The 286,877-nt window shown below is 43.5% G+C and overlaps 1 protein-coding gene across 2 annotated transcripts; it reads left to right on the top strand.

Moving 5' to 3' along the window:
• Nucleotides 1-116,558: 116,558 nt before the first annotated feature.
• On the top strand, nucleotides 116,559-248,334 carry SPTLC3 (serine palmitoyltransferase long chain base subunit 3). Of its 2 annotated transcripts, none has more exons than XM_084623555.1 (12): nucleotides 116,559-116,917; nucleotides 166,574-166,765; nucleotides 169,328-169,482; nucleotides 175,780-175,928; nucleotides 192,127-192,251; nucleotides 195,110-195,203; nucleotides 209,027-209,132; nucleotides 221,551-221,770; nucleotides 223,075-223,201; nucleotides 242,181-242,316; nucleotides 244,092-244,221; nucleotides 246,457-248,334. In XM_084623555.1, the coding sequence occupies exons 1-12, from the start codon at nucleotides 116,807-116,809 to the stop codon at nucleotides 246,568-246,570; spliced, it is 1,659 nt and encodes a 552-aa protein (XP_084479681.1). In that variant the 5' UTR covers nucleotides 116,559-116,806; the 3' UTR covers nucleotides 246,571-248,334. The 2 variants fall into 2 exon arrangements, with proteins under 2 accessions (XP_084479681.1, XP_084479682.1); XM_084623556.1 differs by lacking the exon at nucleotides 116,559-116,917 and adding an exon at nucleotides 156,430-156,467.
• Nucleotides 248,335-286,877: the final 38,543 nt, after the last annotated feature.

Below are 286,877 nucleotides of genomic sequence, written 5' to 3'. Positions count from 1 at the left end.
CAAGCTGCCTTACGTATCCATATAGCCAGCCAATCCAGTTACCATTAGTTCCCTTGTTCTCTGTACCATCTATTAAACTATAGATATAAAGCTGCTTTGTTCAGCATTGTTCTGCCATATCTGCCCTGTTTGGTCTTGTTTAGTTTCAGGCAGTCTGACTTTGCAACATATTGTTGCGAAATCCCCAGCATGACTGCTGCGAGTGCCTCCAGGCGGGGAGGCCAAGGACACTTGGGCCTAGTGCAAGGGGGCTTCATCGACACTCATAGTCTTCCATCCCTTCGAGTTACCTAGTGGCCATGCCCAGTGTCCCCAACAGTCACATTTTATATTAAGGTTATATTTATAAATAGCTTATAAATGGTTGTTAAATGACTAATAGATGTTATAAGCCTGTTGCAAAGAGGACTTGTGTGTGTTATAGGTGGCTATAGATAAGTACATCAGTGGAAGGGATAGATGGTTATGAGCCTATTGACCAGTTGGACTAATTAATTGAAGAGAATGAGACAACTCATATCATAGAATCATAGAATATCAGGGTTCGAGGGGACCTCAGGAGGTCATCTAGTCCAACCCCCTGCTCAAAGCAGGACCAACCCCCAACTATGTTCAAAATAATGTATGTGCCTAAGCACTGTGCTGAATCAGGGCGTGAATCTGAACCTCTAGAATCCAAGCGTGTACATTTCAGCCTGTGTGGCTTGGCAAAGGCCAAAGAGGGTTTCGGTGTCAGAGATGGGACTAGATCATTGCTCTCAGCCCCCCGCTTGGTCTAGTAGACCATGGGAACGTCTACACTGGAAAACCCAAAAGCCACAGCACTGAATCTCAGAGCCCAGGTCAATTGACTTGGGCACGCCCTATAGGGCTAAAAATAGCAGTGTAGACATTCCCAGTAGGGCTGGTGCCTGGGCTCTGAGACCCTCCCGCCTTCCTGGGTTTCAGAGCCTAGGTGCCAGCCCTACTGGGAATGTCTACACTGCTATTTTTAGCCCGGTGGCATGAGCTTCACAAGCTCAAGTCAGTTGACCTGGGCTGTGAGACTTGCTACCACTGGGGTGTAAGGGGGGGGGGGTTGGTACTGCAGACATACCCCATGCAACCTTTGTTGATAGCTAGTGGATTCTTTTAGCAGACAGATTGCTTGGCAAAGAGGTTGACTCAGCCACAGGCAACCAGCGGTGAGGGAGTTTGGGCAGAACTGTCATCTACAGCTGTGAATTTGATCTTGGGTCTTCTCACCAAGTCAAGAGACTGATGGACATGATTTTTCTGGATCCCAAAGGCCAGACCTAGGTTTCTGAGAGGGTACTGTGAATAAACTGGAGTCACTGGGTGCTTTGCACTTCTAAACATCAGGCATTTATTTAGGTGTTAAACATAGATTGGGGGCCTAATTTTAGGCACCCACTTCTGAAAAAAATCTTAGTGGTGGACTTTCAACTTTCATGATTGGCTTGCATTGGCTTACATCAATGTACATTTTCAAGGCTACCTTTGAAAGGGAAAGGGCTGGAAAATTACTTTTTTGTAAATAAAAGCGGAGATTCTCATTCGCGTTTCTTGATCCTAGAATAGCCACCATCTTTGTACCACCCTAAAGGCCAGCTGTGGACACAATAAACTCCCATGGACTTGAACGAGAGTCATTTTACCCTGCTGAGGGAAAAGGCAGCCCCAGTGTGATAGTTTGGCACTTGTCATACATCCATGTGTAACCCACTGGTGAATGTGTGTTACAGTCCCCCTGCCCCCCCACCACCACCACCGTGTCGATCTGCAAAGGATAGGAGTTGTTACAGCCTGTAACAGGGTGTGGTGAGTCAGGAGCTAACTCAGCACCCTGTCACTCTAATAGCCACCCGCCTATGTTAACTGGGACCTAAATGGAATACAGTAGTGAAGAAGGAAACCTGGAATGGTTATGGTCTGTCATTAATGCCTGAAGGGGCTCCCAGGAGACCACCCCGTGACATTATGGAGGCATGTCTGGGATCAGTATCCCTCTTCTGAGCAGGAAGCCAAAGAGGGAGCCGGTGTGAGGGTTGGTGGTGTGGGAGAAATGGAAGAATTCCTGAAATCACTGATAGAACAGCAAAAGGAGCAGCAACAGTCCACGAAGCTCCCAGCAAGCAGAGCAATAGTTCAAGATGGTGTGGCTGGCAGAGCAACAGAAGGCTCTCCAGGAATTTATTAAGGAGTAGATGGTGGCACAATGCCAGATGCTGCAGTCTGGTGAGTCTTGCGACCAGGGAGAAGGGGGGCATTAAAAGCCTAGGGAATTGGGCTGGGTAAAATGGCTCCAATAGATGACCTTGAGGCCTTTCCACAAACTTTTGAGAGGGCAGCTGTAAGGTCTAGCCCACATGTCCCTAAACGAAGAATACACTAGGGATTATGTTAGTCAAGGCAGCGTCATGGGTAGAATGGATCTGTCATTCAAGAAATACTGGCAGAAATTCTGGGCTGCAAAATGGACAAGGGAATACAGCCCAGAGATTTCACACAGAGTGGCTGGAAAACCAGGGGCTGGAGGAAGGGGTGATGCAGTTATATTAGAGCAATTCTTGCAAAGTCTCCCTGAAGTGGAAAGTGTATAGGTGTGCTGTTATCAACCCTCAACTTTGGACAATGTGGTGAGACTCATGGAAGAGTTCTTAGAGGCTTACTTACTCAGGGGAATAGTCCATCCCTTGAGGAGACAAGAGATGGGGAGGAAGACTGTAGATGCCTAGGTAGGAAAAGGGACTTAAAAACAAAAAGAGGCTAAGGGGTCCTTCTCCTCTGCAAGCAGAGGGGTGGTTTGTTACTAGTCTAGGTAGTCAGGACATGTAAGGAGAGACAATCCATATATGGATTGCGGGTTGGCAGAATTTTGTGAGCGGACTGGGATACCCTGGGGAAAACATGTGCCTAATCTTACAGTCAGGGTTAGCAAGAAACAAGAGAAAGGGGTTAATAGACTTGACTGCGAGGTGTTCGCTCATCCAGGGAGACCTTGTGGAACCCCACTGGATGTTACCTGGGAGGAGATTGAAGTTGGAATGTATGCAAAAGGAGACACTGTCGAGTAGTGAAAATCCTACTAGAGGTCAGGAGAGAATGTTTAAAGGGAAGCAAGTGGGGATGGTGAAGACTTTTCCCCATCCAGTCATGTTGGGAATTAACTGTTAACCCTTCCCCTTGGTGGGAAAGAGGAAACTCCAGAAAACCATAGAGTGTGGAAAAAGAGACTGAAGATGGGGGCAATCAGAAAGAAATAAAAAGAACCTAGACAGGAAGATACAAGCTAAGAACATCAGCAAGAGGAGAAAAAGTCTGGAGTAGAGAAAGAGATGGTAGAGAAGGAAGAGAAAATGGAGGTGAAATGGGCTGGTGAACAAGACTTGTTATGGAGTTAGCTGCTTAGAAATATGTCCCCCACATAGTTTCAGGAGCAGATTGGCAGGAGAAAGAATTTAGCCAAACAAAGGACAGAACCAGTACAGCAGTGACAGATTAAAGAGGACAGTCTGGTAATAGAAGGTCTTGCCAAGTGACCTTGGTGTGAGGATACATGGGCAGAGACCAAATTGTGGGGGTGGCCTCCACACACAGATTGTTCTTTCTGTGGCTGGAAAGTAGAGAACATCCATTGAGGGGGCAGAAAGAGACCAAAAGGTGAGATCCCACAAAAAGCAGGGAATGTTAAAGACAGAGCTCAGCTCAAGAGAAATAGAGCATTGGGAAAAGGAGACCTCAGCTGGGAAGAAGCAGGGAGGAGTTGTGTGTCACACTGTCTGGAGTACTCACAACCATGAGTGCCAGCCTCAGGGCAACCTGTCAGAAAGCAGGACAGACACCCCAACTGGCGGTATGTTCTATCATTAGATTTCTCCAATCCAGTACCAAATGTGAACTCCCAAAGTACTTCAATAGTCTAGTAACGGAATCAGAGACCGTTCCCTTATACACTCCAGTCTATCTCGCCACCCAGGCAAGATGGACTATGTGATAAATGGCCATTTACATCAAAGATCACAACACATTCACGTTACACCCAGTCCCAAAAGAACAGTCACCCGGGTCAATTTGCATCCTAATCTCACACCAAAGACAATGCTGGTAGCCAATTCTCTAGTAAACTCACTAAAGGTTTATTGGCTCAGAAAAAGGAATGAGAGTTACTGAGAGGTTAAAGCAGGTAAAATGTACGTACAGGTGAGTCAGTATCTATAATTTCAAAAGGTAACAAAGATGTAGTAATTTGCCCATTTCCCAAAAGTATTTTGGGCTACCCAAAGTAACTCCAGGGATCTGTCTTCTCGTTTGGTTATTCTGCCCTGTTAGAATCCAAGCAGTCCAGAAATGAACATTTTTTCCTTGTGTCCATATTTATAGCTTCTTCTCACAAAACGCCAAGCTGACAGCAACAGTTTGCACAAGTTCATTTGCATTTAAGGAACACGATTTAACACCTTCTTGTAAGAGACCATCATTTGATGAGTTACTTAGTTACAGGGATATTTACAATGCAAATGTTTTCTGTTGCATTATGACATTTGCCTGAGAACAAACCATTCTACATTATACAAGCTTTTTATAAACCACATTTTATCAACTTAACATCTAATATTTATTTTGATAATGCTAGCCCGCAGTAAACCAATGCTAGTTTCCAGCTATGCAATTGTAAGTGTTCAGTGAGGCCTGGTGCCTTGGCATGAGCTGGCACCCGGTCTGCCAGCATCGCGGTGTGTAACAGGGTGTGCTGAGTCAGGAGCTAACTCGGCACCCTGTCACGGCAAAGCCCATTCATATATTTTAATTGGGACCTAATTGGAAGACAGGTAGTTGACAGAGTATCAATTAACTGATCAGAGCTACAGCCAAGGGGCTAACTTGGGGGCGGAGATAGCTCAGTGGTTTGAGCATTGGCCTGCTAAACCCAGGGTTGTGAGTTCAATCCTTGAGGGGGCCATTTAGGGATCTGGGGCAAAAATTGGGGATTGGTCCTGCTTTGAGCAGGGGGTTGGACTAGATGATCTCCTAAGGTCCCTTCCAACCCTGATATTCTATGATTCTATGAAGGAGAAGCAGCCCCAGCAGCTAGGACTACATAGACAGGAAGGCAGTGCTTGGAGAAGAGTTGGGAGCCTGAAGCAGACGGAACTTGGCAGGACTGGCTGCTGTACCTTTCCCCAGAAGCAAATGGGTAAGCTGGCAACTAACTCTGACTATAAAATACAATACTATATGGTTGAAGGGAAGCGGACATGGAGTGAGTGTGGTCTGTGGTTAAGACCTGAAAGGACTCACAAGGGAACACTCTGACAGCTTCTCCTCCCCCACCCCACAACTGCAGAGCCTTAGGTCAAGTTGTAGTAGCTTATGCTTTTTAGCTCTGGAGGCTCCATCCCTGGTGCGCTGGCCAAAATGGCAACTGTCACATATGCATCCATGTGTGTGTGTAAGGACAGAACATCCTTGGTCTCATTAGAATCTTTCAGAACCCCAAACCCTTCTGCTGTTCTTCTCTTACCCTTAATCACACAAATTGCACCCATGTTAGAAAAGACTAGAGGGATATATCTGTCTTCCTTGGCTCTTCTTAGTTGATAGAAGAACCCTTGATTATTGCAGCCATACTTCCCTGCTTTCTCTTGCATAGTCAGGTGTAGTCTCAAAACCTGGGCTGAACACTGCATGTAAAAACACAAGCACAGGGTTCTGAAGGCACAAGACATTGACTTCAGTGGGGCTTTGTCCAGGTGCATGGTCCGTTATCATGGCCATTTCCAAGGACTGAATTGAGAACCTCCAGAACTACAAGTCTCTGCACTTTGAGCAAAAGAGAAAGGGTCTCTAGCTGAAACAGACATGCCTCCTCTGTGGATTGGTTACAGGAGGGGACATATAACTCACACTATGAGTGTAGGGCCTGCCTAATTCACTTTTAGGATCCAAGGTGCTGGTTTGGATTTCAAACACTCGTAAAGTTCACAACTGTTTGAATTCTGGGAATTGGTACAATTATGTGTGAACATGGTATGTCCTATTGGTCTTGAATTTAAAAAAAAAGCCAGAAAATCCCTGTCCCATCATTGTCAATGTCACGCATTAGTTTAATTTTTTTCCCTTAGGGGAATGTAATTTTCCCCTTCTCTGGGTCTGAACTGCTAGACTTCTCTTGGATACTTCACACTGTAATTGAATTTGAACTTCCTTGCCCCAATTCTCCAAAGTATGTGAAGCAGAGAATTGTTGTAGGTGCTCCATGCTTTTCTTTCCTGACACACAATGTTATTACATAATGTAGCACAAGAAAAAAAGAAACTGTCTTGAAACCAGAAACATTAGCTGCATCTCTCTTCACCTACTTCCACTGCTAGAGACCAAACAGAAAGTTAGGTTTTGTTAGGCTATTTAAGGCTCATGAGAGCTTCTTTCCTGATCTCTCTCCTTCCCTTGGGCTATTCCTTTCCATTCAATTTGGGTTCCCGCCCCTCTCAAGTGTTACCTATTGCAGTATGAACTTTTTCCAGTGTTTCCTTCATATGAAACTGAGGCCAGCAGATTTTTCTGTGTTTTTTTTTAAGAGCCTAACTAGCATTTGCATACACTTGCTGTGGTACTGTTTCACTGCAGCTTTTGACAACCTCATTAATTTGTTCCCAGCAGCAGTTCATTAAAAACATCATAAGAAAAAATAAATGAAATATCCCTTTGCTGTTATACCACTGAGAATAAAGCAAACTAAGCATGAGGAGATTTAAGCAATTCCACCATGGTTAGTTATTCACAGTAAGAATTAGTGGGGAGTTGGGAAAGGACCATGTGGGAATGTAAGACACATGGAAAACAAGAGATATAATTGTTTTCTATCTGAATATTAACTGAATCAGTGTGGTGGTTTCTTGAAGACACCATGACTTTGCAGTCTATGAACTGGCTAATATGCAAAGCCTCTTTTGCTCGAGACGTTAACTTATTTTGCAATGCATCACTCCCTTTAGTAAAGCAAAAAGAATGGAGACTTAGGCATGGTCTCTTTCTTTAACATGGTTGCTGTTTTATAAGCCCACCCATAAGAGCAAATTATCATCATGCTGCACAGAGGTCTACACAGACAGTCATGGCTAAGCAAAGCAAGGGTTGTGTTCTGAAATCCCTCTCTGAGCAACGAGGTGAAAAGGTGTTCATTTTCCACAGGACTGCTAAGCAGACCTCCAGCCTGACCACCAGGGCAGACACAGCTTAATGGCATTTGTAACTTGATGAGAGACAAAGCCCTAGCTCACACATCCCATGCAACTGTGCGATGTCACAAGATATAAGCAGAGGCAGAATATGGTCCCAATTTTTTTCAGTACATTTCGTGCCCAACTGACAGAACTGGGGAGAAGTGAAATCTACCTACAGATCAGAGAAATAGGTCACTCAAGGGCAGAGACAGTAAAGCTTTCCCCACGCTGACCAGCCAGTGTGGTTCACTATGGACATAAAAACATTACTTCTTGAGCAGATAGCGAACTTTATTCCCTGGCCTTTCTTCTGGGACTGCCAAACTAGAGCACTAATTGGTTTTAGTGATAGCCTGTCAAACAGCAACTGGACTGAAATCAATTCATTTCACACAGGCCATCAACCAGTCTTTACATGGTAACTTTCAGTCACCAGTGACTCTTTGAGCCATTGACCTGGAAAGTCAAAGAAAGTTATTGCCCATTCCCCTGAGTCATCCAGCCTCCTTATGAAAGACAGTTACATGGGAGGCCAATTAGAACAACATGTGAGTTGAATAAACCCGTAAAAGAATATATTTTCCCTGCGCCAAACCACTATGTAAATGGTAATGCAGTTGAGTGCTTTAAAATGAATACCTGACAAAGGAATACATCTCTTGGAAGAATAACGTTTACCCTGGAGAAACTTGAAATAAGGAAATATATCTATGAACAATAAATGATTCATAAAGCAAACCAAACTGTTTCACAAAGCAGCAACACCACCTTAAAAATCTCTCTTACACAGGAATAGACATATTAAAAAAGTTTATTTCTTCTGCAACCAAGTGATAGTTAAGCCAGATAGGGGTGAGACATTTGTATGGCATTTCAATATTGGCAAAAGCCCTGGTGCAGATGCAGCTTATACAGGCATAGAAGTGTTTTTTCTAGCATGGCTTACTTTATTTGCAGAGCCAGTATGGACTATATTTGTAAATGCACTCTCTTGCTGTTCTAAGCTGTACCTTTTGGGCCTGCTTTTTGCTTGAGCACGCTGTATATATTATCTACATTTTTGAGCTTTTGCTCCATTTTGGATCTTATCGTGCAATACCAAAATAAAATTAACATTCCATTTTGTTATGAACAGTCCTCACGCTTCCAGTTTTGTCGCGTCTACCTAGTATATTATGAATTAGTCAAGTGGGTAAAAGTTGTTCCTAAGTTACTGGAACAAAATGAGTACAGGGGTAACTGGGTGAAGTTCTGTGGCCACTGTTATGCCGGAGGAAAAATCTATGCATCTATTAACCTAATTGCATGGGACATGGCTTTCACCATCATTTCATAACTACACAAAGACAGTATTTCCTTAATTTGAAGCAAAGGGGTAAGTATTTTGTCATGTTTTAAAATAACATTTAGCAAAATCACCAGATACTGGATGTGTATAACAGTATAACACAGCAAGCTGTCTCAGCAGTCAGTCATGTGCAACGAGGTACTGGCCTCGATTCTGAGCCATACTCCAGCCCTTTTTCACTGCTCCTGTGATAGAAAGATATGAAACTCAAGTACCCACACACAGAAAGGTACCGAGGCAGTGTAGGGGATGGTATTGGCCCCAGCAGGAGGGCGCGCCAAGGAGGTTGTGGAGGTGGTAGGATGTGGCCATAGTACTATTTTAGGTCCTGCAGCAGCTCACAGGCAACAGTGGAAAGCTGATGTGAATTAAAGTAGTTTCCAGGGGAGCAGACCCGAAACAGAGAGGGTGTAAAGCTGACTTTAAGCTACCTTTCCCCTTGCCTTCATCCGAATTGCGGCTCCTGGGCGCTGAGGGTTTCTTGATTTTTTGATCCGCTCTATTCACAGATCTTGTGGAATGAGGCTCAGTTTTCTAGCAACTGCACCTTATTTGGAGCCTAAATATACTTCTCTCCCTGTTCGTGCATCTATTAGCTAAACATGCAACATGACTGAGGGTGGTTGTTTGGGAGGGGCAATCCAGCACAGACAAAGGGAAATTGCTCATGGCACAATGAACTTTTCTTTCCTTATCGCTTTTCACTCTCCTGCCTCTGAATATGGGGCCAGGTGGAGACGGCTTTACTGTAAATACTGGAATAGTGCCACCACTGAGAAAAAACTAGGTGAAAGACAGGGTAGGCCTTTGATGGTTCATTTTTTTTTTTCAGGTATCTGTGTACCAGTATAGAAAAATCATAGGAAGTCAGACTTTCTTCTAACACTGAACCTGGCACTTTATTAGAACAAGAAGAAACTCGCTCAAACTGTATAATTTCTTGGTTCACATTTAAAGAAACTATACCATTATCTTCCTAATATCAAACAACAAACCTGCATGTTTTAAAGCAGAATTTGGGGGTGGAACGGTTTATCTCGTGTACTCCAAAAACCCCTGGTTTATTTTTTGTCTTGCCGCAATCTCCCCATTTGCAAACAAATACATACTTCGGGACCCTTACTTGTGCTCCTTCAGTACGTTTCTGGCTCTAGATGTCAGCCCTGTACCCAACCCTAGTGCCATTAGAAGCAGAATGCTGTGCTGTCAGAAAAAGAAAATTAGAAACTTCCAGCCTCTGTACTGCGCTAGGAGGATAACGTGGCTGTTGGCCTGCTAACTTCCACCCGCTCCGTATAATGACACACTAGCTCAAAATGTAATTGCTGCCATGGCATGAGCTGTATGCTTCCATTCAGCTTTTTATGGTACAAGATAGTAAATTCATAACTTAAACAGCCTCTTCTTCACTTTTTTCCCCCTCCATAAAAATACAAAATCTTGGCATCTGTCTTCTTACTGAATTGCTGCCTTGTAAAGCGTTGTTCAAGGTCAACATAAGCCTGTATCCTAGCTTGTACAGTAGACTTTTAACACATTCTAAAGATTGATGTGGGATTCCAAAGGCCTCCGGCTGAGATGATCATCACAGGTATGGTAGAAGGCTGCAGCTTTACCATTGACTTTACAGGTCTCAGCAGCCCATTAATCGTTCCTCACATAAGTTACTTGGCTGTGGAAAAATACCAGCATAAATGTGAAGGCCTTTATTCATTTCAGTACTAGCTGATGGTGAAGCAACTGCTGGCCCCTGTAGGGTTAAAAATAAAGGCGCAAATTCTGAGAGGTGCCCAGGCATTTTCAAACCCCGTTTCTAATAATTTGCCCAAGAAATTAAGGATACTGCATAACCACAGATATGCGAAGCAATTCGAAGTTCCTGGTAGCTGGGACACAGGGCCAGAGTCTCAGCAGGTGGAAATCAATGGAGCTGCATGGATTTGTACCAGCTGAGAATCTGGCCCTGTGTCTTTAATAATAATGCAAAACAAATTATTTTTAAAAATATATACTAAAAATGGAATTGGAAGCCAAGTTCTCCTGAGGCACCTTTCAGACGGGTGAATCATTTCTGGGTTCAATAGTATCATAGATTCAGACATTATAAGGCTGGGTGGGACTTATTCTGATCATCTGGTCTGACCTCCTGTATAAAACCGGTCACAGGGTTTGCCTGAATTAATTCCTATTAGGATCTAGTTCAGTCTTCTCAGAAAACATCTAATACTGACTTAAAAATCTGGAGGTGTGGAGAACCTCCTGTAACTATTGGTAATTTGTTCTAGTGGTTAACTACCCTCACTGTTAAATATTTGCACCTTATTTCAAATCTGAATGTGTCTAGCTTCTACTTCTCTCCATTCTATCATCAGGTATGTTCCAAAAATGTTAAGACCTAAATGTCCAGCAGGCCTGCAGATGCAGCAGATACTTACCTGTACAAAGCACCACCTTTGCACAGAGACTTTTGCGCCTTTCTGTGCAATGCAGATTGTTGTGAGTGGACTGGTGGGCCTGAACATTTTTGGAACATACCGGATGATAGAATGGTGGGAAGTATGACCGACTCTTTACAAGAGAAGTTAAAGCTGTAGCTATGGAGTTCAGCATCTGGATATGCCATACACAGGAGCAATAGGTGACAGAGGGAAGAAGACACATGAAATCACTCGTTCACTGTGTTGGTTCTGGACAATAGCAATTCTGAGCAAAGAATTAAACAAAGCACCAAAGGAGAGAGGCATACAGTAAAGGCTCTATTTTAAATAAGAGGGGAGAGGGAAGAGATTATTGGTTGTAGATACACTAAACCAATGAAAGCAAGTAAGCAATGAATAGTTCAAGTGATATTCACTGAAGGCAGCATTATAACTCCACCCTCTGGCCTGAGGAAGAGGTTGTATACAGCTGCATCACCTCAAGAGCAAACCAGAGCATGAATTGTGATTCATCAATTCCACCCGTTTCCATCTTGCTTCTGGCAGGGAGTAAGTCCCATTGGTACTCAGACACCTAATCTGCTTGGACATTTTTGAAACCCACACTAGGCACCTATCTACATCTTTAGGTGCCTAAATATCTTTGACAATCTGGCACTTCATTCCTTTGCATGGAGCAACTTATTCCCTGTGCACCTGGCTGGAAAAGAGGGAATCCAGAGCCATGGATCATCCCAATCTTTCCCTTATGTGCCCCTCACAGTGGGGAACATCGGGTAAGCAACGTCTGCACCGTCCCCATGGCTGGAGTCACAATCCAAGCCAGGGGGTAAGAGAGTTACTTCTTCCTCTGTGCAGCCAAGTAAGGGCTGTGACAATCCAGCCCTATATTTCCAGTATAGAAAAACCACCATGCACAGAGGACAACGAATAGAACTGTGCACGATTAACATGCTGCTTTTCTCTAAGGTCAAGGGTCCTGTATAAAAACGTGGCCATTATCACTGAACATAATGTTTCTCGAGAGTATTTCCTCCCAAAAGTTCCCAGGGAGCGTCACAAATACCATTTTGCCCCCGCCCCCTGAAACTCAGCCACTTCTTGGATGAAATGGCAAGCACCTGTTGAGCAGTAAGTAGAAACTTAAGGGCAGGAAGTAAATGACTTTCCCAAATGGCAATGAAAGGAATCAGTCTAGAAGTACCCAAAGTAATATTCAGCATTTTGGGGCCAAGAAACTGGCTTTCCATAAATGACATCTCTTCCCATTATCTTTGAGGCACCCGTCTCATTGTGCAGAATGAGGATAATGGTCCTGATCCAAAGCCTATTGGAAGTGAATGGAAAGATTTCCATTGACTTCAATGGCCTCTGGATCAGATCCAATATGTTTCCTTGTAGCATACATGTAAGTCTGGATCACACCAATGTCAGCTTTATTATTTGAATTCTTTGTGGCAGTCAGACAATACTGTGCTGGACATGCTCCAGTGCCTTCCACTAAACGTTAGCACATTTTAACCTGCCTCCCACTCCATCAGATTGCATCTCTATTTGTTTTTTGCAGACAAAGGCTCAAGACACTCTGGGTCTTATTAGCTTTCATTTGAGAAGGGGGGGGGAAACCAAAACACAGTCTGATTATGTGTATTGATTTTATACCTTAATCTCTCCTGCTTAGCTATGGACATGGCTTGCATGAGCCTTGATGCTCACTGGAGATTCATAGATGTGAATGGATTAAGTTAGAAACTATGCTTATGGGGCTTTTTTAAAACTTAAGGTTTACTTCATTACCCAATGAATTGACTAAAAGGACTCCTTAAGACAGGCTCTTGGGGGCACGTGTGTCCCCTATATGCCAGGGGGTGGGGAATGATATTAATGTTAATACTTATTAAGAAAAAACTATACTGTGAATGGAGAATGTCAATGCCTTAAATGAAAGGTAAATCTCTTTCTGGGCGACCCAGAAAAAATTAAAGCCTGTCTATACTGACTGTTTCTCACTGATAGGAAGCTTATGATCTGTCCCCAAAATAAGGGGATTTTACAGTATTATCAAGAGGTCTGGTGGGAGTGCTTCATAAAGGATTATTTTATTCTGGAGGGGTTTACTACTTATCCTGCAGTAGTGCTTGTTATTTCTGACTCTTCTTCCACCAAATCATCTGCTTCTTTAGAGAGAAGGAGAAAACAGCTGGTTTGCTTAAGAGCAGTGAGCAAGCCAAGGGGGGGAGAGTTCTGATTCAGTTAGCTCCTCTTCCCCATCTTTGGCTTCTAAAGTCATTGGGTCACTAAATCTGTAAGCGTTTTGGCTACTTTTCTTGGAGATCAAAATAGATTATTTCTATGCCATTTTATTGCTCTAGCAAAACAGATGGAACAAGAATAAAAATGGTTTCCAAGCATGAAATGAATAAAATCATATCAATGAAGGGCTAGAAGGGACCTTGAAAGGATATTTAGTCCATCCCCCTCTGTTATGATTTAGTTGGGGATTGGTCCTGCTTTGAGCAGGGGGTTGGACGAGATGACGTCCTGCGGGCCCTTCCAACCCTGATATTCTATGATTCTAAGGCAAGACCGTGTACAACACAACCATTCCTGACAGATGTTGGTCAAGCCTGTTCTTAAAAACCTCCAATGACAGGGATTCCAAGACCTGCCTTGGAAACTTATTCCAGGATTTAACTACCTTTATAGTTAGAAAAAAACTTTCTAATATCTAACCTAAATCTCCCTTTCTGCAAATTAAGCTGATTACGTCTTGCCTTACACTTGATGAGCATGGAGAACAATTGATCACCATAACAGCCCTTAACATATTTATACATCTTTAGAACAGCCCTTAACATATCTGAAGACTTATCAGGTTCCCCCTCAGTTGTCTTTTTTCAAGACTAACATGCCCAGTTTTTTACTTTTTCTCATAGGTCCAGTTTTCTAAACTTCTCATTTTTGTTGCTCTCCTGTGGACTGTCTCTAATTTGCCGACATCTTTCCCAGAATTGGACACCATATTCCAGCTGTGGCCTCACTAGTGCCACGTAAAGCAGAATAGTTATGTCCCGTGTTTTGCATGACATTTCTATTAATATACCCCAGAATGATATTTGCCTTTTTTTACAACTGCATCACATTATTGTCTCATTCAATTTGTGATCCACTGTAACCCCCAGATCCTTTTCTGCAGTACTGCTGCCTAACTAGTTATTCCCCCTTTGGTGGTTATGCGTTTGATTTTTTTCCTTCTTTCCTAAATGTAGTACTTTGACTTGTGCTTATTGATTTTCATCTGATTCTAAACCAATTCTCCAGTTTATTAAGGTCATTTTGAATTCTAGTCCCATCCTCCAAAATGACTGTAAACCCTCTCAACGTGGTGCCAGTCACAAATTTTATAAGCATACTCTCCACTCCATTATCCAAGTCATTAATGAAACTATTGAGTAGTACTGGACTCAGGGCAAACATCTGCAGAACCCCACTAGATACACCCTCCCAGTCTGAGTGAACCTTTGATAACTATTTTAACTACAGTCTTTAAACCAGTTGTGCACTCACCTTAGGAAATTTGGTCTAGATTAAATTCCTATTTGTTTGCTTGTGAGTGTCATATAGACTGTATCAAAATCCTTGCTAAAAATCAAGATATCACATCTACTGCCTCCCTCTTATCCACTAGGCCAGTAATCCTGTCAGAAAAGGAAATTAGGTCAGTTTGGCATGATTTATCTTTGATAAATCCATGTTGGCTACTGCTTATCCCCCGATTACTCTGTAAGAGTCTACAAATTGATTGTTTAATAATTTTTCCAGAAATTGAAGCTGGTTGGTCTGTAATTCCCGAGATCCTCTTTGTCCTCCTTTTCAAAGATAGATACTATGTTTGCCCTTCTCCAGTTCTCTGGGACATGATCTGTCTTCCAGGAGTTCTCAAAGATAATTGCTAATGGTTCCAAGATTGCTTGGAGCCTTACCCATTACTAGTAGGTCTTGTGTTTTGGATATTTCTGTTTGTTCTAGAAATGACTCATCTACCTTCTCTTCCTGATTTGGTTTTTGTGCACAAATTGAAATAGCCTCAGAAACCTCTCAGACCAAACTCCTCTTCTACAGCAATGAAACCATTGCCCATTGATGATAAAGAACCCATGAACCTAAATACACACTAATTTCCACAATGAGCACCCCAGAACCCTGATCCTTTGCAGCGTGCCTTGAAGGACAACAAGCCTGAGCTCTGATGGACCAAAGTGGGAAACGAGTTCCAGAGCTGAGGACACGTCATTGTCATGGCTCATTGGTAGCACTTTCTCTTTAACCCCAGCACTTTTACAGAGCTTAAGCCGCTCTGCTCATATTGACTGGCACAGCATGACCCTGATAACTGCAACTACCAAGGAAGGGCTACAAAGATTCTCAGGTAAGAGCCAAGCCACTTAGGTCAGAAGATGTCCATTTTTAATGGACTACACCATGAAACTGCAGCTGGAACTGAACTTCTGTGGAAACAGAGCAATGACATGAGGGCTCAAAGGCTGATTCTTCTCTGCTTATGTTCAGGCTGGTTTCTCTCACTCCATTTCTGGAGTTTCCAGTGATTCTCTGCACCAAAACCTGCAAGGATCTTGTCCTCCCTGGCTGGTGAGGATGTTCTGAGTCCACTGTTGGTGGAGGCCAATCAATGCCTCCTTACAGAAGAATAGTACCTGCTGTCCTTAAAGAAAGTATTGTGCAGCCCAATCTTAGCAAGTCCCCATTGATGGATTTTGCCAAATACCAGCCCCAGCTACTCATTTAAACCCCAAGAGCCTGAATCTCCGTGGCACTGCACTTTGTCCTCATTTGTTGCTGTGCAAAGTAGATGCAAAACGCTAATAAATCAGGCAGCACTTTACACCCACCTCACGTGGGTGTAAATGATCATACAAGGTGCAGTGCACACGGCACTGTTGAAATCAGTGAGGCTGCTCGTGTGAGTACGGAGTGTGCCATACTTCTCAATAGTTTGGACACTTCAAAAACAAGAAGCAAAACTTTTATTTTGTATCGGGTAGGTGGCATGGGAAATTAGCTCTAATTGGTCTGACATAAATACATGAACATGGGTGCTCACATTACTCAGGGAAGATACTGTAAAAAAAAAAGGTGACTAAGGGCTTGTCTACACTAAAATTATATTAACATTCTACACAAATCTTACTGTTTGCTCTGCCTTGAATAGTTCTTTAGATATGCACCTGCTCATTTAATCTACAATTATCCTTTTGTAGTTTCATTGCTGTAAAGCCTCCAATTATGTATATTTAAGTATATCTGCAGAGTATAATAAATGTAATTTGTGGAAGTCAAATTTCCAGTTTAGAAAAGTTTAGCAGATCCCTTACTAGCTCACCCAGGCACTCAATTCTCTTTAATTCACCTGGGACTATTCAAGTCCTGTAATCAAGCCTTAACTACCAGGCTGTGCTCGTCTCAGATGAAGGAATCCAACTATGGGAGGGACAGCCCTGCTAATTGGCTAAATCTGCTTAGAATATCCAGTCACTGATTGGCAGGCACGGTACCTGCTTAGTTAATTCCACTTCTATTCTTCCTTCTAAAATTAAGTTTGACTACATAAAATAAATAACCTGGGAGGCGAGGGAAAAAAGTAACAGACCAAAAACTAGACCAATTACTAACCCCTTTGCTCTCAGAAGCTGTATTGTGTCAGGCACAGTGCTCTGAGAGGTGTACGTGCCAATTAAGAAATACTGGCATATTTCTTTGAGTGAGGGAAATCTTTTTAATTAGCTTTTTCCCCTAGAATTAGGATGGAAAGGGCAGACTAATATTCCAAAAGGCTCATATACCAAAGTGCCTGGTCCCTTGACATATTTAGAAGTGATAATATAGTTGCACACTATTAAATCAGTCTCATTTCAAGTTATTGCTAAGGGACATGACACATGCAAAGCCAGCTCTAGATATGGCTGCTGTGGACTGTGAAAAAGGAAAAAAAAAATCTCTAAATCCTGCCTGTTTTGATATCTCTGGGCCAGTTTTAATTTGCCTCGTTGAACCAGTGTCCGTCTGACAACAGCCCACATGTGGTGTAATTAAAATCTGTTGTTGCCCCTTTTCTATCCTAGCAGCTAATCAAGGTTCATGGCCCTGGGAATGTTCCAGTTTGGGAGAGAAATTGATGAAGGAGTCTGGTATTTTCTCCTTGGTGTAATCTTGTTTATTTACAAGCAAAATGTACAAGGTCCTGCTTCTCCAAATGCAGGAGAAACCTGAACAAAAGGATAAATTTTTAGCTTAACAGCCCTAAGGCTCTTTAGTCACTACCATCTTTCTCTCTTGCTTTTTCCAGGGTCATACACTGTGCTAAAAAGGCTGCTGCTTAGCGGTCTTGCTTTTTGCCTCTTACAATCTGCCTCTGTTTTGTTTGTCTCCATTTGTGTCTCACTCACACTTGCACACGTGCTCCAGGTCACAGTCCAATGGCCTCACACCACAGAAACACTAACCCAGGAACCAATCCCTGTAACAAACCCCATTTCCTCCTCTATCCCCGTATCTACTCCAGCGACACCATCAGAGGTCCCAACCATATGAGCCGCACCATCAAGGGCTCATTCACCTGCACATCCACCAATGTGATATGTGCCCGCAATGCCCCTCTGCCATGTACATTGGCCAAACTGGACAGTCTCTACGCAAAAGGATAAATGGACACAAATCAGACATCAGGAATGGTAACATACAAAAGCCAGTAGGACAGGGATCAGCAACTTTTGGCACGCAGCCCATCAGGGAATTCCACTGGCGGGCCAGGACAGTTTGTTTACCTGCAGCGTCTGCAGGTTCAGCCGATCACAGGTCCCACTGGCCAAGGTTCATTGTTCCAGGCCAATGGGGGCTGCAGGAAGCAGCGTGGACTGAGGGATGTGCTGGCCGCCGTTACCCGCAGCCCCCATTGGCCTGGAACGGCGAACTGCGGCCAGTGGGAGCTGCAATCGGCCAAACCTGCAGACGCTGCAGGTAAACAAACCGTCCCCGCCCACCAGCGGATTTCCCTGATGGGCCGCGTGCCAAAGGTTGCCAATCCCTGCAGTAGGAGAACACTTCAATCTCCCTGGACATTCTATAACAGATTTAAAGTAGCTATCCTTCAACAAAAAAAACTTCAGAAATAGACTTCAAAGAGAAACTGCAGAGCTACAATTCATTTGCAAATTTAACACCATTAATTTGGACTTGAATACGGACTGGGAGTGGCTGGCTCACTACAAAAGCCATTTCCCCCTCTCTTGGCATTTTTGGGGGTGGACCAAATCCACCCTGATTGAATTGGCCCTGTCAACACTGGTTCTCCACTCATTAGGTAACTCCCTTCTCTTCATGTATATTCTCTTCACAGTGTATTTATGCCTGCATCTGCAATTTTCACTCCATGCATCTGAGGAAGTGGGTTTTTTACCCACAAAAGCTTATGCCCAAATAAATCTGTTAGTCTTTAAGGTGCCACCGGACTCCTCATTATCTCTGTAGAGTCCATGATTTTTGGTGTCTAGCAGCATTATGACTTTAAGCTCCCAGGGACACCTTTTGAAGATGTTGTGCAGGTTTCCTTTGAGGACAAGGACAGAGGTCAGCTATAAAGCGAGCATTTTGCAGAAAGTGTTCGCCCACAGGTGAAAGGTTGTTTTTTGCCTTTTATCATTTTTCTGCGTGAGTTCATTTCGGAGCATGGTGATTGTCTCATTTCATACTTGTGGTTGGAGCATTCGATGCACAGGATGAGCTATACCACATGCTGTGGAGGTTTGCATAGGACCCATGGATCTTGAAAGGTGTGTGCGGGGGAGGTATTGATCATTGTAAGAGTGGAGATATGGCTGCAGGTTTTGCATCTGTTCTGGCATGATCTGGTGCCGCTTTGGAGTTGGCATGTCCTGTCTGTGGAGGGCTTGCTTCTGATGATGAGCTTGGGTGGGTGGGATTGTTTGAAGGCTAGAAGAGGGGGTTCAGGAAAGATTTCTCTCAGGACGTGGTTCCCATCAAGTATGGGTTGTCATTGTTTAATGATAACCTGTGTGGGTTCCAGTGTGTGGTGGTAGGTGACAACAAGGGATGTGCGGTCGCAGGGGGGTGGGGTGCTAGTTCCAAATTGAGGGAAGTTCTCACAGGGAATAGGGAGGCCTGTTCTATGATCTGATCTTCTGTGATGGAGCATCCTGGTCTGGTGAAGGCGTTTTTAGTGAGTTAAGGTATGTATCCCAGACTTTCTCTTTGGAGCATATTCTGTGGTATCAGAGTATCTGGCTGTAGATAATAGATTTCTTGGTGCGTCTGTGGTGGTTGCTGGATCTGAGGAGGTGAGTGTGGTGATCCATGGGTTTCTTGTCTATAATTTTCTGTAGGGTTCCATCGTCAAAGCTGATTGTGGTGTCCAGGAAGTTGATGCTGGTGTGGGTGTGTTCTACAGAGAGCTTGACGGTGTTTGGTGGTGGCTGAATTTGTGGTGGAAATCTACAAGGGAGTTTAGGTCATCTCTCCCGAGGATGAAGAGATCATTGATGTATCTCAGGATTTCATGTTGCATTTTTCCAGAAATTCTTTCTTGAGGTAGCTCATGAAGAGGCTGGCATATTGGTGAGCTATCCTAGTACCCACGGCTGTTCCCTTGGTTTGGGCAAAGTGTGTGTTGTTGAATGTAAAAAGTTGTTATGGGTAAGGATGAAATGGATGAGTTTGGCAATCATGGTTGGTGTTGATATCTGAGTGTTGTCCATTGTCTTGTAGATATTGAGGAAGCCAGTGACTCTATCGTGATGGGGGAAGTTGGTGTCGAGGGAGGTGACATACATGGTGACAAGGATGCTGCTCTGAGGGAGGTTGCTGATGTTAGAGTTTCTGGAAGAAATCAGGTGTGTCCTGAAGGAAATTTGCCCTTTGTGTAGTGAGTGGTTTGAGGATGGTTTCTACGAGTTCTGCTAGTCCTTCAGGAACACTGCAAAAAACACAAAACAAAAAAACCCACTTGTTTCCCAGAGACTGAGATGCAGTAAAGAGTTAAGGAAAGATCATAGTGGCTGTTAGGCAGTCCCAGATTTAATGTTGCACTTTCCTTTAGAAATCATTCCTGCTTGCCTCTCTGAAATAAAAACGTAAGCCAGAATAAATGCAGACTTAATGAAATTGCTGGAAGACATGAGCACGTACAAAGATAACTTTTCTAATCCACATGCCTCCTTGCTCGTTTGCAATGAGCCATTGACTAGCGATCATCTTTTCGGCATGATTTGTCTGTGATTATTTATTATTCATTTAGTTAGTTGCAGCTTGTTCATTGACAGACTGTCCCCAATAGTGACATAAAAACAATATAGTTTGTTATGCTGTCTAAATAACTAGGAGGATAAAGCTCCTTGAAATTACCAGCTGGGACTGGGTAAACAAAAAAAATCCACAGAATTTATGAACTGCATCATGTGCCTTTCATCTGTGTACATCAATCCCCCAAATTTCTCCTTTCAGATATTTTATTATGTGGGGTTAATGCCCATCGACAACCAGCAGCTTTAGACAGACAAATCAGAGAGCATAAATTTTAAGATCACCACAAAACTGGTGATTTGAGGCTTTACTGATATGTTGTATAGCCAACCTCACCACTCTCTAATCCAATGGTTCTCAAACTTTTGTACTGGTGACCCCTTTCACATAGCAAGCCTCTGTGTGTGACCCCCCTAAAAATTAAAAACACTTTTTTACATATTTAACACCATTATAAATGCTGGAGGCAAAGCTCATGGGGTGGAGCTGACAGCTCATAGCCCCCCACGTAATAACCTCGTGACCCCCTGAGGCGGCTCAACCCCAAATTTGAGAACCCCTGCTCTAAGCCAAGCTTCACTCACTCCTTGTCTCCTTCTGTCCCCATCTTCAGGACTTTTCAGTATCAAAGGTTTTCATTGGTCTGACTATAATAATGGAACAAATGGTGCATTGGTTTTACAGATGTCACTGTTTTCATAACAGAAAAAAAAAGTATGACTAATTGGAGTTAATTATGTACTGCCAGGACAGTTTCCCAGGGATAAAGAAGCTACATCAATTTACTCCCTTGGTAGAAATGCTGTTTCATGGCCAGGTAAAGAAAAACAAATTAACTTCTGGCTGTTGCCATTTATTGTCAATGCCCATTATGTCTATGTTCCTATTTTATAATTTTTATTTGTGTTTGATTCATTAGGTCAGGCACAACAGCAATACTGAATAACAGTAAAGAGACTTTTACAATGAGGGGAAAGTATGGGAGAAGACATACTATTTTACTCTTGAGCATCTTTTTATTATGCCACAGTTTTCTTCCAGAGTATAGGCAACAGCTAGCCGTATCATCTATCTCCGTGTACTTTTGCCAGGTCAGCATTTCTTATTTCAAACTAGATATGGGTGCAAATCAAGACCCTGGTCAAACACTCCTGAATTTTTGAGGTGTTCAGAAATCTGACCCCAGATTTTAATCTGATTTTGCAAATAGAGCTATCTTTAAAATGGGCTGAATCAGAAACCTCACAACTGGATCTCCTTGAACTCCAGGAGTGGTGGGTGCTTCTCAGTTCTGAACATCGTTTAGAAGCCTAAATATGCACTTGGGTGACTAACCTTAGGTGTCAATGTTTAAAAATCTTGGCCTAAATTACTAACCCAGTCACAAAATGTGCCAATGCAGGCTGAGATCCCAAGTCATTTGACTCCCACTCATGTTCTAGACCCCAGTTCTGCTAAGCATTGAAGCATGTACTTAACTGCTTTGCTGAATAAGGATGGACAACTGAATCGGGACCCTGATCACTATGGACCAGACTGTAAACCCCTGATGCACACTAAGAGGAGTTACTCACTCAAGTTATCCTGCTTAAAATCAGTGAGACTACTCATGTGAGTTAATTCCCATCAGAAGATGTAGAATGGCATGCACACAATCTGGCCCTGTACTGTGCTGTCTTTCAAAGCACCTCCTTTAGAAAGGTATTTAATGAAAAATCCTGGCCCTTTTTCCACTGTTATAGGAGAAAGATTAGTTGATAAGCCTATATATAATATTTTGAATTTTAATGCAAAATTTTGAGCCCAGTGCTGTACTCCACCCCAAGCTAAACTTCCATTAAAAACAATGGCAGTTTTACTTTAGTAAAGATTGTAAGAATCTGGCCTTTTAAAATTAAAGTCTTTTGTTTCGCACACAACATTTGGATGTTAATTTTCTTTTTTCAGTGGTAGGTGCAGAGAAAAAATAAAGGTTTTACTATAGTAGTTAATTACATGTCCGTTATGATGCTCTCACAACATGCAAAATATGATTTGTGGAATTACATGATATGGGTTTGAAATTAACCTTTGTGACCAACCTGACAGCAAAATTGGGATACTGCTAATTCCTGAACATCACCTCCCCATAAAGTAACTTTCAGCTATGAACGATCCAAGGACTTTATGGACAAAATTGGTGTCTGTATATTTTTGATTTTCCCCCACACCGCACGTTTGTCTAGGATTTCGAGGTATTTTGGGGTTGGGACCCTGCATCAAACAGTACTACATTAAAGTACACTAGGGAACCTATAGCGTGCATCAGTAGGGTTTAGGTGGGCCAATTCCTGTGAAACACGTTAGTGCTCTGACCTTGGATACAAGCCAGGGAGCAGGGACATCACCTAGATTAACAAACTGCACTGGGAAAGGGGTGAAGTCAACATGAATTGAGTCACCATTTCTGGAGTTTATTGGAGAAACATTGATTTCATTTTCTTTTGCATCAGGTGCACACATTGGTGTTTAAAACCTAACATCAGAATTCCTACTTATGTCCTACACCTTGCTTTTATCATAACATGTTAGACGAATTCTTCTGTTTTCACTTTAATACAATTGTTGTCATAAGTATCGAGCAAAAATGATCTATGGAAATCTTAGTTGTTGATGTCTGTATGCATGATGCATAATGCTTATAGCATTAACAGACTCCAATGAAATCTAAATGCAGAAGTGTGCCTTTTTACATGACTTCTAGATTAAATATTAAATTGATTGCTGTCAGGGTTGGTGTCAGAACCCGGTAGTACTGTCTAGTGGTGATACTCTGGGCGGTGGCACCCTGAAGTGGAAGTAGATAGCTCAGGGTAGGGGAACTCAGGCCCTCCCTGCTCCACCAGGTTCCAACCCAGGGCCCAATTAAACAATTCTAAATGTGCAGCCTAGGAGGCAGGCGACCCTCCCTGAGCCCCTTCCTACTCTGGCTTCTGTTGGCATCCTTGGTTCACCTCTGAGTCCCTCCTGGAGTCCTCCCTAGCTGCATTCCAAAGTAATTTTAGGATGCCTCATTTTTACAAGGAAGCAGAACCCCACTGCAACATGAAAACCATATTGAGTCAATTTTGTACTTTACTGATTTGATTTCAGTTTGCCCTGGTAATGGCTTGATGCATTAATATGGTGTATTTGTTGTAAATATTAGGGTACCTCTATGAATGCTAAAGGGCAATAAGGTTATACAATATGCATTTTTCTAATATGACTGCCAAGAAATTACATTTAGTCTTCTTGAGCAATCTATTGTATGAGCTGCGACAGATGTCCTACAGTAGTAATCTGTAATCCTGCATTGTGATAATTGTACAGAGTAGTTAAAAAGCAATATATTACGTATGGACTAGAGCAGGCTGGGGGGAAATTTCAAACAATCAGCTCTAAAACTGGTTGGAAAATTCTGTTGAAAAATAATTCAGATGAGTAATGGAAAAGTTTGAGATAGAAATATTTGTGGAACAAATAGTCTATTTTTCAGCCACCTCAAGTACAGATGATATACTGCCCTCAGTGGATATATTTAACTTCAGGAGTTCTGCTGCAGTGTGAGTGTGGCATATATAGTGACAAGGGCCTCCCAGCTCCTGTTATAGTCATTTATACTAGTGCAAAATGGGTATTAAGTGCTACCAAATCTGAATGGTGGTATTTTATATGCACTTTGCATTGGTGCAAACAGGGCTCAGATGCATGGTACAATTCCAAGCCACACCCACCTAACAAGCTCCATCTACATATCTGGTCAAAAATAAAACACCGCTCACAGTATATTGTGCAGATGTTTAAAATAAGGTTGTGAGTGTTCTCAGAGTGCCATGAAACTCCCGGAGCTTGGCTACCCCTCATAAGAACATAAGAATGGCCATACTGGGTCAGATCAAAGGTCCATCCAGCCCAGTATCCTGTCTACTGACAGTGGTCACTGCCAGGTGCCCCAGAGGGAGTGAACCTAACAGGTAATGATCTAGTGATCTCTCTCCTGCCATCCATCTCCACCCTCTGACAAACAGAGGCTAGGGACACCATTCCTTACCCATGCTGGCTAATAGCCATTAGTGGACTTAATCTCCATGAATTTATCCAGTTCTCTTTTAAACCCAGTTATAGTCCTAGCCTTCAACCACTTCCTTAGGCAAGGAGTTCCACAAGTTGACTGTGTGCTGAGTGAAGAAGAACTTCCTTTTATTTGTTTGAAATCTGCTACTCATTAATATCATTTGGTGGCCCCTAGTTCTTATATTATGGGAACAAGTAAATATCTTTTCCTTATTCACTTTCTCCACACCACTCATGATTTTATATACCTCCATCAGATCCCCCCTTCGCCTCCTTTTCCAAGCTGAAAAATCCTAGCCTCTTTACTCTCTCCTCATATGGGACCCGTTCCAAACCCCTAATAATTTTAGTTGCCCTTTTCTGAACCTTTTCTAAAGCAAATATATTTTTTTGAGATGAGGGAACCATATCTGTACGCAGTATTCAAGATGTGGGCATACTAAGGGAAATAAGATATTCTCCGTCTTATTCTTTATCCCTTTAATGATTCCTAACATCCCATTTGCTTTTTTGACTGCCGTTGCACACTGCGTGGATGTCTTCAGAGACCTATCCACAATGACTCCAAGATCTTTCTCCTGATTAGTTGTAGCTAAATTAGCCCCCATCATATTGTATGTATAGTTGGGGTTATTTTTTCCAATGCACATTACTTTATATTTATCCACATTAAATTTCATTTGCCATTTTGTTGCCCAATCACTTAGTTTTGTGAGATCTTTTTGAAGTTCTTCACAGTCTGCTTTGGTCTTAACTATCTTGAGCAGTTTAGTATCATCTGCAAACTTTGCCACCTCACTGTTTACCCCTTTCTCCAGACCCCACTCCCCACGACCTGTTCTGTCCTTCCGATACATTTTGTACCCCGGAATGATTGTGTCCCATTGATTGTCCTCACTCCACCAGGTTTCTGTGTTGCTTATTATGTCAATATCCCCCTTTAACACGAGGCACTCTAGTTCACCCATCTTATTATTTAGACTTCTACCATTTTTTTTTATCAGGGTTGGAAGGGACCTCAGGAGGTCATCTAGTCCGACCCCCTGCTCAAAGCAGGACAAATCCCCAATTTTTGCCCCCAATCCTTAAATGGCCCCCTCAAGGATTGAACTCACAATCCTGGGTTTAGCAAGCCAATGCTCAAACCATTGAGCTATCCCTCCCCACAAAGTGTACACAAAGCTTTGTGTACAAGCACTTTAAAAACTTGTCACAGTTTATTTGTCTGCCCTTTTCTGATGTGTCAGATTCTTTATGTGAATGTTTCTCGTCTGATCTGGCCCATACTTTATCCTCTTCCATCCTCTCCTCCTGACTAAAACCTAGAGAATCTCTATCAATAGACTCTCCTCTAAGAGAAGTCTCTGTCCAATCCACATGCGCCTCTGCAGCAATCTGCTTCCCCCATCTCTTAGTTTAAAACTGCTTTGCAACCTTTTTAATGTGAAGTGCCAGCAGTCTGGATCCACTGTGGTTTAGGTGGAGCCCATCCTTCCTGTATAGGCTCCCCCTATCCCAAAAGTTTTCCCAGTTCCTAATAAATCTAATCCCCTCCTCTCTACATCATCGTCTCATCCACCCATTGAGACTCTGCAGCTCTGCCTGCTACCTGGCCCTGCACGTAGAACTGGAAGCATTTCAGAGAATGCCACCATAGAGGTTCTGGATTTCAGTCTCTTTCCTAGCAGCCTAAATTTGGCCTCCAGGACCTCTCTCCTACCCTTCCCTACATCATTGGTACCTACATGTACCACGACCACTGGCTCCTCCCCAGCACAACACATAAAAGTCTATCGAGATGTCTCTAGAGATCTGCAACCTTCGCACCAGGCAGGCAAGTCACCATACGGTTCTCCTGGTCATCACAAACCCAGCTATCTATGTTTCGAATGATCGAATCTCCTGTTACTAACACCTGCCTTTTCCTAATGACTGGAGTTCCCTCCCCCGGAGGAGAGGTAACCTCCGTGTGAGAGGATACCCCAAGATCATCTGGAAGGAGGGTCCCAACTATGGGAAGGTTTTCCCCTGTTGCCATTGACTGCTCTCCTTCTCTGGGCCTTTCATCCTCCTTAACAGTGCAGGGGCAGTCTGACCAGAGGTGGGAGAAATCAACATACCTCTCTGCCTCCCTTAGCTCCTCCAGTTCCGCCACTCTGGCCTCTAAAGCCCGTACACGGTCTCTGAGGGCCAGGAGCTCCTTGCACTGAATGCGCACACACCGGCAGGTAAGCATACATGCTACACTGAGTCCAACAAACAGGATAGCCCCCACTTTGCTGCTGGGCTTCTGCCTGCATTTTCTCCTACCAGTTATCTATGTTAAAGATAGGGTTTTTGTGTAAATCAAGAAGTTTTGATTATAGTTTAGTGTAAAAGGTTTTAAAGAATGGCAAGTGTACCTTGCCCCCTTCCCACTCCTCTTCCCAACTCGCTCTCGAAATTCCCTGTTAACAGCCCCTGGTCGCTTGCTCACTGCTTTATAAAGCCCTGGCCTCCTTGATAGCCCCACCCCAGCCTAAGGCTCAGCCAATGAACAGAGGCTTCTAGATTTCAAACCTTGTTTAGAAGCTCACAGCTTCCAACTGCTGGCCACAGCACAAACGAAAAAAAAACATCACCCCTCGGTGAAACTAGTTTATACCCATGGGCTCTGCTGGTTTCCTTGAGATTAGCTCCTTCTTGGGGGATGTATTCTTGCAGATAGAAATAGCTTTCTCAAGTTTCCACATACAAAACCATTCAGTCAGTATAGTATCTTCATGTTTACCCCAACTACATAATAGTTCATGATGCTCTTCACTTAATTGGCTTTTATTCTGCTGGAAAACTGCACTTTGATTTTCATCATTACTCAACCCTTGGAAAGTTTCTGCTCTCTCATTATCAGAACTTCTAAGTATTTGGTCAGTCCCAAAAAGACCTGGGATGTGGCTACTCATGGTGTGAACTCCATTCATTCTACTAATTTCCCTCTCTACTTCTGATGTCTTGGTATATTTATTTATATGCCTGCAGTACTTCTTCCAACTCTGTCTTTGATTATTTTTTTTTAAATTCTTTGTGCTATTGCCTTACTACTTCATTAGCTCTTCACTATTCATTGTATTTTTTTTTACAGGCTGTTCCTTTCTTTAACTGCCATTTTGCACTCCTCATTGCACCACAAAAGTGAGTTTTTAGTTCCTTCAGGTTTCAGAATAACAGCCGTGTTAGTCTGTATTCGCAAAAAGAAAAGGAGTACTTGTGGCACCTTAGAGACTAACCAATTTATTTGAGCATAAGCTTTCGTGAGCTACAGCTCACTTCATCGGATGCATACTGTGGAAAGTGTAGAAGATCTTTTTATATACACAAAGCATGAAAAAATACCTCCCCCCACCCCACTCTCCTGCTGGTAATAGCTTATCTAAATTACCAGCAGGAGAGTGGGGTGGGGGGAGGTATTTTTTCATGCTTTGTGTATATAAAAAGATCTTCTACACTTTCCACAGTATGCATCCGATGAAGTGAGCTGTAGCTCACGAAAGCTTATGCTCAAATAAATTGGTTAGTCTCTAAGGTGCCACAAGTACTCCTTTTCTTTTTAGTTCCTTCAATATCCTAGGTCTGGCTACAGTAGCTGCTGCTATTAATTCCTTTATTACACTGTCATTGAAATTCTGCCAATCACTCACACAATGATCACTCGCAAATTTGGTATGTTTGTTTGTAACTAACTCCTGGTTAGCTTTCTGAAAATTCCAGGTGAGTAACTTTTCATTACTTTTCACCTTACCTTGTTCTTGAAAAGGCATAAGTACTACCCATTTATTTGTCCTTTTATATTTCCTAGCTGCATCTGCTTGCAATATTTGCTATTATAATTCCCAGGATTAAGTAATAAAAACTACCCTCTACAGCACTAAATCTAGTTGCAGTGCCATCATTTAAAACCACTAATTTTCGTCAGTGAACTTTTCTAAGTATGCGCCATTTTTGTCAGTTGTCTGATTTACCCACAATTTATGCTGACTATTTAGGTTACTGGATATAATTATGATCTTTTAGCATTCTTCACTATTTCTTGAAACTCTGAGCCTTCTAATTTACCACAGGGTTTATAGATATTATAAAGAAATCTCTTCTGCATTGGGATCTCAAAAGCATTATATTCTAGACTTACTTCTTCATTCTTTACTGCTATGCAGTTTAATCTTTCCCTTATGAAAGTACAAAGGCTTCCTGCTCTTCCTAGTTTTTGGTCTTGCCAAATGGCAATATGCTCTGGAATTTTGAAGGCAAGCTTTTCAACCAGCCATGTTTGCTGGATATATATGACATCTAATTTAGTTTTCATTTCCAGGATATTTTCATTTTAATTCTTGACCATGTGCTATCAGACTGTGTGCATTCCTACAAAAGATTGAGCTCCCCATACTAGTCATATTTCACCACTAACCTCAATCAAAAAAAAAATCACATGAATTAATAGATTGCTAACATACAAGTATTTTCCTGCTGCCCTCGCTAGAATTTTACTTCTTTCTGATTTTTTTCCGTTTATGAAGTGCAATTTATCACTTCTATCACACATGTAATATACTTCTTTACACACACGCCCCAACACCAGGAGATCCTATTCCTATTCTACATCCATCATCAATTCCTTATAGAGTGAGGCTATGCCTGCAGTTCCCCTTGTCCTGTGCCGATTTTCTCTTCCTTCTCCACCAGATATAAGGAAATTCTCAGACTAAGATGCATTAACAATTTTTATCTTTTGCTTCTCTAGTCACAGAACTCCTTCAATATGCCGGCCTCTGATTACCATCACAGTTACTACACTTGACGTCTGCCTCTTCCATACAATTAGCATAGGAATGGTCTCACCCACACAGATATTTGTAAAGGGAAAACATGATGTAATCAGTGACATGTCCATACCATTAGCACTTATATCCCTCCTCCTCTAAAAAGGAGTTATATGGCTTGGTTCTGAAATCTCAAACCCTAGTGCTACTTTCTTCCTTAAATGTAATCAGCATTGCTGCTGATGGTGTGCTTTCTCTTCCTCTTTTACTGTTTAGTCAGTTACTAACACCTGATCATCTCCTGTGCTGTGTTATCTCATCATTGGTCAGTTCTAATGGCAGTGGCTACATTACCCCCCTCCTTTCAGTCAAATACTTCAGCAGCTGTTACATTACTAAAAACAAAAATAAGTAAGTTATTAGCCTGCTCTTTGTTTTTACATTGAGCTAAAAGATCCCCATCTCGCAACCTCATGTCATGGCTCTTATTACATCCCATAGGCTTTTTAAAAATCCAGTGTTAATGTCACCTACTCTCATTTCTTTGACTAGTGATCTTACAGTTGTAAGATTTTGGTTTATTTCCTTCCTCAGCTTTGTTTTTTTGTGTAAACATCCTCATTGTCTGCTTCTACACTTTTCTTCCCCCCCGTATCTGTTCTCCCTTTCTACTAGGCTCTTCTTCAGTTTGGAGAATGACTTCACTTGGGGGGTCAGAAAAACCTTCCAGCTCCACTTGCTTCTCACTACCCTGCTCCCAGTAGGATTTTCACCTCCCTCCCTCCCTCTTCCTATCAAGCTTCCTCAGCCAGCCCAACCCAACTTCTTTCTGCTACAAACTTCCTCTCTTTATGCTAACCACCCTGCTTTTGCCCAGCTGGGCTTCATAATTAGTTAAGCCTAGCTCTTCCCCCCCCCCCTCGCCCCCAGGTGCAGTCTGGTATGTTAACTGGCCTCTCAGGCCCACAGTAATCCATTGAAAGTTTGTGTGGCATACACACCCTATCATACCCACATTAGCCCACTCAGAGCCTGTGTCGGGAACACACCCTATCACAAGGAGCTAAGGACCGGGAGGAAGGAATTCTCCACACAGCCCAGCAACTTGGCATGGAGCAGCTGCACGGCTATTTCACTACCTCTGCAGTCCATGGGCTGTAGTAGCAAATCTCAGGTGCATGCCTCCAAGCAGGAGATTCAGGCCTGTGGTTCTTTCTAATGGCTTTACAATGGTCCCAGCTCCCTACACACACTTGCTGTACCACAAGGAGAGCCACCAGAGAGCAGTGCTGTGCAGTGGAGAGTTCTCTATAGCCCAACTCCTCTTGTAGTGGAATCAGCTCTGTTATGCGCTATGGAAAGCCCTTCCTACCTTCTGGACAATCCTAGGTCATTTACTGTTGAACTGGCTGTCAGAAAATCCACAATTCCACAGTAATTGGGCCTGATTCTGATCTTACTTAGGCTGGTGTAAATCAGGACTAGCTTTACTGAAATCCATGCAGTGACACCACGGTAAAACCAGTGCAAGGAGTAGCAGGATCGGGCCCATGTTCTTCCAAATCAGGACCTGAGTCCTTCCTGCCTTGCACCTTGTGTAGCTGGTGTGAGTGAGCGGAGAATTTCGATTCGGAAGCATTTTATATGCACTTTGCAGGGGTGTAAGTGACTTTGCAGGGCCAGATCCTTGCCCTATCCTAAAGCTACTTTGTACCACTCCAATGGCACAAAGGCGACTTAAAGGTGCAGTTGAGGATTCCCCTCTGTAGAGGAATTCCTGCATGCCAGCACAGGTGACTGTACGCTATCCACTCCTGCTGTCCCCAAGTAAGTAGTGTTCCAAGGACATGACTAGAACGTACTAATCAGAGCCAGTCTGGCCCCCTACCGTCACCACGATAGGGGAAGGGCAGAAAGGTGGTGATTAGAGTGAGATCAGAATTTGTCCCATTTACTGTTCAGTGCATCAAGTGGAGCCAAGCAGAACTCCAGGCACCTGAGCCTTTAATTTAAGGTAATTGATTTCAACTTTGGTCTCATCCACCACCATAATTCCAGGACAGCCTATAAAACAAGGGAAGTAAATAACGAGACCAAAAATATTTCATAAAAAGCAAGTTATGCATCTTTCTTAAATGTTGGTATTTTGTATAGCCCGAAGCCAGCAGGGTTACACCAATACCCTGGCTTTCCTCTATGGGCAGTTGCCCCAGGTACAGCACAAATACTAATTCTTATCAACAAGTGGCATTTACTTCTGTGGTGAACCTTAATCACCAGGCTTTCAATAAATTGTTCTGGATGGCGCAGGGGACATAATTTTCTTTGCTTTGATCAACACCAGCCTCTAAGGTAAAATCTTGTTCTCATCTTATGACAGTAATGGTGTATGTACTGGTGCGTACATAATCTTCACATTTGGTAACATAGGTCTGTCTAACGCTTTTGGTGCCTTTTCACATCTGACATTTTTCAGAAATGTCTCTTTCTAACTCCAGCCCAGAACTTTTACATTATAGACAGACAAAATATAGTGCTCATCTTCCCACACATTGAACAAGGTACAAATGAAAAAAAACTTGCCTGATCTTGAAACTCGGTACAAGTGTAACTGTTCCCAACATAATAAGCAACAATTTTAGTTTGCTTTGGAATTCTCTCACTGTGCCCATTCTAGAGTCACAGGGTTTCCCATCTACACAGCAGGAGAAAGAAAGCCCTCATATGCCCACCTCCCAAGTCATGTATTTGCAGGGAGAAGATGAGTCCAATTGTGCATCTTTTCAAGTATTATTAAATTATCTACATGCAATTATTTTCACCTTTAAATGTGCCACCTTATTTCCGTGGAACATCATTTCTAATGAATCTACCATCTAATTCCAACATACACTGGATATGGCACCTTCACAGGATGCTTCGACTAAAATGATTAACAGTACATGATTGTATTTAAATTGTTGCTGAGCATCCTCTTTGAGAGGAACAGGTTTAGTTCACAGCCATGCCCCAGAAATAAGTATATTTGTCTCAGCTGTGAAGTATGGCCAACATACAAGCTAACCTGGTGACCGATGTGCCAGAAATACATAAACAGACAGATGGAAGGGATGTGCCCTGATCTTGAGAAAGGATGGATACATGGCAGGCTTCTTACTAGCACTCTGGGTTCTCCCATTCCCTACACTACAGCAACTGTAAAATGGTCAGCCAGAGCAGCTGTATGGCTGTCCATTGTATCCAGTGATGATGTCAGAGCACCTCATGCTCTCTTGTAGTTCGATCTGTGAGGAGCAAGCCGCTGTCCTACAGGAATATGTAGGCTCCCACTGAAGACCTGGCATGGCTCTACCGTTTAGGTAATGGGTGCCCTAATAGCAGGGGAATCAGAAGCTTCCTCTAAATGTTTGGGGTTTGGCTTTTTATGAGTTCAACCTCTGTTTATCATGTACCCCGTTTTCAGAAGGACCATGAAGAAATAAAACTTAAGCCACCGGTGGAGTTTCAGTCTTCTTTGCACAAGACTACCACTAGCCACTCTGCTGCTGCTCAGCCTGATTCAGCCAGTTAATCAAAAGCTAGATATCAAACTCCTACTCACACAATACTGTGTCCCCAACAGCTGGAGCAGAGTGCAGAGCCAGCCGACAGCTTCCCCGAATCAGAGTGTAGCTCGTTCAACAGCCTCCCAGAACCACCTAGTGAAACAGCAGAACAGCGCACCAGCTAGCTTCCTCAACACGCACCAACAGAAAAGAGGATCGGTTCCTGCCTTGTCACTGTGCTGTGGACCCCCTCTGGGTGGGAAGAGTACAGCCCCCACCCCTTACACACATTGCTGGTCGGCCAGCCCAGAAGAAGCCACCTGGCTCTCTTGGACTGTGCTGCGGGCTTAGTTTGCAGAACCCAGTGCACAGACTCCACCCACTTCCAGCTGGCTCCTTTGCTGTACACTGGCTTGGAGGTCACAGAGTGCAGCTTTTTGGTAACCAGGTAGGAGACACCGGTGTGACAGACTGGCTCCCTGTCCCAGTGACAGTGGTTGGGTGGGTAAGGCATTTAGGGACTGCCTTCCAGATCTGGAACAAAAGCTGGTAAAATAACAGGGTGGGAGGGGAAATAGCAAAACTGTCCACAGATATTTTTCCTTTTGGGTGTGAGGGTGAGGTCAAAATTGAGACTAGCCACAGTAGCGAGGGATGTTGCTGACAGTCCTACTTCAGGGGAACAACCCTCATTTATGCTAGCTGGGGGATCTGGTCCATCAGGTTGTGCTCCCAGAGTGAACTTTGATTCCTTCATTCATCTCTAGCGTAACAAGATTTTTATGGTAATTATGTAAATTATTTGTCACGCCACTGCATATTCTCTACATCGTTTGATTTGACCTTAAACATTGATAGGAAAATTATCATTTCTACAGGCAATTTGTGTTTTATAGTGTGAGATGGCAGGCTAGGGGCTGACGGAGGAGCATCAGAACATTGTATTGTACGGTAACACCAGTGGGCCATTTCTACATCAGTGCCTGCTTCAAACGGTAGCCAAAGCCAAATGCTTCAGGAGAAGGTACAAGAAACCCTGACGTGGATAATTATGGAATATGCCACACCTTGGAGAAGTGTCTTCCCAATACCCTTTACTAGAGGCTTCTTTATGGCCTTTGTTATTTATTTAATGTAAGCAGAGGTTATTATTATCTATATAAATGTCTAATCCTTTGCAATCCCTCCCCAAAATGTAGGCCACACTAATATTTTCTCCTGATGAGTTCCATAAGCTAATTATGCAGAAATGTTCCCTTTTATTTTACATGCGGTGTTTTAATTTTTTTTTAACGTCCCTTTGCTCTTGAACTAATATGAAAATACCAAAGTAAAATCCATACAGCCAAATAATTTTTCTTGGTTCCAAAGACTAGGTGCTATTTCTAACATAGGCCCATAGATAGGGGCCTATGTTCGATGTTCATCTCTTTCAACTGCCCTCTCTCTCTGTGTGTATGTCTACAATGCAAATGCAAACTTCTGTCTGGCCCATGTCAGCGGACTCGGGCTCCCAAGGCTCGGACTGCAGGGCTGTTTCATTGCAGTGTAGACTTTGGGGCTCGGGCTGCAGCCCCAGCTCTGGGACCCGCCCACCCTGCAGGGTCCTAGAGGCCAGGCTCCGGAAATCTACACTGCAATTAAGCCGCCCCACAGCCCGAGACCTGCGAGCCCAATCAGCTGTCATGGGTGTCTAACTGCAGTGTAGATGTAAGCTAGGAGACCTATGGAAAGTCCAAGATGTCAAGAAAATGGTTTTGGCAATGTGATGAGGTGACATTCTGAGCAGTCAGTGTTTCCATAACACTTGCCAAATGCCTCTTAATCTTACCTATACCAGAGGAGATTTTCCCTGTGTTTAGAACAATCCCTGGCATGAGCCCAGGACATGATTTGTGGTGGCTTTTTTTCAATGTGGAGATCTAGTGTCATATTCAGATTTAGTAGATGCCCCTCTGTAGAGGAGTTCATGGGGGGAGTGAGGGGAGACAGTAAAAGTAAAAGACCCTAGACCCTTCACCCATGAGCCTGTTAAATCACTGACACTTAGTCTTAGTAGTTGCAGCCTGGCCTATAAATATGCTTCTGTCCCTGGGCTCATTCAAGGGAGGGGGCAGATGAGCTACTTGATCTGCACTTAACATCTATTTGGCTCCACTAACAGTGTGCGGTTTTTTTCCCTACAACGGAACAGACATTTACAACATAGCAAAATCACAGAGACTCACCAAAAAACAAAACAAAAAAATCTGACTTGGAGCTGTAGGCCCCAAAAACTTTGGGTGCCAATTTCCAGCTTTCTAAAGATAAATTATGAACATGCTAAAAGCTTAGTAACTATAGAAGCAAAAACAACATCACTGCAATATGCCACAACAGATTGTTCATATGTCACTATTTTTCCAAAGTTCCTTGGCAAACATTTCCATCAGTAAACAAGTCAAGTGAGAGAATTGTAAAATGGCCAGCAAAGAACCTGAAACCCATTTGGCTGATGAAATCCTGTTCTGATACTTAATCATACACATTCCCTACTTAAGACCCGCTGCTTTTACCTAGTCTGCCAGTGATGACAGATTACAGGTCGCTTCTGCCTGCTTTGACCTTCACAGCAAATCTTCTGTTTATATTGCAACCCTCCACTTTGGATTGCAAGTTCATAAGAGAAAGGTCCTGTCTAAACTATGGGCCAGATCCTCATCTGGTCAAAACTTCACAGAGCTCCACTGGCTATATCAGAACTATGTCAATTTACACCAGCTGAGAATGTTACCCTGTGTTTTGCAAAGTATGGTGCACACCAATACGGCAAAATAAGCAAATAATACTGGTCCACTAACATTTATTTCACAGTTCATTTTTTCCATTGTAGATTCTACTTTACCTTATAAGACATCAGCATCATCAGAAGTTATTAATGACGTTTCTGGAGAGTAGGCCAACTCATGCCATAGAGTAGTGATATGCAAACATCAAAAGTTGAGGAATTGTCATTTGGTTTGGATAATCGCTCAAAATTCTGGAGGCTTATTCAGACCTTCTCTGAACCTCTTGCAGCTGCAAAATTGGGACAGAAATCTCTCCAGAACAAGATTTTCCCATGAAGTAGGCAGTATTCCTGTGGTGCATGAAACTACAGAGATGTTCTGATTCTGTTTTGTCTACTGCACCTTTCTGTAGGACAAACTCTGCTGTCCTAGTTGAGTAAAACTCACATACTGGCCCAATATTTGGAGCCTTCCTGTTTGCCTGCCTTGAGTCAATTCAAGGTGGTAGATCTTGTAGGGTGAGACACTCTTGCTATTCTCTCTCTCAGGCCTCAGGATACGGTGTTGTGTAGTCTAGTATCACCAAGATGTGCTACTACCTGCTTTTTTCCCCAGCAACCCCACCTAATCCATACCCATCCTCTCAAAGTGTTCTCTAACCACTAGGAGAGGCACTAGTGGACACCTGCTGCACAGGTCACCTTTTAGGTTTTAGCCAGAGCCAACAACCTACTAAAGTCTCTGGACCACTGCTCGAGATCAGGCCCTCAGTGGGTCTGTCATCCAGCAAAAGCACTCTTTGGTTTTGGCTGTGATGTCAGAGATGACCACCTTGACCCATGCATAGTTGGGTGTTGCCATGGCATCAAGGCCAAGATATGCGGCTTGTCTGTCTGATGGGGCTGGCACAAAATAGTCCGGTCCTGGGGTGGCCACTGTACCGCCATGGTGACCTGGTCAAAGGTGACAAGGATGGCTTCTGGGTCATCTCCAGGCCACTTCTTTGTGAGTTTTATCAGAATGCTTGAGCTGGAGTGGGTTTGAAGGTCTTATTGCCTGTTGTTCCTAGGTGCCCATTTGTTGGAGCAGCTGGTACTGTTATTGCTTCTGTTGGGCCATCTGTTGCTGGCTATCCAACAGCCACTTCAATAACTTTTCCATATCTATCCCTTTTTCTCTTTTTTATGCCTTACAGTAGATCTAGAACATTGCCTGCTTTCTCTGCCAAATTGTGATGGGGGCTGGGCTTCCCAGTGGTTCCACCTAGTGGTTAGATAACTTTCCTCCATCTCTAGCCTCCCTTGTCAGCAATCACTCCAAGGCTATGGTGGTGCACCTTTTGGTAGGTAGCAACTTAACCCTTGGGCCAGTTCACCAATTGTGTTGGCCCCTTTCTGAGTTAATAGAGTCCAACAAAATGCATAGTCCAATGTCCTCACAAAAGAAAGGGTCTTCAGCCCACCTCCTGTCACTTGTGAGTGGCACACCCTTGCATCAGGGCTTATAATGACTCTATCTTCTCCTTCTCCTCCATTTGGTAAAATGTCTAGTGTAGAGAAACAAGAACTGGTTGGGACCAAATTTTAACCATTGTCTCAGTTAAGTCCATTCAGGACTGCACCCCTGTCCTGCCTGGCTGATGTCAGGGTCTCTCTGTGAGGTCACCACCTCCCCATCCACCTTTGCCCAGTAGGCTAAGGTCCTGCCAAAGGCCCTTGTGATGTCACTGCCATACCCACCTCTCCCCTGCAGTGCTGATATCCTGCCCCTGGCCAGTCTCTTTGGATGTTTGAGCTGGATGTGGATCACCACATTCACTCACTGTTGAACCTGGGGAGCAAGCCAGCTACAGAAGAAAGCATCAGAGGTTGCTCCCCATGCCACACTCTGTTTTTCATAGATTTGTAGACTTTAAGGCCAGAAGAGACAGCATCTTATCTGGCCCTCTGAATATCACAGGCCTTCTATATACCACAATAACTAGTTTTGGATCAAAGCACATGGCAGAAAGGCATCTAGTCTTCATTAGAAGACATCAAGAGATCGAAAATCCACTGCTTTCCTTCTTAATTTGTTCCAGTGGTGAATCATCCTCACTGTTAAATATTTGTTCCTTATTTCTAATTTGAATGTGTCTGTTTTCACCTTCCAGCCATTAGGTCTTGTTATGCCATTCTCGGTGAGATTAAACAGCCATTTAATACCCGATATTTTCTCTCCATGAAGGCACTTAAACACTACAATCACTTCTCAATCTCCTTTTTTCTAAGCTAAACAGATTGAGCTCTTTCAATAGCTCACCAGAAGGAATTTTTTTCCAGCCCTCAATACATTTTATGGCTTTTTGCTGCATCATCTCCAATTTTTCAACATATTTTTAAAATGTGGACACCAAAACTGGAGGCAGTATTCCAGTCTCAGTCTCACTGATGCTGTGTCACCTCCCTACCCTACTCACGGCTCTGCTCATATGTCTAATGATGGCTTTAGGCCTGTTCACCACAGCATCACACCGGCAGCTCATGTTGAGTGGCTTGCCCAGCATGACCACTAAATCCTTTTCAGAGTCACTGCTTTCCTGGATACAGTTCCCCATTTCGTAGGGTTGGCCTGCATGCTTTGTCACTTGGCATATGACCTTGTAGTTGGCTCTGTTAAAACCTGTTATGTTTGAATGGTTCTGTCAAGTTTCCTTCCCCACTCTGAACTCTAGGGTACAGATGTGGGGACCTGCATGAAAGACCCCCTAAGCTTATTCTTACCAGCTTATGTTAAAAACTTCACCAAGGTACAAACTTTGCCTTGTCCTTGAACTGTATGCTGCCACCACCAAGCGTGTTAAACAAAGAACAGGGAAGGAGCCCACTTGGAGACATCTTCCCCCAAAATACCCCCCAAACCCTACACCCCCTTTCTGGGGGAAGACTTGATAAAAATCCTCACCAAATTGTACAGGTGAACACAGACTCAAACCCTTGGATCTTAAGAACAATGGAAAATCAATCAGGTTTTTAAAAAAAGAATTTTAATTAAAGAAAAGGTAAAAAAATCACCTCTGTAAAATCAGGATGGTAAATACCTTACAGGGTAATCAGATTCAAAACATAGAGAATCCCTCTAAGCAAAACCTTAAGTTACAAAAAGACACAAAAACAGGAATATACATTCCATCCAGCACAGCTTATTTTACCAGCCATTAAACAAAAAGAAATCTAACACATTTCTAACTAGATTACTTACTAACTTTACAGGAGTTGTAAGGCTGCATTCCTGATCTGTTCCCAGCAAAAGCATCACACAGACAGACCAAAACCTTTGTCGTCCCCGTCCCCCCCCGCTCCAGATTTGAAATAATCTTGTCCCCTCATTGGCCATTTTGGGTCAGGTGCCAGCGGGGTTACCTTAGCTTCTTAACCCTTTACAGGTGAAAGAGTTTTGCCTCTGGCCAGGAGGGATTTATAGCACTGTATACAGAAAGGTGGTTACCCTTCCCTTTATATTTATGACAGGGTCCAGATAGCTCTATATGACTAAGTGATCCAGATAGCTCCATATGACTGCCCTGTCGTCATCAGTATTTACCACTCTGCCAGACTGGGTTCCATCCACCAATGTTATCAGCAGTGACTATATTTACTTCCAGTTCATTGAATAAACTGTTCATTTTCGAGAGTTTGTTCAGAACTGAGGCACCAGGTACCTGCTCCCTCCTGCACAACTAGTAACAGGCTTCCAGCCCTGCTCTCACATAGGAGTGAAGCAAATGACACATACATGCTGACAGGTGGGGCTACGAAACAAGTGTGTGGCTGTCAACTGCTTACAAATACACTGCAGAGCTGTACTGTAGACAGGCCCCACATCTGCCACTTTTTCCCATCCTGTAAAACAGGAATCGCAAACCCCTCCTTGATTATCTGCATTTTGTCATGGGGGAAACTGAGGCAGAGAGGTGCAGTGACTTATTTGTGGTCCCAGTGATGCAATACAATCAATAGGAATAGAATCAATCAATAGAATCAATAGGAATAGAAAATGGCAGGTCATGTGAGAGCCAGTCCTGGGCCCTAGCTCTTGTTATCCTGGCTTCTCTTTTCAAATGTCAGTCGTAGCCCCGCTAGAGTTTTTTTTTCTTTTTCTCCATTTCCCTTAATTCTCCCTAACTGCAGAGGAAAGATTTTCTGTTACCCAGATTGGCTCTGATGTATGTGGCTCTCTGTCCAAAAGACGTGCTCTGGCTCAATCAGAAGTTATGGGCTTAACGGACTCTTCATGACATTCTGCAGCCTGTGTTATTCAGGAGGTCAGACTAGATGGTCTTGATCGTCCTTTCTGACTCTCTGAATGTTTCTGCTGCTATTGAAAGAACTCTGGACATATTTTCTATCGTTCACTTTCAGTTGAAATTATTTAAATACAGTCAAAAGGATTTCCTCTTCCATTGTGTGCTGAGCACTTTTGACAGCAAACAATGTATGTTAAACCAAAAGGTTCAAATTTCAGATTGTCACAGGGTGAGATGGCCCTTTAAGGGGGTAGAGCTCACCTGCACCCGCGCCATGGTTAGCTACCTCTCCAAGAGAAAGGAATAGGTGTAGGGGTCTTGTGACAAGGGGCAGCCTGTGACTAGGAACCAGGCCTGCTGGGAGATATAAAGACAGCCTGTCCTGAGGCAGGGCTGAGAACCCAAGGAGCGCAGACTTGGTCTGGTCTGTTAAGGGCCAGGAAAGAGCCTCGCTGAGCTCACAATTGGCTTAAGCTCTCAGGGCCAGACCCCATGGTGGGTTGTGAGGTGTTATGTTTTCCTTCCAGGCAAGCAAATCACATGTCAAGGATTGAGGTGTAAAGTGCATATTGATAAAGTAGGTGTCATTCCCTAGGCAGAAAGAGTATTCGGAAACACAAAACATACTTCTCTAGTAAGCTGCAAAGACATCAGTGGCTATAGTATTTCAGAGTGTTTAGCAAACCTTGATTATATGGGCCAACACAAAAGAGTCTTACCAGCAGCAGGAAAATACATCTAGATGTGAGCAACATAAATAAGAATGGATTCCATCCAGCAAAAGCATGTCTATGATCAATATTTCAAGACTGTTTTTCTTTTTTTAAGAAAGACATTTTTTAAAAGTTTCCTGTTCTTTTGTAAGTTAATTTGTTCCCAACATATCATTATTTCTCATTTGCCTACAACTAAGAATCTGACCAAATGCAGGGCAAAACTGTCAGAATTCCTTGGTTAATTATACCAACCCTCTGCCATGTACATTGGCCAAACCAGACAGTCTCTACATAAAAGAATAAATGGACACAAATCAGACGTCAAGAATTATAACATTCAAAAACCAGTCGGAGAACACTTCAATCTCTCTGGTCACTTGATTACAGAGCTAAAAGTCGCAATTCTTCAACAAAAAGACTTCAAAAACAGACTCCAACGAGAGACTGCTGAATTGGAATTAATTTGCAAACTGGACACCATTACATTAGGCTTGACTAAAGCCTGGGAGTGGATGTGTCATTACACAAAGTAAAACTATTTCCCCATGTTTATCTCCCCCCACCCCATTCCTCACATGTTCTTGTCAACTGCTGGAAATGGCCCACCTTGATTATCATTAGAAAAGGCTTTTTTTCTCTCCTGCTGGTAATAGCTCACCTTACCTGGTCACTCTTGTTACAGTATGTATGGTAACACCCACTGTTTCATGTTCTGTGTGTATATAAAATCTCCCCACTGTATTTTCCACTGCATGCATCCAATGAAGTGAGCTGTAGCTCACGAAAGCTTATGCTCAAATAAATTTGTTAGTCTCTAAGGTACCACAAGTACTCCTTTTCTTTTTGAAGATACAGACTAACATGGCTGCTACTCTGAAACCTATACCAACACTGTTGGTTAGTTTTAAAAAGGAGCTAACAGTTTACTCTATAACAGTTTACAGAGACGTCCCTTACTCTGTTCTTAGCAAGATGGTTTAATGTCAAAGGCCCTATCCCACTGCTATGTAGGTAGATGGATTTTCCCTCCCTGATCCCCAGATAGCCTCTTTCCTGGCCACTGTGTTGGTGTTCTGTTCTATTCTATCCTGTATAGATTCTCACACCATGCTCATCACATAGTTACATTGCTTAATGCACTATTGGAAGATGCTCGGATACTAATGTCTGTCATGTGTTTGTTCTCTCATCCTATCACCAGGGGGCGAAATGTGGCATTTTAGGGTTAGTGTGGGGGGTACATACACGTTGCTACAGATTTATGTTAGAAAAGGCAGGTGAGAAAAATTTGCCTTGTAGTTCGTGTTGAAGTCTGATGGTCCTTAGCTCCTGTGGGAACTCATTCCATAGTCCTGAGCCAGCCCCTGAGAGAGCTCCATCTTCTGTGCCATTGAACTATACACTTATGGCAGAGCATTCCATTGTGCTAGAGGAGTGAAACTCATGACCTCAGTAATTATGGCAGAGCTTTAAGATATCCTGAACTCAGGCCACTGAGTGCCTTGAAGATAAGGACTGAGAATTTGAAATTGATTCGATTTTCTATGGGAAGCCCTTGTAGGAAGCAGAGGACAAGTGTGATGTGTCTGAAGTAGCCGGAGTTGCTGAGACATGTTGCAGCGTTCTGTACCAGTTGGAGTTTTCTGAATGTGGAAGGCTTCATGCCACAGTATATTGCATTGCTATAGACCAGCTGAGAGGTGATGAAGGCGTGAATAACGGAGGCCAAGTCATTCTTTACCAGGATGGGATAGACTCTCTCAGTTGGTATGGATACCACACTTCATTCTTGCCTCCATCAGTGACCTTGCAGCCAGTTGAGTTCCATCTCTGAGCTCCAGATAACAGGGATAATATCAACCCACCTCAGAGGGGCCGTCAGGGGTCACAACACCCCTGTAGTTACTCCTTGGTGGTGAAGGGCCCAGATTCAGTCCCCATTGATGCCCATGGTGTCTGTATGTGGGCATGGTTTTACTTACCCATCATTAGCCCATTCCTGGTCATGCACAGTGCATCTTCTGCTGACCTGTCTGACACACAGCTCCATCACCCACATGAGGACATGGCACTTCAAGGACAATCTATCAGCTCCCATCAGGTGTTCATCCCCAGGACAGATGGTGAGCCCTAGTCAGGCCATAGAAAAACAGGGTGGTGTTCTCCAGAGGAAACTGCTGGAGCTTCGATCTCCACCCCCACATACAAAGGGCTTCAAAAGAGGTCCCTGGTCTCAGGTTAACAAAGCAGCACAAATGGGACCAATGTGGGTGGAATTACTGAGGGGGCTGGTGCTAAAAGGGCAGGAGATTTCTTCCCTGCCACAGAGAGAGTCTCAAAATAAAAAGGCTGGTTGTGGGAGCAATACAAGACCCACCCCTCAACCTTTGAATGGCAGGCAATCAGGACTCTGTCCTGTAGGAGGGAGCAGAGCTGGAGGGCAGAAGAGGGCATTGGAAAAATTGTATTCAAGACAGTGATCTCTACCTGCCAAGGTGTCTCAGATCCACAGGATTGGTACTTTGCTCCAGCTTTGGAACAGTCTCTTGGAGGAATCCCTTCAGTGTGCCAGACCCCCAAAGGTCTCACTCTTCCCTCATGGTACCCCATGTGTCCTCACCCCCCCTGGGACTGATCCTCTGGGCTTCAGCACTCCTGTTTCACACTCTGAACTCTGTTCAGTGTGTCCAACTGAGATAGTGTGACAGAATATACCCCGGTGTTCCCACCCTACACTCCACTGTCATGTTTGTACAAGGTATGCTTTGTGAGGCATCATTTAAAAATTTATAATTTGCTGGTCAGTATTGCGCTGGTAAAATGTGGCAACACTGTATGTGAAGTTATAAGATTCCCCTGTACATTATTATCACATGTTCCAAACCCCACAGCCCTGCCCAAACTGAAGTTGGCAAACAGGTCTGTCCTAAACAAAGGAATGTGTGCTTGCCTTAATTTACATTTATGTAGTAAACAGTCATCAAGCAGGAAGGGAAAACAAAGAAAGTAAAATCAGGTGAAGAGAAACCAGCAGGGAATATCCTTCCACATCGACTCTTTGTCTCCTGGGTCTCACTGGAAATGATTTTCAAGAGAGGGACTGAAACTATAAAAAGGAGGGACAAACACCCCCAGGCACCTCTCTAGCTCTCTCTCCCTGCCCATCACATTCACTGAACCTGAAGAGACAAAGGAAGCAGCCATTGGACTCTGGGGGAGGGGTCCTGACATAAAGAGTTTGGTCAGTAAGACTGCTGAAAGCATCTGGTGAGAACTTTGCTCTGAATGTAATAGAGTTTGTTATGTTAGGCACCAGCAAGTGTTGTATCTTTATTTTTCTTGTAACTCCATCTGACTTTTATGCCTCGTTACTTGTACTCACTTAAAATGTCTCTCTTCGTAGTTAATAAACTTGTCTTACCTTTCTATCTAATACAGTGTGTTCAAGTTGAAGTGTCTGGGTAACTCCATTTGGGGTAACAAGTTGTATGCATATTATTCCCTTCAAGGAATAAAAGACTCAGTACAGGTGTACTATCCAGACGAGGGCTGGCAGTACAGAACATACAGTTCTGGGAGAAGATCTGGGACTGGGGGTCACCCTGCAGCATAAATCAAGGCTGGTAAGAGCCAAAGTTTGGCTGGTTGACTGCCTCACACACAGAGACATAACTGAGAGTGTTTGAACAGTCCAGGTTGGAGGCTACAGCAGTAAGGCATTTTAACAGGCACCCAGGTTACAGGGCAGGGGTGACACCCCTACTCAGTGGGCTGGATTATACCCTGGTATGTCCCAGATAGACCCCTGCTAGAGACTAATCCCTGAAGAGGGCACAAATCACCTCATCGAGTATTTACAGTGACACTCAGGCAGTGTTTTGAAAACAGCAGGTTTTATTAGTCAGCTGGAACACAGCATAGGACATCCTTGGGTTAGCATAGAGAAATGAAGTTAAAGCACAGTTCATTCTGACTAGTGCAGGGCCCAGCCAAGCTGTAGTGAACCCCATATTCATGTTCTGTGTGTGTGTCTCTCTCTGACTCGCCACCTTAGTTCTCAGGTAAGAGAGCCCTGCTTCCTCCAGAAGTCAACACTTATCCTCCACCACACACCTCTCTAGTCCTTTGTTCTTGAGCTAAGGTCTTTGCTCAGTTTCCCTGCTGAGAGATGGGGAAATCCATCTCCTTCTGGGTCATTGGTTGCTAGGTGACTATGTCCTGGTGATTGGGTTTTCCATGGTTGTCTTCTCAGATTTTCCACTGACATTGCGTTGGCTTCATCCTGTCCTTTTTAATGATAGCTGGTGCCCAGCTGGAGACAGTGAGGCAACACACACACTTATGACTCAGCCTGCCGTGAGAGCAAACTTAGTCCTTTTCTCCCCACTGGGTAGCCATGCAAAATATTGAGAGAATTGAGGCACACATAAGATTCATTAAAATTTTACAGAAAATTCACACTTTGTCACACAAGGTGGCTGGAATGTCGTGCAGGAAACAAGTGTCCAGGATCCAGGACACTTCCTCTGGTGATGCTTTTCCTAGGAGTCAAACAAGAACAGCATGATGATAAAGATGTCTTTATACGAGGGCTGGGATCCAGGGATAGGGAAAGCTCAGCCTATGGACCAGGGACAGCATCTCTCTCTCCTTTGAGCCCCAGGTGCCCAGAGGAGTAAGTGGTTCTTACCTCCATGTTCATGTTCATCTTGTTCATTACTTTTGTCTTGTATCTTTCCTGGTATTCTTAAAGAATTGCAGAAGAGCTTTTTTAATTGGGCCCCATTTTCCTTGTATTTTGGATAGATGAGGCAAGAAAAATTTTGTTACTTTAGGTATGTTTACATTGCAAGTAGATGTCTGCAGCTGACCCATGCCAGCTATCTCAGGCTAATGGGCTCAGGCTAAGTGTTGTTTAATTATGGTGTAGACTTTCAAGCTCAGGCTGGTGCCCTAGTTCTGGGACTCTCTGCGGGGGGAAGAGTCTCAGAGCTCAGGTTCTAGACTGAACCCGAACATCTATACCGCAATTAAACAGCCCCTTAGTCCGAGCCCCACAAGCCCAAGTCAGCTGGCATAGGCCAGCCACAGATTTTTAATTTCAGTATAGACATACCTTTTAAGACTTCTGCATATTCTATATAAACAACTCCTTTCACTGGTATAGTCTTTACAATCCCAAAGGATATGATCTACCATTTCCTGGAACTTACATGTTACACATAATCCATCTCTGTGCATGCTAATTAAAAATAAATTGCTATTTAATCCACAATGCCCTGGTAGAATTCTAAATAGGTCCACTTCGATCTTCGTCTCAGGACCTTGTATTATCTCACCATTTTCAACTGTTGGGCCTATATCTTGGAACGTTTCCCCCTTCGTTCCTGCCATTCCTTCCTTAGTTCATTTTTTATTAGATATTTAAATTCCAGTTTGCTTAAGGGGCTTCCTAGATCAACTTGTTCATGATTAATAGTACTTTTTGCCGGCGTGTCTGCCAATTCGTGGCCTCCTATCCCTACGTGCTATCCCTACGTGCTATTACAATTATACCAGTTCAGTTGTTAGCAGGAATATTTCATTCAGAATATCTTTTCTGCTGTCAGACTTGCCATTGTAAATTGCCTGCAGCCCTGATAAGGAAACAGACAGGATGGCCATGCCGGTTGGCCTCACATCTAGTGTCCAATTTATTGCTAGCATACTCCCTGCTAGCTTAGCCATAATGATACATACAAAGTTAGTTAGCCTTATGGTTCTTGAGTCCTAATGAGGGCATGGGGAAAGCCGTTCCCATTCTTTCTGTTCCTCTTTGGAGCCATCTGTATGTATATATATGCCAATATTGTCCACACTTATCATAGTATATTGGTTTGTTATATCTTGTATATTTATCATACTTATCCTCTTATTTCATTATATAATTCCATGTCTATCTTTGGAGGAATGGTTTTCCAGTTATTAGAGTAGTTTGCCATAACTCTAGATTTTGGTCTCTCAATCCTTTCCTTTCATTAGGTTCCTTTATCTACTTTTATACTCCACTCACATGGGGAATTTTAGTTTTTGTCCTACCCTGGCCTTCACTTAACTCCCAACCATCATTATGTATTAGCTTAGGGTTATCATCTTTGCTATTACCTAGTGCTTTGGTCCCAAAAGTTAAATCTAGGAGCTTCATTCTAAGAATAACAGGCATTTTACTGCCTGCCATCTGTAGTACACACTACAGTTGTAAGAGTAATGAAGCCACCACATGCAATACACAATGCCTGTGCTTGGATATAGTCTAGTCTTCTCAGATTTGTGTTCTCTGCTGACTCAAAGGCCTGGCATCCATACTCAGTAATTGCTCACTGCTGTTTCCTTATCCACTCTCGAGAATGTTCTGGAGATACTTCTGAGTAAAATAATTCTACCATTGCACTTATCCTTAGTATTTTCAGTACAGTCCCTCCAAACCAGCTTGTTATTACATAGCACACACAAAAATTTGTAATTTTTCACTATATTTATCTGTTGGTCATATAGATACAATTCTACATCTTTTTTGGATTTTCCTTGTTGTGAAGATCATTCCCTTAGTTTTGTCTATGGAGAATTTGAAGCCTCATTGTTTCCCCATTCTGCACTTCTCTTAAGTGCATCATTGATTCTTCTGGCGGTGCTTTCAACGTTTCTGCTTTTGGTCCATGTGGCACAGTCATCCAAAAATAATGTGATTCCCATTCCTGTACTGTTAGAGAGGTCATTTTTCATGATGTTAAAGAGGGTCAGGCCAACTATACTTCCCTGTGGAGTTCCATTTGCAATTGAATATACATTGAAAAAAGTTTTCCCTATTTGGACTTATATAGTTCTTTTGCTTAAGAAGTCCCTTATCCATCTAAACATTCTTCCTATTATACATAAGGAGGTCACTTTACAAATAATCCCTCTCTCTATAACACATTTTAGGCTTTTTCTATGTCCAGGAAAGTTACATGAGGAATTCTTTGGTTTTCATGGGGTTTTTTGTATTTGTTTGTTTGCTTGCTTCTGTCTCTCACCATACAACGTGGTCAATCGCATTCCTCACTTCTGAACTCACTTTGCTTGCCATGTTTCTTTTTACTAATCTCTCTGTTACCATTCTTTCCATGGTTTTATCTAACATGCTGCGAGGGCAATTGATCTGTATGCCTCAGGGTTGAGTGCAACTTACCCAGTTTCCTCACTGAGAAAATAATTGCATATTTCCGATTCTGTAGGTATTTCACCTTTTCTCCATATGTTGTTATATTATTTTAGTATCATCCTCAAGCTTCCTTCACTTAGGTTTTTAAGCATTTCAAAGCTTGTTTCGCCTTTGTTTGGGCAGTGCTTTTGCTCCTAATTATCACTTTTAGGAGTTCTCTCAAACTAAAATTTTCCTTTTAAATAATATCCACATCCTCCTCCTACCTCATCATCACCTTATAATTATCTTTAATGAATGTTCTTTTCCTCTCTCTAATTTCTATCCTCAGTTCTCCTTCGTTACTGACTTTTTGATACATGGTGGCTAGAATTTCTCCTTTTTCTTTGTTGGAGATTATTACTCCATGCCCTGCCACCACAAGAGTTGGTATTATAGGGCTCTTACTCTTTATTCCATTCATCTTCTTAATTTGTTTCTATACCTCTGGTGTACTGGGTTTTTTTATTTACTTTCCTGCAGTTCTCCAGTTTTCTCTTTTCCCCTTGTTGTAGCCCTTTGGGCAACTCCTTTACTTTTCTTATATTTCATTAAGTGTTTGCTATTTAAGGAATGTTTTGTTGTATTGTATGCCTTACTCCATTCCCTAATTACCATTGCTCATTCCTTATAGCACCACGGTGCATTTTGCCTATTTTTTAAGTAATGTCAGTATACATTGCTCAGTCTCTCACACACACCTACGTTAGATTCCAAGCAGGGATATTAGCCTCATCTTTGGTATTTCCTTTTACTTGAGATGTAATTCATGTCAGGAAGTGGTCACTGCCCATTCCCTCCTTTCTGTAAGTTTCTCAGCTGTATCTACTTGCTATGGTGCCAGAAGCTATTCCCAGATCCAGGCATAAGAGGCTTCCGTCAGCTGTACTGAATCTGATAGCTGCTCCATCATTTAATATTACTAAATTATTCTCTTCAAAGAATTGCTCTAAATGTGTTCTGTTTTTATCATTTTTCTAAACTCTGCACAATCTTTTGTGATTTTTCAGATCACCATGGATTCTGAATCGGCATATGACATCTGCAATTAGTGCTTTCCAATCCATAACCTCTAGTTGCATGCATGGATTATAAACAGGATCAAGTCTTAGAGAGAAAAAATTGTTTTGTGTCAGTATCTCAATATCATTATACTGGATATTTAGCTTTTTAACCTCTACTTCAAGACAGTTCAGGTTCTTCTTAACAAAGGTGCAGATACCTCCACCCTTTCCTATTTCTCTAGCATGTCTATACATACCATATGCTGAGATTTTATTATCTAGTTTTTCTATTAGCCAAGTCTCTTTTGTGCATATTATATCAGGCTTCAATTCACATCAAAAATATTTTCTTTAATTTCTGCCCATGCACTATTAGTCTATGGGCACTCCTGCTGAAAATAGTCCCCACCATTCTTTTAACCTTCAATATTTCTTCAGTTAGGAAAGTATGAAGTCATTCCACTGATTGGTTGCTAACCCACAGGTACCTTTCAGCAGCTTTAACTATGATTCTCACATTCTCGATTTTCTTTCCCGTTTGAGACATACAATTTATTACTTCTATCATCAACACAATGAATCTGTTTCTGTAAGTAGTATGTCATGTCCTTTTACCCCAATGTGACTTGTTACTTCCTTCCCATTATTTTATTGCTGGCTATTTGCTTTCCCCAAGTAATCTTTCTTCTTCTTTTAGCTATCTCCAGCAGCTTCTGCATGAGATGTTATTAGTAATTTGGGTTGTTGGTTTTTTGTAATTCTCTAGTTTGCTTTTCCTCAGTACACCTTCTATATGCTGAGCTGCATTTACCTCCACACTTGCAACATTTTTTTTCTGTCCCTTCCTCACAATTATCCTATGACTGTTCACCTCCACTCTTACTGCAAACTTACTTTTCCTTTGAAATTATCTGCTACATGATCAGATCTTTGGAAGCTGTAGCCTCTCACAGGAGGAGGAATACACGACTCTGTCCAGAATATCTGATACCCTAAAAACAACGAGAAGTCCAGTGGCACCCTAAAGTATAACAGATTTATTTGGGCATAAGTTTTTGTGGGTGAAAAACCATTTGCAAATTTAACACCATTAATTTGGAATTGAATAGGGACTGGGAGTGGCTGGCTCACTACAAAAGCAATTTTCCCTCTCTTGGGATTGACACCTCCTCATCAATTAGTGGGAGTGGACCACATCCACCCTGATTGAATTGGCCTTGTCAACACTGGTTATCCACGTGTAAGGTAACTCCCTTCTCTTCATGTGTCAGTATATTTATGCCTCCATCTGTAATTTTCACTCCATGCAGCTGAAGAAGTGAGGGGGTTTTACCCATGAAAGTTTATGCCTGAATAAATCTGTTAGTCTTTAAGGTCCCACCAGACTCCTCGTTGTTTTTGTGTATACAGAATAACACGGCTGCCCCCTGATACTTGATACCCTAAAGTTACTGTCTGATAGCTCCTTTCCCTTAAATATTACCTCCTCTTCTGCTAATTAGCCTCTTAGCAATTATCACCTTATCATCATCTATTCCTTGCTCTATTTCCTCTTCTGACATCTCAGCTGGTGCACACCATATACTACCCCTGCTGTTTCAGTGAAGAATTTTGGTAGCTGACAGCTCATTTTTATATTACCTAGCATTTTTGTCTTAGGGAGTTTCCCTGCTTGTTCTTTGTTTTTACATTCCATTAACAAGTCTCCACTAAGTAGTCTCTTAGCTCTTGCTATATCTCCAGCACTTCTTTTGAGCCTCTCTGCAATCCTCAAGGAGTTGATATACCTTATCTTAGGTCCTTGCCTATGGATTCTACTATTATGCAATTCTGCTCCTTTCCCATTCCTGCCCTCCTATTTGCTGGTCCCTTTTCTGGTTCCAGAGAATCTACCTTTTTCTTTTTCTTTGGTTGCATCCAGTCTTTCTCAGTGCTTTCCTGGTCCTCATTGTCTAGCCCGGTTTCAGTTTAATTTGTGATCTCTTCCATCTTACTCTGCCTAGGTTGTTGACCAAAGCATTAGCCAGCCACAGCTCAGCCAGCCAGCAGCCTACTGAGCCCTCCCTCAGCAGCCCCAGCCCTATCAGAGCCCCACTCTCAGCTCCAGCCTCCAGTACGACCCTGCCAGCCAGCCGGCCCTCTCTCCCCCTTCTGAGCTTCCTAGCTCCCCTTCAGACTCCTTCTCCACCCACAGCAGCCTCTGCAGAGGCAGCAGGGCAGAGTCACCTGGACCCAGGACTGCTCCTTAACCCCTTCTGGCCCAGGGTGGAGTTTATAAACCCCATCACACACCCTCCCCCTCAAGCCCAGGGCTGGGGTCTGCTCCCGACATTCTTGTTCTCCCCACTCATGTAAAAAAAGCTGTGTACATGTGGTCCCTCCCTGTACATGAAACTGTAGGGTTGCAAAGAGTCGTAGCGTCACGTAATCCTAGGGTTAGTGTCTTTCACTGATTTAAGCCAGTGGTGCATGATCTGTCACAAAGAGGAAAGGATTTCCCAGTAAATAATATTGTGAGGCATCTACATCCCACTTCACCACCAGGGCCTCCTTCTCAGTGACAGAGTAGGGTATTCTTTGTGGTGAACAGCTTCCTACTAAGGTAGAGGACAGGGTATTCTTCTTTGTCAAAGCCCTGGGGAAGCAGGGCCCTGAGTCATACATCCGAGGTGTCAGGCTGCAAGATAAATTGCCCTGAAAGATCCCAGAGAAAGGGGACTGGCTCCCACCTTTGCTGGTCCTTCAGAGTTCTGAAGGCTTATTCACATATTCAGCAGCACCACAATTGTGGCAAAGGCTGGCACAAAGTTTCTACAGCAGCTGGCCAGGCCCAGGAAGTGCTGCACTTCTTTTTTTGTGGCTGGGACAGGGCATTGTGCTAACTTTACAACCAGCGGCCATAATATTCCACCTCCTCCCCATCAGCATATAGCCCAGATAAGTCCCTTCCTGGCTGGCCGTTAGTCTCACTTTGTTGAGGGTCTGCAAGACAGGATTAACATGCTTTGGAATGCTGTGCCAATTATAGCTGTATATAACAATACCATCAACCTACACTGGGGCACGTTACCCATGACGCTGGAGTGCACCATCCATCAGGTACTGGAAGGTGGCTGTGGACACATGAACACCAAAATAATATGGTCTTGAATTGATAGTGGCCAAAAGGACTCCTTTGCCATGAGAGTCACAAGAGAAATTTGCCAATACAACTCTTACCCTGACAAAGGGGAGATATTTGGTGGCCACTAATCTCTCCAGCAACTTGTCCACTCTAGACCTAGAATACGTGTTTAATTGTGATAGCTCATTTATTTTCCAGAAATTGATGGAAAAATGGGTTGATACATTCAGCTTTGGTACAAGTACAACGGGACTCCTCCCCTCACTAGGGCAGGGGTTCTCAAACTTGTTTTTGTTCCCACTCCCTATGAAAATATTTTAGACTGTGATAACAACTCCTCTTCCCCCTCCCCCCCAAAAAATGAAAGCAAATTACTGTACATACTCATAGGAGCACTGAATGAAGCATGTAATCATTATCCCTGCTGTCAAAGGCACTGAAACCTTTAAAAAAAAAAAAGGTGTAAAGCAACAGTTTTCAGGACTAAATATGTGGACATTTAGAAACATGTTGTCTGACCAAAAACAGCAGACAACAGGATACATTTTGGGAAGCTGGAAGCCTTTTCCAGTGTTTGTGGCAATAATCATAACATTGTCCAAGGATTGTGGCTTACACACAACTACATACAAATGAAATAGCTGGACACAATGTGAGGGGTGCAGTTTTGATAAGGTTACCATACATACAGGTTTTCAGGGACATCACCTCTTTTTTGGTCCTCTGATCTCTGTCTGGGCAGATTTTTGAAATATAAAAAAAAAAAGTCCCTGATTTTTCCTTGCCTTCAAAAAGTCACCGAGACAGAGATCAGAGAACCAAAAAAAAAAAAAAGTCATGTCTGGGAGAACCCGGACATAGCAACCCTACTCTTAACCCCCCTTGTGACCCCCAGTTTGAGAAACACGGGTTATAAGGGAAGAGAAAGTGGGACTTACCTGAGTGGGAAACAGGAAGGGGCCACACCAAGCACTGATCCACCGGTGCACCTGGGGAAGGGGAGAGGTATGGATACCTCTGCATTCCAGAGGGAACTGTTTCTCTCAATTACTGATCAGCTGCTGCTGCAAGGAGGCAGCGGAGGAGCCCGCTGCAGTTACATGTGCCCCCGCAGCCCCACCATGCAGGGTTGGGGTACCCCAGCAGCCTCAGGGTCCCAGTGAAGGCTGGCTGAAATCGCCCCAGCATCACAACAGAGGCAGCCAGTACAGCAGCTATAGCAGGCTGCTGTAGGATCCAAAGCTCTGTGCTGGTTTTCCCTGTAGAGGCTTTTCTTTGGCCACGGGAGGATGAGTGGCCCCCCTGGGGAACTGGGGGTTGAAGACCTAGCTGAGTTCTTCCCTCCCCCAACCCCTTCCACTTGTGGGATCATGCTTGGTGGGTGGGGGAGGGCAGCCTGACTCCAGCCTAAGGGTATGTCTCCACTTACCGGGGATCGAGGCTGTGGTGATCGATGCACCAGGGGTCAGTTTAGCGGGCCTAGTGAAGACCCACTAAATCGGTCGCAGAGCGCTCTCCCGTCAACTCCGATACTCCACCGGAACGAGAAGCATAAGGTAAGTCGACGGGAGAGTTTCTCCCAAGTGTGGTGTAGACACCAAGTAAGTCGACCTAAGCTACATCAACTCCAGCTATGTTATTCATGTAGCTGGATTTGCGTAATTTAGGCCGACTTACCCCCATAGTGTAGACTAGGCCTAAGTTCAGATCATTCTTCTCCTTTGGCTTCATTGCAACAGGATAACAATGGAGGTATCCCAGTGTTTACTCTGTTATACCCATATGGCCAGGCCAGAGTTCTATGTTTCAGCAGTTAGCATAGCTGGAAGAAATCATTAAATCAGTGTCACTTTTTCTAGGTTGCTTTCCCTTTGTTCTACTCTTAACACATTCACCCTTCTCTTACTTCACATTCCACATCCTTGCATTATCAGTTAGGGTGGACTACACAGCCTATGCCTTTTTATCAGCACGTTTCAGAAGCTGAGCCTATACATCACCATCCCTGTTATTTCCTGCAAGCGTTCTCTGACAATGCAGTTTCCCTTCTGTGTCAAATATAAATAGCCGTATCTATGGATGAAAAGCAGAACAGTGGCTTCTTTATTCAAACCCCATGCACTTCCATTGACGTTACAATGTGCCCGTAACTTCAGCAAAATTACTTTCATTAGTCTCATTAATGACACAAGGTCTTGATCAGACCCTGCCTCCAAGTCAGACAATATTTACATGTCCATTATCGGATGTGTTGCTTTTATCTCCTTCTTATACAATACATTGATATTTCGTGGATTGCTGGCTTCTATGCTTGGAAGTTCAATAAAAGGTTAATAACAAAAGAAAAGGACGGTGGGGGAAAAGGTGTATTCCCAATGCAAACTAATTAACTAGTGGGAAAAGAGTGAGGCATTATATCATACTGTAGAAATTTAGTATACCAGCCCAGAAGGATATTTAGGAAGTGTGGACTCTAAATAGGATTTATTGAAGCAGGTCTTGCCTTCATTGTAAAGAATAAGGCATCTTCTGCTAGACTGGCTGATTAATAGAAGCAGGTTTCTTTAGGAACTAGTACTTGTGTCCAGACTCTACATTACATAAATATTTGTAATTAATAGAGGCCTTCATCAAACGCAAGAAAAGTTAAGCATTAATGCTCACCAGGGACCCTGAAAGTAGATTAATTATCTTTGATGTAATTTGATTTCCAGACACCGCTAATATATTTTAATAGATCTCTAATTTAGTTCTATTTCTTGATAAGTTTTTGCAAAAACATTAGCAGACTACAATTCTTTCCAGGCCAGCTAGCCTCCTTCCATTTCATTCAGGCACACTGCTTTCCACTTTGTAAATTCGTGCTTAAATTAGCCAGCCCAATGTGAGCAGGGAAATTGATAATCCTCAGATGTGCCACAAATAAGATGGAAGTTAACAGTCCAGCTGAAGGACTGAAATTTAAAAAAACCTTAAACTGAAAACACTACCTTACCACTGTAAGCCTTCAGATCTGCTTTCCAAAGGCAACCTCTCTGTCATACAGGGATAGGCTACCCTTGAAATATCTTCTCTTTGAATGACTGGCAATGGGTATTATTATTGCAGAGCAAATAAACCTTTTTCCAGCCTGCTTTAACCTCAAAAATTGATTCAGAACACACTTGTAATGTTCTCTCTTTTGCTGTGAATGCTGCCACAGAAAAACTTTGACAACTTCCCTTGTGTTATACAGAGCACAAGTAGCCACTCTACTTATTGTTGGTGGTGTTTGTTTGTAACACAGCGGTGCCCACACACCTCAGCCAAGATCACAGTCCCATTGTGCTAGACACTGAGTACCTATATGTTTTAAGGAAAAGTCCCTGCCACAAAGAGCTTCCAAGCTAAATAGACAGTACCACAGAATGATAGAAGATTAGGGTTGGAAGAGACCTCAGGAGGTCATCTAGTCCAACCCCCTGCTCAAAGCAGGACCAAAACCAACTAAATCATCCCAGCCAGGGCTTTGTCATGCCAAGACTTAAAAACCTCTAAGGATGGAGATTCCACCATCTCCCTAGGTAACCCATTTCAGTGCTTCACCACGCTCCTAGTGAAATTAATTGGTCTTTGACTATTAGCGGTAAATATGCCCAATGGCCTATGATGGGATGTTAGATGAGGTGGGATCTGAGTTACTACAGAGAATTTTTTCTTGGATGTCTGGCTGGTGAGTCTTGCCCACATGCTCAGGGTTTAGCTGATCGCCATATTTGGGGTCAGGAAGGAATTTTCCTCCAGGGCAGATTGGCAGAAGCCCTGGGGGGTTTTCACCTTCCTCTGTAGCGTGGGGCACGGGTCATTTGCTGGAGGATTCTCTGCACCTTGAAGTCTTTAAACCATGATTTGAGGACTTCAGTAGCTCAGACATAGGTTAGGGGTTTGTTACAGGAGTGGGTGGGTAAGATTCTGTGGCCTGCGTTGTGCAAGAGGTCAGACTACGCGATCATAATGGTCCCTTCTGACCTTAAAGTCTATGATTCTATGAATAGTGTTTCCTAATATAAAACTTATACCTCCCCCACTGCAACTTGAGACCATTGCTCCTTGTTCTGTCATCTGCCACCACTCAGCTGAGCTCCATACTCTTTGGAACCCTCCTTCAGGTAGTTGAAGGCTGCTATCAAATCCCCTCTCACTCTTCTCTTCTGCAGACTAAACAACCCCAGTTCCCTCAGCCTTTCCTTGTAAATCATGTGCCCCAGCCCCCTGATCATTTTTGTTGCCCTCCGCTGGACTCTCTCCAATTTGTCCACATCCTTTCTGTAATGGGGGGCCCAAAACTGGATCCAATACTCCAGATGTGGCCTCACCATTGCCAAATCGAGGGAAGTGATTATTCCCCTCTATCTGCTGGCAGTGCTCCTATTAATGCAGCCTAATATGCCATTAGCCTTCTTGGCAAGAAGGGCATACTGCTGACTCATATCCAGCTTTTCATCCACTGTAATCCCCAGGTCCTTTTCTGCAGAACTGCTGCTTAGCCAGTCGGTCCGCAGCCTGTAGCAGTGCATAGAATTCTTGCATCCTAAGTGCAGGACTCTGCACTTGTCCTGGTTGAAACTCATCAGATTTCTTTTGGCCCAATCCTCCAATTTCTCTAGGTCACTCTGGACCCTATCCCTACCCTCCAGCATATCTACCTCTCCCCACAGTTTAGTGTCATCCGCGAACTTGCTGAGGGTGCAATCTGTCCCATCGTCCAGATCATTAATAAAGATGTTGAACAAAACCGGCCCCAGGACAGACCCCTGGGGCACTCCGCTTGATACAGGCTGCCAACTAGACATGTGTGGTGTTTAAATGCTGCCTGTAATTATTAGAACTGGGAGCACTGGCTGTTGGGAGTCTGAAAGGACAGGAAACAGGAAGAGGGGGGGGAAGTTGAGGAGGCTGAGTGAGAGCTACCAAGGGTGCAGCAGCAGCTTGGTAAAGAGGTCCTGTTGAAGTTTGTTAGTATGTTGCCTGGTTGCTACAACAACATCGAGCCGTTGAACACTACCCGTTGAGCCCAACAATCTAGCTAGCTTTCTATCCACCTTATAGTCCATTCATCCAAGCCATACTTTTTTAACTTGTTGACAAAAGTACTGTGGGAGACCGTATCAAAAGCTTTGCTAAAGTCAAGATATATTCCATCCACTGCTTTCCCCATATCCACAGAGCCAGTTATCTCATCATAGAAGGCAATCAGGTTGGTCAGGCATGACTTGCCGTTGGTGAATCCATGTTGACTGTTCCTGATCACCTTCTTTTCCTCCAAGTGATTCAAAATGGTTTCCTTGAGTACCTGCTCCATGATTTTTCCAGGGACTGAGGTGAGGCTGATCAGTCTGTAGTTCAACGGGTTCTCCTTCTTCCCTTTTTTAAAGATGGGCACTATATTTTTCTGATCGTCCAGGACCTCCTCCAATTGCCACGAGTTTTCAAAGATAATGGTCAATGGCTCTGCAATCACATCAGCCAATTCCCTCAGCACCCTCAGATGCATTAGATCTGGACCTGTCAAGGTTCCTCCCCCACTCTGAACTCTAGGGTACAGATGTGGGGACCTGCATGAAAAACCTCCTAAGCTTATCTTTACCAGCTTAGGTCAAAACTTCCCCAAGGTACAAAATATTACACCCGTTATCCTTGGACTGGCCGCTACCACCACCAAACTAATACTGGTTACTGGGGAAGAGCTGTTTGGACGCGTCCTTCCCCCCAAAATACTTCCCAAAACCTTGCACCCCACTTCCTGGACAAGGTTTGGTAAAAAGCCTCACCAATTTGCCTAGGTGACTACAGACCCAGACCCTTGGATCTTAAGAACAATGGACAATCCTCCCAACACTTGCACCCCCCCTTTCCTGGGAAATGTTGGATAAAAAGCCTCACCAATTTGCATAGGTGACCACAGACCCAAACCCTTGGATCTGAGAACAATGAAAAAGCATTCAGTGTTTTACAAGAAGACTTTTAATAAAAAATAGAAGTAAATAGAAATAAAGAAATCCCCCCTGTAAAATCAGGATGGTAGATATCTTACAGGGTAATTAGATTCAAAAACATAGAGAACCCCTCTAGGCAAAACCTTAAGTTACAAAAAAGATACATAGACAGAAATAGTTATTCTATTCAGCACAGTTCTTTTCTCAGCCATTTAAAGAAATCATAATCTAACACATACCTAGCTAGATTACTTACTAAAAGTTCTAAGGCTCCATTCCTGGTCTATCCCCGGCCAAGACGACTACAGACAGACACAGACCCTTTGTTTCTCTCCCTCCTCCCAGCTTTTGAAAGTATCTTGTCTCCTCATTGGTCATTTTGGTCAGGTGCCAGCGAGGTTACCTTTAGCTTCTTAACCCTTTACAGGTGAGAGGAGCTTTCCCCTGGCCAGGAGGGATTTCAAAGGGGTTTACCCTTCCCTTTATATTTATGACACGCCCCCCAAATCTCAGCTAGGGTGAAACACTGGCTGGGATTTCTTCCTGGAGCTCTAGGAAAACAGAGTTAATAAGACACATGCATCTCTAAATATACTACCAAGTACATAAAGACTAACAATATTTTCCACATCTCAAGGACGATTTTAACCAGTTGATTCTGGGAAACTTTCACGGGAGAGTGCATCAGCCACTTTGTTAGAAGCTCCTGAGATGTGTTGGATGTCGAAATCAAAATCTTGGAGAGCTAAACTCCACCAAAGAAGTTTTTTGTTAGTTTCTTTGACGGTGTGAAGCCACTTTAGTGCAGCATGGTCGGTTTGCAGGTGGAAACGCCGTCCCCAAACATATGGGCGTAGCTTTTCCAGAGCGTAGACAATGGCATAACATTCTTTTTCAGTGACTGACCAGTTGCTTTCCCTCTCAGACAGTTTTTTGCTGAGAAACACTACAGGGTGGAATTCTTGATCAGGTCCTTTCTGCATTAAAACTGCTCCCACACCACGCTCGGATGCATCTGTGGTTACTAGGAACGGTTTGTCAAAGTCTGGGGCCCTTAGTACAGGGTCAGACATGAGTGTTGCTTTAAGCTTGTTAAAGGCCTTCTGACACTTTCCGGTCCACTGAACAGCATTTGGCTGTTTCTTTTTGGTTAGGTCTGTCAGTGGGGCAGCGATTTGGCTGTAGTGTGGTACAAATCGTCTGTAATAACCGGCCAAGCCTAAGAAGGATTGAACCTGTTTCTTTGACTTTGGGACAGGCCACTTTTGGATAGCATCCACTTTGGCCTGTAGGGGGCTGATAGTTCCTTGACCCACCTGGTGTCCAAGGTAAGTCACTCTGTTTAGGCCTATTTGACACTTCTTAGCCTTAACAGTTAGTCCTGCCTCCCTTATGCGCTCAAGGACTTTTTGTAGATGTTCCAGGTGGTCTGCCCAGGAATCCGAAAATATGGCCACATCGTCAAGGTAGGCGACTGCATATTCTCCTAATCCCGCTAGGAGACCATCTACAAGTCTTTGGAAAGTGGCGGGTGCATTTCGCAGCCCGAAAGGGAGTACATTAAATTCATACAGCCCGAGATGTGTGATGAAGGCTGACCTTTCCTTGGCAGATTCATCTAGCGGTACCTGCCAGTACCCCTTGGTTAAGTCCAAGGTAGAGATGAACTGGGCCCGTCCCAGTTTCTCTAATAGTTCATCTGTGCGTGGCATGGGATAGTTGTCTGGGCGAGTTACAGCATTTAGCTTACGGTAGTCCACGCAAAAACGTATTTCCCCATCTGGTTTGGGAACTAGAACCACTGGAGATGCCCATGCACTTTCAGAGGGGCGGATTACACCCATCTGTAACATATCCTGGATCTCCCGTTCTATAGCAGTTTTAGCTTGAGGAGACACCCGGTAAGGTTGGACCCTAATTGGGTGAGCATTACCTGTGTCAATGGAGTGGTATGCCCGTTCAGTCAGTCCTGGGGTGGCTGAGAACGTTGGCGCGTAGCTAGTGCACAGCTCCTGGATCTGCTGTCGCTGCATACGCCCAAGGGTCATGGAAAGGTTCACCTCTTCCACACCACCAGCACATTTCCCTTCATAGTAAACACCTTCAGGCCACTCAGCGTCGTCTCCTCCCTGGGCTGTAAACTGACAAACCTTTAATTCTCTGGAATAAAAGGGCTTTAGAGAATTAATATGGTACACCTTAGGCTTTCGGTTGGAGGTGGGGAATGCTATGAGATAATTAACAGCTCCCAGGCGCTCCTGGACCGTGAATGGCCCTTCCCACGATGCTTCCATTTTATGGGCCTGGAGCGCCTTTAAGACCATGACCAGGTCTCCTACTTTGAAGGAACGCTCTCTGGCATGTTTATCATACCAGGCTTTTTGCTCTTTTTGAGCATCCTGTAAGTTTTCTCTAGCAAGGGCTAAAGAGGTTCGGAGGGTGTTTTGTAGGTTGGTTACAAAGTCCAGAATGTTAGTTCCTGGAGAAGGTGTAAATCCCTCCCATTGCTGCTTCACCAACTGCAATGGCCCCTTAACCTCACGGCCATATACAAGTTCAAATGGGGAAAACCCTAAACTGGGATGTGGTACAGCTCTGTAGGCAAAGAGCAACTGCTGCAATACTAGGTCCCAATCATTGGAGTGCTCATTTACGAATTTACGTATCATGGCCCCCAAAGTTCCATTAAACTTCTCCACCATGCCATTTGTTTGATGGTGGTAAGGAGTGGCAACCAAGTGATTTACCCCATGAGCTTCCCAAAGGTTTTTCATAGTTCCTGCCAGGAAATTAGTCCCTGCATCTGTGAGGATGTCGGAGGGCCAACCTACCCTGGCAAAAATGTCTGCTAGTGCCTGACACACACTTTTAGCCCTGGTGTTGCTTAGAGCTACTGCTTCCGGCCATCGGGTGGCAAAATCCATGAAAGTCAGTATGTACTGCTTTCCTCTGGGTGTCTTTTTCGGAAAAGGACCCAGAATATCCACAGCTACTCGCTGAAATGGAACTTCAATGATGGGGAGTGGCTGAAGAGGGGCTTTAACCTGGTCTTGGGGTTTTCCCACTCTTTGGCACACCTCACAAGACTGGACATAGGTAGAAACATCCTTGCCCATTCCCTCCCAGTGGAATGATCCCCCCAAACGGTCTTTGGTCCTGTTCACCCCAGCATGGCCACTAGGGTGATCATGGGCTAAGCTCAAGAGCTTGGCCCGGTATTTAGTTGGAACTACCAACTGTCTCTGAGGATGCCAGTCTTCCTGGTGTCCACCAGAAAGAGTTTCCTTGTATAAAAGTCCTCTTTCTACAACAAACCTGGATCGATTAGAAGAGCTGAGAGGCGGTGGGTTGCTCCGTGCCGCCGTCCAAGCTCTCTGGAGGCTTTCATCTGCTTCCTGTTCGGTCTGTAACTGTTCCCTTGATGCTGGAGACATCAGTTCCTCATGGGATTGTGGACCTAGGCTTGGTCCCTCTGGAAGCGATATAGGGGATGGAGCTGTTTCTGTTGACTGTGAACCGCTCTCCGCTGGTGCACTATGTTGGGATTCAGGCTCCGGCTGAGCCTCTTGTGTAGGGTTATCGGCTGCTGCCAGTTCAGGTTCGGTGGGGCCCTCTGGTGTTGAGGTTGCAAGTACTGGATTCAGTGCTGACACGGGGTCTGGTGTTGGTTGTTCGGCTGGTTCCGGTTCTGGGACTGGTTCCGTCTGGGTCTCTGGGACTGGATCCACTACTGCTGTTGCAGACATTGGCCTGGGGTCCAGGTCCATCACCTCTGACTGGGTCCTGATAGAAGTTTCCGGAACAGAGCTAGGCCTCACGGCTTGTTTAGCCTGGCTGCGGGTGACCATTCCCACCCTCTTGGCCTGCTTCACATGATTGGCCAAGTCTTCCCCCAACAGCATGGGGATGGGATAATCATCATAGACTGCAAAAGTCCACATTCCTGACCAGCCCTTGTACTGGACAGGCAACTTGGCTGTAGGCAAATTGAAAGAGTTGGACTTGAAGGGTTGAATCGTCACTTGGATCTCTGGGTTGATTAAATTGGGGTCCACTAAGGAAGCATGGATAGCTGACACTTGTGCTCCGGTGTCCCTCCACGCGGTGACCTTCTTCCCGCCCACACTCACAGTTTCCCTCCGCTCCAAGGGTATCTGGGAGGTATCTGGGCCTGTGGACCTCTGGTGTGATTCCGGTGCAATGAACTGTAATCTGTTGGGGTTCTTGGGGCAGTTGGCCTTTACATGCCCCAGCTCGTTACACTTAAAACATCGTCCAGCTGACGGGTCACTGGGGCGAGGAGGGTTGCTGAAGAACGGAGTGGTGGGACGATAAGGGGTCTGGAGGGTTCTTTGGGAGGTAGGTGGGGCTTTGGGCGGCCCCCGGTAATAGGGTGTGGTCTGGGGTGGTCCCTTCTGGTCTCCGCTCCAACTGCGACCAGTTTTCTTCTTCTCTGCCACCTCCACCCATCTGGCTCCAATCTCTCCTGCCTCAATTACAGTTTTGGGTTTCCCATCTAGGATGTATCTTTCTATTTCCTCAGGAACACCCTCTAAGAATTGTTCCATTTGCATTAGGAAGGGCAAATTTACTGGAGATTCAACACTTGCTCCTGATACCCAGGCATCCCAATGTTTTACAATGTGGTAGGCATGTCGGGTAAATGACATGTCTGGTTTCCACCTTAGGGCTCTGAACCTCCGACGAGACTGCTCGGGTGTTATCCCCATTCTGACTCTCGCCTTGGATTTAAACAGTTCATACTTGTTCATGTGTTCTTTAGGCATTTCAGCTGCCACCTCAGCTAAGGGTCCACTGAGCTGCGGCCTCAGCTCTACCATGTATTGGTCAGTAGAGATGTTGTACCCAAGGCAGGCCCTTTCGAAGTTTTCTAAGAAGGCCTCAGTATCATCACCTGCCTTGTAGGTGGGGAACTTTCTGGGATGGGAAGTGGTACCTGGAGAAGGATTGCTAGGGTTTGTTGGTATATTCTGCTGGGCCTTTATCCTCTCCATCTCCTCCACATGCTTCCTCTCTTTTTCCTTCTCCTCCTCCACATGCTTCCTCTCTTTTTCCCTCTCCTCCTCCACATGCTTCCTTGCCTCCATTTCCCTCTTGTGGGCAGCCTCTTGGTGTTGTTCTGCCTCCCTTTCTTGTTCCTTCTTCAGCTGCATGAGTTCTATCTGTCTTTCATGTTCCCTTTGTTTTTCCTCAGCCTGAAATTTGGCTAATTCCAGCTGTAGTCGAGCTGAGGATTTGGCCATTCTAACCTCTCTGTTTTTAACTAACTTTACACCCGAGGTTTAGAAATAAACAAACAAAACTTGGCTGTAAAATTTTGCTGTGCTGGAATAGAATACCTATTCTCTGATAGTGATTGTCAGCCTACAGAAAAAGACAATTCCCTTGTCTCTGCTCTGGGCCCAAATTAAAGCAAAAAAACCTCCAACTACTTGGAAACCTGCTTACCCAGCCCAAAGAAGAAAAAAATTTCTTTTCAAACCTGTGCTCCTTGTAAAACAAAAAAAAAAATCAAAATCCTAAAAAAAACCCTGCCACTTTTGTCTCCAGGCAAATGGGTAGAGCACACACCCCCTATTTACTTTTAGGAAGAAAAGAAAAAAAAAAAACCTCTGGGTTGGAAGACTGTGAATTTCCCTGCAGGAGTTAAGTACCCTGCCTCCAGGCAAAGAAAACCTGCAATTCACAAGATAATCCCCTTTTGTCTCTGCTTGGCCACAAAGCAGAGAGAAACCAAGCTGCTTTCAGTTTCAAAGCTGCTTTCTGGACTTTCTTTCCAAAGAAAAAAAAAATTTCCTTTTTAAAATCTGTATTTCTAGTTCAAAAAATCTCAACTGGATCTCAAATAATTTCAGGTTAATCCCACCACTGTGCCACCATGTCAAGGTTCCTCCCCCACTCTGAACTCTAGGGTACAGATGTGGGGACCTGCATGAAAAACCTCCTAAGCTTATCTTTACCAGCTTAGGTCAAAACTTCCCCAAGGTACAAAATATTACACCCGTTATCCTTGGACTGGCCGCTACCACCACCAAACTAATACTGGTTACTGGGGAAGAGCTGTTTGGACGCGTCCTTCCCCCCAAAATACTTCCCAAAACCTTGCACCCCACTTCCTGGACAAGGTTTGGTAAAAAGCCTCACCAATTTGCCTAGGTGACTACAGACCCAGACCCTTGGATCTTAAGAACAATGGACAATCCTCCCAACACTTGCACCCCCCCCTTTCCTGGGAAATGTTGGTAAAAAGCCTCACCAATTTGCATAGGTGACCACAGACCCAAACCCTTGGATCTGAGAACAATGAAAAAGCATTCAGTGTTTTACAAGAAGACTTTTAATAAAAAATAGAAGTAAATAGAAATAAAGAAATCCCCCCTGTAAAATCAGGATGGTAGATATCTTACAGGGTAATTAGATTCAAAAACATAGAGAACCCCTCTAGGCAAAACCTTAAGTTACAAAAAAGATACATAGACAGAAATAGTTATTCTATTCAGCACAGTTCTTTTCTCAGCCATTTAAAGAAATCATAATCTAACACATACCTAGCTAGATTACTTACTAAAAGTTCTAAGGCTCCATTCCTGGTCTATCCCCGGCCAAGACGACTACAGACAGACACAGACCCTTTGTTTCTCTCCCTCCTCCCAGCTTTTGAAAGTATCTTGTTTCCTCATTGGTCATTTTGGTCAGGTGCCAGCGAGGTTACCTTTAGCTTCTTAACCCTTTACAGGTGAGAGGAGCTTTCCCCTGGCCAGGAGGGATTTCAAAGGGGTTTACCCTTCCCTTTATATTTATGACAGGACCCATGGACTTGTGCATGTCCAGCTTTTCTAAATAGTCCTTAACCCGTTCTTTCACCACTGAGGGCTGCTCACCTCCTCCCCATACTGTGTTGCCCAGGACAGCAGTGTGGGAGCTGACCTTGTCTGTGAAGACCGAGGCAAAAAAACATTGAATACTTCAGCTTTTTCCACAACATCTGTCACTAGGTTGCCTCCCCCATTCATTTAGGGTCCCACACTTTCCCTGATCTTTTTCTTGTTGCTAACATACCTGTAGAAACCCTTCATGTTACCCTTCACAAATGGTGAGGAAAAGGAAGGATGATTTCCATTTTCCAGACAGGGAACGAAAACACTAAGGGCTAGATTCACAATGGGGGCTCAGGTGCCCTGTCTTCTAGTGGAATCAACAACCCAAGTGAGGCACCTAGGCTCCTCATACAATGCAGGGTGGGCGTTGGGTATCTGAAAAAGGAATTCACAGGAGCCAGCATGGCGAGCAGGGAGCTTCCTAAACTAGCCAGAAGGAAATGCTGAGGAGAGAGGAGTGTGACTCTTCCCCTCAGAGACATAGGTCCTAAGTCCAGACCAAAGGGAGGTGCTCATCTCTGCTCAGGATTCACAGCCATGAACACTCTCCTGGAATTAGGTGCCTTTGCTAAGTTAGTTCCTTCTCACAAAAGAGCAAGGAGGTGGTGATGACCCCCTTAAACCCTGGTGCGGTTTCTCTCAATCTCTGCTTTTCAAGCTGTTCCACTTCATATAAAATAATTGAATATTCAAAGGGCCAGAGAGAGTGCAGATATTCAGGAACTATATTCTGAAATATTTGCTTAGCTTCACTCTCTGCTAAGCAGAGCTAGATTCTCTGTTGAGGTCTATTTCTTATGTCTTGGCAACAGTGGAGCTATCTAAACTACAGTCTACTATCTATTTAATACTAGCGGATTGAGTTAGTTCAATTTTGGCAATGGTGATTAATTCTAAATCTTTATAGGTCCATGATGAACTAGCACCATTCAAATTACTTTTGATGAACAAATCATCTGATGAACCTTGCCCCTTTTCTAGTCATGTATTTGTTGTTCAAAAATTCCTCAAGTACTTTATGAGGATATTTTTGTGGTTGTTGTGAAGTATTCACTGCTGCTATTGCTTTGAGTATATGCTGATCTTTAGTTGTGGCATTGATTGGTCATCTAAGTCACGTGATATTATTTCTGCACCATGATTAGATCACTGATCATTTTTAAACAGGAGAAAAACCAATACAGTCTAAGCAATAATGACTTCAAGTACAAATTATCAAGGTGAATAATCATTCATGCTAATGTTCATTAAACATTTAGGATACATGAACATTTTCACAACTGAAAAACATTGGTCAAGCAGGTTTCAGAGTAACAGCCGTGTTAGTCTGTATTCGCAAAAAGAAAAGGAGTACTTGTGGCACCTTAGAGACTAACCAATTTATTTGAGCATAAGCTTTCGTGAGCTACAGCTCACTTCATCGGATGCATACTGTGGAAAGTGTAGAAGATCTTTTTATATACACAAAGCATGAAAAAATACCTCCCCCCACCCCACTCTCCTGCTGGTAATAGCTTATCTAAATTACCAGCAGGAGAGTGGGGTGGGGGGAGGTATTTTTTCATGCTTTGTGTATATAAAAAGATCTTCTACACTTTCCACAGTATGCATCCGATGAAGTGAGCTGTAGCTCACGAAAGCTTATGCTCAAATAAATTGGTTAGTCTCTAAGGTGCCACAAGTACTCCTTTTCTTATTGGTCAAGCAGACATTCATATACAGTAAATAGTATGAGCCACAAAGAACAGTTGAATGAGCTTGCAATATTTAGTCACAAAATATTAACTAATCTCTTTTGTTCTACTAGGGGCCATATAATGGTTCAGAGATTCATCGATTTCTTTTTTTAAGGCCAGGAGGGATCATTAGACCATCTAATCTGAGAGAATTTGACCCAGTTATCCCCATTGTTGATTATACCTTTCCAAATGTTTTTTTGTTTTTAAGTCTCTGTTCAACACATGGAAAGAAGATTAAAATAAAGCAGGAGAAGCTGGCATAATACTCTCTGGAACTCACCAAGAAAATGAGAGCAGGTACTGTGCAATAAATAGTGAAAAAGTCACATCATAGTTAATAAGTAACACAATAATGTTGTTCTAATGAGGCAACTATAACTTTCTCTCTATTTCAAGTGCTGTGAAAAACACCATGCTAGTTTTCGCTACAGTTTTTAGAAATCTGATTGGAAATAAATTCCATAGCACAGTGACAGCTGTGCTTCTCTCTAGCGAATGTGCTTGTTTGTTAATAGAAAGAAATGCAATACAGCCACCTATTGGATTGTGCAGAAAGGTGCTTGTCTTCTGAGTCACTGGGTGTGCCTTCAGAGTCCTTGTTTTTCTAGTCTACCGAATTACTTCTGTCTCATCTTAGCTTATACACGGATGATGTGGGCTTGGGCATATCTGTAACAGTGTGTTTAAAATGGTTGTGTGGTCCTGTTTGTGGCCAGCAACTCCCTGTTGCAAGAATATCTGGCCAGATGCCATCTAAGGTAATAGATAAGAATAACCATTTGATAAGAAAAAAGGGGGGGGGTGTTGGGGGGGGGAGCGGGGGTTAATACTTCACTATAGACCAAAAGCTGGCCTGCTCAAGCATGTTAGGACTTCTGTTCCACTCTAACACAGAGACAAGTCAGAATGCTTCACTGGAGATTTCCCCAAAAAAATCTGACTTAATGGTGAGGCTTTGTGGCCTTTCAGGGTTGGACACGTGGCGTACCTACAGCGATGAGAGAGCCCCTACTGTCGATTTAGTGAGCAATCTACGCTGCACTGCTACAGCCCTCTGCTTCCACCACCTTTGTATGCACCCAATCCTGGGGGCTGCTTGTGGTTCGTTTGGGCCGCAGCATAATTTACAGTGGCCACAGAGAGATGGCATGGAAGAAGGTTGGGAGTAGATCTAGGAAACAACCCCTCCCAACACCTTAATCTTCTTCATCTTTTCCACCCACCATATGCCCATTCTGCTCAGCAGCCAGAAGAGATGGAGACAAAAGAACTGAGATATCATCTGTTTTACAACACTCAGTGACTGAGCACTTGACTCCTCCTCTTGTACCAGTTGCCAAGTGATGCAAGGGGGTGGGGTGGTTGTCATATCATATGGTGAGGTTGTGTCAATGTGTGTTGACTGGGGGTTGTGGGTACTTTCTGCCAATAAAGTTTGACTACTCCTGCTCTGTTCAGTTGTCACTATAGCTTCCAATCTATAGTTTAAGGACCTGATCAATGGAAAGACAGCCATGATAGCAAATATTTTGGATCTGGCCCTGAGAGTGGTATTTTCAGAAGTGCTCCGTGCTGCCCTATCTCTTCTCCCACTCAGTTGAATCCAGTTTACTTCAATGGGAGAAGAGTTAGGCCAATGTTGAGAGCTTTTGAAAAAGCCTCCCTAAATCTCTCTAAATAAAGGTAGCTGGATATTAATTGTTTCTTTCTCATTTTCAAAGTGTCTTATTAATTTAATATAGTTTTAAACTAATATAAATTACTTTTGTTTCTGCATTGTTTCAAATTCTGTGTCACACATTCTACCCTAGATCTATATGGAGCACTCCTATGGATGTCAATAAAAGTTCCATGGGAGGTGTATGGCCCAGCGATTGTGAAAGGGGGGAAATGTTTGAGATATAAGAAAGGTGTTTGAATAGCAGGTCATGTTAAATGGTAAGTAAAGAGAAGTACCAACTGATCATCATGAATGATTGTTTGCATGTGCTTGTGGTTGGGGGGGTTTAGTGTGGGAAATTTTAAGCATGTGATTAGTTCAGCAAAAATATTTGGAATCTTTCCAAACACTAGGTATTTGAGGACTGCATTCCCTGTACTAATGATAAGCTTTTGCATGATATATTCTTGATTTTTTTCCCAGTGAATAATTTGCTCTGGGCTATGACTGCTTTTGCATATGAAGTAGGACAGACCAAATATGATTTATAGTTGCCCTATGAATTATTATAGTCAGATTAAGATTGTATCTAAAAGGCAGTGGTTAAACCGACAGTGCATCTGGGAAAACAAGGATAGCACCTGCAGTGAGGAAGCTAATTAGCTGCTAAAGGACCTTGCGCTCAGCTGATTTTCTTCAGGCCCCACCCAGAGAGTCAGTGGCTTTGGAAAGTTACGAAAGTCTTAAGTGTACCTAGGAAGAATTTTTTAATCGCGTATTCCCCAACCCCTAACAGAGGATCAAAAAAACTCTTTAAACCCTCACATAACCCTTGATATATCAAATATGCCCAAATGCAGATTAGAAGGAAATCTCCAACCCAGTTTGTGGATAAGGAATTCAATTTAAAATGTTGCAAATGCTCGGTACATAAAGGTATTTGAATTAGAGAAATGACAAAGTCCCACTTGTTACTAATGGATCTTTTCCCCTGAATGCAAATCTCCAGATAGGAGACAGACAAAGGTTGTGCAGCTGCAGGAGATAGACTGACAGGCACTTACTGACCTAGCTTGTGTGTTGCTGTTAAGAGAAAGAGACCTTTCTGCCATGTAAGGTTTTATTCTTCCTTAAATCAGCAACTATAAAGAAGGTCCAGACTAGTTATGATTTTATATTAAGCTTAATTTAAACTTCAGGACTCTTCCATTATTAATTTATAAAGTCTGTCTTAAAAAAAGAAAACAACCTGATTTTGAAACTGCTGACTGTTTCTGTTTGGAACTATTTCCTGCCAGAGGCTCCTATGAGAAGAGAGATCGGGTCTTTTCTCAGAGAAGGCTAAGGATCTTATCCTGCAAGCATTTAAGCACCCACATAGCTTTAATCTCAGGAGCAGTCTGGAGTGACATACGTAAAGTAGGAGAGATAGGCCTGTCTCTGTTAAAGGCAAGGGAACCACAGAACCCTCCTTCCAGAACAGGTGTGTGGTAGCTAATATAAGCAAGGAGAGCACAGGGAGAGCTGAATAGACCTTGAGGATGCTCGGTATTATGACAAAGGGAGTCATCAGTACTAAACAAAGTAGTTTAGTACTGATGACGGGAGGGCTTCTCTCGTCAGCAGAGTTAATCCACCTCCCCAAGAGGCGGTACCTATGTCAGCAGGAGAAGCTCTCCCGTTCGACAAGTATAATTACATTGATCGGGGTGTGGATTTTTCACACCCCTGGGTAACATATTTATACCGATATAGGTCTGTAATGTAAACCTGGCCTTGCTGTCAGTGATTCGGGATAGGACACTATATTCTCTGTTGTAAGGAAAACTCTTAATACTCTGAAAAGATTCTCCAGTGATTTTTATCACCTTAGGCCCTGTTAATGAACCCTTCTAAGCCTTGCCTTTTGACCAAGAATACTAGGTAGAGAAAGGCTTTGTCTTCACCTAAATCCTAAATGGATACAAGGCACTTGCAGAGTTTACCTTGAGATAGCTAGGCAAGATCAGAATTATACCCCCACCTGACCTCACCTATTTCACCTTGTATAACTACTCAGTATAACTACTGAGCTTTGTCTCACTGTGTTTATACAGTGGCATAGCTCATACGTGTTAGTTACTCCACAGTAAAAAACACATTATATTAAGCCTTTTAGCTCCAGGTGGCATGTATTAAGGGTCAAAGGCTCATGTACCTCTCCCAGGAAGGACTTCATGAATTTCCCCAAATCCTCCTCAGATACCAAAGGATCTTTGTTCAAACCAAGTTAACACAAAGAGAAAAATCATCACATCTAAAGTATATAGAATCATAGGGCTAGAAGGAACCACAAGGGTCATCTAGTCTAACCCGCTGCTAAGATGCAGGATTTATTGTGTCTTAACCATCCAAGACAGATGGCTAGCCAGCCTCCTTTTGAAAACCTCCAGTGAAGAAGCTTCCACAATCTCCCGAGGCATCTGTTCCATTGTCCTACTGTTCTTACGGCTAGGAAGTTTTTTCTGAGATTTAATCTAAATCTGCTATGCTGTAGTTTGAACCCATTGCCCCTTGTCCTGCCCTTTGTAGCAAAAGAGAACATCTTTTCTCCATCTTTTTTATGGCAGCCTTTCAAGTATCTGAAGACCGCTATCATATCCCTCCCTTAATCTCTTTTCCAAACTGAACATACCCAGTTCCTTCAGCCTTTGCTTATGTGGCATATGAAATCAGATTGAGCCACAGCTCAGTTAAAGGAAATCTAGACGAGTACAAATTTAAATGTTCATGAGAAATAGAGAACAAATTGTCTTTTGCATCAATCTGAGTCCCAATGATTTGTCCCCATCAGAAAAACTCCCCCTGACTACCAAATATCCTTCAAATAAAGGTGTTAACTTGCATGATCAAATATATTAGAGAGACCTTGGCTAGTGGAGAAACCATAATATTTCTGGAGGGACATTTGTTTTATGAAGAAGACTAATCTCTCACCTGCACAAAAAAGGCTTGCTTGCTTTCTCCTTGCTAAATGGGCAGTTATATGTTTCTATTTTATTCACTATTACATAGGACTCTCCTATTGTTTGTGAAACGTAGACCTGTTCAGACCTATGGGACTACAACAAAAGGTGCACATCCACTTCTCTGCCTCCTCCACACCATTAATTGATCCTCCATTGAATCAGACACAATTAACAAGTTAATAGCCCTTGATACCTCATCTCAAATTAGGAATCTTTACATGGCAGCATGACAGCCTCTTTAAGCTAAAGTGTCAAGCCTGAAGGTAGATAATTGTTCTTTAAAGAGACAGGGATCATATTTTCCTGTGATTGTTTTAATCATTTCTAGTCTATATCAGATGGAGCATCATCTGTCTCCTTTCCTATGATCCTAGGTCTTCCCAACTCACTGTTCATTGTTAACAAAGAATCCTGTCTCATAAAGGTGATGGCATGAAAAAGTTATTTAATTAATTTTAGTTCTATTCCAGTAGCACCTGGAATTTGCTAGTTCTCTTGGTATATCCTAGCTATTAATATTCATTGACATCTCTAGCTATTTTATGTGTCCCTAAATTGGAAGGATCATTCATGTCCATGTTGTTAAAAATATGTGTATGTGCAAGCTTCCCTGGGATTTTTCTTTTTAAAGTATGTGCCCTAATTATCCATGCCCCATTTAAGTCACCTCAATTACATGGGTTAAATGGGTGCCTAGAGCTTGGCAGCAAATGGCTTTCCATTCTGTGTGGTTTAAAATATATAATGATGTCAAATCTTCCCATTCTACATCAGGATGAACACAAGACGTTTTCAAAATTTTTGACAAAAAACAAGAGAGAAACACTCACCAGAAGAGCCAATAGCCTGGTAATTAGGTCACTGAGCTGGAATGTTTGGATCATATCCCTGCTCCAAATCAGGGACCTGAATTTGGGTGTCCTACATCCTATGTGAGTATCTTAATATCAGACTCTCTCTCGTGTTGTGGGTTTGACCAGAAATTCCACCCTGGACCTGAAAAACCTTCCCAATTAAAGCTTTGCCGAAACTGATACATTCCTATAAAAAGTTTAGGTTTTGACAAATCTGCTTTTTTCAATTAAAAAATATTTTGTTAAGAAATTCCCGATGAGCCTTCTAGGTGTCAGAACGGTAGGCAGTAATCATGAGCATGTAATCACAGCAGTACAAAATGGGAAATGACTGCTTAGGAGTAGCAAAAAGGGATCTGGGGGTCATAGCGGACCACAAGCTAAATATGAGTCAGCAGTGTAACACTGTTGCAAAAAAAGCGAACATCATTCTGGGATGTATTAGCAGGAGTGTTGTAAGTAAGACACAAGAAGTAATTCTTCCGCTCTACTCTGCACTAATTAGGCCTCAACTGTAGTATTGTGTCCAGTTCTGGGTGCCACATTTCAGGAAGGATGTGGACAAATTGGAGAAAGTCCAGAGAAGAGCAACAAAAATTATTAAAAAGAAAAGGAGGACTTGTTGCACCTTAGAGACTAACAAATTTATTTCAGCATAAGCTTTTGTGAGCTACAGCTCACTTCATCCGATGCATTCAGTGGAAAATACACTATTAGAAAGACAGACTTAGCTGGTAATGTTTTGGCAAAAGTTTTTTCCTAGTTCAAAGAACTTGGTCCAATAGAAGATCTTATCTCACCACCTTGTCTCAAGCATAAGTAAGACAATATTCATATCTATCTCTTGGTTTAGATCCATTTCTCAGGGTGGAGGCATGGGCCTGTCACTTGAAAGGGGTGCACCTGGGGGACTGGTAAAAAGTCTTAGAAGGCACAGCCTACTCAGGAACTGGTCCTGTCCACCACTGTAATGGCTTTAATTTGAACTACAAACATTGATAAGAAACCATGCTAACAGAAGCCACGTAGAATGACAGCTGGTCTTAGCATAATGCTTGCAAACATGATTAGTTTTATGATAATCTTGGCAGTTTCCCCCCAGTTGTATCCATAACTCTGGAAGTGAAATGTGAAGTGTTCATTTTGGGATACATTAGTGATACTTTACTATAAAAAGCATTCAGCCAGACAATGGTTTGGCCTAAGCTTTTTGTTAACTTTCAAGATTACCAGTGATTTATGATTAAACTTTTAACAGTTTTGTGAACACCGCAGTAAATAAATGCATACAGTTAAATATCTAGGATTAAATCCATGTTTAGCCATAATCTATAATACAACATAGGACACAGCAGAAATTAAAAAACACGGTACGTGTTTGTTCCGTAGCTATGTCCCCAGACCACTGTAACAAACCAATATTCAAATAAGAAAAGAGCGCATGTTTGCAAGCTCCATAATGTCTGGTTTTACATACACACTGCAGTCCAAAGAGTCTGTTAGTCATCAAAACTCACTGCATGCAAAGAGGCAGGTGCACAGCTTCCTCAGTAGCCCAGTGATAGGTTTCATCAGTAATAGGAATAGTAAAGAATAGTAATTAGAATTGCTCTAGTAACTAGAGCATTTGGTGCCCAATCATTCACTCCAGTGCTGCTCTAAGATAATAGTGTATCCTCACTCAGTTTCCATTGCAGATTAAAATCCTCTAACCAATCTCTGAGCTCACATCATATTCTTTTGAGGCCACCCTAGTCTCCCCTCTCACTGGACAGGGCTTCACTACCCGCCAGATCGGCGGGTAGTGATCGATCTATCAGAGATCAATTTATTGCTTCTTGTCTAGACACGATAAATTGATCCTCGAACGCACTCCCCATTGACTCCAGAACTCCAGCTTACAAGAGACGGAAGCGGAGTCGATGGGGGAGCGGCAGCAGTCAACTCGCCACCATCCTCACGGCCAGGTAAGTCAACCCAAGATACACATAGCTGAAGTTGCGTATCTTAGGTCGACACCCCCACCCCCACCCCCACCCCCCAGTGTAGACCAGGGCTAAGAGTAACACCTGCCTATATTTGGAACTGCAGTAATGCTGCATTTGGAGCAACTGCAAATGTCTGACATGGAAAGGACAGACATCCAGGGCCTGATTCTCAGTTGCATTAAAGCCAAATTACTTTGGCAGCATGAATGAGCCTTAAGGAAATTGGAAATGGCATGCTGAGAATATACCCTGCACAGGGGGCTTCTCAACTAGCATGGAACTAGTGTAAGGGTTCTATCGTAGCCCTTCTCCAGTCCCTGGTATAGGGAGCTTGTTGGGGACAGGAAGAACATATGGCCAGATTGCATTAAATTATGGCTGCCCTAATTTATACAGGGAGCTGGGCCACCCACTGAATGGCCTTGCAATACAGTTGGCTTAAAACCCTCTCTGCTCTACCCCTGAACCCACAGTTTGAAAACTGCTGCTCTATTTCCTTTTCCAGCCAGGTCCATCCACATGCTTCCTTCTCCAGCTAGATTTCCTGTTCTTCAATCACACTCCCACACCCTCATCCCCTGCCAGCTTACTTCTTCCACTTAATGCTTCACACAACAAACCAGGTAAGTATGACCCACTCTTAAGTGAATAGGCTTGGGCAAAATTATCTCTGCTTATGACAATGACATGCTGTGGGAACAGTGGAAGACATAAGAGATAAATGGGGAGGGGAGGAAGGGAAGAGTCATTTGAGGAGCTCTACCTGGAAAAAACATGTGGATCAAGGAATTTGCCCTACTCTTGACCCTTTCACCCTCACACTTGTCCCTGTTATTTTTTCCATTGTCCCATGCAATTATTTGAGTCCCGGACCCAGTGGATCCTCCCCATAGGCTGTGGGAGGGTCCTTTAAACCTGCCCACTTCCCAGAACCCAATATGAGCATATTCTCCTCATTCAAATATTAAAAAGCTGTAGCTTGAGTTAGATCAAGAAAAGTCTCAAACTAGGTCACTTTTGCAGGGAGCACAACACGCATGGCCTGATAATGACAATTAGTAATGATCAAAATCCCTCTGATCAAATTTGTATTCCTGTTGACACCTCTGAAATCGCAAAGGGATGACGGAATTTTGATTCCAGAATCCCTTCTAACTGCACTCACCAAAATTTGCCTAGCACATTCTTCTGCTCAGAGATTTCTGTCACATGAACTTGGAAATGTAGGGCTTGTCCATACATGGAGTTCTTCAGAAATAGCTGTTCCTGAAAAACAACATGTGTAGACAAGTCTGAAGTCTCCAGAATTTAGATAATCAGCTTTCTTAGCTCTGATAGAGTTGGTCAAAACCTTTTTGACAGAACAGTTTTCTGGGGGAAAATGCATTTTCATTTAAATCAAAATGTCTTGTGGGAGCATGTTGCTTTCAATGAAGACTTCAACAGAAAAGTTTTGCAATGAGTCAAAATCAAAATGGAATATTTCATTATCTTGTTTCATTTAACTCCAACTTTCTTGTTTGACTTTCTTGTTTCTTCTCAACTTTCTCATCCCATTTCATTTAGACTGTGTCAGTAAACTGTTTAATGTCTTGACATTATCAAAATGAAATAGTTTAGCATTGTTGAAATATTTTGTTCGTTTCAATGTTTCTGATGTGAAATATTTCTGAGTTTCTGTTCCACAAAATAATTCAAGATTTTAACTTTTTATCCATGTTGGAATTTCCTGTGGGATGGAAACTTCATTTCCAACTATCTCCTCTCTCTGGGGTAGACTTATTCTTAGGGTTACCAGATAGCAACAGTAAAAAAAACGGGACGGGGGTGGGGGGTAATAGGCACCTATATAAGAAAAAGTCCCCAAAAACGGGACTGTCCCTTTAAAAACAGGACAACTATTCATCCTACTTATTCTCCACCCCCACCCCACCCCAATCTGTGTGTGAGCTCTCGGGGCCTGAGCAAACTCTTTTCAAACTGATTTGAGTCTGATCTTAGATTCAACTGAAAGAGAGGACCAAGTTTTTTCTCTTTTGTTATATTTAAATATTTCTTGCCTGTGTTCTCAAAGCACCAACTGCAACAGAAATCTGCTTTTAAGCATCCTCCATTTAACTCAGCAAGAAAATGAGATAATTCAAAGTTCAACAGTGGGGCCCAACTATGCCTGATGATTCATTTTATGGAATTTTCTGTAGAGCATCACTTAGCTCTTTGGTGCTTAATTTCCTTTTTAGCGCTGGCTGTGATTACTTGAGGTGAACTATTATGCGGTACACTACTAGCATTGCAATAAGTATGTTCATGGATAAAGATATTTGTATGAAAGTCCTGGAATGCTGTGTATATTGCTTCCTCTTTTATAGAGAGAGCAGTTTCACTGTGCAGCTAGCAATGAATGACTTGAATGCAAACATCACTTTTCTCTGAAAAAATAAAAATATCAAGCTGTGATTATTATTGCAGGAGAGACGTTCTCATAACTCCATTGGTACTGTTTACTGAATTTTGCTCTTTCACTCTTTGTAGTAAAATTTTGAACATTAAATTTCATTTAGGCATTAGCCAGCCATTTGCAACTTTTTCTATGAAGAAGCTCCGGCTGTTAGTAAACTGGCATATCCAACATGCGTTTCAGATGGGGCACACAAAGTCCTATCATATGGCTAGTGGCTTCTTATTACAGTTCATTTCTTCTCCGTAATAATGTCATCATAAGTTTAAAGTTAGTTTTCAAGTTCAATGTTTTTTTCTAACTCCTGACCCTGCAAACTCACGACGGATTCTGACAAGTAAGTGAGGTTATTTCTATCTTGTGCAGCCCCGGTAATTATTGATACTGAAGGCCAGATTGCACCCTCAGTGTATCTTTGCCTCCTCTTGGGCAGCACAAGTGTTTGGAAATTATTAAAAATTCAGATGTACAGGGTGGAGTAGAATCCTACTCATTCCTTCTTTGCAGCATTGGCTCTGCAGGGCTGAGTAAAGTTAAGCAAGCACTTGTTTTTCTCACTAAAATTAGCAAATGTGACTCTGAATAGACATAGAAAGGAGGAAGATGCATTTTTTACGCAATAACTTCTCAGAATGGAACCACCCTTAAATAAATTGGGGCATACCAAGGAGATTTCAAGTCCCAAAATGCACTTCTCTGTCACAATCTGAGTAGCTGTCTATATTGGTTGCTTGCAACATAATGTGTAGGATTGCTGTAAACTATTCATTACTCCACCTGCAGCCAATTGGTAAAGCTGTTCTCACCAAAATAAAACAGAGCATGCTGAAAAACCAAGTCTCTGCAAACCTCAGCCTCATATTAAATATGTCCCCCTGGATGGAGTTTTGATACTCAGTTTCTAGGTATCAGAGTAACAGCCGTGTTAGTCTGTATTCGCAAAAAGAAAAGGAGTACTTTTGGCACCTTAGAGACTAACCAATTTATTTGAGCATAAGCTTTCGTGAGCTACAGCTCACTTCATCGGATGCATACTGTGGTAAGTTCAGAAGATCTTATTATATACACACAAAGCATGAAAAAAATACCTCCTCCCACACCACTCTCCTGCTGGTAATAGCTTATCTAAAGTGATCACTCTACTTACAATGTGTATGATAATCAAGGTGGGCCATTTCCAACACAAATCCAGGTTTTCTCACCCCCCCCCCCACACACACACACAAACTCACTCTCCTGCTGGTAATAGCTTATCCAAAATGACCACTCTCCTTACATTGTGTATGATAATCAAGGTGGGCCATTTCCAGCACAAATCCAGAGTTTAACAAGAACGTCGGAGGGTGGGAGGGGGTAGGAAAAAACAAGGGGAAATAGACTACCTTGCATAACGACTAAGCCACTCCCAGTCTCTATTCAAGCCTAAATTAATTGTATCCAATTTGCAAATGAATTCCAATTCAGCAGTTTCTCGCTGGAGTCTGGATTTGAAGTTTTTTTGTTGTAAAATAGCGACTTTCATGTAATCGCGTGACCAGAGAGATTGAAGTGTTCTCCGACTGGTTTATGAATGTTATAATTCTTGACATCTGATTTGTGTCCATTTACTCTTTTACGTAGAGACTGTCCAGTTTGACCAATGTACATGGCAGAGGGGCATTGCTGGCACATGATGGCGTATATCACATTGGTGGATGTGCAGGGGAATGAGCCTCTGATAGTGTGGCTGATGTTATTAGGCCCTGTGATGGTCTCCCCTGAATAGATATGTGGGCACAGTTGGCAACGGGCTTTGTTGCAAGGGTTAGTTTGTTCCTGGGTTAGTGGTTCTGTTGTGTGGTATGTGGTTGCTGGTGAGTATTTGCTTCAGGTTGGGGGGCTGTCTGTAGGCAAGGACTGGCCTGTCTCCCAAGATTTGTGAGAGTGTTGGGTCATCCTTCAGGATAGGTTGTAGATCCTTAATAATGCGTTGGAGGGGTTTTAGTTGGGGGCTGAAGGTGACAGCTAGTGGCGTTCTGTTATTTTCTTTGTTAGGCCTGTCCTGTAGTAGGTGACTTCTGGGAACTCTTCTGGCTCTATCAATCTGTTTCTTCACTTCCGCAGGTGGGTATTGTAGTTGTAAGAATGCTTGATAGAGATCTTGTAGGTGTCTGTCTCTGTCTGAGGGGTTGGAATAAATGCGGTTGTATCACAGAGCTTGGCTGTAGACGATGGATCGTGTGGTGTGGTCAGGGTGAAAGCTGGAGGCATGTAGGTAGGAATAGCGGTCAGTAGGTTTCCGGTATAGGGTGGTGTTTATGTGACCATCGTTTATTAGCATTGTAGTGTCCAGGAAGTGGATCTCTTGTGTGGACTGGACCAGGCTGAGGTTGATGGTGGGATAGAAATTGTTGAAATCATGGTGGAATTCCTCAAGGGCTTCTTTTCCATGGGTCCAGATGATGAAGATGTCATCAATATAGCGCAAGTAGAGTAGGGGTATTAGGGGACGAGAGCTGAGGAAGGGTTGTTCTAAATCAGCCATAAAAATGTTGGCATACTGTGGGGCCATGCGGGTACCCATAGCAGTGCCGCTGATCTGAAGGTTGTCAGTTGTGACTGTCCGTTTCAGTAACACTCCCACAATGCCCCATTTCTTCACAAAATATCATCTGTTTATTCCTCTTTCCTATATCCTGATGCTGTAAAATGGCAAGGGATTTCATCCTTGTTATGTTTATATGCAAAGAGAGCAAAACAAATTTCCAGTCTAAAATGAATTATTCTAGTTAAAGAAAACAAAAGAAAACAAAAGTAAGGTCTCCATGAGAAAGCATGGTGTGTCTGTCTCCTCTGTATCAGACCTCAGTGACACTGAAAATAAAATGTAGCTAGATACTGTTCTTGCAGATTCAAAGGTACAGTACACAAAATGCAGAGGCAAAGTAGCATCAAGTTAAATCCACCACTCCTATAATTTGGTCTTGTCGGACATGATTCTATGGGCTGTACCAGAAACTTTAGGAGATTATTTTATATAAACTGTTGTAAGTAGCAGGGTGAATCTTTAGTTTCCCAGCCTCCTGCTGCAAGTATGGAGTCCCACTGCTTGTTGCTGTCAACCCTAGAAATCCGTATTCTTAGGGTTAGTCTTGAAAACATATCTTCATAAGCAAGGGCATAGGTGCTTTCTTAATGAAAGATGAGATACTCATGTATGGGGCTCAAAGATTCTGTTAACAAGGGACTCACGTAAGCCCCTTGTAGCTCATCAGTGCTTTGCACCTCAAGAATAAAGCATTGGGGAGAGATGGTCCTTTCCCTGAGATCACAGGAGTTATAATATCATGATAAGGTTTTAACATTTCTGCTCTCATCTGATGATGCTGTGGGTTTCCCAGAACTTCTGAAAATCAAGTGTGAAGGACTGGATTGAGGATCTAGGTGCCAAGCATTCAAGTTGAAAAATGCTGGCAATAGTATGTATCTTAAATGTTTAAATATTTTAAACATCTTAAATATTTCCCCTGTTGTCAGAAGGATCTGCAGTCTTAAAAAAAAAAAGGATGAGATGGAAAGATGGTTAATTTCTGGCAATGCCTTGGGGAAAGACTCCAGATAGACCAAAAGGAAGAGAAATAAAACTTTCAGTGAGAGCTCTTTTCTGCAAGCTTTGGTCAATCGTCACATGCTTTCCTGCTATCCCTACAAAGGCAAGAGTACTTTTTAAAAAATCACAAAAAAAAATCACTACTTCATTGGAGTCTTCATCAGAAGAGTTTTTGTGGCTTGTCATGCCAGCCCTACTTCCATTGAGGCTTTGCACGTCTCCAAACACATATAGCTACCCTACAGCAATGTATTATACATGTTTATGGCCATCAGAGGTCAGTATAAGCTAAGTAATCTTCCCATTTTTACAGTATTTATTCTCTGTCCTGAAGAAGAGCTCTGTGCAGCTTGAACGCTTGTCTTTCACCAACGGAAGTTGGTCTGGTAAAAGCTATTACCTCACTCACCTTGGCTCTGTTTTTATAACAGTTTAACATTCAAAACCAAAACAATCCTGAATGTCCATGATAAATGTAAAGTAAACAAAGACATGCCTTGGGCTTGAAAAAAATTAAGATGGGGTTGTGTGTAGTTAGCTTCAGCCAATAAAAAACTCCCTTTCATGTTTGTCATAGGAGCAAACATCAGCAATTGCCATGGGATCTTCACTGGCTGACTAGCCAGTTCTGGGCCCAGTTCAAGATTATAGATCTCCAGGCCCCATTAAGCTCTGCTGTACCATTCCTGTAATTGATGATAAGGTTTAAACTCTCAAGGGTGGGCTGCAGGGGAGTCTCTCAGTGAAGACCCTATGGCTCTGGAATATGCTGTTTCAGGGCCCTGTTCAAACCCAAGTCTGGTGAGCGGACATAAGAGCTCTTTGGCCAGTATTTTGATAGATCTTCGTAATAAGAGAGCATGCCATTTGCTAGTCAGCAGTAGCTTCTCTTATATTTTGCTGATCTGTAACTGATTTTATTTTATTGTCTTAATCCCAGATGCCTCAGCATAGAAATGTCTAATGTATGTTAAAAACTGCTGCTGAACAAGTACAGGCGAATCCTTAATGGCAGACAAATCAAGTTCAGAGTTTATTTTTTCACACCAATGTCTAATTCTGCTTCCTTACCCACGGTCGCAAAATACATATACAGATATTAGAGCTGATCGGAATACTTTTGGCAAAGTTTTCTGGCTAAAAACTCTCATCAGACTGCTGGTTAGGGCAGTGGTCAGGAATTTAGAAGACAGCAGTTCATATCCCTCCTCTGCCTGATTCAGAGTATCTGGAATTAAAAAAAAAAAAAGTCTGCTCTGAGCCAGGTTCAAGTCCCTGTTCTCCCTGAGTCTCCCACATGTCAGTGCCCTAGCAACCAGGATATCAAATATGAGTGTGCTCTCTCTTGAAACATCACCTGAACCATAAATCTCAGCTCTTACTCTGAATCAGACACTTTAACACAATTCCATTTTCACAAAAAAGATTGAAACATTGTTTCAATGAGTAACCAAAACAGATTTTGAAACCTCCAAAAGTTGTTGCAAAATCGAATTGTCGTTCTTTGGACGTGCAACATACCACCAGCTGCAATTAAAGCTGTAGAAAAAAAAATAAGTTAAAAATAAACAATTCAATATATTCACTGTCTCTGAGGGAGCAATATTAAAATTCAGCTTCACACCCTACGCATTCGTACAAAAGACTATGCCCCTCGGTATTGCCAACTCTCCAAATTTATGGCTACTCCCACAATACTTGTTGTTTATCTTAAAGCCCCAGCTCCTGCAGCCATCTGTTTATGCGAAAATCTCAGCTTTTGTTTTAAAAAAGTTTCTGACCCTTGTGGTCGTGGAGAAAAACTTGAAAATGTGATCAAGAGAATCCCATGACTGTAGGGGCTGGGTCTTTAAGAAAAACACCAACTAGCATGAGACTCAAAATAAAATTCTGAGAGCTGGAAATGCTGAATGGAGGGAGAAAAAGCCTTATGAGACTCATAGGGGAGTACAGTTGCTACGGAATGCTAAAGAACAAAAGAACGGCCATACTGGGTCAGTCCAAAGGCAGGGGCAGCAGGTTTGTATAATTTTTGGGGGTGCCCAGAATGGGTGCAAGTCCCCCCCGCACCTGCCTTGTAAGCCGATAGATATTTTTTAAAATAATGTAAAAATGGACTGGAAACAGTAAGTGTTTAACAGATTTCAGAGTAGCAGCCATGTTAGTCTGTATCTGCAAAAAGAAAAGGAGTACTTGTGGCACCTTAGAGACTAACAAATTTATTTGAGCATAAGCTTCTGTGAGCTACAGCTCACTTCATCGGATGCATTCAGTGGAAAATACAGTGGGGAGATTTATATACACAGAGAACATGAAACAATGGGTGTTATCATACACACTGTAACGAGAGTGATCAGGTAAGGTGAGCTATTACCAGCAGGAGAGCGGGGGCGGGGGGGGGGAGGGACCTTTTGTAGTGATTATCAAGGTGGGCCATTTCCAGCAGTTGACAAGAACATCTGAGGAACAGCCGGGGGGGGGATATAAACATGGGGAAATAGTTTTACTTTGTGTAATGACACATCCACTCCCAGTCTTTATTCAAGCCTAAGTTAATTGTGTCCAATTTGCAAATTAATTCCAATTCAGCAGTCTCTCATCGGAGTCTGTTTTTGAAGGTTTTTGGTGAAGAATTGCCACTTTTAGGTCTGTAATCGAGTGACCAAAGAGACTGAAGTGTTCTCCGACTGGTTTTTGAATGTTATAATTCTTGACATCTGATTTGTATCCATTTATTCTTTTACATAGAGATTGTCCAGTTTGGCCAATGTACATGATAGAGGGGCATTGCTGGCACATGATGGCGTATATCACATTGGTAGATGTGCAGGTGAACGAGCCTCTGATAGTGTGGCTGATGTGATTAGGCCTTATGATGGTGTCCCCTGAATAGATTTGTGGACACAGTTGGCAACGGGCTTTGATGCAAGGATAGGTTCCTGGGTTAGTGGTTCTGTTGTGTGGTGTGTGGTTGCTGGTGAGTATTTGCTTCAGGTTGGGGGGCTGTCTGAAAGCAAAGACTGGCCTGTCTCCTAAGATCTGTGAGAGTGATGGGTCATCCTTCAGGATAGGTTGTAGATCCTTGATGATGCTTTGGAGAGGTTTTAGTTGGGGGCTGAAGGTGATGGCTAGTGGCGTTCTGTTATTTTCTTTGTTGGGCCTGTCCTGTAGTAGGTGACTTCTGGGTACTCTTCTGGCTCTGTTAATCTGTTTCTTCACTTCACCAGGTGGGTGTTGTAGTTATAAGAATGCTTGATAGAGATCTTGTAGGTGTTTGTCTCTGTCTGAGGGGTTGGAGCAAATGTGGTTGTATCGTAGAGCTTGGCTATAGACAATGGATCTTGCGGTGTGGTCTGGATGAAAGCTGGAGGCATGTAGGTAGGCATAGTGGTCAGTAGGTTTCTGGTATAGGATGGTGTTTATGTGACCATCGCTTATTAGCACCGTAGTGTCCAGGAAGTGGATCTCTTGTTGGACTGGATCAGGCTGAGGTTGATGGTGGGATGGAAATTGTTGAAATCATGGTGGAAGTCCTCAAGGGCTTCTTTTCCATGGGTCCAGATGATGAAGATGTCATCAATGTAGCGCAAGTAGAGTAGGGGCATTAGGGAACGAGACTCTGTGTATATAAATCTCCCCACTGTATTTTCCACTGAACGCATCCGATGAAGTGAGCTGTAGCTCATGAAAGCTTATGCTCAAATAAATTTGTTTGTCTCTAAAATGCCACAAGTACTCCTTTTCTTTTTAAGTGTTTAACAGTTTCCCTATATTGCACAATATCACTATCGTAAGAAAAATTTATTTAAGTAAAAATATCAACTTTATTAATACTCTTTTGAATATGAAAACAACCAAGCATTCTTGGATCAATAACCCTCCAAAGCAAACACTTTCTAAAATGAAAACAAAATGTATCCCCTTCTTTTGCGATGTTCTTCAGGAGGCAGCAAACACTTTTCATCGTTGTTCAGTTCTTGAAATGAAGTCATCTGGGAGACTTGCAGTGTCCAATTCAGAGGTAGAGTTCTTATGAATGTGCACAAATGCCAAGTGATTTAGACATTTTTGGCCCATTGTCGTTCGCAAATAATTTTTCTGATCGCTCAGCGGTGCAGCTTGTAGTCGGAATTCTGTAGAATAATTTCAGGAGAATTGTAACTTTTGACATGTCACTCAAGCCTTTGTTTTCTTCAGAAATTGCTTCACTTCACTCATTGAATTAAGCTAAAAGAAAAGGAGTACTTGTGGCACTTTAGAGACTAAAAAATTTCTTTGAGCATAAGCTTTCGTGAGCTACAGCTCACTTCATCTGAAACCTGAATTAAGCTAGAAATTTCTCAATCTGCAAATATCTAAAATTTCTAAATGAAGAGATAGCCTCTCCATGTTAATGTGACCATGGAAAGCTTCACTTATTGGGACAATATCCTGTTTCAAGCCATTTGCTGCATCAGTTCTATGCTTCTCCAATTTTACTGCAAATGTAAAGCTTTCTGTTGAAAACCTCTGTTCAATGGCAACTTTGCAAGCATCAAGGATTCTGACATATATTTGATGAAAATACTCGTTGGGGTCACTGAAAGTGTGAAGAAAGCTTCCATGGTCGAGCCATCTTGGTGGCTTGTGTTTTCTTGGGAGTGTAGGATCATCTAAATAAAGATTTCTTGCCTTCTCTGCTGTTGTTTCCCAGAAGTGATTGTACGACAAGTCGGTGTGCATCCCACTCAACACCTCTTGCAACAGGCCAACTTCCTTCATAACGCTTGCCAATGACATGTTTGGGCTTTGAATTTTTGCATTAGCTTCTTCTACAGAATCTATGGCTTTCACAAGAACTATTAGTGTAAAGTATGTTGAAAAAGACTGAAGTTGCTTCGAGAATCCGCTACATTTGGAGCCAAATTCATTTGAAGACTAACTAAATTCATCTACGCAGTTCAGCATAGCCTTGGAGTTGTGGAGCAGTGATTTAATACTACCGATCCTTCGTGTCCATTTTCCTGGGCACAATGGTCATAAAGAAGGCTCCCCTTCACTCTGAAACTCTCTGAATGCTGTTGGCACCAGGGGGCACTACTACCCCTGAATGGATCTTTAGTGGCTCCCAGTGGAGCAGATTACTGTCATGCCAGTGAAAAAGGTCCTCAGTAATTATCTTGCATACACAGCAGTTTATTTGAGAAGGAATTACACAAGTGGTAAAGGGTTACATTAAGCACAAAACTCCTAGGTTAGACACTAAGAACTATACATTCATCTTAGCAAGCCTCTCTTTCACAAACATACACAAAAAAGCCCTGTGCTAGCCTCACACAGTTCCTGCTTGGCAAACAGAGAAAGTAGTTACCAGTTCTATGGATGGCTTCTTCTCTCCAGGTCTGGTCTACTCAGACCTCTGGTCTATCTCGGATTCCCTTGAAGCAAGGCCTTGCCTGCCTGGAAACCCCTCTGTCGTACTCGAGCCCACGGAGCAGAGTTTTGGCTACTCTGTCTAGCAGCTTCTTCAAGCGTCAATTAAGAAATCCCCCAACAGTAATTACTTTGCTTGATTCTTATATTCTTTTTCCTCAAAGGACTCACATGTCTCAAAAGCATGCCCAGTGGGCGTGTGGTTATTAATTTTATCTGATTAGTATTTTAGCAGGGGTTGGGGGGCGGTACCGAACAAAGATCACGCCACGTTTACTCACTCATCAATCATTCACTCTGTTTCTCTGTGTGGTGTCCTTTCTGTAGGGTCACTATAACCAGGTTGACCTGTGCTCTATGCTGGAACTTTATGCATGTGATATTTACTTTTGCATGGGCCCATATTTGCCGACCAATAGGTTCAATATCGATTGCAAATGCAGGCTTTGCCAGTCCTTTATCAAATCTGCTTCTGCTTAAAGGGACCCTGCTCCCAGGATCCTCTGCAGTTCTCCAGCCATGTTTAAGTCATGTCACGTTATGCTCACACCATTCATTCAGTATTGCCACACCAATTTGGCACCATCCCAACAAATGCTGTCATACACTTTGGTGACACCCTGAAGGCACTGATGAGATCTTTCACCATTGAAAACATATCATGACATTCTGCAATATTATGCAGGGCATCCTGCGTGGCAAGGTTAAGGGAATCTGCAGCACAGTGCACAAATTCTGCTCTTGGCTCTCAATCCTTCACATCACACCTGAGAAGTATATCTTCCCCATTTTGAAAAGAGAACCAGTATCCATTTTGGTAAAACCCAATAAACTCCTCATAAATCTCCCAGTCTTCACTAGAAAAAACTTTAAAGAAAAACGTACTTATTCTTTTCTTGAAAAATCAATAGTCTCATCCATTACAATGGCGTAAAACTTTGAGGCCTTTATCTTTTGCACAATTTGTCTCAGCGCCATCATTTCAATTATTTCGTTAATAACCTCATGTGACAGCCACTTGTATTTTGGGTGACTAAGCCCTGTCTCAGTTCCTCTGAATCTGTACTGCGTAGCAACAAGAGCTGCATCAAATTTGAATCACTCTCATTATGTGCACGTAACGCTATTCCTTGTTGAGCTAGGTACCGAACACTATTAAAAAATTTATGTAGTGCATTCCTAGCTGATTGTGATTCTTTTCTGTAACTGGCCAACATTTACCTGCGATTGCAGAGCAGCAGACTTCATTACCGCTTCCTTGTGACAGAAGGATTTTTTGTGTGATGTAAAACCATGCAATGCGTGTCTCCAATCTTGAAATCCAGACAAAATAAACGTTGGTTCAGCCTTCATAGAAAATATTAAGATCTTCTTTTTGGAACAGTTTTTGCAGACTGAGCAACAAGTTCTGTCTAATTCGCTATTGTACTCCAACCATGTAAATCTCGATAGCCAAGATTGCTGAAAACTCCTTTTCTTGTCTTGTAGATTGGCTGCATCTTTCTTTTGTATAACTTCAGTTTGAAAGCTGGGTGTCGAACACAGGCCGACACTTGATGAATTACCCTTTCCTTCTTTTTCTCTCGGTAACTTTATTAAGAATTTATCCATTGTTGATTATTGCTGGTCCTACAAATCAAGAATTTGTTGCTGGGATAAAATGAAGCTGCAACGTACCGGCACCACAAGATTACAAGGGCCAGTTAAAAGTGGAAAGTCAGAATCAGCACTCGCCTGCTTCAATACATTATATTTTGTTGTACCCGTATACAACCAATTATATACTTTAAAGGGTATAAACTAATCAAGTATTGTGCTAAACACGATCATACCCCAAAATGACCGCCGAATTTAAGTTGTGCTTTTTTCCCTCAGGTGAGAGCTCTGCAGTGGGGCTGGGGATGAGGGGTTCACAGTGCAGGAGCGGGCTGAGGGTTGGGGCTGAGGGCTGGGGCTGAGGGTTGAGGTGCAGGGGATGATGGCTCTGGCCGAGGGTCCAGGCTCTGGGGTGGGGCGGGGCTTGGGATGAGGAGCTTGGAGTGCAGACAGGCTGCCCCAGGGCTGGGGCCAGAGAGGAGGACTCCCCCCAACCCTCTCCCCGCCTGCAGCAGCGAGCTCTGGGGGCGGGGCACACTCACCTTGTACCAGTGTCACTGCACAAGCTCCTAGAGCCCCTCTCAGGTCCAGGAAGCCCCTTCGCCTCCCCTATGGTGGGTGCCGGGGGTGGGGGCTGCCATCACGTGTGGCCTCCTCCCCTGCTGCTGTCCCTCACCGTAGCCTCACAGAGGATGGGGCTGCCCCTTGCCCCATGTGGGGCAGGAGCGGTGACTGCAGGTGGGGAGCCACAGGGTGTCACAACTTTCACCCACGCCCCAGCTGCTCAGGTGAGGTCCAGACTCCATCTCCTGGAAGCCCCCTCGGCATCACCTCCCAGTGGGTGCTGGCAGAGGGGAGGGCTGCCGATCATGTGTGCACCTCCTCCCCTCCTCAGGTGCAGCAGCCGCCTCAGCCTGCCGCCGGCGCCGCTCTTGTGTAGTAGGCAGCAGCGGCCAGTGGCGGCAGCGAGGGAGCGCAGCGCGGAGCTGCAGGGAGCAGCCACCCGCTTGAGGCAGGGACACTCCGGGGCCCGGGGGAGGCATGCGGAGGTGGCAAGAGGGGGCCAGGGGATGCTCTGGGGGAGGCATGCGGGGGCAGCAGGCAGGGCCAGGGGAGAGACCTGGCTCTGAACATAGATGGAGTCGGGCCTCTGGGCCCTGAATATTCCTGGAACCTGGGCACCACTGGCCCATACAACTCCCCGCCCCAACCAAAGGTCCATCTAGCCCAGTATCCTGTCTTCTGACAGTGGCCAATGCCAGGTGCCCCAGAGGGAATGAACATATAATCATCAAGTGATCCATCCCCTGTCGCCCTTTGGTGTAGCACCAAACCTCTCTGAAGTTTCCGGAAAAGTCACAACCCTAGGAAATATATTAGGAAATGCCAGGAGTGGATGAAATAGATCATCCATCAGTGTCAATCATTGTTAGCCCCATCGCTTGCCCTGAGGCTCTGAGCACAATGACAGGAGGAGGCTCAACATCCTGAGTTCTATTATACCAGCCAGAGGGAAGCTTTAACAAGGCTCTGCTCTTTACAGACATTAGTTAGGTCTCACACCATTTGTGTGAGGTAGAAAAAATATTATTACCCTCATTTTACAGCTGGACTAATGGACGTACAGAGAAAACAAACAACTCAGAGGTCCTATGAAGCCTATGACAAAGCTGGTATTAGAAATCTCTTTGTAAGGGCCAGCAGTTCCCCAGCTTCAACCAGGAGCTCAGTCAGTTCCCCCACATGACCAGGTTCACATGGGGTGGCTGTTATTTTTGATCCTCATGAACCCTTCAGGGCTGCATTTATGGTCTTGCAAAATTCTTAAGCGCCACAGCTCTGTACAGTTCCTAAGTGAGGGAGGAGAATCAGGGCATGGGTTCCATGAGCACACAGGCAATCAGTTGTTAGTGTCATTGCCAGAGGAATGTTGTGTGATTGCAAATGGGGGCATGGGAGGTTAGAAGCAGAGGTTGCCCATCAGGCACTGTGTCTGGTAAGAGGTGGATCACATTACAAAATAAGTTAGCCCCTGCACTAGCCATATATTTATCTACTATATAAGTAGATAAAATAAGTTATAAAATAAGTTAGCCCCGCCCACAGGAAAATTACTGAAACCTTCTGGGCTAAATTAATTCCTGGTATGATTCAGCTGAGCTACACTGAAAAGGACCTTTGCTTTCTGTGGCTTAGTTACGTCACCTGTAAAATGGGGTTAATCCTGTTCACACACCTTCCCAAAGCACTGTGAGATCTATTATCATTTAATTAACTGTACAATACCTAAAGGTGAGCTTGACACTTTACAAACACGTGAAGAGAGGTCCCTGCCATGAAGAGCTTAGATAACACAGAGACAAAGGAGTGGGGAACGGATATGATCCATACAAACACATACAATATATGTTTTATCTCTAGCCCATTTCCCCTTACCTCACGCCTTGCAACCCATAAACATTACCTAATTTATATTAATAATCCTAATTCCTAGCCTCACCCCTATTACCCATTGTTTACAACCATTGCTATTTCTGGTCTAGTTCAAGCTTGTGCTAGTGTGTAGTATGAGTATGGGCCAGGGCTCGGGGAGACTTCTTCCTGCTTTCTGTTCCATATGGAAGGACCAGGCACAGTTACAGTGGAGGAGTACAAAAACTTCTCCCTCCAGCAGGTCCCAGGAGTGCAGGCCCCTTCTGACCTGCCTCCTCCACACAGGGCAGTGGAGTAGGAAGTATGATCCTCAGATATGATGCCGCATACACAACTCTTCTTGAATCATGGGGACCTCAAGAAAAGTATTGTGCTTCCTATTTCCGTCTCAGACATGCATCTAGGTTCAGTGGGAGAAAAACCCTGTAAGAAGTCAGAGGCGGTTTCTGAACTCACACGTTGACATCGGGGGAAGTCACTGCTGATTTACCCTGGTAAAAGACAGGGTCCGAACTGATTAATTCTCTAATGGCTTGAGATGACGGCTAAAATTTTCCAAGGAGCATAAAGGAGCTAGGCATTTCCCCTTGAAAGCTTGAGGCCAGGTCTACACTAGGAATGTGTCACTGGTAATGTTCCCTCTAATTTTTGACAGGCCGTGTGCGCAAAAAATTTCTTCTGTGCAAATTTTTGTGCCCCACCCCTTAAATTCCCTGGGAATTTTGAAAGTCCCCTTCCTGTTTGCTCCGTGACGCATGCACTGATCTCAGCGCATCTTTCCAGGTGACCATGCCTTCTCCACACACCAGGTGATCCCCCGCTTGAAGCAATGCTGAACTGCTGAACCTCATCGGCATTTGGGGAGAGGAGGCTGTCCAGTCCCAGCTGTGCTCCAGCCATAGAAATTATTATACCTACAGACAGATTTCACGATGCATGACAGAAAGAGGCCATGACCAGGACACACTGCAGTGCAGGGTCAAAATGAAGAACCTGTGTTATGCCTATCACAAGGCACAGGAGGCAAACCGCCACTCCGGTGCTGCACCCACAAGCTGACAGTTCAACAAAGAGCAGGACACGATACTCGGCAGCGACCCCACCTCCACTGCGAAGGCCACTGTGGATACTTTGGTGGCTCGCGTGCCAGTTGAGAGTGGACCGAGCCAGGAGGAGGACATCTTGGATGAGGAGGGGGAGGGAGACCCAGAGGCAGAGGACGACTTGGAGGTGAAAGATGCATGGAGCCTGGAGCTCTTCTCTACCCCGGAGCTCTTCTTTACCCCAGCTAGCCCGTCATAGCTGTCAGATCTTGGTGAAGCACAAACAGGGGAAGAGGATCCTGGTAAGAGGCTTTGATTCTGGGAATCGCTGAAACGAGTTGTTGTGGGCAGGAGGGTTGCAGAAAGCAGGCTTGTGTCTGTATGATGCACATACCATCACATGCCTAGTCTGAGCGGTGGAACAGGGTGTTTGTCTTCCTCACTTCACAGGAATCTGCCTCAGAGATCTCCACGAAACTCTCATGGAGACACTGGGCAATCCGCTGCCACAGGTTCTTTGGCAGAGCTGCTTTGTGTCTTGCCCCATTAAAGGTAACTTTCCCACGCCACTCTGCCAGCACTGCGGGAGGGAGAGGGGGGGATGACAATTGCTGCACACAGGCGAGCTGCAGAAGGGCCAGGGCAGAAGCCACAGTCTTGGAGAAGACCCTTCCTTGATTCCCTGCTCACCCTCAGCAGCGAGAGATCTTCCATAATGAACACAGCCTGTAGAAAATGTGGGGACAGTAATGATTATAAGGCCCACCCTACAGTGCTGGCTCTCCCCAAGAGCCACATGCCCAGTATACAGTATGGTCCTGGAACACTGATTTCCCCTGCCCCTGCAGTGACTCACCATTTTGGGGGTCTTGTGGCTCATGCCTGCTTGCCTGGGGGCAGCCAGTTAGTGATAGGTTTGTGAATAGTGGCTGTGTTTTAAATAACTGAAGCAGTGATCTGTGTGTTGCCAACAATACTGCTTCTGTAAAATGCTGCATTTTGGCTTCACAGAGAGTCCAGCCTCCCTCTTTGTTATCACCAGCTGAATGGCTGCGCAGAATTAGAAAGTGGCCACGAAGAACTAAAGAGGACTTTGAGTGTGATGTCATGATGGACCCTGCGGCCGAAAAAGAAGAATCGAAGGAGTGGCGGGACAACAAGAAGAAGGACCGAAAGGAGAATGTGGCATGCCAGAACAAAGCCATGGAGCGGCTCTTAAACATTATGGAGTGCCAAGCAGACACGCTCCAGGTGCTACTAACACTGCAAACCGAGCAGCTCCGCGCCCGCCCTCCCCTGCAGCCAAGGCATCCCTGACTCTTATGGCTCTGTGCTGTGCCCCTCTAGCAACCCTGGTTTCTGGCTGTTCAAATTCAGCCTCTAGGTGCTGAGCCTCAGCTGTCCAGCCCTGAGTGAAGCTTTCACCCTTCCCTTCACAAATATTATGGAGCGTAGAGCATGCGGCTATAAGCATAGGAATATTGTCATCGGCCAGGTCCAGCCTTCCACATAGGCAGCACCAGCGGGCCTTTAAATGGCCAAAAGCACACTCAACAGTCATTCTGCACTTGCTGAGCCTGTTGTTGAACTGCTCCTTGCTGCTGTCAAGGTGCCCCGTGTATGGCTTCATAAGCCACGGCATTAAGGGGTAGGCAGGGTCTGCCGGGATCACAATGTGCACTTTGACTTCCCCTATGGTGATCTTCTGGTCCAGGAAGAAAGTCCCTGTGCAGCTTCCTGAATAGGCCAGTGTTTCGAAAGATGCATGCGTCATGCACCTTTCCAGACTAGCCTGCGTTAATGTCCATGAAATACCCACAGTGATCCACAAGCGCCTGGAGAACCATTGAGAAATACCCCTTGTGATTAATGTACTAGGTGGTCTGGTGCCAGAATTGGAATATGCATGCCATCTATTGCCCCCTGCAGTTAGGGAAGCCCATTTGTGCAAAGCCATCCACTATGTCACGCATGTTGCCCAGAGTCAGTCTTTCGGAGCAGGATGCGATTAATGGCCCTGCACACTTCCGTCAACACGAGTCCAACGGTCAACTTTCCCACTCTGAACTGGTTAGCAACCGATCGGTAGCAGTCTGGAGTAGCCAGCTTCCACAGTGCAATCGCCACGTGCTCCTCCAATGATGGGGCCGCTCTCATTCTCATGTCCTTGCGCCGCAGGGCTGGGGTGAGCTCATCACACAGTCCCAAGAATGTGGCTTTCCTCATGCAAAAGTTCTGCAGCCCCTGCTCATCATCCCAGACATGCATCACAATGTGATCCCACCACTCAGTGCTTGTTTTCTGAGCCCAAAAGCAGTGCTCCTCTGTGCTCAGCACCTCCGTGAATGCCACAAGCAATCGCGTGTTGTAGCTACTACACGTGGCGAGATCAGTGTCGAACTCCTCTTGCCTTTGTAGTTTAAGGAATAACTCCACTGCCACTCGTGACATCTTAGTGAGAGCAAGCAGCATATTGGTCAACAGTGCAGGATCCATTCCTGCAGACTGAAGAGGCAGAGCAGAACGCGCAGTGCACAAACTGTTGACAGATGGTGCCAAATGTGAACAGAAGCACAGGGATTGCTGGGATGAGAAGCAATGCATCATGGGGCTTTGGGACAGGACCCAGGATGCCCCGCAACCCCCTCCACCTTCCCACAACTCTTAGCGGCAGAAGAGGAAGGGATGCTCGGCGGGATAGCTGCCCAGAGTGCACCGCTAGAAATACCGCTGCAAGTGCCGCAAGTGTGAACACGCTATTGCACAGGCAGCTGACAGTGTGAACACACAACAGCAATTTCCCTTCAGCGCGCTCTGAGCGGCGCAGTAACTCTGCCAATGTAGACATACCCTTAGAAGCTGCCAAGTAAAGAAAGCTCCTCTCTAGTTACCTCATCCATCCATCCATCCATCCTGGTATTTATACCATGATTATGAGAGTGGCATCTTTATTTCCCCCTTATCTAAGGGGAGGAAAATCAAACAAAATTATCTCAGGGTCATCTTGAAACAGCTGCCTTTCCCTTTAAAGATAAGGCCCTGATCTTTCAGCCAGGGGTTTGCCTGCATAAAGCTATGTCCACACAAAACTTACTGCAGGACCTAAATAGCTAATTGACACAGCCCTACAAGACAACCAACCAATCTCCTGCAAAAGCTTTAAACACCGGTGTTGGAGCATACAAACCCCCACACGAGGCTAAGCCAGGAAGAAATTAATGGTCTCTCCCGGAGCCCCTGGAGACACTGTTCCACCTAACACACCTGGCTGAATTGTCCAGCTTGGTGGGAAGTTATTCCAGATGTAATAAATAATCAGGAAGGAACATGATATAAAAGAAAGAAGGCAAGTCTCTGAGGAGGCTGCGCTGACTAAGGCAGTATTAATTTCCAGAACACATGGTGTAGACTTGGAATCTACAGCCAGCAGATGAAACAAGGGACTTCCTTGGTTAGCAAAGGCATCGGATTGTTTGACCACTTGGTGAGTGGGTGAGATTGCCCATGTCTCTCTGAAGAAAGGAAAGGCCTAGATACGGGCTGGAACTGACCCAGCCCATACCTAACTCTTGTGGTGGTATTTGATCTACGCTGCTCTTTTTAGTCCCATAGTGCGAGCTCAACAAGCCTGACTCAGTTGCCCCAGGCTCTGAGACTCATTGCCATAGGGTTTTTGATTTGTTTTGCAGTTTAGCCGGACCCTAATAGTCCGTTACTGATGGCAAAGGAAATGGAGGGGAGCCATGGCTAAATTCCGAAGTACTTATTCAGATTTCAGTCAGGGAAACTCCAAATGGTGTCCGAGAGATTTTCCTGGAGTAATATCTGAGTAAGGATTTCAGAATTTAGCCACACTTTAAGCCATTTTGGCACGTACACATTCAGTTACCAAATCAAGTCTGATTACAAGCTAGTAATCTGTCACTTCGCTAAAATAATCATCTTCTCAATACCATCTTGTTACACAGTTTTCAGATATTGGGCAAATGTGGCTGATCCATTAACAGGTTACAACTTTACAGGCATAAAATAAAAAACAAAACTAGACCCCTGATTCTGGGTTACAGACAGCTCCTGCTCAGAAACGGCTACCTGGAAATGCCTCTGATGTAGGGCATCACAGAACAATCCTGGGACACTCCCCCCTCACAGCCTCCGATATCAACTGGGGAAGGAAGAAGTGTTTGTGGAGGGAGGGTTGAGATCTGGCCAAAGTGCACTGGTACCTGACCAATCTGGGCTGCTTCCGAGACCCAAAGGAGCTGTTGCAGCAGACCTTTAGGCTGTTCTAATGTATATATTGATTCATCTAGTAATGTTTCACAAATAACCATGAACAGAGAGTAACAGCATTGAAGTCTCACAATCATGCTGTGAAATTAAAGATGAAAGCTGTGAAATCAAACCTCTATATCAAACCATCCCAGAACCTTGTGGGTTTTCAAAATCCAGATCAAAATATAGTGGCTTGGGCCCACCTACATTTGAGACCAAGTTCTAAATCCTTACTTAGACCCCAGTCCCACAGACTGAACACCTGCGCTTGAATTCAAGGGGGCTGCATACAGGGGAAGGAATCCAACTGTGCTGATCCCCTCACAGTATCAGAGCCTAGCCACTTTAGTCTTTATATAGGCAAAACTCCCTCTGAAGTCAACAGGAATTTTGCCTAAGTAAGAACTGAAAGATTGGGATCAGAGACAACTTTTAAACTATAATTACAGAAAGATTATATTTTTTAAATAAAATGAACAATAGCTCTTTCATTTTATTTTTGAAGGTAGTAAGTTAAAAATAATCAGTACACATAGCAGTATAGTCAAGTTACACTGATCATGAGCCTGCTGAGTAATACAGCCATGGAAACTTACCATGAAAATTTACTAGCCCTCACAAAACAAAGCTACTCACCAGCCCTTTACCATGATAATTAGTAGTAAATACACAATTCTGTCACCCATTTTTTTAAAGTTACTTGTCCTAACATATGGGATGAGTAGAATTTTGCAAGGCTAGAAAATTTGCAAGGCTGGAATAATGAGTGACAAGGAAATAAAATCAAGGGAACCAGGAAACACAACTGAAGTATGCCATATAGAGAGTCACCTTGCAACTTAATTGTCTAATTCTGTGTCACTACGTTTGCTGAGAGCCATCCACCAGCATCACATCACTACATATTACACTAGCACTTAGTGAAGGGGTGCTAAAACCTAACTAGTATTAGTAGTTTCGTTGACTTCAGTGGTCTACTTGAGCAAGTAAGTGCTACTCAGTATGAGTAAGCATTGCAGAATCAAACACTGTAATTTTTGAGGGTTTGTTGTTTTTGTTTTTTTGCTGCTATTTCACAACCTTGTTCCTTCAAAGAAGGCATCTGCACCATGATCCTCATCCGGAGGATGAGGTATTGCTGTCATCCTTCCCGTAGTACAAAATTATATGTGCACAGAGCATTTAAGTTGTTATGTTTGAAATTCATTGCTGGTTTCCTGAGGCAATCTTCCTATGTACAAACTATAGTTACATCATCATGGTGTGTGCTGTAGTTTTAAACCCATGTCTTGATCTTCTTTTGGTTCAGTTTTAACATAAACGTTGATCAGTTTTATTTTCCCAGGCAAATGAGTGGTTGCTTGTGTGTCCCACGCAAATACAGTTGGACATTACTTGCCTGGGTCAGTGTGATGAGGACACAGAGAAGGAAAGGAAAAAATCCATATCCCCACCTCATTAATGGAGTTGAAGAGTAGATGAAGTGGCAATGCTACCCTGGCTAGTCATATCTATAGAGACCAGCATGCAGACCAACACAACTGGCTGGTAGTCTCAATGTGGGAGACTGGACTCTGTCTTAAGGGTAAGGCCATGGCAGGGATGTCATTGGTTGATGCCCTTGATTGGAGAGGCACTGTAGTAACCACCTAGTAAAGCTACCCTGATTATGACAACCATCAGAGAAGGCCCAGGCCTCTTCCCCCTGTCCTGTTCTTGCAAAGCTCTTTTACCTAGTCTCTCCATGGTCAGGTATATTTGTTCACCATTGGTGCAGGGTGGGGATGTTCCATGGCTGTGGAAGGGGGTAGGAGTCATGTGGTTTGCTGCGTCTCTCTGACATGTTTCGTCTTGTACTTTTGCAGCAGGTTCTTGGTTTGTGTATTTGCATTTTTTGCCCAATCTGTGAGTTTCCAGGCAAGTTTTTCCTTTCTGTAGTCATGACATCATAACTTCTAGGAGGTTTTAGTCCTTACAAGGGAGTTAGTTAAAGGACCACTTGACATAAAAGGTTTGGGTATGCGGCCTCCTAACCTGATGTGTGTGAGGGAGTCACTCCCCCCAACAGATTCCTAACGTGCCGTCCACTGCGTCCTGATGAAGGCATGGCTGGACAGAGAAGACCCAAGGTCTGACAGTTTAGGGAGACAAGAGGGACAGTGACTATGCATACATGGGTTGGGTCTGATGGCCATTAAGAGGCATTATTCTGGTGCACAGGGGAGATTAAAGAGTCCAAGATTTGTGGTCAGAAGAAAAGGGGGGTTAAGGCAGATCCTATCCTACAAGTGAGTTAACTGGAAAGGACTTTTCCCCTTGGGTCTCCATTGCTGCTTGGTTGGTAATGATAAAGAAAGTTTTGGCTAATCTAAACGAGGTCCATATTTCTTCTTTTCATTTTCTCCATGGCAGACAGGTTTGTTTTTTTAGGTAAGTACAAGCCTGGGTGGAAACTTTAAGCTATTCAGAAGTTTCACCTGTACACATCTTCTGAGCCATTTCTGGCACTTAGTTTTTTTGCTTGATCTTTATTTTCTCTTAGGACCCGCTGAAAGCTCAAAAGGATCATCTACAAGGAGCACGGGACCTTTTCATAATAAATCTTTCCAATTTGCTTTTCACTAGTGTGCATATGTCTCATGTGTCAGCAGAACTCATTGACACCAAAAGACTAGAAAAAATATTTGCTGGCAAACAAAATTAAAATGTTAAACATCGCAACAGTGTCTTGAGAATGTAACTGCAGCCTAATGTTGCCAACTCTCTAGATTTTGTGCGGCGTGGGGGGAAGAGCCAAATGCACCCTAAAGGCTCAGAAAGCAGAAGGCAAATAAAAATAACCCAACATTTATTATTTGAAGGCAATCTCATGATTTTGAAGGCCTAATTGGTGATTTTTGAATGCTCGAGATTGGCAATACTGCAGATGGTAATATAATACTGTTCCCCTTATCTAGTAAGTCACTAAGGCTTGGATGTACAAAAGGAGTTAGGCATTGTGATACTGAGCACTACCATGACTAACTGACAGGTGCCTAGAAAATCACTGTGACTCAGAAAGCCTGAGTGAGGCACCTAGGCCCCCTCTACGATAAATGGGGAGAGATCGGTACCTTTGACTTTGGTTCACAAAAGTCAGCATGCTAACCAGGGAGCTGCCTAAGCTAGCCAATGACAGATGCTGACCAGAGGGGTGTGTGCTAAGTCCCACCCCTCTCCTGAAAATAGGTGCCTAAATCTAGGCTGCAGGGAGGCAGTGAGATTTGCTCGTGATTCTTAGCCGTCACACCTCTCCTGGAGTTAGTCACCTGTGCGGTTTTACCAAGAAACTGGGGGAGCAGTGCTTTTAGCTCAGTTGTTAGGGTACTTGCCTTGGGTGCAGGGACCCCGCAGTTCAAATGATCTGAACTGGGATTGACCTTCTTTCAGGTGCATGCCCTAGTCACTTGGTGATGGGACATTCTAACCTAAGGTGTCTTCAGTCTTTCCACATTGAAGCTGTTGCACTCTGGAAACACTCCTAAATACAGTTGCGAACTTTCAGGCGGTAAATAAGCACCCCGACTTTCACAAAAAGCCAAAAATCAAGTGAATCCCATTTCAAAACAAGGCCAAAATAAGCCAATCCCTAAGAACGCCAACACTCTATGTGACTAGATCCCTCTGGCATGCAGTCTGGGACTGTGGTGGGCCCACTGTGCACCCCTGACTTTCTCCCCTGCTTGCCCCTTGTCCCTGCTTGCCAGGAGCAGATCAAAAACAAAGAAGCAACAAGCTACAAAAAGCAACAAGCCAAAAACTAGCCAACAAGCAACTCACAAGCCAATTAAGCGAAAAACAAGCCCAATTTCTGCATTTTTTTCATGGGTTTGGCATGTCTGCTCCTGAAGAGTCATTTGGGTCAGAAAGAGCACATAAGCATGATCCTGATTCCTATAGCCTGGCGGTTGGAGCACGCATCCAGGATGTGGGAGGCCCAGAAGCCAGTCCCTTGCTCCAGGGGCTCTTTGCTTACACAAAATGCAACAGTTTCAAGAAAAGAGGCTGACAGAGCCTCCCCACAACTTGCATCAGAATATCCCATAGCCCAGTGACTCAGCAGTCAGCTGAGAGGTGGCCAGTCCCTTCTCCCCCTTAGGCAGACGGGGGAATTAAACCAGGTCCTGTCTCCTCCCAGGTGAGTATGCTAACCACTGGGCTCAAAGTTATGAGGGTGGTTGACCTCCTGCTCCCTGTGTTAAGTCACCTCAGGGGCCTAATCTGGTAGGTGTGCTCAGTGGGTGCCTGCTGGATTGGGACCCACACATGAGTCAGACAGAGGAGCACCTATTTTATTCCAGTTTGTGAATCACTCTGGGGCTTAAGTGGGTGACAGGTGCCCAACCGCCTCGAGGGAGGCAGCAGTGAGCACATGCCAAGAGGCAGAAATATAGGCAACGAGGGAATGTTTTTACTGCAATAATTCAGGCACTGAGTGAATTTAGGGGCCTACAGGGTTCAGCAGGAGATCTGAGCATTGCAGTGGAACCTAAAACTAGCACTTAGGGGCCAAACTCCTTTTGTGCACCCAGGCCTAAGGCCCTGACCCAACAAACACTTATGCAAGGGTTTACTTAGTCCCATTGGGGGCAGTAGCAAAGTTAAGCACGTGCTTAAGTATTTGCCAGATTTGGAGCCTTAAACCAAAATTTTCAAGAATAGTGGCTGAGTTTGGGGGCCTCAATTCTCGGGGGCCCAGTCTGACACTTCAAGGTGTGTCAAGCTGAGCATCAAAATCAGTGGCCACTTTTGAAAATTTGGCTGCATATAAAGAAATGGCCTTTCTATTTCCACCTAGCTACAATTAAAAACAAAATGGAATATGGGGGTGGGGAGAAATTGCTTCCCATCTGCCTTGAAACAGTTTCCGCCTCCAGAGTTGGTATAGAAAATAAATGGTCCACCTAAGTACAGCCTGGAAAAATTAGTACCTCGCCTCTCAAAATGGCCAAAAACATCATATTCCAACGAGGCACCAAACCTAACTGAGGATAACTAGTGATCCTGAAGTGTAACAACCAGCCTCTCCCACAGGCCATTAATAAATCTTAAGCTTGCCTTCGAAGCAGAGGAAACCAAGAGGGTCCAAGACATCCTGACACTTTTCCCCACATAAATACAAATATTTGTCTATCCATATCTACATAGTCAATGTCCAAACCAAGTAGTTCTGATATTGTAATAAACTATTAAAATAATGTGAATCGTTTATCCATGTCATCAGAACTTTAAGATGAAGGATAGACTTAGTAATGCCTCTGGGACATACTTTGTATATTTCTAATATGTGCAATATTCTAATTTAAAACTTCAAAATAATTATTAAATTCAAGAAAACATATGGGCCCTCTACCCTATAGCTTAGTTCCAGTTACAGTATGGCAATCCATCATAGTTTACTAGTCTGTAATGGTCTTCTCTGTACTATGCTGCTTCCCTAGATCCATCAAAACTTAGAATCATAGAATATCAGGGCTGGAAGGGACATCAGGAGGTCATCTAGTCCAACCCCCTACTCAAAGCAGGACCAATCCCCATCTAAATCATCCCAGCCAGGGCTTTGTCAAGCCTGACCTTAAAAACCTCTAAGGAAGGAGATTCCACCACCTCCCTAGGTAATGCATTCCAGTGTTTCACCACCCTCCTAGTGAAAAAGTTTTTCCTAATATCCAACCTAAACCTCCCCCACTGCAACTTGAGACCATTACTCCTCGTTCTGTCATCTGCTACCACTGAGAACAGTCTAGATTCATCCTCTTTGGAACCCCCTTTCAGGTAGTTGAAAGAAGCTATCAAATCCCCCCTCATTCTTCTCTTCCGCAGACTAAATAATCCCAGTTCCCTCAGCCTCTCCTCATAAGTCATGTGTTCCAGTCCCCTAATCATTTTTGTTGCCCTCCGCTGGACATTTTCCAATTTGTCTACATCCTTCTTGTAGTGTGGGGCCCAAAACTGGACACAATACTCCAGATGAGGCCTCACCAATGTCGAATAAAGGGGAATGATCACGTCCCTTGATCTGCTGGCAATGCCCCTACTTATACATCCCAAAATGCCATTGGCCTTCTTGGAAACAAGGGCACACTGTTGACTCATATCCAGCTTCTCGGCCACTGTAACCCCTAGGTCCTTTTCTGTAGAACTACTGTCTAGCCATTCGGTCCCTAGTCTGTAGCGGTGTATGGGATTCTTCCGTCCTAAGTGCAGGACTCTGCACTTGTTCTTGTTGAACCTCATCAGATTTCTTTTGGCCCAATCCTCTAATTTGTCTAGGGCCCTCTATATCCTATCCCTACCCTCCAGAGTATCTACCTCTCCTCCCAGTTTAGTGTCATCTGCAAACTTGCTGAGGGTGCAATCCACACCATCTTCTAGATCATTAATGAAGATATTGAACAAAACCAGCCAGAGGACCGACCCTTGGGGCATTCCACTTGATACCGGCTGCCAACTAGACATGGAGCCATTGATCACTACCCGTTGAGCCCAACAATCTAGCCAGCTTTCTATCCACCTTATAGTCCATTCATCCAGCCCATACTTCTTTAACTTACTGGCAAGAATGCTGTGGGAGACCATGTCAAAAGCTTTGCTAAAGTCACGGAACAACACGTCCACTGCTTTCTCCTCATCCACAGAGCCAGTTATCTCGTCATAGAATGCAATTAGATTAGTCAGGCATGACTTGTCCTTGGTGAATCCATGCTGACTGTTCCTGATCACTTTCCTCTCCTCTAAGTGCTTCGGAATTGATTCCTTGAGGACCTGCTCCATGATTTTTCCAGGGACTGAGGTGAGGCTGACTGGCCTGTAGTTCCCAGGATCCTCCTTCTTCCCTTTTTTAAAGATGGGCACTACATTAGCCTTTTTCCAGTCGTCAGGGACCTCCCACGATCACAATGAGTTTTCAAAGATAATGGCCAATGGCTCTGCAATCACATCCGCCAACTCCTTTAGCACTCTTGGATGCAGCTTATCCGGCTCCATGGGCTTGTGCTCATCCAGATTTTCTAAATAGTCCCAAACCACTTCTTTCTTCACAGAGGGCTGGTCACCTCCTCCCCATGCTGTGCTGCCCAGTGCTACAGTCTGGGAGCTGACCTTGTTTGTGAAGACAGAGGCAAAAAAAGCATTGAGTACATTAGCTTTTTCCACATCCTCTGTCACTAGGTTGCCTCCCTCATTCAGGAAGGGGCCCACACTTTCCTTGACTTTCTTCTTGTTGCTAACATACCTGAAGAAACCCTTCTTGTTACTCTTAACATCTCTTGCTAGCTGCAACTCCAGGTGTGATTTGGCCTTCCTGATTTCACTCCAGCATGGCCGAGCAATATTTTTATACTCTTCCCTGGTCATTTGTCCAATCTTCCACTTCTTGTAAGCTTATTTTTTGTGTTTAAAATCAGCAAGGATTTCACTGTTAATCCAAGCTGGTCGCCTGCCATATTTACTATTCTTTCTACACATCGGGATGGTTTGTCCCTGTAACCTCAATAAGGATTCTTTAAAATACAGCCAGCTCTCCTGGACTCCTTTCCCCCTCATGTTATTCTCTTGGATGATCTAGTAACAGATTTCTTGGCCTAAGCTAAAGACAGATAATAGAATAGCTTAGATTTACGGAAATTAAAGATTTTTCTCCCATCACTTATACTTGATTTACACTGGTCTAACTTCACTGACATGAGTCGAATTATACAAATGTAATTATACTATGTTACAGTGTAAGCAAGAAGAGAATTAAGCCCTAGATATCCTCCAATGCAATGTCTACACAGACGCTGCATTGCCCTACGTACACCGACATAAGCCCTACGCCTCTCATGGAGGTGGAATTATTATGTTAATGTAGTAGGACACTTGCATCAGTGGGAGCAAGGCTGTAGTGTGTTCCTTGACATAATTAGGTGGATGTAAGTTGCCTTACTTCAACCTAACTCTGTCGTGTACACCAAGCTTAAGAAGGAAAAATGTCCAAGAATATTAAGTCAGTCATCGTATTTCCCTTTTCAGTACCTACAAAATTATAACAAAAACAAGATCCCTAATCAACAAACATGCTGTCAAATAATGTGCTACTGGAAAATATGGTCTGATAATACAACATGCAGGCACAGAGCAGTATTTTGTTATCTCAAGGCTCCAAGATGTCTAGAACAATCAGGAGTCCCTTGGTTCATTGACACTTCTGCATGCATCCACTGGTCTTGATGCCTCCGTGAAGTAGTGCTCTTCCTTTTAACAATGGAACCCCTAGATCTGCCCAGCCAGGATCAGACCTTGAAATCAGGAATGTGACAAATACCCAGTTTAAATTGTTTTTTCCACAAATCCACCTAGTAATGTCTGAAAGACCAGTGTGTGCCAATTGTGAAGGCCTTAGGGCTGTACCAGTGCAAACACCTAGTGTAAATTGGCTGCATGGGTATAAACAATGATTTGCACCAGTGCAGCTTACCCTGCTTCCAAATTAATTATTTCTATTACAGTAGCACCTAGAGATCTCAGCCACGATCAGGGCCCCATTGTTCTACGCACTGTTCAAACACAGAATGAGAGAGATAGAGGCCCTGCCCTGAAGAGCTTACAGTTGAAATAGACAAGACAGCCACAAGGTTGGAGGAAAGGAATATAACATAAAAAATGTATTCCAGTATCAGTGGTCTGCAATTGACAAAATTGTATCTGCTGCAAATGCAGCAATTTTTGAGCTTCTCTAAAGATGGTCTTTGAAAAAATATATCTCCCCAAAGTTAATAAACCATTACAGTAGTGAAACTGTGAGGAAACTTCCCCTCCTATCCCTCAAGTCAACAGTTCCAAGAAACATACTCCATTTAAGTCACCAGCACTCAGTGAGTGATTTGCAATTCATAACTGAACTGCAGCCTAAACAAAGTTCATCTCTCATTCAGATGTCATTGTTTTTTTCTGACAGCACCTCCCTTTTTGTGACTCTTACCTACAATCCCTTAAACAGCAATTTCTGAAGTGAGGACAGCCCCTCAGTTTCAAACTATTGCACAATCAATTCATGGAGGTAGCTAAATCCAGCTGTTATGAGGGTCAAATGCATACCTAGCTTCAGTGGAGTTGCACCAGGGATGCAGCTAGTCCTGAGTCAACATTTCTAGAAGCTTGTTATACCTCTCTATAAAAAGCTAACAGAATGTTAGAAACCATTAGTAAAGAGATAGATAATAAGACAGAAAATATCATAATGCCACTATATAAAGTCCATGAAAGAGTTATATCAAGTGGGGTCCCGCAGAGATCAGTTCTGGGTTCGGTTCTTTTCAATATCTTCATCAATGATTTAAATAATGGCGTAGAAAGTACATTTATAAAGTTTGTGGACAATACCAAGCTGGGAGGGGTTGCAAGTGCTGTGGAGGAAAAGATTAAAATTCAAAATAATCTGGACAAACTGGAGAAAGGGTCTGAAGTAAATAGGAACGGTGAACTGCAGCCAGTGGGAGCTGCGGGGGGCGCCAGGCCTGCGGACAGTCAACGTAAACAAAATGTCTTGTGGCCCGCCAGTAGATTACCATGATGGGCTGCGTGCCGAAGGTTGCCGACCCCGGTCTAGATAATAATTAGCCATGCAATGAGTGCAGGGGACTGGACTAAATGACCTGTTGAGGTCTCTTCCGGTCCTATGATTCTATGGTAAATCCAAACCTTGAATACTGCATGCAGTTCAGGTCACCTCATCAAAAAAAAAATAGAGTATTAGAATTGGAAAAGTTACAGAGAAGGACAACAAATATGATTAAGTGTATGGAACAGCTTCCATATGAGGAGAGATTAAAATGACTGAGACTTTTCAATTTGGAGAAGAGACAACTAAGGGGGGATAAGATAGAGGTCTATAAAATCATGAATGGTGTGGAGAAAGTGACTAAGGAAGTGTTATTTACTCCTTCATATAATACAAGAACCAGAGGTCAGCCAATGAAATTAATAGGCAGCAGATTTAAAACAAACAAAAGGAAGTACTTCTTCATACAACACACAGTCAACCTGTGGAACTCATTCCAGGGGATGTTGTGAACACCAAAACTATAATGTCATTCAAAAAAGAATTAGATAAGTTTATGGAGTACAGGTCTGTTGGCACCAAGGGGCTCCTATCCTTTAATGGCTCCCAGTGGAGCAGATTACTGTTATACCAATGAAAAAGGTCCACAGTAATTAACTTGCATTCACTGCAGTTTATTTGAGAAGGAATTACACAAGTGGTAAAGGGTTACATTAAGGCATAACTCCTATGTTAGACATAACTCCTATGACATATCATAGAATCATAGAATATCAGGGTTGGAAGGGACCTCAGGAGGTCATCTAGTCCAACCCCCTGCTCAAAGCAGGACCGACCCCTGACTAAATCATCCCAGGCAGGGCTTTGTCAAGCCTGACCTTAAAAACTTCTAGGGAAGGAGATTCCACCACCTCCCTAGGTAACGCATTCCCGTGTTTCACCACCCTCCTAGTGAAAAAGTTTTTCCTAATATCCAACCTAAATTTTCCCCACTGCAACTTGAGACCATTACTCCTCGTTCTGTCATCTACTACCACTGAGAACAGTCTAGAGCCATCCTCTTTGGAACCCCCTTTCAGATAGTTGAAAGCAGCTATCAAATCCCCCCTCATTCTTCTCTTCTGAAGACTAAACATCCCCAGTTCCCTCAGCCTCTCCTCATAAGTCATGTGTTCCAGTCCCCTAATCATTTTTGTTGCCCTCCGCTTCACTCTTTCTAATTTTTCCACATCCTTCTTGTAGTGTGGGGCCCAAAACTGGACACAGTACTCCAGATGAGGCCTCACCAATGTCGAATAGAGGGGAATGATCACGTCCCTCGATCTGCTGGCAATACCCCTACTTATAAATCCCAAAATGCCATTGGCCTTCTTGGCAACAAGGGCACACTGTTGACTCATATCCAGCTTCTCGTCCACTGTCACCCCTAGGTCCTTTTCTGTAGAACTGCTGCTGAGCCATTCGGTCCCTAGTCTGTAGTGGTGCATTGGATTCTTCCGTCCTAAGTGAGACATATGTTAGACGTAACTCCTATGTTAGACTTCAGTCCCCTGCGTGATGTCCTTCAACAGGGTCGAGATGCCCCAATCAGCCCAGGATCCACTCAAGATGTTCTACACATGTTGTTTGCCTTTAAGTGGACATATTTGCTGACTCAAAGATCAATACTGATCATACATGCAGCATGGAGCCAGTCAGTTTCACCTCTGGCATCTGCCTAATGCTAAGAGAAGGATTCTGCTCCCAGAATCCTCTTTCGCAGGTCAGTCATATCAAGCCATGTTCTCACACCATTCATTCAGTACGGCCACACAAATTCGGCACCGTCCCAACAAGGTCCATCAATAGCTATTATCCAAGATGGTCAGGGATGCAACCTCATGATCTGGTTGGCCCTGAGCATCTGACTACCAGATCCTGGGACTGGACAACAGGGGATGGATCACACGATGACTGCCCTCTTCTGTTCATTACCATTGCCATTAAAGCATCTGGCATTGATCTCTGTCGGAGGACAGGATACTGGGCTAGATGGACCATTGGTCTGATACAGTATGGCCGTTCTTATATTCTCTGGACTTAGTGGTAAAAAAAAGACCTGCACTGTTGGACTGATTCTCCCCTACCTTGTGTAGTTATTTAATCTGTGTAGTGGGGGTGTAAAACACTGACAAATGCTATGTTTCTACTCACTCACACCAGAAGTAACATTTTATATCCTCCTTGCATGGCTGTGAATAGCTACACAGAGTGCAAGGCAGTGTAGAATCTACTACTGCCTTGCTATCAGCTTGAACCCAGTAACTGGCCATCTGTCTCTCGCTTCCCCACCATAGAGTTAGATGCTTCTGATGTATTAGCTAAGGGTTGGTCCATTTTGAATTCTCAAGCTCTCTCTGGATGATCTAGCTGTGTATATGATAATTGCCAGAGGTCAGTGAGGGATGGGAGTAGAATTTGTGGGTATGCAGGTGGGTCAAAACTAAAATGGTACATTCCTTAGCACCACTAGCCCACAAAATCTGGGCCCATCCTGTTGGCCGGTGAGTGAGAGGGAAATCAGATATAAAGAGGAGACTGATAATGAAGCAATACTGGGGAAACTCAGGCAGAGAGTGTGAAAATTCAAGTCCCTGCCTGCTTCGCAGTATTTCCCAATGAGCTGCCCCGAGGCCACCCACTAAAGGGGAAGAAATCAGAGAGAAGTTATGAGGATTATTAAACATCGGAGCTGGTACCTGTTCCAGATTAACTAAGGTAATATTACTTGGTCCCACGGGGAGCTTTTTGTTCTGTTGCAGTTGAGCACACAATCTCCTATTTTCTATGTCAGATCCTTATGCACCACTGCTGTGACCAGCCATAAAATTATGACATCATGCCCGCTCCTTACTGAATGTGCCTGGGAATAGGTTAATAGTGTCCCACTCCTTTGATAATAATCAGCAAATCTGCCGAAGCTGCAGCTGTTTGAAGTAGCAGGACCTTCTGGAGCCCCAGTTGGAAATGTAGTCAAATTCTTGCTCCACCCCAGCTGGATCTGTTTGAGCTGCAGATAATTGTATTGAACACTGCAGATTTTCCCAGTAGATTGGCAGGAATGAATTAGCTACATGTGGCTCCCAGAGGAAATTCATTGCAGTTCAACAGCCCACAATCACATTTCCACCTGCGTAGCGTAAGCAGCCTCTTCTACCACCTTGCACAGTCCTTTACCCCACTGCAAAGCAGGTGCAAAACACTACTGCTCTGACATGGCTGCAGCTGTAATCTCACCTCTACTGTATGTTTATAGGGGGTGAGCGCATGCCCAAACGATGCAGCTCTGCCAGGTGACACTCAGTGGGCATGACAGACATGTTTAGAGGACTCTGCTGGTCGGCAGGGACTGAGTAGGCGTTTCCTGCAATTGGGCCACCCAGTCATTAGCATTTGCTGTGGCTCCAGATATGAAAAGAGGTCTGTCTCTCTCTCTCTTCTCAGCTGCCCGCCATTCCCCCTGTTGGGTCACAGTCAGCACAGACAGAGCAGGTGGGATGGGAGAGGGAAGGCGGCAGAAGCTGCCCACCACCTCAGTCACAGCTCTCTGCCAGCAGGGCAGGTGGGGGATGGGGACAGGGACTGAATTTGCTGTGGGAGGGGATGAAGCTGGGGTGCGGGGGTTCAGAATATGACTGGCCGCATGGAGAGAAGGGTGAAGCTCCCCACATCTCACACACACCCAAAACAGCTTCCCGCTCCGCTGCTCCAGCCTCCCCCCGTCCCCGCATAGCAGTCGCTTCCCCCAGGCTTATTCTGGTAACCCCTGTCTCTGTCCCCCCCAGAACCTACCCCCAACTATCCTTTGCACCCCTAAGCTGATTTCCTCCCACCCACCACTGGGGGGTGCAAGGATTAATGGCCTGCTGTGCCCTGCCCCCACTGCTGGGGGACACTGTGCGAGTTGTGAGGGGATTCACTGAGAGGCTGCTCTGAGCTAGGCAGCTGTAGAGGCAGGCAGTATTGATGCTGATGTAGTGCAGCCCCTGTATTAGAAAAAGCCCATGGGTCACTGCGTACTGAGATGGAGGTAGGGTTGCCAACCCTCCAAATTTCGGGCTCAATCTCCCAGAGGCCGCTGCAGCCAAACCGAAAGATTTTAGGCCACTAAAAGGCCGGCGGCGCAGCGGGGTTAAGGCAAGCTGCCTGCCAGCCCTGGCCCCACGCCGTTCCCAGAAGCTTCCAGCATATCCCTGCGGCCCCTGGGGGGCAGGGGTCTCCACATGCTGCCTGCACCCCGAATGCCGACTCCGCAACTCCTATTGCCCAGGAACTGCAGCCAATGGGAGCTGCGGGGGCGGGGCCTACAGGCAAGGGCAGCGCACAGAGACCCCTGGCCCTGCTTACCTCAAGCAGCTACTGATTGGTGGTGCAGCAGGGCTAAGGCAGGCTCTGCCCCCACGGCTCCCATTGGCCACAGTTCCCGGGAATGCGGATGTGCTGGCTGCTCCCAGGAATGGCATGGGGCTGGGGCCGAAGCAGGCAGGGACTCTGCCTTAACCCTGCTGCACCGCCCACCAGGAGCCACCTGAGGAAAGCATCGCCCAACCAGAGCCTGCACCCCACACCCCCTCCTCCAGCCCTGAGCCCCCTCCAGCCCCCAAACTCCCTCCCAGAGCTTGTACTCTGCTGCACCCTCTCCTGTACCCCACCCCTCTGTCCCAGGCTCAGCCTGGAGCCCTCTCCCACACTCCAAACCCCTTGGCCCCAGCCCAGAGACCACACCCCCTCCCGCAGCCAGTGGGAGTGAAAGTGAGTGAGTGTGGGGGAAAGCGTGCGATGGAGGGAGGGGGGATGGAGTGAGAGGGGCAGGGCCTCAGAGAAGGGGCAGGGGGCGGGGCAAGGGTGTTCTGGTTTGTGTAATTAAACAGTTTGCAACCTTAGATGGAGGGCCAAACTTCCCACAGTGCTGCCCTCCCATGGCCCACCAACCTGGGTCCTTCAGAAGCAATGCTGCCATTGGCTCTCCCACCACACCTGGGGTAGCTTTTTGGTCACCATTCTAGTAACTTTGCAAGATTCTTGTGCTAGGTCCTTCCTCACTGGGCCACCTCACAGACAGACAGGCTCATGCCTGGCATTTTGTGAGGCATTGGAGAGCTTAATGTCCTTTTTCCGATATGTCATCCTGCAAGGACTGTGGGACTACAGTGTGAGTGCCACAGGTAAGCAGACTGCAGTTTCAGAGAGTACCCCTACATTGCACAGAAGTAACAAACTGGCTGTTGGACTGCTGATAAGTTACTGGGCCAATCATGTCTTGTAGATTTGGTTACGGTTCGCAACTGTGTACCAACTTTAGTGGCTATTTGATCAGTTCTAATTTCTGCCGTAAGGCTGGCAAGCCACTCAACATGGTACCTGTGTGATTATGGCTAGGCAGCTGGCATGCTGCAATTACTGCTTAAGCTAATTGTGATTATTACCTTGTCTGTCCCCTGTATATTTGCTTTATTGCATCTACCCATTGCCTCTTGTTATGCTAAAACATTAAGATTTCTGGGTCAGGACTGTTTTTGTTATGTGTGTGCCTATCAACTAATGCAATGGGGCCCAGATCCCTGACTAAGGCCTCTAAGCCATTCTGCAATACAAACAATAAATAATAACCACATGTGATTTGATACCAGGCAACACCTCTGGGGAATTTGTGTGACCGAGTGATGCTATTCAGCAACTGATTTAAACCTCATCAGATGCATGAGCAACTTCTGACATTTTAGTGGCAGCTTGAGCTTTATTCTCCCTTTTGTGGCAGCAATTTGACACCAGTGTATCTCCAATGAAAACCAGTATAAAACTGATTTAGTGCAGAATTAGGCCAACTGTCCAGGTCTTTACAGGTTTTTAATGGTGTGACTGGTTTGCATCTGTAAAAAGTTTGAAATTGTCAGGACCCTGCAACTATCTTTTGATCTGCTAGTGTGCACAAATGTTCACGCAACACAGGGGAACAGCATCATTTCCAATACACAAAAAACGCCACGCTCCAAAAAGGTAGTGGCCCTCACTTTTCCACCTTTAGCGTTACATGCCCTGAGCACTGTGGGTAGGTGTCTTGTAACATATGTTCTTCTCCACTTAAATTTAGTCCAGCAGTGTGTTTGAAAATGGGAATCTAGGGAAGTGCTCATTACGCTCAGGCTCCTCCATGGGCTTATCAAAGTGAAAATCTTATGGAAGGTTTAACTTTTTGTTTTTTTCTTATCTTGGTTCAATATGAGTCTGCATGTGGCAATGGTACAGGCTCACAGAAAAAGTAACTTTCTTCTAATGCCTAACAGAAAACTTTACTAAAACTAAGTTTGTCTGCTTCACGATAGAGCTTCTCCCTCATACTAATACCACCTAACTCTTATATAGTGCTTTTTATCAGTAGATCTCAAAGCACTTAACTCCATTTGTAAAGTGGTGTTATCCCCATTTTACAGATGGGGAAACTGAGGCACAGAGTAGGGGAGGGGGAAAGTGATTTGTCCAAAGTCAGCCAGCAGTCTAGTGCCAGAGTTAGGAGTAGAACCCAAGTCCCTAGAGTTGCACAGCTCTATCTACTAGGCCATGTTGCTATCTTCCTGCCTGCCTTCCTGCTACAAATTACAGTACACACATCCTCACAAATGTGATTTGTGTCTATATACAAAATAGTTTATGCTTAGCAGCTGACCACCTCCTTCCCTTGCCAGCAGCATTGCTCCTGCAATCACTTACGCATATGATTAACTTTACTACTATACCATGAGTGCTATTCATACTAATAAAGATAAGAATGTATGTAAGGGTAAAACAAAAGCAAAACAAAAAACCCTGCAGTAGCTAGTCATGGAGCCAGGGTCAACTGACTTAGACTCATGCTGTGGGGCTAAAATTAGCAATGTAGATGTTTGGGTTTGGGCTGAAGCCTAGACTCCAAGACCCTCTCTGCTCACCGGGTTTCAGAGCCCAGATTCCAGCCCGAGCCCAACATGTCTACAGTGCTATTTTGAGCCTCACGAGCCCAAGTCAGTTGACTTGGGCTCTTGTCACTTCTCTGGGTCTTTTTTTTTTTTTTTTTTTTTTGGCTGTGTAGACGTACTCTTAGGGCTTGGCTACATTTGCGAGTTACAGTGCAAGAAAGGAGGCCCAGGCGCACTAGCTCACTACCCGTCCATGCTGACAAGGCACGTAGAGCGCTCTGACTCTGCGGCTGGATCTGCGTGCAAAAACAGTTGGGAAGCATGATAGACATGACTGCTCAAGCATGACTGATACATGATTTTGTTGCAGAAAAAACCTTCAACATGGATTCTACCATGTCTGTTGTAACCAGGTAACATTGACCTGAACAGAGTTGCATCAAGGATGAATTTGCCTATAATATAGACAGCCCTCAGAAGATACCTGTGAACTCCACGTTTTATGCTTTGTTTGCATCTGAGCGAGTGGGTTGAGAAGACAGGGTATAGCCTGGGCAGGGTGGCCTTCTCTAGTGCCTTTTTTAAATTGTTAGGTAAGATGATTATGCCTGTGGGGTCTTTTAATTTCACATTCATTGTCTGTGAGCTCAGAGAGATGTTGATAGACACATTAGAAAGTAAAAATACTATAGGGAGCTTGTTTGTTTTTCTACTCACTTGAGAAGCCACAGCCAATATAGGGCCAATTTTGAGGCCTCCCAAATGAGTAACAAATAGAGACTAGGCCCAGGTCCTCATAGGTTGATTTCAATAGACGTTAGGCCCCTAAACACCTTTGAGGGTCTGGGCTCTACAGCTCAGGACTAAAGGTGGAGTTTAGATCTCAAGGGCAGATTCATCCCTCCCATGGGGAAAGGATGAGAGAGAGAATGAACCACATGTGGCAGAGTTAATCATGTCATGTAATACCCTACACCTCAGAAACCACAGTGATGAGGGGAGAATAAGATCCTTTATAGAGTAGAATGGCATATACAAACTCAGGTATACTAGAATCAATGGCTTTCTGCTACAAAGATGTGTCCAAAGATGGTACAGTTTCTTACCATAGGGTGATCAGTCAATCTCAAAGAGCACAAAGCATCTTTTCTAGGAGACTGGGGTTCACTGAGAAACCATAGGAATAAGTCCAATATGGAGCATACTCAGCATGCCTTTCTTTTAGGTAGGTGTGCTAGGTACAGAAAGAACAGGTATAATTCATTCTTGTCATCCTTAATTTTGTCAGGATTCTATTAGTGATGCAAGAAAACCACAGGATACCACTAACTATTACTGGGCCTTCACCCCCACCTACTTCCTGGCTGTTCTTACCGAGATCTTTTCCCCAAGTCCCAATCACTTACTATAACTAACCTCCATTATTAGCGTATTACTGCACACTAACCATAACTAATCCATCATACAGTCACCCTGCTGATTGGCTTAATGGGGTCTATCAGAGACTGTGATTCATACAAAAATGAGGCAGTGTTGTCTAGTAGGCTGAGCAAGAGTCAAAGGCCAGGAACTCCTGAATTCTAATCCTAACACTGACTCACTGTGTGATTACATTTTCCAGTTTTTAATAACCCTTGTCATTGTTTTGGTATCTCCATAACTGTGAGTGGTTCTGTTGTCTTCAGCAACGAAGGCTGTTACCATCTGACAGATACTGAGGATGTAGGTCAAAGGTTACTCACAAAGGAAGACAAAATCAGGCATCAGGCTTGTGTAGAAGTGGATTGGTCGGATTGGCGGCATGGTTTGTTTGTTTGTTTTGCTGTTTTCTGTTAAATTAAAGGCCTGGATAGGTTTTTATCTTTGTACAGTTCTTGAATACCCTGGAAGACTTTGTGGACAATTGGAGAAGTAGGGGGATTCTGACATACCAAGGAAGTAACACCTGCCTCATTGAAGAGGGAAATGAGTTTTAGGGGCAAACTTAGGAATTTACAAAAAACAAACAATCTGAGGGTATGTCTACACTACCCACTGGATTGGCAGGCAGCAATTGATCCAGCGGGGGTCGATTTATCGCCTCTAGTCTAGACGCGATAAATCGATCCCCAAGCGCGCTCTCGTCGACTCCTGTACTCCCCTGCCGAGAGAGGTGCAGGCAGAGTCGACGGGGGAGCGGCAGCAGTCAACTCACCATAGTAAGACACCGCAGTGAGTAGATCTATGTAAGTTGCGTAACTTAGATCGATTCTCCCCCTCCCCACCCCCTCAGTGTAGACCAGGGCTAAGACTCTTGGGAGAAAAATTCTCTTTGTAAACAATTCAACACCCCTCCCTATCTATCAACTCAATGCTAGAAAAACTCTAAATACACATTTCTGAGTCCTCCAACACTCAACAGATAAGGGAAGACATGATTTGACAATCCTGATACTTCCAAAGGAAAAAACACCTTTCAGGTATACATACATATTTTGAAGAAACAAAAAAGCTTTCAGCCCCTTTAAATCATTTCTCTTTGCAAGTCACTAAGAAGAGAGAAAGAAAGAGAGGAAATACAGTTTAATATTTCAGTACATGACCCTGGCAAGAGATTCTCAGAATTGGCAAAAATTTGTTCTACTTCAGATTTTAAATCTGGTTTATGCAACATTTAAATACTGATAATAGTTTATGGTAACTTGAAAGTTTCCTGTATTTACTTTGGAGTCAAATAGTGAGTTTCATTTTCTGTATTGTAACCTATAGTTTGCTGTCAAGAGAGCAACTTTCTTTTCCACTGTTTCTTTTATTTAAACACTTCACATATTTTTACCGATTAAAGCCTCAACCCTACTTTTCTTTGAAATGTAGATTATATGTTTTCCTTTCATCAGAAAAATTAAAGTTGTCAGATCATAGATACTATAAAGATCTCGACTTCCTATAATCAAATAGATAAGCGATCTCAAATAGGAAAAAGCATCCTGAAAATCTGTTTGTCCATACAATCTACAAGGCCCTGATTCTGCAAAGACACATGCTTGACATTAAGCACAAGTAGAAAAGGAGTACTTGTGGCACCTTAGAGACTAACCAATTTATTTGAGCATGAGCTTTCGTGAGCTACAGCTCACTTCATCGGATGCATACCGTGGAAACTGCAGCAGACTTTATATACACACAGAGAATATAAAACAATACCTCCTCCCACCCCACTGTCCTGCTGGTAATAGCTTATCTAAAGTGATCATCAAGTTGGGCCATTTCCAGCACAAATCCAGGTTTTCTCACCCTCCACCCCCCACACACAAATTCACTCTCCTGCTGGTGATAGCCCATCCAAAGTGACAACTCTCGACACAATGTGCATGATAATCAAGTTGGGCCATTTCCTGCACAAATCCAGGTTCTCTCACCCCCTCACCCCCCTTTGTCAAGAATTATAACATTCATAAACCAGTCGGAGAACACTTCAATCTCTCTGGTCACGCAATCACAGACATGAAGGTCACTATCTTAAAACAAAAAAACTTCAAATCCAGACTCCAGCGAGAAACTGCTGAATTGGAATTCATTTGCAAATTGGATACTATTAATTTAGGCTTAAATAGAGACTGGGAGTGGCTAAGTCATTATGCAAGGTAGCCTATTTCCCCTTGTTTTTTCCTATCCCCCCCCCCCCCCCAGATGTTCTGGTTTAACTTGGATTTAAACTTGGAGAGTGGTCAGTTTGGATGAGCTATTACCAGCAGGAGAGTGAGTTTGTGTGTGTATGGGGGTGGGAGGGTGAGAAAACCTGGATTTGTGCTGGAAATGGCCCACCTTGATTCTCATGCACATTGTAGGGAGAGTGGTAACTTTGGATGAGCTATTACCAGCAGGATAGTGAGTTTGTGTGTGTGGTTTTTGGGAGGGGGGTGAGGGGGTGAGAGAACCTGGATTTGTGCAGGAAATGGCCCAACTTGATTATCATGCACATTGTGTAGAGAGTTGTCACTTTGGATGGGCTATCACCAGCAGGAGAGTGAATTTGTGTGGGGGGGTGGAGGGTGAGAAAACCTGGATTTGTGCTGGAAATGGCCCAACTTGATGATCACTTTAGATAAGCTATTACCAGCAGGACAGTGGGGTGGGAGGGGGTATTGTTTCATATTCTCTGTGTGTATATAAAGTCTGCTGCAGTTTCCACGGTATGCATCCGATGAAGTGAGCTGTAGCTCACGAAAGAAGTGAGCTGTAGCTCACGAAAGTTCATGCTCAAATAAATTGGTTAGTCTCTAAGGTGCCACAAGTACTCCTTTTCTTTTTGCGAATACAGACTAACACGGCTGTTACTCTGAAACCTGTCATTAAGCACAAGTGTTTCCTTTAAAGTCAAAGGGCCCCAGTCCTGCAAGCATGCACATAAATGGTCCCATTTACTACTTAAATGCATAAATGTTTTGGGACTTAGGTTTGAGCAAGTCTTATTTTTAAACTTACCTGTAACAAAGTTTTTAACATTTCTCATCATTTGAATTGCATAGCAATCTGTTTAATCCTATTGTTAACAAAGCTACAGCAACTGAGATCGATGCTCACACTGCGGCATAACAGTGGTCTGTACCAGAAAGATCTCACCAAATGGAAGTTTTTCCTGAGTAAAGACTATGGACTTGTATCAGGATATCTTGGTAAAGAAGATATAAATAAGGTGTTCTGCTGAAGGTGGAATGGAAGTGCTAAATTCTAATAAAGGCCCGAATATGCAAACACTTTGCATGTGCTTATCTTTACTAATGTAAGCAGTCCCCTTGTTAGCACAAGTGTTTACAGGCTGGAGGCCAAAGAAATAATTATTTTATTTAATTATAGTCTTCTTCTTATTATTTTTTAAATTTTGGGTCTGTCATCCTATTGGTTAAGAAGGTAGCATGCATGATTTTTCTATGACCACAAAGAATTACCTATTCCAGTGTAGAAATTCTTAAAACAACCTTAACATTTTGTGGCTCACCTTGCTTTTTAAACTTTCAACCTTTTACTGCGCAAAGCAGGATAAAGCTATCACTTCTCTGAGTATTATCAAGGGAACAAAAGTATGGTACTGGGAGATATTTAGGAGGCAGTGTATCTTTAAGCATCTCCACCTTGGAATCCACCTACTTCTTTCTAGCTGCAATAATCTTGTTGACTCACTCACATAGGTGGTGTGCTCATACAGTAACCAGCATGAGCTGTGCACTTCGTAGTTTTTAAAAGCAGACCTGTCACCATGTACTTGCCATTTTACCTCACTGGGGCTGAAGCTGTATAAAGGTAACAGTTTGGTTTTAGTTTTGAAGATCTTGCAAAAAGATAGTCCCTCCTCTCTTCCTGGAAAAGCCAGACAGACCAGTTGGATACCTTTCAGGCCTCAGCTCAGAACTTTATTTGTTCATCCCTCTGCCTTTTTAAAGTGAAAGACCTGACACACTCTTAAGAACTGAGAACCTTATTGATTTAAACAAATGGCTAATCCCAATGCTGTCAGCAATGGACATCTACATTGTCATCAGAAACGGAATAATCTCTTAAAAAGTGGAATCTATAAGAAAAATGGAATTGCTAAAGAAATTAAGGTAAGATTTAACCACTTATTTAATTGCTCTGAAATCATTTAGATGAACAGTTACAAATTTATTTAATAAGAAAGCTTTGTAATCATCTGTCTTCATTTTTCATTGAATGGATGGTACACTACTGGCTTTTTCTGTTAAGTTTTACCCACATGGGACCTGATCCTGCATTCTTTGCATCACTGGCTGAAGTCAATGAGTTTTATGGGTGCTCAAGGACTATAGAGTGGAACCCTTGACCTAACTAGATTTTGGTATTTCATATTAGAAATAGAGAAACCACACACACTTTAAAGTTGTGGTTCCCTAAAGCCTTCCTACTCATCGTGCTGATACTGGTTTGAAAACTTATTTTATCCTTTTAGAAAGTTTGTGTGAAGTGTTTTTATTATGATTTGATGCTGCACACGTGTGACTTAGAAATGAGGAAGGAGAAAGGTTTTGTTGTTGTCGTCTGTAGCTTGATTTTCCTGGTGATTATACTATTGTATGCCTGGCATTGTGCCTAGTTTACCAAGGCATGCTTTGCAGGCTTAACAATTGATCTTTTTTTATTTACACTAATTTTACAGTGTTGTCAGTACTTAAAAATCAGATTAATCTGCTGATCACTCTTTCAAAGTGTTGACCTGCCTCTTTGAAACCACAGCCTTTCATGTGCATGAATGCCTCACGAGAGGTGCATGGTTTTTCCCATATGGTACATCAAAACCACAGGTGTTCTCTTGTTAAACAGGTTGTATGGACTACATTTTAAAAGATGTGTGTAGGTGAAGCCTATCATTATCATAAATGTGCTGGATTTTCAAACTAAAGTTGTGCTGTTTTTGAGACTATATTGATGGCTACATCATTTTTGAGCTAAAGTTTCAGTTGGGAATAGAAAAAGTTTAAGAGCTAAATTTTGTGCTTTGTGCCTAAGTGCTTACCTGACATTTTTTTTCTAATTTGGCTTATGTCTAAAGCATTAGGCAATGACTGTAGCTCTTTGAATTGCCAGGCTCAGATGCATTAAAATCAAGAAACTTCTGTCTTAAGTCTTTTCATAATGAGAAGCTCACTCATTTACCACCCTCATTAAGGCGGGTAAGGACACACCCAATGTAAAAGTTAGTGGGTGCTGGCCCCAGGAGTCTCCAGCATGAGTGGCTCTTGGTTTCTGGCCCAACCCCATTGTGGAAGGGAAGAAAACTTGTGCAATGACAGGGAAAACCATGTCTTGGGATTTGCTCCTATAAACCAGTTGTGAAATTCTGTGACATCATTTTAAAAATTAAAAATATTTCCATTTGTAATGTATGAAATCTATACTTTTAGCATGGGTAGCAAATTCTTAGGTGTGCATCTCACCCTCCAGAAATAGTTAAGTGGCTGGACAAAGAATGAGAAATTGTTACAGTAGCAAATTCAGAAGTGTGAAAAGCTTTGCCACCTATTAATAAATAGGAATATAGCCAGAAAAACAGAATTGCATGTATTTGGGGGTAAGTGGTAAGAAAACAATGACTGGGACATGGGGGGGGTGGTTACTTGATGCACCTGTAAAAGTTGGGAATTATGACCCTTAAACACCAAATCGGAGGAGGAGAGGGGGGTATTATTCAATAATTTTGCTGTTGAGGGGATTTGAGGGGTGCAGAGTGTTTTATTGGGTAGGTTCAGTTGATGGAGGGCTGCAGCTGGTTCTGCCTCTTGGTTTCCTTGGTCTCCTGCTTTTTGTGCTGTTGGACCTCGCAGTTGCTGCAGCTCTCAGTCCATGCCCTGGCACAACATGGCCACCCACTGCACGAATGCCTCATCATCCTGCTTCCGATGAATCTGCCCCTTCCCTGATGGGCTGGGGCATCCATCTACAAACGACCACCCTGAGGTGCTCGTAGCCTTCCAAGCTGGGGGTCAAGTCCCTGTTGGATTTTTCATTGCTCCACCGCTTGTTTGGCGACACCGCAGTGAATGTGTCCGGGGGCTGCTGCCAGTCGAGGTGCCAGCCTCAAGAGCTTTGGGGCTGCCACTGCCGTTGTGAAAGAGACAGCATTCTAATATGTAGCACTTTCCAGCTTTGTATCTCAAAGCTGTTACAGGGGGGGAATATCATTATCCCCAATGTATAGATGGAGAAACGGATGCACAGAGATATTAAGTGGCTCATTCAAGGTTGCAGCGAGTCAGTGCAGATCTGGTCTGAGAATCCAAAGCTATGTCTATGCTGCCTGCCATTCAGACTGCTGGGGTGTAAATAGCAATAAAGGGTGTAAAGAGCTGCACTGTAACCCCCCGGGAGGATGCTGTGGGCATGAACTAAAAGGCTCCTTGTTCCCATTCATGTAAGTCCTTTTTGAAAAGCATTAAATGAACACAAACCAAGAATGCAAACTAGGAACCTTTGAGTTCAGGCCTGTAGTATCCACACAGGGCGGCGGGGGGGATGGTTTACAACCCAGCACTTCGGTGCACACTGCTGTTTATACCCTCATAGCCCAAACTGCAGGGCAGTGTAGACAAGCACAGATCTCCTAAATTCCAGTCCCAGGCCCTATTATTATCTGTCTGCCCTATTCAGAATACCCTATGCTGCTTCTCTCATTGAACTACATTGCCTGCTACAAACACAGATTGAAGGAGGAGGGGACAAGAACAGACAGGAGAGCTGTGTACAACAGGAATCTTGTTCCTGATAGGAATCTACCTTTCCTTGTCTGGTCTGTCTCTTCCTCCCAGCTAACCCTGCCCTTGTTTTATCATGTTTGCCAGTTCTTTGCCATCCACACATGTAGTGGATGCTGCTGCTACTCTGTCTCTTGTACTTGTCTGGCCTCCATCACTGTAGCACTTTACAATCCTTAATGTATTTATCATGACAGCTGCCCTGTGACACAGGGAGACTCCATTATCCCCATGTTACTGATGGGGAATGGAGGCACAGGGAAACTAAGTGGTCAGACAGGAAGCCTGTGGCAGAGCAGGAATTGAATCCAGGTCTGTCATAATTCAGGCTGGTGTCCTAATCACTGAACCTTTTCCCACACTTATCCTTGCTCCTCACCCTGACCCCACTTTTCTGCCCATTCATTACTGATGAGTAAGTGACATGCATGGGGAGTATCCCACTGAGACAGGATGCTTGGATGATGTAGTTGATAAAATTGGCTCTGACACTGATCTTTAACTAGTCACTTAGACCCAGATCAACAAAGGTATTTAGGCTCCTAACTTGCATTGAAATCAAGACCCATCCAAGACCACAGGCAAGTGCTCGGGGCAGGTATCCCCTCCCACCACTTGTGCTGCTGTGACTACACTCTACTTTTAGCATGCTAGCTCAATCAGAGCTAATGGGCGTATATCTTCTGAAGCTTGGAATCATGCCCCCCAGCTCAAAGTGCGGACATACCTCCTGCTTAGGCCTATGGTTTCTCAGGGTAAGTGGTAGCTTGAGAGGGGACACAGAGGCTACAATGGGGTCGTGAAAGTGGCCCCACACAAAGCCAGGAACTGGAGGATGCAGCAAGAGTTCCATGTGAGGGTACATCTGCACAGGGATAAAAATCTTGTGGCTGGCCCTCCGTGACTGTGAAGGGTCCCAGAGCTTGGGCTCCGGCTTGAGCCTGACCGTCTACATCGCAATTTTTAGCCCTGCATTCAGAGCCCCACGTCAGCTGATCCAGGCCAGCCCTGAACGTGCCGTGGGTCTTTTATCCCTCTGTAGACATACCCAAAGTGATCGACTGGCACATCAGACTTTGCAGAGTTCAGCCTCATAAATTTCTTTGCTGAGAAGCTAGCAGCAAGCAAACTGATTTGGGTTGGGATCAGTGACACGTTTTGCATTTGAATGGTGTGAGAACACGTGTGTGTGTGTGTGTGAGAGAGAGAGAGAGACTGTCCTGGACCTGCAAAACCCCAAAACATTTGTTCTCAATGGAGGGGGTTTTCAAATGGGCTGTGGAGCTGGGGACAAGGGGCAGAGGGCAATTTGAAATTACCAGGTGTGGGGAGGAGTCAGGTTCTGCCCAATTCTAGCAATTTGTGGCATGCTATTGCTGATCGCAGAGGATGATGGGAAAAGAGGTAGCATTAAGTGGGGAGCAATGCAGGAGTTCCAGGGCACTCTGCTAGGAGAGATGCTGTTGTCTTTGGGAAAGAGGCCTAAGGCCCTGGCGGAATGGGACTGTGGGAGAGAGCCAACCCTCTCCCCTTTTTAATGCAGGAAGTTACCATATAGGGGAAAGCAGAAATTGTATGGCTCCTTGTTCTGGGACCTTTGGTAAGTCACTCTGTTTGACCAGCTCTTCATTGCGATCGTAACAGTCAGGAGACCTAGTTTACAACAGGGTTACATGTGGTAATGCAGACAAGGCCCAATTGTGTCCCCATAACGAGGCTGATCACTTGAATTACCCAGGGGTTTAACCTGGTTACAGGGATATGGTTAAAAGACGGAGTGTAGCTAGAGCCCCCTAACCATGTTGTAGCTGGGGAGGAGATGGGGGCGGCAACTGGATTGTAATTCAGTTCCCTCCCTTTTGCAGGGGTGTGATTTCTAAAGCACATTTACATGTTGCACATGAATGGGTCCCTGTAGACCCTGCTGGTGTGCACTCGTGGTCCCCTAGTGCACTTTAATGTACTACCGTTTCAAAGAGCCACAGAGTTCCTATGTGATATTGGACAAGTCCATATAAACCAGAATGTTCACAGGTGTGTTCCTCATATTCTGAGTGCCCAATATAAGTCACCTGCAATATGGCTTGCAGTTCTGAGCATTCAGGACTTCTACAACTGAAGTCAATGAGAGCTGCGGTGTGAACATATACAATGGTAAATTCTCCGAAAAATCATCCCATAGACATCTCAAATTGGGCACCTTAAACATATGTACCCTTTTGTCCTTAATCTCTCTGGATATGTCTACACAGAGGAAAAAAACAAACAAACAAAACCTGCAGCAGCTAGTTTCAGAACCTGGGTCAACTGACTCGGGCTCATAGAGCTCACACTACAGGGCTAAAATAGCAGTGCAGACTTTCCCGCTTAGGCTGGAGCCCAGGATTTGAGACCGTCTGGTCTCCACCTACCCCCTTGGATATTCATCTCAGACTCACCCACTCCTTTATCAGTCTCTTCCCATCTCACCACTTTCTATGCCCAGGTCCTTGCCTCTCTGCATTCCAGCTGGACTTCTCATCCTTGCTGCCTGGGTGCCAGCACAGGAAACATTGAGAGCAAAAGGCTGACAATCTCCTTGTTCTTAGTTCATATGCCTGGTGCTACCGTGGCCACTGGCTCCTGGGAGAACAATTGCAGGGAAAGTCCAGCTGAGTCTCTGCAGCCCTGAGCCAGACTGTGCCCAGTACAAATGGAAGCTTTGAAGACTATAGCTGTCAAACTCTAAGAAGTCTCTATTGAGCATGTGTAAATAGAAAATGTTGGAGGCTTATAACTTGGCCAAATTTGGGCACCTTTTCACAGGAACAGCAAAAGACAGACAGAGACTCCTGACCACAGGACATTCTCTCCTGCAAAATTTCAACCTTTTGCTGTAAAGCCTGGAGCCTCTCAACAAAACAGTTGTAAGAATTTTTTTAAGTGGGTAAAACAATGTATTTTTTCCCTAGCATCATTCTGAGAAATGACCAAACTATTTTAGCTGAAACTTTCCTAAAAATATCAGCCTGAGGTGAACGCTTGGCACAAAACATTGCAGCCCAAATCATTCAAGTCTGGTGACCTCAGAATGTTGGACAAGCTTAACGATCTGCATTCCTCCTCGTGCCACCTAAAATGAAGTCTAAAAGGCAGCAATACTCCCAGCTGGTCTTTGGATGACAACGATTGTTAAAAGTACATATTAGGATCTCAGAACTATTTAGTGGTAAGTTTTGTTTGCAGCCATCTGCATTCTTCCAAGGCTCTTTTCTCAACATAAATCTATAAATCTATAAAACCCAGCAAACTCCTGGGATAAATTTAATTTAATTTAATGGATTTTAATTTAATTAATTCCTAGCTGAAAAGCTACTTAATATAAACTCTTTTTCATATCAGCTTATTCTTCTCCAACAAAAACAGGTACCAAAAGGAAGCCATACACTCACTAATTTTATTCTGATACTCCAGTATTTGGACTGCCTATCTTGCCCGTTTATTAGATAATATTTTTATTAGACCAGCTTCTGTTGGTGAAAGAGACACACTTTCAAGCTTACACAGAGCCAGCGGCACCGAATTCCAGAGTTCCTGGGGGGGGGTGCACCCCCATTCTGCCCCAGGCCCCACCTCCAATACACTCCTTCCCCCTCAAGCCCCCACTCCCACCATGCCTCTTCCTGACCCATTCAGCCCCCCCCGCCTGTTTCTGCCCTCCTGCTCCTCCCCCTTTTCCCCAGCGCCTCCTGCATGCTGCCAAACAGCTGATCACCAGCAGGCAGGAGGTGCTGGGAGGGAGGGGGATGAGCTGATCCGCAGGGCTGCAGGTCAGTGCTGAGCATGTCTCTTTCACCAACAAAAGTTGGTCCAATAAAAGATATTACCTCACCTGCCCTTGTCTCTCTAATATGCGAGGACCAACATGGCTACAACATTGCAAACAGTTTATTAGATGGCATTTTGCCTTTTATGACAAATAGAGTCATTTCTGTCCGCATTCTTTACCTGTGGTGCTAGCCAGAGATATAGCATAACATATAACTGATATCAGCAACAAGAAAATGATAGGTTAATGCATCTCTGGGGGCTGTCTAGGTCCCTATAAAACTAGACTTTAGCCATCACTTAATCAAAATAGTAATTAAAATCTTGCTGCCTTTAACATCATGCTGGCTGTAACTGTGCAGTGAAGATTAAATTCCCGTTTTATAGGTTGTTTGGCAGCTGCCTACATCCCTTTCTCTTTTCATTTTGTGTGCGTCTGCTTGCACTGGTGAGCTGCAGAAGAATGAATGATTGTTTCTTTGTTAGGGGCAGATCGGATCTGAAGAACTATATAGAAGCACTTCGTAGATTTTTAAAAATCACTTTCACTCTGCTGCTATTTAGTATCGGTGAAGCGGCACAGGGCAGAAAAACAGAAGTAGGAATGAATGAGGAAGAGGAAAAACTGGATAGTTGGAGGGAAGTCTACATTTCCTTCCACTGGCTAATCAGAGGTCTCCTGGAGTTCCTTGTGGCGAATGTGTGTTTGCACAAATCATTTGCAGAAAGAGTCCACACCAGAAATCCTTGCATTTTGTGAGAGGCTTGGGGGGCCAAATGCGGGAGAGAGATTTTAGTAATTTGATTAGAAAGGGTAGCAGGAATGAAAGGAGCAGAGTACCAGAGGCAACTGAAGTCAAAGAATTCCTCGCTTGGTGATACTTCAGTCCAATCAAAGAGACAGAGCTTCCAGTGAGATCCTTCAGAGCAGCTGGATTGTGAAGTGGGGAGTTTGCACCCCAGGACAAACTCACTGTGTGTACTCCTGTTTCTGCCGCACAGGGAACTGCATGACACCCTGTGCCCAGACAATTCCCTTACACCATTGCTTGTACCAGGATTCTACAGGCAACAGTGTCAGGTGACATCTGAATATTAGCAGCAGGCTGGCACAGAGCAGGATCTTGCTGCTGCATTTGACCACTGTGTGACTCAAGCAGTGGAGCAATTTTGAACACAAAGAAAGATGGAGGGCAACGAGACCCTCCTGCATAGCTCCATGAGGTCACATGCCCATGAGACTCCCAACATTTGCTTTGACCTCTTCAGCTAGATCCTCCCCTTTGCTCTCCAGGCCTTCCGAATAGTAGACTTTGACTTTGCTCTTAGTTTCCTCCTTCCCTCTCCACATATCCTTCCATGCTTTCCCCTCAGCTTAGTGAGGACCAAGCTTTTCCTCAGTAATGAGATCTCGGAGCATGTTCTCACCGCAAACATTGAAAGATCTGCAGCCCCTTCAGCCAGCCTCAAGCTGCGCTTTGCTTCCTCAGGGAGGTTCTGGCTGGAGATCAGCTTTCCAGCCTCTAGATGAAGCCAGAAGGTGGTGACACATAGTATGCAGAGGTCTGCCCCACACAGTGGCGCTGGAATGAGCAGTGGTGGGGATGCAAGAGTAATAATACCAACTGAACAACGGCCTCCGTCATGTACAGGGCTCACAGTTTTGCTCAATGGCTTTCAGCCTGGCCACACATCCATCTCTATAATCACAAATAGAATTTCTACCTAAACTGCCCCTCTCCAGGCCAGAAAGTCAACCGCCTGCACCAGAAAGTCAGGGAGGCGGCATAGGATATGTGATATTGGTGTGCAGAAAGTTCAGCGTAGTATGCTGCTAACAGAATCCAATTTTAAAAGCATGGAATGGGAGGGGTGGGACGAATGGGAATGGGAGGGGTGGGACGAAACTGGTACTGGAACAAAGGATGCCATGAGGATCAGTAAGGGTCATGGAGATTTTCATGGTGCCTCAGATAGGCAGCCAGCCAGCCAACAGGAGCAGAGTTGTCAGTTTAGCAATGATAGGTATGGGAGTATTTTTCCAGTGACTCCCATCCTCTAACCTAGACAGCTTGTGTGACACGTAGGCGGATGTACTTCATTTCTCAGAAACTAAATAAAGCAGAGTCTCCTCACAACATCCTTTAGACCTGTCCTTTACTTTTGTAACAAGTCCCATGGCAACAGTCCTCAGCGATCTCCAGCGAGTAACCCTGAAGTGTGTCATCTGCAGACAAACACTCCTCTCCCGATGCACTGACTTCATCTGCATCATCCTGTGATTGCACAACAGACTGTCACATCTTCTGTACCTGAAGGACCTGCCTTCTCCCTCCATTCCCAGAAGCCCTGCCTGTTTACTGCTAAATAGACTGATTTCTGTGCTGTGGTCTGCCGTGAGCAGAGATGCTATAATGAAGCTTTGCTGGTGCTCTTTAGGGTAGTTTCTTTGCAGTTGTAGAGGGCCTAACGTTTCTGTTTTGTAATTCTCCCTAGACTGCTGCTGTGCCTACCTCTCTTGTTAGCTTCATGTGTTGAAGGCCAATAAAGGCAGTCCCAAAGAAGAGCTTGCTTAAAGTAACACAGCTGTGGGGAGAGATTTATAAATGTCCCCCCAGGTCACTGGACAAAGAGCCCCCATGCAGACTATTTTTGTGATCTGCCCCCACCCCTCACAGTTTGGGCCATGTATATTCACAAACACACAGTTATTATGTGTCACTGACCATAGTGATGTGGATGGGAAATTAGAGACCAGTAAAGACAAGGCTCTATAAGAATATAGACTGAAGAATTTTCTCTCTCTGCCTGCTCATCCTCACTCTGAAGTCCTCCAACCTTCTCCCTGAAAGACCAGCAGGAGAGTGAATTTGTGTGGGGGGGTGGAGGGTGAGAAAACCTGGATTTGTGCTGGAAATGGCCCACCTGATGATCACTTTAGATAAGCTATTACCAGCAGGACAGTGGGGTGGGAGGAGGTATTGTTTCATATTCTCTGTGTATATATAAAGTCTGCTGCAGTTTCCACGGTATGCATCCGATGAAGTGAGCTGTAGCTCACGAAAGCTTATGCTCAAATAAATTGGTTAGTCTCTAAGGTGCCACAAGTACTCCTTTTCTTTTTGCGAATACAGACTAACACGGCTGTTACTCTGAAACCTTAAACCCAGTGACTCAAAAAAGCACTCCTACAGTTCAGCTAATCAGGTAACCAATCATAAGCCTCAAACTTCTGATGCTTTTAGCAATATCTGCAACCAACTATTTGCAAGCAATCAGTAGGATAAAAATGATGTTAGAAAATAGTGACTGATGTATTTCTTATTTACTAGATTGATTTTTTTATTCATGATTTGTGTCAAGCTCTGTTTGGATGGGAATTGGAATTCAATTAAAAATGCACAAAAACATCATTTTATTTTTTTTATTATTAGTAGTAATTAAATAAAACTACCTTAAATGTGCTGGATACATGATAAACTTTCTTCTTAAACATATTTTTCTTTTAAAACTCACTGATTCGTTAAACAAAGGAAGTGTTATCAATAGTAAGTGAATTGAACTGATTGTTTCTGGTCACCATGTCCTTTGAGAGTTTAAAACTAGCTGATCTTTTCCTCTTACACCTAATTTTTATTCATAGATTGGAAGAGGAAAACAAGCTTTCCTCCTTTTTCAACTCCCAATCAGTTTCTTGACCTTGAATGAATTAGTCATTGAACTGAACCAGTTGAATAATGAATACAATATTCTTTCTGCACCTGCAGAAGAGGGTTCTGTTGTCAAAAGCTGGGTTAGCACTTCCACAAATTCTGTGGAATGCCTTTCACCATTTCAGTGGTTTGTCTTGTTTTAAGACTTTGGTGGCAAACATACTACTAAATAACTTTTAATTATTTAATTTAATTAATTAAATTAAATTAATTAATTAATTTTATTTTAATAGTTGATAGTAAGTTTAGTCCTTAACATAGGTTGTTGTATTTTCAAATTTAATTTAAAATAGATTAATTCTTTTAAAATATATTTAAATTTAAGTCCAGTTTTAATTGGTTTTTATCTACCTTGCTTCTCTGTAGCTGAGGCTCAAGAGTTGTCCTCACCACGAATTTGTCCTTGGACCTCATTGCTTGCTATTCTTTCTCTTCCTGCCCCTTTGTTCAACTCATCTATCTTACTGGCCCCTTACTAATATGCCTCCTGAAGTGGAGGGTGTATCTTGCACACCTAACTAACCATGTAGCGAAGCAAAGAACAACATTTGACATAGCATATTTGATACAGTGTATTGCCAGAAGGAGGAGGATGAAGGATGGGATATGTAGTTAGGAGGAAGGAGAATCTTTGGGTTACTGACAAATTACATATGCAAAGTACTCCTGTTGGAATCAGATTTACAAATCAGAACATTATGACTACCCATAATCCCAAGCATTGCTGTTAACCTTGTGGAACCTACTTGGAATTTATAACAGAAACAAAACAAGCTAATATTACTTATTACACCTTCAGAAAGAAAAAAAATTCTCGTTCTACTTCAGTTCATTTTTTTGAATTAACTTATAAAGTCCTATTGGCTTTAGAGCTCAGTTCATCTCAAGCTAGAACAAGTAGTTATTTTTTGTGCAATCTACAGTTTTCTTAATTTGAAATCACTGAAGGCTAGATTCTTACAACAGTATCTTGCCAATGTTTTTGTATTTATCATTCCAGCATAAATCATTCAATAAGAATGTCCAAAACAAGGCCCACAAAGCAATCACTTTAATGATAAAGTAACCAAGAAAACTGTGAGCCTCAAAAAGACAAAAGTCTCAAGACACCTTGTGGTTTAAAACAGAATTAAGCAGGATGCTAGACATTAATTTAAAAGGTGGAGGATTTTCCCTAAATAGAAGATGAACTCTTTTGGAAATCTAACCCCAATTGTGAGTGTTAAGAAGTTCTGAAAATCTGGCCCTATCTCTTAATCAGTGTAGCAAACAGCAGTGATCTCTTTTTAATTAACTTTGATTACTTAAAACGGGAAGGGAGGAACCATATCATAATCAGATTATTCTGCTACCAGATACTGTAGGCATATCTTCTAAAGCAGTCAGATTACCATAATATCTGGACAGATTTCAGAGTAGCAGCCGTATTAGTCTGTATTCGCAAAAAGAAAAGGAGTACTTGTGGCACTTTAGAGACTAACAAATTTATCTGAGCATAAGCTTTCTTGAGCTACAGCTTACTTCATCAAACATGAAAGTTCACGAAAGCTTATGCTCAAATGAATTTGTTAGTCTCTAAGGTGCCACAAGTACTCCTTTTCTTTTTGCGAATAATATCTAGAGTAACTCAATTTAGATACCTATTTCACACCTATAAAGATCAAAGTATACATTTAAACAAAGACCTACAATTGCTTTTTTCTGGTGCAATTTTTAATAATTCAAATAACAATATTGCATGTAAGAAATCAATCAAATCAGGTACCAGTGATCTTGAAAACTGATCCTCCCTGTCATATCAAGCTTACTAGTGTCTTTAATTTTCAACAGCTTAGAAAGAAGAGCCTTCACTTAGACAATAGCTTACTAATGAGGGAGGGAAAGAAGTGTTTAGAGCAGCTGCTAAATCAGAGAATTTGGTGTGATTATCCTAAGGAGTGAACAGTGTTGAAAGGCAAAGTAGTAATGAGGTGGAGCTGCTTGAGAAAACAAAATGCTTAGCGAGAACTAGGTCAAAGGAGTGATTAAGATAGTAGGTGTGGGTGTCAGTAAAGCTGGAGTCCAAAGGAGAAGAGTAAGAAGAGAGGAAGTAAGAGTCACATGGATTGCCAGTGTGGAAGCTGATAGCAGTCAGGATGAGAGTGAAGAACTGAGGAGAGCGTGAGCTATAGCCAGGGAAAGGCATAGGCCATTATGTGACTGCAACCTGAAAGGAGAAGGACAGGAAGAGCCAAGACAGAGAGCATCAAAAGAAGGCATTGAGGGAGGGGCTGAAAGCAAAAATGAGGAAGAGAGGAGTCATCCAAAGCCATAGCCTTCAGGCTCAGGAGCATGGAAGGAGTCCATCAGAAGAGAGGGCACCCAGAGTTGGAGTGAGATAGTCAAGTCTGGGAGAGGGCAAGGTACTAGAAGAGATGGTAGACTGCAGAGTTTTAGAGATGGAGAACTGAGTGGAAATAGACCTAGTGGGAAGAGAAGAGGCTGGAAAGGATGGGAAGAAGGGAAGACATAATGGCTTTTAGAGAGAGCAAAGATTATTACAGATGTCAGCAGGAAAGAGGATGGGGCATCATTTGCTGAGGGGGGGGGAAATGGGGCAGTTGCCCCCCCAAAAAAACTTGGTTTGCCCTCCTTTCCCTCCAGATTTTCATAGCTCCTCACCAGTCAGTGCTGTGGTGTCTTCCTCAGATCTGCAGGGCCGCTGTGGATTGGGCTGGGCTAGGGTCCCTAATTGCTGCGTTGTCACTGCCACCCTCCTCACCCCGTTGGCTGGACAGGAAGCACCGGGAGCATCCAGAGCTGGATCTGAGCAAGCCCACCCCCATCCCTGCCTTAGGCTGACCATTGTTGAGACAACCCCCTTCCAGCCCTTCTCCCCACCCTACTCCCTGAGATAGGACCAGCCTACCATCTCCCCACCCACCTCTGGAATGGGAGTGGCCGTTAACCCCCCAACAAGTAGCTGTGGCTTCAGCAGGAGGCAGAAGCAGGGATGCTGATACAAATTCCCCCCTCTCCCACTCCCCACTGAATTTTTCTGAAATGGCACCCCTGAAGGAGGAAGCACAGGACGTGGTAGAGGTGAGAAGACCTGTAATAATGGGTGAGGAAGGGTCAGAAGCAGTGGGAGAAGAGAAGAACTAGAGTAAGAGGAAAGGAGGAAGCCAAGGGGATTGCTCATGTGAGTAAAGCTACTTGCATATGTATGGGTTAAAAAAGGAACTAGTTCATGGAGGAAAGGTCCATCAATGTCTATTAGTCAGAAGGGGCAGGGATGGTGTCCCTAGCCTCTGTTTGCCAGAAGCTGGGAATGAGCACCAGGGGATGGATCACTTGATGATTACCTGTTCTGTTCATTCCCTCTGGGGCACCTGAAATTGGCCACTGTCAGAAGACAGGACACTGGGGTAGATAGACCTTTGGTCTGACCCAATATGGCTGTTCTTGTGTTTTTAAGTCTTTTTGGACCCTAAATTATGGACTTGACAGATAAATGAAACTATAGCTTTCACCAGGAAGGGGGAAAGGTGAAGGACACAGGTTATGGATGTATGGCAATGTGATCAATCAGTATAGGTATTCCTCTAATTTGGTGGTTAAGATGGCAATCTTGGTAAAGTAGGCAAGCTTTTTTTTTTTTTGTAGGCAATGCTGCAGAAGTGAGATTTGAGGGGTGAATTGAATGAATCAAGGATAGAAGCTTGGCAGAGAGATTTTTGGCAGGGTCTGCTAAACATAAAGGACAGCACAGAAGAAGGCACAGAGATGTTATTGTAAGGAGACAAGTGGGTAGGGTGAGGTGGAAGTAGGTCAGTCAGAGATATAGGCAAGATGCTTGATGTTGAGCCTTGGAAGCAAAGACAAGAACCTTAATCATGATGCCTAGCACAATGGGGAGCCAGTGAAGTGCCTCCAAGAGAGACAATGCTTGGATTTTTCAATTTTGAACCATAGCAGTCTGGATCCTATGGGATTCTTTAAAAAGGATTAGGTTACCAAACTACTGACAGAGGAGTGAACAGTGAGTGATGTGATTTAGATAGAGGTTAGCACATGGTCCAGACAAACAAACAAAAGCATGTGGACAAGTTGTTTTCCAAAATATTAGTATAAATAAAATTGTAATACTTAAAGGAAATATTTCATCGTTTTAATAAATATATTCAGCAAAATAGAAAAAACATCCTTACCAGTCCATGGTTGTTGCTCCCATCTTGTTACCGTGCTCCCATTCTGAGAATGCTGGGAATAAACTTGTGATAATCAACTGCGAGACTTTATTAGGTTGGTCTTTGTGTACAAGTCTGTGCTGATATAAGTATTGTGATCTATTTTAATATGCTTCCTTGATATTAAAGAATTATGTCAAGTTTATCATTTCTTTCCAAATCCAACAGAGGGCCCTTATATATAGGGGGGAAAATAAAAAAGGTTTTCCTCACAAAGTCTATTTGTCAGATAACTGTCACTTTAAAATAACAGAAGGTCGTGATGTCTGGGGTGAACTTAGGAAGTGAGGGTAGAGATCCCAAGTTCTGTTTATGGGCAGCTGGGACCAGTCTAGCAAGCTACTCAGTTATGTGTTTCCCCCTATGTAACCAATGTTAATTAAAAGAGGCACTCTCATTCACTTCACAGACTCATAGATAGGCTTAGAGTTTCAAAAGGGTTCGATGTCCCGCATTTGAGCCAGATTTTTCAAAAGAGCTCAGGTCTTATTTAGGCATTGATTTAAATACCCAGAGTTTCAGCACTGCTTCCATTGAAAACAATGGGAGTTGTTGGGTGTGAGAACTTTTCTGAAATCTGGACACTTCATTTAGGTACTATGACAAAGCTCTGTTCTTGCCTCCGTGGGTCCCGCGTTTCCTGGCGGATTTCGCTAGCCTCAAAGGCTCACTGTGACCCTGCACGTAACCCTTGTCTCAGTAGACGTCACAGTCTACTGAGCCATTTTCATCATAAGCCAGCGAGGGAGGTGAGGAGAAGTTATCCTTCCTTGCACAGTCTCTGTTGTCTCCCAGTCTCACTGATTAATCAGGGGGCAAAGGTGGGGGGAGCCCAGGCCCACCCTCTACTCCGGGCTCCAGCCCAGGGACCCTAATAGTATCAGCTATGGTAGCTGACCTTTTAGAAACATAACATGTACAATTCCCTGGGCTGCTTCCCCCACAGCAGCCCTCACTTCCTCAAGCTCCACTTCACTGTTACCTCAGGGCCTCCTTCCTTGTGCCTGATAGTGTGTGTGTTCTACTCAGCCTCTCCAACAGCACAACTTCCTCCCACAGCTCCTGACATGCACACCCACTTGACTAACTGGGAGGCTTTTAACTAGTTTCAGCCAGCCCCTGATTGGCTTCAGGTGTCCCAATCAACCTAGCCTTCTCCCTGCCTTCTGGAAAGTTCTTAATTGGTCCCAGGTGTCTTAATTGACCTGGAGCAACTTCCATTTCACTTATCCTGGTACCAGGGATTTGTTTATCCTGGAGCTAATATATCTATCTCCCACTACTTTTCTATAGCCATCTGGTCTTGCCCCATCACATATCCCCGCCTCCCGCTCAAAACCATAGAGTTGGGCAACTTGGGACGCCAGGCAGTATGCTCGTGACAGACCATCAGCGTTGCCATGGTAGCATCCAGCCCTGTGCGGTATGCAGAACTGGAATGGTTGGGGGGATAAGAACCACCTGGTGACCCTTGCATTCTTTTCCTTATTCCACTGCATCCACTGGAGGGGTGCATGGTCCGTCACAAGAGTAAATTGCCGGCCTCAGAGGTAATAACTCAGTGTCTCCATAGCCCATTTGACAGCAAGGCATTCTCTCTCGACTACTGCATATTTCTGTTCTCTTGGGAGAAGCTTTCTGCTTAGGTAGAGGATCGGGTGTTCCTCTTCTCCCACCATTTGCAACAGAACTGCCCCAACCCCACCTCGGAAGCGTCTGTTTGTAAAATAAATTCCCTGTTAAAGTCCAGGGCTATGAGTACGGGGTCATTACAGAGGGCCGTCTGAAGGTCTGTAAATGCACCCTCTGCTGCGTCAGATCCAGTGTAGTCAAGAATCAGGCACTACCCAGTCGGTCAACCAGTTCGTCGATGCGTGGAATGGGGTATGCATCAAACTGGGATATTTCATTCAGTCGGCGAAAGTCATTACAGAATCTCATGGTACCATCAGTTTTAGGCACTAGAACAATTGGACTGGACCACTGACTGTAAGATTCTTCAATAACCCCTAATTCTAACATTTTCTTTACTTGGGCTTTGATTTCTTCTCTTTTGGCTGCTGGGATTCGGTAGGGTCTCAACGTTACCTTGGCTCCGGGAATCATGCAGATATGGTGATAGGTATCAGTCGTCCACCCTGGTTTTGTAGAGAACACATCTCAGTTGCGATTAATCATGTCGGCTGTCTCGATCTTTTGGATCGGTGTCAAGTCGGATGATATCCTCACTTGCTCGTGTAAGTTATCCTCCTAGGGAAGGGTCTTCTGCATGACTAAGCATGCCTCTCGATCCTGCCAAGGTTTTAGAAGATTGATGTGGTAAATTTGCTCCGATTTCCGGCGGCCTGGCTGCCGCACCTTATAGTTCACCTCTCCCATGGCTTCGATTTATTTCGTAGGGTCCCTGCCACTGGGCCAACAGTTTACTTTCTGCTGTGGGCACCGGTATCATCACCCAATCTCCTGGTTGGAACCGTTGAAGCTTCGCTTGGTGGTTATAATGGGTTCGTGGGGTCTCCTGTGCTCTCTCCAAGTGCTCCCATACAATGGGCATAACTCGGGCTATCTGATCTCTCATCTGTAGTACATGCTTAACTATGTTCCTTCTGGGATTTGGCTCCTCTTCCCAGGCTTCTCTGGCTATATCCAATATGCCCCGAGGGTGGCGCCCATATAGTAGTTTGAATTGAGAGAAACCCGTGGAGGCTTGCAGAACCTCCTGGATGGCGAACATGAGGTAAGGCAATAGGGTATCCCAATCTTCCCCATCCCAGCTCACCACTTTCCTGATCATGGCCTTGAGGGTCCTATTGAACTTTTCCACAAGGCCATCTGTTTGCGGGTGGTATACAGAGGTCCGTAGGGCTTGTACATGGAGCAATGAACAGAGATCTTTCATCAACTTGGACATGAAAGGTGTCCCTTGATCAGTCAATATCTCCTTGGGGAGCCAAACCCGGGCAAAGATCTGTACTCCTTAGCTATTGTCTTGGAAGCTGTGTTGCGCAGGGGAACAGCTTCCGGGTACCGGGTTGCATAGTCCAGTACAACAAGCACATGTTGGTGGCCCCGAGCTGTCTTCTCTAGGGGCCCTACCAGATCCATGGCTATCCGTTCAAAAGGAGCCTCTATTATTGGAAGAGGTATCAAAGAAGCCCACAAGTGCGGGTGAGGACTATGTAACTGACACTCCGGACAAGAAGTGCAGTATCGCCGGACATCTTCATGTATTCGTGGCCAGAAGAACCTCCGCAGGATCTGTGCCTGGGTTTTCTCTACCCCTAGGTGTCCTCCAAACAGGTGACTGTGGGCAAGACTCAATATGGCTTTTTGATGTTTTCGTGGCACCAGAAGTTGTTGTATATCTTGCTCCTGCATTTGCACCACGCGGTACAGGAGATCTTTCTTCACTATAAAGTAAGGTCCGGGACCCCGGACCTTCCCATCCATGGGTATCCCATTGATCTCGGCCACCTCTTTCCTGGCGTTATCATATTTGGGGTCCTCTGCCTGGTCCCGCCCAAAATTCTCTCTCCCGGGACTAGCCTGTCCAAGCTCCCAGGGGCCGGCTTCTGCTTCTTCCAACGGCTCGCCGCCATCATGGTTGGGGGCAGCTTCTAGCTCACCTTCTGTGGTGGAAATTTCTCTGTTGGCTGCTCGCGTCCATCTGCCTACTAGGGAGGTCTTCTGGCCCTGGGTCAGGTTCCTAAGGCCTTTGCGGGCTTCCTCTCTTTTTTTGTCTTCCGGGTCTTTTGGGGGGCTGAGAACAGATCCTGAGAAATCTCAGCGAACATCAGGGGTTGACATTCCCCCGGTGACGAGTTGCTGTCCTCAGGGTCCCCACCTCCCTCCAGCCTCTGCGGGGGGAGTAAATTATCAAACCCTGGATAGTCCCTCCTAATGACTACAGGATATGGGGGTTTAGGAACTACGCCCACGTCACCTCAATGGCGTTTCCCTGAACCTCAATCTCCACTGGGATGGTGGGGTAATGGCTCACGGCCCCATGCACGCATGTCACTGCTACGTGTTTGGCTTGTAGCAGCTGACTACTTTTTACCAGCTTACCCGATATGAGGGTGATAGTAGTCTCTGCTCCATTTATCCTCACTGGCCTGGTGTAATTATGCGGGGCTAATGCGACCCCTGCGAGGTGGATAAGGGAGCATGGGACCTCCCAATCCCCCAAGTTACATTGCATAGGCTCCTCGGTGCTGGGAAACTGTGCTGCTATGTGTCCCCACTCCCCACATGCATAACATTTATAATTGCTTTTAATCACTCCCGTATCCCGGGGGTTAGGGGGTTTAGTCCTGGGGTTCCCCCCACTCAGGCCAATCCCTTCCTTCTGGGGTCCCTGCTGATTTTCGCCCCCCCTTCCACCTATGACTCCCCGGGGGTTTGGCTGCCCAACCTTCCAGGGTTGGGTGCTTGCTTCGAAAGGGGCCTTCCTTGGGTAGTCGGGACAGTTCCCTGGCTGTCATCCGTCTTTCTACCAGTGTGATCATCTCGTCGTACGTGGACGGATTGTTCTGGCCTACCCATTTGCGGAGATCTGGCGGCAGTCCCCGCATGTAATGGTCTATGACCAGGGTCTCCAAAATCTCCTCTGGCCTGCACACCTCGGGTTGTAACCACTTCCGCGCGAGGTCGAATAGCTGGGACCTCGGGGGTTTGTTCTCCTGGTATTTCCACTCATGGAACCTCTGGGCCCTTACTGCTGCCATTACCCCTGATCGTGCTAGGATCTCTGCCTTCAGACGGGTATAATCAGTGGCATTCGTGGCAGGCAAGTCAAAGTAGGCCTTCTGGGCCTCTCCACACAAAAAAGGGGTGAGAGTGCTGGTCCACTGCTCCTGAGGCCATGCCTCACGCTGAGCAGTCCTTTCGAATGAGAGGAGATATGCCTCTACGTCATCTCCTGACGTCATCTTTGGCAGACAACCAGTGGCCCTCAGGGTTCGCGTCCCATCGGACTCCCGGGCCTGGGTGGTGAGGATCTTCAGCTGGTCCACCATCTCTCTCAAGAGGGCACGATCTTGGGTTGCCTGGCTCACCAATAATTGATTGGTTTCCTGCTGTAGCCGCATAGACTCCTGTTGTGCCATTGCCTGAAGCCAGGTGGCCGCCTGCTGGGCTGCCATGGCTCGTACCAGAACTCTTACCACCTCCTCCATTATGGTACAAAGCAAACAAACAAACCAAAACAAAAAAAAATCCAAAACCCCAGTGCACTTTTTTTTTAAACCTCTTTCTTTCGCCACGCTGTGAACGAAATCCCACTCCTGACACCAGTTGTGACAAAGCTCTGTCCTTGCCTCCATGGGTCCCGCGTTTCCTGGCAGATTTCGCTAGCCTCAAAAGCTCACTGTGACCCTGCACGTAACCCTTCTCTATCTAGAGACAAGGGTCACAGTCTACTGAGCCATTTTCATCATTAGCCAGTGAGGGAGGTGAGGAGAAGTTATCCTTTCTTGCACAGTCTCTGTTGTCTCCCAGTCTCACTGATTAACCAGGGGGCAAAGGTGGGGGAGGGAGCCCAGGCCCACCCTCTACTCCGGGCTCCAGCCCAGGGACCCTAATAGTATCAGCTATGGTAGCTGACCTTTTAGAAACATAACATGTACAATTCCCTGGGCTACTTCCCTTACAGCAGCCCTCACTTCTTCAAGCTCCACTTCACCCTTACCTCAGGGCCTCCTTCCTTGTGCTGGTATGGTGTGTACTACTCAGCCTCTCCAACAGTGCAACTTCCTCCCACAGTCCTGACATGCTCACCTACCTGACTAACTGGGAGGCTTTTAACTAGTTTCAGCCAGCCCCTGATTGGCTTCAGGTGTCCCAATCAACCTAGCCTTCTCCCTGCCTTCTGGAAAGTTCTTAATTGGCCCCAGGTGTCTTAATTGACCTGGAGCAGCTTCCATTTCACTTAACCGGATACCAGGGATTTGTTTACCCTGGAGCTAATATATCTATCTCCCACTACTTTTCTATAGCCATCTGGCCTTGCCCCGTCACAGTATGTAAACGGATGCTAACTCTTTTGAATAGTTGACCTTGGTCTTTTCTTTATGGGAATGCAGAAATGTCCACGTCTTGTTCAGGGAGGCATAATGAACTTACATCATGAACTTTGTCTCTATTGTACTTTTCATATAGCAGTAAGTATATTCCATTCAAGGTATAAATATTCCCTCAAAGGTTACAATATACTTTAGCCGCATGTTTTACTTAATGTGAGGCAATGCAGTGAGGATCCTTTAAAGATGCTGACTTCTCCACCCCACTACAAAAGAATGTGGTGATTTGTGCTTCTTAAATGTAATGTTTTGTAATGTTCTATTGACATTCTCGTAAACAAACTTGGGGAATGTGGTCTAGATGAAATTACTGTAAGGTGGGTGTACAACTGATTGAAAGACCATACTCAATGAGTAGTTCTCAATGAAGAGGACTGTGATCAATTCTTCTCTGTGTCCACTGAAGGTAGGACAGGAAGTAATGGGCTTACTGCAGCACGGGAGATTTAGGTTAGATATTAGGAAAAACTTTCTAACTATCAGGATTTAGGCTCCTATGGATGGTTGTGGAATCCCCATCATTGGAGGTTTTTAAGAACAGGTTGGACAAATACCTGTCAGGGATGGTATAGGTTTAGTTGGTCCTGTCTCAGCACAGTGGGCTGGACTTGATGATCTATTGAGGTCCCTTCCAGCCCTACATTTCTATGATGATATGGTTTCTATTCTATATAGGTTCTTATACTGCACTCATCACCACCGTGTTTGGCAAGTGTGTTTTTGCTTTCTAACTGGTATGTAAGTCCTGATCATTATGGAAAGTTGACAGCATGAAATAATTTACAACACAGTTTGGTATGCTTTCCTTATTTATTTTTCTTTTTACTTGAGCATACTAGCTGTAGAATAGTTTTCTGTACAGTGTGTTCTAGTAGAATCCCAACTATCTGAACCTCCACTGTTTCTCTTTCTAACAAGCTGTTGACCTATTCTATTGACTGCAGATTATCAGATGATATTTTGATGTCACCCAAGGTTTTGAATTATCAGGATTCTACTGAAGTTCTAGAATGAAACAAGACAACCAAATGTAATTTATTTAAATGCAGAGGCAAAATCTGCTTTATTTTAAAGAAAAACAATCCTTGATACAATGTTAGAATTGCTAATTCAAACAAATAAGTCAAATTAAAAAATGAATAAAAATTTATAACAGCACCAGTGCAGTTCTTAAAAGCAACTCATATATGTTCTTCTTTGAGACACCCATCTGATTTTTGTAAGAACCACCCAAGAACCTTTTTCAATGTACAAGCCATGAAATCACTGCATCTCTCTGAACTTCAGATCCCCAAATCTTCCTTTGCCATAGAACCATTGAAGATTAGGGTTGGAAGAGACCTCAGGAGGTCATCTAGTCCAACCCCCTGCTCAAAGCAGGATCAACCCCACTAAATCATCCCAGCCAGGGCTTTGTCAAGCCGGGCCTTAAAAACCTCGAAGGATGAAGATTCCACCACCTCCCTAGGTAACCTGTTCCAGTGCTTCACCACCCTCCTAGTGAAATAGTTTTTCCTAATATCCAACCTAGACCTCCCCCACTGCAACTTGAGACCATTACTTCTTGTTCTGTCATCTGCCACCACTGAGAACAGCCGAGCTCCATCCTCTTTGGAACCCCCCCTTCAGGTAGTTGAAGGCTGCTATCAAATCCCTCCCACACTCTTCCCTTCTGCAGACTAAATAAGACCAGTTCCCTCAGCCTCTCCTCATAAGTCATGTGCCCCAGCCCCCTAATCATTTTTTTTACCCTCCGCTGGACTCTCTCCAATTTGTCCACATCCTTTCTGAAGTGGGGGGCCCAAAACTGGATGCAATACTCCAGAGGTGACCTCACCAGTGCCGAATAGAGGGGAATAATCACTTCCCTCGATCTGCTGGCAATGCTCCTACTAATGCAGCCCAATATGCCATTAACCTTCTTGGCAACAGGGGCACACTGTTGACTCATATCCAGTTTCTCATCCACTGTAATCCCCAGGTCCTTTTCTGCAGAACTGCTGCTTAACCAGTCAGACCCCAGCCTGTAGCAGTGCATAGGATTCTTGCATCCTAAGTGCAGGACTCTGCACTTGTCCTGGTTGAACCTTATCAGATTTCTTTTGGCCCAATCCTCCAATTTGTCTGGGTCACTCTGGACCCTATCCCTACCTTCAAGTGTATCTACCTCTCCCCCCATCTTAGTGTCATCCACTAGCTTGCTGAGGATGCAATCCATCCCATCATCCAGATCATTAATGAAAATGTTGAACAAAACCAGCCCCAGGACCGACCCCTGGGACACTCCACTTGTTACCGGCTGCTAACTAGACATTGAGCCGTTGATCGCGAACCGTTGAGCCCAATGATCTAGCCAGCTTTCTATCCACCTTATAGTCCATTCATCCAATCTATACTTTTTTAACTTGCTGGCAAGAATACTGTGGAAGACCGTATCAAAAGCTTTGCTAAAGTCAAAAGTCCTACTTGTTGTCTGTTTTATCTGTTTAGATTGTAATGTTTACAGGGCAGGGACTATCTCTCATGTATTTCTACAGCACCTTCCATAATGGTGCCCCTGATCTTGTTTGGGGCCTCTAGGTATTTCCATAACTCAAATGGTTATTCACCAGTGCACCTAACTAATTGTGCACTTCCTGGACTATGCAATTAATTGAGGTACCAACAGGTTTTTGTAACTGCACCAGTGCCTCAAATAAATCATAGAATCATCTGGGGAGAGACCTGGAGACACACTCACCAGAGGAAACAGGCCGGAGATCCCCTACTCCAGGGGTTCTCCACCTTTTTCTTTCTGAGGCCCCCTCAACGTGCTATACAAACTCCACCCCCAACTGTGCCACAACTGTTTGTTTTCATATAAAAGCCAGGGCTGGGGTTAGTGGGTGGCAAGCAGGGCAATTGCCCAGGGCCCCACACCACAGGGCGTCCTGCAAAGCTAAGTTGCTCAGGCTTCAGCTTCAGCCCCTGATGGCAGGGCTCGGGGCTGTGGGCTACAATCCTGCATGGTGGGGCTTTGACTTTCTGCCCAGGACCCTACCAAGTCTAATGCTGGTCATGGTTGGTGGACCCCCTGAAACCTGCTCATGGCCCCTCATGGGTCCCCGGACTCCTGGTTGAGAACCACTGCCCTACTCCTTCACCAGATCCACGTGGGCTAGTTATTGTCCAACAACCTGTTTCCTGTCCGACCTTAATGCAGAAGTGTTCTGCTCTGCCTTACTGAGCCAAACAGAACCATGGCAACCTTCCCTGTTCTCCTTCCCCATGACTGCTTGCAGGGACTTCTTACCTCTAATGTAACTATGATATACTGGGTGATGCTTCCTTAGACCTGGGCTACACTGGGACAGTGGGGGGTGTTCAAACTAAGATACGCAACTTCAGCTACGTTATTCATGTAGCTGAAGTCGAAGTATCTTAGTTTGACTTACCTGGCCATCCTCACGGCAGCGAGTCAACCGCGGCAGCTCCCCCGTCAACTCCGCTTACTCCTCCTGCCGAGATGGAGTATAGGTGTTGATTCAGGGATCGATTTATCGCGTCTGGACAAGATGCAATAAATCAATCCCCAATAAATTGATCACTACACACCAATCCGGCGGGTAGTGAAGACATAGCCTTAGATTCTCAAAGGCTTGATATTCAAAGAAGCAGAGTTCCAGCCCTTCAGAGTGAAATCAATGTGAGCTGCAGGTGTTCAGCACCTTTCTAAAGACTGGATGGTCTGATTTTTAGAGTACTATGTGTGCTCAGTAGGAAACATTTAGTCCAACTTTTAAAGACAAATTTTCTCAAACTTCCAAAATATCTGTCCTCACTGAGAACTCACACCATGTCACGTCTGAAGTGATTATTGTTCATTTGGTTTTGCTCAGCTCATAGTAACACCACAAGTTTTGAATGATATGCTTATTTGGAGGTCCCATTGTTCGAGAAATAGTCACAAATACTTGGGGAAGAACAACTTACAATGGAACTGGGGTGAAAAGTTAAAGAGATTAGAAACTGTCTCACTAATAGGATCCAAATGTAACTGTAAAAGAGGAACTGTCATCAAACAGGTCTGTTTACAGTAGGGTCCCACAGGGATCAATTCTTGGCCCTACACTATTTAACATTTTTATCAATGGCCTGGGAGAAAACGTAAAATCATCACTGATATAATTTGCAGATGACACAAAAATTTGGGGAGTGGTAAATAATGAAGATGTTAGGTCATTTACTCAGAACAATCTGGATTGCTTGGTAAACTGCACAAGCAAACATGCATTTTAATACAGCTAAATATAAATATGTACATCTAGGAACAAAGAATGGCGGCTATACATACAGGATGGGGGACTCTGCCCTGGGAAGCGGTGACTGAGAAAGATTTGGGAGTTACATAAATTCAGACTGGAAATAAGGTGTGCATTTTTAATAGAGTAACTAACCATTGGAACAATTTACCAAGGGTTGAGGTGGATCTTCCATAGGTGACCATTTTTAAATCAAGACTGGATGCTTTTCTAAAAGATCTGCTCTGGGAATTATTTTGGGGTAGTTCTCTGGCTTGTGTCATACAGGAGGTCACACTGGCTGATCATAATTGTCCCTTCTGGCCTTAGAATCTATGAAAGTCTCTCTAGGTTCATATGTGGGTGCCCATCATTGTGGCATTTGTGTGTTTAGTGGGAACTCACCAAGAGCTAAAGCTTGTAAAGCCTACTGTGCTTTACTCCAAGCTCAAAGTGCCCAGAGTGTTACGAAGTATCTAGAAAGGATTGGTGTTCCACAATACGCCCATTAACACCCGACAGTAGGGTCAGTTCTGATAGACTCATCTGTTGTTTCCTCCCATCTTCCTCCTACACTCTCCTAAGAAGAACACAGCAAAGCCCTAATCAATTTATAAAAATTATCAGTAGTCCGGTACCATATTTGTAATCTTCCAGTGGTATATTATATTAGATCAGCTTTCCCCTATGTTGCTTTAACCTGAAAGGATAGTTGCTAAAGTTCACCTTGGTATTGGTATGAATTTAATCCAAAAAGAGGCTATTCTTCCTCCTGGTGTTATGTCCTTTATCTTGCACGTCCCCTTTCGACCTAGATACTGTAAGTGTTGATTTATCTTTGACCTTTAGGCACTGTTCATCCCATAATGTTGGATAAGAAGAGCTCTCAAGATTGGCATTTGAAAGAATCTTAGTTCAATTTAAGATCCTTCGTGAAGGGGGTTGGGGGGGAGGGACTTTTGCATGAAGATGAAAAAGTCATTTATTGAATGGAATCTAAAACCAATCTTTTCCTGCTCAGATACAATGATATTTAAGAAGAAAAACTTAATAACCCACTCGTTTTATTACATCAACATAATAGCAATGATTTTCCCAGCAGTTTCTATAGCTGTTATGCTAAATTTGAATCTGTAGGCAAATAAACAGTTCCTGAGATGAGACACTGGGAAAAGCCCGAGTAATAGTAGCAAGGAGAATTAGGATAGAAGACTTTCATTTTACAGGTCTGAAGATTTCATTTAAAAGAAGATTACAGAGAGGCAGCCAACTTGCTACTTAGGTATATTTGAAAAGTTAAGTTCAAAGAATCATAGAATCATAGAATATCAGGGTTGGAAGGGACCCCAGAAGGTCATCTAGTCCAACCCCCTGCTCAAAGCAGGACCAATTCCCAGTTAAATCATCCCAGCCAGGGCTTTGTCAAGCCTGACCTTAAAAACCTCTAAGGAAGGAGATTCTACCACCTCCTTAGGTAACGCATTCCAGTGTTTCACCACCCTCTTAGTGAAAAAGTTTTTCCTAATATCCAATCTAAACCTCTCCCACTGCAACTTGAGACCATTACTCCTCGTTCTGTCATCTGCTACCATTGAGAACAGTCTAGAGCCATCCTCTTTGGAACCCCCTTTCAGGTAGTTGAAAGCAGCTATCAAATCCCCCCTCATTCTTCTCTTCTGCAGGCTAAACAATCCCAGCTCCCTCAGCCTCTCCTCATAACTCATGTGTTCCAGTCCCCTAATCATTTTTGTTGCCCTTCCCTGGACTCTCTCCAATTTATCCACATCCTTCTTGAAGTGTGGGGCCCAAAACTGGACACAGTACTCCAGATGAGGCCTCACCAATGTCGAATAGAGGGGAACGATCACGTCCCTCGATCTGCTCGCTATGCCCCTACTTATACATCCCAAAATGCCATTGGCCTTCTTGGCAACAAGGGCACACTGCTGACTCATATCCAGCTTCTCGTCCACTGTCACCCCTAGGTCCTTTTCCGCAGAACTGCTGCCTAGCCATTCGGTCCCTAGTCTGTAGCTGTGCATTGGGTTCTTCCGTCCTAAGTGCAGGACCCTGCACTTATCCTTATTGAACCTCATCAGATTTCTTTTGGCCCAATCCTCCAATTTGTCTAGGTCTTTCTGTATCCTATCCCTCCCCTCCAGCGTATCTACCACTCCTCCCAGTTTAGTATCATCCGCAAATTTGCTGAGAGTGCAATCCACACCATCCTCCAGATCATTTATGAAGATATTGAACAAAACCGGCCCGAGGACCGACCCTTGGGGCACTCCTCTTGATACCGGCTGCCAACTAGATATGGAGCCATTGATCACTACCCGTTGAGCCCGACAATCTAGCCAGCTTTCTACCCACCTTGTAGTGCATTCATCCAGCCCATACTTCCTTAACTTGCTGACAAGAATACTGTGGGAGACCGTGTCAAAAGCTTTGCTAAAGTCAAGAAACAATACATCCACTGCTTTCCCTTCATCCACAGAACCAGTAATCTCATCATAAAAGGCGATTAGATTAGTCAGGCATGACCTTCCCTTGGTGAATCCATGCTGGCTGTTCCTGATCACTTTCCTCTCATGCAAGTGCTTCAGGATTGATTCTTTGAGGACCTGCTCCATGATTTTTCCAGGGACTGAGGTGAGGCTGACTGGCCTGTAGTTCCCAGGATCTTCCTTCTTCCCTTTTTTAAAGATTGGCACTACATTAGCCTTTTTCCAGTCATCCGGGACTTCCCCCGTTCGCCACGAGTTTTCAAAGATAATGGCCAATGGCTCTGCAATCACAGCCGCCAATTCCTTCAGCACTCTCGGATGCAACTCGTCCGGCCCCATGGACTTGTGCACGTCCAGCTTTTCTAAATAGTCCCTAACCACCTCTATCTCCACAGAGGGCTGGCCATCTCTTCCCCATTTTGTGATGCCCAGCACAGCAGTCTGGGAGCTGACCTTGTTAGTGAAAACAGAGGCAAAAAAAGCATTGAGTACATTAGCTTTTTCCACATCCTCTGTCACTAGGTTGCCTCCCTCGTTCAGTAAGGGGCCCACACATTCCTTGGCTTTCTTCTTGTTGCCAACATACCTGAAGAAACCCTTCTTGTTACTCTTGACATCTCTGGCTAGCTGCAGCTCCAGGTGCGATTTGGCCCTCCTGATAACATTCCTACATGCCCGAGCATGAAATCTTTCTTTTTATAAGAAGAAAATTGCACGTACTGGTTATGCTAAAAGTAAGAACTATTTGCACTAAAGTTATGGCTTGTAAAGTGTTTTTTAAGTATAAAATAGGTTTATTTTTAAAATGTTAATTCTGTTTGTGCATTTAATAGCATGTTGTGTGTTGTCAGGGTCACCGTTTAACTTTTATATTAAGTTAGTTTAAGTAAGTTAGTTAGTTTCCTCTTTCACAGCAACAGGTGCAAAAACTACATTTTAGGGGTAGAAGGAGAGGAGAAATGTGATTGTAAAACCACTAAAATTGGGAAAGGATTCAATAGCAGGTGCAAGAGATTCTTTTCCGTGCTGGATATTTAAAAGGGTGTCCTGGATGGGCCAAACCAGACATACTTCAGCTAGCCCCTCCTTCCACTTCCTCTTTCTTTCTTTGCACGCACCTGCCTCTTAGGTTTCAGTTGTGCTGCTGCTTTTACAGAGCTCTCCGCCTTCTCCCCCACCCTTAAGCCATGGGCTCTGTGCAGACCTGGGGCCATGGATTGGGAAAGGGTCTGTAGATGAATCAGGGCACATGTAGGGGTGATGGCCCAATTTGTTCCCATGTCTAGAGTCTGGGTTTACCTTACAGTAGCCCTGCCCAGAATATTTACTCAAGTTTAGTCTCCGCAAATGTAGTAATTGCTAGAGGTGTAGGCAAGAGAATGCCAGTGTTACTCCTGTAGTTGTAGAAACCTGCATAATTACTGGAGCAGCTTATTAAAAGCATATTTATTGGCAATGTACTCAAAATAGTCATGTAGCAATTTTTACTTAACTGATTGCGTAAAATAGTTACTTGTGATTTACCTAATTTTGGACAGTAATTTGAAGTACTGAGACATAGTACAAGAATTGCTTTGTGTAAATTACTTCGAGGTTAGTCATGGCCAATAAATATTGTTTTTCACTCAAGTATTACAAATAAATAGACACAAGCAGAAGTCAGTAAGGCCCAGATCATCCACTCTTGTCTCCACAAATATAGAAAACTCAGCTCAGGGAGTGGGTAGTGCCTCTTCAGTAGAACTACTGAGCCCTTTGTGGTATCCCGCAGGAGTCCCTCTGTGAGTGAATACCAGGAATTGAGATCCATAGAGTTTGGGGGCAGGAGAGGATGGAGTTGGGATTAGCCACTTTCATTCCAGCTGGTCTATGGCTATCCATGCAGTTATCCTTTTAGGAGTTAATGCTGCTTCCCAATGGATCTCTAGGGTCTGTGGAGTTGTGAAGTTCTATTCCCGGCCCGCTCCATGCCAACCTAAACCATCCCACCTGAGATAATAATTTCTGGAAAACTTAATGATTTTCACTTAGCTTTTATCGTCCATTAACTTTAAATAAATCTAGGGGTCCATGTTTTGGGTGGTGGCTGCATACACCAGAAAATCTGCATGAGAAGCATAGAGTGGCAGCTTTATGGCCCCACTGTGTGTCTCCCCCACAAACCAGTGCAGCTGTAGAATCCCGGCTCTTGAGTCACAGAGGGGCCTTGTGAGATGGGAGTAGAGTGTATTGTCTGAATGTTTCAAAGACACCAGCTTGTCAAAGTCCTTTTTTTGATTTCATAAAAGCTAGCTTTTTCTATCGTTCCTTTGGAGCACCCTTCAGAATTTAATACAGAATTATATCCCCACTATAGAATTCTATGGGATTTGGTTTTAAAATCAAGAAGTAACTATTGACAGGATATCATTATTTCTATAAGGTGTCACAAATCAGAGAGTGGTGAAAGGCAGGTAGATCAATCCTAGAATAATGAAGGCCCTTTTCTCGATGAAAAGAGGTTACCTCAGGTTAATCAGAGACACCTGAATCCAATTAAGGGCTGCTGGTGACCTTTAAAAATACCTTTTCTGATGAGAAAGGAGGAGGGATGAAAAACAAGCTGTAGTAGGGAGAAAAGGTTTCTCTTAAGTGGAAGATTCTTCTCCTCCCTATAGGGGAAACAATAAAGTTTACTTCTGTTTAGGGATGGGCTAGCATCCAGAAGTCAGCGTAATAAGTCAACGCCCTGGGGAGGGAGCAAGGAAATATATTTCCTTTGTGTTGTGAGTTTGGATTTTTTGCTTAAGAGAACTCCTCAGCCTACCCTGAGGCCCCTCTTGTAAAAGTTGAAAAATAAATCAAAGTGAAAAATTTAAAAAACCCTCTGGAGTCGGACTAATTTACTCCAGCCCCCCACAGCCAGAAGAAGAAAAGCTGAGGCTGGCAAAGTGAAGGAGGTACCTTGCCACAAAGGTGTGAGAATAATATCTAAAGAAGCCTATTGATTTGATGCCTATTAAATTATATAGAATTTCTTCATTAGGACATCACCAAACAATAAAGCATAAAAGAAAATATCAGACTTTGTTCCTTAGATTTCTCCGAAGGTTCACTGACTGCTTTCCAAGTCAATAGTAGAGTCTTAACTCAACTTTCTCTCTTATTCAAAATCTAATTTCACATTCCTGATGTCTGCTTCTACCAAGATAAACTATTTACCAAGTTGCATTATGATTATATTTAACTACATGTTTTACTTTCCTGATATGTTGGTTCAGAGAAATAAGGTCTTCAGAGAAGCTACGGGACCAGAACTTACTATGGTGTTGTAACTTACCCTTAACATTATCTTCTTATTAACTATTGTATCTAAGAAAAAGTTTAGTGGCCAGAAGAACTTTGTTGAAGTCAGTTAAGCAAATAAATTTTTATAAACCTCAACTGAAGAATAACTATGTGAAACTGTTTTCCATTAGGATGCAAAGTTGCACCTCTGTTACACAAGTTTCAAATGTTGTTTAATAAGAAGCAAAACTTGTACAAAAAAGCAAAGTAGTACAAAAAAAGTAACTGCTATCCTTGTAATATACGTACTACTATATCGTATCACACCAAAATTCTGCGTAGTCAACTATCCTGATTCTGGCCTGCTCATATTATATGACTGAAAAGAAAGTACAAAAAAAACCCCTAATGACTTAACCTTCTAATACAGGAATTTTCTTATATTTTCTATCAAATTCTTTATATAGTATATCTTAATATTATGTTTGCTTTTCTTGACTACCATTGTGCATTGAGCAGGTGTTTTAACTGAGCTGTTTACAATAATACCCGGGCCTTTAAAAAAAAAATTCCTTAGTGATTACAATTCATTTAGGGCCCAGCCATGTGTATTGAGACCCTAGAATTTTTTTGTCTTCCTCGGCAGCAGGGGGCATAACTCACTTGCTAGTTTGAACTGGTATAAATGGTGGCTTTGCTTAACTTGAAGCCTTTAAATCAAGATTTGAGGACTTCAGTAACTCAGCCAGAGGTTATAGACCCATTGCAGGAGTGGATGGGTGAGGTTCTGTGGACTGCGATCACGATGGTCATGATGGTCTCTTCTGGCCTTAAAATCTAGGCATCATTAGTTCAAATTATTTCTTCCAATGTGTGTTACCTTGCTTTTGTCAACAATGAATTTCATTTGCTGTGCCCATTCACCTACCGTAGCTTTGTTAGATCCCATTAAAAAGGGTGTCTTGGATGGGTTAGAGTTATCTACAGCTTACTGTAATCTCAACTAACCTAAGTCATTTTGTATCATTTCCAAATTTTGCATTATGGATAGCTCAATGGAGTTCTCTGCTCAATGTGCCGCAGCAATCAAAAAAGCAAATAAAATGCTAGAGTGCATAAGGAATTATATTGTCGCCTGAGGTAAAGCAATTCATCCTAGTCAACCCATCTCAAAAACAGGCATAGCAGAAATGGAGGGGGTTCAGAGACAGGTGACAAGAATGTCTAGGGATGTGAAAAAAACCCTCTTAAATAAAGAGTGATTGAAAAGATTGGAACTGTTTAACTTAGAGAGAGGCCATAATAGATGTATACAAAATTATTAACAGTATAGGGAATTAATTTCTATTCACCCCTTTTGCATAGTATAAAACCAGGAGGCCAGTCACTGAAATTAAAAGGTGAAAAATTCAAAAAGCCAGAAACTTTAGCCAGGTTCTTTGAATATTAACCTGTTCCTGAATAAGTAATAAGTAATGTATGATGTTGTATGTTAAGGTTTTACTGTAACTTTGCCTTAATAAAAAGTTGGAAAAAAAACCACCAAAAGTTTTTGTCTAGCAAATGCAAAATTAACCTGTGGAACTCTTTGCCAAAGGATAGCATTGATGATTAAACATTTATACAGAGAACAAGAATATCCAGTGTTGTTGTAGTAACCACCCTACAACAGGATTTCTTGCATGTCTGTCTGAAACAGCTGATAGTGGCCACTATTGGTGACAGGATATTAAATGGACCACTGATACTCATCCAGTGTGGTTTTTCCTATACTAGTTTTTGGTATGATGTGACTCCCATGGATAATGAACTCTAATTGTGCTGTAGGCATTGTTAATTAATTGCCCAACCATCATTACAGTTTCAACAAATTCCTGTCTCTTACTTAGGAGAGGTGCTCTTAACTTGGGCCTATTGTCTGTTTCAGAACTAGTTGTTCCAACAAGCAATTGTTGAAGGTGTTGAACAAATGCTTCTCTAAACTTTGTGCCATTGTGACATACTGTATGACCAGTACATATGTGAGTAGCTGAAGCAACCCATAATTACTGTTTTGGGTTAGTTTTCTCAAAATGCTCTGCCCTGCTGAGTTACCTTATCCCCAGTAAATGAATTTGCCCTAGCTCTCGACAGCATTCCTTTTTTTGATGCCATTAGCCCTGTTCTAAAAAGGCCTTGTCCTCCCAACTGTTCTTCCTCTTACACCTAGGTCCTCTGCTTCTCCCCACCTGTAAAAATAGCAGCTGAGGCCCTGCTCTGGTCCCTTACCACCTTCCCCCCTCCCACCAGCAGGGTCTGGGCAGCGCACCTCATCCCCATCTCATTAAAGAAGCAGTAGCACTTTGGACACTGTGGTCCTCGCCTCCCCTTCCCCTTAAAAATAGAGATCCAGGGCTTCTAGGTAACACTTCCACTCCTTGCTGGTGAACGAGATTGTCAAGCACACAGCTTGCTGCTGGGATGGCAGGGAAATTTTGGCAGAAGTCTCACACACATGCAGAGCCCACAGTGGCTGTCTCACCCCCACACTCCAGTAGAAGCACCAGAGCTGTGCATTTTCAGACTAGGAAGGTATCAATACATTAGCTTACACTCTATATGCATTTGTTAGGTTTTCTTTGCAGCCAAGTGGTTTTTCAGAGGTGGTGGGTGTTTTGTTTTGTTTTTTAAATGAAAGCTTAGGTTCTTCAGAATTGATGGCACTTGCCCAGAAAAGATTCATACTTATATGGGTGAGTGGATTTTTCCAATCTAGGTATGTGTTTAGGACAGTACACTTGGAGCAAGGCTCAGACTCCTGGATTTATGTGGCACTGCAAAATAAACACTTGTGGAATCTTGAGAACTAGTAAATTACTAAAGGTGGCCAGAATAAACTAACCTACTCAGCTGTCATTGTAGAGCATTACAATCCGTGATCCTTTGTGCTTTGCCGTGACTCCTGCTTTGTTTAGTGTATGCATGACTCTCAGATCCCTAAGATGATCAAATTATTTTGATGCCAACACAAAAATGAGATCAACAATGTGAAGGCAATAGTTGAGGTCTGTGAGTCTATGTGTGTTCCTGGTGCATTAAGCACTGCTGGCAGCTTTCCTCAAAATTGCTATTTTCCTCTGTCAGTGACAAATGCTACCTTGAGACAGCGTCTGTAATTTTAAATTGTCAAGATTGAGGATTGTGATGTCTATTTGCCATGCGCCAGGAACTCCAGAGATACAAGCATTCTGGTAAAGCATATGCATTTGTTACCAGTAAACTATTATTTTACCTGTCATCTGCGCAGAATTTTGGCTCTGTTTCAGGCCTTTGCACAATACCATGGGTGAAGCCCTGGGATCCATTGATGATTCAACCATTCCAGCCTGTTGTGTAGTATCAGTTTATAAATCTGTAAATGTTTCTCCTCGAGGAAAAAAACCTTGTAAGGAGCTGCATTTTATACTAATGAATTCTCTGGCCAAGTGGGTTTGCTGAGTCAGAATGACTTAACTTGCATGTAACTGTATTGGTGGATCATGCCATGTAGATCTTTGTTGAGAATTCAGACTGTCCCCATTTACTAACACTGAGTTTGAGCATCATAAAGTGTCTGTCCATTCAGTCACATTCTGCAGCTTGCCAAATCAAATGTCAACTTCTCATAAATTCCATGTCATATAAAACTGATACAACAAGTTCCTGAATGACAGAATTTCTGGGACACACTTTCTGAACTGAGAATAATAATGTCAATATTACACATCACAGAACTAAACAAGCTAAAGTCCTTTTGAGTGATAGGGCTTAATCTTCTCCTCTCTTTCCCACCCACCCCCCACAAAGTTATACATAGTCAAAACACTGGGATGAATGATTAGTACAGATGCTGCAATATTCAAATTATTATATATAATGGACCAGGATCCTGTTGTGCTAGGTGCTGTATAAACAGAATAAAAGACATGCTTGCCCCAAAGAGATTACAATCCAAGTATAAGATAGGAGATAACAGATGGTTAAAGGTTGGGGGGGGATACAAGGAAAAAATATGAATCCAAAAGTCTATGTGTTCATTGGAAATAATCATGCTGCAATTAGACGTTGTGATCCATGCAAATGTTACTTTTACTTAGGCATCTCATAGGCACTCAGGGTTGGTTTGTTGATTTAGTGCATTGGGTTTTCACCTGTATAAGTCTCTCTTTGCGCAGTGCCCTCAATCCCTTTGTCTCCAGTGATTCTGTGGTTAGCAGTTATACTCCATGTGTTGCCTCTTGCTCCCCACTTACCTTAGTTTGAGTAGATACTGAATTCACTGTGTGTAATGGAAGATGGAGCAGCAGCAGCACCGGTACTTCCGAATGCTCATCTCACTTCCAGGTTATTCTTTAACATATAAATGGCCAGCCAACAGAAGAACAAGCATAGCAACCGATTTTTATTCTTCTATATACTGGTTGATAGAGATAATATTAGATAATAGGCACTATAAAAGTTTCAGAAATTACCTGGTTTACAAAACAGGTGGTGTTTCTCCAGGTTTATGGTCTTTCCCAAACCTCCCACATCATATGTTTTTGATTGACCCTAAAAGTTTTCCAAAGGAAATTCTTTCAAGTCATGTGTGGATGTCAGTGAAGTTCCAAGCACTCCTAGAGTGCCACGTTAGTGACAAATAGCCAGTCCTTAGGGATGGGGTCTATGCACCCCAAAAACCTTTGATTCAAGTTTAATTTGGTGCAGGGACATTATGTTTATAACGGTATCCATTGGAGTATATAACAGATACTGCTCCTGGAATCTTGGCGAGTATGCAGGGGTAGAAGCTGAGATCCCCTTGTCCAAGGCTGAGAGGAATCTTGAATAAGTGTGTGATGAGTGTCTACATAACCTTCCAAAGTTAATTTAATGGTAGAATATTCTCCTTAGTTAATCTATATCCTATATGATGTCTTTTCTTGTGTACTGTTGTCTTTTGACCTATACAACTTATCTTCCTCCTTAATATTGTCTGTGAATATATCTTCTACCCTTCCAGCCTTCTGCATTCAAAAACATCATTTCTGCTCCTACTGCTAGAAGGCAAACTTTCATCATTCTGTGGAATGAAGCCTGTTCTGAAATGGCCCTGTTTGGTGGCAAATATTTCCTATCTCATCTGATGGAGGTGGCTACATAGAAAATGCTCCTGATAAATGCTACTGGTGAAATCTGTACAATTTTTGCATGCAAACCCTTTCATCTTCAAAGTGCTTCTTATACTATGATGATTTAAAATACTCCGATGAAGTGAGCTGTAGCTCATGAAAGCTTATGCTCAAATAAATTGGTTAGTCTCTAAGGTGCCACAAGTCCTCCTTTTCTTTTTGCGAATACAGACTAACACGGTTGCTGCTCTGAAACCTGAAAACAGGTGTCTTTTGTAATGCTGGCCTGCAGACACTTATTTCACAGCACTAACTTCTTGATCTTTTGGTCGTAACACAATCATCTTCCTTGAGGAAATAATAGCAATGAACCCAGCCCAGTGATGTTGTTTGTGAGGTACATTGCTCCCCGGATGAAATGCTGCTGAGGATGAGGACTGAAATAGACTGTAAATGACCATTGAGTGGAAAGATGCTTGCTATTTAAAATGACAGGATTGGTTCCTCTTTATTTTGTTCTAGACAGCACAGAGAGTAATAACCAGGTCCATAAAGCTTTTACCTTATTTTAGGCCAATGTCTGTAACAAGCAGGTTCTGGCAGGCAAATGATTCTGTAAGATGGCACTATTTAGAAGATCAAACAGGTTCTGTAAATTCTCGTAAACCTTTTTTTTTTTTTCCTTGTTTCAGTTGCCTCCTTTTTGGCTAATAAAGTGCATTACGTAGCTACAATTCCCAGCAGTATTCCTGCTGGGTCTTTGTTAGTAGATATAGAGGGCTTAAAAAAAAGGGGTCATAATATTTGGGTTCCTCCAGCACAGAATGGAGGAGTTTGTTTTCGCTGGTTCAAGGGTTACGATACCACTCTTCTCCCACAAAGGCAGAGAAAATCAATATATTTCTTTATTTTGTGTTCCCCTCAAATTTTCAGTTTCTAAAAGATTCTGTGTTGACTGCTCATCCTCTGTAATTCTAGGATTTCCACAGACTCATCAATAATAAGGTCATTCTCTCACAAATGAAGGTTGGTGCCAAAATAGTTTTTATCTTTTCTGTTTCTAAAAGTGAAAATTCATCAAATAAATGTTCAATTGACACAATGTCAGGGTAACCCCTGCTTGGATGTAGTGCTTCAGGATCGCTGTACTGAGCCTCTAGGGGGTCCTACTCTATGTACTAAAACAATAATGGGTACCAGAGCCCTCGGACTCCATTTCCCAGTATGTTTGGAGTCCGGGGTGGGGACAGAATGGACTAGAAACTCCCATTAAGGCCAATAAGAACGGCCATACTGGGTCAGACCAAAGGTCCATCTACAGAGCCCTGCAAATCTGCAGATATCCGTGGACCATTTTTGCGGATAGGGTGCAGATACAAATTTTGTATCTGTGCAGGGCTCTGGAGCTGCAGCACAGACTCACCAGAGCAGGTGGAGGGACCCAGGCTCCCCACAGCTGCCAGCACGGCTCTCCCTGACCTGGCTCTAGCTGGACGGGGGTGTGGGCACAGAACCCCTGCCCAGCCTTGATAAGAGCCGGGCGGGCAGCTGTGGGGAGCCGCAGTGGAGTCTCCACCTCCCCTGGGCGGGGGACCCAAGCAGCCCCCAGCCTGTGTCCCTGCCCCCCAAGATCCCCCACTCACGGCAGGTGGAGGGTCTGCGCTGTGGTTCCTCACAGCTGCCTGCCCAGCTCATACCATGGCTGGGCTGAGGCTCCAAGACATCCCCCCTCCACCGGAGCTGCATTGGAGAGAGCCGTGCGGGCAGCTGGCATGGAGTCACGGACCCTTCCCCTGCCCTCGGCTGGGCGGGGAGCCTGGGGGGCAGGGACATGGCTGGGGCTCTCAGACCCCCCCACACTCACTGCAGGCAGGTGCAGGGTCCACCGAAGCTCCAACAATTGCCTGGGCTCCCTGGCTGGACTCCATGCTGGCCTGGCTTGGGGGACAGGAGGGTGGGGCCTCGGGGGGGAAGAAGAGGGGAATGGGGAGAGGTCCGCTCTTGTGAAAAGTGAGCAGGCAAGCCCCCCCACCCCCATTCTGGCACCACTGGTCACTGTCCGATGTCTTTGCTGTCTGCTTGGGACTTAACTATCTTGAGTAGTTTTGTATCATCTGTAAATTTTGCCACCTCACTGTTTACCCCTTTTTCCAAATCATTTATAAATAGTTGAATGGGACTGGTCCCAGTACAGACCCCTGGGGGACACCACTATTCACCTCTCTCCATTCTGAAAACTGACCATTTATTCCTACCCTTTGTTTCCTATCTTTTAACCAGTTACCAGTCCAAGAGAGAACCTTCCCTCTTATCCCATGACAGCGTACTTTGCTTGAGAGCCTTTGGTGAAGGACCTTGTCAAAGGCTTTCTGAAAATATAAGTACACTATATCCACTGGATCCCCCTTGTCTACATACTTGTTGACCCCCTCAAATAATTCTAGTAGATTGGTGAGGTATGATTTCCCTTTTCAAAAATCACATTGACTTCCCCCAAAATATTTATGTTCATCTATGTGTCTGACAATTTTGTTCCTTACTATAGCTTCGACCAGTTTGCCAGGTACTGAAATCGGGCTTACCGGCCTGCAATTGCCGGGATCACCTCTGGAGCCCTTTTTTAAAATTGGATGTGCTGGGCCAGTGATGAGCCAGAGCTGATCAGCCCATCAGCCTGTTTCAGAGACAGTGGCAGATTACTGCATGGGCCAACAGAGCCCCATCCCGGGGGCCCCGCAGGAGCAGCCAGAACTCTAGCCCTGCCCCCTGCTCTTCCTCTCCTACCACCCAGCTCTTCCTCTTCCCCCTGAGGCCCCGTCTCCAGCCCAGCCAAAAGCCTATGGAAACGTTGTGAGCAATATTCTCCCCACCCCTAGGTAGAGCTGGCTGAACGGCTCACCTAAACACTGCGCCACGCCAGACGGAGGGCCCCCCGCTTCCTCGGCTGCACCGGACTGAGGCCCCCCGGCCTTGTGCTGGACCGGACCAAACCCCCTTCCATTTCCCCCTCCCCCCTGGAATTGGCCTGAGCTCCTCTTCTCTCCCCCCGCACAGAGCTGGCCCTCTCCCCGCCCCAGTGCGCGGCTGGCTGAGCCACTTGATGAAGCCCCCTTCCTCCCCAGTTTTGGGACGACTGCCTAGGCTGGGAGCCTGGGCAGCTGTGGGGAGCCCTGGACCCTGCACCTGCCTTGGGCAGGAGGCTGGAGTGCCCGAGAGCAGCCCCTAGCCTTTGTTGCTGCCCCCACAGGACGCGCAGCCCAGGGCAGGTGGAGAGTCCAGGGCTCCCCACAGTGGCTCGGGCTCCCTGCACAGCTCTTACCATGGCCTGGCTTCTGGCTTCTGGCCAGGCCAAGGGGCAGGGCCTTGTGAGGAAGGAGAAGAGTAGAGGGAGGGGCCCCATTGCCAGGAAGGTGGGAGAGTGAGGGGCCCAAATGTTCTTTGTGCCCAGGGCCCCAATGTATCTTAATTCGCCTCTGCTCAGAAACAAAGAGACTAGTTTTAGTTTCAGTTTTGGGTTTAGGAGCTGTGAGAAGCAGAACAGATCAGGAAGGTTTCGATCAGGGAGTCTTTGAACTGCCATGGTATCCAGTGCCTGAGTCAGATAGTTCCTGGCCGATGGAGATTAGCATCCAGAGTGACAGGACACAGAGCTGGCTGCCAAGAGCCAGCTAAGACCTTCACTGGTCTCCAGACTAGGGAGCCAGGAGGGGACCCTGTCCCACCCAGGGGCAAAGATACTATGAGGGGGAGCCCTTTGAGGGGAATTGTTTATGCCAGTCAGCATTCACGGTGCTGGAGCACTCCTCTCTGTGTACTACCTGCCTGGAATGGAGCCAGGAGGGAGCTGGCACTCAGGAAGAATTGAGAGTGTGGTGAGGTGGGAAACTGGTTGATTTGTTGATGTTGTAGTACTTATTAGTTAACCCTTTCCTTTCAAGGTCCTATTTTCCTGCTCTCAGTAAAGTCCCCCTTTGTTACATTGTTATTTTTGGTTTCAAAGTGAGTAGCCTGTTAGTCTGTATCAGGAAAAAGAACGAGGAGTACTTGTGGCACCTTAGAGACTAACCAATTTATTTAAATAAACACATTTTAAATAAATTTGTTAGTCTCTAATGTGCCACAAGTACTCCTTATTCTTTTTGTTATTTTTGGGTGTGTCATTTCTTTGCTGGGGTTTCTGTTGATGCACTTCAAAGTTTCATTCTGTGCTGGCTTTTATACTCCCGTACCTCTTAGCAGCAGCATTCATTTTCCCAAGGCACAGCACCCCATGTGTCCTGGGCTCAGTGAGGAACCATCTTGGGTGGAGGCACAATGTGTCACAAAAAAGAATCCAGGATGCAATCCATGCAAGGAGAGGGAAAGGCCACTCTAACTAGCAAGCACTAGGTAGAAACTCAAGCCGCATCTTGGGGACAGGCTACATGAGCTACCTCCTCAGTTACTTAGATGAATTTAGTATAGAGTCTCTATGTCTGAATTCAGCTGTGCATTTCAACAGAGTGAAGGTGCTTATTCTGACAGATACAGCTATCTTATTCGTGGCTGAAAAATCTCAAATCTCTCACTGTAAAGATTGCAAAGTGTTGTAAGGGAGTAGGAGGTTGTTCCTCTACCCAGTGGTGTTGGTGGCAGAACTCCCATGTATTTTACTGGGAGAAGTGCCAAGTCCCAAATTCAATATTAATATATTCGAGCATTTTATGTAGACAGTAGCATCTTCACTCAAATAACTATTCAATATAATCAGTCCTGCTGAATACCTGTGGAGGTGTGAAAGGGAGCTGCAGTAAAACCATAGCTGCTTTGGAGTTGAAGTCATTTACACTCAAAACAGCTTCTCTCCTGGATATATATTCTAATGATGCTTTTGTATTTGGAACTGGTCCAAGACATTTCTAGCATGATCGTCATTCATGTCTAGGCTCATAGTATTCAATAGAATAGTTCATGTTCAGGACACTTCTGAAGACTGGGTTAAATGGATCTGGAATAATTCTACCATATAATAGATATGCTGGATTATCACTTGTGCTTGACTATGGAAAAGTTTTGAAATTGAAATCAATTTGTAGAAATGACAGGTCCCAATTAATATGACAATTCCCTGTGTAAGTACTATTCACACCTTTGTGTCTGATTCCTCAGAAGGCATATTCTGCTGTGAGTTTGTACTGTGTGCCTAGAAGTTTGGCTGTAGTTCGATTAAAGTTCACTAGAAAGGGTATTCCTCTATAAAATTTGTGCTTGTGGGAGGTGCAGGGGAAGGGTTGCTTGCACAAGCTTGATGCACCAGAGGAAACAATTAATACTGTTCACTTAGGGTAACATTTTTCAAAATTACTAAAGTGAGAGAGGCTCCTAAATCTCATTAAAAGTCAATGGGATTGAGAGTACAGCTACACAGCAAAAATACAAACAAACAAATAAACCCTCAGCAATGAGTCTCAGAACCTGAGTCAATTGACTCACGCTCATGATGCTCATGCTGCAGGACTAAAATAGCAGTCTAGATGTTTGGGCTGGAGCCTGGACTCCAAGACCCTCCCCTCAAGAGGTTTGAAATCCTGGGCTCCAGCCCAAGTCTGAACATCTACACTGTTATTTTAAGGCCTGCAGTGTGAGCCCAAGTCAGTTGACCCAAGCTTTGAGACCCACTGCCACAGGTCTTTTTTTGCTGTGTTGATGTATGTTTTAGGCTCCTAAGTCACTTGGGAACTTCTGAAAATTTTACCCTCAGTCTATATAGGCTGTTTCTCTATTAGGTATATGTTTTCTCTGAACCTTCAGCAGGGACCATTCTCTTGCATACAGTCGAGGGTACTGTAAACATACTGCGACCATATATGAACCTGCTTTTAATTGACTGAGCTTCACTGTTTAGGATGTGAGTCAATGATACTTTCTTGTTCCTAGTCAAAATACCTGCTGTTGAAACTCTTGTTTTGGCAACTTGTAGATACAACGGTTCTATGATCATCCCTAGCTTATGCTTTGTCTACACTACCATGGTAAGTCGACCTAAATTATGCTACTCTAGCTATGTTAATAACACAGCTGGAGTCGAAGTAGCTTAGGTCGACTTACTGCAGTGTCTACACCACACTGGGTTGACGGGAGATGCTCTCCCACCAACTTAACTTACTCCTCTCATTCCCAGTGGAGTACCAGAGTCAACTGGCGAGCATTCTGCCATCGATTTAGCGGGTCTTCTCTAGATTCCCCTAAATCGCAGCAGTGTTGATCCCATGGTAGTGTAGACAAAGCCTTAGTAACAGTATTCCTGTTAAAGATTCTGGCATACCTGATCTGAACTGACATCCTGGGTGATTGTATCAGAAATGATTCCATGTAATTACAGTAAACGATACCCTATCTTTTAAGCAGTACTCGTGGAGATCAATGGAAGCATATGGAGCTGTGTCAATAACACTTCTAATTATTGGGTCTTCTGATTGAAGTTATTTCAGGTTTTTTTGTTTTGTTTTCTTTTGCTTTCAGGGATGATTCTTTTGCTGATCATGTAAGATTCAGACCTACAATCCACACTTGTTGTGGAACTAAACTATTTATTAAGGATATCAAGGAATAGGTTTCTGGGGAAGATATTGGGTACGGCATTTGTCCTGGCAAGTTTAAGTAGATCCACATCAAATTCCTTGATACTCAGTCTGCATCTTGATGGTTTTCCTTACAGGACAGAACTATCATCAACCACTTCAGACAGTGACGAGCAATACATGTTTTCCTTCAATGCTAGGGAGGCCCCTAAGACCATGGTATTCTGCCTCTGACCAAGAAAGCTCACTGTCAGATAGCATTTGGATTACATTAGTAATAATCACTTTCCTCTCATCAGCCTTCTTCCATAGGAATGCACTGTCATAGGTGTCTGTGTACATTTGGAACGGCTTCTTGAAATCTGTGAAATTCTGAACAGATGTCGAAATCATGTGATTGATTGTTTTCATCAAATATTTCTTGATGTTGCATAGCCCTCTTGAATTCTGTGTTCTCCCTACTGAAAGCTACAAATAGATCAACCAGATTAACATAGTCTTTGATCAATTTCCTGTAATAATCAGTAAATCCCAGCTATTGGCAGATCTACATTACAGTCTGTCAGTTGAGGGAAATTAGAGAGTTTCATCTCTTTTTGGATCAGATTTTATCCCTTCTAAACAAGACGTGGTTTGCAGAGCACTCTTTTTCTCATCTACATAAGTGACACTGGAGTTGTGATATCCAGTCCTGTTCCTTCAATATGAGGAGTCCCATTGCTTCTGCAAATGCTGACCAAACATTGTAGAAACTACAAACAAATAGGCAAATGAGAGGGGATTTTTAAATCAGGTATGCCAATACAACGTTCATTAGATTGTGAAAGTCCTGGGAACATTTCAAAGTCCAAAAGCATAACTTTGAAATGATAACACTCTGCTTGTAAGATGAATACTGTATTATCTCTTAACTCTCCATCTACAGCTACCTGTCAATAGCCTTGCTGGAGGTCTAGCATCAATTAAGGAAAAATGATTTGCAGTACCAAGTCCAGGTCATAATCCACTTTGTGAATAAAAAATAAGCCTCCATTAACTATTATTTTGTTATGTGTTCCAACATCAGTGCAATAGCTTCGCTCTTTCCTTGTTGAATTACTAATGTTGGTGTTGGGCAGAGGCTATTAAAGGGTTCAATTACGTAGTGATGCTGTCTTTAACTAATCTGTGTCTATTATCTTCAGCCAAGCTGATGAAGCCCTATAAGATTGGTGTTGCCTGTCCTTTGTTACTTGTGTGTCATTTAAGGTGTCTCCCTCCATCCTGGACATAGGCAATGAATTCCTTCGGGCGGCAGGGCTTAGGACACTTAGATTAGGTTGGGAGCTCCCTAGCATGCTGGCTTTTGTGAATCCCAGTCCTAGGTACTTATCTTGCCCCATTTATTGTATAGGGAGCTTAAGTGCCTAACTCAGGCTTTGAGAATGCCAGTGATTTTATAGGTGGCTGAAAGAGAGACATGGCAAAGTTGAGTGTTGCCACACCTATATTCCTTTGTGAATCTAACCCTTGGTTATTTGACTAGTAAACTGGATACTACTGGTAGTGTATGTGAGTGGCATTTAAATGCCTTGGCAGAGATGACAGAGATCCTTTGCACAGATTAATTGAAGATATCTAGTCTCCAAAGGGCAGGCTAATCCTTAGCCAATATAGTGGGTTTCAGCTTGGTCTGGGGCAGAAGTGCTGAAAAGGCAAAGCCTGCAATAGTGTGAGAATTAGCTTCTCCGGTATTAAAGATGGTGGTGGTTCTTGGGCATTGTTGTTAATTCAAAATAAAATGACAACCCTGGTTGACAAGACCTGTTTGTAACAAGATAACACACTGTCTGTGAAAGGCAGAAATACTGACAAAATATGATGTCTTCCTTTTGTTAAACGTTCTTATAGGTAGGGGACGTGCCACTAAAAATGCATTCCCATCCAATAAAAATATTTGGAAAAATGCAATTGAAAGAAAGGGAGAGATTGCATCTTTTGTGGATACTTGCTTGGCTCGGAAGTACTGTGTAGTAGAAGTGTCTTACTTTAGAAAGGATTTTTTTATATATGGGTTAGCTGCTCCCATGAATTACCCAAGGCTTGTGGGGGCAAATTCAGGTTTGTTGTAGGTGAGTTGTGAATGCAGCTCTTTTACCTCTGTTGTTCTGAAAAGGCTTGCAAATATCAAGAGTTTTGTGATTCCCGTGTAATCACCAGTGAGATTTTTTTTCAAGTTACACAATAATATGTTCTCTGTCTTTCATAAGCATCAGAAGTTTCAAAACATATGAGGGACGGGTATGACGTCAAGTGATTCTGCAGACACCTGCAATTGAGGGCATTGGGTGGGGTGAGTCAGAGAGAAGAAATTATTAGAGTCGAGCAGTTCTTACTCTGAAAGGGAATCAAGTGAACTTTGCTCTGCTGTGTGAGGCAGGGGTAAATAAAGTGAGGAAAGCAAAATGAAGGTAGACGGGAAGGAATTAAGTCTTGTCTACACAGCATCAGCAAAGTGCACTGTAGGGGGATGTGATTTGCAAAGAGCATTCACGTGCTCTGCTCTCACTGCCCCAGGTAGACCCTACGGGCACGCTCTAAAAGGTACCCAGTTTCAAACAGGACTACATTTACATGAACTAGGTACCTTTTAGAGTGTGCCCACAGGGACTACGTGAGGCAGTTAGAGCACAGCACATTAGTGCACTTTACAGATCACTCCCCTCTGGCATGATTTGCCGCACCACGTAGACAAGCCCTTGTTGGCAGCTTTCTAGTTCTACAAGCCTTGCTGTGTTCATACGTTTTAGAAAAGGTTTCATAGCTCTGCACTTGTCTAATGCTTGTACTGTAATATTTGTCTGAGACGATGCTCATGGCAAAGAGTAGTGTGAAACTACTGAATGAGGGCCAGATCCCCAGCTAATGTAAATCAGCCTCGCTCCATGATTTTAAAGAAGGTAGGCTGATTTACACCAGCTAAGGACCTGGCCCAAATTTTTAGCCATGAACACTTATGTGTGTGTGACATAAGCCAGGCGGGGTAAATCCAAACCCAGCATTACTAGTGGTGCGTCGGGCCCACAGTTCAGTGGGCCCTGCAGAAACCACTACTGCTGTATCAAAAGAAAAGACTAAGAGTGCAAGCACTGCCCTTTTTCCTCTGCGTCTGACTGGCATTTGGGTTGGGGACAATGGCAAAGAAAGTAGAGGATTCTGGATGAGAGAGCAGGGGAGCTGCAGATCTGGCAAATGCTGCAGAATCTTTGCCCCTCACTGTTGGAATCTCCCATCGCTGCCCAAGTGGCTGGAAATGCTTTTGAAGAGACTTACCTGCCATTTGTGTGTTTTACATTCCTCCCCTACCCCAACTACCTTTGTGACCCTTGGAACAGAAGGCCATAAGAGCTTGAGGCAGACAATGTTCCTGGCTGATATCCAACTTAACTACCTGGCATCAAGTAATGTCTTGGTTGGAGCCCTTCATGGTATACAGCCATTTGAACAGAGCTTGTTTGACCAGCATGAATGGGATTCCAAGGAATTAATAGTATAGGGCCCTCACTGTCCAGTGGATTGCCAGATGTTTTTCTCCACTACAGAATATGTAACCTCTCTGGGTAGGAGCTCTCTAGTTAGATAAAAAGACTGGAATTCTTGTGACAGGACTGCTTGGGCTCTTCTCAGGTACGCCTGTCTATAAAAAAATCTCTTGCTCAGACTGCAGACTGCACAAGATAAGTAGAAGAGACAGGATCTTTTTCATTTCTTCAAAGCTCTGCTCTCATGGAAGCAACAGTGGACTTGCTTGGGGGCAGAATTCTTTATTAAGTTAGTGAAGGGTGTTGTGATGGAGGCAAATGAGAAACAAATTGCCACTAAGACCCCACCCCCAATGAGGAAAGACTGCCCTGGGTCATTTGTCCACTGGGTTGGAGCTTTAGCCAATGCGTTCTCTACCAATGGCTGAATATTCCCATTTCCTACTGGATCATTTCTCCTAGGTTTTCTCTCTTTCATATTTTTGTGGTTGTGATCAGGCCAGCTTGGAGATGGCTCAACCTTGGAGGGACCCAGATTAGTCTGAAGCCATGGAGTTGCAGCACAGAGGAAGAGAATTGGAGATGTGAAAAGCTGCATGACATTCATTAATGATCTGGAGGATGGTGTGGATTGCACCCTCAGCAAGTTTGCAGACGACACTAAACTGGGAGGAGTGGTAGATACGCTGGAGGGTTGGGATAGGATACAGAGGGACCTAGACAAATTGGAGGATTGGGCCAAAAGAAATCTGATGAGGTTCAACAAAGACAAGTGCAGAGTCCTGCACTTAGGATGGAAGAATCCAATGCACCGCTACAGACTAGGGACCGAATGGCTCGGCAGCAGTTCTGCAGAAAAGGACCTAGGGGTTATAGTGGACGAGAAGCTGGATATGAGTCAACAGTGTGCCCTTGTAGCCAAGAAGGCCAATGACATTTTGGGCTCTATAGGTAGGGGCATTGCTAGCAGATCGAGGGACGTGATCATTCCCCTCTATTTGACATTGGTGAGGCCTCATCTGGAGTACTGTGTCCAGTTTTGGGCCCCACACTACAAGAAGGATGTGGAAAAATTGGAGAGAGTCCAGCAGAGGGCAACAAAAATGATTAGGGGACTGGAACACATGACTTACGAGGAGAGGCTGAGGGAACTGGGATTGTTTAGTCTACAGAAGAGAAGAATGAGGGGAGATTTGATAGCTGCTTTCCACTACCTGAAAGGTGGTTCCAAAGAGGATGGATCTAGACTATTCTCAGTGGTAGCAGATGACAGGACAAGGAGTAATGGTCTCAAGTTACAGTGGGGGAGATTTAGGTTGGATATTAGGAAAAACTTTTTCAGTAGGAGGGTGGTGAAACACTGGAATGTGTTACCTAGGGAGGTGGTGGAATCTCCTTCCTTAGAAGTTTTTAAGGTCAGGCTTGTCAAAGCCCTGGCTGGGATGATTTAATTGGGGATCGGTCCTGCTTTGAGCAGGGGGTTGGACTAGATGACCTCCTGAAGTCCCTTCCAACCCTGATATTCTATGATTCTATGATTGGGTTTCAACTGCCACCACTACACAAGTTTTAAATATAATGCCACAGCTGTGGGGGAAGGAGAGGATGGCTCCTTCAAAGCTGCTAGCCTTGTGTCCCTGCTCTGAGAAATAAGGTGACAATAGTTGGGGATTGGTCCTGCTTTGAGCAGGGGGTTGGACTAGATGACCTCCTGAGGTCCCTTCCAGCCCTCATATTCTGATTCTATGATTCTGATTCTATGAATAGAAGTATGTTTTCACTTAGATCTGCTGTGCTTGTCATGTAGCCCACAAACCGCCTAGCCTTAGCTTGTGGTAGGCTTTATCAATTTCAGAACATGGCATGGAGATCTCCATTGGTGTTGCTAAGGCTGACCTTCATGGTTGGAGGCCACACCTCAGTACTCATCCTTTAATTTTCACACAGTTAATCACAATGTGCAGCTGACCCACGTATGTGACCATGCTGGAGTGGATGGTACCATGGTACAATAGCTTTGGCCATGAGTCAGTATTGGCAATGTGTAATCCTGGAATGAGGAACAAATAAACCCATCGTGAAGACTCATACAATACATACTTTACATACATTGAAGAATGCAGAACACTTTGCAACATTTAAACCTGACCTAGTGGGAATATGGGGGGTTTTTTTTGTTTTGTTTTTTAATCTTCCAGTTCACTCAACATGTTTGAGGCTTGTAGTGGTGGGGCAGGTGTCCCTCTCCCTCTGGGTCGGAGGGAGGCACCACCACCTCGCTTCGTTGTCAGGGCCTCCACCCCATATCAGGGGAATCAGCATAGGCGTTACCATCCCAACCGTTTTAACGGGCTGTGCAGCCAACCGTCTAGGGCCCTTGGACATTTCAAGCAGGTGCGGCACCCACCTTAGTCGATGGCCTCGGGGCCCTTGGGGCAGGGGTCCGGGCCAACACTAGCATTAAACAGCTCCAAGCCCTTCGGCCCAGGGCGGAGCAACCCCACCAGTCAATTAGCGCTGGCCTATGGAGGCAGAGATAGCAAACCCAGTAGTCAATCTGTTCTGGGCTCTTGTAGCAGAGCCAGAGGAAACCTCAGGTGTAGGGTGGCGGAGTAGTTTGCCACTGAGTCAGCGAGGATCCCAACCACAACACGCTGGCCGTGCCTCAGGCGAAGCTGCAGCCAGTCTAAGGTTTACTGTCTCTGGGCCACTTCCTCCCCTCCCCTTGGGGTGTACGTGGAACAGCAGGGTGTCCTCTGCCTCCTCTGGGTCGGTGGCCTGTGGCAGTCCCAGCAGGTCTGTGGCAGAAGTGGGCTCCCCGGCGGGCAGAGCATCACTGGGTTCAGCAGCAGGGTCAGCATCCGGGAGCAAGCAGGGTTCATCTGCCTCCTTTGGTGTCTTGGCCCCAAATGAGCAGGAGGCCCCGCCCTTTATACTTTCTGTCCCAGTGAAGTACTTCCAGCGGGAGGGGCGAGGGAGGCCTGGCTCCGCCCACTTGTGCACAGAGGGTGGTTCCTCCCCTTCTGGCTTGAAGAAAGGTCACACTGCCTCACTACCTGCTAGATATTCTTCTGAATTTCCATACTCTTCGCAGCACAGATAGAAACTGTAGGTATTGATAAGATCCATATTTCTGATCATGTTGCTATATCAATTTTGATTAGTATTGATTTAAGCCTGTCAAACCTTCATCTTGGATGTTTAGTAATTCAGTGACTTGTGACCCAAAATTTGTTACATTTATAAACGAAGGGTTGGATTGTAACCTTACAATCCCAACATGAGGTAGAGGCAAATTCCTCAAGAGCAAATCAGTGTTTGTGTGTGTATATAAAATATATGTGTATGTGTTTATAGCTAGAATTCATTCTCTCTGTCTTTCAAGTAAAAATTATAAAATTTTCATAAATAGAATCGAGCATCAGCAGTATTAGCACCATTATTGATTTTTGCCCTTTCTTCTAATTTTTTAAGTGGATCTATGCATTTCTCTTGGTGCCTGCAAAGCCTTCAGTCAGGGTCCAGCGGAAGTATCTTTTCTATACGCAGGAAAAAATTAAATTTTATTAAATGGACACAAATAACAGCCCTTGATTTCAACACTGGCAGATTCTGCAATCTCAATTTTGTAAGCTAACTCAAGTTACAAGCCCCGGTTGCCCCCTTTCTTGTTATTGCTTGTCTTATTTCTAGAACCTATAACAATGACTACAGCATAAGAAGTAATCCTCCTTAAATTTAGGATTTGCCAGGTCTAATGCTGTGATGATACACCTCTGCTAATCCATGCTACATTATAGGAAGAGATTGCACCTAAAAACCTGAGGTCTTGAAGCAAATTATTTTTGGTTTTAAAGCCAGTTGAAATGTTTTAATCACAGATTCTTATTTTGTATTTTCAGAAAAACGGCATATCAAATGGAGGTCTCTACAAAAGGCCATTTAATGAACACTTTGAACAAGCACCAATGTATGTTGCTGTTTTGACTTACGTGGGTTTTGGCGTTGGAACAATATTTGGCTACCTGCGAGATTTTATGAGAGCCTGTGGACTAGAAAGATGTAGCCTTGCTGCAGAAAGAGAAGAACAGAAAGTATGTATGAAAAAAGTTAGTGTATTGTGTTAAGGGCTTTCCCTTCACCCTCTCCTGGTTCCTGTCATGCAGACAGAAAGCAGAAGACCAGAAATCTGAAGTGCAAGCAATGAGATGTTTATTGGGGTTAATCAAGCAAGCATATCCATAGCTCTGTACACTGCAGAGCCTTCCCTTCTCTGTTTTTCCCACTTCCTCCTTCTTAGCAGGCTTAATTATACCTGTAGTGCATGCCCCTGGACCCACCTCTTACAATTTATGGTCATGTTCCGTTTTGGAGGGTCGTGAGTCTGGGGGCTTTGGTACCACCTTTTTTGTATCCCATGGGAAGGGTAAGGAGTGAGGTTGTGTTCTGGCCGAGGTCGGGCTTTTCTTTGGCTTTTAGTGTGTCTTATACCTCCCCTCCCCCAATCTCCTTGCCCGTTCCGACTGGTTGCTTGACCTTGCCTTGAGACAGGAGTCGAGGCAATCTCCAAGTGTACGCTCATATATTAAACTCCTGGCATACCCAGTAGCTCTGTTATCTTTTCTCATTACACTAACAAATCCATCTGGCTGACCTCTCCAGGAGCTGGGTTTCCTCTTCTATCTGTCCAAAAAGAAATTTTGTTCATAACAGCCCATAATAATAGAAGGAGAGGGGGTGGCAATTTGCATGATCAAGAGCTTTATATTTGCTTGAAAGCTAAAATATGTCTTGAAAGAACAAAGCTCAGGCGTATGGTATTCTTTAGCATAGTAATCAACATTTTTAACCTAAGAATATGTATTTTAAAAAGTTCTTAGCAAACTGCTATTTTAAAACCGTGACTTGTTCTCTTCCTATAAACACAGGAGATGGTAAATACAAATGAAGTTCACACATAGGTAGCCATCAAGCAGAAAATAAGCTGTGATGCCAAAATATAAAACCCTGATTTATAAGAATTGTTGGAAACTGGAGCGCTATTCCTGGATAATTTGGGGATTGCTGTCACCCTAAGTCTGTTATGCTAACACATGCATAAATGATACCCCCGCATAGTTTTGGGGAATACACTGGAGTACTGTTGATATACAGTGTACAATAATGACAATATTATGATACTATCCCCTTTTAAAACTGAGACCTTTGTCGTGCTGTCTCTCGCTACTCCACAGAGAGTAGTTTGGCAGATTCCCATCCCAGGGTGTGTGTTTGCCAAGTAGATCATAAATTAGTCTGATTCTTCTGCTCCAGCTACAAAACAAAAACAGTTTGCCTTAGATGCATGCTTCAATCTCCTCTGGCAGGTCTGCTTTAAACTGACCATATCCATATTGAATACCAGTCTGTTTGATACTGATCCAGACAATTTAAAGCAGACCTGCCAGAGGAAGTGGAAGCATGAATGATCCCAAGCAGCTACAGATGATCAATTCATGCTTGATCCCTTAGATTCCCATGAGGGCACTATTTCTAACAATCTGAGCAGCTTTCAAATATGGGCCATATATTATCACAAATGTTTCCTTCTTCACCTGTCCCCACCCCAAAATTACATTGTCTGAGGGCCAAGACTGACCATATTCATTTTTGGACTGGTGGCAGGTTTACCACTCAAAGCCTTGTGAATGATCAGGGCTAGAAATAAGTGAGGGATCCCCATGTTCCAACAAGACACCCAAGAATTGTTTCTTTCCCTGGTAGGCCCAAGATACGTGACCCTAAAGTCATGGCATTGTGATACACAGAAAAGCTATTCTATAATCATTAGTATGGATTTAAAATTGATTAGTTTATAATTTCCTTCTTCTTCTGAGCTCTCTGTAGTTTGAGTCAAGGGACCGGGAGCTACAGGAGGAAAGATACAAAAAAAAATACCAACTCCATTCAAAAAATCTGGAAGATGTTTCTGTCCCTAAAATGGGGGGTGGGTTTTGTAAGGTTTTGTTTTTTTAAAAAAGCAGCATAAGCTACGTAATGAAGTAGCAGGATATAAAGAGTTCATTATCACACTTTTGATATGTCCTCTGTGATTTGGCCACTTGTGAATAATGATGATCCTAAACATTTCAGTAAAACCTTTTTACCACACCATTGTGTATTCTGTTAATTCTAATATTTCATATGTATGTATTTGCTAACTAGTATGACTGTGGTACAACATATATATAACCCATGGTTAAGTATTTGTCAACCAAAGTCAACGCCCTACAAGAAGAAGGCATGTATAAACTGAGGTGGGAACTTCTAGTCTAGGCTGACAATATCAAAATAAATCACTGTAGGTTTTCGGGTTATATCTAATGAATCCATTTTCTTATGGATTATGATTTGCTTTTTATCCCACATTTGCTAGAAGCTCTGCATTATAATGAACCTCTCTATTTTCAAAATAACTTTCACAATGTGTATCTGGCATGACGTCTCCTCCTGGTATGAGCTTTCAGAATATTAGACCCTTTTGTGAGTTCTCTGCTACTAGGCTTGTATTACTACCAGTTTCTTAACGAATTAGTCTGCCTTTTTAATTTAAATAATAAAGTACATAAGATGGTGACTTCCCTAGAAATGTAACCCTGTATTTGTTTTCAAACCAGGATTTTGTGCCACTTTATCAAGATTTTGAGAACTTTTACACAAGAAACCTCTACATGAGAATACGAGATAATTGGAACCGTCCAATCTGCAGTGTCCCAGGGCCACAGTTTGACCTGATGGAACGTATTACAGATGATTTCAACTGGACATTTAGGTGGGTCAGGCTACAGGTAGCAACCAACAGTTTTTTAGCCAGGGAAGTAGAAAGCTATAATGGGAATATAAGTATGCAGAATGTCATTTCTCAAGTTGGAATATGGCAACAGAACAAAACTGGATGGGTAAATATTTATTTGTTTATTTATATATTGCCCCTTCTCTAAAATCTGCTTTAATTGTAGATTTACTGGTTTTACAAAAATAGTAGTTTTCTACTTCTGACCCATCTACAAAGGGCAAACAACAGCATTTAACACTTCATCCATTAACGTCAGTGATTCTACACCAGCTGAAGATCGAGCACTGTGCTTCTAAACACTGTTTGGGTGGGCAGCATGGAAGGAGGCCAAATTATGTTGCAAATGGGCTTTTTTTAAAAAAAAATTGCTTTAACCCAGGTAAAAACCTAAAAGAGATTTAAAGGCATTTATAACATAGTTTGGACCCATCCACACTGCTTGGCCAAACTCTCTTATAACCCAGTTTGGTTTAAGCCTTTCTTAAGCACAGTTGTAAAAATGATTGCTTGTGCTGTGTAGATGAGACTTCTGATTTACACACAAGGATCTGCACCAATTCTTTGGTATTGAATTCCAAGCTTGGAATTGAAAGCTTTATATACACTCAGCTTCACTCTATTGAAATTGAGGTAGAAATGCACTACAGTGAAAACGATGTAGTGTCTCTGTTTATACTATGGTTGCTGAAATATTTTGAAAAAGTAAGCACACGTATTAGAAAGATATTGGGTGTGTTGCAGCATGTGGGTTTTATGGATTATTTTTCAAATTATTGAAATTACATTGACATGTCTCCTTATTCTTTTTTCCAATGAATGATGCATGGTTGTTCCTCTGGTATTGACTCTCTTAATACAGCTTGATGGAAGCCATGCCTCTGATGGTCCAACAGAGTTGGGAAGCAGATAAGCATATGTCAAATGTACATTGTTCCTGCTAAACAATCCTAAAGGCAATTTTCAAACAATATATACAGGCACTGTTTCACTCGACCCTGAAATGCAGTCATCTGTAGGATGGAATGTGGCAAACATTGTGTGGAAGCCAACAGTTCTTCTTCAAGTGACGGGCCCTGTGTGTATTCCACACATGGCTGCACACGCAGTGTCTGTTGACCCTCACATGTGCGGTACATCTCCTCATGCTCCCAACTGAAGATATATGGGGCAGTACCAGGCAATGCCACTCCAGTTCCCTCTTACTGCCACATGGACTGATTTGGAACCCTGATCCTCCTTTGCTCTTACCAGATGAGAGACTTGCCTTTCTCTACTGTAAATAATTTAGACTTAATTTTACTCTATAGCTTAGTTAGGATAGTTAATATAGTAGATATAGTTGTAGTTTAGTAGAAGCACTCCCAAGTCAGGGCACTCAACCCCCCGTCACTGATGGACTACGTCTAGGATCCCAGGCTTCAAGAACTGCGTCTCCTGCCCTCATTCTTTTTCTATTAGTGATTGTGCCTATACTGGCTGGGAGAAGCACACATCTCAGCAAAGTGTACCATCTGTAAGTCCTTCCCGCCCAGAACCAGAAAGGCCTGTGAGCTCCATCTCTGCAAGTTCCTGATGGAAGAGGCGATGAGGCCCTGAATGCACTCAGATCCTGGCCAGGGAGACCCCCCCTGTACAGCAGCTGCCATAACCCAGCAGTGCCTCTCCAAGCACAAGCCATGGTGTGTAACCGCCAACACTGAAAAGTAAGGACAAGTCCACCATGAGAGAAAAAAACACTCTCACGGGCACAAGAGCAGATCCCTGCAACGTACTGCTCATAAGAGATGTGTTCCCTCCTCAAGTTATACCAGGTCGGGTGAGGTGTCACGCATGGACCCTGCGGAAGCAGTGCCAACGACCCCACATCTGGAGGGTAAGACAAAGAAGAAGCAGGATCCATCAGTAATGCCACTGACCTTGGTATCAGGACTCTTAGAGTGCGCGTCTACGAGTGCAGCTCCGAATACTCCAATGGTGCCACCTCGACATCTCATGGACAGAACAGGCCTGACTGTGAAACCGGGTCCCTTCGTAGTCTCCATGGGCAACCTGAAGACACCCAGAATCTCTCCCACCAATTGATTCTTCAGTGGGAAACCGACTCCCTGCTCTACAAGGGTGTGAAAGAGGGCTTCCCCCCACAATCCCAAAGGAAAGAATTCTATTCATCATGTTTCCTCATCCCAAAAAAAGGCATAGGCCAGAGATCCATCCTGGACCTTCAACAGCTAAATTACATGCATCAGGAAGCTGAAATTCTCCATGATCATGTTGGCATCGATTTCCTCTGTCCACGAGGAAGCTTGGTGCACGGTTCTTCACATGAAAGATGCATACCTCCATGTAGACATCCATCTGTTCCACAGGCAGTTCCTTTGTTTCAAGGTGGGACATTGACACTTCCAGTTTTGTTTTCTTCCTTTCAGCATAGTGGGTACTGCAGATGGTTACAAAGGTATTCACGATCATAGCGGCTCAAATGAGACACCAGGGTACCACAGTATTCCCTTATCTGGACAATTTGCTCCTAGTGGGACAATCATGACAAGAAGTTGTCTCCATGACCCAATCTCTTCAAAGACTTTTGGCCTCCCTAGGAATCTGCATGAATGAAGACAAGTCCATTTTGTCACCTACACAGATTATAAGTTTTACAGAGATGAGACTGGACTCAGTTGTTGCATGGGCCTTCCTCCTGGCAGAAGGCTTTGCCACAGTGAGCTCCCTAAATGCTCACATTTGCCGCTAGCCCCGCACGACAGTCCACCAGTGCCTCTCCTCGTGGGGCACATGGCAGCCTGTACCTACATGATGCCCTTTGCAAGACTCCACATGCAGTGCCTACAGACTTGGCTCCTCCTGACCTACAAGCCAAACAGGGATCACATCGAATCCAGAGTCACTGTCCCCTTGGACATTCTGACCCCTCTTGCTTGGTGATCCAGTCCATCCAAGGTCATGAGTGGGACCCCCTTCAGCCCTCCCGCTCCAAAGGCCACCATCATGACAGACATCTCCTTTATGGGATGGGATGCCCACCTGGACCACCAAACAATGCAGGACACGTGGACTCCATGGGAAGTCAGGAAACACACAAATGTGCTGGAGCTCAGGGCAGTCTGCCTCACCTGCAAAGCCTTTCTTCCCCTCTTACATGCTCTCCACATACAAATCTTTTCAGACAACATTGCCATGGTGGCATACATCAACAAACAAGGAGGGGCTGAATCTCGCTCCCTCTGCTCGGAGTTGGTCAGACTGTGGAACTGGTGCATCAGAAACCAGGTGACCTCAAAAGTTGCATATCTCCTGGGCTCCCAGAATTCCCTGGCAGACACACTGAGCAGTACTTTCCACATTGATCCCGAATGGGAACTACAGGATGCATTACTGACCAACCTCTACACATGGTGGGGTACCCCCAACTGGGATCTCTTTATGTCATATGTAAATTGGAAGCTCTCCCTGTATTGCTCCGGGGCACTGTGGGAAGAGACTCTCAGGGCAATGCTCTCCTGCTGTCATGGATGGGCCACCTACAATATGCTTCTCCCCCATCCCCGCCCCCATTCCCCTGTTGCTTCAGGTTCCCAGGAGAGTGCATCGGGACAGAGCCACCATCATCCTCACAGCACCCTACCATCCCTGACCGTTCTGGTTCACAGACCTCATGAAGCGCTCCACCTGTGCATCAGTCAGGCTCCAGTTGTCCCCAGATCTTCTCACTCAAGATCAGGGCAGGTTCAAACATCCCCGTCTGGGCACACTTCACCTCACACCCTTGTGTTTGGATGGGCGTCTGACATAGATCGTGCATGTTCCACGCCAGTGCAGCAGATCCTTAACCAGAGCAAAAAAGAATCAACCAAAACATGCTATCAAGCCAAGTGGTGTCACTTCCTGAAGTGGGCCTGCCACCACCACCATTCACCAGACACAGTGACCATTCTGGTCATCCTAGATTATTTCCTTTCCCTAAAAACATTGGGTTCAGCTCTCAGCTCTATCTATGTACATCTTGGTGGCCTTCCTTCCCCCAGTGGACAGATGCTCCATCTCTACATACCCAAGATGGTACGATTCATGAAAGGCCTGCTCAAAACCTTCCCACTGTTCACCAAACCCACACCTCAGAGGAACCTTAACCTCGTCCTCTCAGCCCTCATGAGACTACCTCTTGAACCTATGGCAACTTATACCATGGCCCATTCTTTTCATAAAAGTGGCCAGGTTGTGTCCAAAGGATCAGTAAACTAGCAGCCATGGTGGCTGGCCCTTCTGACACAGTATTCCATAAAGACAAAGTTTCCTTGAGACTACACCCCGAATTTCTCCCCAAGATTGTGTCAGAATTCCATCTGATTCCATCCACTTGCCTGTGTTCTGCCCAAAACCACATGCTTCCCCTACAGACAAGAGACTACACTCCCTTGATGTCATTCGGGCCCTGGCATTCTACCTACAAAGAACTAAACCCTTTCAAAAGTCTTCACCACTCTTCGTAGCCCTAGCAGAAAAAATCAAGGGGCCAAACCATATCCCCACAGAGAATCTCCAAGTGGGTCTCAGGCTGCATACTGGAATGCTACAAGATATCAAACCTCCCCTCTCCTGGGAGCATTACAGCTTACTCCCAGGGGCATTACAATTCTACATGGGCACAAGCCACTTCCTCCACTTCACAGGCTTGACAAAGCCCTGGCTGGGATGATTTAGTTGGGGATTGGTCCTGCTTTGAGCAGGGGGTTGGACTAGATGACCTCCTGAGGTCCCTTCCAACCCTGATATTCTATGATTCTATGATTAGCGGATGTTCTGTGGCAAGACATCTGCAAAGACACAGCATGGCATTTCATACACACATTCACAACGCACTATGCCCTGGATCATGCAGTAGCCATGAACAAGGGTGTGGGACGAGCTGTATTGCAAATGACTCTGCCAGTAGCCTCCTTGCATCCATCACCACACTGATCACTGATTACAGGTCACCCACGTGTGAAATACACATAGGGACCATCACTTGAAGAGGAGGAGGAGGAGGTTATTTACTGTAACTGGAGGTTCTTTGAGATATGTGGTCCCTATCTCTGTTCCACTACTTATTCTCCATCCCCTCTGCTTGGGACTTGACCACATTGCAGTACGAATAGGAACGGGAGTGGTATTGACCTGCGCTGTCCCTTATACCTTTGGTCGGGAGGACAAGGAGGCATACCGTGCATGTGTGGGCCAACAGACATTGCTTGGAAAAAACTTCAGTTCAGCTACATGGCGCACATGCGCACCCGACATCTCAAAGAACCTCCAGTTACAGTAAGTGACCTCCGCTTTTGACCCAGTGAAGTAGAAAACAATTGGAAACTATAAGTATACAGGTTTCAGAGTAACAGCCGTGTTAGTCTGTATTCGCAAAAAGAAAAGGAGGACTTGTGGCACCTTAGAGACTAACCAATTTATTAGAGCATAAGCTTTCGTGAGCTACAGCTCACTTCCTCAGATGCATATCGTGGAAACTGCAGCAGGCTTTATATATACACAGAGAATATGAAACAATACCTATTCCCACCCCACTGTCCTGCTGGTAATAGCTTATCTAAAGTGATTTCCAGCACAAATCCAGGTTTTCTCACCCTCCACCCCCCCACACAAATTCACTCTCCTGCTGGTGATAGCCCATCCAAAGTGACAACTCTTTACACAATGTGCATGACAATCAAGCTGGGCAAAAATCCAGGTTCTCACATCCCCCCCACCCCCATACACACACAAACTCACAGCAGGAGAGTGAGTTTGTGTGTGTATGGGGGTGGGGGGGATGTGAGAACCTGGATTTGTGCAGGAAATAGCCCAGCTTGATTGTCATGCACATTGTGTAAAGAGTTGTCACTTTGGATGGGCTATCACCAGCAGGAGAGTGAATTTGTGTGGGGGGGTGGAGGGTGAGAAAACCTGGATTTGTGCTGGAAATCACTTTAGATAAGCTATTACCAGCAGGACAGTGGGGTGGGAATAGGTATTGTTTCATATTCTCTGTGTATATATAAAGCCTGCTGCAGTTTCCACGATATGCATCTGAGGAAGTGAGCTGTAGCTCACGAAAGCTTATGCTCTAATAAATTGGTTAGTCTCTAAGGTGCCACAAGTCCTCCTTTTCTTTATAAGTATACAGAATGTAATTTCCCAAGTTGGAATATGGCAATAAAACAAAACTTGATGGATAAATACTTATTTATTTATTGCCTTCTTCTTTAAAATCTGCTTTAATTGTAGGTTTACTGGAAGAACTATCAAGGATGTAATCAACATGGGTTCTTATAACTACCTTGGCTTTGCAGAAACAGATGCTAATGCTTTGAAAACAGTGGCAGATGAATTACAGAACTATGGGACAGGAGTATGCAGTACCAGGCAGGAAATGGGTAAGTGGAATAAACGGCTAAATTGCTGCTATGGTTTCTATTGCTAGATGGGTTGTTCTATTGTCACAGATGCTATGATGAAACTGGATACTTGTAAGATTCTATGCTTGTTAACTATTCCTTGCTTGGCTATTAAAAGGAATGTTAATTTCTTTTCAATATTATGTAATTGTTAAAAAGCTTGAGTAGATTTTTGTCCCATGTGCTAGCTTATCATCCAAGAAAGGTGCATCTGTCTCCATCTGAAAGCAACTCCAATTGCATTGCTATTCAGAAGCTCTTTCCCTGCCAGGCTGGCTGTGCAGAAATAGTCTTCTGGAACTCTTTTATGTATGATGCGGGTAGTGCAAAAATATAGAACTAAGGCATGCTAACCTTACCCATTTCTGCTGTCAGCTACTGCTGATTGCAAAGAGAGCCTGTAGTGCCTTTTCAAAGCTGTTTTGACTAATTTTGGTAACGTGCATGACTTTACATGTTACAACTTGCAAGTCTCCAGAGTTTTTGGTTATCAGTTGTTGTTGTCTCCTCTGGAGATCTCTGTTAATGGTCATAGTTATCATACTAAAAAGTTTGGACAGAAACCTGACTAGCAGTGTGTATTCATGGGAGCCTGAAATCTCTTGATCTGCTCAGTGTTCCTGCTGATTATGAAATGATCAAGAATTTTCTATCCAAATAATTTTCCAATGGAAAATGCCTTTTTTTTTTTTTTTTTTGCAAAAAATCAAAAACATTTGTGGGAAAACATCAATTTTTCTGACAAATTTCAATTTTCCACAAGGGTCTGACTGCAGGGGGAAAATGTGCTTGTTGGCGGCATTACTAGGCCCTTCCCTTCCCAAGCAATACTGCTTCTTGGCGGGTTCCTCCTGCTATCCACCTGGTTTCAGATATCCAGTTCTGGAGTCTTTGGTTAGTATTTAAACAATCACGTTTATTCTAGAAATGAAATCATAAACACTGTAACTCTGTTGGTTAGGCAGAGTCACAGTGGCAGAACCTAGCTAGCAGATAATGCCGAGCCAGATAATGCCAAAGAATTGGTAACAGTATATACAATATATATATTAACAACTGATTAACAATTTACCAATCACTACAGAACATGATGGAGTTATTGACAGGTAAACAGTACCCTTCACATGAATCATAACCATAACAGGACTTTGAGACCTGCGCTTCTCCGGCCAGGAGTCCCTTCTGCACATGTGCAGGTATACAAAGGTCACACAGTGGACACCTTGATCAACAGCCCCTAGGCTCCACTCCCTCTACTGTCCCTATACCAGGGATCGGCAACCTTTGGCACGCGGCCCATCAGGGAAATCCGCTGGCAGGTCTGGACAGTTTGTTTTCCTGCAGCGTCTGCAGGTTCAGCTGATCGCATCTCCCACTGGCCACGGCTTGCCATACCAGGCCAATGGGAGCTGCAGGAAGCAGCCAGCACGGTTAGTCTCTAAGGTGCCACAAGTACTCCTTTTCTTTTTGCGAATACAGACTAACACAGCTGTTACTCTGAAACCTTTGATTTCTTTCCTGTTGGAAATGCTGATGGCTGGGAAGATGAGGCACTTGTTTTTAGGGATTCTAGCTATTTTTAATAAGTAAGCATTAAAAGGGAACCCAGATCTCTTGCATTCATAATTTCCTCTAAAATGTACAGCCTTTCAGAGGGAGAGTTACAGTGAGCAGAAGGCGGAAATGGGTTAAAAAAGTAGGAAAAGGAGGTATAAGGATGGGTTTAGATCATTTGGTGTTATATCTGTAGTGCTGCTTTAACTCTGTGCTAGTTAATACTAAAGCAACTTTACAGAACTTGAATTATTTACTCACCCACTTAGGATGAGTAATATTTTTCATTTGACTTTTTGAGTGAAATAATTTTAATTTTTTTATCACCTTCATCGTAATAAGGTTGGGCAAGAAGCATTTTTTCAAAACGATTTAGTTTGGTTGAACTTAAGTACTTGAAGTATTCATAAATTGAGGTATAATAACTAACACTATAGACTCTTTATGGTCCCAGACCAGGAAAGCATGCAAGCATGTGTGTGTGAGCACAAATAGTGCCGTGGAAGTCACACACATGTGTAAGGTTTCAGAGTAGCAGCCGTGTCAGTCTGTATCCGCAAAACGAAAAGGAGTACTTGTGGCACCTTAGAGACTAACCAATTTATTTGAGCATAAGCTTTTGTGAGCTTATGCATCTGATGAAGTGAGCTGTAGCTCACGAAAGCTTATGCTCAAATAAATTGGTTAGTCTCTAAGGTGCCACAAGTACTCCTTTTCTTTTTACACATGTATAAGTGCTTTGTATGTTCAGGGCCTTAATTAGTAAGCACTCTTTCTAAGCACTGATAGGTCTGTGTATGAAAAGAATATTTTGTTTCTTGGAGAAGTATAGTGAAGAGAGGGGAGAATGAAGAAGTAAAATGAATACAGTAGTTATTTTAAAAACAAATGCCAGATAAAAATTTATAATATAATAAAACCTTGGGCCTGAATCTGCACATCCTTGTGTAGTGCAGAGTGCATGGTAGATATAAGATGCTCCTGAATCAGAATGCGAGTATTTTTCAGGTGCTTGGCTTTGGAAATAGATTAACGTGGAAATTTTAATGTTTCCATTTATATATTTAAAATTACATCTCCATTTTACAAAAGAGATTGGAATCAAGGCAGAATATTGCCAAAGACAATACTTAGGGCTTGTCTACACAATTAGACCATGGCAAGCAGGGGTGTGAATCTACCCCACACTAGCCTGCCACAATCTAACTGTCCCTGTCCACCCTGATGACATGAGTTAACAGTTTGTTAATGCGCTTTGAGCTAGTTCTGGTTCAAAGAGGATTAGATCAAAGCACTCTCAGGGTATGTCTACACTACGAAATTAGGTCGAATTTATAGAAGTCGGGTTTTTAGAAATCGTTTTTATATAGTCGATTGTGTGTGTCCCCACACAAAATGCTCTAAGTGCATTAACTCGGTGGAGTGCTTCCACCGAACCGAGGCTAGCGTCGACTTCCGGAGTGTTGCACTGTGGGTAGCTATCCCACAGTTCCCGCAGTCTCCGCTGCCCATTGGAATTCTGGGTTGAGATCCCAATGCCTGATGGGGCAAAAAACATTGTCGCGAGTGGTTCTGGGTACATGTCGTCAGGCCCTCCCTCCCTCCCTCTGTGAAAGTAATGGCAGACAATCGTTTCGCGCCTTTTTCCCTGAGTTACCTGTGCAGATGCCATACCACGGCAAGCATGGAGCCCACTCAGCTCACTGTCACCGTATGTCTCCTGGGTGCTGGCAGATGCGGTACTGCATTGCTGCACAGCAGCAGCAACCCATTGCCTTGTGGCAGCAGACGGTGCAATAGGCCTGAAAACCGTCCTCATCGTGTCCGAGGTGCTCCTGGCCACCTCGGTAAGGTCAGTCAGGAGCGCCTGGGCAGACATGGACGCAGGGACTAAATTAGGAGTGACTCGATCAGGTCACTCTCTTTAGTCCTGCAGGCAGTCCTATTGTACTATCTTATGGTGAGCAGGCAGGAGATGAGGACGGCTAGCATTCCTATGGCACCATCTTCTGCTGAGCAGCCAGGAGATGTGGATGGTTTGCAGTCCTACTGCAGTGTCTGCTGCCAGCCAAAGATGTAAAACATAGATGGAGTGGATCAAAACAAGAAATAGACCAGATTTGTTTTGTATTCATTTGCTCCCCCCTCCCTCCCTCTGTGAAATCAACTGCCGACAATTGTTTTGATGAGGGCTGTCAGGGGCACCTTGAAAACTTTAATGGAGATTCCGTCCTGCCTGAAATAGCAGAGGGAGGGATAGCTTAGTGGGTTGAGCATTGGCCTGCTAAACCCAGGGTTTTGAGTTCAGTCCTTGAGGGGGCCATTCTGTGTGACAGTTGTTTTTGTTTCTCCTTGGTGTAAAGCCACCCCCTTTGTTGATTTTAATTCCCTGTAAGCCAACCCTGTAAGCCATGTCGTCAGTCGCCCCTCCCTCTGTCACAGCAACGGCAGACAATCGTTCCGCACCTTTTTTCTGTGCAGATGCCATACCACGGCAAGCATGGAGCCCGCTCAGATCACTTTGGCAATTAGGAGCACATTAAACACCACTCGCATTATCCAGCAATATATGCAGCACCAGAACCTGACAAAGCGAAACCGGGTGAATAGGCGATGTCAGCGCAGTGACAAGAGTGATGAGGACATGGACACAGACTTCTCTCAAAGCACAGGCCCTGGCAATGCGGGCATCGTGGTGCTAATGGGGCAGGTTCATGCGGTGGAACGCTGATTCTGGGCTCGGGAAACAAGCACAGACTGGTGGGACCACATAGTATTGCAGATCTGGGACAATTCCCTGTAGCTGCGAAACTTTCGCATGCGTAAGGGCACTTTCATGGAACTTTGTGACTTGCTTTCCCCTGCCCTGAAGCGCATGAATACCAAGATGAGAGCAGCCATCATAGTTGAGAAGCGAGTTGCAATAGCCCTGTGGAAGCTTGCAATGCAAGACAGCTACCTGTCAGTCGGGAATCAATTTGGAGTGGGCAAATCTACTGTGGGGGCTGCTGTGATGCAAGTAGCCAGCGCAATCAAAGATCTGCTGATATCAATGGTAGTGACCCTGGGAAATGTGCAGGTCATAGTGGATGGCTTTGCTGTAATGGGATTCCCTAACTGTGGTGGGGCCATAGACAGAACCCATATCCCTATCTTGGCACCGGAGCACCAAGCCGGCGAGTACATAAACTGCAAGGGGTACTTTTCAATAGTGCTGCAAGCACTGGTGGATCACAAGGGACGTTTCACCAACATCAAAGTGGGATGGCTGGGAAAGGTACATGACGCTCGCATCTTCAGGAACTCTGGTCTGTTTCAAAAGCTGCAGGAAGGGACTTTATTCCCAGACCAGAAAATAACCATTGGGGGTGTTGAAATGCCTACAGTTGTCCTTGGGGACCCAGCCTACCCCTTAATGCCATGGCTCATGAAGCCATACACAGGCAGCCTGGACAGTAGTCAGGAGCTGTTCAACTACAGGCTGAGCAAGTGTAGAATGGTGGTAGAATGTGCATTTGGATGTTTAAAGGCGCGCTGGCGCAGTTTACTGACTCGGTTAGACCTCAGCAAAACCAATATTCCCACTGTTATTACTGCTTGCTGTGAACTCCACAATATCTATGAGAGTAAGGGGGAGATGTTTATGGCGGGGTGGGAGGTTGAGGCAAATCGCCTGGCCGCTGGTTACACGCAGCCAGACACCAGGGTGGTTAGAAGAGCACAGGAGGGCATGGTGCGCATCAGAGAAGCTTTGAAAACCAGTTTCATGACTGGCCAGGCTACAGTGTGAAAGTTCTGTTTGTTTCTCCTTGATGAAACCCCCAACCCCTTGGTTCACTCTACTTCCCTGTAAGCTAACCACCCTCCCCTCCTCCCTTTGATCACTGCTTGCAGAGGCAATAAAGTCATTGTTGCTTCACATTCATGCATTCTTTATTAATTCATCACACAAATAGGGGGAGAGAAGCACCAGGAGGGGTGGTGGAGGAAGTAAGGACAAGGCCACACAGCACTTTAAAAGTTTAAAACTTAAAACTTATTCAATGCCAGCCTTCTGTTGCTTGGGCAATCCTCTGGGGTGGAGTGGCTGGGTGGCCGGAAGCCCCCCCACTGCGTTCTTGGGCATCTGGGTTAGGAGGCTATGGAACTTGGGTAGGAGGGCGGTTGGTTACACAGGGGCTGTAGCAGCGGTCTGTGCTCCAGCTGCCTTTTCTGAAGCTCAGCCATATGCTGAAGCATATTAGTTTGATCCTCCAGCAGCCTCAGCATTGAATCCTGCCTCCTCTCATCATGCTGCCTCCACCTTTCAGCTTCAGCCCTCTCTTCAGCCCGCCACTTATTCTCTTCAGCCCGCCACCTCTCCTCCCGGTCATTTTGTGCTTTCCTGCACTCTGACATTCTCTGCCTCCACGCATTCGTCTGTGCTCTGTCAGTGTGGGAGGACAGCATGAGCTCAGAGAACATTTCATCACGAGTGCGTTTTTTTCACCTTCTAATCTTCACTAGCCTCTGGAAAGGAGAAGATCCTGTGATCCTTGAAACACATGCAGCTGGTGGAGGAAAAAAAAAGGGACAGTGGTATTTAAAAAGACACATGTTATAGAACAATGGGTACACTCTTTCACGGTAAACCTTGCTATTAACATTACATACCTAGCACATGTGCTTTCATTCCAAGGTCGCATTTTGCCTCCCCCCACCACATGGCTAGCCCATCCCCCCTCCCCCCTCCCCGTGGCTAACAGTGGCGAACATTTCTGTTCAGCCACAGGCGAACAGCCCAGCAGGAATGGACACCTCTAAATGTCCCCTTAAGAAAAGCACCCTATTTCAACCAGGTGACCATGAATGATTTCACTCTCTTGAGGATAACACTGAGAGATAAAGAATGGATGTTGTTTGAACGCCAGCAAACATACACTGCAATGCTTTGTTCTACAATTATTCCTGAGTACGTGCTATTGGCCTGGAGTGGTAAAGTGTCCTACCATGGTGGACGGAATAAGGCTTCCCTCCCCAGAAACCTTTTGCAAAGGCTTTGGGAGTACATCCAGGAGAGCTGCAAATACCAGGACGAATTAATTATTAAACATGCTTGCTTTTAAACCATGTATACTATTTTAAAAGGTACACTCACCAGAGGTCCCTTCTCCGCCTGGCAGATCCAGGAGGCAGCCTTGGGTGGGTTTGGGGGTACTGGCTCCAGGTCCAGGGTGAGAAACAGTTCCTGGCTGTCAGGAAAACCGGTTTCTCCGCTTGCTTGCTGTGAGCTATCTACAACTTCATCATCATCATCTTCCTCGTCCCCAAAACCTGCTTCTGTGTTGCCTCCATTTCCATTGAAGGAGTCAAACAAAATGGCTGGGGTAGTGGTGGCTGAACCCCCTAAAATGGCATGCTGTTCATCATAGAAGCGGCATGTTTCGGGCTCTGACCCAGAGCAGCCGTTTGCCTCTCTGGTAGGCTTGCCTCAACTCCTTAAGTTTCACGTGGCACTGCTTTGGGTCCCTGTTATGGCCTCTGTCCTTCATGCCCTGGGAGATTTTGACATGTTTTGGCATTTCGAAAACTGGAATGGAGTTCTGATAGCACGGATTCCTTTCCCCATACAGCGATCAGATCCTGTACTTCCAGTTCAGTCCATGCTGAGCTCTTTTGCGATTCTGGGACTCCATCAAGGTCACCTCTGCTGATGAGCTCTGCCCTCACCTGCAGCTTGCCACGCTGGCCAAACAGGAAATTGAAATTCAAAAGTTCGTGGGCCTTTTCCTGTCTACCTGGCCAATGCATCTGAGTTGAGAGTGCTGTCCAGAACGGTCACAATGGAGCACTCTGGGATAGCTCCCGGAGGCCAATACCATCTATTTGCGTCCACAGTACCCCAAATTCAACCCGGCAAGGCCAATTTCAGTGCTAATCCCCTTGTCGGGGGTGGAGTAAGGAAATCAATCTTAAGAGCCCTTTAAATTGAAAAAAATGGCTTCATCATGTGCAGGGTTAAATCAATTTAATGCTGCTAAATTCGACCTCAACTCTTAGTGTAGACCAGGGCTCAGAAACTGTTAATGCACATCAGCAGGGTGCAAAAGGACAGTTAATCCATGGCAGGCTAGTGCTGGGTAGATTCACACCCAAGCTTGCCTTGATGGTCTAATTGTTTGTGTAGACAAGTTCTTAGTTACTCCTTATTTTAGGAGGAATGATTTCAATCTGAGTAACCATGATTAAAAACTGATGACAATGAGAAAAGCAAAATCCTGTCACTGCAATAGCCAGTCATTTGCATGTTACTTTAATATGCAGTTTATAATACAGAAGCATAAGGAGCTAATAAAAAGAGAGAATGGCATATCCAGATTCTTGTGTCAATTTGTGAGACAAGCCAATCACTTAATTCTTTTTTTATCTTGGTTTTTTTCCCCACCATGCAAGATACTTTCAGTATATCTTAGAAAATGGTATTCAATACATACACATAGATGTATACATCTAGGAACAAAGAACATAAGCCATACTTACAGAATAGGGGACTCTATCCTGGGAAGCAGTGACTCTGAAAAAGATTTGGGGCTCATCAGCTGAACATGAGTTCCCTGTTCGAGACTAGGGCCAAAAGGGCTACTGCAATCCTGGGATGCATCATCAGAGGAATCTCGAGTAGGAGTAGAGATTATTTTACTTCCGTATTTGGCACGGGTGCGACCACTGCTGGAATGCTGTTTCCAATTCTGGTGCGCACAATTGAAGAAGGATGTTGAGAAATTGGAAAGGGTTCAGAGAAGAGCCATGAGTATGATTAAAGGATTAGAAAACCTGCCTTACAATGATAGACTCCAGGAGCCCCATCTATTTATCTTAACAAAGATTAAGGGGTGATTTGATTATAGTCTATAAGTATCTACCTGGGGCACAAATATTTAAAAAAGGCCTCATCAATCTAGCAGAGAAAGGTATAACACAATCCAATGGCTGGGAGTTGAAGCTAGACAAATTCAGACTGGAAATAAGGCATACATTTTAACCGTAAAATGTTGGACCATTGGACCAATTTACCAAGGGTTCTGGTGAATTCTCCATCACTGACAACTTTTAAATCAAGATTAGATATTTTTCTAAAAGATCTGCTCTAGAAATTATTTTGGAGAAATTTTATGGCCTGTATTATATATAGGATGTTATATATGTGTTCTATAGGATGTCAGACTAGATAATCACAATTATCTTTACCGGCCTTGGGATCGATGGATCTGTGGGAGGCTTTTGGGATTTTCAATCTGAAAGTGAATTTTCCTCTTATTTTAAAAATAGGGACAAGCTGTACATCCTGAATGAGAATCTGCACCCCTGCACACTACAAAGTTTAACTGTCTAGGGGCTCTATAGTTAAACATTTGGTGGTTACATAAACATATGGATCTACTGGCCATTGTCCCCTTTGGAGCTGGCACCCAGAAGCAGCAGGGTTTACTGCATTATTACAGCTGTGTAGCAGCCATGCAGAATTTCTTCCCCAGCCCCTTTTGAAATTCTCCCATTGCTACTCAGTCTAAGAGCAAAGGACTAGATTTAGCCCACACAGAATAAGTTGGGTGTGAGTTGTATCAGAGGGGGTTGTGGGGAGAGTTTAAATTTTGGTGCTCAACCAAAAATCAGTTGTCATTTTGTTCTGTTTTTTTATTATTATTTGATTGGTCTTTTAATTTCTTTGATTTTTAAGGAAAAATCTAAATTTCCATGTCCACATTTAAATTACAATAGCACTTTACTTTTTTCAGGCTTTAGGGCCGCACATGACATTTTAGCAGCATGTTCTGGCAGGAGGTAATGGTTGTGTTACTATTTTTTATTTTATTTTTTATATTCAAATTGTGCCCAAAGGTCCGATTCAGGATCAAGTCCTATTGCCCCAAGTGCTGTACAAACATAGGATGAGACAGTTACTGCCTTGAAGATGATATAGTGATAAGAAACTAAAGCTAATGTGAACTAAGTTGTACCCTTCGAAACAATTTCAGTATTTATGACCTGAAATTTCATATGTGACTAATGATTTAGGGTGTCTCAATTTGTGGGTGTCCACCTTTAAAAAGGGCCTGATTTTCAGAGAGTGGGTAAGTCTGAAAATCAGGACTATTTCATGTGACTCAGGTTAAAATCTCACAATTACCATTGATGTTTGAAAATTTAGGCCTGTGACTTGTATTGGGATGTCAGGATTATTGGGTCAGTTCAGTTTTGGCCCCAGATTTAAGGGATTTGTTCGTTTTAAAATCAGCTTTTATTAAATCCAAGGGTAACACAACATTTACCATACTATTTTTTTTTAAATCCAGTGGAAAGAATTTAATTTAAAAAACAAATTAAATATTGCCCACCAGCGTTTGCAACTCAGACATTACAGCATTGTGCTAGCACAGATAATGGAAAGTGAATAAGACTTTTAACTTTGTTGTTTAAATATTTCATAAGCTGTCAGTGACTTTTAATCACCAGGCCTGGATTTTGTCAGCCTGGGCAACTTGCTGTAGGAGTGTACACGCCACATTCCCCATACCCAGGTGAGCTGAGGGATGACATGCCCTAAAGGTGACTTAATTTGGGAGAGTAGGGTGTGGAAGGCTGAAAATATGAAAGTCACAATTTTTATAACAATTTTTGATTGTTATCAGAATTTCCCATAATACCCTTGTCTTTTTCAAACACCAGCCTGACAAACTCACACTATCCTATAACTGGGAAGAGGGATGGGAGAGAATTATTTGGGTTTTCCTTTCAAATTTACTGATGGCTGTTTTTTCTTCTTTTATCAAGTAGACCGCTTATGCCACCTGATTGGGAAAGCTCTGTGGCCCCAGTTCTCTGGTCAGGCTGCGCTGCAATCAGTGCAGAGCCTGGTGGGATGTAGGGGAAATGTAACATCAAGGTGACTTTGTGCTGCCCTGATCAAGGGACCAGTCTAACCCCAGTAAAACAAAACAGACTTAGGGTTGCTATAATTTGCACCTTCTGGTAGTGGCAGATCCACTAGCTGCGGATTGTCAGAACACTAGTGATCCAGCCAAACCCCATTCCACCGGGCATGCATCCCACACTAGAGAGCTGAGTGGCTGAGGGTAGGTATAACTAGTGTAACTGGCTGTACACCCTTGGGGACCTTCCCCTGCTGGGGAATCCTCCTATATAACCACATACTTAAATGACTGGTTTGAATACATTTAATATCCTCTCGTTTTAAAACTCAAGAATCTTAAGTAGGCCGAATCTGAATCAGCCCTGTTCTTCCCACCCCCGTATGATTTTGTCTCTAGCCTTTCATTGATAAGATCTGGTCTATGCATCATACTTCTTCCGTAACACCTCACCCACCACCTACAGTAGTTCCATCATAATTAGAGATGTGCAAAGCCAGGGCTGGTGTTGCAAATCCTTGTCAGTCAGGTTTGGGTTTTGCAAAACAAAACCCACCAAATTCAGGGGTGGTTCTGGTTTGCGGTTTGGATTTATATCCAATAGTTCTATAGAGTGACTGTATTTTATTGGCACCTACCTTCCATTGCTGGGATTTGTCATGCACAAATAGTGACGGGTGAATCTCAAATTGTTCAGTCTATCATCCTAGCAAAGTCAACAAAGGCAGGTTAAAGAAATACCAGAGATGCTGCCCTTTTCTATTCCATCTAAGAGTGACAAAAACATACCGACAAGAAGTACGGTTAGGACAACTGACCAGAGTGGGAAAGATGGACGTGCAATTTTTTTGAGCAGACATGCATTTTTTTAAGTCAATGTTCCTTTAAGCTACTGTATATATGTGAACAGAAAAACAGGAATAGAAAACAATACCTCAGTACAACCAACTGAGTTATAATTGCTGCTGGAACCACAATGAGCCCATTTAATAGTTGGGTTTTAATTATGGCAGGTAAGATCACCTTTCTGGCTCACCACTCTCATTATCCCTCCATTTGTTCACCTGTCTCCACCAAATCAAACAAAAGCTTCTTGTCTTCCCCTTCAGTTCCCTTCATCATTTAACTCTGCCTCACTACCAGACCTACTGTTCTGTCATGACACCAACTCCGCCTCTGCTCTGCAGGTGACATGAGCCATTATCATAGAATATCAGGGTTGGAAGGGACCTCAGGAGGTCATCTAGTCCAACCCCCTGCTCAAAGCAGGACCAATCCCCAATTTTTGCCCCAGATCTCTAAATGGCCCCCTCAAGGACTCATGCATAGGTCCACTTGTTCCTTCAGCTTTGTCACACTTTATCCTATGCTCCCTAACCATATTCCTGGGGAAAACGCTGTCAAAACCCATAAAAATACCTCCCTTCCTCCCTCAAATTGCTCCTTAAGACTTATCTCTGCCAGGGTGCCTACAGAACACTACCACACTAGTGGCTAGGCAGATAGCAAGTTGAGAATACTAGTTTTTTATGCAAAGTTGCTTCATATCTTATCCTACCACCACCCGCCCCCACACGCTTTTGTCTGTTCCCTATTGCTTTTGATATTCTAAGAATATGATCTGTCTGGAGTAGGGTTGCCAACTTTCTAATTGTACAAAACCAAACACCTTAGCCCCGACCCTTCCCTGAGGCCACACCCCATGTCCCGCCTCTTCCCCAAGGTCCTGCCCCCCCCCCGCTCACTACATTCCCCCTCTCTTGGTGGCCTGCTGTCCCCCATCCTCACTCACTTTCACTGGGCTCGGGCAGGGGGTTGGGGTGGGGGAGGTGAGGGCTCTAACTGGGAGTGCAGGCTCTGGGGTGGAGCCAGGGATGAGGGGTCTGGTGTGCTGGAGGGGGCTCCAGGCTGGGGCAGTGGGTTGGGGTGTAGGAGTGGGTGAGGGCTTTGGCTGGGAGTGCGGGCTCTGGGGTGGGGCCAGGGATGAGGGGTTTGGGGTGCAAGAGGGAGCTCCAGGCTAGGAGTGAGGCAGAGGGGTTCAGGATGTGGAGTAGCTCTGGGCTGGGGCAGTGGGTTGGGGAAAGAGCTCCATCTGGGTTTGCAAGCTCTGGGGTGGGGCCAGGGATGAGGAGTTTGAGTGCCAGAAAGGGCTACGGGTTTGGGGGGGCCTCAGGGCTGGGGCAGCGGATTGGGGCACGGGATTACCTCTGGTGGCTCCTGGTCAGTGGCACAGGGACGGGGGGGGCACTAAGGCAGGCTTCGTACCTGTCCTGACTCCGCCCTGCACCCTGGAAGCGACCAGAAGGTCCAGCTCCTAGGCAGAGGTGTGACAGGTGGCTCTGAGCGCTGCTCTCACCCGCAGGCACCGTCCCTGCAGCTCCCATTGGCCACAGTTTCCGGCCAATGGGAATGTGAAGCCAGTGCTCAGGGTGGGGGCAGCAACTAGGAGCCAGAGCTGCTGGCCACTTCCGAAGTGCATCGTGGTGCCAGGACAAGTAGGGACTAGCCTGCCTTAGCTCCGCAGCACCACCAACCGGACTTTTAACGGCCTGGTCAGCAGTGCTGACTGGAGCCGCCCGGCTCCCTTTTCGACCGGGTGTTGCGATCAAAAACCAGACACCTGGTTACCCTAGGTCTGGAGCAGAAACTGTCATTTTTATTTCTTTGTACAGCACTTAGCACAGTTGGGCCTTGATATTTGACTGGGCTCTTGAGAGGCACTACCATTATACAAATAAAAATTAATAATAAAGGCTGTTTTCCTGGTACCAGATCTTTCACACCTGATTGAGATGAATGGATTGCGAAGGGGTGAGTTCTCTGCTCTTCAGTTAAATATTAGTGGCAGAAGAGGTTTTTGCTGCTTCACAGCTTTCAAAATGGAAAAAGATGCAGGAGAAACATTTTTCTTTATCCCTCTCTACCAAAGTATGGTTATGATTCCCGCCACCTCTTTTTATAGAGCGAAAAGTGGGGGAGGGTGTTGTTCATTTGTTTCCCGTTTTACCAAAACTCAAAAATAACTAAGGACAGTTTTCTTTCTGAATAAAGAAAAGGAGTACTTGTGGCACCTTAGAGACTAACCAATTTATTTGAGCATAAGCTTTCGTGAGCTACAGCTCACTTCATCGGATGCATAAAGTGGAAAGTACAGTGAGCAGATTTTATATATACACACAGACCATGAAAAAATATACATTGTAAGGAGAGTGATCACTTAAGATGAGCTATTACCAGCAGGAGAGTGGGGTGGGGGGAGAGAAAACCTTTTGAAGTGATAATCAAGGTGGGCCATTTCCAGCACATTTCCAGGAGTTAACAAGAACGTCTGAGGAACAGTGGGTGGGGGGGGGGGGCGCGGGAGGAGGAATAAACAAGGGGAAATAGTTTCACTTAGTATAATGACTCAACCACTCACCGTCTCTATTCAATCCTAAATTAATTGTATCCAATTTGCAAATTAATTCCAATTCAGCAGGATTGCCTGGCTATGTAGACTCCCTCCTCAGGCCCTACACTACCAGCACTCCCAGCTATCTTCGAGACACCACTGACTTCCTGAGGAAACTACAATCCATCGGTGATCTTCCTGAAAGCACCATCGTGGCTACTATGGATGTAGAAGCCCTCTACACTGACATTCCACACAAAGATGGACTACAAGCCATCAGGAACACTATCCCCGATAATGTCACGGCAAACATGGTGGCTGAACTTTGTGACTTTGTCCTCACCCATAACTATTTCACATTTGGGGACAATGTATACCTTCAAATCAGTGGCACTGCTATGGGTACCCGCATGGCCCCACAGTATGCCAACATTTTTATGGCTGACTTAGAACGACGCTTCCTCAGCTCTCGTCCCCTAACGCCCCTACTCTACTTGCGCTATATTGATGACATCTTCATCATCTGGACCCATGGAAAAGAAGCCCTTGAGGAATTCCACCATGATTTCAACAATTTCCATCCCACCATCAACCTCAGCCTGGACTAGTCCACACAAGGGATCCACTTCCTGGACACTACAGTGCTAATAAGCGATGGTCACATAAACACCACCCTATACCGGAAACCTACTGACCACTATTCCTACCTACATGCCTCCAGCTTTCACCCAGACCACACCACACGATCCATTGTCTACAGCCAAGCTCTACGATACAACCGCATTTGCTCCAACCCCTCAGACAGAGACAAACACCTACAAGATTTCTATCAAGCATTCTTACAACTACAATACCCACCTGCTGAAGTGAAGAAACAGATTGACAGAGCCAGAAGAGTACCCAGAAGTCCCCTACTACAGGACAGGCCCAACAAAGAAAATAACAGAACGCCACTAGCCGTCACCTTCAGCCCCCAACTAAAATCTCTCCAACGCATTATCAAGGATCTACAACCTATCCTGAAGGACGACCCATCACTCTCACAAATCTTGGGAGACAGGCCAGTCCTTGCCTACAGACAGCCCCCCAACCTGAAGCAAATACTCACCAGCAACCACACACCACACAGCAGAACCACTAACCCAGGAACCTATCCTTGCAACAAAGCCCGTTGCCAACTGCGCCCACATATCTATTCAGGGGACACCATCATAGGGCCTAATCACATCAGCCACACTATCAGAGGCTCGTTCACCTGCCCATCTACCAATGTGATATATGCCATCATGTGCCAGCAATGCCCCTCTGCCATGTACATTGGGCAAACTGGACAGTCTCTACGTAAAAGAATAAATGGACACAAATCAGATGGCAAGAATTATAACATTCATAAACCAGTCGGAGAACACTTCAATCTCTCTGGTCACTCGATTTCTGTTCTCAAAGTGAGTATCCTTCAACAAAAAAACTTTGAAAACAGACTCCAAGGAGAGACTGCTGAATTGGAATTAATTTGCAAATTGGATACAATTAACTTAGGCTTGAATAGAGACCGGGAGTGGTTGAGTCATTATACTAAGTGAAACTATTTCCCCTTGTTTATTCCTCCTTTCTCCCCCCTCCCGCCCCCCCGCCCCCGCACTGTTCCTCAGACATTCTTGTTAACTCCTGGAAATGGCCCACCTTGATTATCACTTCAAAAGGTTTTCTCTCCCTCCGCCCCACTCTCCTGCTGGTAATAACTCATCTTAAGTGATCACTCTCCTTACAATGTATATTTTTTCATGGTCTGTGTGTATATATAAAATCTGCTCACTGTACTTTCCACTTTATGCATCCGATGAAGTGAGCTGTAGCTCACGAAAGTTTATGCTCAAATAAATTGGTTAGTCTCTAAGGTGCCACAAGTACTCCTTTTCTTTTTGCCAATACAGACTAACACAGCTGCTACTCTGAAACCGTTCTTTCTGAAGGTGATTTTTCTTTTAAGACAACATGGAAAATATAAAGACTAAGGGGTGAACATTTCAGAAAGTCATTAGAATGTGAAAATAGGAGGCTGTCGAGAAAAGTGTTGTGCTACTTTAACAATAGATGTCGGTCACCTCTTTGGCCGAATTGTAATTCATCTGAATCCTTCTGTTTTACATTTTGTCTCAGGTGTGCAAGATAGAAATGGAAAATCTTTGTCAGATTTGAAGCATCAATGTAATTAAATGCATATTTCCAGATCTTTCTTGCTTTCTATCCTTCCTTCCTTTTGAATTATACACATTTTATATAGTAAATGAAATGTTAAAATGCCTTGTAATTCTTAATCCAGGTAACCTTGACAAACACGTAGAACTAGAGAACCTGGTGGCCCGGTTTCTTGATGTGGAAGCGGCTATGGTGTTTGGCATGGGCTTTGCTACTAACTCTATGAATATTCCGTTGCTGGTTGGGAAGGTGAGTATGAGTATTGCCTGCTAATTGTTTTGCCTACAGTTACACTACTTCAAACACGCAATAAATGGTGAGGCTTGGTCTGAACACAAGACTAGATACCAGGAACTTCTGAGTTCTGACACTGATGCTCTTCTTCACCTCGGGTTCACCATTTCGTCACGCTTTCTGTCAGTCACCCCTGGGGGTTGCTAAGGCACTTACCACTCTTGTATTTAAGTACCAATGTAAGTACTTAGCCTCTTTCCCTCCATTTACCCTTCTCTAAAATGTGAATAGTTTTTGCCTCCCGTCTCGGAGAGCTGTTGTAAGAATTAAATAGTGGAACGGATTCTCCTCCTGCTTACCTAGGTGTAAAGCAATTGATGTTGGTGGAGCCACACCAGTATAAAACTGAAATAAGAAGAGAATTGGGCTAGGTTTTGGGAAATGAGAAATGCTTTGTATGCTCAATATTGATATTACATAAATCTCAGACCAACATTGCAAGAAAGCTGTCAATAAACACAAGCACAAAGTTTAGACTATCCTACAGAAGGTTGGTCCAATAATGACTTGATGAACCACAGTATGTTTGGACTGTTAGGGAAATTTGTAACCTCACTTGAGTTAGACATGATAGTGAAACAACAGATTGCATCCTTCTTGGAGCTGATTGTTGATATCCCAGAGTGTACTGTATGTTTGAACATTAATGCTAAGGGTCTTGTGAAGCATGAGGTTGAAAGCAAAGTGCCTGGAGCACCTGAGAAGGGAGAGAACTATTTTCTAGGGCAAAATAACCATCATATTTGTGAAAAATATATTTTATTGAAATTGATATCATTTAAAAAAAACTTTCTCCAATAGTCTAATGGAGGGAAATTTGGGGTACAATGCAGGGACACAATAATGGGAAAATGATGTTCCTCATTTGTGGAATCTGAGCTTCATGTTACAGTCTTGGGATACTCAGAGGTACTGTCTGGGAAGGAAGGAGCAGAATCTCTAGTAGTCTTCTTCAAGTATGTGTCAGTGTGGATCCCACTGTAGGTGCGCATGCATCCCATGAGCTTGGAATCCTTTGCCAGACCACATGTTACGGATGTACCTGGCATAGATTGGAAAGAAACGAGACCCACCGTCAACTCAGTATTTCTCCAGAGTGGCACTCTGTTAAGAGATTTGTCCGCCACCCAAGATGTTGCAAAGTGCCTGAACTTCTATTCCAGGGGAGACATGAATCCAGGATTTTCACCAGATGTCTCCCTTCTACAATGAACCCATGGTCGCTTTTACACCTTCTCAACAATCCCAGAGTGATCGTCAAAGTAAGATGGGATCAGATGAGTCTCATCATTTTAGCCCCTACTGGCCAATGCAGTTCTGACTGCTACATAGAGAAACCCATTCACTTGGCTGCCAGATCAGATGTTGCTGGACTTGGCTACCAGATCAGATATGAAATTTGGGAAAGCTGTGCTCCGATCTCTATTCAAATGTTGTAGCTAATGCTTCTCATGCCATCCTTCTGGTAGAAGAAATTGCTTGCCTTCTCCTACAGTGGGATCCACAAATACTCGAAGAAAGAATAGTTACTTACCCTATGTTAAATGTGTTTTTTCGAGATGTTGTAGTCAGTGTGGATCTCATGACCCGCCCTCCACCCCTTTCGGAGTCCTCAGCTGACATGGGCTTTGAGTTGAGAGGGAACTGAGGGCCAATGTCTGCGCCATTCCACCCTTTATGCTTTTGCACAGAACTATGAGGGGGCTCAACGTGTGGCCCTGCTGGTCCCTGCCAAGCAAAAGATTCAGAGCTCATGTGCATGGGGAGTGAGATCCACACTGATTACAACATCTTGAAGAACCACAATTACAGCAAGGTAAGTGAGTGTTCTTGATGTTGAATTATTGCCCTCTATTATGGAGACTTCTCATTTAATTTACCTCCATAATTTAATGTAATAGCTTCATCCTGACCTCCAGATACATACGCACAATTCCTATTATTTCAGAGTGAGTTCCACGTGCATAGCTCAAGGTAGATTTTAGCCCATCCACGTGTGAAATATTTCTCTGCCTCTGCTTAGTTAGCCTGTATTTGCAAAATGATGCATTGCATTGTGGTCATGTAACAAAAGACCATAGCATAATGCTTAGGATTAAAGCCGGGGCAAGATAAGGTTCCAGTTTGAATCTGGCTTTTGCTAATATAACAGATGATGCAATATTAATTTTTCATGCATTTCATTGAGGATTTTTAAAAGGAAAATGAGTTCTTAACTGATGGAATTAGTGACTGTAAAAGTTACTAAAGATAAAGTGTGTGTGAGTGAAAGAGACAGACAGACAGATCTCCCCCGTGCCCAAGCACCGCTGAGATACAGTACAGGTATGATGCAACTAGCCAGTTTCAGCTCGTGATTCTGTAAGACCAGTATGCTGGCTCCAGCTCCAAAATGTTACACTTACTTACCTCACTGACATATGGTCCTTATGGGATCTTACAGCAGAGGAGGATCAATGGAGCTGCACTCTGCCCACAACTCACTGAGGAAAGGAAGCAGTAGTCGCAGGAGCCAGGTTCACTGGGTTTAAAACAGCAAGGAGCTCCCCTCCACCAGCGTAATTCACCGCTGGCTACGTATGGACAGTATCTGGCCTCCTTTCACCACCTTGGAATATTCAGGAATCTGTCCCCAAGATTTATATATGTCCCTGAAACAGAATATTGGGTCCAAATACCCCAAGACTTAAGAAATTTTCCAATTCACATTTAAGCATTGCAGTTTGGTCGGTAATATGTGATCTATTCACTCGCATTAACTTGTGAATATTCTAAAGGTTTATGTGTATACTTATTGTGAGCCTTCTCCACAGGGTTGCCTCATTTTAAGTGATGAGTTGAACCACACTTCTCTTGTTCTTGGTGCAAGACTTTCCGGTGCTACCATTAAAATCTTCAAACACAACAGTGAGTATTGATGCTGGAGATGTTTGGTGGCAGAGATGTTCCAACCAGACGAAACTGCTTATACAAATTTTGCCATCACTTATTTGAGAATATTTGATAACGGGTGGGGCATTAGCCTCTCAAAGCTATATATGATTTCTAATTTTGGAGGGATAAAAATGAAATGCATACAATGACAGTTTGCAGCTGATAAAAGACCATGACTGTGACCAGTGCCATGATGGAGCTTAAATTTTCAAAAATATTTCTCACCATAACCACCCTTCTGGTTTGGCATGTTGCTGTTATTCCGTACAGTTCTGGAAACATTTATTTACAATTGCAACAGAAAATCAGTACAAAAGTCTACGGTGTTTCAGAAGTGCTCAGCGCTGGCCTAACTCTGTTACCACTGAAGTTAGTGGGAGCAGACTTAAGCTAATGCAGAGCACTTTTGAAAATCCCACCCTAAATTTCTGGCAGGTTTTTTCAAGGATCCAGAAAGCTGGGATATAAGCATCTGCCCACATACTGACTTCACCAAAATAGGATTTTAGGACAAGACTGATACTAATGCTACATTATAACTCAGTTGTTACATAGAGGTCTGTATCAGTACCACCTGCTGGTCTGGCTTCAGGCTAGTCACTCCCCAGTAACTTCAACATAGGCTTTCATGTGTCAAGTAACACTCCTTCTTGTGCCCTAGATTTATTAACAAAGGAGACATAAGAACTCCCATCCAACATCCTAGCTGGCTCACAGTCCTTGGTGTAGGGTTCTTAGGCCTGTCCCTGCTGAGATTTTGCTCTAGCAGACTTGCCCACCACACTCCAGCTTCCCTAGCTAGCTTCTGCTCCCTGTAGGCATGCATCCCCAGGCCTTCTGCATAGGAGCTAGGGAGAGTCTTTCTGTGTGGAGCAATTCATGTGGTCCTTCTGCTCATTTCAACCTCTCCCTGCTTTCTGCTGAGCATCAACTCCCAGGGCTTTCTGCCTGGGTCTTTCCTTCTCTCTCTTTGGCTGTCCATAGGCTTCTGTTGTATTTCTCCCCTCAGAAGGCCCGATTTAGCGATATGACTTGCCTGTCAGGTGACTTTGCTCATTTTCTCCACCTGGGCAGGTGAGTCAAGTGTATCACAGACGGGGCTGGACCCATCTCCCTTTAAAGGGCCAGTCATCCTGTTACATGGTCTTTTAAAACATTGACAACACTGCCTTTTACTTAATTAATGCTGCTGTGGCATTTGCGGTACTTGCTATACTTGCAAACTGCTGTTGTAAAAATTATAACACAGTTACTGCACATTGTCTACCTAAATACCCCCTTCACTTTCAGTTCCTTTTCTCCACTGTTCTGAGTCATGCCATGTACAGGTACTGTGTAATCAGTTACTACTTTGCCCCATCCCAGAGGTGAGTGAAGTCATTTAATTATGTATATGTTTTATAAAAACATACCATGAAAGGTGCACTATAATTATAAGCATCATTATTCGCGTAATTTTAATTGGCCAAGAAGCAATTCCATAACCTGATTAATAAGCCTGATTATTAGCCTGATGAATAAGCCTGATTCAAAACATTTTTACAAAAGTAACTATTTATAAATTTACCATCTGATGTGCTTACTAACACTCAGTGATCCAACCTTAGAGATTTAGACATAGGAGGCCGTATTTTTATACTTCTGTCTCTCTTGATCTCTGACCTCTTCCTTAGATTTGCACTGTGCTCTACTCAGTAACTTATCCCAGTCATACTTTTCCTGCTGCATGACATTTTGAAGGATGACCTCTAACCACCAAAACCCACTGGCTCTCAACTCCCCACCCCCACCCCCAACACCATCTCCACATTCAGCCCCTGATTATTTTGTGCTATTTCCCATAGCACTTGAAAGAAGAGATCCATTCAGGGAATGTGATTCAGATCACAGTTCCTAAAAGAATGTTGAAGATACCACTTTGATTTTTGACCCATATGTTGATAAATTAATACCCCCTCCTCACCCGATCACTTGTCAAGGAGCCGTCATACACTTTCTCCTCCCTTCCCCCAGTGAGCTAACATCTAATCAGCCTGCTGTTGGGGGTTTATGATACATCAGAGCTGATATTCTCTGTAAAGAATGTGGAGCAAAACTAACAGCAATAGCTAACTAGTTCCACAAACACCAAACTGCAGATGGAAAATTAGGTAATTCCCTTAAGCACCTCAGCAAACACCACTGAAAGCTCATCAGGTTCTTTCTATGTAACCCATTGTTCCCTAGATTACGGATCTGATTTGCCAAAGCCAGTCTAGTTTTCTTTAAAAGCTGGCTAGTTTAACCATTTTGAGCCTTATCGCCTTAACCAGAATTACAGTAAGACAATGCTTATCATTATGAAACGGTGGGAACCTTTTGAAGCATTATATATAGTTTCTCAGTTAACCCCATTCTGCCTGGACCTTAACCTGAATTGTACCTAGAGGACCCTTTTCATCGTGAAGCAGTGGGAACATTTTGTAAAACTCTGTGTACTTTAAGTTTCTGATCTTCAACCCCCAACCCACCCCCGCATAGGAAGCCATATAGATTAAATACCCTTGCTATAAAGCTGCTATTTTGGAGTGTTCTTGTGAACAGATTTCATAAATCAAATCCAGAACCTACCTGCCAACTGACTTTCGCCATCCAATAACTATTAATAGTAGTTTTACACATATGGAATACTTCTTCATCCAAGCGGCTTCCACAGCGGTACATTTGGCACATTACTGAAATGCAGCATGGCTGGACAGTGTGGCAGCCAACTGGCACACGTCCAGCCGGACAGACAGAATCCCCTTTGTGAAGGCCCCGTCTACACTGTAAATCCATTTGGGATGCAGTTGTCTTGTAGCAAGTTGTGGTTTGCTTTGTAAATGGGACTTAAGTGAATTTTAAAAATAGCGTGTCCAGGGCTTTGACATCATTTTAAAAATATGTTTAGGTGCTATCTACTTTGCAAAATGGACTGTGTCAGAGGACAGTAGCATTGTAGCTGGCTACTCCAACATCCTTACATTTGTTATGTGTATACAGGGAATGCCTTGCCCAAGAGATCCACACTATACTAGGAATTTACAACGGTTTAGCTATGTCTCTCAGGGGTATAAAAAATCGACACCCTTGAGAGATGTAGATATACTGACCTAACCCCCAGTGTAGACAGTAGTAGGTCGACAGAAGAATCCTTCAGTCGACCTAACTACCAGTTCTTGGGAAGTGGATTACCTACACTGATTGGAGAAGCCCTTCCTTTGGTGTAGGTAGTGTTTACACTGAACCGCTACTGCAGCACAGTTGTGGCGCTGTAATATTTTATGTATGGACAAGCCTTTAGTAATCTAAATTGTTCTTCATTTAACTGCCTCAGAAACTTAGTCTTTTTCACGTATTTAAACCTATTGTTCCAGTTTGTCTAGACATACCAGCCTTCCGCTTCAAAACTGCAAAGCTCTTAAGCATGTGCATAGCTTGAAGTATATGAATAGTCCGATTGACTGTAATGAAACTACTCATTTGTTTACACTTACGCATATGCTTAAGTGCTTTGCTGGGTCAGGGCCTTGATGTTTGAACTGCTAAGCTCATGGCCACACGTAAGCCAAATGTTAGACTTGTGCTTTCATTCTCACATTTAGTGGAAATAGGTCAACTGATCTACCCGTTGTCCGAGTCACATTGCTGGGTATATGGGGAAGCTTCCCTGTGTTGTATTGTATAAACAGGAAACTGCATCTGGTACAGTCTGTGCAGAGGATTTCATGAGCATTAATTTGACTCTAAAATTGTAAAGTGATTTTGTCTTTTTTTTTTTAAATCACTTTCCCACAACCTCAGCAGGAGGTAGGTGATACTCATTCCCTGCAGGGAATAGGAATTGGTTTGTGTCATGGCTGATGAGGGGAGCAAACAGCCCTCTGAAAGGGGTCTGGTACTTGCCCTCAGTTGGAGGATGTCACCATGTCAAGGACCTTCTGCTGGTCCCCATCCATGGTAAGGAGGGGGCAAAGAGCAGAATTGAATCCAGATAAGAAGTTGTGAGAGCTCTAAAGATAAGATCAGCCGGGAAGGCAAACAGCAATGGGTCATAACACGGCACAATAAAAAAGTCACTTATTAAACATGAGAATGGAGTCAAATTCTCTGCTGATGTAAACTGGCACCGTTCCCCTGGAGCTGCGCCAGTTTCACCAGCATAGCGTTTAACCTGGTATTACAGCATTGTAAACATAGTATGAAAAGTCAAAGACCTTTGTGCCACATAATACTCAACTAGTGACGAAAACATTCTTTCTGTATTGTTTGTTGCCAGAACAAAACCAGATTGGTTGGCAGCCTTGTGAATGACATTTTCAAAGCGTGCCTAAATGGGAATGAGGAAGGTGTTGTTAATCGTTGGAGAAAGTGACTGCTCCCCACTGTCTAGTTCATTCTCCTTTTACGTGGAGTGTAACAGCCTTGATTAAACTGTTTAGATCTCATTTACTTTTACTCTGACTTCTCTGACTGTACGTGTATACGAGATACATTGGAGAGAAGGGCAAGGGGCGAATAGTGTGTTGCTGTTATGTTTTTGTTGGCTGCTGGAAATGGTTATCAGAATGAAGGGGCATACTTACACTACGCTTTCATGAATCAACAGAAAGTTTTCTGAGCCACATACTTCCTGAATTACTATAGGGAAAACATGTGCAAGGTGTATTCAGTAACCACCCTATCCATCAAGATTAGCATTGTACAAATAGTGCAGCAAGCTAGGACATTGATCCCCCTCCTCCCCCAAATAAAATAGTAGGAGGCATCCAAAAGATCCTGTCTATTGACAAAGCCATGTTTTCTCTCTAATTCCACAATTAAAGAAGTATAAAATGCTTTCAAAACTCAGATGGAGTAATTCTGACAAAGTGAAATCTAAATGTCACAACAAGAGAGAGGGTGAGAGAGACTCCAAATCTGGCTGGATTTAAATGCATCACAAGACATGTGTGGATGACTTGCAAACTTTTGGCTGATGCTACACCATCCCTTCCCCTTCTATTTTAATTTACAGACTTATTTTCAGACACATACGCACAACCTAGAGAATTGGAAAATTCCCACCGGTGGTGCCTCTGGTCCAGTCCTATAACAGGTGTAACTGATACCTCGTTAAAATCTCCAGAAACCATTGGATGGAGCCTTGTCTTTATCTGGTTTCTTACCAGTACTACTAGCCTACCAGCAGTAGCCCCAGTATGAAAAGTTGAGGGGGACATGTTCCATTGCAGTGGCTAACAAGAATATCCAGAGGTATAATAGTTGATACTAACATAAATTTTGGAAGGGATATAAAACTTCATGCTTCAGGATATAAGCCAGCCTCTAACAATTAGAGATCAGGACGAGACCTTCATCTGGAGGCCCATTACCCCCCCCCCCCGCAACCTACTGTGGAGTTTCTTGAACCTTCCTTTGAAGCATCTGGTGCTGGCCACTGTCAGAGAGCCAGGATACTGGGCTAGACGGCCTATGGATCTGATCCAGTCTGGCAATTCCTGTTTTCTTATGACACACGCAGACATTGTCACAGAAAAAAGATTGTGGTAACTTTCTGCAAAAAGAAAGGGAGGACTTGTGGCACCTTAGAGACTAACACATAGCTCTCGTGAGCTCACGAAAGCTTAGGCTCAAATAAATGGGTTAGTCTCTAAGGTGCCACAAGTCCTCCTTTTCTTTTTGCGGATACAGACTAACACAGCTGCTACTCTAAACCTGGTAACTTTCTGGTATATCTTCTTTCTGCCATGCTGTGTCTGCACTCACCCACTTGAAAAATCCATGTGACTTGCCAAGTGTGAGCAGGAAGTGTTCTTGAGTGAGCACCCTTAACTGTCACAGAATCAATGCTTTTGGGGGGGGGGAGAGAGAAGAGTACTAGCCCTTATGGTTGTAAGTTCACCTTCCAAGTACCAACCAAGGGTAAATAATGCAATGCTGTCTGGGGGTGGACTCCAAGGACTTTGCTACTTAAAGCTGTCCCAGAGCTCACAGCCCTCAGCCAAGTGAAAACTGCTATTCAGAACCCTACGGGCAGTAGTTACGTTGACAAACATCTGACAATCAATTTTCTCTTTGGCACTGCTTTGGGGAACTACAAGCAGAAGCAAAGATGGGCACTAGAATTATTCATTCATGAGGAAGACTCTGGGGCAAGACAGCATCTCCAGGAAAGAGAGACTCCTTTGCAGCAGCCGGAAAGCTGGAGGGAGAAAGCTGCAGAAGAAGTAGAGCTCCACTGCAGAATCCTAGAGGATATTGTGTGGGAGGTGAAAATGGGAAGGGAGAATACTAGTTCTCCCTTGCAGGAGCCAGAGCTAGTCTGGGGAGATTTTATATTTATCAGACAACTACTAGTTAGAGCCTGGTGCAAAAAAATGCAGCCCCCAGGAAGATTCTGGGAACTGTGGCTATTAGGTGTCTGGCAAAATTTCCAGGCTCTGTGTGTTGAGATATAGCTGGGATGCAGGAAAGTGCAAGAGAGAGAGGTAGGAAAATATTAAGGTGATAAATTTTAAAATCGCAAAATGTGTGCGTTAGAGAGAGAAATTGGAGGGAGGGGAAATAGAAAACTATAGTGTAGGAGGTAGAGAACACAAAAGTTTTTTCCTTTTTGGCTTTTTCCCTTTTTTCCTTTTTGCCTGTGTCTTTTTGGGGGTGGTCTGGGGGTTATTTATAAAGTGTACCAGGATTTGATTAACGTGTTCCAAGTTTCAGCCCCACATAGTTATGAACTGACAAGGTTTTACTTTTACCTGAAAAGTCTCCAACAATGCTTTGTGTAAAGCTGCCACCTAGAGTTCCATCCTAACCTATAGGGAGAGACTCAGTCTCTAGATCAGAAGCTCAGTTCAGGAAAGCCATCCTAATGTTTATTATTCTTTCCTTTGACATAGCACCTAAAGATCCTAAACAGTTTCTGTTTAGCTTAATCCACTTTATCTTTTCTGGAATATCTCCATGTGTAGACAAGACATAAGGCAAGACATAAATTAAATAAATTATAGATCACCTCCTCAGCGCCTGGGGAGTGCTTGTTAATTGCCACCAGTGGGGATCCATGCAAACTACACTCAAAGAAGATAAAATGGTTACTTACCACAGTAACTGTGGTTCTGATTGCCTGCATGGCCCCACACTCCTCACCTCCTCCTTTTGCCACTGTCTCACAGCCTTGGGGCATGGCTACACTTGCAGATGTAGAGCTCTTTGAGTTAAACCAGCCTTCATAGAGCACAGTAGGGAAAGCGCTGCAGTCTGTCCACACTGACAGCTTCAAGCGAACTGGCGTGGTCACATTTGCAGCACTTGCAGTAGCATTGGGAGCATTGCATTATGGGCAGCTATCCCAGCATCCAAGTGACTGCAATGTGCTTTTCAAATGGGGGGGGTGGAGCATGACAGGGAGTGTGTTGTGGATATGTCGGGGGAGAGAGAGTGGGTTTTTGAGAGGCTGAGAGAATGTCAGCATGCTGTCTTGTGAGTTCAGACAGCAGTAGACCCCTCTCACTCCCCCACCTCTCTCTCTCATGCACAGCATTCCACACTAATGGTTGCTTTGCCTCGGAGCAGATAAGCAGCCGGCTGTCAGAAACAGAGCTTTCAAAGGTCACAGCCGCATTCCTACAGCCAATTCAAAAACAATGACAAGAGTGGCCACTTGACTTAAGGGGATTATGGGATGTTTCCAGAGGCCAATCAGAGCACAGTAATGCAACACTTCGTTCACACTGACGCCCGGGCATTGTAGCCAAGGTACAGCAAATGTTATTCCACTCGCCGAGGTGGAGTACCAGCAGCGCTGTAGCCACGGAGTCAGAGCGCTCTACGTGCCTTGCCAGTGTGGGCAGGTAGTGAGCTAGTGTGCCCAGGGCTCCTTTATTGCTCTGTAACTCGCAAGTGTAGCCAAGCCCTAACCATAGATTAGATATAACAGCAGGAAACGAATGGCAACTGGGGCTCCATCATCTTACACATCCACAGGTGAGGCCATAGGGGTGAGCAAATGCCCTCAAAAGGCCCTGCTCTCTAAAAAGTTCCAACCTTGTGCACCCAAAGCGCCTATCAACTTTTGCGTGGATCAGTGTGGGGAACCATAGTCCGTGTGGCAACTGTTCTGTTTTTGAAGGTGGCAGTATTAGACTCACCCCCGACCCCCGCTTCTGGATCACTATGTCCTAAACAGATGCAGAGGAAAAGGGGGCAATTAAATTCATTTCCACATGTAACACCTTTATGGACTAAAGGCTTGCAGGCGTAAGAAGATTAAAACATAAGCTCCTTCAATGCTATGATGCAGTAAACAAACATTCTAAAATACAGGGCAACTAAATGTTTTTTTTTTCTTCACAGCCTCCCACACTCTGAAATAGACTTACAACTGCAGTGACAGGTGTGGGGTACATAGATTAAGCCCTGATTCTGCAAGCATTTATGCTAGTGCTTAACTTTGACTTGAGAGGGATTACTCACATGTGTTGAGCAAAGTTGAGCACAAGTGTGAGGGTTGGCAGGATCAAGGCTTTAGAAAGAATCTCCCCTAACTCTGCAATCAACCTCTTCACTAGAGCGGACACACCCAAGTGATTGCTAACCCTCTTCTCCGCACTCCCCCTCGAACCCCGTGAGTGTTAGGACAACCAGACCTTCCAACCTTAACTCCAGCTCATGAGCTTGGGGAAACGGCCTTTTCCAAAGACAGATTCCAGCACTAGTCCAGTTTAACAACATAGGTTCCTAAACCAAAAGAACCTGTATACTTTGGGGGAGATTTTCAAAGGCACAAAGAGGCATCAGGCCAACCCCCGTTGATTTTTCTTTCGGAATTGGGTGCCTAAGTTCCCCTCTGTGTCTTTGAAAATCTGCCCCCTTGTTGTCAGGCTGATGTCCTGCAGCCAGTTACGTATCTGTTAGCCCCACTTGGAGTCCTTTTACCTCACAAATGCTAATGATAGTCAGACACCAGCCTTGAGAAAGTCTTTGCTCCCCCCTCAGCTTAAATGATTTGGTTTGTTTGGATATAGGATAAGGCAGAATGGAATAAAAACTTCCACTTACTAAATATGCAAAGCACTTGGCTGTTCTGGTGGGGCTTCAAATGAGTGCTCTGAATAGCTGCTAAGCAAATCAGTTTAGAAACATCAGGAGAATTTATTTACTTGATTGCCATCTAGTGGACAACTGTGCTGTCTACACATTGTATTATTCCCCACGGGGCAACAATCACAATCTAAGAACTCAGCCGGGTGAGCAACTGTTACCACAATTTGCCTGCACCCTAAGTGGCAAATTGGGAACGCTCTCCGCTGGTATGCAAGACCTTCAAAAGACTCAAGAAAACATAGTTTTTCTGTGTGAGACTGCAAGCCAAGGGATATTCCATACAGGGAGACTGCAATCCTTCTTTGTGCCATGGAGCAGCATTGTATTGGGATCATGCTAGAAAGTGGAGGGGGGGGGATTGGTCATGTTGGAGACGTGGTAGTGAAATGGCCAGTGCCCAGAGACAGAGCCACAAATCCACAAAGGGAAACAACAGGTTTGTTTCTTCCTTGAATATTTGCAGTAGCAGATGTGTTCTGTCTATACAGATGCCCTGGGCTTTGCAGATTGGACCACCTATTGGTTCAAAGTAGTAGGACAGGAATGTTCCTGAGAAACTAACATCAGGTTGCACTAGCAACAGTTACTCTCATTATTGGAGTATTATTTTATTGTCTTGCCTTTACTAACCACCTCTGACTAATGGAAGGTTTTGTTTTTAAGTGAAGCAATTCATCTTCTTTGGGGCCTGCAAAAGACAAGACTGGGGGGGGCTGAATAATCTTTTCCGAGATCCATCTGATTCGTACTCCTCTCCTAACACTGGGTCAATTTGTTTCATTAACCTCTTGCTCTTTATGTTGAAGAACCTTGTATTATCTCTAACCTCCATTTAGAGGGCAGCAAATACAGCCAGTGATTGGCTGCATTGAGGGGACCCACAGGGATCTTTCATAGTGGCAAAGAAGGTACTAATGGTACCACTACATTCCGAATGTAATTTGGTTTTCTCCAACTCCTCTTGAACGGCGAAATAAAAAACGTTCAGTTTATAAGAAGTATGTCATACCTTATAAATTGACAAACCACTCTCAGCTCAGTGTACATCAGAGTTCATGAGGAAGTGCCAACTTTGCTAAAGGCTAGAGCGGGATATACTTAGTAATGCTGGATAATACCTTTCGCTATTGAGTCAATGGGACTACTCATAGAGTACGTACTGAGTAAGGGTCCACAGTTCAAGCTGGTGTAAGGACAAGGTGACAAATACGGTTCATTTACTCTGCATAGTTTAAAATACATTGGTATAGACGGAAGGTGCATCTTCGTAAAGTGGAAGGGTTGTATTTTCTTAGAAATATAAAGATCAAGATTAGATGTCGTAATGCTAAAAGAATAACACCGCATTCAAGATTTATTGCTGAAAATGTGGCATTAGTTAATATAAAACATGCCAGCCGTGTTTGTAAGGTATCATTATCTACTCCCAGCCACCGACCTGCAAACACAGACACACAGGACTGTTTTCATGGGTGTAAAACTATCAAATCACTTCAATGGAGAGTGCAGGGCCGAAACGCTCTAGGGCCGCCCACTGCTTCTACAATGGTCACTGAATTCTAAGGCACTCCAAACTGCATTGTGCTCATGGGCTTCAAGCACTCCAGAATGCTTGGTGAACGTGACACAGAGCATTGAGCCTGACTTGCAGAATTGAGATCTAGCTCTACGTTTCAAACACCCAAATTCAAAGGTATTCAGATCTAACATTCTGCTTGACCCCTTTCTTAGTGGAAAAGGCCACCTATGAAATTCAGATCAGATCCCAGTTCACAATCTGAAATCAAATTTCCCACCCAAACTTGGAGGTGACCTGATCCAGGAATATGGATGTCTAATCACAGTAGAGTGGTAGAGGAAAAGGGTTCAGCCAAATGAAGTAGATACAGACCCATCCCTCATGTATCTACCACCAACTCAATCCTAGTTCTGGCAGCCGTCAGGAAATTGGAACTACACATCTCCAAATGCCATGCAGGGTGCTGTCTTGAGGCATTTTGGAATGTGCACTTCCAGATTCTCACAAACTGCAGGAAGTAACCAGCTTCAAAGAGAAAAGGAGTACTTGTGGCACCTTAGAGACTAACCAATTTATTTGAGCATAAGCTTTCGTGAGCTACAGCTCACTTCATCGGATGCATACTGTGGAAAACACAGAAGATGTTTTTATACACACAAACCATGAAAAAATGGGTGTTTATCACTACAAAAGGTTTTTTCTCCCCCCACCCTACTCTCCTGCTGGTAATAGCTTATCTAAAGTGATCACTCTCCTTACAATGTGTATGATAATCAAGGTGGGCCATTTCCAGCACAAATCCAGGTTTTCTCCCCCCCCCACCCCCCAACTCACTCTCCTGTTGGTAATAGCTTATGTAAAGTGATCCCTCTCCTTACAATGTGTATGATAATCAAGGTGGGCCATTTCCAGCACAAATCCAGGGTTTAACAAGAACATCTGAGGAACGGGGGGTAAGGGGGCGGGGGGGGAGAATAATAAACAAGGGGAAATAGGTTACTTTTTATAATGAATCAACCATTCCCAGTCTCTATTCAAGCCTAAGTTAATTGTATCCAATTTGCAAATTAATTCCAATTCAGCAGTCTCTCCTTGGAGTCTGTTTTCAAAGTTTTTTTGTTGAAGGATAGTCACTTTGAGATCAGAAATCGAGTGACCAGAGAGATTGAAGTGTTCTCCGACTGGTTTATGAATGTTATAATTCTTGACATCTGATTTGTGTCCATTTACTCTTTTACATAGAGACTGTCCAGTTTGCCCAATGTACGTGGCAGAGGGGCATTGCTGGCACATGATGGCATATATTACATTGGTAGCTCATGAAAGCTTACGCTCAAATAAATTGGTTAGTCTCTAAGGTGCTACAAGTACTCCTTTTCTTTTTGCGAATACAGACTAACACGGCTGTTACTCTGAAAGCTTCAAAGAGGTTTCATCCAAACCCAAATATTGGTCAGATTTCAGTAAATTATCAATTTGGAGCCAAATTTTGGTACTGCCCTAAGCTTTGTACGTTCTTTTCTTTTTCTTTTGTACTTGGGCATCTGCCATTCTACTTTTTAAAAAGTATCTAATTGGCATCATATTGTCCATAACCAATGCCTGAGGGAGCAGCAAAGTTTCTAACACGACTTCAGGCTTCTTTCAAAGGAAAGCCTCATCAATGCCAAACAGTGTCTTTTTGGCTAAGAAGCAGAGTCCCTTCAGGGCATTTGTACCCGTTCGCATATTTTCTCTCTCTCTCTCTCTCTCTCTCTCTCTCGTTAATCTTTTCCCACTCCCCATCTTTCTTGTAAAGGACAAGATTCCTCTTCTTGCTGGAACTGACCCAAAGCCGCTTAACTGAAGTAGGCTTAACGAGTCTCTATTCTGCTAAATGAATTTCAAATGAAATAAACATAAAGTTCTGTGGCATTTGCCTGTGTTGATCATAATGAAATATCTTTTCAGCTGTTCTGCTTTGTTACCAGTGAAATGTCAGTTTTTAATGACTGTGCTAAACACAGCAGAGTATGACCACAATACTATTTACTCTTCTAAAATGTATTTCTCGTCATGATCCTGTAGCCTGAATTATTGTATATAACGCTCTTAACTTTTTTTTTGTTACAAGTGTATTGCCATTGTGATTACTTTTGCGTTTTAAAATTATGTAATTGATTCCGCTCTCCTCAGATTTGAAGCCTAAAGCTATGACTACGCCACCACTTATGTCGGCATAATTTATGTCACTCAGGGATGTGAATATTCCACCCCCCGAGCGACATAAATGACACCGGCATAAGTGCTAGTGTGCACAGCACTGTGTCGGCGGGAGAGCTTCTCCCGCCAACGGAGCTTCTGCCACTCGCAGGGGTGTTTTTTTATGCTGACGGGAGAGCTTCTGTTCATCAGCATAGAGCATCAAGTCAGCTGCAGCACTGTAAGTGTAGACGTGCCCTTAGTGAAAGGGGACAGTGCTGGTGGAGGGAAGCAAAATACATACAAATTATAATCTTTTTGTCTACTTAATCTCCTCTTTTGTCCCTAATTGTAATAATCAGAAAACTACAGGACTAGATCCTCAGGTTTTGTCCGTCAGTGTCCGCCATAGGAGTCAAGGAAGCTAAGGTGATTTATATTAATTAAGGATTTGGCCTGTAGATTTTATTACAACAAACTTGCACTTGTAGGGGAAAATTTTCATGTGTCATTGACTTTCAGTAGGGCTTGTGCTCTTAAATCCCTTAGGCTTGTTTGAAAATCTCCCCCTGTGAAGCTCACTATACTACAGCTTCCGGATGCTGTGCATTTCTTCAGTCCAATTAAAGAATTATAGACAGTTAAAATCAGGAGCTGACAAACGTGTTTCAGTTTTATTTTCAGATAGAGAAGCTGAGAGTTTCTAATGGTTAAAGGAAAACTTTTTCTCCGTTGAGGTGCATAGTTGCAGAAAGCTCTTCTGGTTATATTATCACAAGATTAAATTCAGGCAAATTAAATCAAATATTAGGCATGTAGCCTTTGTACAACAGAAGTGTGCATTTAGGAGACATTTCTCTAACTGTCGATTTCTTATTAAAAAAAATAGTGGCCAGAAAGAACTTTAAACTTCCTTTTAAAGCCCCTTATGTTAATACTTGGTTTTCTTCCTTTCTTTTATTTTTAAATAAAGACATGCAGAGCCTAGAGAAATTACTGAGGGATGCAATAGCATATGGGCAGCCTCGAAGTCGCAGAGCATGGAAAAAAATTCTCATCCTAGTAGAGGGCATTTACAGGTATGTAGGCATTTACAAATGTGTGAGTACTTTGTATTATAAAGGAATTTAATAGACGTAACACTGGGATTGCCTAAGAAATTCAATGTCTTTTTTTTAATTGCTTCACAGCTCATGTAGGATCTTCAGTGGTCTTACTAAAAATTGTTGGTCTGCAATATTAACAGTAATAAGGCAGTAAAGACAGTGTCAGTGTTTTATATATAAATCCTGAAAGTCAACCTGAGCCCTAGTGTAAATAGAAGTAATTCCAGTGTGGTCCCTGTGTGGGATTTTGAATACTGGTTTGCAAAGCACTTTCCTTTGGGATGGGGTATGCTATATAAATGCAAAGGGCTGATCTTCAGCTGGTGTAATTGTCCTAGCTTCACTTAAGTCAATGGAGCTGTGACAATTCACAACAGCTGACTTTCTGCCCCAAGGTGATTCAATGGAACAGCTTTCTAGAGTTCTCTGTTACACATTGATGAATTGAGAAACAGTAGAGGAACTGGTACAGTATACATTTTGCATGCCGGTTTTATACCCAAACAGTTGAAAATAAACATTTAGGACCAAATTCAGCCTTAGTCAAACGAGCATATCTCCAGTAATCAATGTCCAGTGGAGTTGCACTCAGGTTGTGGGTACAAAATTGGGATGTAAAGAGTTATAGAGTAGTGGTACCCATACCCCAGTATAAGAGGGCAATGTGTAATAGAGGCAATTTTGAGGGTCTGTCTAGTATGATGCATAGTAATAATACCTTGCAACTGTATAGGAGTGTATTTTATACAGCATCCTTTCAGCCAAAGTGATTTACAAATCCATATTGAAAGTTGCACACAAGGATCACATTATCCATCACTGAAATACAGCCGCATTGAGTAGCAGCAATTTATGGTTTTTGAATAATTAATGCTAGTCATCCTGAGCAAGATATTTTTTTAATTAGGATTAGAGCTAGGTAAAAAGTTTTTTTACCGAAAAATGCAGATTCAGGTTGACCGCAACATTTCACAAATTTGTGTCAATTTTGGCAAATTTTTTCAGTGGGGAAAAAAAATAGAAATATTAAAATGGTTCATTATGCCATTGCTGAAACAAAATGTTTTTTGCTTTTTCAGGCTAGATTTACAAGGGAGTTGCTTTGCATTTATTTTTTAGAAAAGAAAAACAGTTACAAATGCCAAACCACCTTGAAACAAATTTTTTTACCTTTCATTTTGCCAGAACTTCTGAAAAAATTCAGTTTCAAGTTGACCCAAAATGACTTTTTTGATTTTTCAGATCATAAGCAAAAAAGAAAAAAAAACAGTTACTTGCACAGCTCTAATAATTATGCCTTTTCTTTTTTCATGTTGTCATAACTTCATAGTCATCAGCATGTTCTTTTTGCATAACTTGTTCCAGCTTCTGCAGAGAACAAGTCAGCCCTCATCTAAACACCAGTCACGCAGGTTTAACAGCAGACTAGCTGATCCAAAGCAGGCTGGATATCTCCCTTTAGTCAGAATAAACAGAACAAAGCTGCAAATAAACATAGCTCTGCACAGCTAAAAGAAAGTTACATTTTAAGGACTTTGATCATGCAGAAATTAAGTGGACCACCAACATTTTAATGACAAATACTCCTGCCAGTCATATGGCCTACAGAAAACCCTTTAGCTGCTGTATTTTGTTCAGTTTTTAAATCCTTTACTTTGGATGTGCACCAACCAGAGAAAGTGAAGGTACCTTTGTGTCATGGATGTATTGGTTAAAGTGAGCAGTTGCACAGACCCATAATGTTAACTTGCTCTGGCATGTGTCACTTACTCAATCTCCAATTTTATGGGACACTGAGCATTAGTTTTACTTAGATCTGCAGCTAGTATTCACAGATAATTTTCTTTTTGAAGAAAGCAGAAGAGCCATGTGTCTTTCTGTTGCTATGCACAATAACACCATGTAAAACTTCAGAGAGAGAGTTTGATTCAAAATTCTTTGCAGGGGTGGATTTTCAAAGGGGCCTACAGGAGTTAGACACCCAACAACCACTAACTTTCAGTGGGATTTGGGCACCTATCTCCCTTAGTATCCACTAAAAATCCTAACTTTGTTGTGGCACCTGCTAAGGGTATGTTTTCACTACCTGCCAGATCAGCGGGCAGCAATCAATCCAGCGGGGATCGATTTCTCGCATCTAGTCTATACGCGATAAATCAACCCCCGAGCGCTCTCCCATCAACTCCTGTACTCCAGCGTACTGAAGACACCACGGTAAGTCGATCTAAATACGTCTACTTCAGCTACGTTATTCACATAGCTGAAGTTGCGTAACTTAGATCGATTCCCCCCATCCGCCAACCAGTGTAGACTAGGGCTAAGTGTTTGTCAAAGAAAGTCTGCATAGGAGGACATGGAGTCAAATACTGTACCTGGGATCTCTTGTTTTGTTTTGTTTTTTTTTAAGTGCTGGACCGTTTATTTCCACTAATAGCCTTTGTATCTGTGCAAGCAAAAAGTATACAATAAGAGTAATAGTAATACTTAGCTTTCTTATAGCATCTCATCAGAAACTAGTCCAAACATTTGCTAATTTTAAAATCTTTATTATATACTTGTGAGGTAGGCAAATAAGAAATCGAAACTCATGGTTCAGATGGCAAACCAGTTCTGTACTGGGTTGAGAAGGAATCCCTACCGCATTGCCAGCACGATATATCATTGCATAACTGGCTAGATGCAATATTGGATGAGAGTTGACCTGTCCATGAAGGACTGGTTCTTCTCGAGGGATGGTCCCTTTGTGTATTGTACGGATGAGTATGCATGCATACCACATGCCTGAGTCTGGAGAACTTTCATAAGTCCATTGGTCCACACATGTGTAGTTGTCCTCCTCATGCTCTGAAGTAAGGATATAAAGGGCAGGGCAAACATCTCTTGAGTTCCTTCTTACCACCTCCTGGCCTGAACAAAAATTCTGTGTCCACTTCAATCTTCCTATTCTAATATCAGTAAAAACAATTTGTAAATAGTTTTAGTAATTTTTTTTTTTAGTTTAGATTTAATATTCTAGTGTTGTTTTACAGTTAGTATAGTGAGCTTAGTTTTCCCTGCCCCGTGAAGCTTCTCCATGTAGAGAAGAACTATGCCAAGAGTCCCAGGGTATGAGAATTGTGTCTCCTCCATCCGCAAAAAAACACCAGCACGGCCTTTATCACCTCACCCAGGGCATTAGCTGCTGTTCCTTCCCTCTCCAAACTAGTGAAAGACAAGCGCTCCATGGGAGCAGGTCATGAGGCCTCATTCGGATCCAGGCTAGGGAGAGACACCCTCAGACTGTGAGCAGGACTTCTCCAAGCATGAGCTCTGGAGCAGAGGCTAAAACTCTTAAGCATGAGAAACCCTCTCATGAGAATAGGGGACATGACCATATAGACATAAGGACAGATCCCCATCCAGATCTGCCTCTAAGAAAAAGGATCTCTACCCATCTTGGTCCAAGTCAAGTGAGTCATCACACATGGGTCATAAGGAGTTAGTTCCACATAAACCTGCCATTCAAGAAGGCAAAGGAAAAATTATCTGACCATACTGGGTCTGGCTCCATCCCACAAACCAAAAGACCAGTACCCACCAGGCCTGTCTGAGACCTCCACTCTGGGACCCCATTCAATGGTTCCAACGCACTCCATGTGGCATTCTCTGAATACCCTGTTGGAGGCCCTGGATCCGCCAGTCCCCTCCTCAGGGGCTTCCCAAACAGCAGGAGGAACCAAAATCTTTACCTCACAGTAGAATATTCCTAACAGGCCCAATCCTCCTTAGAGACATCCCTATGCCTGAAAAAATCACCTTGAGAAGAAAAGGATCGCCCCCTACTGCATGCACAGCTCAGAGCGTCCTCCCACTCGTACAGATGGCACCACCAGTAGAGCAGGAATCTATTAATTTGTCAAACAAATCTGAGGCTCCAGACAAGACTTTTTCTCCCACCATACCCAACGGAAATAAGCCCAGACAGAACCCACAGGAGGTATTGGAACCGTCCACTTCCTTCAGGTTATGGCTATTCAGGAGACCATTAGTACCCTATGTCTTGGGGACCTCCCCCATCAGTCAATCCTTTTTACTAGCCTAATGGGACCCTTTGGGATCTGCATAACAGACGTACTGGATCTATGCAAGAATCACACCGGCCCGTCTCCCACAACGAGTAACAACCAGCTCCATCCAAATGAAGCTGAGCTGGATCCACTGGTTCTGCAGTTCAAATGGGTGTGCCATTCTCTTCACCTGAGGAGGCAGTTGCTCCATCATCCCCTTCCTTGCCCAGTGACCACAAGCAGTACCAGGAGCTGTTATAGAGGGTCGCCACTGAGCTTCAGATACCTTCTGAGGAGGTCCAGGACACGCAGCATGGTCTATTGGATAAACATCCAGCCCTCTGGATGGGTCACCCTAGAAAGGCCAATCAATCAGGTCGTTTTGGAACTTGCCAGACCTATGTAGTATACCCCTACCTCCTGTGCCCCCTCCCTGAAGAGGGTTGAAAAATGATATTTTGTGCCAACTATGGGAGCAGAGTTTTTATTCATTCATCCATTACCCAACTCTTTCATGGCACAAGCAGCTACAGAAAGGTCCAGGACACAGCACGCTACGACTACTCCAGCTGACAAGAGCACTAAATGCCTCCACCTTTTGGGGAGGAAAATATTTTCATCAGCTAGTCTCCACTTCAGAGTTGCTAACTACTACGTACTGTTAGCAAAATAGGATTTCTTGAATTATTCAAAATGTCTAAACTTTAAAGACAAACTTCCTTAGGAAGATAGGGCCCAGTTCCAAGCCCTCATTGATCAAGGCGGGCTGATGACCAGTACATCACTCCAAGCAGCGGTAGAAGCAGCTGACACTGCCTTTCTAGAGCCATTGCCACCGCTATAGTCATGAGGCACAAATTGTGGCTGCAATCTCTGAAGTTCTCCAGGGGAAACCAGAAAACCATGACGGATCTTCCCCTTGAGGAGTCTAACCTCTTTAATGAAAAGGCCATTTCTACACACTCTGAAATACTCTAGGACAGCCCTCCACACACTGGGCATTTATACCCCTGTCCTGAAGAGGAAACATCAGAAGCAAACCTACAGGTCCAAACCTTCACCTCAAGCATTCTATCACCAGTGCCCTTATGAACCATCACACAAAAGGCAGTATGCAAAGACCCACCTCTGAGACGGGCACCCTGCCCCACCCACTGTCCAAGAAGTTCTTTGGATGGTATGCTGAAGGAATGTATACTGACGTTGATGCCATGCCTTATTGCCCCCAAAACTCTGTCTGCTGCCTTACGCACTTCGCTCATAACTAAGGGGCAATAACAACAGACAAATGGGTACTAGAGATCTTCCACCACAGCTACACAATCGAGTTTATTTCATCTCTCCACTACAGTCCCCATTCCTGGCCCCTTCTCAGGAACCCACTCTCACAAGGAGGTTCTTCATCAAGAGGTAAAGTCTCTCCTTCCAGAAAGAGGCCATAGAATGGGTGCCACCCTAACATCAAGGGAAGGGATTCTACTCCCATATGTCTTGGTCCCCACGAAGTCTGGTGGTTGGAGACAAATTCATGATTTATACCAACTAAATGTATTCTTCCAAAAAGTAAAATTCCACATGGTCACATTGGCATTAGTAAGTCCCTTTCTGGAACAGGGGGCACAAGGTTTGTGGCCCTCGACATGAAAGATGCTTACTTTCATATAGACATTCACCTGTCCCACTGAAGAATCCTCATATTCCTCATTGGGAAAGACCACTTCCAATTCAGAGTGCTCCCATTTGGACTAGCTATGGCACTCAGGGTCTCTACAAAAGTCCTTTCAATGGTAATGGCTTGGATGAGAAGACACACATGTCTTTTCATATCTTGATGACTGGCTCCAGACATGCAGATCCAGCAGGGAATTCTAGTTGGCGACCCTATTCCTGCTCCATCTACTATCTTTCCTGGGAATCTGTGTCAGCCACAAAAATCTACATTGACTCTCACGAGGTCCATAGATTTCATAAGTGCGACTCTGGACTCGACTACAGCAAGTGCCTATTTCCTGTTGGAAAGCTTCCGTATCGGGGTGATTTGATAAAATAGATCACCCTCACATCTCAGACTATGGTCAGAACCTGTCTTTCCCTCCTAAGCCATATGTCCTAATGTGGCCATGTAACACCATTCACCAGGCTTCATCTCCACTGCCTACAAACCTGGCTTCAGTCCATTTACTCACCAAAGACAACCTCAATGCTAGAGTAGCAATTCCAGCCAAAGTTATGGCCTCTCTTGGCTGGTGGACAAATCCAGAGAAAGTCCAAATTGGGGAAAGGATGGGAACAAGATCTCCTTCCTCCCCCGAGTGTAGAGACAGTCATCCTCTGGAATTGGTGTATCAGAAACCACATAACCCTCTCAGCAATATAACTATCAAGTGCACACAACTCCCAAGCAGACAGTCTCAGCAGATACTTTTCCATGGGCCATGAATGGGAGAGTTGCAATTCTGTTCTGAATGAGATCTTCACCAAGTGGGGAACACCATCTTGGGATCTCTTTGCTTGGGATCACACGTGGAATACAGATAGGGACCACACATCTCAAAGAACCTCCAGTTACAGGGAAGTAACCTCCATATATTCAATATTGCTAGATACATATTAGCAGACCAAAATCAATCCAGTATATTGGTAATAACATTTAAACATAAAAAGAAGGGTGAGGGAAGACATACTAAAATTCTTCATTTTATATGAGCTTGAGCTTCTGTTTTCTCTCCTTCTGACCCTTTCCTTTCTTGGGCTCTGATTTTGAAGTAGCAGTAAGATTTTACACTACCTGGGTAGGCTAGATTTAGTTCTTTTTAGTTTTGACATTTGGTAAATCAGCATTCTTACACAAAGCATTGAGAAGGAGGGGAGAATTCTTTAAAGTATCTGTCTTGGTAAGGTCATATGCTACTTTCTTAAATGGGTTTCTAAAGAAATGGAGCATCATTGATAACTATTATATAGAATTAAAATCACTTGGTCAGATCCATAATGCAAGTTAAAGTATCTTGATTTACAAGTTTGGCTTGGCATCTTTTTGCATGGATGTAACGTTCCCCTTTGGGGGCGGGGTCCGGGGGGCGGAATGGCAATATATCACACTGATGAGATCAACATTAAGGGTCAAATTCTGCCTTCATTTTCACTCCTGCAAGCTCACTGGTATGTTAAGGGTATGTGAAAGAGTTATCCTACTCAGCAACACTGCACATGAACCTTGACTTACCAAACTGGCAAAAGTTGAAAAGAACTACTGCGAGCCAGTGTGGTGTTGAAAAATCAGACTGGTGTTTCAAAATCATAGCCCACTGAGTTTGCATGGGGATAAGTAAATGCAGAATTTGGCCCACAGCTTATAAAGGACCCAAGCTGGGTGTCAAATAAACAGTGAGAAAACATTTCAGTTTTTAAAATTTATTTGACATTCAGAAAAGGAAAGCTCAGCACAGGTAAATGTAACTATTAATGAAAGCTGGCTTTTAACTTGGACTAGTTTGAGAGTAAATTTATTCCATATTCAGTCCAAGCTGAGAGAGACAACGTGGCCATCAATCCTCAGTACAAAAGCATGAACAAGTTTTGGCAGGGTCCATGGCAGAAATTAAACTGACTTGCTAAATCATGTCTCTATTATCTAAATTCTAGCTAGTGTTTTCCTTGGCTTCTACTGATTTCAGTTTAGGATCAGTCAATTACTGCATTCTTGTTCAGTTTCTGGTATATTTGTGCTACGTAGTAACATATTTACTTACAAGTCAGATGGGCCAAGGCCCAAGGCAACAATTGAGGGGCAATATACAGTGGTCAAAACTGATTGTTTTTCATCAAACTTTTTTCCGTTTTCATTTTAATTTGACTTGGTCATATTTCTCTGATTGCTTGGACGCTGTCCAGTGCATTTCCATGTATACTTGAGGTTTTTTTGTGATTCAGTGCCAGTACTCTAGGCAGTCTATTAGGGCAATTTTTTATATCCTGCTATTAGGTGATTGCCAGCCCCTAAGTCCAAAGGGGTAACATTTTACATCACTGGCCAGAGACCAACAAAAAGGGGTTAATCAATCAATGGCTGCTTCCTAACATTTCAAAATACTGTAATTTATTTGACTTTTTAAACGGTTGCTGTAAACCACAAAATAGAGAAGTCTGCGTCAAGTCTCCTAAATGCCGCACTGTGACAAAATTTACCAAAGAAAATAATGCTAAAAGCAAAGATTAAGATTTAATGTGTGTATTTTGGAAGATCAAGATCAACATGAATACACTGCATGTATCTAGTTGTATATCGGATCAGAGGAAAGGAGTTTAAAGACCCATGACAGACATGATCAAGGGGCCAAAGGGATTGACTTATAAGGAAAGATTTATATGTAATCTGAGCAATGACTGAGGAAAGAGATATGATAAGTCTTCAAATACTGGAAGGGTTAGAGTAAATCTACCGTGATTGGAAGGGTATTACATGCTGGCATATCTAGGAGTTGTGAGATGAAATTAAGAAGGGGAAATGGCAGTCTGAATATCAGTAAAATCAATCTTCTTGACAGTGCAATGAATAAGGCTATGGAAAATGCCTCATTCTACCAAGAAAAATGATAGAAGCCCAGTTGCCTGAGAATTCTAAAATGAAACTGGATGACATGCTGTCAGTGTGCTGTATAGAATAAACCTGCATTGCCAGAGAGAGAGGATTAGTTGACCTACAGTGACATGTGTCTGCCATCTCCCAGGCTCCAAAGCTCTTGGAAGCCAATGGAAAGAATCCCATTAACTATGATGAAATTTGAATTGGGACCTGAACTCTGTGAGTCAGAAACTACACCATTTGTGTCCTGTACAAACCTTGTAGGGGGACCTCTTTCCAACACTTTTGTCTCGTGGCCTGGTTAAAACTTCATTGGAATTGTAGAGCAACTGGGACGTATTCATGCTGTGACCAAGTTATGTAGCAGAGATAAAAACTTTGTATGTAACTGAAGCTTCAGCCCTGTCACAGAACACAGTTAAGATCCTGTCTGCAGTACAGATCTGAACTGTTGTAACTGGGTCAGGGGACAACAGTGTCGTGAGCAGGTCATGGTCGTTTTTGTGTTGGAGACTGGCCCTACAATTAGGGTGACCAGACAGCAAATGTGAAAAATTGGGGCGGGGGTGGGGGGTAATAGGAGCCTATATAAGAAAAAGACCCAAAAATCGGGACTGTCCCTATAAAATCGGGACATCTGGTCGCCCTACCTACGATGCACTATGGAGCAAACAGCAGAGGGCTGCAGACAGAGTACTGTGTGAGGGAAAACAGCTTCAGAAGTTATAGGCCAAAAGGATCCTACAAAACTCCACCAGGCCAGGTCTGAACTCGAACAAATTCCAGTTGGGCTGGGTTTGAGGCACTAATACAGTGATGTCAGACTTCTGTCCCCAATCCTGTTTCCCTGACATTGACAGCATGCACTCATTGTTCAGTTTCGTAGATTAATTTGGGGGCAGATTCTGGTGGGGACTCCCTGAGAGGGATGCGGGAAGCTGGCGTGCAACTACATTGCGCAGCGTAAGAGAGGGACTCTGTCACTGTTACAGTCCCTGCGCTCTCGTGAGGTACACACTGCCGCAAAAGGAACAGGAAGGAAGCAGAATCAAGGTCTCACCCACCTCCTTCGCATTACTTCACAGAGGAAGAGACCAGTTGAGTGAGGAGGAGATGCCTGCACCTTCCTAAAGAATAGTGTAATCTGCACCGGCCCCTTGCACGCTGGGCCCATGAGGCACAATCCCTCCCTGAGTTGCTCAGTGGATGGCACCGCTTAATGCTACTGCTCAGTCAGGCCACAATGACACAATTTAACCCCCCGCCCCTCCAAAAAGATGTTAAAGATTCCATAAACTCCTTTCAGACTTCCAGAGCTGTGAAATACCCTGAGCGTTTTGTAAGAGTAACACTACCAAAATGAAACAAACAGCTCTAGGTCCCTGGTTTAACTCCAGCACTGGGTAATATTTACTGGAAGTTTTACCTTCCATAAGGGCTGCTCGGTGGCCTATGTCAAATGAGTTTGGTCTCAGTCTAGTTCTAAGTAGAGAGGTGTCCCCATCGCAAGCCTTCTTCCGCAATCACCAAAGATCAGCAGAGAGGCCAAGGATAGAATGGGTACAGAAACCAAACTGGTCTCTTGTCTCTAGAGCTGGTCCCACCGAGGGAAAGTTGAGACTCATTAGCAGGGCAGCATGCAGGGAAACCTGCAGTAAAGCTGCCTGTGTTCTGGCCATTCTGTGGAAGAACTGGGCCTTTCGTTGTTCTGGTGGGCTCTGGCCACCGTCCCAGAATTTAAATAAGCCAGCATCATTCAAGAACACTAATAGGTTCTTTGTTTCACTAACCTATTTAGACTAAAAACAATTAACTGCTACTTACACATCGTTAGGCTATACTGTATGAAAACAATTCCATCAAATTCTCTTCACATTTAAAATCTCCTGGCAGTCATATATCAGGAGAGGGAATGTAACCAAGCTCGCTGTATTGCAGGATTCAGTAATTACATGATTTTTGCTGTAGAATTACGCAGGGGAATATAAATTTTCTACTTTTAAATTAAGATTTTAGCCCTTATAGCTGTGGAAATAAACTTACAAATGTAAACAAATGCAGAGTGTCTTCCTGAGTCTGCAGACACCCTGAAACAATAACTCACAGTGGCATAATTTGCCCTCTTTGATCAGCATGGGCTATGTGAAAATACTGTTACATTCCTGAATGTTTTAGCTGCAACACAGAAGTAATGCAAAGTCCACTGTATTATTATGTATTGGTTGTAGTGTCGGGTATTGGGAGAGGGACAGTGGGATGGCTTCTCATTGTCGAGAGTTAACGAGATTTAGGGGGCAGAGGTTCAAGCCCTCCCAAAACTTTCAAGTTACCTACAACCCTGCCCATGAGAGTTAGGGAAAGAAAAGAGGCCAAAATCATGAAAAGCCTCCTCTGTGCCAAAAGCCTCTTGTCCCCTACTGAACTGCCAAACCTCCACTTTCTCCCTTATAACTTGTACAGTGCAGCTACATGTTGCAAATACTAAAATCTGTGTGGGCAACATAAAACTGTTTGAAACTGATATCGAGATAAATAAGTCTGTGAGGCCGTACTGACTGTATTACTCATTTGCACATTTAATTCAGAAACAGGCTCCATTTTTCAATTTAGCTGGAGCTGCATCAAGATTTCCAGTTTGACCCACCTGAGCAGGGGGCCACCCCACAGAATGTAGGTTTTGCTTGGCACACAGCACCTTGTTTTTGGTATGAAATATGTTAGCACTTTCAGATGTTTTTTCCCTCACCACAGCTAGTGCAAGAGACCAAGTTTAACTGACTGTAAAAATAAACTGTAGAATACATCTGAAGGTATCTGGTGATAAGCTTCCTTAGGAATCTCACCCAGGTTTTCAAGGCATACTAGTGTCCACAGCAAAGGTACAGATAGTTAAACTGCCTTGCGTTAAAGTGGATTTCTAATTTGTTTCTTGAGGAGTTCATCATCTTGCAAGGTAATTCCTGCTGTTCACCTACCCTATTGAAGTAACTACCAAGAGTGTAATGGGTTTCTTATCCTTTTTTCCCTAGGAGTGTCAAGAGCATCAATGCAGCATATTGAATTCTGCTCTTGTACTAAGGAGAAAAAACATAAAATATTAAGGATCTTTTCCTGTGCAGAGCTAGATTGTGTGTGGCATCCCCTGAAAGACACAGACTAGGAGTGGAGGAGTCAAAGATGATTTTAAGATTGTTCCTTCTCCAAGAGCCAAGTCTTCCCTAAGTTAGGGAGCCTCCCCACGTCTGCCAGTGGGCTGCTCTGAAGCTCATCTATAGAAATCTTTCTGCCCCTGGCTCCCACCTGTGCTACACTAGACTTCTCCTGCACTGGGGGAATTCTGCCTGGATCTGTTGCCTTTACAACCTGTAAATGTTGTCAGAGTGGCATATAGACATACGTGGGGACCAGAGTGGCAAATACCTTCTAATTGTGGGGCGGTTGTAATGAATTATATACGCTGATCTGGATAAAGTCCAGCATGTCATTTGAATCCTTCCCTTCTCTTTTCTGCATGCAGAAGTAGGGCTGATAATTTGCAAAAGACCGAGGAAGTCACTGGGACTGCTCGTGTGAGTGACTGCCTGCTCAGCAATGGGCATAAAGACTTTCCAGTTTTCCTTTGAGCTACGAATTTGGTTTGAGCTTTAAAGAGGCTTTTTGTGGTATCAGGGTAACCCTGTCATCCCTAATGTGTACCTTAGTGCTAATATTTAAAGAGAGTGGGGGATTAAACGATTCATTACTAATTCTCATTCTCTAGCATGGAAGGTTCCATTGTGCGCCTGCCAGAGATAGTCGCCTTGAAGAAGAGATACAAAGCCTATCTCTACTTGGATGAGGCTCACAGCATCGGTGCTGTGGGACCCACCGGCCGGGGAGTCGTGGAATATTTTGGAATGGACCCTGAAGATGTCGATGTATTGATGGGTACATTCACCAAAAGCTTTGGAGCAGCTGGAGGATACATAGCTGGCAAGAAGGTAAATAGAAAACTTCTAGTCTCTGTTTGGCACCAAAACAAATGTCATTTTATCTGTGTATGGTATGTATAGCTGCCTTTCCATATAATCTGCCATACAGTCGTGCTATTATAGAGAATTCATCGTTCCTGTTTGGATCCCAAATGCATGATTGAGCTGTTCAGATATTCTTCATGTTGAGATGGGTAAAATATTCAGTTTTCTTATTTTTGTTTGATATTCATATTAGGTAATTTGCTGCGCTGTTGGTACTTTTGTCCCAAATCTGGGTGGAGGGCTTTATAAATAATGCTGCTGTTCATTGTCTTGGGGATATTCAGCCAGCTGTGGGTGGCTAAATATACTTCAATGTACAGATTTGCATGCCCAGTTTGGGATTATGCCAGTATAACTATACCTGTAAACTATATCAGTACAACTGGTAAAACTTTCCTGTGTACCCAAGGCCTTAAGCCTTTATGTCCTGTAACTAGGCCCCCTACCTATGACTTATCCTACTTTGTATAAAGTCATTTGGCTCAGGTAAGTAGCAGGGGAGGTGTCACTGAAGCATCAGGGCCTAAGAATTGCACTCAGAGCCACTAGCACAAATCCCCATGCCCACATCGAGTCCCATTTAAGTCTGTAGTGCTCTGCACAGGTGCAGGGGTTCAGGCTGGTGGTGGATCCAATTGCATGATTGGGGCCTGTTTTCATTTTCAGCTTATGCAGAAGCATGTGTCAAGGACGAAGGAGTGTGTTAAAGTGGAGAGCATGTGGCAATGAGGAGTTGCAATGGATGTTGATGGAACTGCTAGGTAGGGTTCAGCCTTATAGTAAAGACAAACTAATAAGACTACAGTGAAGTTGAATACAGACACTAGTAAGGTTACTTTTCTTCTGCTAAGTGTAATGGGAGACAAACTGCACTATTTGCCATTTGCACATCACAGTCATCCTTCTGAAAGGTGGGACAATTCTGTATTTTAAATACAGCTTGTTGATTAGTCCCGCAGTGAGCCCAGGTTTCCCGCCTCCCCTTCTGTAAAGAGTCTCATTATAAGCAAAGTAGTATTCTAGTTTGTAGCTTTGTTTCAGCTGTAGGTGCATAGCTTACATTTTAAAGGATCTACATTTGCCAAGTATCACCTGTATTTCTTCAGACCATGGATTTTGAATAACAATTAAGAAAATAAATCAGTCATGAAATGTTTTGGTCAAATATCCTTGATCTCCGTAGGTTCTCACCTGTATCAGTAGATGGGAAGGCGTTTTGCTCTCCTGATAACTCAAAGTTAACTCAAATTTTGTTTCACTTGTTTAAGGAACTTGTGGATTTTTTACGAACTCACTCCCATAGTGCTATTTATGCCACATCTATGTGTCCACCTGTAGCAGAGCAGATCATTAGGTCAATGAAATGTGTCATGGGACTAGACGGAACAACACAAGGTAAGACCCCTTTTAGTAACTGCACACATTTTATTTATAATCTTAGCATCTACTGACAGGGAGCAAAAAATACCTTCCAACAACAAAGGTCCCAAAGGCAGTAGAAAAGTATGGTAAAAATGGCAGTGTAAATGTAGTCATTAACATTGTACAGTCTATCATATCCATCCTGGCATGCCCTTGGGTGTTTTTAATCATACTGCTACATACTTTTATGCACAGTTTCATCAATGATCTCAGAGTACACTGGAAGCCATTTCAAACTAAGCTTCACAACACTCCTGCAAGAAGATGTCTGTTTTGCTGTTGGGTAAACTGAGGCACGCAGTGGTTAGGTGACTTGTTTGAGGTCACAGAGCAAGACAGTGCCCCTCTGGAGCCCTTGCTCTCAATTGCCTTTTCTAGCAAGACCACATAAGCTTCCCAAAAATGTATATGAAAAGGATATAAACTCTTTAAATCTGATGATTGACTTTACAGCATGAGTTCAGAGTTAAAGCTGAGGATCTCTTATTAATCATCTTGTTGGACTTAGATATTGCAATAAAAATACCACTTAGAGACCACTCCTGGAGTTTCAAACTCAGCCTTGTCTCAATAGAGGTGGTTGCCACATGAGATTCTTGATGAATGTAAATGTTTGAAACAGCAAATGATTGAAAGCATGATATAGACTTTCTACCCAGGTGTGACACTGTACATGATGGTACTATTAAAATTATGACATTAATGTCACACTTCAATTTGTAACTAGACTGCAGTGTTCTGAAGTTAAATTTGTTTCTGAACATGCTTTGTCCCCAGGTTCTGGAGAAACTGCAATAAAGACATATTGATGTCATTTATGGAGGATACGTTTTATTTGTATTCCTTCTGTGATGGGGACCTACTTTAAGTAGCCAAGGATCAGAGTCTCTGTATAATGTACACTATATAAACTATAGAACAACTGTGTTATGTAACTATCTGCTACTACTGCAGTATGTTACTGAAGTATATCCAAGCTCCTAGGACTTAAATTTGTCCTAACCCAGGGGTAATAGCTGATGTACCAATGCATTTTAATTTTCTGGAGGTGTTTAGGGAGAATGATGTGGATTTTGCAATTTTATGTATAACATATACTTGAAGAGCCAGATTGTTGTCCTGAACAGCAGTTCATTTATGCTGGTTCAGCAGCATAAAGGAGGTAGAATCTTCTTGTAGTAGGGGTCCCTGACTGAAGAAGATCTACTCAGTGACTTCCTGCTGGCCCTCCCTCATAGTCCTGGGTTGGAGGGCAAGCTGGGGATGGAGACTGACAGAGGCATGGCCACATCAGACTGCTATTCGCAACTATTTTGTACTGATGCAATGGCCCATAGAGTGCTGTTGCAAACCAGTACAATTTAGAGCAGCCCTGGGGCTACTTAGAATTGCACCGGGGGCCAATGGGTCCTCTGGCCCAGGCCAGCATTTGCAAGGTGCCAGTTTAGAAAAGGAGGAATGGAGAATCTGGCCCAAAATACCAAAATTTGCTTCAGTGCACAAGCAAAAATTAAGGTTACTTGGAATCTAGAAACACTCCATTGTGATGCCTGAAGGCTGGGGAAACAATATTTTAGTCATTTAGGCAAATAATCCAAACTGGATTAAGGAAGTTGTTGTTATACTCTCCAATTTGAAAGTTAAGGGTTGGGGATAGTAATATCTATGTAGGTTTCAGAGTAGCAGCCATGTTAGTTTGTATCCGCAAAAAAAAGGGAGTACTTGTGGCATCTTAGAGACTAACAAATTTATTTGACAGGTTTCAGAGTAGCAGCCATGTTAGTCTGTATTCGCAAAAAGAAAAGGAGTACTTGTGGCACCTTGGAGACTAACAATTTTATTTGAGCATAAGCTTTTGTGAGCTACAGCATGCATCCAATGAAGTGAGCTGTAGCTCACGAAAGTTTATGCTCAAATAAATTTGTTAGTCTCTAAGGTGCCACAAGTACTCCTTTTCTTTTTGCGAATACAGACTAACACGGCTGCTACTCTGAAAGCTATGATATAAGAGACTCGCTGTACTCCTTGTATTTTACCTACTGTACATTCAAATGGTCCTGATACATTATATAATCCTCTGAATCAGTTTTATAAAAATGCTTGCCAACAGAGGGCAATATTGTACCAACCCTTTTCAAGAGTTTTGTCTTTAGGGCCTAAAATATACGGTATGTAAAGCATTATATCTGTAGAGCATTTCTAATCTCAGCCTTCCAGAACTGCTTAGAAATGGCTTTGGGGTAACATGAGTCTGCATATAGTGTAGAGCAGGCTGATCGGAGACCTGGGTTCAAAAGAGAGCCTTTAAAGCTGTCTACACCTAGGTGATTTGGAGGATTAGAGTTTCAGAAAAAGTTCTGTCAGCAGCAGTGTAATTTAGTGACACAATGTTTGTATTTTTACATAAACTGAGTTGCTTCGCTTATCTCTGTTAGCTCTGGCAATTTATTTTAATTTGCCTTGTAACATTTAATACAGATATACTGAGCATCAGGTCATCAGCTTTGATGCTGCTTTGGCTTCAGGAACACAGATTGTGGCTCAGAATGTAAACAGAAAGAGGGGGAGAGAGCGTGCTCTGGTTGAATCTTCCTAGATGTTAGTTTAGCACCTAGCACAGCGGGGCCCTTATCTTGACTGGGGCCCTTGTGCATTAATATAATATAAAATAGCAGCTGTTAATTTTTGAATGATCCTCATGGGGCAACATGCCACATGACGGGAAAGTCTCAGCTCAGACAAGATGGCATCCCTACATCCAAAAATGGAAGAAACCATTGACATATGGAGTTTATCAATCCCTTGTAGAAGGTTAAGTAATTCACCTTTATGCACACGTTTCTCTTCCCAACCCCAAATTAAGGACCACACAGAAAACTCTATGAAGAATGGGGTCTTCATGAGGAATGGGTGAAGTTGGGTATGGGTCTTCCAACAGCCCTATGAAGATTACCCAGGAAAGATAACATGGCCTCAGGCCATATTACCTTTTTCGCAGACTCCTCTGTACTGGGGAAGCTTCCAGAGCCAGTGAGGAGGGTTGGCCTCTCCCTGCAGGTCTGCTGGATTGTGAGAATGGAATTCATTGCATGGGAGTAAAGCTGCTCCCACTCCCCACAGAATGGTTTTGGGGAGACTCTGTAAGGAGAACCTCACAAAGTGTTTCCCTTCCAACAGATATTCCTGTAGGTGGAGAGGCGCTGACTCTCAGATATCTAGGGAAACTGCCAACACATGTATTAAGTATTTTGAAAAGGAAAGAAAATACATCTTTGCTAGCTTAACATGGAATAACTCACCTAGAGAGAGACAGTGAAATACCTTGGTGGCAAATGAGTAAATTTGTCCCAGTTGTCTTCATCACTGAATCCTAGAATAATAGATGTATAGAAATCAGATCATAATTTGATCATTTAGTCAGTCCCTTGCAACTTCCAGGTTCTTCCCTGTAGTTTATTTTCTAGTGCTTTGCTCAGTTTTGGTTTACAAGTTAGTTATAGGGCTTCCACCCTGCCTTCCATTAGTTGTTAAAGTACTCTGCCTTGATCTGGTAAACATCTGACTTGGAGCAGAGCAAGAGAAATGTGCTTACACATTGGATGTAATCAAAGCCCAGAAATGCAGCCAGTGTTTGTGTTTACCTCCTCATGTATCAAAATGATCGATCTGCTGTTGTTTTTTCTGCAGTTATTTTGCTTTAGCATGATTATGCTTGGTTGAAAAAGAAAACAAGGTTTGAATTTCCAAGACCTAATTAATGGATTCATGACTGGGGGGTCTGAGTAGATACATGTGTGCACCAGTGGTGCTATATAATTAAAGGCATTGCAGGTATCGATATCTGCAGTCAGTGTTGCCCAACAGTTTCCATCATAAGCCCCTGTTTTCAGTTCCTTATAACTTTTCCAAACTTCAACCTTTCAGACTGAAATTTTCCATGGATGCCAGGTGTCTGCCTATGGCTGAATTTATTTATTTATTTAGACAGAAAAAGTTCTGTTGTTTCTCTCAAGAAAGTTAGGGAAATGTTAGAATATTTAACATGGGCAGAACAATGTATAGATGTTTCATTGAGTAGCTCTAACACTTCCATGCTTTGGAGCAAGGACTTGAAACTTGACACAAGGTCATCCTGGTGTCAAGGTTGTGTCTTTTGCCATCTTTGCGAAAATCCACCCAAATATGAGTCTCTGAAACATCTTCATTTCACATGTTCTGTGGAGACTTGTTTGAGTTTGGTGGGAAGGTAGTGGACTGAGATGAGGGGATGGAGTTGGAGGATATTGGAATGAAGGGGAAGACTGGGACTAAGAAGAGGTTGCAGGCTGGGTTGGGAAGGGGAGGTCTAAAACTGGGACATGGATATATTGGAGGGGCAGGAGCAGAAGATTTCAGGCTTGGGTGGGACAGGAGCAGAAGAGTCTGTACACAGTACAGTATACTCCTCTCAGAACATGGAACAGAACCCAGGAGCCCTGAGTCTCACCATTCCTCTACTGTTAGCAAATAGCTGTGAACCCACTGGCAAAATGTGTGTTTTACTTTCAGTGAAATGTTCCATTTTATCATTCAAAAACTCCCACTTTACGTAACTAAAAAGAAATGCAGGAAATACAAGGTCTCCCCCAAAATTTGTCTACAAATGAATACCTGGCACAGAATTTCTGATAGAGTCCTGAAACCACCGAACATCATTTCATGATCATTTCTCCAATATCTCTTGACTATCTTATGTACACTAGATGGTCTGTAACAATTTTACAGAATCCATGAGTAAATTACTGCATACCCTTCATTCTGCCTCATTTTCTCCTGTTCACTGAGCAAATCGAACCAGAAAATGCCAGGCTCACTCTAATTAATGGTCCGTCTAGTTAAGTATTCTGCCTCCACAATGGCCTATGCCAGAGGATTCAGAAAATGGTGAAAAATTCCCTAATGCCTCTGGCCATTTATGCAGTATTACAGCATTCTTAGTTGAAGAGGAGGAAACCTTTCCCTGAGCCTATATGTCAGTTCAGGCACTAAAACTTGAGGACCCACAGCATTTGCAATTTTTATCCTAGATAGAGTAACTGCAAATGTTCTATTGTAGTTCATATAATACAATTGCTAATAGAATACAAGTGTCTAATCCCTGTACGAACCTTTCACAGCTATAACTATATTCCTCACTAATACCATGCAGCGGTGAGTTCTATAGGTTAGTTTGCAGTGGCTTGTTGTTTTTTTTTAAAGTCACTTTATCCCTTTTAAACTTACATTGCCTTTTAATCTCAAATATACCCTTCTTCATTCATATGGGACATGGGAAGCAGAAGTTCCCATGACATTCACTTTATAGTTTGGGATATATATATATTCTTTATACCTTCTCTTCATGGCTTCTCATTATACCACTGGAGATACCTCAGGAAACTCAACAGCTGCCTTAGCAGTTTTAGCCTGTCGATGAGCCTGCACTTGGCTCAGGATACTTGGACTTTGTCTGATCTTTAATAATAGCTTATACTATGCGTACTTGCCTATAAGGCACTGACAGAGCTTCTCGGCTAAGATTAGTCTGAGAAAGCCATGCTAGCCCCTTCCAGCTGTGACCTTGGACCTTTTTTTCTTATTGAGAATACCACAAGCATATTTTTACACTTAAATTTGATAGGTAAAAAAATAGAACCACTAAGTGTACAGATTTAAGACTGCAAGCAAACAAAAGCAGTTTCCATACTGATGAAGAATAAAATGTAGTGATGTAACTTGCTAATTAAAGCATTTAAAAAGTCATATTTTTTCTATTTCGTATGTGATAATTCATTAACAATAAAGTAGTATTCCTTTTTATATGCTTTTATGGGACTCTGTCTAATTTTAAAATATATTCTTAAGAAGCTACTGTCCTCAGGCGTGTTACAAAACAATACGTGAGATTATTAAAACAGAAAGGATATTTTTAAAATGCAAATGACTTTCGCTGTTTATGGTTTAACTTTGTATCACAATTTCTCTCTCTGCTTGGAAACTGAAAATGGGACAAGTAGTTTGTAGTCAGAATTGAGTTCTCATGTACTAGATCAATGCTGGCACAGTTGGATTGCAAAACCTGCAGGGGAATATGTTTTTGTGTTTTAAAGGTTTATTTTAAAAATTGGCGATGAATCCCTGGAAACATTTACATTTGTCTTGGATTTTGTAAAAACTTAGGACCAGATTTTCAAAAATGCTCAGCACCCACAATTGGCACCAGACTTCCAAAAGAGCTCGCTCAGCTTCTGACAGCTGAGCTTCCAGGGCTAAATGGGAGCTGAGCTCTTTTGAAAATCTGGCCTTTCATGTTTTGTAAAATGAAATATGGCTGTCAGCGTCTCCTGTCAAATCTGAGGCCTTAATGCTGCAAGCTGCTCTGTGTGGGCAGGCCCCAGCACCCACTCACAGCGGCTTGCAGGACTGGAGCTATGATGAACTACATTAGTTTCTAATTATTATGGAACTTCCCTTTATTGCTCCCTAAGATTTTCTTCTTGTCTTTTATTATGAACTGCAAGAACTTCTCTTAGGTCTTGATCCAGCAGAACACTTAAGGACATGCTTGATTTTAAGCTTCTGAGTATTCTCATTAAATACAATGAGACTACCCACGTGTGATGTGTTTAAAATGCTGAAGTGCCTGGCTGGAATAGGGCCTTGCATCATAGCCATTTTCTCAGCAGCAGATGATGAGTCAGGTTGGATTCTGCCATCCGTACTCAAGCTGAAGCAGAACAAACCCTGAACGTAATCATCCTGATTTCAATGGCACCACCTGCAGAGTAAGGTACTCCTCACCCTATATGTGGCAGAATTGCGTCCATAGAAAATAATGGACTGTTGATTCTAACAAGCAAGGGAACTTGAGTAATAGGCTTACAGAGTAAGACTTTCAAAAGCACTCAGCACTGGCATAATGGTGCTCCTGTTGAAGTCAGTGGAAGATTTTCTGTTGACGTCAGTGGGAACAGAGCAGTGGTGGAGTGAGGTTTTGTGACTGGCAGGGGGTGGGGTGATGGGTCATTGGTGGTGAGCTGGAGAGCCAACCTGTCCTGCACTCGCTTGGCAGAGGCAGCTCCCATCCGGCAGGGCTAGGCCCAGCTCCCTCCTCCAGTCATTGCAACCTGACACCACTTAGGTTTGGGCACTGTGCGACCTCATGCACCGTGCTGCAATGCCCAGAGTGGGAAGCTGGGCCTAGCTCCATGGGCCAGGAGCCACCAGTACAGTGTGAGCATGGGGCGGGCTCACTCTCCATGCCTCAAAAGGTGCCACGCATACACCTAATGGCTGCTAGGAGTGCGGTCACCCCTGCTTCCCCCCATTCGTTCCACCACTGGGACAGGGACAGGAGTGGCAGAAGCTCCCTAAAAGTGGAGGGCCACTGTCCCCCGGACTGTGGCCCCGCACTACTCCTTGCCCCCATGTCTTCCCTTCCCCAGAGGCCCTGGCCCCGCACCGCCCCTTCTCCCCAAACCCCTGCCCTTGTACCGCCCCTTCCCCCAAGGCCCTGCCCCTGCTCCACCTCTTCCCCCGAGGCCTTGTCCCAGCTCTGCCTTTTCCCTGCAAGACCCCACCCCTGCTTGCTCCTCTCCACCCTGTCTCCCCCGTCACTCACCCTTATAGCTGGTAAAAAGTGGGAGGGAATAGCCCTCCCCCTTTTAAAAGTGATGGGGCAATGGCCCCCTACCTCCATACCAGCACCCTTGGACAGAGGCCAGTGCTAATTCCTCACACAATACTGATCTCCCCTTAGTCTCAAATTAAGCGTTAGAGAAAGGGCTGGTGAAAGAGATCCACAGACTAGCACAGAAATAAATCTCACAGTTATTCTTATGAAGCCAGATTCTGAACTCCTTTGCACACACTTGTGTGCAATTATTCCCTCAAGCAGTGGTACTGAAGTCAAGGATATAGGAATTATTCAGTGTGAGCAAGGGGTTCACAATGTGGTGCTTAGTAAACTTCATTTTTACAATAGGCAAATAATACATAGTTCCATGGCACGGCAAGGTACCTTCTTCATTCTGGAGATAGCAGAGCTTTAGATTCCCTGGCAGTTCTGGAAGAAGCTTGCTGCTGTCGTATTACTCCAATTGGTAGTGTGTAATCAGTCTGAGGGACACAAAAGAGAGACTTGCCTTTCCTGAATGCCTTTAGATCCTTGGCATTTCAGCAATACCTAATATGTTACAGATGTAGTGCAATGTGTGCTGGCTGGCTTTCAGCTGCGGGACTGACATGCTTTGTGATTAATCACCTGTGTTTGGTAATAAATATGCACAGCAAGGGCTTGTCCCTCTGTCTCTGTTTTCATGCAAGGTGCTTTTAGTGTACATGATACAGAATTATCAATATTTGTGTGCAAGTTTCTGTACATACCTGGCCAATAAAAAATAACAGAATTTTGTACAATTCCTCCTCTTCTCTGTCCTTTATTTGAAATTACCATTGCTTTTTCTCTGAATGTATTAAGCAATTCACAGTTAAAATTTGACTCTAGTCCTTAAAGGCTTATTTAGCAGGAGTATTAGTCTAAATCATTTGGTTTATAGCTGGTGTTAGTGTAGGTCTTTGCTTCTCCCCAATCCATAACAAAGTTGTTTTTATACAAAACCGTTATCTTAGAGCTCATTTCCTTTAGGCACTCTGGTTTTATAGTGTTCTATTTCTGATTTAGTGCACATGGAGGTACATATGTGTTACTTCTATAGTGGAACCAGAGAAGGAAAGAAAATCAGTCCATCTGTAACTGTTTAGGGGAGAAGAACAGCTATTGTTTTCCAAAACTTTTTGCAGCCTATTAAAGTTTTCTTTTTACTATCTAGTTGTTACTAGAGGAAGGCAGGGAACTAGAGCTCTGTATCCCAGGAACATAGATTGAAAAGACAGTCTGACACTGGTATGTAGCAGTTGGATTGGATAACTAATTATCTAAAAAAGTCCCCATGAAAAAACAGCTGGAGAAGATTAAAGCAGGTGGATTTGTGTCTTGCATAGCCCACAGTATGCCGAGGAAAAGTACAAAGAGCGGGATTATCCTCTTTGGAACAGGTTCAGGAAAAATAACCCTCTTTCAGTGAACATACACCTGAGATATAAACATTAAAGGCTACAGGTTGCTTGTTCCTAGTTTCAATATGTTGAGTAAGAATTTCCAAGGTTAAAAACCTTCATGTGGCATTCAAAGGTAAAATGTCGTGCAGAAGTTGGACACATCTAAATTATTTGCTAGTTAAAAGCTTTCAGAAGTGAAAAACAAATGTATTTGGAAGAATAAATGAAACTTTGCTTGAGAGGGATGATAATTTTGCAGTCAGGGTAAGATAATTTGCTTTTGTAAATCAGCCTAGTTCCATTGAAGTCGATGATTTACACCAGCTAAGAATCTGGTCCTCAGGCTGTTAGACTATTGAATTCAACACTAACATTGCAGGACTCCAATAAAAGCAGGTTTATACCCAGAGAGCTCAACTGTGAGCTGCCTTATGTGCTCACTCAAGACAGTGAGAGGGCATTGGGCACCGCCTGTCCCTTTGCACTGATTACCCATATTCCAGGTCACAATGCAGGTGGGATGGCAGCCTCCACAGAACCACTGCTCCCCTCCCACATGTGATGGGGAATAAATGGGCAGGGCAAAGAGTAGGCTTCACCTCCTCAATTCAGCCAGCCGGCAAAGTAAGCCTGGGGAAGTAATTGGGGTCAGGTATGTGTGAGGAAAATAGGCTCTTCAAATGAAAGCCTGCACTTTACCCAAAGCTACCCTTAAATCTAGTTTTGAAGAGACGCATAAAACTAAAAACAAAAGGACAGTTGAAATATAATTACAAACTTGAGGTTTTTCTGCTGCACCTACCACTGTAGCGTGCAAGATAAATAACTGATTATATATGGTAGTAGTGGACCAGTACTACAACATATGACAATGTGTATGAGGCGGGTAGGTGGTCTTTAACCAAGAAACTTAACATCAGAAAGGAAAGTGTGGAGGCTTGGTAAAGAAATGGTCACCCACCCGCCCATCCTCTTCCAGTATTCTCTCCCTCAGAGATCACCTCACTCTTCAGAATTCATGCATTTTCAGATCTTTTCCTAGGCTTTTTCCACCCCCAGCAAAACGGTGTTAACATTCTGAGTCTAATGTTCTGGGATGTCACACTGTCTGGTATCATTGTTTTAAAAGGCATTCCTACATCAGCATTTGAATGTCCTGAATTGAGCCCTGTGGGCATGCTCCAAAGGGGAACTCTCCCTCCACACTTACAAATTGTCTAAGGATGTAGATTTGAGGGGTTGGATAATCAGTTCTGAGGCGCTTGTCTGAGGCTATTCTACCACCTTACGTCAGTATAGCCACATCACTCAGGGGTGGGATTTTCCCCTTAATAGGGAACGAATATTACCTGCACCTTGTAAATTGTTACATATTTTTTATTTGTCAGCTCTATGCAATGATCAGATGGTTTGATAAATTTTGAAAAGCCTGGAATTTTGAATGGCTGAGAATCTCTTGCCAGCATTGTGGTAAATAGCTGACTAGAAAGGAGAAGTATTAAACTACATCCACCAACAACATCTGCATCTATGAAAACTGTCCCTAATTGAAAAGTCAGTAGTTTCAAATGCGGTAGACTGAGAGCTTAGGAATTAGATTGGGTAGTGTTAAAATACTACAGTTATTTTTAATCTTTAAGACCCAGTTCTTTCTATACATTAAGAGGTGCTAATAACCTGTTTAATATTCAAAAGAAGAGAGAACTTTCATTTTGTAGATTTCAGTCAAGCTATTCTGTGGTCCCCCACCCCATCCCTTCAATATTTCCTCCTGGTTCTTTTGAGAGCTACTATACCAAAAATATTTTTGGAAATACCACAGACTATTGTTTTTATTAGAGACTGGAAAGCTTTGTAGTAGGATGCTTTTGTGTTTCATTTGTTTTCCTTGCTCTGGCACAGCTGTTTTTGTTTTAGCAGCATTGGCGAGATGGTTAAACTATTTGTGGCCTCTACTAACCCAGCGGATTTCTTACACAGAAAGTTTTAAACTGAATGGCAGAAACTGTAACTAGCGAGTTGTCTGCGTGGGCAGTTTTGTGCATGAAGTTACAAATGCAGTGGTTTTATGGGATCTTTTAATTTGTTCAACAAAACACTGATCACTGTAGAGCAAGTCCCAGTTTCCCTATAAATTTCCCAGCCAGAAGCTTGTCAGGAGAGCGTCTTGACTAGATGAGATACAAAAGGGATGAAGTAATAGATCTTAGTTAAACCTAGAATTTATTAAGCAGTAGGAAATTATTAGAGGAACAGGGCTTGCATAGGTGTAGTGATCCCCACATTAACCAAAAGAATAGAATGAAAGATAACAGGTGCTGAGGGGCAGTGTAGTCTGACTATGCAATCTGCTCAGTACCTAGCTAGTAATAGGGGTTAGCACAATAATCACAGCTGGACCAGAGAGGAGAATGGGGAACCAAGGAGCAGCAATCCAGTAAGTGGATGGAGCCATCAGAAAGAAGTACATAAAAATAGGTATTAAGAGTAAAAACTGTAAATATTCATGTAGAGTACCAATACTGTACCCTTCACAAACAAAAGAGAGAAGTTGAAATACTTTGTATTGGGAGACATGATAAGAATTTCTGAAGCTTTAGTGACATAAGAATAATCTATGGGTTATTGTATTTACTGGGGGGAAATACAAAACAGGTTCACTTGCAACAATGGAGCAATGGTACTAACCACAAGAAATTCCTAGACTATCTGAATAAAAATTCTGGATGGGCCAGAACTGGATTTACTGTAGAATCTATGCTATATAGAAATAAAAAAGAAGTAATGAAGCATGTGATTCGGTCCTCTTACTGGAAACATGGTTGTTCAATCAGGCTGTAAAAGATATGGGAAACAACAAAATCGGCTAGAAATCTGCTTCCTTGTGATGTAGAAAGAAGGACTGAACGGTTTTTAAACATAAGTGATTTTTCACTGCTTCTTTTTTTAACATTATAAATATTGATTCTCTACTCCCCTGCTTTTGCTGGAGGACTTGAGCAACTGAGAGGGGAAGAGACTTTTAGAGACAAATGACTTTTAAATAATCTGACTATCAGATTATACTTATCTAGGTTCTATATTATTAAATTTCATCAACATCGAATGATCAAATGATAATAGGGCCACATAGGGAATAGGTGAAAGAGCGGTTGAGTTTGTTCATTCTAACTCCTGGCAAGGGCTTAAGACAAACTCTTTTTCTGAAACATTCAGCAATACGACCCTTTAACTGATGGCTGAGGAAATTCACTCGTTCTCCAGTCCTCCAATGAGTCTCCCAGCTTGAAGAGGGAAGATTAGGCTTAATATTCCTGCTTTTTTCTAAAATAAAAAACAAGCAGGAAAGAATACCTTGGAAAATAAAAATGCTTTACATCTTTTTTTATGCATCATTAAAACCAAAAAGGGTAGAAACCCATTTTTTTATTTTGCAGATCACTTTTAACTTACCACACTCTTCATCAGTCTACAGCTCTTTTCCTAACTGCCTCATTTGGCCCACTGACACAAAAAGATACAATTTGACATGACCTCAGCAGGGGACCATGCCAGGAGATAGTACTGTGATGGTACCTTTCAAGAAAAGAGGATTTTATTTTCTTTTTAAAGAGGAGGTTAGATACAGCCTGAAGGGGGAAAGCTAGGAAATGAAAATCCATAGAATCCGAATGGAGACTGCTAAAGAATTACCTGATTAGAGTCACAAAGTCTGCATTCCTGAGAACAAAAACAACGGAAAAGTAGGGCAACAGTTGAATGGCAAGAGCCCAACTGTGGAAATTCTACTTACATTGGTGAGCATTTGCTCATGCACTTAGTCCCAGCAAAGTCCGTGGAATTGGTCATGTGAGTAAATGACCTGGAGTGGCACATAAACTTTGTTCAGGCCTTCTGGACGTGATGAATTGCACCTTCCTGTAAATGGGATACCACAGTTCAGCCCCAGGTTTGTAAAAATTAATTCAGGCCAAAAAAAAAGAAATCCTCTTAATAATGCAAATTCAGTCGAAGTGACATTACTAAAAAGAAATACAAAATTGTGATTCTGAGGAAATTTGAAGCACAAATAGCTGAAGCTGTTGACCCAAACACATTACACATATTTGAAGTACATCAGAATTAAGAAGCTAGGGTTAGCTAGATCTAAAGGAGGAAATAACAAGGAAGCTAAGTGGGATTTTTTTTGCGTCAGTCTTCACCCCACCAGGAAGACAGGAATGGGAGGAAAATGTCTATTTGTGGTTATCCTTCACAGGTAATAAAGATGAAGTACTGTTGGAGATAAAGGTATAAAAATGAAAAAGCTGGTTAGATGGCAATAAATCTCCAGGACCAGCTGGTACTCATCAGAGTTCTAAGGGATCTGAAGGGTAGAACATCTAGGCTACTATTAAAGCAAAGGACTGGAGGATGGCCAATTATGGTGCCAACTTTTAATAAAAATAGAAAGGGCAAATCCAGGAATCCTGGGATTTCTTGCTGAGAAAACTGTGAAATATAGAATTTAGGGAAGTATAAATTGATGGGGAGAAATTAGTGTGGCAAAGGTATTCTTTGAATGCACCCACAAAATAATCGAGAAAGAAACTCATGGAGAGACAAGGTGGGTAAGGTAATTTTTTTTATTTTTTTTTTACCTCGTCCACCTTGTCTTTCTAATATCCTGGGACCGACATGGCTAAAACAACACTGCATACAACAAAGGAACTCATGGACATAACTTGGTTACACATTCCAGAATGGGTTAGTCTCTAAGGTGCCACAAGTACTCCTGTTCTTTTTGCGGATACAGACTAACACGGCTGCTACTCTGATTCCAGAAGCTGTTACTGAAAGTCCTTTATGCAGTGCTATTGAGGAAACATGGCTTGCGAGATGAGGCCCTGTCATGCCTATAGGCTGTTTAAGATGTAGGAGGTAAAACATGGGCAATTCTTACAGTGGAAAAGGAATAAGGGCTAGACTGTAGCATTAAGCCACTGGTCTCTGAGTGTGATACAGAGATGCACTGCACCATGGGACGCATCAGAAGGATTTTACCTTAACACACATCTACACCATTCATTTGATGGTACAGACTGCTCCTCCCAGTGAGCTCCATGGCCTTGTCTCCTCTCTGCTTCCTTTAGGGTGGATCATGCACCTGGGACAAAACGGAAGGAGCAATCTCTGTGCTCCCAGTGACTGCAGTGCTCCCTGGCCCTTGCACAACTCGCCCTTCTTCTCTCCCTCTGTGCAAGAGCCCAGGACAACCTGATCCTTACACTGGAGTGCCTCATGGACCAGTACTACTATATGTGTTGTTCACTCAACTTCCCAATCAAGAATAGCGAGAGTTGTGAGAAGTCCCAGAGCTTCTGACAATGGCAGGTGAAAATCAGAATAGTCAAGTAGAAAGCAGTGCATGGGATGAAATAAACCGCTCCCATACACTGGGAGTTTACCTTTCCAGAAATCATCGAGGCAACACGTGATGGGGTATGGAGGGTCAAGTGCTCCCCCAGATTGGCCTGCTGGGGGCAGGGAAGGAGAGGAGCTCTGTCCTCTCTCTCTGCACCTTCCTGGCAGCTGGGCGGGGAACAGAACAGTTGGACAGAACCCCTTCTGCCTGAGAGAGCCTGGCTGGGAGGCAATGGCAGGCTCGGCTGCCGGGGACAGGAGCCCAGCATGTCGTGGAGGGAAGGAGGCTCCAGCTCACTCGGCCCCTGTCCCCAACAACAGGGCCCAGGAGGGCGGGGGCAACCTACTGCCATCCCAGCTGCGGGGGACAGGGGCCAAACGAGTCAGAAACATGCCAGGGGGCATGACTGCTATTTAGGGAATAAAGCACATGGATACTTTTACAATGGTATTTTACATCTTGGAACATGGTATTAGGCCATCTCCTCAATTACTGGAATCACCAGAAGGAAAGTAGCAACCAGAAAAATCAGAGGTATTAGAAGAAGATACGTAAAGGAGAATGTAAAAAGACAAGGATTATTTAATTTGGAAAGAATAAAAATGAGACAGAGAGCATATGGTGGAGGTCTGTAAAACAATGAGCAGCATAGTATAGTGAAGGGTGAGTTAAACACTCCTATTTACCCCTTTCCCATAACACAAAAACAAATGGACACTCTCAGTTGAAAGGCAACAAATTTAGAACAGATACTCAGAAATATTTTCTAATTCAGCATAAAATTATTTCATAATAATCAATGCTACAGGACATGACTGGGACAAATACAGAGTTCAGAAGGAATCAAAGGATCAGACAATTATATTAATTGGAAGAGCATCTGTTACACTATCTAGCACTAAAAAAATTACAGGGTCTATCAGTTCTCTTGCTTCAGGGTGTAAACTGATCACCAGCTGCGGATTCTACTTTCCAAATTGATGTGGGTAATATACATAATTTTATTACTTGTATAGCTATTCTAGAACTGGATGGAACTGCTTATATACATCCTTAGTGTAACTATACATGCATTGCATGTTGTACGTGTTTGATCTATTCACAAGCTTGACAGCGGGGAAAAGAATAATTTATTTAAAAATACATTCAACTTAGTCAGTCTTCCATCAAAACCATAGGAGAAGAAAATCATTTTTAATAGACTATAATATGTGAGATTAAATCAAAGCAACAGTGTAATATTTCAAATATCTGAATGAATTTCAAGACACTTGTTTGACCTGTATTGCTGTTTTCTGTTCAACACATTGATACAAGTGAAAGCGCTTTCCAAAGCAACTGAAAACATTATATGAATGAATGCAATTTCTTGTCATGCAGACATCCCTGGATGTCACTTAGTAAGAAAGTTAATACATCTGAAATATTGTTAAAGTATCTTTAATCATTTCACATTATCTCCAATGATCAAAAGTCATCCTTGAACTCTGACAATATCTGATAGGCCAAACTCTTGACTTAGTTTATGTAACTGTCTTGGGCAGCCAACCGCTGGTCCTGTCACTCTCTTCTCCCGCAGTAGCTTTTGCTGTAGTTTGTGTTGCTTTCCCCTGTGACTTGGGGGTGGGGGAATGCTGTTGAGCTCATCTGGCCTCCCAGCCTGCCCCTTCCAAACTAGTGATGAGTTCCCTGCAGTGCTTCCATAGGGTTGAGAGAAAGGAGGAAGCCTGCCATGGAACTGGGTCTTTCTCTTTTGTGCCTCCCTGGAGCAATCTGCAGAAGCAGAGGGAAGCAGATGGCCCTGACCTTGCCACAGGATATTGTTGAGCCCAAGAAGTTAATAAGATCGATCCAAAAAGGTATTAGATATTTATATGGATATCAGCAATATCCAGAGTTATCAGAATTACTAGCAGCAAAACGTAGAAGGAATATTAAAGCTTGTGTATAAGGGCTTACACCAATCTCTATTAGAGACCAGGCTGATACCTTATGTGGAGGGCAGATTACCCCATATCTGCCTACTGCAGGGTTCTTACAACTTCCTCCAACGCAGTGGTTCCCAACCTTTTCTCTGCCACGGCACACCTCGAGCTCCAGGAGCTTCCCCCCGCTCCCCCGCCCAGGCCAGCAGCTGCAGGAGGGAAGGAGAGGGGCAAAGGAGCCACCCCATCGCTCACACAGGAGCAGAGTGAGGAAAAGAAGGTGATTGAGCTCTTGATTGGTTGCTCTGTCCCAGAGGAGGCGGGGCCGTGAGGCAGACGACTAATCAGAAGGCAGATTCCCCCCCCCCTTTGTTCTCACATAGAATCATAGAACAGGAAGGGACCTCAAGAGGTCATCTAGTCCAGTCTCCTGCACTCAAGGCAGAACTGAGTATTATCCTAGACCATCCCTGACAGGTATTTGTCCAACTGCTCTTAAAAATGCCCAATGATGGAGATTCCATAACCTCCCTGGGCAATTTATTCCAGTGCTTAACCACTCTGACAGGAAGTTTTTCCTAATGTCCAACCTAAACCACCCTTGCTGCAATTTGAGCCCATGGCTTCTTGTCCTATCCTCAGAGGTAAAGAAAAACAATTTTTCTCCCTCCTCCTTGTAACAAATTTTTATGTACTTGACAACTGTTGTCATGTCCCCTCTCAGTCTTCTCTTCTCCAGACTAAACAAACCCAATTTTTTCAATCTTCCCTCATAGGTCATGTTTTCTAGACCTTTAATCATTTTTGTTGCTCTTCTCTGGACTTTTTTCTCCAATTTGTCCACATGTCATTTTTTTAAAAAAAATCCACAGAACCCCTCTTCGGGCCTGATGGCACAATGGTCCTGTACACTCTCAGAGATGGGGCTCTGATCCAGTCTGGCAGTTCCTGTGTTCTTATGAACTATTAACCACTGCCCCAGGTTTTATGTAATGCTTTCATGTTAAACTCTTGTAGGTAGTTTGATAGTACCCACCAGCAGCCCCCAGCAGCTCCCCCTGCCTGTCAGTGTTTGCCACACGCAGGCAGGCCCTGCTTATCAGTGCCCCCCCCCCGCGCCTCCCATCCACCATGATCAGCTGTTTCTCAGCGTGCAGGAGGCTTTGGGAGGGAGGGAGAGGAGCGAGGGCGTGGTGTGCTAGGGGAGGGGAAGAGGCAGGGGGGCTTGGAGGAAGGGGTAGGGCGGGGCCTGGGGCAGAGCCGGGGGTCAAGCACCCCCTGGCACATTAGCAAGTCAGTGCCTGTGCACTTAATTGTGAGGTGGGTGAGAGGAAGACCTCAAGATGCATCTGTGGAAAAAATGGTTACTTCTGCATTGTTTTAAAAAAAAATAATGGTGGGTGCAAATTTTTTTTTTAAGTTGAAAAAATGCAAAGCTGACTTTCTATCCTCTCTTTAATTGTTCTTTGTTTGCTGTAGCCAGACATGTTTCACTAGGTCTAGACTAGCAAGGGAGGGTGATATGGGGTAGGAAGTGGGCAGCCTCTGCCTTTGGACACATCTCTGTCTTCCAGAAAGGGTGGTACTCAAATGCAGTAAGAGGAATTCTGCTTTCACTCTTCCAAGGCTACTAGTTTCACTTCTGTTCTTGGCCAGCTCATGTGTACGGGTGCAAACCCATGGGAACCTGAACCTTGTCTATGAATTTGCAGTGCGATTCGGACCGAGACCTGTGGAATCAGGTTTCCTTGAATATAGGTGATGATAGAATAGGAATAGAAAAATAGGTTGTGATAGAAAAATCTCTGCAACTATTTTGAACGGAATTTGCACATCTTGCGGCAAGAGAAAACAAGGGGAATGGAGATAAAAAAAGGTGTCACCCACTTGTACTCACCCGGCGGTGCTCTGGGTCTTTGGCGTCGGGTCAGGCGGCGCTCTGGGTCTTCAGCGGCACTTCGGCATTGGGTCCTTCACTGGCTCTAGTCTTCGGCCGCACTGAAGGACACGCCCCCCCCCCCAGCCAGCTGGATGGATGTATACACTATCATACCAGACCACCACTGCTGCCAATGCGTAGATTTCATCCAACATGTCCTTTTTAACTATATGCACTATAAAGGCAACTGTTCCCTAATCTATGTCCAGCGAGACAGAGAGAGAATACTCCTTTCTGTAGGAGTGTATGTCTGAATACAGTAGGTTTGAGTCTCATTTCATGCCATGGTAGGTCAGGCATAATTCAGCAGAAGTCAGCGGACTTATGCTCTAATAGATGTGTTAGTCGCTAAGGTGCCACAAGTCCTCCTGTTCTTTTTGCAGATACAGACTAACACGGCGGCTACTCTGAAACCATTCCTAGGTTCAGTATGTGCCTCTGTATTTATGTGGCTTGTACAGGTGACTCACTAAATATTTTTCTTATGGATCCAATATCTATATAAAGATCTCATGGAGAGCTAAATGTTTCTGAAACTTACAGGTCCCTGTTTTGCTTTCCTGGAGATCTTGTGCCCTGACTGATTTCATGACTGTCTCATTTTAGGGCTTCAAAGAGTGCGCCAGCTAGGAGAAAACACAAGATACTTCAGGCAGAGACTGCACGAAATGGGTTTCATTGTTTATGGAAATGATGATTCCCCTGTTGTCCCCTTGCTCCTTTATATGCCTGGTAAAATAGGGTAAGTACTGAAATGTGCCTGGCAGGCAAACAAACTACACTAAAATTATATGGAGGGTACGTTTAAAACTATTCAATCTGGCTACTTGCTGTAGATGTTGCAAGGGAGAAATTTCTTCCTTTCAGTGAACTTGCCATAGGTAGCTTTAATCCTGGCCTTCATCCTGGCCTTGATTTTGAGCCAGCTTCTCCATACACTAAATGGGTGTACAGAATTTTTAAAAAATTTAAACTCTTCTTTCTCTTTCTATTGATGTTTTGAAAAATTATAATAATTTAAAAGCTGGTGTCTAATTATTTTGAAGGTATTTCATTGTTCTCTATGTAAGATATGACATGTCTTAGACTGACGTACATTACACCATTTTACAGTATGTGACGATAACTCTTTATTGACTTGTGTAAGTGGAAATTGGCAGTAACCTATTAGCTTATCTACAAAGGCCCAGAGTGTAGGGAGTTGGAACCTTTGCAAAAGTAACTCTCTGGAGGAGCCTTTGCTTCTTAGACCATAAATATGGGTCCTACCCTGGCCCATCAGACCTGGTAACAGTAAAGCCACCAGGATAATTGCTTACTCATTCCGATGTGAACACAGGCCAGCTCTTGCACGGAGAACTTGTATCCTTCTATGGCCAAGCTTCCATCAGCATTTCAGGATCTGTGGGGAACAGTGAACTCCCCTGTCTCCCAGTTACACTAGGATCCTTTTAGTCTGAAGTTTAATTATTTATCAAGCCCTCTTACAAGGACTACCTGACGGGCAGAAAGCAGGTCTTAGAATTATAAGCTATAGAAAATCCTCAGCCCAGAACACAACCCAAATAGCTGGACTGGGTGCTGGGGGAAAATTGGAGACATCCTTAGTTGCAGAACCATCTTGTTTCCCTCTTGAGGCATTGGAGATCAACTAAGATGTCTCCCCTTGCCATCCTGAAGTTCAGTGTGGACCAGTCAAGGTGCAGAGACTTCTCAGCATTGGGGTCCCATCTCTGGAAGTCCCTCATGAAGTTGTTTGTCAGAGTCCCTCTGTAGCTGTCCCCATGGCTCATGCATGCTTCCTCTTTGGATCAGTTTATTTGTGACCACCTCTAACCTGTTTGCACAGATTGGTAGAATGGGTTGTAGTTGGGGCCAGTTAGTCCATGCTAAGTGTTATGAATCGATCTATGTCCCTCTGCATTACTTACCTCACAAATATGAACAATTTTCTCCTCAGGACCCCGAGCAGGTAGCTGTTCTCCCCATTTTACAGGTGGGAAAATGACACACAGAGGTTAAATGACCTACCTATTCAGGAAGTCTTTGGCAGAGCCAGAAATTAGCCCCAGGTCTCCCAAGTCCCAGTCTCGTGCTGCAGCCACAAGACCATCCTTCTACTTTATATTCAGTGCCTTGTTCAATGAAATTCGATCTAAATGGCATTCATTATTTATTTATCACCATCTGTTAATCTAAATATTTGCCTCATATAGGGTCTGATTCTTGCTGCCTTACACTTTACATAGATATTTGCACCTGTGCACAGTGATTTCAAATTGCTCCTAATCAGAATTCTCTGCTCACTTACATCAGTGATTGTATTTGGCGGTCGCTTTGCAGAGGTGAAAATGACTACACAAGCTGCAAGGAAGGCAGTGGAGAGTTGATGGTACAACTCCCATTGACTTCAGTATGGCTAGGATTTTTTAACCATTGTTTTTCACACTTGAGCGTTTTCTCTTTGTGCTTTATTGGGAATAACTCACTTTTGTTTTCTTCTTTCCCTCCTCCCAGGGCTTTTGCTAGGCGCATGTTAGACAAAAATATTGGGGTGGTTGTGGTTGGATTTCCAGCTACTCCTATCACAGAATCGAGGGCTCGGTTTTGTGTGTCAGCTGCACATACACGGGAGATGTTAGACACGGTAAGCAGAGCAGATGTCCTGGTGAAATTAACGTCAGATGCTAGAGGGGCTGGGAGAAGCTACAAGTCTGTTATGTTGAATCTCAATTGTTCATTTTGCATTTGCTTTTCTTGATCTTTGTCACTTGATCTTTAAAGCCTTTATAATTACATATTTTATTTAAAATATTAAATTATACAACAATTAACTGTACTATAGTCCTCTATTCCTAATAGTGACCAAATAATAATAATAATTAAGAATAAGAAAGACCTATATGAGGAGCACATCAAGACTAAACTTAACTGCTAGGGCAAAATTGCTAGGGCAGGAAATGCTAAATGATGTGGTGGTAATTGCATATAAGGGTGTCCATGCCCTTATATTCATTCCATATTTATGTGAGTTACATTGCAGCAGCAAAATATGTCTTAGGTTTTTGTATGATACATGTGGAACTTTCAGTCCAATATTTGGAATTGTTTGTATCAAACAAGAGGGCTAAAAGGTGCGATATGACCAGTTTCATCCCTGTATCTTTACTTGCTTCCGGAAGGGCAGTTACAGTTATGTTGAGACTTGCATTATAAACTTCTGTTTCCATTTGTTCATAACTTCCTAAAAAAAGTATTTTTAAGATTGAAATTTTCCATCTTCCTCGCAGTCCAAGGGTGATTTCCCCCACCCCGTGAGGCAGAAGCAAATTTGGATGAAATATGTTCATCCATTTTTGAGTTAGGCAAGGGTGGAACTTTTTTGGTTGCCGACAGATTTTAAGGCTCTTTTTGCATGAGCATAACTCTCAGAAACTGATGCGTTTTATACACTCAGTGTTTTCAAAGTGGGAAGAGAGCCCTGATCCTGCTTCTGACTCCATGCAGCTGGCCCCTGTGCCCAAGCAGACCTCAGTGAGCACACGGATCCAAACACAGGTGGAGGACTGAGGCCTTAGCCCTATACTCAAGACTGGTTTCCAGGCCAATTTAAACCATTTTAGAAACAAAATTGAAAAATCTGGTTTGTACATGTGCAGTTGGAAATTCCTGCTAATCTTAAAACTACAATAAGGAACAACGGAATACTCAACATGAAGTTAAAGTTGAATGGTAAAATAAATATATATATCAATGCTTAGTTACCAAGGTGTAGGTAGGTAGGCTGTTATTTTGCTGTGTAGTTCCAGAGTTGCCTAAGCTTTTGATTATGCAACTGCAGTAATACACAGTGAAATCACCCTGGAGATTAGGAGCTTAATCTCTTTATTTCGCTTAGGTTTTCTTTCTTTAAAACAGTAGCATTAAAAACAGGAAAGTTACAATTTTCAAGCACTGATCTTGCAATTCATCTCACTGCAGTATGCCAATTGGGGCCGCTCCTCGGCAGTCACCTTTTACAAGTTCCAGATTTGCCTTTGCAGCTAGGTATCATTGCCATAGTGTTTGCAACACTATCTAAAGTTCCCTATGCCTTATGTGGGAAATGGGAAACACTCTGGGTAGTGTGGTTTAGTTACCTCAGGCAGCTGAAAAGGTTTTAACGACAACCACTGCATGACTGTGCTGTATATCCAATGTAAGATAAAAACACACAGCTCTTGTTCCATTTCTCACCACAACAACCATTGGTTTAAACCACTGGCAGGAATACATACGGGGGAAGACCCATAAAATGGAAAGTTTCCAAGGATGGTAATTTTTCTGAATTACTTTGCAGGTCCTTCTTTATTTAGCTCATTTTATCACAGTCTTAAACCAGGTGGGGGGAACTTTTCTATTCTTGAGCATATGTTACTGTGTAAACAGAAACAGGATTGAAAGGACAGGTGCTATATTTTTAGTTGATATGAACCTATTGGCTGCTCTTCAGCATGGGCTTGAGGCTGCAGGGTTCTGATCTTCTCCAGGGAGATTCTGAATGCCCTTGCTCTCTATTGAATCCAGTCGGAGTTGAGGATGTGCAGCCATTCACATTATAGGATCAGGCCAGCTGTATGTTGCCACAACATAGCCTACTGTAGAGCCAAATTCTGTTCTCAGTGATGCTAATGTAAATCTAGTGTAGCTCAATTGTTTTCACTGACTTTCACCAGTGTAGCTGACAGAAAAAATCACCCCTTTGACTTTATTCCTTTTTGTTTGATTTTAAACTGTGAAAACCACATATGTTTTTGTGTCACTTGCTGTTCAGATGTAAAGCAGAAGTGAGAACAGCTTTAAATCCTTTTAAGATAACTGATACAGTGTAATGATCTTGCAGGTCCTGAATGCCCTTGATGAATTGGGCGATTTTCTGCAACTGAAGTATTCACGGCATTCCAGGTCATCTCATCCTGAACTATACGATGAAACAGGCTTTGAACTTGAAGATTAAATTTCCCACCCATGAAGAGAACATTATGATGTTACAAAAAAGAGGAAAAAGCCTAAGAAATATGAATGCATTTCTTCCTTTCTAAGGGCAATTTTTATTTCTCAATTAATTGAACCGAGGGGAAGCACTGTTGTTGCATTTTACTGTATCCAATTTCCATGTGCAAGAGACTATTGCTACAGATCTACTCCCATGGAATTATATGCTTTTTAAGGTATTTTTTATGCAAGCAGACTGTCCCCCATTAGTCAAGTTGCCACTGTGCAGCCTTGGTGCCTTTTTATGAAGAGGCTTTGGGTAGTTCTTAATTCTGGTTGAAATAATAAATTTGAAACCTGAATGGATTCCAGTGTAGTATGTTAGCTTACATGAATTTCAGCTGTCAGACTGGATAATACCTAATGCATCAATGTGGATTGCCTCCAAGGAAATGGCAGATAAGGATCTTCTTACCTAATTTCCACATTTTGAGTTCTCGAAGGACAGCAGGTGTCAGAAGGACATACTAGCGCATGAGAAAACGTTCATACAGAAACCTACTCATATTAAATATTTCTGACAGAAACCTGTGTTCTTGGTCACTTAATGTTGCAGACAAAACCAACCAACCATAAAGTTATATCGTTCATTGTGAAGAAAGAACATGCAACAAGCTTCCTAGTGGTGTGGACTCGGATGTTGTGTGTGAATTGAATCTTTTAGTTAAAGGTGGAAACTCTTTTCTGCTGCAGCATTCAATCTGCAGCCTTATGCATCTTATTGCCACTGAAGTTACTCGGCAGGCTTGTTCCCTTTTCATGTAGCAGTAGTAAACAATTTTAATAACCCTTTAACTTTCCTGTAAAAGCATTGATCAAAACACTCAGATACTTGCAGTTCACAAACTGCAGCTGACATTTATGAGCCCATTTCCAAGTTTCTCGAACTACTTATGAGCTTAATAAATGCACTAACTAGTAAATAATGCTGAAGCTGCTCGTTACACAGAATATGAAGTCCGGGGTATCATACACAGCTCTGCCACCTGTTAACTTGAAGGCTCTTTGATTTCTGAATGTACTAAGTTTCCCCAGTTGATTTAAGTATCACTCATTGACATATTGTGTTCTCTCTTTATGCTATTATGATGTATTCAGATGTTTTTATTTAAATGGTGTTTATTTTTCAAATGCTTGATTGAAATAATTGAGCATATGGCCCACAGTCGGAAAGAGAAGTTATGGTCAGAGTTCCATTTCCATTGCATCAAACGAATCTACAAAGATTCTTGAGAAAACATTATCCTCCTCGCTTTACTTGTCTCACATCAGGCTGAGCAGTTTATGAGGAGATTTTTGCAGACCATAGTTGTTGTATGACACCAGTTAAAAGTTGTTCTGTAGCTTTAACAAACTCCAAACCCTTCCACAATATCAGATGTCACTGTAAACACATCAGATCAAGAGATGTTTCGCTTTCTGTTGCACAGATGTACCACACTTTCATGTTCTTGAAAGCTCTGGTGTAAACTTAACCTACAGCTGCAATATTAGATTTAAGAAATAACAGTTGAATTGTGGCATACCAATTGCAATATATTACTCCCTGCTTGTTAAAGCAGCTTTAAGGATAAAACAAGGCTGATCAGTTATGAGGTCCTGGGTTTTGTTGGGTTTTGTTGTTGTTGTTTTGTTATGCGAGTTAATAAAATCCAGTGGTGCTATAACTTTAAGAATTGATTACAAAACATTCCATCCTATCAAAGGTCAGCTTAGCACGTGTATATTGGGGGACAAGGAGAAGTAAATAGTGTCATATTTAGATTATTTAGTTGGGGTTGGTCCTGCTTTGAGCGGGGGGTGGGACTAGATGACCTCCTGAGGTCCCTTCCAACCCTGATATTCTCTGATTCTACGATTCATATGATTGTTCACTCTGACCGATGAACTTGAGAAGCACTAAAGACGTTTGTGCATCAGGGTAAATGCACTGCAGAAATATTAAAAATATTCTTGGGTTGTGGGTTTTTTTTACATTTGACGTGATTTTTTTTCTTTGTTAAGCCACCTATTTGCAAGATACAGCTTCCAGGCAATTTGCATGTAGGGCGAGGGTGTGCTTAACACTACTCTGTGAGGATGGGGAAAGGAAGGGAAAGGTCTGCAGCCTTGGAGTGTTTTCCTTCAAGGAAAAAGAACTGAGTTGATATATTGAGTTTTGCTCTCCACTCCTGCACATCTGTGGCCAGTTCGTGTAAATTAGTATAGCTGACTTCTGACCTCCCATCTTAGAGTATATGGTCACAGTCTATACTTCAGAAAATAGCATTACACGTGCTGGTACAACCCATGCGATATTTCTCTCAGCAAGGCCTGAGTTTCATTAAGCTAGAGACTGATCACTTTTCATCCTATTGGGGAATGTTGTCTGTCTAAAGCAAAATTCCTCCTGCCCTCAAAAATTACTCTGTGCTCGCTCGCTCTCTCATATTAAGGAGACAGGCCCTCTATTTTTCAGAGTTGTCAGTTTATATATAAATATTATATGCTTTCCCTTGATTCCCTCCACATCTTACATATTAGAAAAAGTATTCAGCTTTGAATGCTTGGGGTGAAATCCTAGCCCCATTTCTATCAATAGCAAAATTCCCATTTACTTCAACGGGGCCAGAATTTCCCATCGAGTGCTAATTATCTCACGCTAGTTTTCAATGTGACCTTAGTGGAGTTATTCCAGCTTTACACCAGCATAAGTGAGATCAGAATTTGGCCAATCCTTGGTAATGAAGGCACTTCACTTCATTTTAAAAAAATCATCATGTGATGGGTTATCTGTTGGGAAATTAACACATCCAGTATAATGATCACAGATTTTTGGGAAATGATTCATAAAATGTATTCCATTTGAAGGAGTATACATTTGTGGGAGATTTATTTCTCTGTCTGAACAAGTGGAGATCTATAGCTGGTTTATTTTAGGCTTTTAATAGAAGTTCTTCCTAAGTTTTTTGAATAATCAATAAAGATTGTTCATGATGTCATGTGACACAACCTTATACAAGTCTTTTGTGTTAGTGAGCTCAATAACCCTTTGCAAATTCAGCCAGCTCCAGCAGCCTGGTGAGTTAAAGTGCTGGTCCACCGGTGGGTGCTTTGGTAAGACCTAAGAGGTCTATGTGACAAAGCTGTTGAACCATTTCTCTTTCCTCTTCCTTCACACTCCCACCTATATTTTATTATTCGCCTTTTCCTGTCTTGCTTGACAAGATGTTTTGCCTCCTTTCCCTCCCATAATCTTTACATCCACTTAGAATCATAGAATCATAGCAGATTAGGGTTGGAAGAGACCTCAGGAGGTCATCTAGTCCAACCCCCTGATCAAAGCAGGACCAACCCCAACTAAATCATCCCAGCCAGGGCTTTGTCAAGCTGCCCCTTTAAAATCTCTAAAGATGGAGAGTCCATCACCTCCTTAGGTGACCCATTCCAGCACTTCACCACCCTCCGAGTGAAATAGTGTTTCCTAATATCCAACGCAGATCTCCCCCACTGCAACATGAGACCATTGCTCCTTGTTCTGTCATCTGCCACCACCAAGAACAGTCTACATCCATCCTCATTGGAACCCCCCTTCAGGTAGTTGAAGGCTACTGTCAAATCCCCCTTCACTCTTTTCTTCTGCAGACTAAACAAGCCCAGTTCCCTCAGCCTCTCCTCATAAGTCATGTGCCCCAGCCCCACTTCTATGTGTTTGTTTATTCCTGTGCAGTTGGTTTGCTGTAACCATCAAAGAGCACCCACGCAGCTTCAGAACATACAGGTTTAAAGCCTGGGAGTTGGGGGGGAGAACTGGCATCACAAGCACAGTACGCTGTGCCGATGCTTTTTGGTGGCCCATCAGTTTCTGCTCATTCTAACCTTTCATTTTTCAAAAGGAAAGTTCCTTGTTACGGTCGGGGTGAAAGTAAGTCTGGGGATTTACCAGTACGGGGCTGGACTGGGGCCGGCTTTGGCCCCCGGAAGGGGCGGGGCCTCGGGCGGAAGGGGTGGGGCTGGGCGGTCAGAGCCAGCCCCGGCCCACCCTGTACCGGCAACTGCCTCCTTCCCTCTCCCCAGGGTAACAGCGCAAGCCAGGGGCTCTGCCAGCGGTTTAAAGGGCCCGGGGTGGTAGCGGCGGCCGGAGTCCTGGGCCCTTTAAATCGTCCCCGGAGCCCCAGCTACCACCCCAGGCCCTTTAAATCTCCACCCCAGCCCAGCCGCCGCTACCCCAGGGCTCTGGCAGCGGGGCTCTGGCAGCAATTTAAAGGGCCGGGGGCTCCAGCCGCTGCTGGGAGCTGCAGGCCCTTTGAATTGCACCTGGGGAAGCTGATCCACCCCAGTACGGCACACCGGCTCTTGCCGGCACACCGTACCAGGGCGTACCGGCTTACATTCATCTCTGGGTACGGTGCTAACCTTACAAATTTGAACCAAGGCAGGGTTGTCTGAGCTTGGGCCTGGTTCGCCACTCACCCATAATAGTGTAGATCAGGACTGACTCCCAACCTGAAGTCAACAGAGCTGCACTGGCATAAGTGAGAGCAGAATCAGGCCCAATAGGTCTACGTATGAGGTGAACTTCCCGCATTTATTTCAATGGAATTTTAACTCGGAAAACTAATGATGAGATTTTTTTTATCTGGACTGTGTCACAGCTGATCGCTACCAGGAAGATCCAGGTATTCTGGGTGAAGTTTAGGATTATGGGAAGCATTTAGATAGAGTACCATCACTTCATTTTTTTTCAGTCTGTCCTCTGGTGAAAGCATTTCACACAAAGCATTGCTAGCCTATAGGGACAGGGCAAAAAATTCTTAATTAGGTTAATGGAGGCAAATTATTTTCTTTCATCTAAAGTGTGCTGCAACAAACAAATCTCCAACTGCCTCAAAAATGCAAAAAAACAAAAAACATTTTAAACACGCTCTCATTTTATTCATGCACTAAATTTCATTTTTCTTTGAGTGGAAGTTGAGATCCAGACCCAAATTTTCCAAAGGGGCTACAATATACAGGCAAAAAATTGCAGGCGCAATTCCAAATGCCACATCTCAAATTTTGGGTGTGCAAGAGCATATTTGCAAACTGTATTTGTATGTGCAAATACGGTACTGAGGTGTTTCCCTCATGTATGTGCAAATACAGTTTGTGTTCACAAACTAGACTCTGGCTAGCCCAGTGGGGAAAGAGTGAGTAACAGCAGTTGTTCAGAGTCATGTGGGCCCAGAGGTAAGAAAGAGGAGGAGCACTAGACTAGAAGGGACAGGACAGGGAGTCGGGGGTTGGGGGAGAGGGCCTGAAAGAGAATCGGTCTTGTTTGCCATTTTGAGGAAAGGGGGTGCAGCAGACTCTGGCTTCAGCACAATACCTAGCCGTGAGAGGGCAAGTGAAACAGAGGACGAGACTGGCACCACTTGCTCTGTCTCAGACTCACACACAGGAAGAGTCCACACCCTGCAGCGAGGGTCTGTGAGCCCAGGAAGGACCTCCTCATGGTGCAGGTAATGCAGTGTTAGGACTAGGGCTTATCCTGTTGGAGCCTGGAGGCTTGCAGATTGTGATGAACTGAAGCATGACCTGCAGGCACACCCCTTCGGTTCCTGTCAGGGTTGCCATCTCCTCAGGCAGGCTACCACTGAGTCCTTTCACCTGGGACCATGGGGGGACACCACTAGCATCAGCCAATCTGTTCCCTTTCGTGCAGCCTGGAGGTTTTCCTTACTACCATGTTGAGGAGGGCTCCTCGCTGTTACACCTCCCAGATCCCGGCGTCTGTATCAGCGTCATGGCACAATAGGCTCCCCAAAAGGTTATTCCTGGTGTGCGCACCACATTGTTACCAGGAGACAGCATTGTCAGGCCCTCACCTGAGGGAGTGGACACAAATCAGCTTTTGCTGCAAGACGACTGGCTAAGGAGAGGGATGAAGTGTGCAGGACCAGGACAGAAGTGGTGGAGCTGGGGACCATGGCCAGAATCCAGGTGCGACAAATCAGGGACAGACACAGTGCACACAGTTTTCCAGGTGAGCAGTGCACAAGGAACCGAATCATGCAATTTCTGTGGGTGCAGATTGTTCCCTGTGATATCATGGTGATGCTTGCCTATGGCTCATGCAAAGAGCAGCCTATTAATCTGACTCTGTGATTACAATGTGTTCACGAAGAGGAGAGCAGGAGGCTGGGGTGATGGCTGCATCTGTCCCTATTATCCTATTTCCCCCCTCTTGCAGCACCCTATGCCAGGTGGGGTGCTGTGCCGGGGCAGATGAGCACTAGTGATGCACCCTCCTCCTGGCAGAGCTGAAGCACTGTGCTGGTCAGTGATGACAATGCAGGCTGATGTGCCTTGAGGAGAGTCAGGTGTGGGGTCTGACAGCAGAAAGTCACTGGAAGAGGTGGGGCCCATCACGGAGTCAGAGGTGAGCTCATTTGGTACCTCTGGCTCAGGGAGTGCACATATCCAGGGCTCAGTTTGGTATTGGACTCAGTGTATGGTAGAGTTGATGGGAGATCTTTGCTCAGGTGTCATGGCTTCATGCATATACCTGTTTCTAATGCTTCAGTATTTGGGAAAGAATGACAGCTGAGTTTGATCCAGCAAGTGTCTGCCAGCATCCATATAAGCTGATGCAGATTCTGCATGCATCCTTAGGGACACTGGCACCGATGACCTTGCATTGCACCTCCTTGGTCACACTGCTCCCATTTGTGTCAGCCAGCAATGAATGGGTTAATGTAATCTGTGCAATTCAGATTTCTCTGTGCCTTCTTCACACTGGCTGGAATCATCTTAAAATCCCCTTAACACACCAACAGACCCTCTTCCTTTGTCAGCTGGCCAAGAGGGTTCGCATCATCTGTATTCCCCAGGCCAGCAGCTGTGCAGTGCCACTGGGTCCTCGAAGTGTGGCCTCTGGTGCCTCCTCATCTCCAGTAGGGTTACCCTGCCTGGGAAGCAGGTAGGGCAAGTCGGGGGGGGAGGGGTGTTTAATAAATCATCTGCTGCGGCTTCGTGAGGACAGTGTGTGTTTAGCATGGTGCTGTGTTGGGAGTAGCTGCTATACCTACTCGCTCCAGTGGTGGCCTGACGATATCTTCCTTCTCTGCAGATTCAGGAAAACCTTGCATGCATGTCTCTCCAGCAAGTGAGTCCGTCCCCCATCCCCCAGGAGGCCAGATCAACCAGATGTCGCTGGGAAAGCAAGACGTGGAAGCCAGTCAGAGGAGATGGATGCTCACAGGTAACTCGGCTACAAGCAATGCCAGTGACATCATTGGCTATGGCTCTTGGAGCTCTGACATAGGTAGGCCTTGGGTTGAGGAATTAGGATGTGGAGTGGTGGAGAGTGGTAGTGGAGTCTGCTTTCTCATGAACCCCCCACTGAAATAGGCCCTCTGACTGAATTCGGCCATGACAGTAGGCTGGCACCCTCCTCTTATACAAGGCCAGGGCCTATGTGTCTGATGAATCATTGCATCTTTAGCGGAAGGGGAATATTCAGTAGAGTTCTCTGCAGGTGTTGTCCCTGGTTATTGCCTCTGGTGCCTGTGACAAGGACAAAAGGGGCTTCTTCATACCCACCCATAGCACAGAGAGCAATTTACCCATCTTATACTCCATATGCAGATCACAGATCACTGAAACATGCCTGCAGGTTGGGTATGATCTCCAGTGGGCTAAAAAGCTCCAGGTAATGGAGGTTTGGTTGGGTGCCCAGTGTTCCAAGTAAAGCTCCAGATAAAGGGTGTTTCCTGAGGTTGTTTGACCGGTAACATATGCTGTGATAGCCCCTGTTCTGATTTAAATTCCTTCTCTACAATACTTCTCCAGCAACTATTCTGAGCTGGCATCTGACCGATATATACATTCCGAAGGCAAAGCTTCCTCGATCGATGTCTTGTTTTACAGTTACCTCACGGTCACCAGATGGGTCTCCTGACTAGTGCAGGTGTTGGTGGGCACCACGGTAGCTCGATACTCTAACCTCATGGGGAAGCTGCCTTTTGATCATTCCTAAGCCTGGGGGTTCCACTATTTACAGCTGGGACAGTCACAATAGAGGTGATATTGTCAGAGCTCCTGGACCACCCGCTCAGGGTTGAAAATTCCCAACGTTCAAAGCACCCTGATGCACACTCAAGCAGCCACCTTTGAAAATCTTCTATAGTCTCTTCACAGTAGTGTTGCCTAGTGGATAAAGCACCAGACTAGGGGCTGGTTTACACGGTGAACTTACACTGGCATCACTACATCTCTCAGAAGTGTGAAAAATCCCTTCTTTTGGTTTTGGACACAAACTCCCTAAGCACAGGTTTGAATCTGGGGCTGCAGGACAGAATGTGAAATATGCACTTACATCAGTAATACTAAATCTTTTAATAAAATCTTAATTCAAGAAAAAAAATATGCACCTAATAAATAAACCTTTCAGCCCATCAGCATGGGTGATTCGACACTGACGCGCTACAGGGACTCAGCTGCGGTGCTGGAGCTCTGCCACGGTAGCATTTTAAGCACAGACATACCCTAGGACTCAATAGAGCTGGGTTCTATTCCCAGCACTGCTGTGGGCCCTGCTCACAAGTCACTTCACCTTGCTGTGCTCTTGTTCCCCATCTATAAATGGGGATAATGCTACTGGCCTCCTGTGTAACGTGCTCTGAGATCTATGGGTGAAAAGCGCTATGTAAGAGCTTGGTATTATTATCTGAATTGGTCTTTTTATTTATAGATCCCAGAACTGGTTCATTATTCTTGTTAAAAGTATTAGAAGAGTGCTTAGTTTATGCATACCAAACCTAATAACTAGTACAATGATAGGGATTAATTATAAACACTGTATAAAAATTGCTGGAATACTGACTTTTAAAGTTTGCTTTCTTCTATTTAGCTATAGCTTTGTATGGTTCTTTCTATTTAATACCAGTCAGATTTTCAATCTTTTTAACGTATGAATTTATCTTTTAAAATATTTGGAACCAACCTTTTTCCAATTTGTTAAATGTCTGTTGTCTGTTTGTTAATGTGATGTTCAAGATTTTATAGCACAGTCTTCAAAGCTAAAAATATTTTTTCCAGGAGCTAATTCAAACCAGAGTGGAGCAGCTCAGTTTTACTCTTTACCCAGAATCCTGAAACAGTGGTGTTCAATTTATATCACAGTATAAGTAGAAATACGCAGATTAAATCTGAACCTGACATGTCAGCTTCTCTGTACATTGTCATACAGGATTTCAAATATAAGTCAATAAAATGTCCAACTACAACAGAGTATATCATGTCATCGCTTAACAGCATGTGACAGTAGCTTCTTCATTGGCCCAGATGCCTAATTTTGTTCCAGACCAAGATGGAGTCCACACTGTAAATCTAGGCAACCAACTCCCATGGAATTTCAATAGCCAACTCCATTAGACATCTTTAAAAACCCCAGTCTTGAAATGTGAGGTGTCTGTGTTCTCTCTCCTAGAACTGAGTATGAACCATTGGTAAAGAACCTCAGTGTGTTTGCAGGGCCGCCGGAACAGGTTGGTCAGGGGGCCATGTCCCCATCACTTTTAAAGGTCAAAGGGCTATGCCCTCCCACTTTGTACTGGCCCTAACGGCAAGTGACGGGGGGAGGCGGGGAGAGGAGTGAGAAGGGGCAGGGCCTCGGGGGAACTGGCAGTGCGATGGTAGGGCCTTGAGGAGAACAGGTGGTGCGATAGCTGGGCCATATTTCAGGCACCAGTGACCCCCACACTTTTAGAGAGCTTCCGTTGCCCCTGTGTGTATGTGCTGGAGGACTTGCCTCATGGCTGAAAGAGAAGGGAGTGACCCAGCTGAGAGAGCTCCAAAAGGTTTATTTACCAGGTGCATATTTTTTCTTGAATTATGATTTTATTAAAAGATTTAGTATTATTGGCTTCAGTGTATATTTCACATTCTCTCCTGAACCCCCAGATCCAAACCCATCCTTAAGGGATTTGTGTCTGATTGGGATCCAAAATCAAAAGACGGGAGAGTTTTCTGGCTTGGATACGCCTGAAACCTCAAATTCAACCTTCCTGTCAAGATTTCTACACTTCACAATGACAGAAATGACATGAGATGAGTTGATCTCACAAGATATCTGCCACTTTGGGCCAAAATCTCCTGAGAACAGCTCCCATAGTTTTGCTGCCATTGTCTTCTAACCTGAGCCTTAATTCAGCCCAGTCCAAATCTGTTCTGGATCAGAATACCAAACTTTGTCCATCACTCTTCTTCACACTAGTACTCTTTGGGGAGTAGTCTCTTTCTGAAAAGTGCATTGTCTCATTGCTGTTCAGCTGAATAGGATCATAACTTGAATGCACTTTGACTTAAAGCCCACCTCTTCTGCTGCACCAGCATCATGTTTCCTATAATCTTCGGGTTAATACTATGCAGCCAATACACCCTTCCATTTGTGCAGAGGATGTACTGGAGGAAAACAAGATGTGCATATAAACCCTACGTGTCTTAGCTTGGAGCCCTACATCTGAATCTCATTGTCTACACTTAAAACGCTGCATCTGAGCCACTGTAGCACTTCAGTGAAGATCCTACCTAGGCCAGTGGGAGGGCTTTTCCCATCCACATAGATAATCCACCTCTCTGAGAGGCAGTAGCTGGGCTGATGGGTCTACACCAGGGATTAGGTTGGTTTCAGGGGTGTGGATTTTTCACCATCCTGAGCAACATAGTTATACCAACTTAATTTCCTAGTGTAGACCTGAGCTCAGGAAACATGTTTTCCTCCTCCTTTCTCAGAAGTTTGGCAGTTGTTTACTATTAGGACTTGTCTACACGGGGATAGGAAAATTAATCTGAATTATTAAAGGTGTGAATTCAAAGTGGATAATTTAAATTGCATGAAACTTCTGTGTCGACAATCTCTTTCAGAATTAAAATGAATTAAAGCCACTTTAATTCTGAATGAAAGTGTCCACTCATGTCCATGCAGTTTAACTAATCCACACCTTTTATTTAATTTGGATTAACTTTCTTGAGCGTCCCCACGTAGACAAGCCCTTAGTGTTTACTCAGCCAACAGGTGAGAATATGAATAACAAAATCTCTCACACCCTTCTTAGACTATTTCATTTTAAATGCTAAACCATTGCGTGGCATGCCAGGACAGAATAATCCTTCATTATTTTCGTGGTGTTTGTAACCCAGCCAAAGCTCTTTGATCTTGAAGATCTTTTCCGTCAGATTTGTTACATACAAATTTAGGCCACTGTTAACAAGCAGGCATTGCTTGAACAGAGTGTGAGTTAACAATAAGGTACACAATTTCTTTCCCTCTATCAACACTATCAGTTACTGCCACCAACAAAAAGAAGTTTAGTTCCCATCCATATGGAACCATTAGCATTTAAAAGGAAGGCTGAGTTTTTTTCTCACTTCAGTGACCATCTATCTAATGTCATGTACATTGCCACAAATGATCTCAAGGGTTACCAGACAGTGTGGCTGCCCTGTGGTGAATTACAAATATCCTTCTAAATACCCCCATGTGTATGCAAATTGACTTTGATTCCCTTCACCCCCGGGTGCTTGAAGAGGAAATATTTGTATTGCTCTGTGAAGATTTTATTTATGTCCTTTCCAGTGCACTCCTCTGTTCAACATAGATCAACATGGACTATATTCTCATATATAGCTCATTCGTCATCATCATGTTGTTCTCAGCTTTCTAAAGGAAAGGAAGCTAAAGCTTCAGCCAAAGGAGAGAATACTCAGAAATTCACCATCTCCCCAGAACGAATGCAACCAATGAGCTGACACATTTACATATAGTGTCAGATAACTCATTTTAGGGCAGACAGAACTTTGGCTTTCAAAGGATCTATGGCAGTGGTTCTCAACTGTGGTCCACCGCTTGTTCAGGGAAAGCCCCTGGTGCTCCAGGCTGGTTTGTTTACCTGCTGCGTCCGCAGGTTCGGCCGATCGCGGGTCCCACTGGCCACAGTTTGATGCTCCAGGCCAAACGGGGGCTGCGGGAAGCGGCGCAGGCCAAGAGATGTGCTGGCTGCCCTTCCCGCAACTCCCATTGGCCTGGAATGGCAAACCGCTGCCAGTGGGAGCTGCGATTGGATGAACCCGCGGACGCGGCAAGTAAAGAAACAGTCCCAGTGCACCAGGGGCTTTCCCTGAACAAGTGGTAGACCACAGTTGAGAACCACTGATCTATGGGAATGTCAAGGTACTTGATTCCCTGCGCCAGATTCCAAGCTGGTGTAAAATGGTGTCGCTGCACTGGAGCTAGGCTGGTTCACACCAACCAAAGATCGTTCACAATGGCCCCATTTGTTCAGGAAATAAAAATTGTTTCCTTCATTGCAGCATTATTAAAAATGGGCATAATATTTCCAGAGTCCTTGTCTAGCTAGCACCAGGCCAATCAAATGCATATTAAAATCAAAGGAAAATCCACAAGGAAGAGTCATAAAATAAAACTAAATAGCAAATCTTATCCCTTTTCTGACAAAACTCCCTTTGAAGTCACAGAATAAAGACAGTAGCATGGGCTCTGATGCATAAAACAAATACCAATGGGGGGTCACAGGAACCTGTTTAAGGAGCTGAGAGAGGATGGGAGACACTGAGAAAGGGAGAACAAGGAGAGCCAAGCTATGGACTAGCAGTTAAAATCTAAAGAAAAATAATGTTGGTGGCAAAAGTGGAAAACAAAACATTACTGCAGAGTTGGTCCCCAAATCAGAGACAAAGACTTGTGACAAATTATTAATCCTCAGACTGGGAAGAGTTCCCAATCTCTGGGGTGGGGGCAGATGCACAAGCGTCAGGACTTGGCCACCTCCCTAACCCTAAATGAACTGGAAAATAAAGTAAGGCGTTCTGCTGATCAAATAGTCAAGTGGTATCAAAAGGCAGAGGTATTGTCAGTGCAGGAGAGAGAAAACACAGAAAGATCTCGATTGGGGGGGGAGGGAACCAATAATACTGTATAAATCAATGGGCGTTAGGTGGCTCATTGAAATCGTCGGGGGTTGGGCCGCTAAATACCTTTTAAAATCTGCCCCCCAAGACTTACAGGCCTTAAATTAAGCAAGGGCATGCTTAGGGTAGCCATAGTGGAAACGCTTCCTGGTGGAAATGGAGCTGTGAGGTAGATGACAATCAGAAGGAATGTCAGGCAAAGGGTTAGCTACCACCCTAGGGGCCATAATGTAGGGCATAACCCTGCACTAGCGGTAGGAGATTGAACTTTCCAACATAAGCATCTATACACCTTTTCTGTCGATCTCCCCTTTCCAACGTAAGCATCTATGATCCCATGCAAGCAATATTGAAAAGCCCCGAATGGCTCTGGGAGAACAGATTTCAGTAGGTATGGTCTTAAATCATAGCTGATCAATAGACCCTTTTTTTAATGGCGTGATCCCATTTTGGAGTTTGCACTGATTGGAAAGTTGTACAATGTTGTAATCAAATCAGACAGGAGCAGTCTACAAAAACAAACGATACTGCTGTGTGTTTCTTGTCTAATAGTTAACACCCCTCCCGACAGCCCACTGGGGGGTGGGAAGGGGAGGGAGATGGGGCAGGAGGTAGGAATTAGCACATTAATACTGGCATTTGATTTAGATCTTTGGTTACCTGGTTTCTCATACAAATTCTAACTCCATTTGCTTTCTCTTTGTTTTTATTAGCAAAGGACTTATACACTGGCGTGGGGAAGAGCATCATGTTGGTGCTAAATAAAATTTATTCTGATTTCCCATTTGGGATGGAAGCTGGCCAGAAGCTGGCAGCTGGCCAGATTTTCAGGTGATATAAAATGCAACAGCTCTCTTGACATCAATGGAGTTATGTCCATTTATACCAGCTGATGTTTTGGCCAGCGTGTTTACTCATTGTACACTTGTGTTGCATATTTAGTGCACAAAACACAGTCTGTTTAGAATGGTTCTCTGCATAGTATGTAAGATGGTCATTCTTGTGAGAGCATGTTATATCTTCATTTAGATCCCATGGACAAATTAGTTCCTGCAATAATTCTTTGGATGTTAGCGGAGTTACACCTAGGGTGAATTTGGCACCACTAGCCTAATGTTAATAGTGATTTTTTAAATAGAAAGTGAATTCTCAGATTTCTGTCTGGTTCACTCATCTTGTTTATTATTATTGTTCCTTCCTGGAGCATAGCAGTTAAGAAAATACTAGGGCTGTCAAGTGATTAAAAAATTAATTGTGATTAATCGCACTGATAAGCAATAATAGAATACCATTTATTTAAATATTTGTGGATGTTTCTACATTTTCAAATATATTGATTTCAATTACAACACAGAACACAAAGTGTACAGTGCTCACTTTATATTTATTTTTATTACAAATATTTGTGCTATAAAAAACAAAAGAAATAGTATTTTTCAATTCACCTCATACAAGTACTATAGTGCAATCTCTTTATCATGAAAGTTGAACTTACAAATGTAGACTTATGTACAAAAAATAACTGCACTCAAAAACAAAACAATGTAAAACTTTAGAGCCTACAAGTCCACTCAGTCCTTGTTCAACCAGTCATTCAGACAAACAAGTTAGCTTACATTTGCAGGAGATAATTCTGCCCGCTTCTTGTTTGTAATGTCACCTGAAAATGAGAACAGGTGTTCACCTGGCACTGTTTTAGCTGATGTCGCAAGATAGTCACATGCCAGGTGTGTTAAAGATTCATATGTCCCTTCATGCTTCAACCACCATTCCAAAGGACATGCATCCATGCTAATGAGGGGTTCTGCTTGATAATGATCCAAAGCAATGCAGACTGACACATGTTCACTTTCATCATCTGTGTCAGATGCCACCAGCAGAAGGCTGATTTTCTTTTTTGGTGGTTCAGGTTCTGTAGTTTCCTCATTGGAGTACTACTCTTTTAAGACTTCTGAAAGCATGCTCCACACCTCATCCCCCTCAGATTTTGAATGACACTTCAGATTCTTAAACCTTGGGTCGAGTGCTGTAGCTATCTTTAGAAATCTTCTTTGCATTTTGTCAAAACTTCAGTGAAAGTGTTCTTAAAATGAACAACATGTGCTAGGTCATCATCCAAGATTGCTCTAACATGAAATATGTGGCAGAATGTGAGTAAAAAAGAACAGGAGACATACAATTCTCCTCCAATGAGTTCAGTCACAAATTTTATAATGCATTATTTTTTTAACACGCGTCATCAGCGTGGAGGCATGTCCTCTGGAATGGTGGCCGAAGCATGAAGGGGCATATGAATATTTAGCATATCTGGCATGTAAATACCTTGCAATGTCATCTACAAAAGTGTCATGCGAACGCCTGTTATCACTTTCAGGTGACATTGTAAATAAGAAGCCGGCAGTATTATCTCCCATAATGTAAACAACCTTATTTGTTTTAGTGATTGGCTGAACAAGAAGTAGGACTGAGTGGACTTGTAGGCCCTAAAGTTTTACATTGTTTTGTTTCTGAGTGCTGTTACGTAACAAAAAAAATCCACATATGTAAGTTGCACTTTCACAATAAAGAGATTGCACTACAGTATTTGTATGAGGTGAATTGAAAAATACTGTTTCTTTTATCATTTTTACAGTGCAAACATTTGTAATAAACACAATAATATAAAGTGAACACTGTATACTTTGTATTCGGTGTTGTAATTGAAACCAATATATTTGAAAATGTAGAGAAACAGCCAAAAATATTTAATACATTTTAATTGGTATTCTGTTGTTTAACAGTGCGATTAAAACTGCAATTAATCACAACTACTTTTTTAAATCATGATTAAATTGTTTGAGTTAATTGCGTGAGTTAACTGCGATTAATCAATAGTCCTAGAAAATACCCTTATTTTCCAATATCCCATATAGGCTGCATTGCCATTTGTTGCATTGGACATACATGTATGGACAGAAACAGAGCCACATTCTAGGTGTGGGGGAAGCAAAGTAAACAAGGACTGAAAGATTTGAAACATGAGCACTACTTTAGTTGCCCACATTAAACAGATGAATTTTCAGTGGATTTCTGTGCTTTCAGGAGTAAGCTCTTATGGCGACCAAACCTTAATGGTTTCATTTAATTATATCATCATGTACATCCATCTGGTCTCTTCCTACAACTGGAGACTCAAGAGAAGTCCCTAGTGGGCTTTCACTTTTTGAAACAACAGCTAAGAGAATGGGGTAGTTCATGGTGTTGAAAGATGGAACCATGCATCTCTGGATCAGCAGTATGTATCTTGCTCAAGTCAGAAAAGATCAGAAGTTGGTATAACAAAACCACTGAGCCAGCCAGCTGCTGGAGACGAGCCCAACCTCAAAGCCCAATCTGAACACCACAAATTTTAGGAAAGTTGAGCCCTGAATCAACCTCTGCCACAACTGTGGTACATATCAACATCAAAGCAGCTTTTGATTCAGATGACGGGTCAACACTTCGGCTTGCCCTAAAAGGAACTGGTGTTCCATATGTTCTTCTTGCACACCGGTACTGGTGCAAGAGTGCATGTTGGTTCATGGCTTTCACAGACTTTCTATACAGTCTCAGGTGTGCAGGGATGCATTTTCACCCCAGCTCTATTCTGTTAAGCTGTTGACCAGTTATCAGGACTTGCTGCTCCACATGTCAGAATCAAGACTGGTCAAAAAGAGCTTACTGACCAAGACTACACCAACAACACTTCCTTCCTTGTGAAGAAGTCAGAGAATTTGAGACCTGCCCCCCAAGGTATCCAAGATCTCACCTGTGCCATGAGGTTGAATGTCTTATGGCAGAAGACCAAGGTCCAGAACCTCACAGCTGAGCCAGGCGGGGTTGAGTACTGTGGAGAGCATTACAGGTTCATCTACCTAGGCTACAAGCAGAGTCCAAAAGGTCACAGCAAACTGGTCATTATTTGATGAATATGTCTCTCTGCTTCCTGCTTGAAGTCCATGTCTCACATATGGATGCAAAAAAGTCTTTTGCATTGAGACAGAGTTCAGATCTATCTAATCTATTGGTATACAGGTCAGAAACCTTGGAGTGGCTAGAGGTATTCTACATGTGCCGTCAGCACCAAATCCTGAGGATAAACTGCTCTGGTTTTGTGCAAATTGTCACAATCTCACAGAGATCTGGCCTTCCTCCAGTCCCTCGTTATATTCAAAAGCAGCATTGCATGCTCTTCAGCCACATCACTAGGGCGGACAAAAATACCACTGCACCCCATGCTCTCAAACTCTCCATTGATGCATGAAGAGGAGTACACTTTGACCCTACATGGTGCTGCCCAACGGGCTGCCCCAGAAATTCATGGATTCACAGGACTGAGACAAATCTGGGAGCTCCTCTACACAATGCTTGGTGCAATGCCATCAAACATGGTCACTCTGGCTGGCGCAACGGTCCTCAGTAGACCGTGCATGTTTGATGATGCTGATGCATATCTGTGATTGAAGGTGGGTATCTCAGCTGGGTTCCAATGGATAGGAGAGCACATTACACCTGGTGCTAACTGCCTATCCTTGTTTGCAATCTCAGTGGAGAAGCCAAGAACTGAATGGGGTCAACACACTAAACTGTTCTCTCTTCCACACAGGTGCCCTTTCCACAACAAGATTGAGCGAGTGGTAGAGAAGCTTCAGTGAGTGCAGGGAGAGCCCAATACAAGCAGAGTCGTCAGGTAAGGCACAAACGAGACTTTCACAATTAAAGGATGTAAATTTATTAACAAGGAAACTCTGACTCTGCAGCTGGAGCCCTGCACCTCTATGAAGCCAATGGCATTCCACGCAGGCCCATGTAGATCCAATTGCTGGAACAAGATCTAAGGGTTGAATTTTCCTCTCACCACTTTTTTATACAGTTTTATCACACCAGCTGAGGAGCTGGGCCTCTGAATATTCATTAATGACTGTAGGACAATTCCACCTACATAACATTGAGAAAGAAAGTTATTCTTGGAAGAAAAAACTGAGATTGTACCCAACCCTAAAAGCAGAGCTGAGCTGTTCTGTAATTATGTACTTTTGTACTGCTGAAAGTAGGGTAAGTCTGGATTTAGGGAAAATGCACAAAGTTTGACTCTCTCTGTCCATGTAAATATTGTATCTGTGAATACCATTCTTCCTGATGAAAGGAAACTGATGTTCTAAGAAAACAAATATGATGTACCCCTAACAAAGAGGGCAAAGGGGGTGGGGGACTCCCTTATTCTGACTAGGTCTGTATTCACAAGAACCAAGGCAAGCAGCTGAATCTACTGTGTGTTTAGAGGCAATCTATAGGGGATCTGATAAGAAAGATCAGTAACCAAAGAAGTGTTCTCCTGCTTGATTTCTCCTAATGTGATCTCAGCATGCAGGTTCTCTTTTTCCTCTATAATTAAGGGTCTGATTTCAGAGATCTTTAGTATCAAAGACAGGATAATGTTTCAGAAGAATGTATTTCCCTCAAGAAGAAAGAGCAGGAAAGGTCAGACTGGAATCAGATGCATCCATTGGACGGTTGTACCTCAGTGATAGTCGTACTGTCCTTTCTCCTTCCTCAATGTTGTTACAACTGCTAACTACTCCTTCCTTTCCTTTTAATTGCCATCCTTATACCTGCCAGGCCTCCTCAGAAATCTGCAAGGATTCAGTTTTGAGTGGACACCCCATTTTCCTGTAAAAATGGGTCAGTCTTCTGTGGGTTTATTTATTTAACTATGCTAAGGCGCCCCCCATGCAGAAATCAGTTATGCTATGGGAGGGTGGAATCTGCTGGCCTCACCTGGGAGGCTGGGATAAACATTCAGTTTTTCCCCCAATTAAAAAAGAGGCATAGACAGAGTGGAGATATAAGGCCTGATCCAGCACCTGTTGAGATAAATGGCATTGGTGCAGGATTGCACCCTTAGGGTTAAATTATCTCTTGCATATGAGAAGGGAGGGAGACATTGGGAAGCCAGTTACAGCTCCTTGATTCTTTGGGCCAGGCTGAGCTGGCCCTGGTGTGAGAGCAAACCTAAGGAGAATTAGCCCCCATCACACCCATCCCCACCTCCAACAGCCATCCTCTCTTGTTATACCAATAAAATAAAAACCAGCAGGATCTTATTAAAGAGGAAAAGGCAAAATGCCACATTTATTTTGAATACAGAAAGAATCACAGTAAGCAGTTAGTTATAGCTATAACATTCCATTCAATCTCATATTTATTCACACATTCATTCATACAAACACACACACACAGGTTCTGCAAGGTTGTTATCATAGTTACCAGCCTTAGAGTTGCTCATGCCAAGCCACTGGCCAGGTGGCCTGGACATGAGGAGGGAGCAGGGCCTTGTCAGACGCTCATCTGATGCTCCTGGAAGTTGGTTTGCAGAATCAGACCCCAAAATTCTCACTTTCTAGAGTCCATTTTTATAGGACTTTCTTCCTATGCCAGTCTATGGGAATTGCTTCATCATGCTGTTGCTGAATCAATCAGCAGATAGCACATTCCTGACGGCTCCGTGCTGCCAGATGTTATCTTGTTCTTTGGTTCTCCCATTCTTGAGGCTGTTGGGTGGATTCCAGTCTGCCCTCCGGGGGTCCTCTGGTTATTTCCACTTGACGCCTTCTTCAGCCGATGGACACTGGATTCTTAGGCTGGCACCTCCCTGATCATTCAGTTATTATCCACACCAAGCATCCATCCACATACATCCTCTATCTCTATTTTAATCATAATTGTTAATACAACAAAAGGGCGGGGAGTCTCTGGGTGCTGTTTCTGTTGTTACAGAGTATTGCTTTGAGTCTCTCTCTCTGCGAATTGCTTTGAGAACAGACTCTGTCTTAGAATGTACTAACACAATTAGCAGCTTGCAAGTTTCACACATAGAGGAAGAGAAACAGCACCAAAAACCAAGAGACCTCTTAATTAGTAATACCCTGGAATTTAAACTATGGGGAATCAAACTCATTTGTGATTTTAATACAGAACTTCTTTAATATGATCCAACACTCTGCCCTACCATGATCCCTAATCCCATGGTGGGGGAGCGGGGGAGGGGGAATGCTACAACAGAAGCCAGCACCACTGGCTTTGTGATACCTGAAAGCTTCCCCCACCCCAGGGAATTCTTATCTAGACAGCTGTAGCCTGAATCCAAGTCCTTCCTGCCACCTGAGCTCAGTGGTGTTACACAGGCATAAAATCAGAGTAACATGACTGTAAATCAGGCCTCATGTGTTTAATATTTCACTGCTTTATGGAGTCCATACCCGTGCTCTAAAGTACCCCTGGGTGGAGCTTAGAGATGCACGCTGTCTCCTCGCAAGTGGTCATGTTACTAATATCTAAAATGGTATCCTCAGTGGATCAGCCAATGGCACAACAGCTGACAAGCACCTCTTTTTGAGCTCCTGAAGTGCCACATTCCATGTGTCTGTGGAAAGTCCCTCTGTGGCACAGCTCTTCTTCAAACTAGCCCCCAGTCCCATGCAGTCCAGCTTCCTCTTGGCCACGTAGGGCTCGATGGAATGGCCTCTGGAGCCCATCTGTGTTGCTCAGACCAGAGGCCCCGCTGGAGGGCAAAGTACTCGTTCTCCTCTGACCCAGGAAGCAAGAGACCAGAGGTGGCATTTTCACAAGTGTCTAAGTAACTTAGGAGCCTACGTTCCATTTTTCAAATACTTTGGTACTTCGGAGCATAAGTCTCAGAGAGTCAGTAGAACTTAGCCACCTAACACCTCCTTGAGAATTGCACCGTCAGGTGCCTAATATGGCAGTTTGGTTCCTAAGTTCAGCATTTAGGTGCCAGTAGCATTCTCAAAACCCCTCCTCAGCTGCTGCCTACCCCTGTAGGAGCCTAAAGTCCCTAGGCACCTAAGTTCCACTGTTAATATCTCCTATATTTTGGTAGCTATGCCTGTGGTGTGCTGGCTTTTGTGAATGCCAGTCATAGGTGCCTAAGTCTCCCCATGCATTTTACAGGGGAGACTCAAGGTGGGGAATTCCATTAGGGGACGTCAGAGACCTTAAGTCCCACTCTGAAGCCCAGATCCACAAAGGAACTGAGGCAGAGCAACGCTGGCTGTTGCAATGTCTAGAAAAATAACAGGAACGCTATTGTGACCCACAAAGCCTAAGTTAGACGCCTCAGCTCCCTATACGATGAACAGGGAGACATAGTTGCCTTAGAATGGGCATGAATTCTACAAAGCCAGCATGAATCAAATATTAATTGGGACAGAGAAAGAATCTATAGCCCATTGGTTCGGGCACTCACCACAGAGGTGGCGGAGCCTTGTTCATATCCCTTCTCATGATGCAGGTTGTGGGGGTGGGGACCTGAACAAATGTTTTTCCAGCTCCTGGTAGGCTAAAGATTATAAGGGGCATTCAACTCCTCCTCGTCCATCCCCCGCAGCTGTTTTGTGTGGAGTTCGATGACTCTGAGCACACCCTTCCGATCAGGCCCCACACACAAGATAGGCAGAGGAGCACCCATCTTCCCTTAGTTCCTGGATTGCACTTAGGGGTTCCAGTAGGAGATAGGTGTCCAGATGCCTAGAGGGAGACAGTAGTGCACATGCCCAGAGGCAGGAACATAGTACCTAGGGAACTTTTACTGCAAAAACTCAAGTGATAAGAGAGTTTAGACACCTACACGTTCAAGTGGCAGCCAAGCAAGAGTCTTCTGAATTACAATGGCACCCAAAAAACATTTGTGGATCTGGGCCTACATACCTAAGTCACTTTTGGAAATGCGATATAGGCTTCTAAATCATTTATGTGCTTTTATAATTTTATCCCAGATCTAATATACAGTTTGCTACTTACTATAGCAGGCTTGGCAATAACCACTCTAGTTATATGGTTGTGAACCAATTTCCGTTCTAACCCCCAGCTTTCAGTAGTTTATAAGTATCCAAAAAGCCTTTGACGAAGCCAAATTTTGTTCTTGCCTCGATGGAAAATTTCACTTTTTCCAACCATAAACTTGGGTTTAAAGAAAACTGTGAAAGTCTAAATATTTCAAAAGTTGTCGAGTGCATGAAATTAGGCCTATCACTTTAAGTTGTTCCACCACTTTGCCAAGTAAAAACAAAATATTTTGTTTGATTCATGTTAATGTTACTATCTCCTTTATGAAAAATGTTAGAGCAATTCACGTGATCTTCTTTTAACATTCCCTTCCAATCTTCCCATACCTACTCATTCTACAACTACAAACCACAGAGCCACATAATCTCAATGAGGTAAATAGGAAGTAACTCATAGAAACTACTTATAAGCCATGTTGACAAAACGGTACATCAGCATAGCTATGGGCTGTAACCCCATAGTATAGACACAGACTACAACAAGAGATGGGGTTTTTCCAGCATTGTAGGAGCTCCACCTCCCAAATGATGGTAGCTAGGCCAACAGAAACCTTCTTCCATTGACCTAGCTACAGCTACACCAGCTCTTAGATCAGTAGCTACAGTACTTGGGGGTAAGGATATTTTCCAACCCTGAGCCTTATAGATACATTGACCTAAGTTTTAAGGGTAGACCAGGCCTGAGTAAAGCTTGGGGACATTGAGGAAAATTAATCCAAATTACCTAAAGTGTGAATTTAAAGTGGATTAGTTAAACTGTATTAAACCCTGATGCACACTTCCCATTTACCTGCTCTATACCTGTTTTGTTTTGCTAATACACGGCTTCAATATCCAGTCTATGGCAATGCCAAAAAACAGAGGAGTTGAAATGCAGCCCAGTTTCATGCCAGTGTCCACACTGAACCACTATGTTGTCTGGTTGATCACCCTTTTAGAGCACTTTGCATCTCTGAACATGGCCATGATGATGTTGACAACTTTAGCTGGGATTCTGTAGGACTGGAGAATATTATACATCTGTCTGTCTGGGCAGGCTGTCAAATGTCTTTCAAAAACTATCAGTGACATTGATGAAGATAGGAACTTGCTATTCTATACGTTCTTCTGTGCATGAAGAGAGAAATGTGCATGAATGACATGTGTGTGAAGTTGATTAAAATGGGAGAGTTGTTGCACTGGGACAATCCCATTCTCTCGGCTGCTGAAGCTTGGTCCAGTGGCACAAAGGCTGTTACAACTGGAGGCTCCTTTAGCTGCAGTGGATAGCCATAACTTCTGTAGTGCCCCATCATGCCTTTTGCCATTTTTCTATGGTCCTTAATGTGAATATCTGATCTAGCCAGCACCTGTTGGGCCTGAATCCAGACCATTCTTCTCTATGCTTTACATCCACTGCCCCCTTTCATCCTGTATCGTACCACACTGCAGAAGTCTTTTCCTACAATGATTCCATGTTTCCACTGGTCAGGAGAGGTCACTTTTCCCCACACTTCATTGAACAGCTCTGTCAGTTTCATTAGGATAGTGGTATCGAGTACTTTACACAGTAACATCACATTAGACAGCAAAAATCTCAAGAAAGTGGAAGAGTTCACTTACCTGAGCAGCACCATATTAGCCAGCTGAGACCTCGAGAAGGAAGTGACATCAAGGATAGGAACGATATCCACAGCATTTACTAAACTCAGCAATGGATGGAAATCAAAGATATTCCACACCAGACCAAAATGGACAACTTCAATTCAAACATAATCATGGTACTGCCGTACTGCTGCGAGAGCTTTGAAAATGAGCGCCTACAAAAGATTCTGGGCATCTGTTGGGAAGCCTTCATCACCAATGAAGAGATCTGAGAAATCACCAACTAGCAGCTTGTTTCCACCAGAATCAGAAGGAAGACCTGGACATATCTGGGGTATGTACTCCAGACGCCAACACACGGACTCCCACATGAAGCTGTCAAGTGGAAACCAACCGCAGTGAGCAAACAAGGGTGTTTAAGAGAAACTTTAAGAAGAACCCATAGCAGGGAAGGCAGAATAGTCGATCTCAACACCAGAGAGCAAATGAAAGCAACAGGAAATGACAAGGAGGAATGGAAGAGAATGCTTTCTGCCTTGTGCACCAACACTGGCATGGAAAGTGTTAAAAAAAAGTATGGACATTCTCATTCAAAATTAACGTGGCTCTAATTTGGTTTAATTTAATTCACTTCCAAAGTAAATTATGTCCAAAGTGAATTAAACTAAACCAAATTAAGGCCTCTTTAATTCTGAATGCTTGTGTCCAAACATGGGTTTGAATGCAGTGTAACTAATCCCCTTTTAATTCACACCTTCAGTTAATTAACATTAATTTTCCTGGGTGTACCTATGTAGACAAGCCCTAAAATAGCATCCAGACATACAGAAACCGTGGTCTCTTACTGCTTATGAGGGCAGAGCTAAATGCAAGATTCTGATTTCAGTTGTACTGATGTAAATCCATTGACAAAATCTGTCCAAAATCTGTCGCCTAACAGGGCTGATCCAACCAACCCAGTTAGTATCTTCTGAGCAGGTGACAAAATATTTAAGAACTGGACAGAACTGAAAGAATCCCTGTGGGTTGTGAGACACCAAACAAAACAAACGTTAAATGCCTGCCATTTAGGGCAATCTGATATATTCCAAAGGGGACAAAACAGTTATTCTTTATGAACCAAGGAATCCAATCATAGAGAGTCTTAATACTTAGTAGTAACATCTTGACAACATTCAATGTAATCAATTTTAATGTAATGTACAGTGTCTTCCTTGTTTTTGTTATGCTTTTCTAATTTCTCTACGCTTCCATACCTTCACAGCTGTAGAGACTGGACTCTCTTTTTCTTCCACCACATTCAGTGTTTGTTGCTCCATCCTTCCTTCTCTCTCCTTCCATCACTCTTTATGTCCCTTCTTCCTTTTCCTGTGTTGTGTTTTCTCATCATCTTATGCTCCCTGACTTCTTCCTTCTGACCTATACTCTCCCCTCCCCCATGCTCCTTCATACCCCACTCACACCAAGGCAGCCACTCCAGCATACATATATATTCCAGTCACTGATGGTTCTAGAGAGGGGAACTCATTGTTGGGTTAGAAGCACCAGGAATTGTGGGACTAGACACCGAGGCAAGTCCAACCTTAGGAACCAGAAATGAAGGAAAGATTTGGTGGCCAGTTTTGACATTCCCTTTCCAGAGGTGCGCTTACTGTGTGAGGATGGCTGTCTTTTTCCCCTCTTCAGATCTAGGCCTTAAGCAGAGAGTTATTTCCCCCCAGTGGACACAGCCAGGGAGCCAGCCATCAGATTGCTCAAGCTGCTGCAAGAAGGTGGCTCCTTATCCCTACATGCCACACCTCCTGCTGTATACTAAACAGCAGGAAAGAGGGGGAGATCTGCCAGTACTGAGTCTATGTGTAAACAGGTTTCAGAGTAGCAGCTGTGTTAGTCTGTATTCGCAAAAAGAACAGGAGGACTTGTGGCACCTTAGAGACTAACAAATTTATTTTGAGCATAAGCTTTTGTGAGCTACAGCTCACTTCATCGGATGCATTCAGTGGAAAAGTAAGCAGGCTACCTTAAAGTCTAGGGAAGAAGCTAAGCCACGATTCAGAGGGGATAGGATAATAGTCTTGAAACGTGAAAACACCAAGGAAGGAGATTAATTATTTAGTGCAACAGAGAAATTAAAATACTCCCAAGGGTAATGGTGGAGGCCACATCACTCGGGACTTTTAAAAATAGACTGGGCAAAATACTTGAAAATGCACCATCAAGAACAATTTTGCAGGGCTGGAGATAGGCTGAAAGATAGCGTCTTCTCCATCTTTAACTTCTGCGGTGCTGCCTCTATAACCATGAAAATGATTGAAGTTAGAGCAGTGCAAAAGTTTCATAATGAAGCCAGATGATGCTTACCTGTTTTGCCTATTTAAAACCTGGAACTCAGGCCAGTTGTGCTAATACGTGCAAACTGGGGCCACGTTTAGACTGAACCAAGGATAATTTATAGTTACAGGTGGGAACCAGACAGAGCTTAATAGTTTCACATGGTTTTGATCCATGAGTAGATAAAACTCTGAGTGAATTTGTCTTTGAGATTTTGGGCTCATGTGAACCTCAAAAAATTGAGGTGACACTCGGGGAGCTGAACACACATAAACTAAAGCCAGAAAGGACTACGTTAATATAGCTAACCCCCAAGAACTGAAGCAATCCAGTTCTATACAGATGGAGTTGAAACCAACAACTGTTTCCAAGCATCTGGGCCAATTCTCTCTTCTGTAGCATACAGAGCTCTCTCAGCTTTATATCAGCATGCTCTTTTCTGAGCCCCCTGATTCAGAGGATACTGGAGACTTTCTAGAGGCCTGGAAAAAAGACAATGTACTATTATTTAGAGAGGATAAATGGGATGACCCAGGTAACTATAGACAGTCTGAAAGGCTGATATGGATTCACTCAGGAAACAACAGATGGCACCAAAATTAATGCCACTCAACATAGTTCATGGAAAACATGTTGTCAAATACATCTGACATTTTTCATGAGATTACAAGTTTAGTAGATAAAGGGAATTGTGAGATGATAACAGACTTCTGTACGACTTAGCACTACATGACATTCTGATTAAAAAATTCGCACTCTACAAAGTCAAGGTAGCCCATATTTAGTGAATTAAAAACTGGCTCTCAGAACGTAATTGTAAATGGGGAATCACTATCCACCAGGGGTCTTTCTAACGGGGTCCTGAACGGATCTGTGTTTGGCTCAAAAGTATGCAATATGTTATCAACGATTTGAAAAAAAGATAAAATCGTTGCTAGGAAATTTGCAGCTGACAGAGATTGGTAGAGTGGTAAATAATGAATAAGGCAGGTCAGCAATCTGTAATACTTGGTAAACTGGGCTCATTTGAATAATGTGTGTTTTAATACAGCCAAATGCAAGGCCACACATCTGGGAACAAAGAATGTAGATGGGGGACTGTATCCTGGAAAGTAGTGACTGCAAAAGCTTTGGCCTCTATGTATGCTATGCACTTTGTAAATACACACGTAGACAAATTAAAATCCAACCCTCTATATTTTAAATCTATTTGTTTGGTCTGAATCTATGTAATATGTCAGACTAATGTAAGTAGTCAGACTGTTTCATTCCCAGCCACTCCGTAGGCTGGGAGTAAAATTCACATGGTCAACACAATTTGTCCATAATTCCCCATACCTAGAAAAAGGTAAAAAGCATCAGCTTTTGATTTTGAAGCTCAGTTCGTTCCCTTCCCTCTGAAGTGCATTATTTCAGCCCAGCAGTGATCATTTTATTGTGAACGTTACTAGTTCTCACAATCAATTACTTTACAAGGGTTCCAGTTTCAAAGCAGCTCAGCATTTTGCAACTACTGAAAAAACAAAGCAAGACAAATCTAAAAGCAGTTCCAAATGCTTTAAATCGTACACTGGTTAAATGGTAAGAGAAGAGTTTCTGGACTTAAACCATGCAAAATAGAATGATTCCTGTTGTATATTCTTTATTACATACCAAACACTACATTAAAAGAATGTTAAAGTTGCAAAACCAAGCACTCAAAAGTTAGGAATTGGCCCTATTACAGTGGTCCTTGCAACCTTAATTTCCCCCCCTTGTTCATATGCATTATGATACGGTCTTCAATTACAATACTACATATTCATTTTTCATGGGACCCCACCTCATTCAGTGCACCTAAAAGTCACTGAGACTTCTATGGCTAGATTCACAAAGGAACTTGGGCATGGTGATAATGAGCATTGTCACTTCTAACTTTTAGGGGCCTTGAAAAAGCATTGGCATTCACAAAGCCTAAGGGAAGTGCCCAGACACCCTACACAATGAACAGGGAGAGATAGGCACCTTAGAATGGGATTCACAAAAGTCAGCAAATACCTGTCCAATCCTTACATTGGTTCTTCAGCCCACAACTCTGGGCACTGCAGTCCTTATACCCCTTCACCCAGGGCTCTCAGTCATCCTTAGCCCCATCTCAGGGGCCTCATGCCAACTTCCCTAGTGACTAGTAGGGAAACCCAAGCCCTCCCTCATCCCCCTATCCTGGGTTCCAATCCAGAGCCCTATTTCCAGCAAAAAGAAAAGGAGTACTTGTGGCACCTTAGAGACTAACAAATTTATTTGAGCATAAGCTTGCATGAGCTACAGCTCACTTCATCGGATTTCGTGAGCTACAGCTCACGAAAGCTTATGCTCAAATAAATTTGTTAGTCTCTAGGGTGCCACAAGTCCTCCTTTTCTTTTTGCGGATACAGACTAACACGGCTGCTACTCTGAAACCTATTCCCAGCAGTCAAGGTCAGCTCTAATATAGTCCTTGCTGCTACATCCCTGGACTTCTTCCTACCATAGCTTTTCTTTTCCAAGCCTTCTCCCCAGAACCTCTCTAGGTTCACCTTTCTCCCCAGACCAAGTCTCACAGGGCTGTCCCCTGGAATCCTCCCAACAAAATCCCAAACCCAGGGCCTGCCCTTCTATCAGGCCTCAATGGCAGCCCCATGTCGCTCCTGGCCTCTCTCCAGTCTTCGCTACTTGGGAGAAAATCCCAGGGCCAACTCTTCTCCTGGTCTTCTTCCTTGACCCTTCCAGTCCCTTCACACTCTCGTGCCAAGCGAGGCACTGCACAGGGCTCTCCCTGCAGCCCCTGTCTACGCCAGACTTCCTCTCCATATGGCATCACCCAGCCCCTCCGCACTGGGGCTTCATCGTCACCTAGGCCTGGTTCGCTCTTCGGGTGCAAGTAGGTGAGTTAATTAATCTCTCAGGGCAATTAACCCTTTCACTACCTGTGTGTGGGGTGCACACCCCACCACAGTATTATTATCGCTATCAATGTTAGCAGCTGTGCAGCACCACGTGTAGCTGGGCTCCCCGTCTCCTGTAATACAAGGCATGGGGACGGTCCAGCCAGTCCATCCCTCTCCTTTTCGTTTAATAAAAAATCAAGTTAATATAATTTGGGATGCCCCCAAAGAATGGTCTCTCTGCTCCTCCCCCAACTCCTGGAGGCTGACTCTATCCATGGTGGCAGGATCTCAGTGACACGACTGTTCTAGCCGGTGAGAGAGACTGAAAAATTCTATGAGAGGCCCATGCAAAAAATGCTAATTCTATCTCTGCCCGCAGTCCTCCTCTTAGCTGTTGTAATGGGTTTGTGTTTTCAGAGTCACACACCTGACTATGACATGGCAGAGGAGATTTCTTTGTCCTTTGGCCCCCACCTACCCCATCCTTCTGAATGTTCCGCCTTCCGCCTCCAGTCCCACAGCCAGGGCCTCCGTCCTCTTCTTGCCCCACTTGACCGCTCGTCCCATTCGTCCCTTCCCGAAAGCGCTACTTCTCCGCCTCCATTCTTTCATGTAAAACTTCTCCCCGTCAAAGAAAAGCTCTAACTACTCTGCGGCATCGGGGAGTGCTTTTGAACTGGTTACAGCAGCTTAGTTCAGGCCCTGAATACCGACACTTATTCTGCTGTGCACTTCCATAGTGCTTCTCATGCAGTGAGCGCAAAGCACTTATAAACATTACCCATGTGTGGCAGTAAAGGGTTAGGCTCATTTTTTACAAATGGGTAAATTGAGGCACTGAAATACTAAGAGCCAGATTTTTTCCAACAAGCTCAGCAAGCGGCAGCTCCCACTGCTCTCAACCGGAATGACTGGTCTTGAAAATCTGACCCTAAGTGCCTTGCTCAAAATCCCTGGTAAAATGACCAAAGTACAACTTAGAAACCTGTCAACATCCTATAACAGGTGCCAGGCACCTATTAATTCTTATGACAATCTGTACCTTTATATGCTGCCTCGGTGAGGGACTGTTTCGATACGCTAAGACAGACTTTGCTCCTGCTCCTTCTCATTTTTAAATGGTAAATTCTGTATAATTAGTTATTAATTTCCAACAAGACAAGGGGGGAGAGAAATAACCAGCTGAACCCTCTCCTTGCTGCACCCCTCCCTTTCCCCAATAGCCCTTGTACAGAGAATGTATGTTTTTATAAGAGTATTCCCTGAAGTTGCTGGGTCTCTAAAGGAAGTATATTTGGTCTTCTAATTGGGTATAAACACAGTGCAAAAAGCCTTAAAAACCCACCCTGTGTAAAATCCTTTATGTTGCTGTCTTCCAAGTAGCTTCATCCTTCTACAACTCTTGTGTTCCAAAGACAGGAAGGGTGCTGGATTTCCCCTGTTTGCAGGATGCACATCAGTTAACATCTAGTCAGGACGCTGCTTGGGATGAAAAGAATATTGGATTCTGCAAGTCTCATTTATTTCAGAAAGCAAAATGTCTTTCTTTTCAAAGTGCTTCTATTTTGCTTTCATTTCCTGTGCACAAAGTAGCTTTGTCTCGAGTACAATAATGAAGTTGTTGACCTTCCTTCAGGGTCAGACATCGCTTCCCTTTGGAGACAGATAAAAACTGGCAATAATAGATACTCCGAATGGCCTAAGATATACTGCCCTCCAGATAGGTGATGTTGCTGTAATTTCTGCTGAATACTTTTCTTAGGCTAATAGAGAATAGACTGTGATCAGTCAGTTTACTGTGTGTGTGCAGGGTATTTGTTCAAGATAAATTTCCCCAGTTCTTCACAAGGAAAAAAATAATTTCCATTGTAACTAGATGAAGAACTATGAACTGGAAAAAAGAACAGGAGGACTTGTGGCACCTTAGAGATTAACAAATTCATTTGAGCATAAGTTTTCATGAGCTACAGCTCACTTCATCGGATGTAGCTCACGAAAGCTTATGCTCAAATAAATGGGTTAGTCTCTAAGGTGCCACAAGTCCTCCTTTTCTTTTTGCGGATACAGACTAACCCGGCTGCTACTCTGAAACCTGTTACTATGAACTGGGGTGTTCACATTCTGAAGAGAACGTTTCATCTGATTTGAAAAGGGGGATGCCGTGTTATAGTTTTCATTATTTGTTTTTTATTTCACATATTCACTTCTCAAGATCAGGCAAGACTCCTCTCAAGAGCAAAGATAGTTTTGGGAAAGCTCAGCATACATAGCACAGACCAAATTACTGTTTGATTCTTTGATGGTTAACTGTGATTTTCTACGTAAACATATTTAAATGCTCCTTTCTTAAAATCTTCCATGAGTGACTTTACTTCAGAATCCAGTGACTCGTTTGACTGGCCTGATAATAATATAGGTGCTCATTTTACTAGATACAATATCAGTCAGTCAGTCAATCGCAAGTTCCAATAGCTGTGCTTCTATCAACAAGCAATTCACATGGACTATTTGATTAGTCCGGATTAAACTCATCAGCAGGTTTGATTTCTTTTGTGTAGAAGCTTGAGATCTTGCTTTTGGCAAGAATTTGGGGTAAACCATATTATCCCTCTTATAAACTGGAGTTGGAAACAGAAATCCATAGGTGGAGAAAATCCATGAATTCCAGTGACACAGGAATTTACTGCCAATTACTGCCAATTTCTGCAGAATCTTAAACATTAGAGATGGGAGGAAAAAACTATTAAATCATCAAATCTAGCCACCCATCCCTCAGTGAAGGTTTATTCCCCACAATAGACTGGAGTCCTCTCCATAGTTAAAGTTTCAAGACACATTCTGTTCTAAACTCTAATGTTCCCCCTACCTTCTAATCCCCCCCACCCCTCAGCAAATCTCATGTAAGTCCTTAAAATTCCTTCCTTCAACACAGACTACCAAAGTAAGTGGGTGGATGGGTGCAAGTGGGCCTGCAGGTCTACGCAGTCTTGGAAGCAAAATAAACCAGCCATATTTTTCAGAGATCACAAGGCCAGACGGGACCATTGTGATCAACTAGGCCGACCTGCTGTGTAATACAGTCACAGGCTATAACAAGGCATTTGATCTGAATAAGTATGGTAGCTAGGGATATTTAAAATATTACTTCAAAATATTTGTGTTTGAGAAATCTGAAAGCGAACGTGGATCTGTCTTTGTCAAAAAGCATCTCCCCGTTTTTTCTTTTTTGGGGCAGGGGAGGGAAATCATAATTCAAAAATGTTTTTGTATTACAACTTCCCATTCCTTTATGCACATGCATCCAACTCTTCCAGAGTGGCCAGTGATCTGGATGCTGAACTTCTGCCACTAATCTTGGCTTCTTCTTCTTTTTTTCTATTGCTAAATTTAATAATTTGATCCTAGGAGGTTTTTATATAGCATATGCTAGTACCATGTGACATCACTGATGGCCAGTTCATGTTAAGTCAGAGAAGGTTAAACACATGCTTGAGTGTTTTGCTGAATCAGAGCCTAAATGGAGAAATCATCCATAATCTAACTAAAGTATTTTTCCTATCTGCTGAGAGAGAGAGAGAGAGAGAGAGAGAGATGCATCCGATGAAGTGAGCTGTAGCTCACGAAAGCTTATGCTCAAATCCATTTGTTAGTCTCTAAGGTGCCACAAGTACTCCTGGTTTTTTTGCGAATACAGACTAACACGAGCTGCTACTCTGAAACCTAGATTTATTGTTGTTTCCTCTTAGATTCCTAGAAGGTGTTCAGATACTACAGAGATCAGGAACATATAAAAACGTAGGCAGAAAAGACAGAGAGATAGTGCCTGCAAGTTTGGGATATGAAAACAGTACAACATTCTACCTTTACTGAGATAATTTAAACTCTTGTTACAGTCCTTTAAAAATCTGAATTAAAGTGATGGTTACAGCCCTGTCAGCCATTGTAGGATTTTATGGGTTTTCTATAAACTTTGGTCCAGTGGCGGCAAACGACAGTTCTGTTTTTAATAAAGATTTAAAATATTTTGAATGATTCTCCTTGTGCATTACTATTATATGGCATTAAAATATACGAACGCAGCCAAGGAGAATAGAAAACAAAAGAAAAGTCTTTTAAAAATTCCACAATTTTATATCCCTTCCCTTCTAAACCTACCACAGAATTCAAGGGGGAAGAGAAGGGAAATCTTTATATGTTACCCAAACATCCTCACAGATGTCTCTGGTCCCTTTTCCAGAGTCAGGAGATTTAAAGTAAACATGTTGTACTTTAGATGCTCATTTAGATCTATTATTCACATACCAAGGTGAGATGTAGCTAATTGGATGGTCATTTGATTTCTAAGCTTCCCATGTAAACTTCTCAAGGGCATGTGTACTTTTGACATAGGTTAGAGAGGTTAGTAAAATAGCAAATTGTGCTACTCTAGCCTTCTGGATACAAACCAAGGATTAGTAGAGGATTATTATGTATATTTTATTGCTACCAATGGTGATTGACACACATAAGCACTAATAAAAATCTATAGAAAAATCCAGATGAAATCTTAATGGTCAGGTTTAAAATGTTCATATTATTTGTATTTTTTTTTATACAACATCTTTATCTTTATGCAGAAAAGGAGCAAAGATAGCAGTTCCTGACGCATATCCGCAAAAAAAAACAACCAAAAAAAACCTTCCATACAGTGTTCACAGTTTTTAAAAAAACCACCACTGCATCAAATCCATAACTACAAACAGATGCAGCGAAGAGCTGACAGGCTTTGTCTACACTAGCACTTTTGCTGGCAAAATGTTGTCAGTTAGGGATGTGAAAAAACACCCAGCTGAGCGACATACGTTTCACTGACACCAGCGCCTGTGTGGACAGCACTTTGTCCATGGGAGAGCGTCTCCCGCCAACGTAGCCACCGCTGCTCGTTTGAGGTAGTTTAATGATGCCCGCGGGAGAGCTCTCTGCCGCAAGCATAGAGCAGCTACCCAGGAGACCTTACAGCGACCCAGTTGCAGCTGTACAACTGTGCCGTTATAAGGTCCGTAGTATAGACATAGCCAAACTCAGGATTCAGTGTCCAAAATATCCAGCTAAAGAAGCCTCTCTCCAAGATTTCAGTAGTAATTTCATTTATTTTAGCTTCTATGTAGACCAGCGGAAATGGAATTTAAAATATACAGAAAAGGAGGGAAAATCCTTTAAACTCATATCTAGCCTAAGATAAAACCCCACTGCCTGGATGCACAGATATTGTAATCCTTACCCTTTATTAGAACAGAAGCCCTGATTCAGCAAGGTACCTCAACGTGTGTCTAACTTTGAGCATTCACTTTAATGGGATGGCTCAGATACTTAAATGATGAGATAAGCTGGTTCGGACGTTGCTCCACTTCTGTGCAAGAGCTATGGCTCTGGTTCACTCCTGCTGCTGATCATCATTAAAGATGGGCAGAGACTAGAGCTGGGTTCACTAGTTCAGACAAAAATTAGTTTTGCTGAAAAATGCAGATTCAGAGCAACCAAAATGTTTCCTGAATTCATGTCTAAATTGCCAAATTGTTTCAGTCCAAAAAACAAAAACCAAGAATTCAGAAGAGAAATCATAAGGTTTCATTTTTGACATTTTCTACATTGAACCTTTTGATTTTTTTTTTAGTTGAAATGGCTTTTTGTTTCCAAGGTACTTCAATTTCATTAAAAAAAAATTAAAGACAAAAGTTAAAAAATGTCAAAGACGAAATGAAACATTTTCATGGGATGCACAAATTTTAAAAAAAAAATTTATTTTTTGGTTTCCCAAAAATTTGAACAACCCAAACATCTTTTTTTCTTTCCATTTTTCAGTTTGTCCAGTGAATCGAAACTCAGTTACTCACCCAGCCCTAGCAGAGACTGCTGCTGAATGAGGATGAGGATGAATTCCCTTTGGAAAGCCGGGAATATGGTTTTAAATCATCACAGCTGCATTCAGTCACAATGATGACATCAAAACCACTTCCCTTGCAAGATCACCAAACTAATCAATGTTCGGCTCTTCCTCCGGGAGTGAGTCCATTGAATCACTAAAGTCAAAGGAGCTATGACAATTTGCATCCTCTGAGGCTCTGGCCCTGTGCCCTTCTGGGTCAGGGATTGGAATGAGAGATACGCCTTTTGTTCTGTTTTTTTCTAGAGTTAATGAACTCCTCCTAAACTGAAATAATTACGGAGTTTGTGCACATATGCTGTAGTTAACATTTTATTCAACTGAATGCAAAAAAACCACAACCCCAAAAGAGTTAATCGATGTAAAATCTCTTTGTCTTTCCCTTTTCTTTTTTGTTCTTCCTGCCGAGGAATGTTAAGCACACCTGTTGCACTTACTTGCTGGCACTTGCATTTATATTGCCATTCATTCTGCATATCATGGAAAAACATGAGGACTACTGGAAGGGCATACATTGGATCCACGTTGTTTTTTACTCATTAAATGAATCCTTTAATCTGTTGTTCTTTTTATTGGTTGGATATGTATGTAATTGTGTTATTTAAAAAGTCAGTCACGTTCTAATTATAAACTACATGTAAAAACTGAAGCTATAAAATTCTTAGCTCATTATTAACTTACAAAAAATTGTTTTGGTTGGGTTATTTGCGATTCACTTATTCCTCCAGGGTGGTATTTACCGAGGCATGTGCTTCTCACGTGGCTTGGGCTGAAATAACTTTATAAACTCATTCCAGCTAAAACGTCATTTAAAATCCAGTTTACAATCCTGTGATAGACAATGACGGGTTTCTGTGTTTGTAATGACAGCCTTGATCAGTCTGTTGAGCATTGATTGGTTTTGGATTTCCTGCAATTTACTTTTATTTAGAAAAATAGCATTCCCTAGTATGCACCCTACTAAATTGCCCACCAAATACAGCTCCTCTGCAGAGTCTGCAATTCTGCCTGGGCAAACCATGCATGTGGGGGCGGGAGTGAAGGGGGGAGAAGCACCTTAAATCCTCCCCCGCACACACTTTGCGCATCCACATAAGGACTGGACAGAATCTGTCCAGCATCCTTAACCTTTCCATAGAGAGGCTCTCATATTTTAAACCAAGACCCGATCCTTGAAGGTGTTTAGGTGCCTACCTTCCACTGATTGCAATAGGTTTCAGAGTAGCAGCCGTGTTAGTCTGTATTCGCAAAAAGAAAAGGAGGACTTGTGGCACCTTAGAGACTAACCAATTTATTTGAGCATAAGCTTTCGTGAGCTACAGCTCACTTTCTAAGGTGCCACTAGTACTCCTTTTCTTTTTTTGATTGCAATAGGAGTTAGGTACCCAAAAATCTTTGAGAATCTGACCCCAAGTGATATAATTTCACATAGTTGTTACAGATATATGAGACAGGAATACCCTCATACAACGAAACCATTGATCCATTTTTCTACAATATCCTTTCCCAATATTGGCCAGCACCATATGCTTCAAATGTTAGAAAATCCCATGGATCAAACCCCAGCTCCATTGAATTCAAGCTAAATTTTGCCATTGACTTCAAGGGAACTAGGATTTCACCCCAGAATCGTGCATTGTTTCAGAACCTGCTCATAGAAGATGTTTTCTCCTAACCCCAGATAATTAAGGGCCATTGAAGAATCCTTTCCATTGACACTAAAGGGCGCTAAACCAGGCTCTGCATAGTTGTCTTAAGAAGTCCTGAAGTATGAAAACTGAAATCCCTTTATACATTATCATATCTTTTGCAACTGTAGAAGTTCTCATTATCCATATAAATGTCTGGCCCTTTTTTCAATCATACTGGCAACAATTATACCTTGTGTCAGTGATTTCCATAGGTTATTTATACATTGTGGGTTCTTTTTTTTTAAAAAAAAAAAAGGATATGCCTTTATTAGTTTTAAATGTCTTGCCTTTTAATTTTATTGGGTGTCCCTTTGTTTTCATATTATGTAAATAGGAGCTTCCAATTTACTGTGTATGTACACCATTCATTATTTTATATATATCTCTTTTATGTCCCCTCATATTTGTCTCTCCTCTAGTCTTATTCTTTCCCAGTCTCTCTGTGTCCCTAGTCATTTTTGTTGCTCCCCTTTGGACTTCTTCTATTTGGGGCATATCGTTTTTGAAGCACGGTGACCAAAATTGAATACAATGTTCATAGTTAAGGTATTATAATATTTTAAACATTATTTTCTGTCCCATTCTTCACAAATCTGAACATATTTGTTCTTTTGATCATTGCTGTACATTGGACAGAGTTTTTTATTGATCTGTCCACTATGATACCTATGCTCCCCCCCCTCCCCGAGCGGTTACAGCTCATTTAGAATCTAGCAATGTATATGAGTACTTCATATTACTCCTTCCAATATAAGATACTTTTAACTATTGTCTACCCTGAATTTCTCGTGTTATCATGTTATCCATTCACCTAGTTTTGCTAGGTCTCTTGAGTTCATTCACAGTCTTGATTAACCTAAATAATTTAGTGTCATCTGCAAATTTTAGCACATCAATACACATTCACCAAATCTTTAATACGCATATTAAACAACATTGTTCTGCACAACCATCTAACCTTCATTGCCCACTCCATTTCAAGTGGCTTCCAACAACGTGTTAACCCTTATGCTTAACAATCTGTTCCAACTTGTATTTAGCTCAGCATTGGTTTCCTTTCCTTCCCCAGACCAATTCAGCAAATGGATGTTACACTAAAATCAAAACCAAAACCCTTTGCTAATGAAACTTAAAGAGTGAAACTTTTAACTTACAAAACCCAGGAAATTCAGAGTGATTGTCTCCAGTCCAGTCTTTACCCATCCTTGCATGTGTGCATTATAATTGGGGCTTTTGTCATACAAATGTTCTTGTATGTCTTGGCTATACATATGTTGCATAAGCTGTTGAGAACCTGCAGTTCCGGGAGACAGTGGGGCCTTAAGGCTATGAGTCCTATGCAGCTGCATATAGCCCCACCCTTGCACCACACCTGCATGAACCCAAAGAACTATCCTAGATTCTGCTCCCAGGCCTCTTCAACTTCATTGCCAGGTCAGGGCTGAATCTGATAGCGCCAATCCCAAGTGCTCTAAAATCATGAGAGATAAGGTGAATGAGGCAATATCTTGCATTGGACCAACTTCCTCACACACCTAGGGTGACCAGAAAGCAAGTGTGAAAAATCAGGACACTTTTTTTTCCAGGAGTTTATAGTTGCTTATACACAACAAGGCCCTTAATATCAATCGGGACATCTGGTCACCCTACCCACCTTGTCTAATATCCCAGGACCAACATAGCTACAACACCACCACATACTAAAATCATGAATCAGAGGTCCAAAAAATCATCAGATTTGGGGAGGTTATTTTCCTTCTGGTTTTGGAACCTTTAGGGATCATATTTTTAAGCTTTTCTCCACATCCATGAGGGCTAGAAATGTAATTTTTTTTAAAGTGAAGGCTGAGATTCTGGCATAATCACATGACTCCAGGAGCTGAGGCAATACCCAAAATTGTGAGATTCAAAATAAAGTCACAAGAATTGGCAACACTCAGGAGAATCTGAATTCTCTAACTGCCCTCCCGTGCTCCCATCTTCACTCAGCTACAGATACGTATCAGTGTAGACCCATAAATGGTCATGTGTCTGAGTTAAAAACAGAGTATGGGCCAAACCCTACCCCAGTTTAATGGGAGTTAGAGGCATGCATCTGAAGACAGAATTTGGCCTGTTATTTGGTAGAAGTGTGGATCTGGAAACCCTGACACAAAATCAAAGTAAAATAACTGGTAGACAGCATTCTGCTCCCCTTGAAGCAAAGATCTGCCAGAATGCTTGAGTGTGATTCTTTTTTCTTCCAGCTGGCAGAACTGAGCTCCAGAACCATTCTTCACAATCTAACCCTCGACACAGTGAAGAGTGGCATTGTTGGGTAGGTATAGAAGGCGTTGTAATCTTCTCAAAGCACCAAAAAATCATTTGGGGAGGGTGTACATACACACACACACACATTATTTTGCAACATAATTTATATACGAACTGGCTTTAACATATAGACATTTAAGAAGTGTTTGCTTCAGTATCTAATCAGGGTATCTTGAAGAAACCATTGGCAGTGAGGAACCTCAACGACACTGAGGATACAGCAGAATGCCCTGGTTGAAATAATAAAGGCAGCTGAATGCACAGCGTCCATCACATATATACTATAAAAAATTGTTCCAGTGCCCTTACTAAACTTTCTGGGGGTTGAATTTCAAACAACATAATTTCAACAATTTTTTTATTTGTGTTTTTCCCCCCAAATGGAAATTGCTTTAGACAGGAAGAATTTTCTAAATCGAGCTAGACTTGAATCAAATAAATGAAAAATTGTATTTAAAAATCAAAACACTGTGGTTCTTAGCACTCTTAAAAAAATTACACCCTTTTCTTGTACTCCCGATTGTTTTTCACTAAACCTTCCTCATTTTGTTCTAAGTTTTACAAGTGTCACTCTTCATATTTCAAACATCTGGCTTGCAAATGAAACACTTCAGAAATATTCTATATCCTCAGTTATTGTGGATTTTTTAGTAACAAACATCAACAACAGCCAACTGCCTTTCTTGCTTAAGGGCTCAGTTCTGCACCTTTCAAGTCAATGATAGTGGTTTTTCCGTTGAATGGAATGGGAGCAGGATCAAGTCCTAAATACTCACACCCCATTTCAATCCATTATAAGAGACAAACAAACAGACCCTTTGAAATGAGTCTCATCACTTGTGTACCATTTGTTGTGTGAAGCAGGTGTCAATGGAACCTTTTCCTGTCTGCAACAGTTAAATGGCAGCATCCTGTAGTTCAATGCAATGACTTAACCAGTCGTAGCATTTTACAGATGTAACCTCCTGTGGATCTGTTAAAAGTGCTACTTGAACTCAGGCACCGATAGTCAAAAGAGGGTTAATTCTCTCCCCTCTCTCTCCCTCAAACCCTTTCCATTTCAGGCTTTTTCTTGTTTAACAAAGATCCCTTTCATTTCTCCATATACAGTAAGAAAGAAAATCTTCCTAAACAAGGGTCTGATCGTGCCTGCATGGAAGTGAATTTATTTGTAAATCATCTAAAAGAATTTCCTTTTATAACGGGCCCAACCACAAACTTTCTTTTTCTTGGGCCAGTAATCCTTTCCACCGCCTGCATGGTGGATTTAATTCCCACAAAATTGCCTGACAGCTTTTAACTCTTCCTAAAGAGGTGAAACCAGTGAGAGGCTGCATCAGGTTGGTCAATATGAAAAGGGGACTCCTCCTTCATTTTAAGATAATTACTTTATAAATAGGAAAATGCATCAGAAATGTATGACATTTACTCTTCAGCTGAATACCAAATAACTGCAGAGGCTGACCAGTGGTTACAGCAATGTGCGATACACTTACATGTATATTTGACCATTTAGAGCCAAATTTTCCACTCCTTACTCAGTGTTTACTCATTCCTTACTCAGGCAATATCCCCATTGACTCCAATAAGAACTTGACCCAAGTCATAACCTTGGTATTTGATCCTTATTGCAGCAGAATGGTCAGGATGTTAGTAATGAAAAGAAAAAAGGGTTACCAATTGTTAGTCAA

The sequence above is a fragment of the Lepidochelys olivacea genome, assembly GCF_965140295.1.
Source record: "Lepidochelys olivacea isolate rLepOli2 genome assembly, chromosome: 3".
Classification (NCBI taxonomy): Eukaryota; Metazoa; Chordata; order Testudines; family Cheloniidae; genus Lepidochelys; species Lepidochelys olivacea.
The sequence above is the reverse complement of the archived record's forward strand: the minus strand, read 5'-3'. Positions and strand labels throughout refer to the sequence as shown.

Excerpts from the sequence above, each read along its gene's own strand:
- SPTLC3 (XM_084623555.1), top strand. The coding sequence starts at position 116,807 with ATGGCTAATCCCAATGCTGTCAGCAATGGACATCTACATTGTCATCAG. Across the intron at positions 116,918-166,573 it reads GAATTGCTAAAGAAATTAAG|AAAAACGGCATATCAAATGG; the intron begins GTAAGATTTAAC and ends TTGTATTTTCAG. Across the intron at positions 192,252-195,109 it reads TTCCGTTGCTGGTTGGGAAG|GGTTGCCTCATTTTAAGTGA; the intron begins GTGAGTATGAGT and ends CCTTCTCCACAG.